Below are 288,358 nucleotides of genomic sequence, written 5' to 3'. Positions count from 1 at the left end.
GGATCAGGGCCCACAGATGATATAAGATAAAAATTACTTTCATCATTATAATGACTACTAAATGGAGGAATTTGAGACAAAAGCACCTTTCACAACAGTACCAAGAAATCAAAATGATGCCCACAGAAGGCTACCTGCTCCATGGTCAGCACAGGTAACAGAAGTGTTCACAGTCTCTGGACTCCTGCCCTTCTCCTGCCCAAATCTCTGAAGCACACAGACCACTTAAAATCAGAATTGTAGAACTGCTAGACACCTTAGAGATGTCTGGCACCATTCCCTTGGACTGCAGAATAAAACACAGTAGCTCCTTGTCATAAACTAATTTCAACATGAAGTGCCCCCTGGATGCACTAAGTTCTTTCTCTGAAAATGTTGACTAATGTAAGTCACAGTCACACCATTTAAACACTAGGATGGCTGGGAAGTCAACGTAGGTAAGGCAATATTTTAGCCAGGTTTATAAGCATTGGCTCACTTTGTAGAAGAGGCTGAGCTGAGTGTTTTTAAATACTATTTCAGGTACAAGAGAGGAGTTAAGATGGTGGAGGAGTAGGGGACTCCTTTTTCCGCAGATCCCCTGAGTCCTGCTGGATAGGTAGCAGGCCCGCCTAAACAACCACGGAATCAGCCTGAGAGGCAGGAAGATATATCTGGATCTCTACAAATGAACATCTCCAGCGCTGCGTATTGAGGTAGGAAGTGGGGAGTCCTGAAACCTGGCACAGATACTGGAAGATAAAAGGAAGGGGGAGGGAGCCACCGCATTTGGGCGCTAGGAAGTAGCAGCCACCTGCACAGGGGAGCTGTCATATTCACAGAAGGCACCCCTAGAGAGAGGACTGAGACTGGTGAGCCCAGAGAGCACACCACCAGGCATCTCCCAGAACACAGGAATCCCAGTGTGCTCATGGGATCCAGAATGAGATTGAGAGCTCCTGGAGTGCGTGCGGGTCCACTGGAGGCTGGCAGGCCACCTGCACAGGGGAGAGGGCAGATTCATGGTCAGAACCCAGGAAACAGCAGACTGAGACCCTGAACCAGGTGCGCCCACCACCAGGCTTCTCACGGAACTCCGGAATCCCAGTGTGCTCACCGGGAATAGACAGACCCAGAGACCCGGGAGCACGCGGAGCGGCTGGCGGCTGGTGGGCCACCTGCATGGGGCAGCGGGCGGACTCGTGGTTGGCACCCAGGAAACAGCAGACTGAGACCCTGAAGGAGGTGGTATGCCACCAGGCTTCTCAGGAAACTCCGTAATCCTGGTGTGCTCACGGGATCCAGACTGAGACCTGGAGATCTGGGAGCTCCAGGGGGCGGCTGGTGGCTGGTGGCCTTAGAAACACAAAGGACAGAGATGCACCTGCCCTGGAAGTGAGGGCATGGACACCAGGTGTGGGGCACACATCCAGGGACGCTATGGGGTTGAGCAGCACCAACAGTAACGGAGTTAAAGTGGCCAGAACATCTGTGGAGAACATGCCGCAATCCCTCTGTTCTGTGACAATTCAGCCTCTGCTGCTCTGACTCTCAGAAGAGGCACAGCAGACCGCCAGAGAAAGATGCCAGGGAACAAAAGCCTGGAAATACTGGCTCACAGCGTTCCCACACCCATACCCCCTCGCAGGGGACAGGGCAACTCTACCCAAACAGGGTTGCCTGAGTATGGGTGTGGCAAAATACAAACTCTTAACAATAGAGAACAAACGGATGGATACCAGAGAGGAGGTGGATAGAGGGATGAGTCAAATAGATGAAGCGGATTAAGAGGACACTTTTCTTGATGACCACTGAGTAATATATAGAATTACTGAATCACTCTATTGTACACCTGAAACGAATGTAACACTGTAGGTTGGCTCTACTGGAATTAAAATAAATTTTTAAAAAAGATTTTTCTTTCAGAAACCTCTTTGAAAAAGCTTTTCCTGTGCATTGTTCATAAGCCCTACTTGGGAGGATTCACTCTACAATAATTATTCCCTCTATGCCTTGAATTCAGATTTCACTGAGTTCTTACTGTGGATCCCAGCCCACGGGAGCCATGGTCCTTTTCAGTCCAGGCTCAGCACCTATGCATTTAAGATTAGAAGTAGAGACACATGTCACTTCACAGTCCAGAAAGCTATTATTGTTTCTGTTACATTGTGAGAGAGTCACAGACTTTGGGACAAGTTTCCGAGCAGGTTTATTATGGATCCTGGATCTCTACTTCAATGTTCTTTGCCTGGATCCATTTGGCTAATAGGTTCCCTGTGGATGGGCTTCCTTCCAAGCACTTACATGGAAGATGCAGAGGTGAGTGGGCTTGGTGCGGGACAGGAAGAAGATCAAAAGCAGACAAGAGTCCCACCACTCCCCTGATCCAGGAACTGCTACAGGAGAGGGTATGGGAGGTAGAATCAATGCAAAACTCCAAGGTCACCAGCTGAACACAGGAGGCACAGGTCAAGGGATCTGGAGATGCAGGGGTTGAAGGCTGCTCTGAGCTATATCTGCGAGGAAGGGAGGGAAGGAATGAGGAGACACTGCCTGCCCCTGGCCCATGCCGCTGCCCACCACTCTGACACGCATCCGTCTACACAGCTGACAGAGCCTGGGCTCAGGATGAGCTGGCTCGGGGCCCTCAATCCTCAGTGGCACAGTTGGCCCCAGGGCTCAGAGACATGCTGAGGGAGATGAGAGGGAAAGCTGCCCCACCCATGTCATCCCCTCCTTGAGCAGACAGCCCTTCAGAACTGCTAAAAAAAAAACCCCACTAACGGGGTTGAAAGACATGCCATGGATGAACTAAGGCATAGAGATATGTAAAATAACATTCATTTTTAAGTTCAGAGCTGTCATCTCAGGAAGTGGGGAGAGCTTCCCTGAAGAAGACTGAGGGGAGGGCAGGCCATGCTGAAAAGGGAGACATGGCTCTCCTGATTGGGGACCTGCAGCCCCCTTCCAGGGCAGGGCTTCATCCTTGCATCACACGAGATCCATGGAAGTGTTCCATCAGGGCCAGATGATTGTCTCGAGAAGGCTATCCTGGCATCGGACTGCACAGGGCAACAGGGACGAGGGCCAGATGGAGGACTGACAATACCCCGGAGGCCATGGGGCAAGAGCAGAGGCACATGACTTTGAAGATGATGATGAAAAGCAGGAGGTGGCAGCATGGAGCAGGCCCGAAAGTACCATGGGAGCAGTGCCCACAGCTACACTGACTGGGGGCCTTCTGTGCCCAGTGTGGCTGACTTCAGTGGGTTCCAGACTAGTCCTGACCACAAGTCTAGGAAGTGTGCACCACCCCCGGCCTCCTCTCCCCTTGCAGCTGCTAGAAATCACAGTCAAAGACCCTGGTCAGCTTTCGTGGAAAGCAAGCAGTGGCTCCCGCACACGCTGCACCTCTGGTGGTGGTCCAGTGCGACCCTTGTGCCTGGCCAAACACTGATGTCTACCTGTCTCCACACAAATCCACAGACAGGAGGGTGTCCCTGAAATCCACAGCACCTGATGAGACAGATCCACAGAACCCAACACCCAGTGGGTCACTCGGGACCTCACCTATGGTCATGGAGCTCACCATAAACTATTTCTGTCACTTCCCACAGAAAGCCTGGTTATGATCCCCCACAATACCATACATCCTGGTTGCTGACCTGGGGTCATGCCATGAACCCACATGGCACCTTTCTTTAAGAGAAGGCTATGCCTAAACCTCCTAGAAAATGTTCCTAATGAAGTACAAGTCCATCAGGACTACGGTGTGAACAGTAGCACACAGCCTGCATGGTAGTAGTCAGTAATTCTAACAAGGGTTAAACCCACCCCCGTCTCACAAAACCTTCCTCCGTCCCCATAGAACTCATGGTCTGCCCTCAGAAAACCCTCCAGGAAACAAACTTTTCATCTGAATGCTCTTCACCTTCTGCTTCAAATCTTGTCCAACCACAAAGATATGAAACTAGAAATCAGTCTCAAGAAAAAAATGGGACAGTCAAAAATAGGTGGTGATTGGGGAGCCTGGGTGGATCAGTTGTTAAGGATCTGCCTTCAGCTCAGGTCCTGATCCCAGGATCCTGGGATTTAGGTTGGAATCAGGCTCCTTGCTCAGTGGGAAGCCCGCTTCTCCCTCTCTCACCCCCCCTGCTTGCGTTCCCTCACTCACTGTCTCACTCTCTGTCAGATACTTAAATAATCTCAAAAAAATATGTGGAGAATTAAAAACATGCTATCGAACAACCAACCGTCAAAGAAGAAATCAAAAAAGATTTTAGAATTACCTTGACACTGATGAAAAAGACAACTTACAAAAACTTATGGGATGCAGCAAAAGTAGCTCTATGGGGGACATTCATAGAAACTCAAGTCTTCATCAATCCATGAGAAGGGTCTCCAATAAACAACCTGATTTATGTGGTAAAGAAGTAAAAAATAAAACAACAAAGACCCAATATAGTAGAAATAAGGAAATAACAAAAAGGAATGCATAAATAAATCCAACAGAGACTAAAAAGACCAAAAAAAAATGAAATTGAAAGGTGCCTTTTTTGGAAAGATAAATAAAACTGACAAACTTAGCTAGACTCACCAAGAAAGACAGAGGACTCGAATACAATCAGGAAAGAAAGATAATGGATTCCTATATCATATCCAAATCAAAAGAACTCTTCAACCTTGGACACAACAACTTCTTGCAAGCCACGTCTCTAAAGGCAAAGGAAATAAAAGCAAAAATGAACTATTGGCACTTCATCAAGATAAAAACCTTCTGCACAGCAAAGCAAACGATCAACAAAACAAAAAGGCAACCTATGGAAAAGAAGAAGATATCTGCAAATGATATTACAGATAAAGGGCTGGTATCCAAGATCTATAAAGAACTCCTCAATCTCGACACCCAAAAAATGGGCAGAAGACACAAAGAGATACTTCTAGAGAAGACATACAAATGGCCAACAGACACATGAAAAAATACTCCACATCACTTGCCATCAGGCAAATACAAATCAAAACGACAATGAGATACCACCTTACACCAGTTAGAATGGTTAAAATTAACAAGGCAGGGGGCACCTGGGTGGCACAGAGGTTAAGGATCTGCCTTCGGCTAAGGGCGTGATCCTGGCATTATGGGATCGAGCCCCACATCAGGCTCCTCTGCTATGAGCCTGCTTCTTCCTCTCCCACTCCCCCTGCTTGTGTTCCCTCTCTCGCTGGCTGTCTCTATCTCTATCAAATAAATAAATAAAATCTTGAGAAAAAAATTAACAAGACAGGAAATTACAAAAAGTCAGAGATGATGTGGAGAAGGGGGAGCCCTCTTACACTACTCATGAGAATTCAACTGGTATAACCACTTTTGAACAATATGGATGTTCCGCAAGACATTAAACACAGAGCTATCCTATGACCCAACAATTGCACTACTGGGTATTTACCCCATAGACACAGAGTAATGAAAAGAAGGGGCACCTGTATCTCAATGTTCATAGCAGCAATGTCCATAATAGCCAAACTGTGGAAGGAGCCAAGATGTTCTTCACCAGATGAATGGACAAAGAAGATGTGGTTCATCTATACAATGGAATATTACTCAGTCATCAGAAAGGATGAATACCCACCATTTGCACCAATGTGAATTGACCAGGAGGGGATTATGCTAAGTGAAATTAAGGCAAGCACAGAAAGAGAATTATCATAAGGTTTGACTCCTATGTGGAATGGAAGGAATAGCATGGAGGACATTAGAAGAAGGAAGGGAAAAGTGAAGGGGGGGAATGAGAGGGGGAGAGGAACCATGAGAGACTGTTGACACTGGGAAACAAACTGAAGGTTGCAGTAAGGGAGGGGTAGGGGAATGGGTTATCCTGGTGATGGGTATTAAGGAGGGCACGTGTCATAATGAGCACTAGGTGTTATATACAAACAATGAATCATGGAACACTTCATCAAAAACAAATGAAGTACTGTAGGGTGACTAACATCATTTTAAAAAAAGAGAAAGATATGAAATCCATACAGGAAAACTGTCACTATTTGCAAATGACATGAAATCCCGAAAGATTACACACACACACACACACAAAAAAAAAAACAGTTAGTTTAAACAAATGCAAGAAAGCTGCAGGATATAAAGTCAATATACAGAGACCTGTTGTCTTTATTTTTTTCAGATTTTATTTATTTATTTGAGAGGAAGAGAAAAAGCACATGCAGGGGGAGTGTAGGAAAGAGGGAGAAGCAGACCCTCGCTAAGCGGGGAGCCCAACATGGGGCTCGATCCAGGACTCTGGTATCATGACCTGAGCTGAAGGCAGACGCTTCACCTATGGGGCCACCCAGATGAACCAAGTTCTTGCATTTCTGTATACTGATGACACACGTTCGCAAAGAGAAATTAAAAAAGCAGTGCCATTTACAATTGCATCAAAAAAAAATCTAGGAATAAAAATAACCAAAAATGCGAAAGACATAGTACACTCAACACATGGCAGAAAAGAAATGAAAAACATGTGTGTCGAGGGGGGCAGAATGTATGGGTCAAAGATTTGGAAGGCAACACAAACAAATGGAAGCATACGCCATGCTCCTTAACTGGAAGATTTAATTATGTGAACATGTCCATCGTACCCAAAGCAATCGACAGATGTGATGAAATGCCTATCTGAATTCCACTGGCATTATTCGAGCAAATAGAAAACAGTCCTCAAACTTGTATGGAATCACAAAAGACCCCAAATACCCAAAGCAACCTGGAGAAAGAAAGGTGCAGTCAACACACTCCTGGATTTCAAGCTAGATTATAGAGCTGATGTCACCAAAACAGGATGGTACTGGCATAAACACAGACACCAGTTCAGTGGAACAGAACAGAAAGCTCAGAAACTTACCCACATGTAGATGATCCTAACTTACGACACAGCAGCAGAAGATATGCCATGAGGGAAGGACTGTTTCTTCAGTGAGCGGTAACATGCAAACTGGACAGTAAATGCAGAAGAATATAACTGGGCCACTTTCTTACACCACACACAAAATTTTTAATGGATGAATGATTTGAACATAAGACCTGAGTCCATAAACCTCCAAGAAGATACAGGTACTAAGTCTCTCGACATTGGTTTTGGCAAAGAGTCTTCAGATCGGACACCAAATGCAAAGGCAACAAAAGCAAAAATAAACAAGTGGAACAATATCAAACTGAAATCTTCCACACGGCAAAAGAAACCAGCAAAAACTTAAAAGGCCACTGACCCAATAAGAAAAAAATATCTGCGAATCATATGTGTGAGAAGAGGCTAATATCAAAAATACACACAACACGCATACAAATCAAAAGAAACAAAAAAAAACTGTATACAAAAACGTGGGGAATATGTGAATAGATACTTTCCAAAGATGGCACACAGGTGCCAACAGACAGAAAAAGTTGTTCGACATCACTAAAAATCGTCAGGGAAACATCAGTCAAACCCACAATCGGCTATCCCCTCACAACAGTTGGATCACCAATTGTCCAGAGACAGACACCAGTTGGGGTCAAGGGTTTGCAGACGAGGAGACACTGTGCACTGTTGGTGGGAATGGAAATTGGTGCAGCCACTGTGACAAATGGTATGGAGGTTCCTGAAAAAATAAATGCAACTACCACATGGCACAGTAATGGCTCTACTGAGTATTTATTCGGAGAACACAAAAATACTGCCTGAAAAAGACAGATGCACTCCCACGTTCACTGCAGCATTATTCACAAGAATCAGACCTGGAAACACAGACCTTGGGGACCTTATGCCAAGTAACTCAGACACAGAAAGACCAATACCAGATGCTCTCATGTACATTCCACGTGGAATAAACAAATACTGAATGCATAGATACTGATAGCAGATTGGTAGGTGCCAGATTCGGGGATGGGGTGGTAGAAATGGGTGAAGGTGGTCAAAGTCTCAATGTTTGAGTGAGAAAATCTGACAGTCATGAAATGTTCTGTCCAGCATGGAGACTAAAACTAACCCCGCAGCATGGGGTATAGGTTTCCCTGCTCTTTGAAAGTGCAGGGTTTCTGAGAAACCTTGCACAGCAGAAATGGTATCAAGAAGGAATGGCCATTAATTTACACGGAACAATTAGACAGTGTGCTCAGACCCCAAAATTCCTTCTTTTGGCTTTTCTTAGGCCTCAGGACACAAGTACCTAACGGAGGCCCAGCATAAATGAAGATAAAGCACAATAGAGGCTCACAGACACCATTCAAAGTGCTGGTGGCTGGATGCGGAGAGCGGTTCCCAACGGAAGGAGCTTCTCCCCAGAACAGATGATGAACGCGATTCTCACAGTTCACCTTTTTTCATAAGAGGGAAATCCTCTTCAGGTCTCTTCCTCTTACTGAAGATGGGTAATTACGTAGTTATTTCAAGAAAACCAAGTGTCTTACTGTGAACGTTTAAAAAGTGGGGGATACTTGTACTTGAGCATTGCTGAGGGAGGAGAAGTGAAAGGTTCTCTCAGACACAAACCTCAGCAGATCCACTGGGAAAGGCACCTTCCTCAGCATGCAGAACACGGACTACCTCCTACCACCCGAAAAACCCACTCCTTCCCCTCGATCAGGACAACCCACAACAGCTGGGAGTTACCCCAATTCCTCTGTTCTCCTGCTCCTAATAGCTAACCCATCAGCAAATCCTGTGAGCTCCATCTTCAAAATGGACCCAGAATAGGTCTAACCACTCCATCCAAGGCCACCTGTCTGGACCACAGTGCCTGAGTTCCTGGAAAAGCTTCGTCATTGACCTGCCTTGCCATCTTCAACCCTCTGTCATCTGTTCTCAACACTGTAGCCAGGATGGCCCAGTGAAACAGGGTCTCATGGGGTTATAGCCCTGGAATGGCTTTCTGTCACCATCTGTCACCTCTCTGAGCTCATGTCCTAAGCTGTCTCCTGTGGCCACAGGGCCTTCTTGCTGCTCCTGGACATACCTGGAATTCTCCTGCCCCAGAGCCTTTCCACATGCTTTCCCTTCTGTTTCGAATGCTCTTGATGTGTTCTCACTCACCTTCGGAGAAGTCTGAATTGGAGTGAAAGGGACAGAAGATGAAGCTGTGTGTTGGGTGAGGCTGGTGGCCCAGAAGAAGGTTCTCTGCCAGCTCTCCACCTGTGCCTCACTTGTCCTCAGCCAGGAACTTGCACACAGCCCTCACCTGTTACAACTCTCACCCAGGAGACCCACAGCCACCCCTGGAGCCCACCCTGCCCACACCCTGCTGCAGAATGCATTCAGCTCTCCTCTGGGACCCTTGTCACCTTTACCCAGATCTGGAACTCCCCTGTCTCCTGCAAAGTTCCCGGATTCCCCTCTGCTTCCATAATCACACTGGCGCAAGGCTTTCATGAGAAAGCTATAATGCTAAGTAATGAAAGGTTCACACCTACTTTCCCCTTCTGTTGCCTTTCTCTCCATCTTCTTTCCTACCTGTGCAAACTGTAACATATCAGTGGAACATGAACATACTCTGACACCTGAATCTTTCATTGCAGCTTTCTGAAGACTCCTTATGTGATAAGCAACTAGTGTATCCTACAACAGGGTGTTTAACAACTCTCATCTATAGAATAGTACAGCCCAAATTACTACAAGTTTACCTCACTCTTCATGAAGCAGAACACTTTTTCCTTTCTTCTCTTACTTAAATTCCAGTTAGTCACATGCCATGGAATATTTGCTTCAGGGGTAGGATTTAGCGATTCCTCACCTGCATACAGTACCCGATGCTCATCACAAATGCCCTCCTTAATACCTCTCACCCATTTAACTCTTCCCCCCATGCCCCTGTCCTGCAGTAACACTCAGTTTGTTCTCCAAGGTTGAGTCTATTTCCTTGTTTGCCTCTCTCATCACCCCTCCACTCTGTTCATCTGTTTTCTTTCTGAATTCCACAAGCGTAAGAGCATAGGATATTTGTCTTTCCTCAATGATTTTGCTTAGCTTAATACACTCTAGATCCATCCGCATCCTTGCAAATGGTAAGATTTCATTCTTTTTGAAGCTGGGTCATATTCCATTATATATATGTATCCCACATCTGCTTGATCCATTCATCAGTGCATGGATGTTGGGATTCTCTCCATAGTTTGGCTACTGTGGACATTTCTGCTATAAACATCATGGTTCACGTTCCCCCTTTATCTGCATTTTTGTATCCTTTGGGTAAATACCTAGGAGAGCAATTGCTGGATCATGGGGTTGTTCAATGTTTAACTTTTTGAGGAACCCCCACACTGTTTCCCAGACTGGCTGCACCACTTTGGATTCCCACCAACAGGATGGGAGGCTTCCCCTTTAAGCAGAACATTATCTGCCGGCAATTTCATAAGAGGAAACAAAACCTCTGGGAGATGCACCCAGGGTCAGACAAGCAGTTGCAGACTTCACCCCAAGGCTCCTGACGCCAAGTCCCTTGAAGCCACCAGCATGCCACTATCCGAAAGAATTCCCAGACTCTCCTTCTGACTCCACTACCAAAGAAACTACAGAGAGAATATGGCACCTCAAAATATCGAGATAATACATTTAGTAAAACTAGAAAGTCAAGCTCAACTTTTAAACAGGAACAGGCCGCTTTGGATAATTTTCAATTTTCCCTCCACCATAATTTTAACTCTTTTGATGAATAAACTAATCAATGATGAAACATCACCTTTGTCAAATGACATCATCCAAGTTTGTATCAGATGAAAAAAGCCACCTAACTCTAGATGCTGGCCACTCAAACATGTCTTAGGCCCAATTGAATAAACATTGTTAGATGAAGGAACAAATTAGATGTTACAAACAGGCACAGAGTGAATCTCACCTTCCCTTTCTAATAAAAGAGGGTTCCTAGGAAACAGATGGTCAAAATACATTTGTAAGCAATAAATGGACAGAGAAATTGTGATCCCCTGCAATGTTCTACCAGCAGGGAAAATTGTAATTCTTGCACCAAACCCAGAATGCTGACAGTTATTTCAATTTTACTTTGTGGCTCAACTAGAGAAAAGAGAAAAGCCCAGGAGGTTTTGGGATAATGAGAGGTTTTACCTGAAGCCCTGACATAGATAGGACATTTTGCCAAACATACCTGTGCTTTCTCTGAACACTGGCGTCCTGTGACAAGCTGCCTCGCTGACTCCGATACCGACGTTCAAAACCTCGGGTGTCTTGGAGTCAGAGCAGAGAAGTGCTGTCAGCTGTGGAGAAGAAGGCACCTCTGACCTAAATCTGCACACCTGCTTCGGTTTCTGGGCAAAGGGGCAACACATACTTCTTGTTTAGCAGTAATTATCTTCATTCTCAATAGACCAATGACCTTGCCTTTTCTGGAAAGCAGACTTACTCTTCTAAGGAAACCCTCAATTTGTCTATTCCCAGTGCAACTAGAGTGGGGTCTGGTTTACACCCGCTTCCAGGCCCCCACCTGGAGAATTTTCCTGCATGATTCCAACAGCCAATGACCACTAACCTGGGGGCACACATAATGCTGAAGTTGGGTATGGCTCTGGGGCTTGCTACTGCCACACCTGTGCCTGGGGGACCAGGGCACACCCTGCTGAACTCGGGGTACTGCTCAAGATGCATCACCTGCACTGTGTCAGAGAACCGTGGGACACATCACTGAAGGTGGGGACTCTGTGAGGTCCTTACCCACACTTTCCCAGGGAACAGGGGAAACCCTGAAATTCTGCAACCCATCCCAGAAAAGCTCAGGTGATTGGGCGCCCTGGAGTTCACGGGTATGGGGAATAAGGCCAGTTGAGGACATGGGGCAGAAGAGACTTTAAAGGGGAAAAGAAAACTCACCTGAGTCCCCACAATGAACCCTCTCCAAGTGCCTTTCGAGAACCCTGCCTCCCACCTGGGTCGCACCCTACCCCCGAACCCCCCCGCCCCTGGTGCATTGTGCTCACTCAGCAGCTGGGACCTCCACAGGGCAACTCTCTCTCTCCCAGTGCCCCTTCTTCTGCCCCAGGTCTGCACCCCACTGCAACTCTGGAACAGGCCACAGAGATGTAGCTCCACCCCCAAGGGGTGATTGGTCAGGGAGGGTGGTGCCCCAGCCCCTGGGATGCCAGGCAAACCGCCCTCAAGCCCCTGGAACCCTGAAAGTGCAGGGGGTCCAAGAGGCGCCTCCTCTACCCAACACCCAGCACAGGCATGGTTGGGGTCCTGGGCCGGGCTCCCCACACACACCTGGCCCCTTCCAGGGACACCTCTAGCTGCAGACCTCCCTCAGAGTCCTGCCCCTTCCCTTTCTGCACCACCCATCCCTGCTGGGGTGTGCCTGGTTCTGGGCAATGTCAGTGGTTCTCAGACCCTCCAAGGCTTGGGCTTTAGGAAATGCAATGATTTCATGCATTTTCAGTATGTACATGTCAGTATGACTTTAATCTTATGGGAGCCAAAGAGGTTCTTTATTTTTTCTTATTTTCATGTTGTCATTTTTGGTTATTGTTTTATTCTCGAAGCAGATGTACAACATGTGCTTGGGGCAGAAATAGGGCTCATGCTTTGAGTTTTTGCCCAATCATTTTGAGCTGGGTAAAATGTTAAAGGATAGCTTCCCTGGGAGCCCAGGATCAGGGCCCACAGATGATATAAGATAAAAATTACTTTCATCATTATAATTACTCCTAAAAAGGAGGAATTTGAGACAAAAGCACCTTTCACAAGAGTACCAAGAAATCAAAATGATGCCCACAGAAGGCTACCTGCTCCATGGTCAGCACAGGTAACAGAAGTGTTCACAGTCTCTGGACTCCTGCCCTTCTCCTGCCCAAATCGCTGAAGCACACAGACCACTTAAAATCAGAATTGTAGAACTGCTAGACACCTTAGAGATGTCTGGCACCATTCCCTTGGACTGCAGAATAAAACACAGTAGCTCCTTGTCACAAACTAATTTCAACATGAAGTGCCCCCTGGATGCACTAAGTTCTTTCTCTGCAAATGTTGACTAATGTAAGTCACAGTCATACCATATAAACACTATGATGGCTGGGAAGTCATCGTAGGTAAGGCAATATTTTAGCCATGTTTATAAGCATTGGCTCACTTTGTAGAAGAGGCTGAGCTGAGTGTTTTTAAATACTATTTCAGAGCTGTTTTACAGCACCCTCTGAACATACCAGAGCCTGAATGGACTAAAAAAGATAGTTGGTTTCAGGAACTTTAATACCAGAAAAATATTATACTGTCTGTATCCCTAAGGATCTTTGAGTATCTTACCCAGAGTTCCTCCACTGAGATAATGATCATAATGATCACCATGGGCAGAGGTGAAAAGGCCCGCTGAATTCGTTCCAGTTGTCCACATGACAAGAAAATCCTGATACTTGATAGGTTTCCAGATCGAGAAGACCAGAGATAAGAGGGAAATAGTACCCTGTATGGAACAACAAGGGATTTGGAGTCAATTTGGGGATCCCACTTAGGTTTCTGACACTAAAATCCTCTGTGACTCATATCATCCGAGTACTTGTCTAACCACCTGAAAATGTGCCTAAAAATATCTACACCCTAGTTGAGAAGTTTAAGAGGCAGAATGCTACAAAGAGCCAGTATGATGTGTCTCAAGAACAGGTGCTCAGGAAGCCATAATTGCTATTGGGTCTATTTCTTTTCCAGAAGAAAGAACACATGTTGAATCCTATTTCTAATAGATGACTCACCAGATGATTTTCAAACCTGAAGAAAGGCCAAGAAGTCACTCTTGTGTCATAGTTCACTCAGAAATCATGTTGTTGGACTGGTGAGGACGATACGATAGCAACGTCATCACTAAGAGTGGGGAGCTTCTAATTTCCATACGGCCATGTTGACCCCCTTAGCTCAGAGCCACCAGAAAGGGCAGCTGGGGAGGGGGCACTGCCATCACTATGAGTGGGGAGCTTCCCATTTCCATATGGCCATGTTGACCCCCTTAGCTCAGGGCCACCAGAAAGGACAGCTGAGGGGGACCACAGGCCAAGGCTGCCAGGTGTGGCTGGGGCAGGCAGAACTCTGACTTAAGGCTCAACTCCTGTCTACGTTATTATTATGCTCTTCACAAAGAAAGTGCCATTGTGTGTGAGCCCTCATGTAGAAAAGGTTCAGAATTTCCAATGAGATTCCCTCTCTGACCTTTAGGATATGTAGCAAAGTTCCATTTAATTTTTAAACATTGAAGGACTTCCTGGTTTTCTTTTCGCTATGACTGTGACTCAATTCCCCTCTGGTCTAAGAATAGAATCTAGTTAATTTCAGGGTTTAACATTTGTAGCCTTGATTCGTGGCCCCACCTATCATCTATTTGGGTAAAGAGTCTATGATCACTTGAAAATAACGTATTCTGCACTTATTATGGAATGTTCCCTATATGTCAATTTGGTCACATTTGTTACCAATGTTTTGTCTGCTTTTCCTGTCAGATATTGAGAAAGGTATATGAAAATCTTTAAACAATGCTGCTCTAGTCAACGTGGCATCGGAGAATCTACCAGTGTTTTAAGGCAAGAGAAACAAAAAGTATAAGAATTGAGGGGATAATAGTGACTATTCACAGATAACACGATTGTGTACATAGAAAATCCAAAACAGTCTATAAATACCCTTTTAGAATTAAAAATGCAATTTAAAATAATAATAATAATAATAATAATAATAATAATAACAAAAGAGGTTTCCTAGGAAACAGATGGTCAAAATACATTTGTAAGCAATAAATGGACAGAGAAATTGGATTGTAGCTTCCCATTGGACAGTTTCTGAAAGAAAACGTAGAACCTGTCAATCTTGGGGTAGGACATAGGGTGCACTAACCATTTAAAAGAATTCAGTGGGACTTCATAAAAATGTGAAATTTGTAAGCAATAAATGGACAGAGAAAATGGATTGTAGCTTCCCATTGTACAGTTTCTGAAAGAAAACCTAGAACCTGTCAATCTTGGGGTAAGACATAGGGTGCACAAACCATTTAAAAGAATTCAGTGGGACTTCATAAAAATGTGACATTTCTCCTTATCTTATGACCATAAGAAAATGAAAAAGTGAACCGCAGGCTGGGAAGTAAAGATTTGCAATACACACACTGACAAAGACTTGTCCATACAGAAGTCCTGCTCATCAACCATAGAAAGTCTATTTATAAACGAATACTTCACAAAAGATTGACTGATGCCCAATAAGAACAGGAAAGGGTGCTCTACAGTATTATTTTCAGGCACAGCAAGGCCTTTCCTAAAATGAAAACATACACACAAACCAGTATTCCCTAGATGGATGACGTCCTTATTTCTGAGGACAGCTTGAAGAACAGACTAGCATCAAAGTAAAGTGATGGAATTCCTGACACTCAGAGGATGGACAATTGACCTCAAACTACAGTACAATTTCTAGGCATCATTTGGTCCTCTGAAGGCAGACAACTACCACACCCCTTCCTACACCACACAGGTTGCTTCCCAACCCCTACCATAAAAGAAGAAGATGAGAAACAGATAGGACTAGTAGGAAATAGCAAAAATCACTTGTGGGGATTATCCTGAAACACACTGATAACATAACTAGTGTAAGGAAGTGTAGGGAACTGACAAGAACAGAGACTCAAGAGGTACTTCTTTGGGAAATGCTGTCTGAAATCGTCACACCTTGGTACCAGCTAATGAGGGCTCTGAGCATACCTAGGGTTTGCTCACAAGGGTCTGCAACACCATCGCTGAGGACTGAAACTCTTCAAGACCTCAAAGCTTGCCTGATTGACTATTGGACTAAGAGATCCCCATGTTCTGAAAACAGATACCAACTCATTGAAAGGTTCACCTGGGCTCTCTCGGAGGCCCTACAAGGACCTAAACCATTCACTGAAAATCAATTACACACACACACACACACACACACACACACACACACACACACACACCTGTCATTTCAGCAATTACTTAAACATTCAAGGTTCTTCCTACCTTTTCTTTTTCACATTGATATTTATACTCACATGAAATGTCATCATTTCTAATGAACACTGATGTCAAAATAGAGATCCATTGACACAATATTCACAAAATGGAACTTCCCTGCTATAATTTTCAATATAGCATTTTTTAAAGTTCATACATATTTCAGGTTTTTAGTAACTTATACAGGAGAAGATCAGCATTGAAAAACTCTGAATACTGACAATGAGTTTTAAGCCTAGAGAACAAAAATTGTCCAATTTCATAGATAACAAGGAACCAAAGGGAAAGCATGGAAGCCGTAGTCGAATAATTTTACACATGTGCATTCTCTATTATTCTACTACTGTGGGGCGTGTTTTATTACCAGTATACATTCATCAGTTATCTTTCACGTACACCTGCACAGGTATAATCAATTACTAGAGTAGAATGAAATGTCTGGGAACTACTTGGCGGCATCTATAATGAACAATGAAATTTCGATCTTATATTTGGTGAACTTCCACTGTCTGTCCCTTTAGACAATGGACCCTAAACAGAAGGGGGAATGAACCAGGGGAGACTATGGACTCTGGGAAACAAACTGAGGGCTTCAGAGGGGAGAGGGGTGGGGGATTGGGATGGGCCAGTGATGGGTATTAAGGAAGGTACATATTGCATGGAGCACTGGGTGTTGTATGCAAATAATGAATCACGGAACACTACATCAAAAACTAAGGAAATACTGTATAGTGACTAACATATAATAATAATAAATTGTTACTAGAAAAAAATTAAAGGTAAAAAAAAACAATACTGCTGTTCTGTTTCAAGAACAATCACAATTGAGAAAAAACTAACTTCCAATCCCTAAAGCAAAACACAGACCAAGTTCCATTTCACTCCCCTTTATTCACATTCTCTGTGGGTTCTAAGCTATTTCCCTACTCCTTTCCTGCTGAGCAGGGACCCTCGGCTCGATTCCAGAACCCTGGGATCATAACCTGAGCCAAAGGCACATGCTTAACTGGCTGAGCCAGCCAGGAGCCCCAGCCATGTTTTTCTTAAGCAAAAGGACACTTTCTCACAAAGCCTTCACATGACTTCACATGGTACCAGAGATCTGCATTTGCCTCTGGAGGTTGCAGGTGAAGGCAATTGCAAACTCTCACAGTGGTTTATCAAATACAATGACTTGCCTGGTGACAGTGAAACTCTTATGAGCCCACGAGAGGGTGCTGTGACACTCAGCTGTGGCTGGGCTGGCACAGAGAACCAAATCCATTTCCCTGCCTGATGTCTGTGAGGAACAGATGCCCCCAATGTAAATGAGACTCTGACACTGAGCTGTCCAGAGATGGCCATCCTCACGGAGGATGAGGATAAAGGAGACCTCATCTGTCTCTTTTATCTTTTCATATTTTTGACAGTGGACAAATCACTGCCTAGGAGTCCCCAACTACCTTAGTCTCATCTGTGAATGGCCAAGAGGTTTTACAAAACACTTCAGATTTTGACCTCACAAATGCCCACAACCACTTACCATAGGGATTCAACATTAAGCAAAGATACTGTTCGTTGGAAGAGAGGTCCTGCCCACTGTTGTTTCTCACTTATATGCTCATCTTCCTTACCTCATGGTAACATAACCAGCTTGATTCCTGCTGCCGTCTTCAGGAAGGCTGAGGTGACTTGAAGGGCATTACCCTGACATCGTTCTTTCTTAGCAATAAGATGTGGACATTTCCCTAGTCCTACACACCCAAAGTTGAATCGGAATCAGGATTGAGGAGGTGATGAGAGTTGAAGGTGTTTTCCTGTACACGGTGGTTTATTACCAATAAGGATGGGTCAGAGTCCTCGAAATTCCAGAACCTTCCATTCATGCTTCCTACTCGTGAATGATGATGTACATTGGTCTTTCCCTGTACAGTGTGGTGACTCAGAGAAAAGTGCTTAGCCCTTTCAGCAGACTTCCAGGACCACTTTGGGGCTGGCTTCCATATTCACAAAGGATGATGTTAGGGCTAAGAGGGTTCCTGTACACTGTTATTTCTTTCAGATAAGTGTATGGCATTTTTGTTACATTGTCAGAGCCACTTAGCGCCGGGCTTGCCGGCCTCCTGTGGAAGAACCCTAACCCGAGGTCGGCCCCCGAGGGGCCCCTCCCAAGGAGCCTGGCACCACAATGCTGGGGATTTGGGACCCCCGAGCCCCAGTGCTGGACTCACTCTGCCACCCCACAAGCACCCAGGGCGCTACGGGCGTTGCCAGTCATTCAAGAAGGGAGAACGGGCAAGGCCCTCCGATCCCCCTGCGACCTTCAAAGGCCCCCCGCGCAAAAACTCTGGCTCCCTCGCTCCTGCTCCCCAGCGCCCTAACCTCGGCCCACCCCTCCTCTCGCTGCAGAGCTGGCGGATCGGGCCTGCTGGCTTCCTGGGGGCTAACCCTATGCCTAGGTCGCCCCCAAGGGGCCCCTCCCAAGTGGCCTGGCGCCGCATGCCAGGGATTGGGGACCCCCGAGTCCCACCACCGGATGCACCCTGCCGCCCTGCCGCCACATGGGGCACTAGGGGCATCACCAGTCCTTCAGGGCGACAGAACGGGCAGGACCCTCTAAGCCTCCTGCAACCTTCGAAGGCACCCCAAGCCAAAGCCTAAATGCTCTGGCCCACGCCCCCAGTTGCCAGCTACCTCACCTCAACCACACCTCCATTCACCACACATGGGCGGAACGAGCCTGCCAGCCTCCTGGGGGCTAACCCTAACCCTAGGTCGGCCCCCGAGGGGCCCGTCCCAAGGGGCCTGAGGCCGCAACACCGGGTATTAAGGAGCCCCGATCCCCAGCGCCGGAGTCTCCCTGCCACCCCATCACCACCCGGGCCGCTAGGGGTGCCGCTGGTCATTCAGGGCGGGAGAATGGGCAGGGCCCTCCGAGCCCCTGGCGAACGTCGAAGGCCCCCGCATCCAAAACACTTGAGACCACGCTCCTGCTTCTCAGTGCCCTCACCTCGGCCCGCCCCTCCGCTTGCCACAGAGCCAGCAGATGAGGCCTGCACTCCTCCAGAACCCTAGGTTGTCCCCTGAGATGCCCCTCCGAAGGGGCCTGGCACCGCAATGCCTGGGATTGGGGACTCCCGAGCCCCAGTGCCAGACTCACCCTCCTGCCCTACCGCCACCTGGGCCGCTAGGGGCGCCGCCATTCATTCAGGGAGGGAGAACGGGCAGGGCCCTCTGAGCGACCGGTGACCTTCGAAGGCCCCCCGCACCAAAACGCTTGGCCCCACGCTCCCGCTGGCCAGCGCCCTTACCTCGGCCCTCCCCTCCGCTCGCCTCACAGCTGGCGGATCGGGCCTGTGGGCCTTCTGGGGGCTAACCCTAAACCTAGGTCCGCCCTAGTGGCCCCTCCCAAGGGGCCTGGTGCCGCAACGACGGGGAAAGGGGACTTCTGAGCCCCAGCGCCGGACTCACCATGCCCCCCGCCGCCACCCGGGCCACTAGGGGCACCGCCGGTCATTCAGTGCGGGAGAATGGGCAGGGCCCTCCGAGCCCCCAACGACATTCGAAGGCCCCCTGCACCAAAGCACTAGGGCCCATGGTCCCGCTTGCCATTGCCCTTACCTCAGCCTGCCCCTCCGCTCGCCGCACAGCCGGCGGAGCAGGCATCCTAGCCTCCTGGCGGCTAACCCTACCCTAGGTAGGCCCCCTAGGGGCCCATCCCAAAGGGCCTGGCGCTGCAACGCCAGGGATTGGGGACCCCCGAGCCCCAGCACCAGACTCTCCCTGCCGCCCCCCTGCTAAACGGGCCACGAAGGGCACCATCAGTCATTCAGGGCAGGAGAACAGGCAGGGCCCTCCGAGCCCCTGGCAACCTTTGAAGGCCCCTAGCGCCAAAATGCTTGGCCCCACCTTCCCGCTCGCCAGTGCCCCTCATCACATCCCACCCCTCTGCTCCTGCACAGCTGGAGGATTGGGCCTGCCGGCCTCCTGGGGGCTAACCCTAACCCGAGGTCAGACCCGAGGGGCCCCTGCCAAGGGGCCTGGCGCTGCAACGCCGGGGATTGGGGACCAAGCTGCAGCGCCGGAGTCACCCTGCCGCCCCGCTGTCATTCGGGCCGCTAGGGGTGCAGCCGGTCATTCAGGGCGGGAGAACAGGCAGGGCCCTCCTAGCCCCCGGCGACATTCAAAGGCCCCCCTGTGCCAAAACGTTTGGGCCCACACTCCCGGGCCTGCCGGCCTCCTGGGGGCTGACCCTAACCCTAGGTCAGCCCCCGAGGGACCCCTTCCAAGGGGCCTGGTGGCACAATGCTGGGGATTGGGAACCCCCGACCCCCAGCGCCGGACTCAACCTGTAGCCCCGCCGCCACCAGGGCTGCTTCAGGTGACGCCGGTCATTCAGGGAGGGAGAACAGGCAGGGACCTCCCAGGCCCCTGCGGCCTTCGTAGGCCTCCCGTGCCAAAACGCGTGGGCCCACGCTCCAGCTCACCAGCGCCCTCACCTCGGCCCGCCCATCTGCTTTACGCACAGCTGGCGTTTCGGGCTTGCCGGCCTTCTGAGGTCTAACCCTAACCCTAGGTCAGGACCCGAGTCATTCCTGCCAAGGGGCTTGGCGCTGCAACGCCGGAAATTGGTGACCCCTGAGCTGCAGCGCCAGACTCACATTGCCACCCCACCGCCACCCGGGCCTCTAGGGCCGCTGCCGGTCAGTCAGGGCGAGAGAACGGGGAGGGCCCTCCGAGCCACGGCGACCATTAGAGGCCCCCTGCGCCAAAATGCCGCTAGGCCGCACCCTCACCTCAGCCCGCCCCTCTGATCGTCGCACATCCAGCGGATCGGGCCTGCTGGCCTCCTGGTGGATAACCGTAACCCTAGGTCGGCCCCTGAGCGGCCCCTCCCAAGGGTCCTGGTGCCACAACGCCGGGGATTGGGGACACCAGAGCCCCAGCGTCGGACTCAACCTACCGCCCCACCGCCAACCGTGCCGCTAGGTGTGCCCCAGGTCTTTCAGGGCGGGAGAACGGGTAGGGCCCTCCGAGGCCCCGGCGACCTTCGAAGGCCCCCTGCGCCACAACGCTTGCGCCCACGCTCCCGCTAGTCAGCGCCCTCACCTCGGCCGGCCCCTCCGCTCCCCACACAGCTGGCAGATCGGGCCTCCTGGCCTCCAGGGGGCTAACCCTAAACCTAGGTCGGCCGCCGAGGGGCCCCTCCTAAGGGGCCTGGGACCGCAACGCCGGGTTGGGGACCCCCGAGCCCCAGCGCCGGACTCACCCTGCTGCCCCTCCACCACCCGGGCCGCTAGGGGTGTCGCTGGTCATTCAGTGTGGGAGAACAGGCAGGGTCCTCCGAGCCCACGGCGACCTTCCAAGGCCCCCCCATCCAAAACGCTTGAGCCCACGCTCCTGCTCCTCAGTGCCCTCACCTCGGCCCGTCCCTCCGCTTGCTGCAGAGCTGGTGGATGAGGCCTGCCCACCTCCTGGGGCTACCCATAACCCTAGGTTGGCCCCTGAGGGGCCCCTCCAGTGGGGCCTGGCACCGCAATGCCTGGGATTGGGGACCCCCGAACCCCAGCGCCGGACTCACCGTGTTGCTCCGCCACCACCCAGGCCACTAGGAACACCATCGGTCATTCAGGGAGGGAGTACGCGCAGATCCCTCCGAGCCCCTGGCGACCTTCAAAGGCCCCCTGCGCCAAAATGCTTTGGCCCATGCTCCCACTCGCCTGCGCCCTCACCTCGTTCCGCCCCTCCGCTCGCTGCACAGCCGGTGGATCAGGACTGCCAGCCTCCTGGGTGTTACCCTAACCTTTGGGGGGCCCCCGAGGGGCCCATCCCAGGTTCCTATTGCCTCAACACTGGGGACTGGGGACTCCTGAGCCCCAGCGCCCAGCTGACCCTCCCGCCCTACCGCCACCTGGGCCGCTAGGGGCGCCGCTGTTCATTCAGGGAGGGAGAATGGCCAGGGCCCTCCAGGCCACCGGCGACCTTCAAAGGCCCCCTGCACCAAAACGCTTGGGCCCATGCTCCCGCTCGCCAGCGCCCTTACCTCGGCCCTCCCCTCCGCTCGCTGCACAGATGGTGAATCGGGCCTGTGGGCCTTCTGGAGGCTAACCCAAACCCTAGGTCGGCCCCCTAGTGGCCCCTCCCAAGGGGCCTGGCGCCGCAACGACGGGGATTGGGGACTCCTGAGCCCCAGCGCCGGACTCACCATGCCCCCAATGCCACCCGGGCCACAAGGGGCACCGCCGGTCATTCAGGGCCGGAGAATGGGCAGGGCCCTCCGAGCCCACAGCGACCTTCGAAGGCCCCTGTGTCAAAGCGCTTGGGAGCACGTTCCCGCTCGCCATTGCCCTTACCTCAGCCTGCCCCTCTGCTCGCTGCACAGTGAGTGGGCGGATCAGGCCTCCCCGCCTCCTGGGGTCTAACCCTAACCCTAGGTAGGCCCCCTAGGGGCCCATCCCAAGGGGCCTGGCGCCCTAACGCCTGGGACTGGGGACTCCCAGGCCCAGCGCCGGACTCACCCTGCCGCTCCACCGCCACGCAGGCCCCTAGGGGAGCCGCCGGTCATTCAGGGCGGGAGATCGGACAGGGCCTTCTGAGCCCCCGGGGACTTTCGAAGGCCCCCCGCTCCAAAACGCTTGGGCCCATGCTCCCGCTCACCAGCCCTCTCACCTCGGCCCGCCCCTCCGCTAGATGCACAGCCGGCGGATCTGCGGATCGGGGCTGCCGGCCTCCTGGGGACTATCCCTATCCATAGTTCGGCCCACTAGGGGCCCTTCCCAAGGGGCCTGGCGCCACAATGCTGGGGATCGGGAACCCCTGATCCCCAGCGCCTGACTCACCTTACTGCCCCGCTGCCACCCGGGCCGGTAGGGGCGCTGCCGGTCATTCATGGCGGCAGAATGGGCAAGGCCCTCCGAGCCCCTGGCAACCATCAAAGGCCCCCCACGCCAAAACGCTTGGGCCCACGCTCCTGCTCGCCAGCGCCCTCACCTCGGCCCGCCCCATCGCTCATCGGACAGGGGGCGGATCGGGCCTTCCCAACTCCTGGGGGCTAAGTCAAACCCTAGGTCGGCCCCCGAGGAGCCCCTCCCAAGGGGCCTGGCACCGCAACGTGGGGATTGGGGATCACCGAACCCCAGCACCGGACTAACCTTACCGCTCTGCCGGCGGCCGGGCCACTAGGGTCGCCGCCGGTCATTCAGGGCCGGAGAACGTGTAGGGCCCTCTGAGCCCCCGGCGACCTACGAAGTCCTCCCGCGCCAAAACGGTTGGGCCCACGCTCCTGCTCGCCAGTGCCCTCATCTCGGCCAGCCCCTCCGCTTGTGGCAGAGCCCATGGATCGGGCCTGCCGGCCTCATGGGGGCAAACTCTAACCCTAGATCGACCACCAAGGGGCCCATCCCAAGTGGCCTGGCGCTGCAACGCCAGGGATTGGGGACCCCCGAACACCAGCGCCTGACTCCCCCTGCCGCCCCGCCACCACCCAGGCCGCTAGGGGCGCCGCAGTTCATTCAGGGCGTGAGAAAGGGCAGGGCCCTCCGAGCCCGAGAGACCTTCAAAGGCACCCTGCATAAAAACGCTTGCGCCCACAATGCCGCTAGGCCGCACCCTCACCTCAGCCTGCCCCTCTGATCGTCGCACATCCAGCGGATCGGGCCTGCTGGCCTCCTGGTGGATAACCGTAACCCTAGGTCGGCCCCTGAGTGGCCCCTCCCAAGGGTCCTGGCGCCACAACGCCGGGGATTGGGGACACCAGAGCCCCAGCGTCGGACTCAACCTACCGCCCCGCCGCCAACCGTGCCGCTAGGTGTGCCCCAGGTCTTTCAGGGCGGGAGAACAGGTAGGGCCCTCCGAGCCCCCGGCGACCTTCGAAGGCCCCCTGCGCCACAACGCTTGCGCCCACGCTCCCGCTAGTCAGCGCCCTCACCTCGGCCGGCCCCTCTGCTCCCCACACAGCTGGCAGATCGGGCCTCCCGGCCTCCAGGGGGCTAACCCTAACCCTAGGTCGGCCGCCGAGGGGCCCCTCCCAAGGGGCCTGGGACCGCAACGCCGGGTTGGGGACCCCCGAGCCCCAGTGCCGGACTCACCCTGCTGCCCCTCCACCACCCGGGCCGCTAGGGGTGTCGCTGGTCATTCAGTGTGGGAGAACAGGCAGGGCCCTCCGAGCCCACGGCGACCTTCCAAGGCCCCCGCATCCAAAACGCTTGAGCCCACGCTCCTGCTCCTCAGTGCCCTCACCTCGGCCCGTCCCTCCGCTTGCTGCAGAGCTGGTGGATGAGGCCTGCCCGCCTCCTGGGGCTACCCATAACCCTAGGTTGGCCCCTGAGGGGCCCCTCCAAAGGGGCCTGGCACCGCAATGCCTGGGATTGGGGACCCCCGAACCCCAGCGCTGGACTCACCGTGACACCCCACTGCCACCCGGGCTGCTTGGGCGCCACCTGTCATTCAGGGCAGGAGAACAGACAGGGCCCTCTGAGTCTTCGGTGACCTTCTAAGGCCCCCCACACCAAAACGCTTGGGCCCACGCTCCCTCTCGAAGCGCCCTCACCTCGGGCTGCGCTTCCACTCGCTGCACAGTGGGCGGATTGGGCCTGCTGGCATCCTGGGTGCTAACCCTAAACCTAGGTCAACCCCCGAGGGGTCCTTCCTAAGTGGCCTTGCACTGCAATGCTGGGGATTGAGGACCCACGAAACCCAGCGTCGGACTCACCGTGCCTCCCCATCGCCACCCAGGCCGCTATGGGCGCCGTCGGTCTCTCAGGATGGGAGGATGGACAGGGCCCTCCGAGCCCCTGGAGACCTTGAAGGCCCCCGACGCTTATACGCTTGGGCACACGCTCTCGCTCGCCAGGGACCTCACCTCGGTTCGCCCCTGCACTCACCGCACCGCCAGTGGATCGGACCTGCAGGCCTCCTGGGGGCTAACACTAACCCTAGGTCGGCCCCAGAGGGGCCTCTCCCAACAGGCCTGGTGCCAGAACGCCCATGATTTTGGACCCCTGAGCCCCAGCGCCAGACTCACCCTGTAGCCCCGCCTCCACCTGGGCCGATAGGGGCGCCGCCGGTCATTCAGGGCGGGAGAATGGGCAGGCCCTCTGAGCCCCCTGCAACATTCGAAGGCCCCCCGCCCCAAAACGCTTAGGCCCATGCTCCTTCTCCCCAGCGCCCTCACCTCGGCCCGCGCCTCCCCTCGCAGCACTGCCGGTGGATCTGGCCTGCTGGCCTCCTGGGGGTTAACCCTAACCATAGGTCAGCCCACAAGGGCCCTCCCAAGGGGCTTGGTGTCACACGTGGGGATTAGTGATCCCCGAGCCCCTGCTCCGGACTCAACGTGTCGCCCCGCCTCCACCCTGACTGATAGGGGCACCGCCAGTCATTCAGGGTGGGAGAACGGGCAGGGCCCTCAGAGCACTCGGGGTCTTTGAAGGCTCCCCACGCCAAAACACTTGGGCCCATGCTCCCGCTCACCAGCAGCCTCACCTCGGCCCGCCCCTCCACTCACCGCACAGCTGGCTGATCAGGCCTGAGGGCCTCGTGGGAGCTAACCCAAACCATACTTCGGCCCTGGAGGGGCCCCACCCTAGGGGCCTGGCACCGCCAAGCCCGGGGCTTGGGGACCTCCGAGCACCAGCTCAAGACTCACCCTGCCTCCTCGCCATGACCAGGCCCGCTAGGAGTGCCGTCCTCATTCAGGGTGGGAGAACGGGCGGGGACCCCGAGCCACCAGCGACACTCGAAGTCCCCCCGTGCCAAAACGATTACACCCCCGCTCCCGATTGCCAGCGCCCTCACCTCTGCCCACCACTCCACTCGCCGCACAGCTGGCGGATCGGGCCTGCTGGCCTCCTGGAGGCTAACCCTAACACTAGTTTGCACCCGAAGGGCCCCTCCCAAGGGGCCTGGCGCTGCAACACCAGGGATTGGGGACCCCTAAGCCCCAGCGCCAGACTCACACTGCTGCCCCTCTGCAAACCGGGCTGCTAGGTGCGCCGTCGGGCATTCAGTGCAGTAGAACAGGAAGGGTGCTCTGAGCCCCCGGCAACTTTTGAATGCCCCCCACGCCAAAACGCTTGGGCCCACGCTTCCGCTCCATAGCGCCCTCACCTAGGCCCGCCCCTCTGCTCGCCACACAGCCGGCATATCGGGTCTGCTCGCCTTCTGGGGGCTAACAGTAACCCTTGGTCGTTCCCCTAGAGCCCTTCCGAAGGGGCCTGGCACCGCAACGCTGAGGATTGGGGACCCCGAGCCCCAGCGCCCGACTCACCCTACCGCCTGTCCTCTACCCGGGCCGCTAGGGTAGCCGCCGGTCATTCAGGGCAGAAGAACGGACGGGGCCCTGGAGAAACCAGTGACATTTGAAGCCTCCCGCGCCAAAATGCAGGGGCCCAGGCTCCCGCTCCCCAGTGCCTTTACTTTGGCTCAGACACCTCTCACCACCCAGCCAGAGGACTGGGCCTGCCGGCATCTTGGGTGCTAACTCTAACCCTAGGTCGGCCCATGAGGAGCCCCTCCCAAGGGGCCTGGCCCCACAATGCTGGGGATTGGGGATCCCTGAGTCACAGCTCAGGACTCACCCTGCAGCCCCACCGCCAACGGAGCCGCTAGGGGTGCCGCTGGTTATTCAGGGCAGGAGAATGGGCAGGGCCCTCCGAGACATGGCAAGATTCGAAGGCCCAGGGCACCAAAACGCTGGGGCCCACGCTCCGGCTCGCCATTGCCCTCAACTCGGCCCACACCTCCGCTCCTCGCACAGCCGGCGGACAGGGCCTGCCGGCCTCCTGGGCGCTAACCCTAACCCTAGGACTGCCCCTGAGGGTCCCTTCCTAAGGAGCCTTGCAGTGCAACGCCAAGGATTGGCGACCCACAAGCCGAAGCGCCTGTGCACCCTGCCGCCCCGCCCCACACGGGCCGCTAGGGGCGCCAACATACATTCTGGGTGGGAGAACTGGCAGGGGCCTCCGAATCCCCGCCCACCTTCGATGGCGCCCAGAACCAAAATGCTTGTGCCCAGGCTCATGTTCACCAGCACCCTCACCTCAGCCTAACTCTCTGGCGACGCCCAGGTGGTGTATTGGGCCTGCTGGCCTCCTGGGGGCTAACCCTAACCATAGTTCGGCCCCCAAGGGGCGCTTCCCAGGGGCCTGGCGTCACAACGCTGGGGATGGGGACCCCGAGCCCATGTGCCAGACTCACCCTGCTGCCCTTCAGCCATCCGAGCCGCTAGAGACCACTGGTCAATCAGGGCGGGAGAATGGGCAGGGCCCTCGGAGCCCCCGCTGAACGTTGAAGGCCCCCCGTGCAAAAACATTGGCTCCTATCCTCCTGCTCGCCCGCGCCCTCACCTCAGCCCGCCCCTCCGCTTGCTTCAGAGCCAGTGGATAGGGCCTGCTGGGCTCCTGGCAGCTAACCAAAACCCTAGGTCCGCCCTGTGGGGACATCCCAAGCGGCCTGGCTCTGCAACGCTGGGGATTGGTGACTCAGAGCCCCAGAGCCAGACTCACCCTGCCGCACTGTCCCCAGCCAGGGCACTAGGGGCGCCGCTGGTCATAGAGGGTGAGAGAAGGGCAGGGCCTTCCAAGCCACCGGTGACCTTCAAAGGCTCCCCGCGCCAAAACGCTGGTGCCCACGCTCCCACTCCCCAGTGCCCTCACCTCGGCCCACACCTCTGCTCGCCTCACAGCGTGCGGATTGGGCCTCACGGTCTCCTTGGGGGTAACCCTAACCCTAGGTGGGCCCCCCAGGGGCCCCTCCCAAGGGTCCTGGTGCCACTACACCACGGATCGGGGACCCCAAGCCGCAGAGCCAGACTCACCCTCCCACAACGCTGCCACCCTGGCCACTAGGGGTGCCGCCAGTCATTCAGGGCGGGAGAACTGACAGGGCCCTGGAGAAACCGGCGACATTTGAAGCCTCCCGCGCCAAATTGCAGGGGCCCACAATCCCACTCCCCAGCGCCTGTACCTCGGCCCGCCCACCTCTCGCCGCCCATCCAGAGGATCGGGCCTGCCGGCCTCATGGGGGCTAACTCTAACCCTAGGTCGGCCCACGAGCAGCCCCTCCCAAGGGGCCTGGCACCGCAACGCTGGGGATTGGGGATCCCCGAGCCGCAGCGTGGGATTCACCCTGCCACCCCACCGCCACCGGAGCCGCTAGGGGCGTCGCTGGTTATTCAGGGCAGGAGAAAGGGCACGGCCCTCCGACCCATGGCAACATTCGAAGGCCCAGGACGCCAAAACGCTGGGGACCATGCTCCCGCTTGCCATTGGCCTCAACTGGGCCCGCATCTCCACTCCTCGCACAGCTGGCGGATGGGGCCTGCCGGCCTCCTGGGCGCTAATCCTAACCCTAGGACAGCCCCTGAGGGTCCTTTCCTAAGCGGCCTGGCACCGCAACGCCAGGGATTGGGAACCCCCAAGCCCCAGCGCTGGATGCACCCTGCCGCCCCGCCCCACACAGGCCGCTAGGGGCGCCGCCATTCATTCAGGGTGGGGGAATGGGCAGGGCCCTTCGAACGCCCACCCACCTGGAAGGCGCCCTGAACCAAAACGCTTGGGCCCAGGCTCATGTTCACCAGCACCCTCACCTCGCCCAACTCTCCCCTCGATGCACAGGCGGTGTATCGGGCCTGCTGGCCTCCTGAGGGCTAACCCTAACTGTAGGTCGGCCACGGAGGGGCCCTTCCCAAGTGGCCTTGTGCCGCAACGCCGGGGATGGGGCCCCCGAAGCCCAAGTGTGGACTCACCCTGCTGCCCTTCATCCACCCCAGCCGCTAGGGGCCCCACCGGTCATTCAGAGCTGGAGAACGGGCAGGTCCTCTGAGCCCCCGCCGACCTTCGAAGGCCCCCCTCACTAACTCTTTGCTCATGCTCAGTCTCGCCAGTGCCCTCACCTCGTCCCAAACCTCCGCGTGCCACACAGCCGCTGATCAGGTCCACTGGCCTCCTGGGGTTAACCATAACCCTACATTGATCCCCAAGGGTCCCCTCCCAAGGGGCTTGGCGCCGCAACGCCGGGGATTGGGGACCCCGAACCTCAGCACCTGACTCACCCTGCCGCCCAGCCGCCACCCGGTGGCCTGGGTTGTTGCCGTTCATTCAGGTCGGGAGAACAGGCAGGGCCCTCGGAGACACAGCGACCTTCGAAGGCCCCCCCGCGCAAAAACACCCAGGCCCACCCTCCCACTCACCAGCGCCCTCACCTCGGTCCGCCACTCCACACTCCACAGAGCTGGCAAATAGGGCCTGCTGGCCTCCTGGGGGCTAAACCTAACCCTAGGTTGCCCCATGGGCCTCTCCCAAGGGGCCTGGCGCCGCAATGCCGGGGATTGGGGACCCCCAAGCCCCAGCGCCGGATGCACGCTGCCGCTCCGCCAGACACGGGCTGCTAGGGGCACCACCGTTCATTCAGGGTGGGAGAAGGGGCAGGGCCCTCCGAACCCCCGCCTATGTTCCAAGTCTCCCCGAATCAAAACACTTGGGCCCAGGCTCATGTTCACCAGCACCCTCAACTCGGCCCGCACCTCTGCTCCTCGCACAGCCAGCGACTCGGGCCTGCCGGCCTCCTGGGCACTAACCCTAACCCTAGGACGGCCCCTGAGGGTCCCATCCTAAGGGGCCTGGAGCCACAACGCTGGGGATTGGGGACCCCCAAGCCCCAGCGCCGGATGCACGGTGCCGCTCCGCCCCACACGGGCCACTAGGGGCGCCGCCATTCATTCAGGGTGGGAGAACTGGCAGGGCCCTCTGAACCCCCGCCGAACTTCGAAGGCGCCCAGAACCAAAACGCTTGGGCCAAGGCTCATGTTCACCAGCACCCTCACCTCGGCCCAACTCTCCGCTCGATCTACAGGTGGTGTATCGGGCCTGCGGGGCTCCTGGGGGATAACCCTAACCATAGGTCGGCCCCCAAGGGGCCCTTCCCAAGAGGCCTGGCGTCACAACGCTGGGGATGGGGACCCCGTGTTCAAGTGCCGGACTCACCCTGCTGCCCTTCAGCCACCCGAGCCGCTAGAGGCCCCGCCGGTCAATCAGGGCAGGAGATCGGGCAGGGCCCAACGAGCCCACGCTGACTTTTGAAGGCCCCCCAAGCAAAAACGTGGGCTCCCAAGCTCCCGCTCCCCAGCATCCTCACCTTGGCCCACCCCTCCACTCCATGCACAGCGGTCGGATCGGGCCTGCCGGCCTCCTGGGGGTAACCCTAACCCGAGGTCGGACCCCATGGGGCCCCTCCCAAGGGTCCTGATGCTGCAACGTTTGGGATTGGGGACCCCCGAGCTCCAGTGAGGACTCACTTTGCCGACCCGCCGCCACCCGGGCTGCTAGGGGCGCCGCCGGTCATTCAGGGTGGGAGAACGGGCAGGGCCCTCTTAGCCCCCAGAGACCTTCAGAGGCCCCCCGCGCCAAAATGCTTGGGCTCACATTCCAGCACGCCGGTGCCTTCACCTTGGTCCAGTCCTCCGCTACCACGCAGATGGTGGATCATGCCTGCTGGACTCCTGGTTGCTAACACTAACCCTAGGACGGCCCCAGAGGGGCCCCTCCCAAAGGGCATTGCGCTACAACACACGGCATTGGGGACCCCCAAACTGCAGTGCCAGACTCACACTGCCACCCCGCCACCACCCGGGCTGCTAGGGGCGCCACTGGTCATTCAGGGCGGGAGAAAGGGCAGGGCCCTCCGAGCCTCTAGCGATGTTAAAAGGCCCCCGGTGCCAAAACGCTGGATACCATACTCCCGCTCGCCAGCACCCTCACCTCGGCCCACTCCTCCGCTCGCAGCACAACCGGCGCATCAGTCCTGCTGGCCTACTGGGGTCTAACCCTAACCCCAAACCCTAACGCCTAACCTTAAACTCTAAACCTTAACCCCTAACCTAAACCTAACCCTAACCCCTAACCCTTACCCTAACCCTAACCTAACCCTAAACCTAACACTAACCCGTACCCTAACCCGTACTCTAACCCTAACTCTAACCCGTACCCTAACCCTAACCTGTACCCTAACCCTAACCATATGCCTAACACGTACTCTAACACGTACCCTTAACCCGTACCCTAACCTTAACTGTAAACTGTACCCTAACCCGTAATTTAAACCATACCCTAAACCTAACCGTAACCCTAACAAGTATCCTAACCCGAACCCTAACCTTAACCCTAAATCCTGACCTTAACCCATACCCTAACTCGTACCATAACCCGTACCCTAACTGTAACCCTAAACCCTAAACCGTAACCCGTACCCTAACCCACACCAGTACCTTTACCTTAACCTTAACCCATACCCTAACCCATACCATAACCCATACCCTAACCGTGCCTTATCCCTAACCCGGACACTAACCCATACCTAACCCTAACCTGTACCCTAACCCGTACCCTAACCCGTACCCTAACCCTAACCTATACCCTATACCTATCCATAACACATTCCCTAACCCGAACCCTGACCCTAAACCTACACCGTAACCTAACCTGTATCATAACCCTAAACTGTACCCTAACCCTAATCCGTACCCTAAACCGTACCCAAATTGGTACGCCAACACTTACCCAAAACCGTACCCTAACCCGTACCCTAAACCGTACCCTAATGCGCACCCTAACCCGTACCCTAACCCTAACCCGTACCCTAAACCTAACCCGTACTCCAACCCTAACCCTAACCCTAAACCGAAACCCTAAACCCCAACCCGTACCCTAAACCCTAATCTGTACCCTAACCCATAACCTCCAACCTGTAACCCCTAAACCCAACCCTAACCAGTACCCTCTCCTTACCCTATCCCTAACCCCTACCCTCACCCATACCCTAACCGTAACCCATACCCTAACCTTAACCCGTACCCTACCCCGGGGATTGGGTACACCTGAGCCCCACCACGGGACTCAGCCTGCCACCCCTCAGGAAACCATGCCCCTTGGGGCGCCACAGAGCATCCCCTGCAGGAGAACTGGTAGGGCCCCCCTGAGCCCCCAGCGATCCTCGGCGACCCCCTACACCACAACCCTGAGGCCCACGCTCATCCCGCCCCACGCCTTCCCTTCAGCTTCCCACTGAGCTCGTCACAGAGCCGGCAGATCAGGCCTGCCGGGTTCCTGGGACCTAGACCTGACCCTAGTTCGGCTGGGTAGGGCCCCTCCCCTGGGGCCCGGTGCCACAGCCCCAGGGACTGGGGACACCGAGGCCCACTGCAGGACAAAGCCTGCCAGCCCGCAGGAAACCGTGCCCCTTGGGAGGCTGTGGAGCATTCAGGGTGGGAGAAACAGGAGGGCTCCCCCCGGCGAACTTCGGCGATCCCTAAACCCAACCTTGAAGCCCATGCTCACCCCACCCTGCACCCTCACCTCAGCCCACGGTGGAGCTCGCCACATAGTGGGCAGATCTGGCCTGGGGGGTTCCTGGGCCCCAACCCTAACCCTAGTTCATCTGTGGAGGGGCCCCTCCCCAGGAGCCTGGAGCCACAGCTGCGGGGATTCAGGACACCTGAGCCCCACAACAGGACTCAGTCTGCCACCCTGCAGGAAACCGTGCACCTTGGGAGGCCATAGAGCATTCAGGGTGGGAGAACCAGGAGGGCCCTCCTGAGCCACCAGCGAACGTCGGCGGCCACCCGCAACCCAACCCTGAGGCCCACGCTCACCCTCCCCACACCCTCACCTAAGCCTGTGTAGCTCGACATACTGCCAGCAGATCGGGCCTGAGGGGCTCCTGGGCCCTAACACTAGCCCTAGGCTGGCCGCAGGTTTGGGGGTCTCCCCAGGAGCCTTACACCGCAGACCTGGGGAATTGGGATATCTGTGCCCCACCACAGGACTCAGCTTGCCACCCGACAGGAAACCGTGCCCCTTGGGGCTCTACGGAGCCTACAGGGCAGGAGAACTTGGGGAGGCCCCCGGAGCCAGTCCCTACCTTTGGCAGCCCCCCGTTCCCCAACCCTGAGGCCCATTCTCACCCTCCCCCATGGCCTCCTCTCAGCCCTCCACAGAGCTCGCCGCACAGCTTGCAGATTGTCCCTGCTGGGCTCCTGGACCCTAACCCTTACCCTAGGTTGGCCACAGAGGGGTCCCTCCCTAGGGTCCTGGCACCACACTCCGGGGGATTGGGGACACCCAAGCCCCACAATAGGACTCATCCTGCAGCCCACAGTTAACTGCACCATTTTGGGGAACAACAGAGCATTCAGGGCAAGAGAATTGGGGCACCCCCTGAGAGCCCCTTCAGGTGAACCCCGAACTTTGTGGGCCCTTCCAGATGAAACCCCAAGGCTCACACTCACCGGCCCTTGTGCCCTCATGTCACTCGGCTGGGGAGTTCTCTGAGCACTGGGCAGTTCAGACCTGCTGTCTCTTGAGGCCTAACCTAACCCTGGGTCCTCTGCTGAGGGTCCCTCCACATTTGCCTGCCTCCAAGGCACCAGGCATTAGGCTCACCTCTGCACGACTAGAGGAATCAGCCTGCGCCACAGCAGGAAACTGTCCATTTGGGGCTGCAGAAAGGATTCATTGGAAAATCGGAGGGCCCCCCTCAGCCCATCCCAGGCAACTCCCACTTTCAGAGATCTCCCCGGATCCAATTAGTAGCTTCATGCTTACCTTTAAACTTGCTCTCCACGGAGATCTTTTGAAATTCTCCACACTTCCAACCGATGGCATCATCCAGCTTCAGAGCCTTACCCAGCTTTAGGTCTTGAGATGGATTAAAATGGGAAGTCACTTCACTGATGACGACGTACTGGTGACCAAAAGATACATGCAGAAATGCTTCATATCACTTGGCTTCAGGGAAATGCAAATCTAAACCCCTATAGATGCCATATCACACGAGGCCGAATATCTAAAAATAAGAAGACATGAAACTATACATGTTGGAGAGGATGTGGAGAAACGGGAACCCTCTTACACTCGTATACGAATGCAGTCCGGTACAACCACTCTTGAAAATGGTACAGAGTTTCCTCAAGAAGTTATAAATAAAGCTACCCTATGTCCCAGCAATTGCACTACTGGGTATTTACCCCAAAGAGACAGAGGTAGTGAAGATGGGACACATGCACCCCAGTGTTCATAGCAGCAATATCCATAATAGACAAACTGTGGAAGGAGTGCAGATGAGCATGGATAGATGAATGGGTAAAGAAGATGTGGATCATATATATAATGGAATATTACTCAGCCATCAGAAAGGATGAATACTTACCATCACACCGACCTGGGTGGAGCTGGAGGGTATTATGCTGAGTGGAATAAGTCAATGAAAGAAAGACAATGATCATATGCTTTCACTCCTATGTGGAATATCAGAAACAAGGAAGAAGACCATAGGGGAAGGAAGGTAAAATAGAATGGGAAGTCATCAGAGAGGAAGAAAACCCATGATAGACTCTTAACTATTGCAACAAACTGATGATTGCTGGAGGAGACGTTGGGGGGGGGTGTAACTGGGTGAGTAGCATTAAGGAGGCCACACGATACAATGAGCACTGGGTGTTACACACAACTGAAAATTTATTGAAGACTACATCTGAAACTAATGATGTACTGTAAGTTGGCTAACTGAATTTAAATTAAAGAACAAAAGACCTCGAATAAACAATCCTAAACATTTGTATGGAACCACTAAAGATTCCGAACAGCCAGTGCAATGTGGAAAAGAAAAACAAAGCTGGAGGACTCACAATTTCAGATTTCAGGTTATACTACAAAGCTGCAGTCATCCTAACAAGACAGTACGGCACAAAAATAGACACAGCGACCAAAGAAACAGGATACAAGTTCAGAAAGAAACCCACAATTATGTGGTCCATGAATCTTCCACAAAGCAAGCAACGATATCAAAAGGGAAAAGGACAGTCTGTACAACAAATGGTGTTGGAAAAACTAGACAGCTACGCACAAAAGAATGAAATTAGACTGCTTTCTTACACAATAAAGACAAACACAAAACAGTTTCAAGACCTCAATATGAGACCTGAATCCATAAAAATCCTACAGGAGGGAAGACAGTAACTTCTTGACATGGACCATACCAACGTTTTTCTAGACTGTGACCTGAGGCAAAGGAAATGAAAGCAAAAATAAACTATTGGGAATACAGCAAAATAAAAAGTTTCCACATGGCAGAAGAACAATGAAAACATAAAAATAATAAGACAACCTACTCAAAGGGAGAAGATATTTGCAAAGATCATATGCAATAAAGGGATAGTGTCCAAAACATATACAACTGATACTACTCGACCCCCAAAAAACAAATAATCCAGTTAAAAAATAGGCAGAGGACATGGACAGACATTTCTCTAAAGAAGAAATACAAATGGCCAACAGTCCCGTGAAAAGATGTTCACCATCACCCATCATCAGGAAAATGTAAATCCAAAGGACAATGAGGTAATATCTCAAACCTGTAAAAATGGCTAACATCAAAAGCACAACAAAGAGCAGGTGTTGGGAGGATGTGGATAAAGGGGAATCCTCGCAAACTGTGGGTGGGAATGCAAACTGTGGTGGCCACCGTGGAAAACAGTATGAAAGTTCCTCAAAAAATGAAATATAGAACTACCCTACGATCCAACAATCACACTACTCGTATTTACCCAAAGAATAGGAAAAGAGTAACTTAAAAGGATACGTGCACCCCTATGTTTCTTGCACCATTATTTACAATATCACAATATGGAAGCAACCCAAGTGTCTGTAGAAAAATTGACAAAGGAGATGATAGATGTGTGTATTCTCACACACACACACACACACACACACACACACAATGGAGTATTACTTGGCTTGAAAAAGAATGAAACCTTGCCATTTGCAGACACATGGATGGAGCTAGAGAGTATTATCCTAAATAAAATCAGTCAGTCAGAGAAAGAAAAATCCCATACGATGTCACTCTTATGGGGAATTTAAAAAAACAAACAAAAATAAATAACTAAAAGAGAAAAAGGAGACACACCAAACTACAAACTCTTAACAATAGAGAACAAACGGATGGTTACCAGAGAGGAGGTGGATAGAGGGATGCGTGAAATAGATGAAGGGGATTAAGAGGACGCTTTTCTTGATGACCACTGAGTAATATATAGAATTACTGAATCACTCTATTGTACACCTGAAATGAATGTAACACTGTATTTTAGCTCTACTGGAATTAAAATAAATTTTAACAAAGTTTTTTCTTTCAGGAACCTCTTTGAAAAAGCTTTTCCTGTGCAATGTGCATAAGCCCTACTTGGGAGGATTCACTCTACAATAATTATTCACTCCATGCCTCAAATTCAGATTTCACTGAGTTCTTACCGTGGATTCCAGCCCACGGGAGCCATGGTCCTTTTCTGTCCAGGCTCAGCACCTATGCATTCAAGATTGGAAGTAGAGACACATGTCACTTCACAGTCCAGAAAGCTATTATTGTTTCTGTTTCAGTGTGAGAGAGTCACAGACTTTGGGACAGGTTTCAGAGCAGGTTTATTATGGATCCTGGATCTCTACTTCAATGTTTATTATGGATCCTGGATCTCTACTTCAATTGCCTGGATCCATTTGGGTAATAGGTTCCCTATGGATGGGCTTGCTTCCAAGCACATACATGGAAGATGCAAAGGTGAGTGGGCTTGGTGCGGGACAGGAAGAAGACCAAAAACAGACAAGGGTCTGACCCCTCCCCTGGTCCAGGAACTGCTACGGGAGAGGGTACAGGAGGTAGAATCGATGCGAAACTCCAAGGTCAACAGCTGAACACAGGAGGCATAAGTCAAGGGATCTGGAGATGCAGGGGTTGAAGGCAGCTCTGAGCTACCTCTGGGAGGAAGGGAGGGAAGGAATGTGAAGGAGACACTGCCTACCCCTGGCCCATGCCACCTGCCCACCAACATGCATCAGTCTATGAGCTGACACAGCCTGGGCTCAGGATGGGCTGGCTCGGGTTCCACAATCCTCACTGGGACAGCTGGCCCCAGGGCTCAGAGACATGCTTAGGGAGATGAGAGGGAAAGCTGCCCCACCAAGGTCATCCCCTCCTTGAGCAGACAGCCCTTCAGAACTGCTAAAAAAGAAAAAAACCCACTAACGGGGTTGAAAGACATGCCATGGATGAACTAAGGCATAGAGATATGTAAAATAACATTCATTTTTAAGTTCAGAGCTGTCATCTCAGAAAGTGGGGAGAGCTTCCCTGAAGAAGACTGAGGGGAGGGCAGGCCATGCTGAAGAGGGAGACATGGCTCTCCTGATTGGGGACCTGCAGCCCCCTTCCATGGCAGGGCATCATCCTCGCATCACAGGAGATCCATGGAAATGTTCCATCAGGGCCAGATATTTGTCTCAAGAAGGCTACCCTGGCTTCGGACTTCACAGGGCACGAGGGACAAGGGCCAGATGGAGGACGGACAATATGCCGGAGGCCATGGGGCAAGGGCAGAGGCACATGACCTTGAAGATGATGATGAAAAGTAGGAGGTGGCTGCATTGAGCTGGCCCAAAAGTACCATGGGAGCAGTGCCCACAGCTACACTGACTGGGTGCCTTCTGTGCCCGGTGTGGCTGACTTCAGTGTGCTCCAGACTAGTCCTGACCACAACTCTAGGAAGTGTGCACCACCCCCGGCAGCCTCTCCCCTTGCAGCTGTTAGGAATCATGGTCACAGACCCTGGTCAGCTTTCCTGGAAACCAAGCAGTGGCTCCCCCGCACGCTGCACCTCTGGTGGTGGTCCAGTGCAACCCTCATGCCTGGCCAGACACTGATGTCTACCTGTCTCCACACAAATCCACAGACAGGAGGGTGTCCCTGAATTCCACAGCACCTGAAGAGACAGATCCATAGAACCCAACACCAAGTGGGTCACTCGGGACCTCAGCTATGGTCATGGAGCTCACCATACCTTATTTCTGTCACTTCCCACGGAAAGCCTGGTTCTGATCCCCCACAATACCATACATCCTGGTTGCTGACCTGGGGTCATGCCATGAACAAACATGGCACCTTTCTTTAAGTGAAGGCTATGCCTACACCTCCTAGAAAATATTTCTAATGAAGTACAAGTCCATCAGGACTATGGTGTGAACAGTAGCACACAGCCTGCATGGTAGTAGTCAGTAATTCTAACAAGGGTTAACCCCAACCCCCGTCTCACAAAACCTTCCTCCATCCCCACTGAACTCATGGTATGCCTCAAAAAACCCTCCAGGAAACAAACCTTTCATCTGAATGCGCTCTTCACCTTCTGCTTCAAATCTTGTCCATCCACAATGATATGAAACTAGAAATCAGTCTCAAGAAAAAAATGGGACAGTCAAAAATAGGTGGAGATTTTTGGGGCCTGGGTGGCTCAGTCGTTAAGGATGTGCTTTCAGCTCAGTTCGTGATCCCAGGATCCTGGGATCTAGCCCGGAATCAGGCTCCTTGCTCAGTGGGAAGCCCGCTTTTCCCTCTCCCACCCCGCTGCTTGCGTTCCCTCTCTCGCTGTCTCACTCTCTGTCAGATACTTAAATAATCTTAAAAAAATATGTGGAGATTTAACAACATGCTACTGAACCAACAGTCAAAGAAGAAATCAAAAAAATTTAGAAGTACCTTGACACTGATGAAAAAGACAACCTACAAAAACTTATGGGATGCAGCAAAAGTAGCTTTATGGGGGATATTCATAGAAATTCAAGTCTTCATCAATCCATGAGAATGCTCTCCAATAAGCAACCTGATTTATGTGGTAAAGAATTAAAAAAAAAAACAACCAACAAAGCCCCAAATTAGTAGAAATAAGGAAATAACAAAAAGCAAGGCATAAATAAATCCAACGGAGACTAAAAAGACAAAAAAAAAAAAAAAACAATGAAAATGAGAGCTGCCTTTTTTGGAAAGATAAACAAACTGACAAACTTAGCTAGACTCACCAAGAAAGACAGAGGACTCGAATACAATCACGAAAGAAAGATAATGGATTCCTGTATCATATCAAAAGCAAAAGAACTCTTCAACTTTGGACACAACAACTTCCTGCAAGCCACGTCTCTAAAGGCAAAGGAAATAAAAGCAAAAATGAATTATTGGCACTTCATCAGGATAAAAACTTCTGCCCGGCAAAGCAAACAATCAACAAAACAAAAAGGCAACCTATGGAATTGAAGAAGATATCTGCAAATGATATTACAGATAAAGGGCTGGTATCCAAGATCTATAAAGAACTCCTCAAACTCGACACCCAAAAAATGGGCAGAAGACACAAAGAGATACTTCTCCAGAGAAGACATACAAATGGCCAACAGACACATGAAAAAAATGCTCCACATCACTTGCCATCAGGCAAATACAAATCAAAACGACAATGAGATACCATCTTACACCAGTTAGAATGGTTAAAATTAACAAGGCAGGGGGCACCTGGGTGGCACAGCAGTTAAGCGTCTGCCTTCAGCTCAGGGCGTGATCCTGGCGTTATGGGATCGAGCCCCACAACAGGCTCTTTCCGCTGTGAGCCTGCTTCTTCCTCTCCCACTCCCCCTACTTGTGTTCCCTCTCTCGCTGGCTGTCTCAATCTCTGTTGAATAAATAAATAAATTCTTTAAAAAAAAAAGGTGGGCACTTGTCATAATGAGCACTAGGTGTTATATGCAAACAATGAATCATTGAACACTACATCGAAAACAAATGAAGTACTGTAGGGTGAATAACAATTTTAAAAAAAGAGAAAGATATGAAATCCATACAGGAAAACTGGCACAATTTGCAAATGACATGAAATCCCGAAAGATTCCACAAAAAAATCCTGTTAGAATAAAAAAATTCAAGAAAGCTGCAGGATATAAAGTCAATATGCAGAGACCTTTTGTCATTATTTTTTTCAAATTTTATTTATTTATTTGACAGGAAGAGAAAAAGCACGAGCCGGGGGAGTGTCAGAAAGAGGGAAAAGCAGACCCTCGCTAAGCAGGGAGCCCAACACGGGGCTCGATCCCAGAACTCTGGGATCATGACCTGAGCTGAAGGTAGACGCTTCACTTAGGGAGCCACCCAGATGACCCAACTTCTTGCATTTCTGTATACTGATGACACACTTTCGCAAAGAGAAATTAAAAAAGCAATGCCATTTACAATTCCATAAAAAAATCTAGGAATAAAAGTAACCAAGAATGAGAAAGACATAGTACACTCAACACATGGCAGAAAAGAAATGAAAAATATGTGTGTCCAGGGGGGCAGAATGTATGGGTCAAAGATTTGGAAGGCAACACAAACAAATGGTAGCATACGCCATGCTCCTTAACTGGAAGAGTTAATTATGTGAACATGTCCATCGTACCCAAAGCAATCGACAGATGTGATGAAATCCCTATCAGAATTCCTGTGTCATTATTCAAGGAAATAGAAAACAGTCCTCAAACTTGTATGGAATCACAAAAGACACCAAATCCGCAAAGCAACCTGGAGAAAGAGGTGCAGTCAACACACTCCTGGATTTCAAGCTGGATTATAAAGCTGTTGTCATCAAAACAGGATGGTATTGGCATAAACACAGACACCACATCAGTGGAACAGAACAGAAAGCTCAGAAACTTACCCACATGTAGATGATCCTAACTTACGACACAGCAGCAGAAGATATGCCATGAGGGAAGGACTGTCTCTTCAGTGAGCGGTAACAGGCAAATGGACACTAAATGCAGAAGAATATAACTGGGCCACTTTCTTACACCACACACAAAATTTTTAATGGATGAATGATTTGAACATAAGACCTGAATCCATAAACCTCCAAGAAGACACAGGTACTAAGTCTCTCGACATTGCTTTTGGCAAAGAGTCTTCAGATCAGACACCAAATGCAAAGGCAACAAAAGCAAAAATAAACAAGTGGAACAACATTAAACTGAAATCTTCCACACGGCAACAGAAACCAGCAAAAACTTAAAAGGCCACTGACCCAATAAGAAAAAAATATCTGCGAATCATATGTGTGAGAAGAGGCTAATATCAAAAATACACACAACACTCATGCAAATCAAAACAAAAAAAACTATATAAAAAAGTGGGAGGAATATGTGAATAGATACTTTCCAAAGATGGCACACAGGTGCCAACAGACAGAAAAAGTTGTTCGACATCACTAATCATCGTCAGAGAAACATCAGTCAAACCCACAATCGGCTATCCTCTCACAACTGTTGGAACAGCAATTGTCCCAGAGACAGACACCAGGTGGGGTCAAGGGTGTGCAGACGAGGAGACACTGTGCACTGTTGGTGGGAATGGAAATTGGTGCAGCCACTGTGACAAACGGTATGGAGTTTCCTGAAAAAATAAATACAACTACCCCATGACCCAGTAATGGCTCTATTGAGTATTGATTTGAAGAACACAAAAATGCTGCCTCAAAAAGACAGATGCACTCCCACGTTCACTGCAGCATTATTCACAAGAACCAGACATGGAAACACAGACCTTGGGGGCCTTATGCCAAGTAACTCAGACACAGAAAGACCAATACCAGATGCTCTTATGTACATTCCACGTGGAATAAACAAATACTGAACGCATAGATACTGAGAGCAGGTTGGTAGGTGCCAGATTCGGGGATGGGGTGGTAGAAACGGGTGAAGGTGTTCAAAGTCTCAATGTTTGAGTGAGAAAATCCTACAGTCATGAAATGTTCTGTCAGGCATGGAGACTAAAACTAATCCCGCAGCATGGGGTATAGGTTTCCCTGCTCTTTGAAAGTACAGGTCTTCTGAGAAACCTTGCACAGCAGAAATGCTGTCAAGAAGGAATGACCATTAATTTACACGGAACAATTAGACAGTGTGCTCAGACTCCAAAATTCCTTCTCTTTGGCTTTTCTTAGGCCTCAGCACACAAGTTTCTAACGGAGGCCCAGCATAAATGAAGATGAAGCACAGCAGAAGCTTACAGACACAATTCAAAGTGCTGGTGGCTGGATGCGGAGAGCGGTTCCCAGAGGAAGGAGCTGGTTGGGGTGCACGCCGCCTCTGTCGTACTTCTCCCTAAAACAGATGCTGAACACGATTCTCACTGTTCACCTTTATTCATAAGAGGGAAATCCTCTTCAGGTCTCTTCCTCTTACTGAAGCTGGGTAATAACATAATTCTTTCAAGAAAGCCCAGTGTCCTACTGTGAATGTTTAAAAAGTGGGGTATACTTGTACCTGAGCATTGCTGAGGGAGGAGATGTGAAAGGTTCTCCCAGACACAAACCTCAGCAGATCCACCGGGAAAGGCACCTTCCTCAGCATGCAGAACACGGACTACCTCCTACCCCCTGAGAAACCCTCTCCTTCCTCTCGATCAGGACAACCCACAACACCTGAGAGTTACCCCAATTCCTCTGTTCTCCTGCTCCTAATAGCTATCCCATCAGCAAATCCTGTGAGCTCCATCTTCAAAATGGACCCAGAATAGGTCTAACCACTCCATCCAAGGCCACCTGTCTGGTCCACAGTGCCTGAGTTCCTGGAAAAGCTTCGTCATTGACCTGCCTTGCCATCTTCAACCCTCTGTCATCTGTTCTCAACACTGTAGCCAGGATGGCTCAGTGAAAAAGCGTCTCAAGGGGTTATAGCCCGGGAATAGCTTTCTGTCACACTCTTTCACCTCTCTGAGCTCATGTCCTAAGCTGTCTCCTGTGGCCACAGGGTCTTCTTGTTGCTTCTGGACATAACAGGAATTCTTCTGCCCCAGAGACTTTGCACATGCTTTCCCTTCTGTTCAGAATGCTCTTCATGTGTTCTCACTCACCTTTCGAGAAGTGTGAATTGGAGTGACAGGGACAGAAGATGAGGCTGTGTGTTGGGTGAGGCTGGTGGCCCAGAAGAAGGTTCTCTGCCAGCTCTCAGCCTGTGCCTCACTTGTCCTCAACCAGGAACTTGCACACAGCCCTCACCTGCCACAACTCTCACCCAGGAGACCCACAGCCACCCCTGGAGCCCACCCTGCCCACACCCTGCTGCAGAATGCATTCAGCTCTCATCTGGGACCCCTGTCAGCTTTACCCAGACCTGGAACTCCCCCGTCTCCTGCAAAGCTCCCGGATTCCCCCTCTGCTTCCAAAATCACACTGGTGCAAGGCTTTCATGAGAAAGCTATAATGCTAACTAATGAAAGGTTCACACCTACTTTCCCCTTCTGTTGCCTTTCTCTCCACCTTCTTTCCTACCTGTGCAAACTGTAACATATCAGTGGAACATGAACATGCTCTGAGATCTGAATCTTTCATTTCAGCTTTCTGAGGACTCCTTATGTGATAAGAAACTAGTGTATCCTACAACAGGGTGTTTTACATCTATCCTCTATAGAATAGTACAGCCCAAATCACTACAATTTTACCTCACTCTTCATGAAGTAGAACACTTTTTGCTTTCCTCTTTTACTTAAATTCCAGTTAGTTCACATGCCATGGAATATTCGCTTCAGGGGTAGGATTTAGTGATTCCTCATCTGCATACAGTACCCAGTGCTCATCACAAGTGCCCTCCTTAATACCCCTCACCCATTTAACTCTTCCCCCCATGTCCCTGTCCTGCAGCAACACTCAGTTTCTTCTCCAAGATTGAGTCTATTTCCTTGTTTGCCTCTCTCATCACCCCTCAACTCTGTTCATCTATTTTCTGTCTGAAATTCCACAAGCGTGAGAGATAGGACATTTGTCTTTCCTCACTGATTTTGCTTAGCTTAATATACAGTAGATCCATCCACATCCTTGCAAATGGTAAGATTTCATTCTTTTTGAAGCTCGGTCATAATCCATTATATATATATATATATATATATATATATATATATATATATATATATATATATATATATATATATATATATATATATATATATGTATCCCACATCTGCTTTATCCAATCATCAGTGCATGGACTTTGGGTTTCTCTCCATAGTTTGGCTACTGTGGACATTGGTGCTATAAACATCATAGTGCATGTTCCCCCTTTGAATCTGCATTTCTGTATCCTTTGGGTAAATACCTAGGAGAGCAAATGCTGGATCATGGGGTTGTTCAATGTTTAACTTTTTGAGGAACCCCCACACTGTTTCCCAGACTACTGCACAACTTTGCATTCCCACCAACAGGATGGGAGGGTTCCCCTTTAAGCAGAACATTATCTGCCGGCAATTTCATAAGAGGAAACAAAACCTCTGGGAGATGCACCCAGGGTCAGGCAAGCAGTTGCAGACTTCACCCCAAGGCTCCTGACGCCAAGCCCCTTGAAGCCACCAGCATGCCACTATCCAAAAGATTCCCAGACTCTCCTTCTGACTCCACCACCAAAGAAACTACAGAGAGAATATGGAACCTCAAAATATCGAGATAATACATTTAGTAAAACTAGAATGTCAAGCTCAACTTTTAAACAGGAATAGGCCACCTTGGATAATTTTGAATTTTCCCACCACCCTAATTTTAACTCTTCTGATGAATAAACTAATCAATGATGAAACATCACCTTTGTCAAATGACATCATCCAAGTCTGTATCAGATGAAAAAAAGCCACCTAACCCTAGATGCTGGCCACTCAACCATATCTTAGGCCCAACTGAATAAACACTGTTAGAGGAAGGAACAAATTAGATGTTACAAACAGGCACAGAGTGAATCTCATCTTCCCTTTCTAATAAAAGAGGGTTCTTAGGAAACAAATGGTCAAAATACATTTGTAAGCAATAAATGGACAGAGAAATTGTGATCCCCTGCAAAGTTCTACCTGCAGGGAAACTAAGTAATTCTTGCACCAAACCCAGAATGCTGACAGCAACTTCAATTTTACTTTGTGGCTGCACTAGAGAAAAGAGAAAAGCCCAGGAGGTTTTGGGGTAATGAGAGGTTTTACCTCCAACCCTGACATAATTAGGACATTTTGCCAAACATACCTGTGCTTTCTCTGAACACTGGCGTCCTGTGACAAGCTGCCTCGCTGACTCCGATACTGACGTTCAAAACCTCGGGTGTCTTGGAGCGAGAGCAAAGAAGTGCTGTCAGCTGGGAGAAGAAGGCACCTCTGACCTAAAGCCTGCACACCTGCTTTGGTTTCTGGGCGAAGAGGCAACACACACTTGTTGTTTAGCAGTAATTATCTTCATTCTCAATAGACCAATGACCTTGCCTTTTCTGGAAAGCAGACTTACTCTTCTAAAGAAACCCTCAATTTGTCTATTCCCAATGCAACTAGAGTGGAACATTTATTTCTCACTTAAATAGAAAACACTGTTATTGTCGACACTGAGTGAATGAACTTTTAAAAACATTTTAGAGAGAAAGGAAGAGACCTTTATTCAAACCCAAGTCAGGACAACTGTCTGGGAGACACAATCTTCACCAAGAAGGGAGTGCTCCGGGGAAGGAACATTTGGGGCAGGCTTATATATTTTTTTCTGTTTTGTTTTACGTACAGAGTTACACACCACAATGAGTATCTTCTTATATTCAGAAAGTGAGAGATTCTTTCTTATGTTTTCAGTATGTACATGTCAGTATGACCTTAACCTTATGGGAGTCAAAGAGGTTCTTTATTTTTTCTTATATTTATGTTGGCATTTTTTGGTTATTGTTTTCTTCTGGAAGCAGATGTACAACATGTGCTTGGGGCAGAAATAGGGCTCATGCTTTGAGGTTTTTGCCCAGCCATTTTGAGCTGGTAAAATGTTGAAGGATAGCTTCCCTGGGAGCCCAGGATCAGGGCCCACAGATGATATAAGATAAAAATTCCTTTTATCATTATAATTACTCCTAAATGGAGGAATTTGAGACAAAAGCACCTTTCACAAGAGTACCAAGAAATCAAAATGATACCCACAAAAGGCTGCCTGCTCCATGGTCAGCACAGGTAACAGAAGTGTTCACAGTCTCTGGACTCCTGCCCTTCTCCTGCCCAAATCGCTGAAGCACACAGACCACTTAAAATCAGAATTGTAGAACTGCTAGACACCTTAGAGATGTCTGGCACCATTCCCTTGGACTACAGAATAAAACACAGTAGCTCGTTGTCACAAACTAATTTCAACATGAAGTGCCCCCTTGATGCCCTAAATTCTTTCTCTGCAAATGTTGACTAATGTAAGTCACAGTCATACCATATAAACACTACTATGGCTGGGAAGTCATCATAGGTAAGACAATATTTTAGCCATGTTTATAAGCATTGGCTCCTGTTGTAAAGAGGCTGAGCTGAGTGGTTTAAAACACTATTTCAGACCTGTTTTACAGCACCCTCTGAACATACCAGAGCCTGAATGGACTAAAAAAGATAGTTGGTTTCAGTGACTTTAATACCAGAAAAATATTATACTGTCTCTATTCCTAAGGATCTTTGAGTATCTTACCCAGAGGTCCTCCACTGAGATAATGATCTTAATGATCACCATGGGCAGAGGTGAAAAGGCCCACTGAATTTGTTCCAGTTGTCCACATGACAAGAAAATCCTGATACTTGATAGGTTTCCAGATCGAGAAGACCAGAGATAAGAGGGAAATAGTACGCTGTATGGAACAACAAGGGATTTGGAGTCAATTTGGGGATCCCACTTAGGTTTCTGACACTAAAATCCTCTGTGACTCATATCATCTGAGTCCCTTTCTAACCACCTGAAAATGTGCCTAAAAATATCTACACCTAGTTTGACGTTTAAGAGGCAGAATGTTACAAAGAGCCAGTATGATGTGTCTCAAGATCAGGTGCTCAGGAAGCCATAATTGCTATTGGGTCTATTTCTTTTCCAGAAGAAAGAACACATGTTGAATCCATATTCCTAATAGATGACTCACCAGATGATTTTCAAACCTGAAGGAAGGCCAAGAAGTTACTCTTGTGTCATATTTCACTCAGAAATCATGTTGTTGGACTGGTGAGGACGATACGATAGCAACGTCATCACTAAGAGTGGGGAGCTTCTAATTCCCATACGGCCAAGTTGACCCCCTTAGCTCAGAGCCACCAAAAAAGGGCAGCTGGGAAGGGGGCACCGTCATCACTATGAGTGGGGAGCTTCCCATTTCCATATGGCCATGTTGACCCCCTTAGCTCAGGGCCAACAGAAAGGACAGCTGAGGGGGACCACAGGCCAAGGCTGCCAGGTGTGGCTGGGGCAGGAAGAACTCTGACTTAAGGCTCAACTCCTGTCTAGGTTATTATAATGCTCTTCACAAATAAAGTATCATTGTGTGTGAGCCCTCATGTAGAAAAGGTTCAGAATTTCCATTGAGATTCCCTCTCTGACCTTTAGGATATGTAGCAAAGTTCCATTTAATTTTAAACATTGAAGGACTTCCTGGTTTTCTTTTCGCTATGACTGTGGCTCAATTCTCCTGTGGTCTAAGAATAGAATCTAGTTAATTTCAGGGTTTAACATTTGTAGACTTGATTCGTGCCCTCACCTATCATCTATTTGGGTAAAGAGTCTATGACCACTTGAAAATAATGTATTCTGCACTTATTATGGAATGTTCCCTGTATGTCAATTAGGTCACATTTGTTACCAATGTTTTGACTGTTTTTTCTGCCAGATATTGAGAAAGGTATATTAAAATCTTCAAACAATGCTGCTCTATTCAACGTTGCATCAGAGAATCTACCAGTGTTAGAAGGCAAGAAAAACAAAAAGTATAAGAATTGAGGGGATAATTGTGATTATTCACAGATAATACGATTGTGTACATAGAAAATCCAAAGCAGTCTATAAATACCCTATTAGAATTAAAAATGCAATTAATAATAATAATAATAATAATAATAATAATAAAGAGGTTTCATAGGAAACAGTTAGTCAAAATACATTTGTAAGCAATAAATGGACAGAGAAAATGGATTGTAGCTTCCCATTGGACAGTTTCTGAAAGAAAACGTAGAACCTGTCAATCTTGGGGTAGGACATAGGGTGCACTAACCATTTAAAAGAATTCAGTGGGACTTCATAAAAATGTGACATTTCTCCTTATCTTATGACCATAAGAAAATGAAAAAGTGAACTGCAGGCTGGGAAGTAAAGATTTGCAATACACACACTGACAAAGACTTGTCAATAAAGAATTCCTGCTCATCAACCATAGAAAGTCTATTTATAAACGAATACTTCACAAAAGATTGACTGATGGCCAATATGAACAATAAAGGGTGCTCTACAGTATAATTTTCAGGAACAGCAAGGCCTTTCCTAAAATGAAAACATACACACAAACCAGTATTCCCTAGATGGATGACGTCCTTATTTCTGAGGACAGCTTGAAGAACAGACTAACATCAAAGTAAAGTGATGGAATTCCTGACACTCAGAGGATGGACAAATGACCTCAAACTACAGTACAATTTCTAGGCATCATTCGGTCCTCTGAAGGCAGACAACTACCACACCCCTTCCTACACCACACAGGTTGCTTCCCAACACCTACCATAAAAGAAGAAGATGAGAAACAGATAGGACTAGTAGGAAATAGCAAAAATCACATGTGGAGATTATCCTGAAACACACTGATCACATAACCAGTGTAAGGAAGTGTAGGGAACTGACAAGGACAGAGACTCAAGAGGTACTTCTTTGGGAAATGCTGTCTGAAATCGTCACACGTTGGTATCAGCTAATGAGGGCTCTGAGCATACCCTAGGGTTTGCTCACAAGGGTCTGCAACACCATCGCTGAGGACTGAAACTCTTCAAGACCTCAAAGCTTGCCTGACTGACTATTGGACTAAGAGATTCCCATGTTCTGAAAACAGATACCAACTCATTGAAAGGTTCACCTGGGCTTTCTTGGAGGCCCTACAAGAAGCTGAACCATTCACTGAAAATCAATTACACACACACACACACACACACACACACACAGACACACACACACACACACACCTGTCATTTCACCAATTACTTAAACAATCAAGGTTCTTCCTACCTTTTCTTTTTCACATTGATATTTATACTCACATGAAATGTCATCATTTCTAATGAACACTGATGCCCAAATAGAGATCCATTGACACAATATTCACAAAATGGAACTTCCCTGCTGTAATTTTCAATATAGCATTTTTTAAAGTTCATACATATTTTAGGTTTTTTGGTAACTTTTACAGGAGAAGATCAGCATTGAAAAACTCTGAATACTGACAATGAGTTTTAGGCCTAGAGAACAAAAATTGTCCAATTTCATGGATAATTAGGAACCAAAGGGAAAGCATGGAAGCTGTAGTCGAATAATTTTACACATGTGCATCCTCTATTATTCTACTACTGAGGGGCGTGTTCTATTACCACTATGCATGCATCAATTGTCTTCCACATGCACCTGCACAGGTATAATGAATTACTACAGTAGAATGAAATGTCTGGGAACTACTTGGTGGCATCTATAATGAACAATGAAATTTCGATCTTATATTTGGTGAACTTCCACTGTCTGTCCCTTTAGACAATGGACCCTAAACAGAAGGGGGAATGAACCATGAGAGACTATGGACTCTGGGAAACAAACTGAGGGCTTCAGAGGGGAGAGGGGTGGGGGATTGGGATGGGCCAGTGATGGGTATTAAGGAAGGTACATATTGCATGGAGCACTGGGTGTTATATGCAAATAATGAATCACGGAACACTACATCAAAAACTAAGGAAATACTGTATAGTGACTAACATATCAAAATAAAAAATTATTATTAGAAAAAAATTAAAGGTAAAAAAAAAACAATACAGCTTTTCTGTTTCAAGAACAATCACAATTGAGAAAAAACTAACTTCCAATCCCTAAAGCAAAACACAGACTAAGTTCCATTTCACTCCCCTTTATTCACATTCTCTGTGGGTTTTAAGCTATTTCCCTACTCCTTTCCTGCTGAGCAGGGAGCCCGGGCTCGATCCCAGAACCCTGGGATCATAACCTGAGCCAAAGGCACATGCTTAACTGACTGAGCCAGCCAGGAGCCCAGTCATGTTTTTCTTAAGCAAAAGGACACTTTCTCACAATGCCTTCACATGACTTCACATGGTACCAGAGACCTGCATTTACTTCTAGGAGGTTGCAGATGAAGGCAATTGCAAACTCTCACAGTGGTTTATCAAATACAATGACCTGCCTGGTGACAGTGAAACTCTTATGAGCCCACGAGCGGGTGCTGTGAAACTCAGCTGTGGCTGGGCTGGCACAGAGAACCAAATTTATTTCCCTGCGTGATGTCTGTGATGAACAGTTGCCCCCACAGTGAATGAGACCCTGCCACTGAGCTGTCCAGAGATCGCCATCCTCATGGAGAATGAGGATAAAGGACAATGCCTGAGGAGACCTCATCTGTCTCTTTTATCTTTTCATATTTATGACAGTGGACAAATCACTGCCTAGGAGTCCCCAATTACCTTAGTCTCATGTGTGAATGACCACGAGGTTTTACAAAACACTTAAGATTTTGACCTCACAAATGCCCACAACCACGTACCATAGGGATTCAACATTAAGCAAAGATAATGTTCCTTGGAAGAGAGGTCCTGCCCACTGTTGTTTCTCATTTATATGCTCATCTTCCTTACCTCATGGTAACATAACCACGTTGATTCCTGCTGGCGTCTTCAGGAAGGCTGATGTGACTTGAAGGACATTACTCTGACATCATTCTTTCTTAGCAATAAGATGTGGACATTTCCCTAGTCCTACACACTTGAAGTTGAATCAGAATTAGGATTGAGGAGGCTGATGAGAGTTGCAGGTGTTTTCCTGTACACGGTGGTTTATTACCAATAAGGATGGGTCAGAGTCCTCGAAATTCCAGAATCTTTTCATTAATGCTTCCTACTCGTGAAAGATGATGTACATTGGTCTTTCCCTGTATATTGTGTTCTCTCTGCTTAGCCCTTTCGTCAGACTTCCACGACCACCTTGGGGCTGGCTTCCATATTCAGAAAGGATGATGTTAGGGCTAAGAGGGTTTCTGTACACTGTTATTTCTTACAGATAAGTGTATGACATTTTTGTTACATTGCCAGAACCACTTAGCGCCGGGCTTGCTGGCCTCCTGGGGACGAACCCTAACCCTAGGTCGGCCCCCGAGGGGCCTCTCCCAAGGGGCCTGGCTTCACAACGCCGGGGATTGGGGACCCCCGAGCCCACCGCCGGAGTCACCCTTCCGCCCCGCAGCAACACGGGCTGCTAGGGGCGCCGCCAGTCTTTCAGGGAGATAGAACGGGCAGGGCCCTCCAAGCCCCCGGCGACTTTCGAAGGTCCCCTGCGCCAAAATGCTTGGGCCCACACTCCCTCTCGCCAGCGCCCTCACCTCGGCCTTCCCCTCCGCCTGCCGCAGACCTGGGGGAACAGGCCTGCTGGACTCCTGCGGGCTAACACTTACCCTAAGTCGGCCCCTGAGGTGCCCCTCCCAAGGACCTTGGCACCGCAATTCCGGGGATTTGGGACCCCCAAGCCCCAGTGCTGGACTCGCTCTGCCACCCCCAAGCACCCAGGGCGCTAGGGGCATTGCCAGTCATTCAGGAAGGGAGAATGGGCAGGGCCCTCCGATCCCCCTGCGACCTTCGAAGGCCCCCGCGCAAAAACTCTGGCTCCCACCCTCCTGCTCGCCAGCACCCTAACCTCGCCCCACCCCTAAGCTCGCTGCAGAGCTGGCGGATCAGGCCTGCTGGCTTCCTGGGGGCTAACCCTATCCCTTGGTCGCCCTCGAAGGGCCCCTCCCATGTGGCCTGGAGCCGCATGCCAGGGATTGGGGACCCCCAAGTCCCAGTGCCGGACGCACCCTGCCGCCCCACCACCACATGAGGCACTAGGGGCGTCGCCAGTCCTTCAGGGCAACAGAACGGGCAGGACCCTCCGAGTCACCTGCGACCTTCGAAGGCACCCTGAGCCAAAGCCAAAATGCTCTGGTCCACGCTCCCGCTCGCCAGCACCCTCACCTCGGCCTGCCCCTCCGCTCGCCCCACAGCTGGTGGATCGAGCCTGCCAGCCTCCTAACCCTAACTCTAGGTCTGCGCCGAAGAGGCTGGGTACCACAACGCCAGAGATGGGGTACCCCCGAGCCCCAGCGCTGGACTCAACTTGCCGCCACCCGGCCACCCGGTCCGCTAGGGGCGCCGCACGTCATTCAGGGCGGGAGAAGGGGCAGGGCCCTCCGAGCCTTCTGCGAACTTTGAAGCCCCCCATGCCAAAACGCTTGGGCCCACGCTCCTTCTCACCAGCGCCCTCATCTCGGCCCGCCCCTCCGCTCGCCGGACAGCCGGCGGATCAGGCCTGCCGGCCTCCTGTGGGCTAACACTATCACTAGGGCGGCCCCCGAGGGGCCCCTCCCAAGGGGCCTGGCGCTGCAAAGCCGGGGATTTGGGACCCCAGAGCCCCAGCGTCAGACTCAACCTGCCGCCCCGCCACTACCCGGGCCGCTAGGCGCGCCACCGGTCATTCAGGGTGGAAGAACGGGAAGGGCCTTTCGAGCCCCTGGCCACCTTCGAATGCCCCCCACTCCACAACGCTTGGGCCCACGCTCCCGCTCGCCAGCGCCCACACCTCGGCCTGCCCCTCGGTTCGCTGCACAGCCGGCAGATCGGGCCTCTGGCCCCCTGGGGGCTAACCCTAAACCTAGGTCGGCCCTCGAGGGGTTCGTCCGATGGGTCCTGGCGCCATGTCTCTGATTGCTGAACCCCGAGCTGCAGCGCTGGACTCACCGTGCTGCCCCACCGACACCCAGGCCGCTAGCGGCGCCGCCGGTCATTCAGGGCGTGAGAAGGGGCAGGGCCCTCCAATCCCCAGGCTACCTTCAAAGGCACCTCCGCCAAAATGCTTCAGTCCACACTCCCGCTCGCCAGCGCCCTCACCTCGGCCCATCCCTCCACTCGCCGCACACCTGGCGGATTGGGCCTGCTGGCCTCCTGGGGGCTGACCCTCAACCTAGGTCAGCTCCTGAGGGGCCCCTCCCAAGGGGTCTGGCGCGGCAAAGCCGGAGATTGGGACCCCCGAGCCCCAGCCAGGACGCACCTTGCTGTCCCGCCGCCACCCGGACCGCTAGGGGCACCGCCGGTCATTCAGAGCGGGAGAACAAGCAGGGCTCTCCTAGCCCACGGTGACATTCAAAGGAGAACTGTGCCAAAATGCTTGGGCCCACGGTCCTGTTCGCCAGTGCCCTCACTTTGGCCCGCCCCTCCCCTCGCCCCACAGCCGGCGGATCGGGCCTGCCGGCCTCCTGGAGGCTAACCCTAACCCTAGGTTGGCCCCGGAGGGGCTGGTACTATGGGGCCTGGCGCCACAACGTGTCTGATTGCTGACCCCCGAGCCGCAGCGCCAGACTCATCTTGCCGCCCCGCCAACACCCAGGCCACTAGCGGCGCTGCTGATCATTCAGGGTTTGAGAAGGGGCAGGGACTTCTAAGCCCCGGACGACATTCAAAGGCACCCCGCGCCAAAACGCTTGGGCCCACGATCACGCTTGCCTGTGCCCTCAGGTCAGCCTGCCCCTCCGCTCGCTGCACAGATGGCGGATCGGGGCTGCCGGCCTCCAGGGGGCTAACCCTAACCCTAGGTTGGCCCCCAAGGAGCCCCTCCCAAGGGGTCTGGCCTACCAACGCAGGGATTGGGGACCCCCGAACCCGAGCTCCGAACACATCATGCCGCCCCGCCGCCACCCGGCCCGTTAGGGGCGCCACTGGTCATTCAGGTGGGAGAATGGGTAGGTCCCTCCGAGCCCCCGGCGACCTTCAAAGGCTCCCCGCACCAAAATGCTTGGGCCCACGCTCCCACTCGCCAACACTTCACCTCGGCCTGCCCCTCCGCTCGCCACAAAGCTGGGGTATCAGGCCTGCCAGCATATTTGGGGCTAACCCTAACCCTAGGTCGGCCCCCGAGGGGCCCTCCCCAAGGGGCCTGGCCCGCAATACCAGGGATTCGGACCCCCGAGCCCCAGCGCCGGACTCACCCTGTGGCTCAACTGCCACGCGACTGACAGGGGCTCTGCCGGTCATTCAGGGCGGGAGAACGGGCAGGGCCCAACAAGCCCCCAGCGACTTTCGAAGGCCCCCCGCGCCAAAACCCTTTGGCCCACGCTCCCGCTCGCCAGTGCCCTCACCTCAGCCCGCCCCTCCGTTTGCTGCAGAGCCAGTGGATAGTGCCTGCTGGGCTCCTGGGGGCTAACTGAAACCCTAGGTCGGCCCCGTGGGGCACATCCCAAGGGGCCTGGCTCTGCAAAGCTGGGGATTGGTGACTCAGAGCCCCAGAACCGGACTCACCCTGCCGCACTGTCACCACCCAGGCCGCTAGGGGCGCCGCTGGTCATTCAGGGCTGGAGAACGGACAGGGCCCTGGAGAAACCAGCGACATTTGAAGCCTCCCGCCAAAATGCAGGGGCCCAAGCTCCCGCTCGCCAGAGCCTATACCTCGGCCCGCGCACCTCTCGCTGCCCAGCCAGAGGATTGGGTCTGCCGTCTCCTGGGTGCTAACTCTAACCCTAGGTCGGCCCCCTACGACCCCTCCCACGGGGCCTGGCCCCGCAACGCTGGGGATTGGGGATCCCCGAGCCGCAGTCGGGACTCCCCCTGCCGCCCCACCGCCAACGGAGCCGCTAAGGGCGCCACTGGTTATTCAGGGCAGGAGAACAGGCAGGGCCCTTCGAGCCATGGCAACATTCGAAGGCCCAGGGCCTGCCGGCCTCCTGGTAGCTAACCCTAACCATAGGTCGGCCCCCGAGGGGCCCTTCCCAAGGGGCTTGGCGTCGCAACGCCGGGGATTGGGTACCCCCCAGACCCAGTGCCAGATGCACCCTGGCGCCCCGCCTCACACGGGCCGCTAGGGGCGCCCCGCCTCACACGGGCCGCTAGGGGCGCCGCCATTCATTCAGGGTGGGAGAACTGCCAGGGCCCTCTGAACCCCCGCCGACCTTCGAAGGTGCCCCAAACCGAAACGCTTGGGCCCAGGCTCATGTTCACCAGCACCCTCACCTCGGCCCAACTCTCCGCTCAACGCACAGGTGCTGTATCGGGCCTGCCGGCCTCCTGGGGGCTAACCCTAACTGTAGGTCGGCCCCCCGAGGGGCCCTTCCCAAGGGGCCTGGAGCCGCAACGCCGGGGATGGGGACCCCGAGCCCAAGTGCTGGACTCACCCTGCTGCCCTTCAGCCACCCGAGCCGCTAGGGGCCCTGCCGGTCATTCAGAGTGGGAGAATGGGCAGGTCCCTCCGAGGCCCCGCTGACCTTCGAAGGCCCCCCGCACTAAAAAGCTTGGGCTCATGCTCAGTCTCGCCAGTGCCCTCACCTCGTCCCAACCCTCCGCGTGCCGCACAGCCGCTGATCGGGCCCACCGGCCTCCTGGGGGCTAACCATAACCCTAGATCGATCCCCAAAGGTCCACTCCCAAGGGGCTTGGCGCAGCAACGCCGGGGATTGGGGACCCCGAACCTCAGCACCTGACTCACCCTGCCACCATGCCGCCACCCGGGGGCTTGGGGTGTGGCCGATCATTCAGGGCGGGAGAACAGGCAGGGCCTTCCGAGACACTGCGACCTTCGAAGACCCCCCCGCGCAAAAACGGTAGACCCACCCTCCCACTCACCAGCGCCCTCACCTCCGTCCGCCACTCCACTCTCCACACAGCTGGTGAATAGGGCCTGCCGGCCTCCTGGGGGCTAAACCTAACCCTAGGTTGCCCCCGAGGGGCCGCTCCCAAGGGGCCTGGCGCCACAACACTGGGGATTGGAGATACCCAAGCTGCAGCGCCTGACTCATGCTGCCACCCTGCCGCCACCAGGGCGGCTGGGGGCGCCACCAGTCATTCAGGGTGGGAGAACGGGCACGGCCCTCCAAACCCCCACCGACGTTCGAAGGCCCCCCGCGCCAAAAGGCCCAGGCCCAAGCTCCCAATCACCACCACCCTCACCTCGGTCCGCCAGTTCACTCTCCACACAGGTTGCGAATAGGGCCTGCTAGCCGCCTGGGGGCTAACCCTAACCCTAGGTCGGCCCCCCAGGGGCCCCTCCCAAGGGTCCTGGTGCCGCTACGCCGGGCATCGGGGACCCGAAGCCCTAGAGCCAGACTCACCCTGCCACAACACTGCCACCCGGGCCGCTACAGGCGCCGCCGGTCATTCAGGGAGGTAAATGGCTAGGGCCCGCCGAGTCACTGGAGACATTTGAAGGACCCCAGCGCCAAAACGCTTGGGCACGCGCGCACGCTCCACAGAGACCTCACATCGACCCACCCTTCCATTAGCCGCACACCTGGCGGATTGAGCCTGCTGGCGTCCTGGGGGCTAACTCTAACCCTAGGCTGGCCCAGGAGGAGCCCTTCCCAAGGGGCCTGGCGCCACAACGCTGGGGATTGGGGACCCCCAAGCCCCAGTGCCGGATGCACCCTGCCGCCCCTCCACACCCAGACTGCTAGGAGGGTAGCAGTTCATTCAGGTTGGGGGAACGGGCAGGGCACTCCGAACCGCTCCGACATACGAAGGCGCCCCGAACCAAAACGCTTGGACCCAGGCTCATGTTCACAAGCATCCTCAACTCGGCCCAACTCTCCGCTCGATGCACAGGTGGTGTATCGGGCCTGCGGGTCTCCTGGGGGCTAACCTTAACCGTAGGTCGGCCCCCAAGGGGCCCTTCCCAAGGGGCCTGGCGCCGCAACGCGGTGGACTGGGGACCCCCGAGCCCTATGCCCAGGCTTACATGCCGCCCTGCCGCCACCTGGGCTGCTAGGGGCGCCGCCGGTCATTCAGGGAGGAGAATGGGCAGGGCCCGCTGAGTCCCCGGAGACATTCGAAGGCCCCCGGTGCCAAAACGCTTGGGCCCAGGCTCTTGCTCCCCAGCGCCCTCACCTCGGCCCGCCCCTCCGCTCCACACACAGCGGGCGGATCCCGCCTGCCGGCCTCCCGGGTGCTAACCCTAACCCTAGGTCGGCCACCCAGGGGCCCCTCCCAAGGGTCCTGGTGCCGCTTCGCCGGGGATAGGGAACCTCAAGCCCCACAGTCACACTCACCCTACCGCAACGCCGCCACCCAGGCCGCTAGGAGCACTGCGGGTCATTCAGGGCGAGAGAAGGGGCAGGGCCTTCCCAGCCCCCAGTGGCCTTCAAAGGCTCCCCTTGCCAAAACGTTGGTGCCCACGCTCCCGCTCCCCAACGCCCTCACCTCGGCCCCGCCCTCCGCTCCCCGGACAGTGGCCAGATCCCACCTGCCGGCCTCCTGGGGGCTAACCCTATCCCTAGGTCAGCCACCCAGGGGCCCCTCCCAAGGGTCCTGGTGCCGCTACACTGGGGATCAGGGACCCCAAGACCCAGAGCCAGACTCACCCTGCCGCCACGTCGCCACCCGGGCTGCTAGTGGCGCCGCCCGTCATTCAGGGCGGGAGAAGGGACAGGGCCCTGGAGAAACCGGCGATATTTGAAGCCTCCTGCGCCAAAATGCAGGGGCCCACGCTCCCGATGGCCAGCGCCTTTACCTCGGGCCGCCCACCTCTCGCCGCCCAGCCAGAGGATTGGGCCTGCTGGCCTCCTGGGTGCTAACTCTAAACTTAGGTCCGCCCACGAGGAGCCCCTCCCAAGAGGCCTGGCCCCGCAACGCTGGGGATTGGGGATCCCCGAGCCAGAGCATGGACTCACCCTGCCGCTCCACCGCCAAGGGAGCTGCTAAGGGCGCCGCTGGTTCTTCAGGGCAGGAGAATGGGCAGGGCCCTTTGAGCCATGGCAACAGTCGAAGGCCCAGGGCGCCAAAACGCTGGGGACCACGCTCCCGCTCTGCATCACCCTCAACTCGGCCCGCACCTCCACTCTTCGCAGAGCCAGCGACTCGGGCCTGCCGGCCTCCTGGGAGCTCACCCTAACCCTAGGACAGCCCCTGAAGGTCCCTTCCTAAGGGGCCTGGCGCCGCAACGCCAGAGATTGGGGGCCCCCAAGCCCCAGCGCCGGATGCACGCTGCCACCCCAACCCACACAGGCCGCTAGGGGCGCCGCCATTCATTCAGGGTGGGAGAACTGGCAGGGCCCTCCGAACCCCTGCCGACCTTCGAAGGCGCACCGAACCAAAACGCTTGGGCCCAGGCTCATGTTCACCAGCACCCTCACCTCGGCCCAACTCTCTGCTCGACGCACAGGTGGTGTATCGGGCCTGCGGGGCTCCTGGAGGCTAACCCTAACCATAGGTCGGCCACCGAGGGGCACTTCCCAAGGGGCCTGGCGTCGCAACGCTGGGGATGGGGACCCCGAGCTCATGTGCCGCACTCACCCTGCTGCCCTTCAGCCACCCGAGCCGCTAGAGGCCCCGCCGGTCAATCAGGGCAAGAGATCGGGCAGGGCCCTCCGAGCCAACGCTGACCTTTGAAGGCTCCCTGCGCAAAAACGTTGGCTCCCAGGATCCTGCTCGCCAGCGCCCTCACCTAGGCCCACCACAGCGCTTGCTTCAGAGCCGGTGGATAGGGCTTGCCGGGCTCCTGGCAGCTAACCAAAACCCTAGGTCGGCCCTGTGGGGACATCCCAAGTGGCCTGGCTCTGCAATGCTGGTAATTGGTGACTCAGAGCCCCAGAGCCAGACTCACCCTGCCCCACTGTACCCACCCGGTCCGCTAGGGGCACCGCCGGTCATAGAGGGCGAGAGAAGGGCATGGCCTTCAGAGCCACCTGTAACCTTCAAAGGCTCCCCACACCAAAACGCTGGTGCCCACGCTCCCGCTCCCAAGCACTCTCACCTCGGCCCGCACCACCGCTCGCCGCATAGTGTGCGGATTGGGCCTGATGGTCTCCTTGGGGCTAACCCTAACCCTAGGTCGTCCCCCCAGGGGCCCCTCCCAAGTGTCCTGGTGCCACTACACCAGGGATCTGGGACCCAAAGCCCCAGAGCCGGACTCACCCTCCCACAACGCTGCCACCCGGGCCGCCTGGGGCGCCACCGGTCATTCAGGGCGGGAGAAGGGACAGGGCCCTGGAGAAACCGGAGATATTTGAAGCCTCCAGCGCCAAAATGCAGGGGCCCACAATCTCGCTTCCCAGTACCCTCACCTCAGCCCACCCCCCCGCTCGCCCCACAGCAATCTTATCGGGCCTGCCAGCCTCCTGGGGGCTAACCCTAACCCTAGGTCGGCCCCCGAAGGGCACTACCAAAGGGCCTGGCGCCACGATGCCAGAGATTGAGGACCCCCAAGCCCCAACGATGTACTCAACCTGCACCTCCGCCGCCACCCGGGCCACTTGGGGCCCCACGGGTCATTCAGGGTGGGGGAACGGGCAAGGCCCTCCGAGCCCCTGGTGACATTTATAGGTCCCCTGCGCCAAAACGGTGAAGCCCATGCTCCCGCTCTACAGCGCCTTCACCTCGGCCCGCCCCCCTCTAGCCACACAGCTGGCGGATCTGGCCTCCCGCCTCCTCGGGGCTAACGGTAACCCTAGATGGGCCCCAGAGTGGCCCCTCCCAAGAGGCTTGGTGCCGCAACGGCAGGGATTGGGGACCCGCAAGCCCCAGCGCCAGGCTCACCCTGCCGCCCCGCCGCCACGCGGGCCGCTAGGAGCGCCTCCGGGCATTCAGGGCGGGATAACCGGCAGGGCCCTCCGAGCCTCCGGTGAAATAAGAAGGCCCCCCACGCCAAAACACTGGGTACCACGCTACCGCTCAACTGTGCCCTACCACGGTCAATCCCTCCTCCGCTCACTGCACAGCCTGCGGATCCGGACTGCTGGCCTCCTGGGGGTTAACCTAACCCTAGGACAGTCCCCGAGGGGCCCCTCCCAAGGGGCCTGGCGCCGCAATGCTGGGGATTGGGGAAACCCAAGCACCAGTGCAGGACTGACCCTGCCACCCCGCTGCCATCCGGGGAGCTAGGGGCGTCGCCGGTCCTTCATGGCGGGAGAAGGAGCAGGGCCCTCCGAGCCCCCTGCGACATTCGAAAGCCCACCGAGCCAAAATGTTGGGGCCCACGCTTCCGTTCGCCAGCGACCTCACCTTGGCCCACCCCCCCATTCACCACAGAGCTGGTGGATCGAGCCTGCCGGCCTCCTGGGGGATAACCCTAACCCTAGTTTGGCCCCCAAGGGGCCCCTCCCAAAGGGACTGCCGCCGAACGCCAGGGATTGGAGACCCCCGAGTCACAACGCTGGACTCACCGTACCGCCCCGCCCACACCCGGGCCGCTAGGGTACCGCCAATCATTCAGGGCAGGAGAACGGGCAGGGCCCTCCCTGCCCCGGTGACCTTCGAAGGCCCCCAGTGCCAAAACGCTGGGGCCCACTCTCCTGCTCGCCAGCGCCCTGATCTTCGACCACGCCTCCATTCGCCCCAGTCTGTGGATCGTGCCTGCTGGCCTCCAGGAGCTAACCTTTACCCTAGTTCGGCCCCCAAGGGGCCCCGCCCAAGGGGCCTGGTGCCGCAACACCTAGCATTGGGGACCCCCGAGCCTCAGCACCAGACCCACCCTGCAGCCCCGCCACCACTCGGGTTGCTAGGGGAGCCGCCACTCATTCAGGGCGGGAGAATGGGCAGGGCCCTCCGAGTCCCCGGCGACATTCGAGGGCCCCCGGTGCCAAAACTTTAGGTACCACCTTCCAGCTCGCCAGTGCCCTCACCAAGGCCTGCCCCTCCGCTCGCCTCACAGCTGGCGTATGGGGCCTGCCGGCCTCCTGGGGGCTAACCCTAACCCTAGGTTGGCCCCAGAGGGGCCCCTCCCAAGGGGACTGGTGACCAACGCGGGGATTGGGGACACCTGAGCCGCAGCGCCGGACTCACCCTGCCAACCCGTCAACATCGGGCCCGCTGGGGAGTCGCTGGTCCTTCAGGGTGGGAGAATGGGCAGGGCCCTCGAGACTCCAGTGATTTTGAAGGCCATCCGCGCCAAAACGCTGGGGCCCACGCTGGAGCTTGCCAGCGCCCTCACCTCAGCCTGCCCCTCCGCTCTCTGCACAGCTGGCGGATCAGGCCTACCGGCATCCTGGGGTCTAACTCTAATCCTAGGTTGGCCCCAGAGGGGCCCCTCTGAAGGGGCCTGCCGCCACAGCGCCGGGGATTGGGGACCCTCGAGTCGTAATGCTGGACTCACCCTGCTGCCCCGCTGACACCAGTGGTGCTAGGGCGCCACCGGTCGTTTTGGGCGGGAGAACAGGCAAGGCCCTCTGAGCCCCGGTGAACTTTGAAGGCCCCCAGCACCAAAACGCTGGGGCCCACGCTCCGCTCGCCAGCGCCCTCACCTAGGACCGCGACTCCATTTGCCTCAAGACGGTGGATTGGGCCTGCCGGCCTCCTGAGGGCTAATTCTAACCCTACATCGGCCCCAGAGGGGCCCTTCCAAGGGGCCTGGCACTGCAACTTCGGGTATAGGGAAGCCCGAGCAAAAGCACCGGACTCCCCCTGCTGCCCCGCCATCACCCAGGCCGCTAGGGGCGCTGCCGGTCATCCAGGTGAGAGAATGGGCAGGGCCCTCCAAGCCCAGGTGAACTTCGAAGGCCCCCGCTCCAAAACGCTTGGGCCCATGCTCCCGCTTGCCAGGGCACTCACCTCCGCCCACCCCTCTGCTCGCCGCTTAGCAGGCGGATTGGTCCTGCCGGGCTCCTGGGGGCTAAACCTAACCCTAGGTTGGCCCCCAAGGGGCCCCTCCCAAGGGGCCTGTCGCCACAACACCGGGGATTGATGACCCCCAAGCCCCAGCGCCGGACTCACCCTGCCACCCCGCTGGCACCCAGGCCACTAGGGGCGCCACCGGTCATTCAGGGCGGGAGAATGGGCAGGGCCCTCCGAGTCCCGGTGAACATCTAAGGGCCCACGCACCAAAATGCTTGGGCCGATGCTCCCACTCACCAGCGCCCTCACCTCGACCCGCCATTCTGTTCGCCAAACAGCCAGTGGATCCGGCCTCCAGCCTCCTGGGGGCTAACCCTAACCTTAGGTTGGCCCCCAAGGGGAACCTCCCAAAGGGCCTGGCGCAGCAACGCCAGGGATTGGGGACCCCCGAGCCCCAGCGCCATACTCACCGTGCCGCCCCGCCACGACCCGGGTCGCAAGGGGCACCTCTGGCCATTCAGGGCGGGAGAACTGGCAGGGCCATCCAATCCCCAGGCGACCTTCCAAGGCCCCCGCGCCAAAATGCATGGGCCCACGCCCCAGCTCGCCAGCGCCCTCACCTCGGCCTGGCCCTCCGCTACCGCACAGCTGGTGGATCATGTCTACCGGACTCCTGGGTGCTAACAGTAACCCTAGGACGGCCCCAGGGGCCCCTCCCAAGGGCCCTTGAGCTGCAACGCATGGCATTGGGGACCCCCAAACCGCAGTGCCAGACTCACACTGCCACCCCGCCATGACCCAGGCCGCTAGGGGCGCCGCCGGTCATTCAGGGCGGGAGAATGGGCAGGGCCCTCCGAGCCTCTAGTGGTGTTCAAAGGTCCCCTGCGCCAAAACGCGGGATACCATACTCCTGCTCGCCAGCGCCCTCTTTCGCCCCACTCCTCCACTCGCTGCACAGCCGGCGCATCGGTCCTGCTGGCCTACTGGGGTCTAACCCTAACCCTAAACCCTAAGCCCTAACCTTAAACCCTAAACCTTAACCCCTAATCCTAACCCTAACCCCTAACACTTATCCTAACCCTAACCTTACCCTAAACATAACCCTAAACCCTAATCCTTAAACCCTAAACCCTAACATTAACACTAAACCCTAAACCCTAACCCCTAACCCTAATCCCGAAACCCTAAACACTAAACCCTAACCTTAACCACTAAACCCAAACCCTAACCCTAAACCCTAACCCAACCTCGACCCCTACCATACTCCTACCCCTAACCCTACCCTTTCAGCTAACCCTACCTCTAAACCGTAACCTAAACCTAAACCTAACCCTAACCCGTACCCTAACCCTAACCCTAAACTGTACCCTAACCCTAACCGTAACCCTAACACGTACTCTAACCCATACCCTAATCCTAACCCTAAACTGTACCCTAACCCGTAATTTAAACCATACCCTAAACCTAACCGTAACCCTAACAAGTACCCTAACCCATACCCTAACTTTAACACTAAACCCTAAACCCTGACCCTAACCCATATCCTAACTCGTACCATAACCCGTACCCTAGCCCTACCTGTACCCTAACCCTAACCAGTACCCTTACCTTAACCTTAACCCATACCCTTAACTTAACCTTAACCCATACCCTAACCCGTACCCTAACCCATACCCTAACCTGTACCCTATCTCTAACCCGGACCCTAACCCATAGCCTAACCCATACCTAACCCTAACCTGTACCCTAACCCGTACCCTAACCCATACCCTAACCCTAAACCGTACCCAATCCCTATCCCTAACCCGTTCCCTAACCCGTACCCTAACCATAACCCGTACCCTAAGCCGTACCCAAATCCGTACGCAAACACTTACCCTAAAGCGAACCCTAACCCATACCCTAAACCGTACCCTAATGCGTACACTAACCCATACCCTAACCCTGACCCGTACCCTAAACCTAACCCATACTCCAACCCTAACCCTAACCCTAAACCCAAACCCTAAACCCTAACACGTACCCTATACCCTAATCTGTACCCTAACCCATAACCTCTAACCTGTAACCCCTAAACCCAACCCTAACCCGTACGCTCTCCTTACCCTAACCCTAACCCCTACCCTCACCCATACCCTAACCGTAACCCATACCCTAACCTTAACCCATACCCTAATCCGTACCCTAACCCCGGGGATTGGGTACACCTGAGCCCCACCACGGGACTAAGCCTGCCACCCCTCAGGAAACCATGCCCCTTGGGGCGCCGCAGACCATCCTGTGCAGAAGAACTGGTAGGGTACCCCGGAGCCCCCAGCGATCCTCGGCAGCCCCCTACACCCCAACCCTGAGGCCCATGCTCATCCCGCCCCACGCCTTCCTTTCAGCTTGCCACCGAGCTCGATGCAGAGCCGGCAGATCAGGCCTGCCGGGTTCCTGAGGCCTAGACCTGACCCTAGGTCCGCTGGGTAGGGCCCCTCCCCTGGGGCCCGGTGCCGCAGCACCAGGGACTGGGGACACATGAGCCCCACTGCAGGACAAAGCCTGCCAGCCTGCAGGAAACCGTGCCCCTTGGGAGGCTGTAGAGCATTCAGGGCGGGAGAACCAGGAGGGCACCCAGAGCCCCCGGCGAACTTCGGCGATCCCTAAACCCACCCTTGAAGCCCATGCTCACCCCATCCCGCACCCTCACCTCAGGCCGCTGCGGAGCTCGCCACATACTGGGCAGATCTGGCCTGCGGGGTTCCTGGGCCCCAACCCTAACCCTAGTTCATCTGTGGAGGGGCCCCTCCCCAGGAGCCTGGAGCTGCAGCCACGGGAATTCGGGACACCTGAGCCCCACAGCAGGACTCAGTCTACCACCCTGCAGGAAACCGTGCGCCCTGGGAGGCCATAGAGCATTCAGGGCAGGAGAACCAGTAGGACCTTCCTGAGACACCAGCGAACTTCGGTGGCCTCCCGCACCCCAACCCTGAGGCCCACGCTCACCCTCCCCACACCCTCACCTCAGCCCGTGTAACTAGCCATACAGCCAGCAGACCGGGCCTGCGGGGCTCCTTGCCTAAACCTAGCCCTAGGTCGGCTGTGGGTGTGGGGGCCTCCCCAGGAGCCTTATACCGCAGCCCGGGGGAATTGGGATACCTGTGCCCCACTGCAGGACTCAGCTTGCCACCTGACAGGAAACCGTGCCCCTTGGGGCTCTACAGAGCCTACAGGGCACGAGAACTTGGGGAGGCCCCCGGAGCCGATCCCCATCCTTTGGCAGTCCCCCATGCCCCAACCCTGAGGCCCATGTTCACCCTCCCCCATGGCCTCCTCTCAGCCCTCCACAGAGCTCGCCGCACAGCTTGCAGATAGTCCCTGCCGGGCTCCTGGACCCTAAACCTTACCCTAGGTTGGCCACAGAGGGGCCCCTCCCCAGGGCCCTGGCACCCCACTCCGGGGGATTGGGGACACCCAAGCCCCACTGTAGTACTCAGCCTGCAGCCCACAGGAAACTGTACCGTTTGGGGGCACAACAGAGCATTCAGGGCAAGAGAATTGGGGCACCCACTGAGAGCCCCTTCTGCTGAACCCCGACCTTTGTGGGACCTTCCAGATGAAACCCCAAGGCTCACACTCACCCGCCCTTGTGCCCTCATCTCACTCAGCCTGGGAGTTCTCTCAGCACTGGGCAGTTCGCACCTGCTGTCTCTTGAGGCCTAACCTAACCCTGGGTCTTCTGCTGAGGGTCCCTCCCTGTTTGCCTGCCTCCAAGGCACCAGGCATTGGGCTCACCTCTGCACGACTAGAGGACTCAGCCTGCCCCACAGCAGGAAACTGTCCATTTGGGGCTGCAGCAAGGATTCATAGGAAAATCGGAGGCCCCCCTCAGCCAATCCCAGGCAACCCCCACTTTCACAGATCTCCCCGGATCCAATTAGTAGCTTCACACTGACCTTTAAACTTGCTCTCCACGGAGATCTTTTGAAATTCTCCACACTTCCAACCAATGGCATCATCCAGCTTCAGTGCCTTACCCAGCTTTAGGTCTTGAGATGGATTAAAATTGGAAGTCATTTCACTGATGACGACGTACTGGTGACCAAAAGATACATGCATAAATGCTTCATATCACTTGGCTTCAGGGAAATACAAATCTAAACCCCTATAGATGCCATATCACACGAGGCCGAATATCTAAAAATAAGAAGACATGAAACTATACATGTTGGAGAGGATATGGAGAAACGGGAACCCTCTTACACCCCTGTACGAATGCAGTCCGGTACAGCCACTCTTGAAAATGGTACAGAATTTCCTCAAGAAGTTATAAATAAAGCTACCCTATGTCCCAGCAATTGCACTACTGGGTATTTACCCCCAGAGACAGAGGTAGTGAAGACGGGACACATGCACACCAGTGTTCATAGCACCAATATCCATAATAGACAAGCTGCGGAAGGAGTGCAGATGACCATGGATAGATGAATGGATAAAGAAGATGTGGATCATATATATAATGGGATATTACTCAGCCATCAGATAGGATGAATACTTACCATCACACCGACCTGGGTGGAGCTGGAGGGTATTATGCTGAGTGGAATAAGTCAATGAAAGAAAGACAATGATCAGGGGCGCCTGGGTAGCGCAGTTGTTAAAGCGTCTGCCTTCGGCTCAGGGCGTGATCCCGGCGTTCCGGGATTGAGTCCCACATCGGGCTCCTCTGCTGGGAGCCTGCTTCTTCCTCTCTCACTCGCCTGCTGTGTTCCCTCTCTCTCTGGCTGTCTCTCTGTCACATAAATAAATAAAATCTTAAAAAAAAAAAAGAAAAAAGAAAGACAATGATCATATGCTTTCACTCCTATGTGGAATATCAGAAACAAGGAAGAAGACCATAGGGGAAGGAAGGGAAAATAGAATGGGAAGTAATCAGAGAGGGAGAAAACCCATGATGGACTCTTAACTATCGCAAGAAACTGATGATTGCTGGAGGAGAAGTTGGGGGGGGTAACTGGGTGAGTAGCATTAAGGAGGTCACACGATACAATGAGCACTGGGTGATACACACGACTGAAAATTTATTGAAGACTACATCTGAAACGAATGATGTACTGTAAGTTGGCTAATTGAATTTAAATTAAAGAACAAAAGACCTCGAATAAACAATCCTAAACATTTGTATGAAACTACTAAAGATTCCGAACAGCCAGTGCAATGTGGAAAAGAAAAACAAAGCTGGAGGATTCACAATTTCAGATTTCAGGTTATACTACAAAGCTGCAGTCATCCTAACAAGACAGTACGGCACAAAAATAGACACAGCGACCAAAGGAACAGGATACAAGTTCAGACAGAAACCCACAATTATGTGGCCCATGAATCTTCCACAAAGCAAGCAACGATATCAAAAGGGAAAAGGACAGTCTCTACAACAAATGGTGTTGGGAAAACTAGACAGCTATGCACAAAAGAATGAAATTAGACTGCTTTCTTACACAGTAAAGACAAACACAAAACAGTTTCAAGACCTCAATATGAGACCTGAATCCATAAAAATCCTACAGGAGGGAAGACAGTAACTTCTTGACATGGACCATACCAACGTTTTTCTAGACTGTGTCCTGAGGCAAAGGAAATGAAAGCAAAAATAAACTATTGGGAATACAGCAAAATGAAAAGTTTCCACACGGCAGAAGAACAATGAAAACGTAAAAATAATAAGACAACCTACTCAAAGGGAGAAGATATTTGCAAAGATCATATGCAATAAAGGGATAGTGTCCAAAACATATACAACTGATACTACTCAACCCCCAAAAAACAAATAATCCAGGTAAAAAATAGGCAGAAGCCATGGACAGACATTTCTCCAAAGAAGAAATACAAATGGCCAACAGTCCCGTCAAAAGATGTTCACCATCACCCATCATCAGGAAAATGTAAATCCAAAGGACAATGAGGTAATACCTCAAACCTGTCAGAATGGCTAACATCAAAAGCACAACAAAGAGCAGGTGTTGGGAGGATGTGGATAAAGGGGAATCCTCGCGAACTGTGGGTGGGAAAGCAAACTGTGGTGGCCACCATGGAAAACAGTATGAAGGTTCCTCAAAAAATTAAATATAGAACTACCCTACGATCCAACAATCACACTACTCGTATTTACCCAAAGAATAGGAAAACAGTAACGTAAAAGGATACGTGCACCCCTATGTTTCTTGCACCATTATTTACAATATCACAATATGGAAGCAACCAAAGTGTCTGTAGAAAAATTGACAAATGAGATGATAGATGTGTGTATTCACACACACACACACACACACACACACACACACACACAATGGAATATTACTCGGCTTGAAAAAGAATGAAACCTTGCCATTTGCAGCCATATGGATGGAGCTAGAGAGTATTATCCTAACTAAAATCAGTCAGTCAGAGAAAGACAAATCCCATACGATGTCACTCTAATGGGGAATTTAAGAAACAAACAAAAATAAATAACTAAAAGAGAAAAAGGAGACACACCAAAATACAAACTCTTAACAATAGAGAACAAACGGAAGGTTACCAGAGAGGAGGTGGATAGAGGGATGAGTAAAATAGATGAAGGGTAATAAGAGGACACTTTTCATGATGACCACTGAGTAATATGCAGAATTACTGAATCACTCTATTGTACACCTGAAACGAATGTAACACTGTATGTTAGCTCTACTGGAATTAAAATAAATTTAAAAAAAAGATTTTTCTTTCAGGAACCTCTTTGAAAAAGCTTTTCCTGTGCAATGTGCATAAGCCCTACTTGGGAGGATTCACTCTACAATAATTATTCACTCCATGCCTCAAATTCAGATTTCACTGAGTTCTTACCGTGGATCCCAGCCCATGGGAGCCATGGTCCTTTTCAGTCCAGGCTCAGCACCTATGCATTCAAGATTGGAAGTAGAAAGACATATCACTTCACAGTCCAGAAAGCTATTATTGTTTCTGTTTCAGTGTGAGAGAGTCACAGACTTTGGGACAGGTTTCAGAGCAGGTTTATTATGGATCCTGGATCTCTACTTCAATGCTCATTGCCTGGATCCATTTGGCTAATAGGTTCCCTGTGGATGGGCTTGCTTCCAAGCACATACATGGAAGATGCAAAGGTGGGTGGGCTTGGTGCGGGACAGGAAGAAGACCAAAAACAGACAAGGGTCCGACCCTCCCCTGATCCAGGAACTGCTATGTGAGAGGGTACGTGAGGTAGAATCCATGCGAAACTCCAAGGTCACCAGCTGAACACAGGAGGCACAGGTCAAGGGATCTGGAGATGCAGGGGTTGAAGGCTGCTCTGAGCTACCTCTGGGAGGAAGGGAGGGAAGGAATGAGAAGGAGACACTGCCTGCCCCTGACCCATGCCAGCTGCCCACCGCTCCAACACGCATCAGTCTATGAGCTGACACAGCCTGTGCTCAGGATGGGCTAGCTCGGGTCCCTCAATCCTCAGTGGGACAGCTGGACTCAGGGCTCAGAGACATGCTGAGGGAGATGAGAGGGAAAGCTGCCCCACCCAGGTCGTCCCATCCTTGAGCAGACAGCCCTTCAGAACTGCTAAAAAAAACCCCACTAACGGGGTTGAAAGACATGCCATGGATGAACTAAGGCATAGAGATATGTAAAATAACATTCATTTTTAAGTTCAGAGCTGTCATCTCAGAAAGTGGGGAGAGCTTCCCTGAAGAAGACTGAGGGGAGGGCAGGCCATGCTGAAAAGGGAGACATGGCTCTCCTGATTGGGGACCTGCAGCCCCCTTCCAGGGCAGGGCATCATCCTCGCATCACACGAGATCCATGGAAGTGTTCCATCAGGGCCAGATGTTTGTCTTGAGAAGGCTACCCTGGCATCGGACTGCACAGGGCACCAGGGACGAGGGTCAGATGGAGGACGGACAATACCCCGGAGGCCATGGGGCAAGAGCAGAGGCACATGACTTTGAAGATGATGATGAAAAGCAGGAGGTGGCAGCATGGAGCTGGCCCGAAAGTACCATGGGAGCAGTGCCCACAGCTACACTGACTGGGTACCTTCTGTGCCCGGTGTGGCTGACTTCAGTGGGATCCAGACTAGTCCTGACCACAAGTCTAGGAAGTGTGCACCACCCCCGGGCCTCCTCTCCCCTTGCAGCTGCTAGGAATCACGGTCACAGACCCTGGTCAGCTTTCGTGGAAACCAAGCAGTGGCTCCCCCACACGCTGCACCTCTGGTGGTTGTAAGTGCGACCCTCGTGCCTGGCCAGACACTGATGTCTACCTGTCTCCACACATATCCACAGACAGGAGGGTGTCCCTGAATTCCACAGCACATGACGAGACAGATCCACAGAACCCAACACCCAGTGCGTCACTCGGGACCTCAATTATGGTCATGGAGCTCACCATACCTTATTTCTGTCACTTCCCACAGAAAGCCTGTTTCTGATCAACCACAATACCATACATCCTAGTTGGTGACCTGGGGTCATGCCATGAACCCACATGCCATCTTTCTTTAAGTGAAGGCTATGCCTACACCTCCTAGAAAATATTTCTAATGAAGTACAAGTCCATCAGGACTACGGTGTGAACGGTAGCACACAGCCTGCATGGTAGTAGTCAGTAATTCTAACAAGGGTTAACCCCAACCCCCGTCTCACAAAACCTTCCTCCATCCCCACTGAACTCATGGTCTGCCCTCAGAAAACCCTCCAGGAAAAAAACCTTTCATCTGAATGCTCTCTTCACCTTCTGCTTCAAATCTTGTCCAACCACAATGATATGAAACTAGAAATCAGTCTCAAGAAAAAAATGGGACAGTCAAAAATAGGTGGAGATTGGGGAGCCTGGGTGGCTCAGTCTTAAGGATCTGCCTTCAGCTCAGGTCTTGATCCCAGGATCCTGGGATCTAGCCCAGAATCAGGCTCCTTGCTCAGTGCGAAGCCTGCTTCTCCCTCTCCCAACCCCCTGCTTGCATTCCCTCTCTTGCTCTCTCACTCTCTGTCAGATACTCAAATAATCTTAAAAAAAATATGTGGAGATTTAACAACATGCTACTGAACAACCAACAGTCAAAGAAGAAAAAAAAAATAGAAGTATCTGGTCACTGATGTAAAAGAGAACCTACAAAAACTTATGGGATGCAGCAAAAGTATCTCTACTGGGGAACTTCATAGAAATTCAACTCTTCATCAATCCATAAGAATGCTCTCCAATAAACAACCTGATTTATGTGGTAAAGAAGTAGAAAATAAAACAACAAACAAAGCCCCAAATTAGTAGAAATAAGGAAATAACAAAAAGGAATGCATAAATAAATCCAACAGAGACTAAAAAGACAAAAAAATAAAAACCATGAAAATGAGAGCTGCCTTTTTTGGAAAGATAAACAAAACTGACAAACTTAGCTAGACTCACCAAGAAAGACAGAGGACTCGAATACAATCAGGAAAGAAAGATAATGGATTCCTGTATCATATCAAAATCAAAAGAACTCTTCAAACTTGGACACAACAACTTCTTGCAAGCCACATCTCTAAAGGCAAAGGAAATAAAAGCAAAAATGAACTATTGGCACTTCATCAAGATAAAAATCTTCTGCACAGCAAAGCAAATGATCAACAAAACAAAAAGGCAACCTATGGAATCTAAGAAGATATCTGCAAATGATATTACAGATAAAGGGCTGGTATCCAAGATCTATAAAGAACTCCTCAAACTCGACACCCAAAAAATGGGCAGAAGACACAAAGAGATACTTCTCCAGAGAAGACATACAAATGGCCAACAGAAACATGAAAAAATGTTCCACATCACTTGCCATCAGGCAAATACAAATCAAAACGACAATGAGATACAACCTTACCCCAGTTAGAATGGTTAAAATTAACAAGGCAGGGAGCACCTGGGTGGCACAGCGGTTAAGCGTCTGCCTTCGGGTAAGGGTGTGATCCTGGCATTATGGGATCGAGCTCCACATCAGGCTCCTCCGCTATGTGCCTGCTTCTTCCTCTCCCACTCCCCCTGCTTGTGTTCCCTCTCTCGCTGGCTGTGTCTATCTCTGCAGAATAAATAAATAAAATGTTGAAAAAAATTAACAAGACGGGAAATAAAAAAAGTCAGAGAGGATGTGGAGAAAGGGGAGCCCTCTTACACTACTCATGAGAATACAAGCTGGTACAGCCACTTTTGAAAACAATATGGAGGTTCCTCAAGACGTTAAACAAAGAGCTATCTTAGGACCCACCAATTGCACTACTGGATATTTACCCCATAGACACAGAGTAATGAAAAGAAGGGGCACCTGTATCCCAATGCTCATAGCAGCAATGTCCATAATAGCTAAACTGTGGAAGGAGCCAAGATGTCCTTTAGCAGATGAATGGACAAAGAAGATGTGGTTCATCTGTACAATGGAATATTACTCAGTCATCAGAAAGGATGAATACCCACCATTTGCACCACCTTGGATGGACAGGAGGGGATTATGCTAAGTGAAATTAAGTCAAGCAGAGAAAGACAATTATCATATGGTTTCACTCCTATGTGGAATGGAAAGAATAGCATGGAGGACATTAGGAGAAGGAAGGGAAAAGTGAAGGGGGGGAATGAGAGGGGGAGATGAACCATGAGAGACTATTGACACTGGGAAAAAAACTGAAGGTTGCAGAAAGGGAGGGGTAGGGGAATGGGTTATCCTGGCGATGGGTATTAAGGAGGGAACGTGTCATAATGAGCACTAGGTGTTATATGCAAACAATGAATCATGAAACACTACATCAAAAACAAATGAAGTACTGTAGGGTGACTAAGATCATTTTAAAAAAAGAGAAAAATATGAAATCCATACAGGAAAACTGTCACTATTTGCAAATGACATGAAATCCCGAATAATTCCAAAAAAAAAAAACTGTTAGAATAAACAAATTCAAGAAAGCTGCAGGATATAAAGTCAATATACAGAGACCTGTTGTCTTTATTTATTTTCAAATTTTATTTATTTATTTGACAGGAAGAGAAAAAGCATGAGAAGGGGGAGTGTCAGAAAGAGGAAAAAGCAGACCCTCGCTAAGTGGGGAGCCCAACAGGGGGCTCGATCCCAGATCTCTGGGTTCATGACCTGAGCTGAAGGCAGACGCTTCACCTATGGGGCCACCCAGATGACCCAACTTCTTGCATTTCTGTATACTGATGACACACTTTCGCAAAGAGAAATTTAAAAAGCAATGCCATTTACAATTGCATCAAAAAAAAATCTAGGAATAAAAGTAACCAAAAATGAGAAAGACATAGTACACTCAACAAATGGCAGAAAAGAAATGAAAAGCATGTGTGTCAAGGGGGGCAGGATGTATCGTCAGAGATTTGGAAGGCAACACAAACAAATGGAAGCATACGCCATGCTCCTTAACTGGAAGAGTTAATTATGTGAACATGTCGATCATACCCAAAGCAATCGACAGATGTGATGAAATCCCTATCTGAATTCCAGTGGCATTATTCAAGCAAATAGAAAACAGTCCTCAAACTTGTATGGAATCACAAAAGACCCCAAATACCCAAAGGAACCTGGAGAAAGAAAGGTGCAGTCAACACACACCTGGATTTCAAGCTATATTACAAAGCTGTTGTCATCAAAACAGGATGGTACTGGCATAAACACAGACACCAGGTCAGTGGAACATAACAGAAAGCTCAGAAACTTACCCACAGGTAGATGATCCTAAATTTCGACACAGCAGCAGAAGATATGCCATGAAGGAAAACTGCCTCTTCAGTGAGCGATAACAGGCAAACTGGACACTAAATGCAGAAGAATATAACTGGGCCACTTTTTTCCACCACACTAAAATTTTTAATGGATGAATGATTTGAACATAAGACCTGAATCCATAAACCTCCAAGAAGACACAGGTACTAAGTCTGTCGACATTGATTTTGACAAAGAGTCTTCAGATCGGACACCAAATGCAAAGGCAACAAAAGCAAAAATAATAAGTGGAACAACATGAAGCTGAAATCTTCCACACGGCAAAAGAAACCATCAAAAACTTAAAAGGCCACAGACCCAATAAGAAAAAAATATCTGCGAATCATATGTGTGAGAAGAGGCTAATATCCAAAATACACACAACACTCATACAAATCAAAAGAAACAGAACAAAACTGTATAAAAAAATGGGGGGAATATGTGAATAGATACTTTCCAAAGATGGCACACAGGTGCCAACAGACAGAAAAAGTTGTTCGACATCACTAATCATCATCAGGGAAACATCAGTCAAACCCACAATCGGCTATCCCCTCACAACTGTTGGAACAGCAATTCTCCCAGAGACAGACACGAGGTGGTGTCAAGGGTGTGCAGACGAGGAGACACTGTGCACTGTTGGTGGGAATGGAAATTGGTGCAGCCACTGTGACAAACGGTATGGAGGTTCCTGAAAAAATAAATGCAACTACCACATGACCCAGTAATGGCTCTACTGAGTATTGATTCGGAGAACACAAAAATACTGCCTCAAAAAGACAGATGCACTCCCACGTTCACTGCAGCATTATTCACAAGAACCAGACATGGAAACACAGACCTTGGGGGCCTTATGCCAAGTAACTCAGACACAGAAAGACCAATACCAGATGCTCTCATGTACATTCCACGTGGAATAAACAAATACTGAATGCATAGATACTGAGAGCAGATTGGTAGGTGCCAGAATCGGGGATGGGGTGGTAGAAATGGGTGAAGGTGGTCAAAGTCTCAATGTTTGAGTGAGAAAATCTGATAGCCATGAAATGTTCTGTCCAGCATGGAGACTAAAACTAACCCCGCAGCATGGGGTATAGGTTTCCCTGCTCTTTGAAAGTACAGGGCTTCTGAGAAACCTTGCACAGCAGTAATGGTGTCAAGAGGAATGGCCATTAATTTACACAAACAATTAGACAGTGTGCTCAGACTCCCAAATTCCTTCTCTTTGGCTTTTCTTCGGCCTCAGGACACAAGTTTCTAACAGAGGCCCAGCATAAATGAAGATAAAGCACAGCAGAGGCCCACAGACACCATTCAAAGTGCTGGTGGCTGGATGCGGAGATCGGTTCCCAGCGGAAGGAGCTGGTTGGGGTGCACGCCGCCTCTGTCATGCTTCTCCCCAAAACAGATGCTGAACGCGATTCTCATTGCTCACCTTTTTTCATAAGAGGGAAATCCTCTTCAGGTCTTTTCCTCTTACTGAAGCTGGGTAATAACGTAGTTCTTTTAAGAAAGCCCAGTGTCTTACTGTGAACGTTTAAAAAGTGGGGGATATTGTACTATGAGCATTGCTGAGGGAGGAGATGTGAAAGGTTCTCCCAGACACAAACCTCAGCAGATCCACCGGGAAAGGCACCTTCCTCAGCATGCGGAACACGGACTACCTCCTACCCCCCGAGAAACCCTCTCCTTCCCCTCGATCAGGACAACCCACAACAGCTGGGAGTACCCAGTTCCTCCCTTCTCCTGCTCCTAATAGCTAACCCATCAGCAAATCATGTGAGCTCCATCTTCAAAATGGACCCAGCATAGGTCTAACCACTCCATCCAAGGCCAACTGTCTGGTCCACAGTGCCTGAGTTCCTGGAAAAGCTTTGTCATTAACCTGCCTTGCCATCTTCAACCCTCTGTAATCTGTTCTCAACATTGTAGCCAGGATGGCCCAGTGAAACAGGGTCTCATGGGGTTCTAGCCCTGGAATGGCTTTCTGTCACTCTCTGTCACCTCTCTGAGCTCATGTCCTAAGCAGTCTCCTGTGGCCACAGGGCCTTCTTGCTGCTCCTGGACATACCTGGAATTCTCCTGCCCCAGAGCCTTTGTACATGCTTTCCCTTCTGTTTCGAATGCTCTTGATGTGTTCTCACTCACCTTCGGAGAAGTCTAAATTGGAGTGACAGGGACAGAAGATGAGGCTGTGTGTGTTGGGTGAGGCTGGTGGCCCAGAAGAAGGTTCTCTGCGAGGTCTCCGCCTGTGCCTCACTTGTCCTCAGCCAGGAACTTGCACACAGCCCTCACCTGTCACAACTCCCACCCAGGAGACCCACAGCCACCCCTGGAGCCCACCCTGCCCACACCCTGCTGCAGAATGCATTCAGTTCTCCTCTGGGACCCCTGTCAGCTTTACCCAGACATGGAACTCCCCCGTCTCCTGCAAAGCTCCCGGATTCCTCCTCTTCTTCCAAAATCACACTGGCGCAAGGCTCATGAGAAAGCTATAACGCTAAGTAATGAAAGGTTCACACCTACTTTCCCCTTCTGTTGCCTTTTTCTACACCTTCTTTCCTACCTGTGCAAACTGTAACATATCAGTGGAACATGAACATGCTCTGAGACCTGAATCTTTCATTGCAGCTTTCTGAGGACTCCTTATGTGATAAGAAACTAGTGTATCCTACAACAGGTGTTTTACAACTCTCATCTATAGAATAGTACAGCCCAATTCACTACAATTTTACCTCACTCTTCATGAAGCAGAACACTTTTTCCTTTCTTCTCTTACTTAAATTCCAGTTAGTTCACATGCCATGGAATATTCGCTTCACGGGTAGGATTTAGTGATTCCTCACCTGCATACAGTACCCGGTGCTCATCACAAGTACCCTCCTTAATACCCCTCACCCATTTAACTCTTCACCCCACGCCCCTGTCCTGCAGCAACACTCAGTTTGTTCTCCAAGGTTGAGTCTATTTCCTTGTTTGCCTCTCTCATCACCCCTCCACTCTGTTCATCTGTTTTCTTTCTGAAATTCCGCAAGCGTGAGAGCATAGGATATTTGTCTTTCCTCAATGATTTTGCTTAGCTTAATACACTCCAGGTCCATCCTCATCCTTGCAAATGGTAAGATTTCATTCTTTTTGAAGCTGGGTCATATTCCATTATATATAGGTATCCCACATCTGCTTTATCCATTCATCAGTGCATGGACTTTGGGATTATCTCCATAGTTTGGCTACTGTGGACATTGCTGCTATAAACATCATGGTGCATGTACCCCTTTGGATCCGCATGTTAGTATCCTTTGGGTAAATACCTAGGAGAGCAATTGCTGGATCATGTGGTTGTTCAATGTTTAACTTTTTGAGGAACCCCCACACTGTTTCCCAGACTGGCTGCACCACTTTGCATTGCCACCAACAGGATGGGAGGGTTCCCCTTTAAGCAGAACATTATCTGCCTGCAATTTCATAGGAGGAAACAAAACCTCTGGGAGATGCACCCAGGGTCAGGCAAGCAGTTGCAGTCTTCACCCCAAGGCTCCTGATGCCAAGCCCTTTGAAGCCACCAGCATGCCACTATCCAAAAGAATTCCCAGACTCTCCTTCTGACTCCACCACCAAAGAAACTACAGAGAGAATATGGCACCTCAAAATATCGAGATAATACATTTAGTAAAACTAGAAAGTCAAGCTCAACTTTTAAACAGGAACAGGCCGCTTTGGATAATTTTGAATTTTCCCTCCACCCTAATTTTAACTCTTCTGATGAATAAACTAATCAATGATGAAATATCACCTTTGTCAAATGACATCATCCAAGTCTGTATCAGATGAAAAAAAGCCACCTAACTCTAGATGCTGGCCACTCAACTATATTGTAGGCCCAATTGAATAAACACTGTTAGATGAAGGAACAAATTAGATGTTACAAACAGGCACAGAGTGAATCTCACCTTCCCTTTCTAATAAAAGAGGGTTCCTAGGAAACAGATGGTCAAAATACATTTGTAAGCAATAAATGGACAGAGAAATTGTGATCCCCTGCAAAGTACTACCTGCAGGGAAACTAAGTAATTCTTGCACCTCCCAGAATGCTGACAGCTACTTTAATTTTACTTTGTGGCTCAACTAGAGAAAAGAGAAAAGCCCAGGAGGTTTTGGGATAATGAGAGGTTTTACCTCCAGCCCTGACATAGATAGGATATTTTGCCAAACATACCTGTGCTTTCTCTGAACACTGGCGTCCTGTGATAAGCTGCCTCACTGACTCAGATGCTGACGTTCAAAACTTCTGGTGTCTTGGAGCCAGAGCAGAGAAGTGCTGTCAGCTGGGGAGAAGAAGGCACCTCTGACCTAAAGCCTGCACACCTGCTTCGGTTTCTGGGTGAAGGGGCAACCCATACTTGTTGTTTATCAGTAATTATCTTCATTCTCAATAGTCCAATGACCTTGCCTTTACTGGAAAGCAGACCTACTCTTCTAAAGAAACCCTCAATTCGTCTATTTCCAATGGAACTAGAGAGGAACATTTATTTCTCACTTAAATAGAAAACACTGTTATTGTCGACATTGTGTGAATGAACTTTTAAAAACATTTTAGAGAGAGAGGAAGAGACCTTTATTCAAACCCAAGTCAGGACAGCTGCCTGGGAGACACAATCTTCACCAAGAAGGGAGTGCTCCGGGGAAAGAACATTTGGGGCAGGCTTATATATTTTTTTCTGTTTTGTTTTACGTACAGAGTTACACACCACAATGAGGATCTTCTTAGATTCCAGAAAGTGACAGATTCTTTCTTATATTTTCCATATGTACATGTCAGTATGACTTTAAACTTATGGGAGACAAAGAGGTTCTTTATTTTTTCTTATCTTTAGGTTGACATTTTTGGTTATTGTTTTCTTCTCGAAGCAGATGTAAACATGTGCTTGGGGCAGAAACAGGGCCCATGCTTTGAGGTTTTTGCCCAGTCATTTTGAGCAGGGTAAAATGTTAAAGGATAGCTTTCCTGGGAGCCCAGGATCAGGGCCCACAGATGATATAAGATAAAAATTCCTTTTATCATTATAATTACCCCTAAATGGAGGAATTTGAGACAAAAGCACCTTTCACAAGAGTACCAAGAAATCAAAATGATGCCCACAGAAGGCTACCTGCTCCATGGTCAGCACAGGTAACAGAAGTGTTCACAGTCTCTGGACTCCTACCCTTCTCCTGCCCAAATCTCTGAAGCACACAGAACACTTAAAATCAGAATTGTTTAACTGCTAGACACCTTATAGATGTCTGGCACCATTCCCTTGGACTGCAGAAGAAAACACAGTAGCTCGTTGTCACAAACTAATTTCAACATGAAGTATCCCCTGGATGCACTAAGTTCTTTCTCTGCAAATGTTGACTAATGTAAGTCACAGTCATACCATATAAACACTACGATGGCTGGGAAGTCATCATAGGTAAGGGAATATTTTAGCCATGTTTATAAGCATTGGCTCACGTTGTAGAAGAGGCTGAGCTGAGAGTTTTTAAATACTATTTCAGACCTGTTTTACAGCACCCTCTGAACATACCAGAGCTTGAATCGACTAAAAAAGATAGTTGGTTTCAGTAACTTTAATACCAGGAAAATATTATACTGTCTCTATTCCTAAGGATCTTTGAGTATCTTACCCACAGGTCCGCCACTGAGATAATTATCTTAAAGGATCACCATGGGCAGAGGTGAAAAGGCCAGCTGAATTCGTTCCAGTTGTCCACATGACAAGAAAATCCTGATACTTGATAAGTTTCCAGATCGAGAAGACCAGAGATAAGAGGGAAATAGTACCCTGTATGGAACAACAAGGGATTTGGAGTCAATTTGGGGATCCCACTTAGGTTTCTGACACTAAAATCCTCTGTGACTCATATCATCTGAGTCCCTGTCTAACCACCTGAAAATGTGCCTAAAAATATCTACACCCTAGTTGAGAAGTTTAAGAGGCAGAATGCTACAAAGAGCCAGTATGATGTGTGTTACAAACAGGTGCTCAGGAAGCCATAATTGCTATTGGGTCTATTTCTTTTCCAGAAGAAAGAACACATGTCGAATCCATATTCCTAATAGATGACTCACCCGATGATTTTCAAACCTGAAGGAAGGCCAAGAAGTCGCTCTTGTGTCATATTTCACTCAGAAATCATGTTGTTGGACTGGTGAGGATGTTAGGATAGCAACGTCATCACTAAGAGTGGGGAGATTCTAATTTCCATACGGACATGTTGACCCCTTTAGCTCAGAGCCACCAGAAAGGGCAGCTGGGTAGGGGGCACCGTCATCACTATGAGTGGAGAGCTTCCCATTTCCATATGGCCATATTGACCCCCTTAGCTCAGGGCCACCAGAAAGGACAGCTGAGGGGGTCCACAGGCCAAGGCTGCCAGGTGTGGCTGGGGCAGGCAGAACTCTGACTTAAGGCCCAACTCCTGTCTAGGTTATTACAATGCTCTTCACAAAGAAAGTGTCATTGTGTGTGAGCCCTCATGTAGAAAAGGTTCAGAATTTCCATTGAGATTCCTTCTCAGACCTTTAGGATATGTAGCAAAGTTCCATTTAATTTTTAAACATTGAAGGACTTCCTGGTTTACTTTTCGCTATGACTGTGGCTCAATTCCCCTGTGGTCTAAGAATAGAATCTAGTTAATTTCAGGGTTTAACATTTGTAGACTTGATTCGTGGCCCCACCTATCATCTATTCGGGTAAAGAGTCTATGACCACTTGAAAATAATGCATTCTGCACTTATTATGGAATGTTCCCTATATGTCAATTAGGTCACATTTGTTACCAATGTTTTGTCTGCTTTTTCTGTCAGATATTGAGAAAGGTATATTAAAATCTTCAAAAATGCTGCTCTATTCAATGTGGCATCGGAGAATCTACCAGTGTTAGAAGGCAAGAGAAACAAAAAGTATAAGAATTGAGGGGATAATTGTGACTATTCACAGATAATATGATTGTGTACATAGAAAATCCAAAACAGTTTATAAATACCCTATTAGAATTAAAAATGCAATTTATAAATTTGAGATGAATTGTAGCTTCCCATTGGACAGTTTCTGAAAGAAAACGTAGAACCTGTCAATCTTGGGGTAGGACATAGGGTGCACTAACCATTTAAAAGAATTCAGTGGGACTTCATAAAAATGTGACATTTCTCCTTATCTTATGACCATAAGAAAATGAAAAAGTGAACCGCAAGCTGGGAAGTAAAGATTTGCAATACACACACTGACAAAGACTTGTCAATAAAGAATTCCTGCTCATCAACCATAGAAAGTCTATTTATAAACGAATAATTCACAAAAGATTGACTGATGGCCAATAAGAACAGGAAACGGTGCTCTACAGTATTATTTTCAGGAACAGCAAGGCCTTTCCTAAAATGAAAACATACACACAAACCAGTATTCCCTAGATGGATGACGTCCTTATTTCTGAAGACAGCTTGAAGAACGGACTAGCATCAAAGTAAAGTGATGGAATTCCTGACACTCAGAGGATGGACAATTGACCTCAAACTACAGTACAATTTCTAGGCATCATTCGGTCCTCTGAAGGCAGACAACTACCACATCCCTTCCTACACCACACAGGTTGCTTCCCAACCCCTACCATAAAAGAAGAAGATGAGAAACAGATAGGACTAGTAGGAAATAGCAAAAATCAAATGTGGGGATTATCCTGAAACACACTGATCACATAACTAGTGTAAGGAAGTGTAGGGAACTGACAAGGACAGAGACTCAAGAGGTACTTCTTTGGGAAATGCTGTCTGAAATCGTCACACATTGGTACCAGCTAATGAGGGCTCTGAGCATACCCTAGGGTTTGCTCACAAGGGTCTGCAACACCATCGCTGAGGACTGAAACTCTTCAAGACCTCAAAGCTTGCCTGATTGACTATTGGACTAAGAGATTCCCATGATCTGAAAACAGATACCAACTCATTGAAAGGTTCACCTGGGCTCTCTCGGAGGCCCTACAAGAAGCTGAACCATTCACTGAAAATCAATTACACACACACACACACACAGACACACACACACACACACACACACACACCTGTCATTTCACCAATTACTTAAATATTCAAGGTTCTTCCTACCTTTTCTTTTTCACATTGATATTTATACTCACATGAAATGTCATCATTTAATGAACACTGATGTCAAAATAGAGATCCATTGACACAATATTCACAAAATGGAACTTCCCTGCTGTCATTTTCAATATAGCGTTTTTTAAAGTTCATACATATTTTAGGTTTTTGGTAACTTATACAGGAGAAGATCAGCATTGAAAAACTCTGAATACTGACAATGAGTTTTAAGCCTAGAGAACAAAAATTGTCCAATTTCATAGATAATAAATAGCCAAAGGGAAAGCATGGAAGCTGTAGTCGAATAATTTTACACATATGCATCCTCTATTATTCTACTACTGAGGGGCGTGTTTTATTATCACTATGCATGCATCAATTGTCTTCTACGTGCACCTGCACAGGTATAATGAATTACTAGAGTAGAATGAAATGTCTGGGAACTACTTCACAGCATCTACAATGAACAATGAAATTTCGATCTTATATTTGGTGAACTTCCACTGTCTGTCCCTTTAGACAATGGACCCTAAACAGAAGGGGGAATGAACCATGAGAGACTATAGACTCTGGGAAACAAACTGAGGGCTTCAGAGGGGAGAGGGGTGGGGGATTGGGATGGGCCAGTGATGGGTATTAAGGAAGGTACATATTGCATGGAGTACTGGGTATTATATGCAAATAATGAATCACGGAACACTACATCAAAAACTAAGGAAATGCTGTATAGTGACTAATATATCATAATAAAAAATTAGTATTAGAAAAAAATTAAAGGTAAAAAAAAAAAACCAATACAGCTTTTCTGTTTCAAGAACAATCACAATTGAGAAAAAACTAACTTCCAATCCCTAAAGCAAAACACAGACCAAGTTCCATCTCACTCCCCTTTATTCACATTCTCTGTGGGTTCTAAGCTATTTCCCTACCTCTTTTCCTGCTGAGCAGGGAGCCCGGGCTCGATCCCAGAACCCTGGGATCATAACCTGAGCCAAAGGCATATGCTTAAGTGGCCAGCCAGGAGCACCAGCCATGTTTTTCTTAAGCAAAAGGACACTTTCTCACAATGCCTTCACATGACTTCACATGGTACCAGAGATCTGCATTTGCCTCTAGGAGGTTGCAGATGAAGGCAATTGCAAACTCTGACAGTGGTTTATCAAATACAATGACCTGCCTGGTGACAGTGAAACTCTTATGAGCCCACGAGAGGGTGCTGTGACACTCAGCTGTGGCTGGGCTGGCACAGAGAAACAAATCCATTTCCCTGCCTGATGTCTGTGAGGAACAGATGTCCCCACTATGAATGAGACTCTGTCACTGAGCTGTCCAGAGATGGCCATCCTCACGGAGGATGAGGATAAAGGACAATGCCTGAGGAGACCTCATCTGTCTCTTTTATCTTTTCATATTTTTGACAGTGGACAAATCACTGCCTAGGAGTCCCCAACTACCTTAGTCTCATGTGTGAATGGCCAAGAGGTTTTACAAAACACTTCAGATTTTGACCTCACAAATGCCCACAATCACTTACCATAGGGATTCAACATTAAGCAAAGATACTGTTCGTTGGAAGAGAGGTCCTGCCCACTGTTGTTTCTCACTTATATGCTCATCTTCCTTACCTCATGGTAACATAACCACCTTGATTCCTGCTTCCGTCTTCAGGAAGGCTGAGGTGACTTGAAGGGCATTACCCTGAAATCGTTCTTTCTTAGCAATAAGATGTGGGCATTTCCCTAGTCCTACACACCCAAAGTTGAATCAGAATCAGGATTGAGGAGGCTGATGAGAGTTGAAGGTGTTTTCCTGTACAGGGTGGTTTATTACCAATAAGGGTGTGTCAGAGTCTTCGAAATTCCAGAACGTTTTCATTAATGCTTCCTACTCGTGAAAGATGATGTACATTGGTCTTTCCGTGTATAGTGTGGTGACTCAGAGAAAAGTGCTTATCCCTTTCGTCAGACTTCCAGGACCACTTTGGGGCTGGCTTCCATATTCACAAAGGATGATGTTAGGGCTAAGAGGGTTTCTGTACACTGTTATTTCTTACAGATAAGTGTATGGCATTTTTGTTACATTGCCAGAACCACTTAGCGCTGGGCTTGCTGGACGCCTGGGGACGAACCCTAACCCTAGGTCGGCCCCCGAGGGGCCCCTCCCAAGGGGCCTGGCGCCACAACGCCGGGGATTGGGGACCCCCGAGCCCAGCACCGGAGTCACCCTGCTGCCCCGCAGCAACCCAGGCTGCTAGGGGCGCTGCCAGTCTTTCAGGGCGAGAGAACGGGCAGGGCCCTCTAAGCCCCCGGCGACCTAGGAAGGCCCCCCCGTGCAAAAACTCTGGCTCGCATGCTCCTGCTTGCCAGCGCCCTAACCTCGACCCACCCCTCCGCTTGCTGCAGATCTGGCGGATCGGGCCTGCTGGCTTCCTGGGGGCTAACCCTATCCCTAGGTCGCCCCTGAGTGGTCCCTCCCAAGTGGCCTGGCGCTGCATGCCAGGGATTGGGGACCCCCAAGTCCCAGCGCCAGACGCACCCTGCCGCCCCGCCACCACATGGGGTGCTAGGGGCATCACCAGTCCTTCAGGGCGACAGAACGGGCAGGACCCTCCAAGCCACCTGCGACCTTCGAAGGCACCCCGAGACAAAGCCAAAATGCTCTGGCCCACACTCCCGCTCACCAGCTACCTCACCTCGACCAACACCTCCATTCACTGCACATGGGTGGAACGAGCCTGCCAGTCTCCTGGGGGCTAACCCTAACCCCAGGTCAGCCCAGGAGGGGCCCGTCCCAAGGGGCTTGGCGCCACAACGCTGTGTATTAGGGACCCCCGAGCCCCAGCGCTGGACTCACCCTGCTGCCCCTCCACCACCCGGACCGCTAGGGGTGCCGCTGGTCATTCAGTGTGGGAGAACAGGCAGGGCCCTCCGAGCCCACGGCGACCTTCGAAGGCCCCCCCATCCAAAACGCTTGAGCCCACGCTCCTGCTCCTCAGTGCCCTCACCTCGGCCCGTCCCTCCGCTTGCTGCAGACCTGGTGGATGAGGCCTGCCCGCCTCCTGGGGCTACCCATAACCCTAGGTTGGCCCCTGATGGGCCCCTCCAAAGGGGCCTGGCACCACAATGCCTGGGATTGGGGACCCCCGAACCCCAGCGCCGGACTCACCGTGTTGCTCCGCCACCACCCAGGCCACTAGGAACACCGTCGGTCAGTCAGGGAGGGAGTACGGGCAGATCCCTCCGAGCCCCTGGCGACCTTCAAAGGCCCCCTGCGCCAAAATGCTTTGGCCCATGCTCCCACTCGCCTGCGCCCTCACCTCGTTCCGCCCCTCCGCTCGCTGCACAGCCGGTGGATCAGGACTGCCAGCCTCCTGGGTGTTACCCTAACCTTTGGTGGGCCCCCGAGGGGCCCATCCCAGGTTCCTATTGCCTCAACACTGGGGATTGGGAACACCAGAGCCCCAGCGTCGGACTCAACCTACCGCCCCGCCGCCAACCGTGCCGCTAGGTGTGCCCCAGGTCTTTCAGGGCGGGAGAACGGGTAGGGCCCTCCGAGCCCCCGGCAACCTTCGAAGGCCCCCTGCGCCACAACGCTTGCGCCCACGCTCCCGCTAGTCAGCGCCCTCACCTCGGCCGGCCACTCCGCTCCCCACACAGCTGGCAGATCGGGCCTCCCGGCCTCCAAGGGGCTAACCCTAACCCTAGGTCGGCCGCCGAGGGGCCCCTCCCAAGGGGCCTGGGACTGCAACGCCGGGTTGGGGACCCCCGAGCCCCAGCGCCGGACTCACCCTGCCACCCCACCGCCATCCGGGCTGCTTGGGGCGCCGCCTGTCATTCAGGGCAGGAGAACAGACAGGGCCCTCTGAGTCTTCGGTGACCTTCTAAGGCCCCCCACACCAAAACGCTTGGGCCCACGCTCCCTCTCAAAGTGCCCTCACCTCGGGCTGCCATTCCACTCGCTGCACAGCGGGCGGATCGGGACTGCTGGCATCCTGGGTGCTAACCCTAAACCTAGGTCGACCCCCGAGGGGCCCCTCCTAAGTGGCCTTGCACCGCAATGCTGGGGATTGAGGATCCACGAAACCCAGCGTCGGACTCACCGTGCCTCCCCATCGCCACCCAGGCCGCTATGGGCGCCGTCGGTCTTTCAGGACGGGAGGATGGACAGGCCCCTCCGAGCCCCTGGAGGCCTTGAAGGCCCCCCACGCTAATACGCTTGGGCACACGCTCTCGCTCGCCAGGGACCTCACCTCGGTTCGCCCCTGCACTCACCGCACAGCCAGTGGATCGGACCTGCAGGCCTCCTGGGGGCTAACACTAACCCTAGGTCGGCCCCAGAGGGGCCTCGCCCAACAGGCCTGGTGCCAGAACGCCCATGATTTTGGACCCCCGAGCCCCAGCGCCAGACTCACCCTGCAGCCCTGCCTCCACCTGGGCCGATAGGGGCGCCGCCGGTCATTCAGGGCGGGAGAACGGGCAGGGCCCTCCGAGCCCCCTGCGACATTCGAGGGCCCCCCGCCCCAAAACGCTTAGGCCCATGATCCTTCTCCCCAGTGCCCTCACCTCGGCCCGCGCCTCCCCTCGCAGCACAGCCGGTGGATCTGGCCTGCTGGCCTCCTGGGGGTTAACCCTAACCATAGGTCAGCCCACAAGGGCCCCTCCCAAGGGGCTTCGTGTCGCACGTGGGGATTAGGGATCCCCGAGCCCCTGCTCTGGACTCAACGTGTCGCCCCGCCTCCACCCTGACTGATAGGGGCACCGCCAGTCATTCAGGGTGGGAGAACGGGCAGGGCCCTCAGAGCACTCGGAGTCTTTGAAGGCTCCCCACCCCAAAACACTTGGGCCCATGCTCCCGCTCGCCAGCAGCCTCACCTCGGCCCGCCCCTCCACTCACCGCACAGCTGGCTGATCAGGCCTGAGGGCCTCCTGGGAGCTAACCCAAACCATACTTCGGCCCTGGAGGGGCCCCTCCCTAGGGGCCTGGCACCGCCAAGCCCGGGGCTTGGGGACCCCCGAGCACCAGCTCAAGACTCACCCTGCCGCCTCGCCATGACCCAGCCCGCTAGGAGTGCTGTCCTCATTCAGGGCGGGAGAACGGGCGGGGACCCCGAGCCACCAGCGACCCTCAAAGTCCCCCCGTGCCAAAACGCTTGCGCCCACGCTCCCGATCGCCAGCGCCCTCACCTCAGCCCACCACTCCACTCGCCGTACAGCTGGCGGATCGGGCCTGCCGGCCTCCTGGAGGCTAACCCTAACACTAGGTCGCACCCGAGGGGCCCCTCCCAAGGGGCCTGGCGCTGCAACACCAGGGATTGGGGACCCCTGAGCCCCAGCGCCAGACTCACACTGCTGTCCCTCTGCAAACCGGGCTGCTAGGTGTGCCGTCGGGCATTCAGTGCAGTAGAATGGGAAGGGTGCTCTGAGCCCATGGCAACTTTCGAATGCCCCCCACGCCAAAACGCTTGGGCCCACGCTTCCGCTCCACAGCGCCCTCACCTAGGCCCGCCCCTCTGCTCGCCACACAGCTGGCATATCGGGTCTGCTCGCCTTCTGGGGGCTAACAGTAACCCTTGGTCGTTCCACTAGAGCCCTTCCGAAGGGGCCTGGCACCGCAACGCTGAGGATTGGGGACCCCGAGCCCCAGCGCCCGACTCACCCTACCGCCTGTCCTCTACCCGGGCCGCTAGGGTAGCCGCCGGTCATTCAGGGCAGAAGAACGTGCAGGGCCCTATGAGCCCCCGGCGACCTTCGAAGGACCCCCACGCCAAAACGCCTGGGCCCATGCTCCCGCTCGCCAGCGACCTCACCTCCCCCCGACCCTCCACTCGTTGCACAGCTGGCGGATCGGGCCTGCTGGCCTCCTGGAGGCTAACCCAAACCCTAAGTCAGCCCCCAAGGGGCCCATCCCAAGGGGTCTGGTGCCGAAACGCCAGGGATTGGGGATCCCCGAGCCCCAGCACCGGACTCACCCTGCCGCCCCTCTGCAACCCGAGCCGCTAGGTGCTCCGTCGGGCTTTCAACGCGGTAGAACGGGAAGTGCGCTCTGAACCCCCGGCGACTGTTGAATGCCCCCATGCCAAAACTCTAGGGCCCACGCTCCCGCTCTACAGTGCTCTCAACTCGGCCTGCCCCACTGCTCGCTACACAGCTGGTGGATCGGGTCTGCCGGCCTCCTGGGGGCTAACACTAACGCTGGTTTGGACCCCGAGGGCCCTTCCCAAGGGGTCTGGCGCCCCAATGCCGAGTATTGGGGACCCCCGTGCCCCAGCGTCGGACTTACCGTGCCGCCCCACCACAACCCGGGCCACTAGGGGCACCGCCGGTCATTCAGGTCGGGAGAACGGGCAGGGCCTTCCGAGCCCCCGGCGAACTTCGAAGGCCCCCTCGCCAAAACGCTTGGACCCACACTCCCGCTCACCAGCGCCCTGACCTCGGCCCGCTACTCCACTCACTGCACAGCCGGTGTATCAGGCCTGCCGGCCTCCTTTGAGCTAACTCTAACCCTAGGTCAGCCCCTGAGGTTCCCCTCCCAAGTGCCTGGAGCCGCCACGCCAGGGATTGAGGACGCCTGAGCCCCAGCTCCAGACTCACCCTGCCGCCCTGCCGCCACCATGGCCGCTAGGGGCGCCGCCGGTCATTCAGGGCAGGAGACCTGGCAGGGCCCTCTGAGCCACTGGCGAACATCCAAGGCCTCCTGCACCAAAATGCTTGGGCCAACGTTGCCACTCACCAGCGCCCTCATGTTGGCCCGCCCCTCCACTCTCTGAACAGCTGGCGGATCAGGTCTGCAATCCTCCTGGGGGCTAACCCTAACCCTAGGTCAGCCCCAGAGGGGCTCATCCCAAGGGGCCTGGCGCTGCCACGCCAGGGATTGGGGACCCCTGAGCCACAACACCAGACACACCCTGCCGCCCCGCCACCAACAGGGCCGCTAGGGGCGCCGCCGGTCATTCCGGGCTGGAGAACGTGCAGAGCTTTCCGAGCCACCCTCGATCTTCGAAGGCCCCCCGCGCCAAAACGCCTGGGCCCAAGCTCCCACTCTCCAGCACCTTTACCTCAGCCTGCCCCACTGCACGCCGCACAGCTGGCAGATCAGGCCTGCCGACCTCCTGGGGGCTAACACAAACCCTATGTCAGCCCCCGATGGGCCCCTCCCAAGGGGCCTGGAGCCGCCACGCCCCTGCTTGGGGACACCCAAGCACCAGCGCCGAACTCACCCTGCCGCCCCGCAGCCACCCAGGCTGCTAGGAGCGCCGACGTTCATTCAGGGCGGGAGAAGGGGCAGGGCCCTCCGAGCCCCCGGTGACCTTCGAAGGCCCCCCACGCCAAAACGCTTGGGCCCACGCTCCCGCTCGCCAGCGCATTCACGTCGGCCTGCCCCTCCGCTCTACGCACAGCCAGCGGATCAGGCCGCTGGACTCCTGGAGTAACCCTAAAGCTAGGTAGGCCCCAGAGGGGCCCCTCCCAAGGGGCCTGGCACCACCAAGCCTGGGACTAGGACCACAGGCCCCATCGCCAGACTCACCCTGCCTCCCTGCTGCCACTCGGGCCACTAGGGGCGCCACCGGTCATTCAGGGTGCGAGAACAGACAGGGTCCTCTGAGCCACTGGGACCTTCGAAGGCTCCCCACGCCAAAACCCTGGTGCCCACGCTCCCGCTCCCCAGCGCCCTCACCTCGGCCCATCCCTCTGATCCCTGCACAGAGGGCGGATCGGGCCTGCCGGCCTTGTGTGGGCTAACCCGAACCGTAGGTCGGCCCCCCAGGGTCCCTCCGAAGGATCCTGGTGCCTCTATGCTGGGGATCTGGGACCCCAAGCCCCAGAACCAGACTCACCCTGCCACAACGCCGCCACCCTGGCCGCTAGGGGTGCAGCCGCTCATTCAGGGCAGGAGAACGGACAGGGCCCTGGAGAAACCGGTGACATTTGAAGCCTCCTGTGCCAAAATGCAGGGGTCCAGGCTCCCGCTCCCCAGTGCCTTTACTTTGGCTCGCCCACCTCTCACCGCCCAGCCAGAAGACTGGGCCTGCCGGCATCCTGGGTGCTAACTCTAACCCTAGGTCGGCCCATGAGGAGCCCCTCCCAAGGGGCCTGGCCCCACAATGCTGGGGATTGGGGATCCCCGAGCCGCAGCTCAGGACTCACCCTGTAGCCCCACCGCCAACGGAGCCGCTAGGGGTGCCGCTGGTTATTCAGGGCAGGGGAATGGGCAGGGCCCTCCGAGACATGGCAACATTCGAAGGCCCAGGGCGCCAAAATGCTGGGGTCCACGCTCTGGCTCACCATTGCCCTCAACTCGGCCCACACCTCCGCTCCTTGCACAGCCGGCGGACAGGGCCTGCCGGCCTCCTGGGCGCTAACCCTAACCCTAGGACGGCCCCTGGGGGTCCCTTCCTAAGGAGCCTTGCGGTGCAACGCCAGGGATTGGCGACCCACAAGCCCCAGAGCCAGTGCACCCTGCCGCCCCGCCCCACACAGGCCGCTAGGGGCGCCAACATTCATTCTGGGTGGGAGAACTGGCAGGGGCCTCCGAATCCCCGCTCACCTTCGATGGCGCCCAGAACCAAAATGCTTGTGCCCAGGCTCATGTTCACCAGCACCCTCACCTCAGCCTAACTCTCTGGCGATGCCCAGGTGGTGTACTGGGCCTGCCGGCCTCCTGGGGGCTAACCCTAACCATAGTTCGGCCCCCAAGGGGCACTTCCCAGGGGCCTGGCATCACAACGCTGGGGATGGAGACCCCGGGCCCAAGTGCCGGACTCACCCTGCTGCCTTTCAGCCACCCGAGCCGCTAGAGACCACTGGTCAATCAGGGCGGGAGAATGGGCAGGGCCCTCGGAGCCCCCGCTGTCCTTTGAAGGCCTCCCGCGCAAAAACATTGGCTCCCATCCTCCTGCTTCCAGCGCCCTCACCTCGGCCCGCCCCTCCACTTGCTGCAGAGCCAGTGGATAGTGCCTGCCAAGCTCCTGGGGGCTAACTGAAATCCTAGGTCCGCCCCGTGGGGCACAACCCAAGCAGCCTGGCTCTGGAATGCTGGGGATTGGTGACTCAGAGCCCCAGAGCCAGACTCACCCTGCAGCACTGTCCCCACCCAGGCCGCTAGGAGCGCGGCTGCTCATTCAGGGCGGGAGAACAGACAGGGCCCTGGAGAAACCAGCGACATTTGAAGCCTCCTGTGCCAAAATGCAGGGGCCCACGCTCCTGCTCACCAGAGCCTTTACCTTGGCCCGTGCACCACTTGCCGCCCAGCCAGAGGATTGGGCCTGCTGGCCTCCTGGCTGCTAACTCTAACCCTAGGTCTGCCCACGAGGAGCCCCTCCCAAGGGGCCTGGCCCTGCGACGCTGGGGATTGGGGATCCCTGAGCTGCAGTGCGGGGCTCACCCTGCCGCCCCACTGCCAGCGGAGCCGCAAAGCGTGCCGCTGGTTATTCAGGGCAGGAGAACGGGCAGGGCCCTTTGAGACATGGCAACATTCGAAGGCCCAGGGCGCCAAAACGCTGGGGACCACGCTCCCGCTCTGCATCACCCTCAACTCGGCCCGCACCTCTGCTCTTCTCAGAGACAGGAACTCGGGCCTGCCGGCCTCCTGGACACTAACCCTAACCGTAGGACAGCCCCTGAAGCTCCCTTCCTAAGGGGCCTTGCGCCACAATGCCAGGGATTGGGGACCACCATGCCCCAGCGCTGGATGCACTCTGCCGCCCCACCCCACACGGGCCGCTAGGGGCGCCGCCATTCTTTCAGGGTGGGAGACCTGGAGGGCCCTCCGAACCCCTGCCGACATTCGAAGGTGCACCGAACCAAAACGCTTGGGCCCAGGCTCATGTTCACCAGCACCCTCACCTCGCCTCAACTCTCCGCTCGATGCACAGGTGGTTTATCAGGCCTGTGGGGCTCCTGGAGGCTAACCCTAACCATAGGTCGGCCCCCGAGGGGCCCTTCCCAAGGGGCCTGGCGTTGCAACGCTGGGGATGGGGACCCCGAGCCCATGTGCCGGACTCACCCTGCTGCCCTTCAGCCACCTGAGCTGCTAGAGGCCCCGCCGGTCAATCAGGGCAGGAGATCGGGCAGGGCCCTCCAAGGCCACGCTGACCTTTGAAGGCTTCCCGCAAAAAAACGTTGGCTCCCAGGATCCTGCTCGCCAGCGCCCTCACCTTGGCCCGCCCCTCCACTTGCTTCAGAGCTGGTGGATAGGGCCTGCCGGGCTCCTGGCAGCTAACCAAAACCCTAGGTCGGCCCTGTGGGGACATCCCAAGCGGCCTGGCTCTGCAATTCTGGGGATTGGTGACTCAGAGCCCCAGAGCCAGACTCACCCTGCCGCACTGTCCCCACCCGGGCCACTAGGGGCGCCGCTGGCCATGGAGGGCGAGAGAAGGGCAGGGCCTTCTGAGCCACTGGTGACCTTCAAAGGCTCCCCGTGCCAAAATGCTGGTGCCCACACTCCCGCTCCCCAGCGCCCTCACCTCGGCCCGCACCTCCGCTCACTGCACAGTGTGTGGATTGGGCCTGACGGTCTCCTTGGGGCTAACCCTAACCCTAGGTCGGCGCCCCAGGGGCCCCTCCCTAGAGTCCTGGTGTCACTACGCCGGGGATCTGGGACCCCAAGCCCCAGAGCCAGACTCACCCTCCCACAACGCTGCCACCCGGGCCGCGAGGGGCGCCGCCGGTCATTCAGGGCGGGAGAACTGACAGGGCCCTGGAGAAACCGGTGACATTTGAAGCCTTCAGTACCAAAATGCCAGGGCCCACAATCCCTCTCCCCAGCGCTTTTACCTAGGCCCGCCCTCCTCTCACCGCCTAGCCAGAGGATCGGGCCTGCCAGCCTCATGGGGGCTAACTCTAACCCTAGGTCGGCCCAGGAGGAGCCCCTCCCAAGGGGCCTGGCACCGCAACACTGGGGATTGGGGATCCCTGAGCCACAGCGTGGGATTCACCCTGCCGCCCCACTACCAACGGAGCCACTAGGGGTGTCGTTGGTTATTCAGGGCAGGAGAACAGGCACAGCCCTCCGAGCCATGGCAACATTTGAAGGGCCAGGACGCCAAAACGCTGGAGCCCACACGCCCGCTCGCCATCGCCCTCAACTCGGCCCGCATCTCCCCTCCTTGCACAGCTGGCGGATAGGGCCTGCCGGCCTCCTGGGCGCTAACCCTAACCCTAGGTTGGCCCCTGAGGGTCCATTCCTAAGGAGCCTGGCGCCACAATGCTGGGGATTGGGAACCCCCAAGCCCCAGCGCTGGTTGCACCCTGCCGCCCCGCCCCACACGCACCACTAGGGGCGCTGCCATTCATTCAGGGTGGGAGAACTGGCAGGGCCCTTCGAACCCCCGCCGACCTTCGAAGGCACCCCGAACCAAAACCCTTGGGCCCTGGCTCATGTTCACCAGCACCCTCACCTCGGCCCAACTCTCCGCTTGACGCACAGGCAGTGTATGGGGCCTGCTGTCCTCCTGGGGGCTAACCCTAACCCTAGGTCGGCCCCGAGTGGACCCTCCCAGGTGGCCTGGCGCCGCAACGCCAGGGATTTCGAACCCCCAAGCCCCAGTGCTGCACTCACCCTGCCGCCCCGCCACACCCGGGCCGCGAGTGGCGCCGCCGGTCATTCAGGGCGGAAATACGGGCCGGGACTCCGAGCCCCCGGCGACTTTCATAGGCCCCCACGCCTAAACACTTTGGCCCAGGCTCCCGCTCGCCAACGCCCTTACCTCGGCCGCTGCTCCGCACACCACACTGCCAGCCGATCGGGGCTGCCGGCCTCCTGGGGTCTAACCCTAACCCTAGGTCAGTCCCCGAGGGGCACCTCCCAAGTGGCCTGGCGCCACAACTCCAGGGATTGGGAACCCCCAAGCCGCAGCGCCTGACTCACCCTGCTGCCCTGCCGCCACCTGGGCAGCTAGGGGCGCTGCCGGTCAGTTAGGGAGGAGAATGGGCAGGGCCCGTCGAGTCCCCGGAAACATTTGAAGGCCCCTGGAGCCAAAACGCTTGGGCCCAAGCTCCCGCTCCACAGAGACCTCACTTCAACCCACCACTCCATTCGCCACACAGCTGGCGGATTGAGCCTGCTGGCGTCCTAGGGGCTGACCTTAACCCTAGGTCAGCCCCCGAGGGGCCCCTCCCAAGGGGCCTGGCAGTGCAACGCGGTGGATTGGGGACCCCCGAGCCCCAGCACCGGACTCACCTGCTGCCCCGCCACCACCGGGCCGCTAGGAGCGCCACGGGTCATTCAGGGTGGGAAAACTGGCAGGGCATTCCGTTTCCCCTGCGACCTTCTAAGGACCCCTGCGCAAAAAAGGTGGCTCCCACGCTCCTGCTCCCCAGTGCCCTCACCTTGGCCCGCCCCTCCAGTTGCTGCAGAACTGTTGGATAGGGCCTGCCGGGCTCCTGAGGGCTAACTGAAACCCTAGGTCGGCCCCATGTGGGACATCCCAAGGGGCCTGGCTCCGCAATGCTGGGGGTTTGTGACTCAGAGCCCCAGAGCCAGACTCACCCTGCAGCACTGTCGCCACCCGGCCGCTAGGGGCGCCGCAGGTCATTCAGGGCGGGAGAAGGGGCAGGGCCTTCTGAGGCCCTGGTGACCTTCAAGGGCTCCCGGCACCAAAACGCTGGTGCCCAGGCTCCCGCTCCCCGCACCCTCACCTCGGCTCGCCCCTCAACTCTCAGCACAGCAGGCGGATCGGGCCTGCTGGCCTCCTGTGTCTTAACCCTAACCCTAGGTCGGCCCCTCAGGGGCCCCTCCCAAAGGTCCTGGTGCCGCTACACCGGGGATCGGGGACCCCAAGCCCCAGAGCCAGACTCACCCTGCCGCAATGCCACCACCCGGGGCGCTAGGGGTGCCGCTGGTCATTCAGGGCGGGAGAACGGACAGGGCCCTGGAGACACCTGCGACATTTGAAGCCTCCCACGCCAAAATGCAGGGGCCCACGCTCCCGCTTGGCAGTGCCTTTACCTCTGGCAAACCACCTCTCTCTGCCCAGCCAGAGGATTGGGCCTGCCGGCCTCCTGGGTGCTAACTCTAACCCTAGGTCGGCCCACGAGGAGCCCCTCCCAAAGGGCTTGCCCCCGCAACGCTGGGGATTGGGGACACCCGAGCCCCAGCGCCAGACTCACCCTGCCTCCCCGCTGACACCAGGCACGCTGGGGCATCGCTGTTCATTCAGGGTGGGAGAATGGGCAGGGCCCTCGAGACCCCGGCAACCTTTGAAAGCCCCAAGTCAAAACGCTGGGGCCCAGGGTCCCGCTCGCCAGCACCTTTACTTCTGCCCGCCCCTCCTCTCGCAGTCTAGCTGGCATATTGGGCCTGCCGGCCTCCTGGGAGCTAACTCTAACCCTAGATCGGCCCACGAGGGGCCCATCCGAAGGGGCTTGATCCCGCAACGCCGGGGATTGGGGACTCCCGATTCCTAACGCCGGACTCACCCTGCCGTCCCACGTCACCCGGGCTGCTAGGGGCGCCACCGGTCATTCAGGTCAGTTGAAGGGGCAGGGCTTTCTCTGCCGCGGGACATTCGAAGGCCCCGGAGCCAAACCACTATGACCACACTCCCACTCACCAGCACCCTCACCTCAGCCCGCCCCTCCGCTCGCCCCACAGTGGCGTATCGGGCCTGCCGGCCTCCTGGAGGCTGACCCTACCCTAGGTCGGCCCCTGAGGGGCCAATCCCAAGGGGACTGGTGCTGCAATGCCTGGGATTGGGGACCCCCTAGCTGCAGCACTGGAATCACCCTGCCACCCCGCCGACACCAGACCCACTGGGGTATCGCAGGTCATTCAGGGCGGGAGAACGGGCAGGGCCCTCCCTGCCCCAATGACCTTCGAAGGCCCCCAGCGCCAAAATGCTGGGGCCCACTCTCCTGCTAGCCAGCGCCCTGATCTTCGACCGCGCCTCCATTCGCCCCAGACTGTGGATCGTGCCTGCCGGCCTCCAGGAGCTAACCTTTACCCTAGGTCGGCCCCCAAGGGGCCCCTCCCAAGGGGCCTGGTGCTGCAACACCTGGAATTGGGGACCCCTGAGCCTCAGCGCCAGACCCACCCTGCCGCCCCACCACCACTCAGGTTGCTAGGGGTGCCGCCACTCATTCAGGCTGGGAGAACGGACAGGGCCCTCCGAGTCCCCGGCGACATTCGAGGGCCCCCGGCGCCAAAACTTTGGGTACCACCTTCCAGCTCGCCAGTGCCCTCACCAAGGCCTGCCCCTCCGCTCGCTGCACAGCTGGCGTATGGGGCCTGCCGGCCTCCTGGGGGCTAACACTAACCCTAGGATGGCCCCAGAGGGGCCCCTCCCAAGGGGACTGGTGACCAAAGCCAGGGATTGGGGACACCCGAGCCGCAGCGCCGGACTCACCCTGCCACCCTGTCGACATCGGGCCTGCTGGGGCGTCGCTGGTCCTTCAGGGTGGGAGAGTGGGCAGGGCCCTCAAGACTCCAGTGATTTTGAAGGCCATCCGCGCCAAAACGCTGGGGCCCATGCTGGAGCTCGCCAGCGCTCTCACCTCAGCCCTCCCCTCCGCTGTCTGCACAGCTGGCGGGTCAGGCCTGCCAGCCTCCTGGGGGCTAACTCTAATCCTAGGTCGGCCCCAGAGGGGCCCCTCTGAAGGGGCCTGCCACCACAACGCCAGGGATTGGGGACCCTCGAGTCATAATGCCGGACTCACCCTGCTGCCCCGCTGACACCAGTGGTGCTAGGGAGCCACCGGTCATTTTGGGTGGGAGAACAGGCAGGGCCCTCTGAGCCCTGGTGAACTTTGAAGGCCCCCAGCACCAAAACGCTGGGGCCCACGCTCTGCTCCCCAGTGTCCTCACCTAGGACCGCAACTCCATTCGCCTCAAGACAGTGGATTGGGCCTGCCGGCCTCCTGTGGGTTAATTCTAACCCTACATCGGCCCCAGAGGGGCCCTTCCCAAGGGGCCTGGCACTGCAACATCGGCTATAGGGAAGCCCGAGCCTGTGGAAAACAGTATGAAGGTTCCTCAAAAAATTAAATATAGAACTACGCTACGATCCAACAATCACACTATTCGTATTTACCCAAAGAATAGGAAAACAGTAACGTAAAAGGATACGTGCACACCTATGTTTCTTGCACCATTATTTACAATATCACAATATGGAAGCAACCCAAGTGTCCGTAGAAAAATTGACAAATGAGATGATAGATGTGTGTATTCACACACACACACACACACACACACACACACACACACACACTGGAATATTACTCAGCTTGAAAAAGAATGAAACCTTGCCATTTGAAGCCATATGGATGGAGCTAGAGAGTATTACCCTAACTAAAATAAGTCAGTCAGAGAAAGACAAATCCTATACGATGTCACTCTAATGGGGAATTTAAGAAACAAACAAAAATAAATAAATAAAAGAGAAAAAGGAGACACACCAAAATACAAACTCTTAACAAGAGAGAACAAACAGATCGTTACCAGAGAGGAGGTGGATAGAGGGATGAGTAAAATAGATGAAGGGGATTAAGAGGACACTTTTCTTGATGACCACTGAGTAATATATAGAATTACTGAATTACTCTCTTGTACACCTGAAACGAATGTAACACTGTATGTTAGCTCTAATGGAAATAAAATAAATTAAAAAAAAACGATTTTTTTTCAGGAACCTCTTTGAAAAAGCTTTTCCTGTGCACTGTGCATAAGCCCTACTTGGGAGGATTCACTCTACAATAATTATTCACTCCATGCCTCAAATTCAGATTTCCCTGAGTTCTTACCGTGGATCCGAGCCCACATGAGCCATGGTTCTTTTCAGTCCAGGCTTACCACCTATGCATTCAAGATTGGAAGTAGAGACACATGTCACTTCACAGTCAAGAAAGCTATTATTGTTTCTGTTTCAGTGTGAGAGAGTCACAGACTTTGGGACAGGTTACAGAGCAGATTCATTATGGATCCTGGATCTCTACTTCAATGTTCATTGCCTGGATCCATTTGGCTAATAGGTTCCCTGTGGATGGGCTTGCTTCCAAGCACATACATGGAAGATGCAAAGGTGGGTGGGCTTGGTGCGGGACAGGAAGAAGATCAAAAACAGACAAGGGTCCGAACCCTCCCCTGATCCAGGAACTTGTATGGGAGAGGGTACGGGAGGTAGAATCCATGCGAAACTCCAAGGTCACCAGCTGAACACAGGAGGCAAAGGTCAAGGGATCTGGAGATGCAGGGGTTGAAGGCTGCTCTGAGCTACCTCTGGGAGGAAGGGAGGGAAGGAATGAGAAGGAGACACTGCCTGCCCCTGGCCCCTTCCAGCTTCCCACCACTCCAACAAGCATCAGTGTATGAGCTGACACAGCCTGTGCTCAGGACGGGCTGGCTCGGGTCCCTCAATGCTCACTGGGACAGCTGGCCCCAGGGCTCAGAGACATGCTGAGGGAGATGAGAGGGAAAGCTGCCTCACCCAGGTCATCCCCTCCATGAGCAGACAGCCCTTCAGAACTGCTAAAAAAAACCCACTAACGGGGTTGAAAGACATACCATGGATGAACTAAGGCATAGAGATATGTAAAAAAACATTCATTTTTTAGTTCAGAGCTGTCATCTCAGGAAGTGGGGAGAGCTTCCCTGAAGAAGACTGAGGGGAGGGCAGGCCATGCTGAAAAGGGAGACATGGCTCTCCTGATTGGGGACCTGCAGCCCCCTTCCAGGGCAGGACATCATCCTCGCATCACACGAGATCCATGGAAGTGTTCCATCAGGGACAGATGTTTGTCTCGAGAAGGCTACCCTGGCATCGGACTGCACAGGGCACCAGGGACCAGGGCCAGATGGAGGACTGACAATACCCCAGAGGCCATGGGGCAAGAGCAGAGGCACATGACCTTGAAGTTGATGATGAAAAGCAGGAGGTGGCAGCATGGAGCTGGCCGGAATGTACCATGGGAGAGTGCCCACAGCTACACTGACTGGGTGCCTTCTGTGCCAGGTGTGGCTGACTTCAGTGTGCTCCAGACTAGTCCTGACGACAAGTCTAGGAAGTGTGCACCACCCCCGGCCTCCTTTCCCCTTTCAGCTGCTAGGAATTACGGTCACAGACCCTGGTCAGCTTTCGTGGAAACCAAGCAGTGGCTTCCCCGCATGCTGCACTTCTGGTGGTGGTCCAGTGTGACCCTCGTGCCTGGCCAGACACTGATGTCTACCTGTCTCCACACAAATCCACAGACAGGAGTGTGTCCCTGAATTCCACAGCACCTGATGAGACAATCCACAGAACCCAACACCCAGTGGGTCACTCAGGACCTCACCTATGGTCATGGAGCTCACCATACCCTATTTCTGTCACTTCCTACAGAAAGCCTGTTTCTGATCCCCCACAATACAATACATCCTGGTTGCTTACCAGGGGTCATGCCATGAACCCACATGGCACCTTTCTTTAAGTGAAGGCTATGCCTACACCTCCTAGAAAATATTTCTAATGAAGTACAAGTCCATCAGGTCTATGGGGTGAACGGTAGCACACAGCCTGCATGGTAGTAGTCAGTAATTCTAAGAAGGGTTAACCCCATTCCCCATCTCACAAAACCTTCCTCCATCCCCACTGAACTCATGGTCTGCCCTCAGAAAACCCTCCAGGAAAAAAACCTTTCATCTGAATGCTCTCTTCACCTTCTGCTTCAAATCTTGTCCAATCACAATGATATGAAACTAGAAATCAGTCTCAAGAAAAAAAATGGGACAGTCAAAAATAGGTGGAGATTTTTGGGGCCTGGGTGGCTCAGTCGTTAAGGTTCTGCTTTCAGCTCAGGTCGTGATCCCAGGAATCTGGGATCTAGCTCCAAATCAGGCTCCTTGCTCAGTCGGAACCCTGCTTCTCCCTTTCCCACCACCCTGCTTGCGTTTCCTCTCTCGCTGTCTCACTCTCTGTCAGATACTTAAATAATCTTAAAAAGATATGTGGATATTTAACAACATGCTACTGAACAACCAACAGTCAAAGAAGAAATAAAAAAATTTTTAGAAGTACCTTGACACTGATGAAAAAGACAACCTACAAAAACTTATAGGATGCAGCAAAAGTAACATTATGGGGGACATTCATAGAAATTCAAGTCTTCATCAATTCATGAGAATGCTCTCCAATAAACAACCTGATTTATGTGGTAAAGAAGTAGAAAAAAACAACAAACAAAGCCCCAAATTAGTAGAAATAAGGAAATAACAAAAAGGAATGCATAAATAAATCCAACGGAGACTAAAAAGAAAAAAAAAAAAACAATGAAAATGAGAGTGGCCTTTTTTGGAACCTTAAACAAAACTGACAAACTTAGCTAGACTCACCAAGAAAGACAGAGGACTCAAATACAATCAGGAAAATAAGATAATGGATTCCTGTCTCATATCAAAATCAAAAGAACTCTTCAACTTTGAACCCAACAACTTCTTGCAAGCCACGTCTCTAAGGGCAAAGGAAATAAAAGCAAAAATGAACTATTGGCACTTCATCAGGATAAAAAGCTTCTCCTTGGCAAAGCATGATCAAAAAACAAAAAGGCAACCTATGGAATTGAAGAAGATATCTGCAAATGATTTTACAGATAAAGGGCTGGTATCCAAGATCTATAAAGAACTCCTCAAACTCGACACCCAAAAAATGGGCAGAAGACACAAAGAGATACTTCTCCAGAGAAGACATACAAATGGCCAACAGACACATGAAAAAATGCTCCACATCACTTGCCATCAGGCAAATACAAATCAAAACGACAATGAGATACCACCTTACACCAGTTAGAATGGTTAAAATTAACAAGGCAGGGGGCACCTGGGTGGCACAGTGGTTAAGCGTCTGCCTTCGGCTCAGGGCGTGATCCTGGCCTTATGGGATCCAGCCCCACATCGGGCTCCTCCATCATGAGCCTGCTTCTTCCTCTCCCACTCCCCCTGCTTGTGTTCCCTCTCTCGCTGGCTGTCTCTATCTCTGTGGAATAAATCAATAAGATCTTGAAAAAAAATAACAAGACAGAAATAAAAAAAGTCAGAGAGGATGTGAAGAAAGGGGAGCCCTCTTACACTACTCATGAGAATTCAAGCTGGTACAGCCACTTTTGAAACCAATATGGAGGTTCCTCAAGACATTAAACACAGAGCTATCCTACGACCCACCAATTGCACTACTCGGTATTTACCCCATAGACACAGAGTAATGAAAAGAAGGGGCACCTGTATCCCAATGTTCATAGCAGCAATGTCCATAATATCCAAACTGTGGAAGGAGCCATGATGTCCTTCAGCAGAAAATGGACAAAGAAGATGTGGTTCATCTATACAGTGGAATATTACCATTTGCACCAACGTGGATGGACCAGGAGGGGATTATGCTAAGTGAAATTAAGTCAAGCAGAGAAAGACAATTATCATATGGTTTCACTCCTATGTGGAATGGAAGGAATAGCATGGAGGACATTAGGAGAAGGAAGGGAAAAGTGAAAGGGGGGAATGAGAGGGGGAGATGAACCATGAGAGACTATTGACACTGGGAAACAAACTGAAGGTTGCAGAAAGGGAGGGGAAGGGGAATGGGTTATCCTGGTGATGGGTATTAAGGAGGGCACCTGTTGGGGCGCCTGGGTGGCACAGCGGTTAAGCGTCTGCCTTCGGCTCAGGGTGTGATCCCGGCGTTATGGGATCGATCCCCGCAACAGGCTCCTCCGCTGTGAGCCTGCTTCTTCCTCTCCCACTCCCGCTGCTTGTGTTCCCTCTCTCGCTGGCTGTCTCTATCTCTGTTGAATAAATAAGTAAATTCTTTAAAAAAAAAAAAGGAGGGCACGTGTCATAATGAGCACTAGGTGTTATATTCAAACAATGAATCATGGAACACTACATCAAAAACAAATGAAGTACTGTAGGGTGACTAACATCATTTTAAAGAAAGAGAAAGATATGAAATCCATACAGGAATACTGTCACTATTTGCAAAGGACATGAATTCCGAAAGATTCCACACACACACAAAAAAATCTGTTAGAATAAACAAATTCAAGAAAACTGGAGGATATAAAGTCAATATACAGAGACCTGTTGTCTTATTTTTTCAGATTTTATTTATTTATTTGATAGGAAGAGAAAAAGTACGAGCAGGGGGAGTGTCAGAAAGAGGGAGAAACAGACCCTTGCCTAGCGGGGAGCCCAACAAGGGGCTCGATTCCAGAACTCTGGGTTCATGACCTGAGCTGAAGGCAGACGCTTCACCTATGGGGCCACCCAGATGACCCAACTTCTTGCATTTCTGTATACTGATGACACACTTTCGCAAAGAGAAATTAAAAAAGCAATGCCATTTACCATTGCATCAAAAAAAAATCTAGGAATAAAAGTAACCAAAAATGAGAAAGACAGTACACTCAACACATGGCAGAAAAGAAATGAAAAACACGTGTGTCGAGAGGGGCAGGATGTATGGGTCATAGATTTGGAAGGCAACACAAACAAATGGAAGCTTATGCCATGCTCCTTAACTGGAAGAGTTAATTATGTGAACATGTCCATCGTACCCAAAGCAATCGACAGATGTAATGAAATCCCTATCTGAATTCCAGCAGCATTATTCGAGGAAATAGAAAACAGTCCTCAAACTTGTATGGAATCACTTAAAGACCCCAAATACCCAAAGTAACCTGGAGAAAGAAAGGTGCAGTCAACACACTCCTGGATTTCAAGCTAGATTACAAAGCTGTTGTCATCAAAACAGGATGGTACTGGCATAAACACAGACACCAGGTCAGTGGAACAGAACAGAAATCTCACAAACTTACCCACACGTAGATGATCGTAACTTACGACACAACAGCAGAAGATATACCATGAGGGAAGGACTGTCTCTTCAGTGAGCGGTAACAGGCAAACTGGACACTAAATGGAGAAGAATATAACTGGGTCACTTTCTTACACCACACACAAAATTTTTAGTGGATGAACGATTTGAACATCAGACCTGAATCCATAAACCTCCAAGAAGACACAGGTACTAAGTCTCTCGACATTAGTTTTGGCAAAGAGTCTTCAGATCGGACACCAAATGCAAAGGCAACAAAAGCAAAAATAAACAAGTGGAACAACTTCAAACTGAAATCTTCCACACGACAAAAGAAACCAGCAAAAACTAAAAAGGCCACAGACCCAATAAGAAAAATATATCTGTGAATCATATGTGTGAGAGGAGGCTAATATCAAAAATACACACAACACTCATACAAATGAAAACAAAAAAAAACTGTATAAAAATGGGGGGAATATGTGAATAGATACTTTCTAAAGATGGCACACAGGTGCCAACAGACAGAGAAAGTTGTTCGACATCACTTAATATGGTCAGGGAAATATCATCAAACCCACAATCGGCTATCCCCTCACAACTGTTGGAACAGCAATTGTCCCAGAGACAGACACCAGGTGGGGTCAAGGGTGTGCAGACGAGGAGACTCTGTGCACTGTTGGTGGGAATGGAAATTGGTGCAGCCACTGTGACAAACGGTATGGAGGTTCCTGAAAAAATAAATGCAACTACCACATGACCCAGTAATGGCTCTACAGAGTATTGATTTGGAGAACACAAAAATACTGCCTCAAAAAGACAGATGCACTCCCACATTCAGTGCAGCATTATTCACAAGAACCAGACATGGAAACACAGAATTTGGGGGCCTTATGCCAAGTAACTCAGACACAGAAAGACCAATACCAGATGCTCTCATGTACATTCCACGAGGAATAAACAAATACTGAACGCATGGATATTGAGAGCAGATTGGTAGGTGCCAGATTTGGGGACGGGGTGGTAGAAACAGGTGAAGGTGGTTAAAGTCACAATGTTTGAGTGAGAAAATCCGACAGTCATGAAATGTTCTGTCCAGCATGGAGACTAAAACTAACCCCGCAGCATGAGGTATAGGTTTCCCTGCTCTTTGAAAGTACAGGGCTTCTGAGAAACCTTGCACAGCAGAAATGGTGTCAAGAAGGATGGCCATTACTTTACACGGAACAATTAGACAGTGTGCTCAGACTCCCAAATTCCTTCTCTTTGGCTTTTCTTCGGCCTCAGGACACAAGTTTCTGACGGAGGCACAGCATAAATGAAGATAAAGCACAGCAGAGGCCCACAGACACAATTCAAAGTGCTGGTGGCTGGATGCAGAGAGCAGTTCCCAGCGGAAGGAGCTGGTTGGGGTGCAGGCCGCCTCTGTCGTGCTTCTCCCCAAAACAGATGATGAACACGATTCTCACTTTTCACCTTTTTTCATAAGAGGGAAATCCTCTTCAGTTGTCTTACTCTTACTGAAGCTGAAGCTGGGTAGTAACGTAGTTCTTTCAAGAAAACCCAGTGTCTTACTGTGAACGTTTAAAAAGTGGGGGATACTTGTACTTAAGCATTGCTGAGGGAGGAGATGTGAAAGGTTCTCCCAGACACAAACCTCAGCAGATCCACCGGGAAAGGCACCTTCCTCAGCATGCGGAACACGGATACCTCCTACCCCATGAGAAACCCTCTCCTTCCCCTCGATCAGGACGACCCACAACAGCTGGGAGTTACCCCAATTCCTCCATTCTCCTGCTCCTAATAGCTAACCCATCAGCAAATCCTGTGAGTTCCATCTTCAAAATGGACCCAGAAGAGGTCTAACCACTCCATCCAAGGCCACCTCTCTGGTCCACAGTGCCTGAGTTCCTGGAAAAGTTTCGACATTGACCTGCCTTGCCATCTTCAACCCTCTGTCATCTGTTCTCAACATTGTAGCCAGGATGGCCCAGTGAAACAGGGCCTCATGGGGTTATAGCCCTGGAATGGCTTTCTGTCACCTCTCTGAGGTCATGTCCTAAGCTGTCTCTTGTGGCCACAGGGCCATCTTGCTTCTCCTGGACATACCTGAAATTCTCCTGCCCCAGAGCCTTTGCACATGCTTTCCCTTCTGTTAAGAATGCTCTTGATGTGTTCTCACTCACCTTCGGAGAAGTCTGAATTGGAGTGACAGGAACAGAAGATGAGGCTGTGTGTGTTGGGTGAGGCTGGTGGCCCAGAAGAAGGTTCTCTGCCAGCTCTCCGCCTGTGCCTCCCTTGTACTCAGCCAGGAACTTGCACACAGCCCTCACCTGTCACAACTCTCACCCAGGAGACCACAGACACCCCTGCCCACACCCTGCTGCAGAATGCATTCAGATCTCCTCTGGGACCCCGGTCAGCTTTACCCAGACCTGGAACTCCCCTGTCTCCTGCAAAGCTCCCGGATTCCCCCTCTGCTTCCAAAATCTCAAGGCTTTCATGAGAAAGCTAAAATGCTAACAAATGAAAGGTTCGCACTTGCGTTCCCCTTCTGTTGCCTCTCTCTCCACCTTCTTTCCTACCTGTGCAAACTGTAACATATCAGTGGAACATGAACATGCTCTGAGACCTGAATCTTTCATTGCAGCTTTCTGAGGACTCCTTATGTGATAAGAAACTAGTGTATCCTACAACAGGGTGTTTTACAACTCTCATCTATAGAATAGTACACCCCAAATCACTACAATTTTACCTCACTCTTCATGAAGCAGAACACTTTTTCCTTTCTTCTCTTACTTAAATTCCAGTTAGTTCACATGCCATGGAATATTCACTTCAGGGTAGGATTTAGTGATTCCTCACCTGCATACAGTACCCGGTGCTCATCACAAGTGCCCTCCTTAATACCCCTCACCCATTTAACTCTTCCCCCCACGCCCCTGTCCTGCAGCAACACTCAGTTTGTTCTCCAAGGTTGAGTCTATTTCCTTGTTTGCCTCTCTCATCACCCCTCCACTCTGTTCATCTGTTTTCCTTCTGAAATTCCACAAGCGTGAGAGCATAAGATACTTGTCTTTCCTCAATGATTTTTCTTAGCTTAATACATTCTAGGTCCATCCACATCCTTGCAAATGGTAAGATTTCATTCTTTTTGAAGCTGGGTCATATTCCATTATATATATGTATCCCACATCTGCTTTATCCATTCATCAGTGCATAGACTTTGGGATTCTCTCCATAGTTTGGCTACTGTGGACATTGCTGCTATAAACATCATGGTGCATGTTCCCCCTTTTAATCTGCATTTCTGTATCCTTTGGGTAAATACCTAGGAGAGCAATTGCTGGATCATGGGGTTATTCAATGTTTAACTTTTTGAGGAACCCCCACACTGTTTCCCAGACTGGCTGCACCACTTTGCATTGCCACCAAAAGGATGGGAGGGTTCCCCTTTAAGCAGAACATTATCTGCCTGCAATTTCATAAGAGGAAACAAAACCTCTGTGAGATGCACCATGGGTCACGCAAGCAGTTGTAGACTTCACCCCAAGGCTCCTGACGCCAAGCCCCTTGAAGCCACCAGCATGCCACTATTCAAAAGAATTCCCAGACTTTCCTTTTGACTCCACCACCAAAGAAACTACAGAGAGAATATGGCACCTCAAAATATCGAGATAATACATTTAGTAAAACTAGAAAGTCAAGCTCAACATTTAAACAGGAACAGGCCCCTTTGGATAATTTTGAATTTTCCCTCCACCCTAATTTTAACTCTTCTGATGAATAAACTAATCAATGATGAAACATCACCTTTGTCAAATGACATCATCCAAGTCTGTATCAGATGAAAAAAGCCACCTAACTCTAGATGCTGGCCACTCAACTATATTGTAGGCCCAATTGAATAAACACTGTTAGATGAAGGAACAAATTAGATGTTACAAACAGGCACAGAGTGAATCTCACCTTCCCTTTCTAATAAAAGAGGGTTCCTAGGAAACAGATGGTCAAAATACATTTGTAAGCAATAAATGGACAGAGAAATTGTGATCCCCTGCAAAGTTCTACCTGCAGGGAAACTAAGTAATTCTTGCACCAAACCCAGAATGCTGACAGCTACTTCAATTTTACTTTGTGGCTCAACTAGAGAAAAGAGGAAAGCCCAGGAGGTTTTGGGATAATGAGAGGTTTTACCTCCAGCCCTGACATAGATAGGACATTTTGCCAAACATACCTGTGCTTTCTCTGAACACTGACGTCCTGTGACACGCTGCCTCGCTGACTCCGATGCTGACGTTCAAATCGTCGGGGGTCTTGGAGCCAGAGCAGAGAAGTGCTGTCAGCTGTGGAGAAGAAGGCACCTCTGACCTAAAGCCTGCACACCTGCTTTGGTTTCGGGAGAAGGGGCAACACATACTTGTTGTTTAGCAGTAATTATCTTCATTCTCAATAGACCAATGACCTTGCCTTTTCTGGAAAGCAGACTTACTCTTCTAAAGAAACCCTCAATTCGTCTATTCCCAAGGCAACTAGACTGGGGTCTGGTTTATGCCCGCCTCCAGGCCCCCACCTGGAGGATTTTCCTGCATGATTCTAATAGCCAATTACCACTAACCCGGGGGCACACGGGGCATAATGCTGAAGTTGGGGGATGGCTCTGGGGCATGCTACTGCCACACCTGTGCCCGGGGACTAGGGCACACCCTGCTGAACTCGGGATACTGCTCAAGATGCATCACCTGCACTGTGTCAGAGAATTGAACGTGCGGATTGTGTGAAGTCCTTATCCGCACTCTTCCAGGGGAACAGGGGAAACCTTGAAATTCTGCAACCCGTCCCACAAAAGCTCAGGTGAGTGGGCGCCCTGCAGTTCACGGGTATGGGGAATAAGGTCAGTTGAGGACATGGGGCAGAAGAGACTTTAAAGGGAAAAAGAAAACTCACCTGAGTCCCCACAATGAACCCTCTCCACGTGCCCTTCCAGAACCCTGCCTCCCACCTGGGGCGCACCCTACCACCGGTCCCCCACCCCAGTGCACGCTGCTCACTCACAAGCAGGGATCTCCACAGGGCAACTTTCTCTCTCTCAGTGCCCCTTCTTCTGCCCCAAGTCTTCAACCCACTGCAAATCTGGGACTGCCCACAGAGACACAGCTCCACACCCTAGCGGTGAATCGTTGGGGAGGGTGGTACCTGAGCCCCTTGGATGCTGGGCAACCCGCCCTCAAGCCCCTGGAACCCTGAAAGTGCAGGGGGCCCAAGAGGCGCCTCCTCTACCCAACACCCAGCACAGGCATGGGTGGGGTCATGGGCCGGGACCCCCACACACACCTGGCCCCTTCCAGTGACCCCTCTAGCTGCAGACCACCCTCAGAGTCCTGCCCCTTCCCTTTCTGCACCAGCCCTCCCTGCTGGGGTGTGCCTGGTTCTGGGCAAGGTCAGTGGCTCTCAGACCCTCCAAGGCTTGGGCTTTAGGAAATGCAATGTTCTTATGCATTTTCAGTATGTACATGTCAGTATGACTTTAATCTTATGTGAGCCAAAGAGGTTCTTTATTTTTTCTTATCTTTATGTTGGCATTTTTGGTTATTGTTTTCTTCTCAAAGCAGATGTACAACATGTGCTTGGGGCAGAAATAGGGCCCATACTTTCAGGTTTTCCCTAATCATTTTGAGCCGGGTAAAATGTTAAAGGATAGCTTCCCTGGGAGCCCAGGATCAGGGCCCAAAGATGATATAAGATAAAAATTACTTTTATCATTATAATTACTCCTAAATGGAGGAATGTGAGACAAAAGCACCTTTCACAAGAGTACCAAGAAATCAAAATGTTGCCCACAGAAGGCTGCCTGCTGTAGGGTCAGCACAAGTAACAGAAGTGTTCACAGTCTCTGGACTCCTGCCCTTCTCTTGCCCAAATCTCTAAAGCACACAGACCACTTAAAATCAGAATTGTAGAACTGCTAGACACCTTAGAGATGTCTGGCACCATTCCCTTGGACTGCAGAATAAAACACAGTAGCTCCTTGTCACAAACTAATTTCAACATGAAGTGCCCCCTGGATGCCCTAAGTTCTTTCTCTGCAAATGTTGACTAATGTAAGTCACAGTCATACCATTTAAAAACTACGATGGCTGGGAAGTCATCGTAGGTAAGGGAATATTTTAGCCATGTTTATAAGCATTGGCTCACGTTGTAGAAGAGGCTGAGCTGAGTGTTTTTAAATACTATTTCAGGTACAAGAGAGGAGTTAAGATGGCGGAGGAGTAGGAGATCCCTTTTTCAGCAGGTCACCTGAGTTGAGCTGGATAGGTACCAGACCAGCCTAAACAACCATGGAATTAGCCTGAGAGGCAGGAAGATACATCTGGATCTCTACAAATGAACATCTCCAGAGCTGAGTATTGAGGTATGAAGCAGGGAGCCTTGAAACCGGACACAGATATCAGAAGAAAAACGGAAGCGGGGGGAGCCGCCGTGTTCTGGCGCCCGGAAGCAGCAGCCACCTGCACCAGGGAGCGGGTGGACTCGCGGTAGGCACCTGCGAAACAGCAGCCTGAGACCCTGAACCAGGTGCAGGAGCCACCAGGCTTCTCATGGAACTCTGGAATCCTGGTGTGCTCAGGGGATCCAGACTGAGACCAGGAGCTTCCAGAGAGAGATCAGGTCTTCTGGCGGCTGGCAGCATTAGAAACACAAAGGACAGAGATGCACTAGCCCCGGAATTGAGGCCAGGGACACCAGGTGTGGGGCGCACATCCCAGGATGCTACAGGGTTGAGCAGCACCCACAGTAATGGAGTTAAAGTGGCCAGAACAAGGGTGGAGAACGGGCCGCATTCCCTCTGTTCTGTGACAATTCAGCCTTTGCTGCTCTGACTCTCAGAAGACGCACAGCAGATCACCAGGGAAAGCCGCCAGGGAACAAAAGCCTTGAAATACTGGCCCAGAGCGTGCCCACCCCCATTCCCCCTTGCAGGGGACACGGAAACTCTAACCAAACAGGGTTGCCTGAGTATGGGCATGGCAAAATACAAACTCTTAACAATAGAGAACAAATGGATGGTTACCAGAGAGGAGGTGGATAGAGGGATGAGTGAAATAGATGAAGCGGATTAAGAGGACACTTTTCTTGATGACCACTGAGTAATATATAGAATTACTGAATCACTCTATTGGACACCTGAAACGAATGTAACACTGTATGTTAGCTCTACTGGAATTAAAATAAATTTTTAAAAAAGATTTTTCTTTCAGGAAGCTCTTTGAAAAAGCTTTTCCTGTGCACTGTGCATAAGCCCTACTTGGGAGGATTCACTCTACAATAATTATTTACTCTATGCCTCGAATTCAGATTTCACTGAGTTCTTACTGTGGATCCCAGCCCACAGGAGCCATGGTCCTTTTCTGTCCAGGCTCAGCACCTATGCATTCAAGATTGGAAGTAGAGACACATGTCACTTCACAGTCCAGAAAGCTATTATTGTTTCTGTTTCAGTGTGAGAGAGTCACAGACTTTGGGACAGGTTTCAGAGCAGGTTTATTATGGATCCTGGATCTCTACTTCAATGTTCATTGCCTGGATCCATTTGGCTAATAGGTTCCCTGTGGATGGGCTTGCTTCCAAGCACATACATGGAAGATGCAACGGTGGGTGGGCTTGGTGCGGGACAAGAAGAAGATCAAAAACAGACAAGGGTCCGAACCCTCCCCTGATCCAGGAACTGCTACAGGAGAGGGTACGGGAGGTAGAATCCATGCGAAACTCCAAGGTCACCAGCTGAACACAGAAGGCATAGGTCAAGGGATCTGGAGATGCAGGGGTTGAAGGCTGCTCTGCGCTACCTCTGGGAGGAAGGGAGGGAAGGAATGAGGAGACACTGACTGTCCCTGGCCCATGCCAGCTGCCCGCCGCTCCAACACACATCAGTCTATACAACTGACACAGCCTGGGCTCAGGATGGGCTGGATCGGTCCCTCAATCCTCAGTGGGACAGGTGGCCTCAGGGCTCAGAGACATGCTGAGGGAGATGAGAGGGAAAGTAGCCCCACCCAGGTCATCCCCTCCATGAGCAGACAGCCCTTTAGAACTGGTAAAAAAAAAAACCCACTAACGGGGTTGAAAGACATGCCATGGATGAACTAAGGCATAGAGATATGTAAAATAACATTCATTTTTAAGTTCAGAGCTGTCATCTCAGAAAGTGGGGAGACCTTCCCTGAAGAAGACTTAGGGGAGGGCTGTCCATGCTGAAAAGGGAGACATGGCTCTCCTGATTGGGGACCTGAAGCCCCCTTCCAGGTCAGGGCATCATCTTCGCATCACACGAGATCCATGGAAGTGTTCCATCAGGGCCAGATGTTTGTCTTGAGGAGGCTAACCTGGCTTCAGACTGCACAGGGCACCAGGGACGAGGGCCAGATGGAGGACTGACAATACCCCGGAGGCCATGGGGCAAGAGCAGAGGCACATGACCTTGAAGATGATGATGAAAAGCAGGAGGTGGCAGCATGGAGCTGGCCCGAAGTACCATGGGAGCAGTGCCCACAGCTACACTTACTGGGTGCCTCCTGGCCAGGTGTGGCTGACTACAGTGGGCTCCAGACTAGTCCTGACCACAAGTCTAGGAAGTGTGCACCACCCCCGGCCTCCTCTCCCCTTGCAGCTGCTAGGAATTACGGTCACAGACCCTGGTCAGCTTTCGTGGAAACCAAGCAGTGCCTCCCCCGCACGCTGCACCTCTGGTGGTTGTCCAGTACGACCCTCATGCCTGGCCAGACACTGATGTCTACCTGTCTCCACACAAATCCACAGACAGGAGGGTGTCCCTGAATTCCACAGCACCTGATGAGACAGACCCACAAAACCCAACACCCAGTGGGTCACTCGGGACCTCACCTATGGTCATGAAGCTCACCATACCCTATTTCCGTCACTTCCCACAGAAAGCCTGTTTCTGATCCCCCACAATACCATACATCCTGGTTGCTGACCTGGGGTCATGCCATGAACCCACATGGCACCTTTCTTTTAGAGAAGGCTATGCCTACACCTCCTAGAAAATATTTCTAATGAAGTACAAGTCCATCAGGACTATGGTGTGAACAGTAGCACACAGCCTGCATGGTAGTAGTCAGTAATTCTAACAAGGGTTAAACCCACCCCTGTCTCACAAAACCTTCCTCAGTCCCACGGAACTCATGCTCTGCCCTCAGAAAACCCTCCAGGAAACAAACCTTTCATCTGAATGCTCTCTTCACCTTCTGCTTCAAATCTTGTCCAACCACAATGATATGAAAGTAGAAATCAGTCTCAAGAAAAAAATGGGACAGTCAAAAATAGGTGGAGATTGGGCGGCCTGGGTGGATCAGTTGTTAACGATCTGCATTCAGCTCAGGTCCCAATCCCAGGATCCTGGGATTTAGCCTGGAATCAGGCTGCTTGCTCAGAGGGAAGCCCGCTTCTCCCTCTCCCACCCCCCTGCTTCCGTTCCCTCTCTCACTGTCTAACTCTCTGTCAGATACCTAAATAATCTTAAAAAATATGTGGAGATTTAACAACATGCTACTGAACAACCAACAGTCAAAGAAGAAATCAAAAAAGATTTTAGAAGTACCTTGACACTGATTAAAAGGACAACTTACAAAAACTTATGGGACGCAGCAAAAGTAGCTCTTTGGGGGACATTCATAGAAATTCAAGTCTTCATCAATCCATGAGAATGGTCTCCAATAAACAACCTGATTTATGTGGTAAAGAAGTAGAAAATAAAACAACAAACAAAGCCCCAAATTAGTAGAAATAAGGAAATAAAAAAAAGGAATGCATAAATAAATCCAACAGAGACTAAAAAGACAAAAAAAAAAACAATGAAAATGAGAGCTGCCTTTTTTGGAAAGATAAACAAAACTGACAAACTTAGCTAGACTCACCAAGAAAGACAGAGGATTCGAATACAATCAGGAAAGAAAGATAATGGATTCCTGTCTCATATCAAAATCAAAAGAACGCTTCAAACTTGGACACAACAACTTCTTGTAAGCCACGTCTCTAAAGGCAAAGGAAATAAAAGCAAAAATGAACTATTGGCACTTCACCAAGATAAAAAGCTTCTGCAGGGCAAAGCAAACGATCAACAAAACAAAAAGGCAACCTATGGAAACGAAGAAGATATCTGCAAATGATAATACAGATAAAGGGCTAGTATCCAAGATCTATAAAGAACTCCTCAAACTCGACACCCCAAAAATGGGCAGAAGACAGAAAGAGATACTTCTCCAAAGAAGACATACAAATGGCCAACAGACACATGAAAAAATGCTCCACATCACTTACCATCAGGCAAATACAAATCAAAACGACAATGAGATACCACCTTTTACCAGTTAGAATGGTTAAAATTAACAAGGTAGGGGGCACCTGGGTAGTAGAGAGGTTAAGCATCTGCCTTTGGCTCAGGGCGTGATCCTGGCCTTATGGGATCGAGCCCCACATCAGGCTCCTCCACTATGAGCCTGCTTCTTCCTCTCCCACTCCCCCTGCTTGTGTTCCCTCTCTCGCTGGCCTTCTCTATCTCTGTGGAATAAATAAATAAAATCTTGGGAAAAAATTAACAAGACAGGAAATAAAAGAAAGTCAGAGAGGATGTGGAGAAAGGGGAGCCCTCTTACACTACTCGTGAGAATTCAAGCTGGTATAGCCACTTTTGAACAATATGGAGGTTCCACAAGACATTAAACACGGAGCTATCCTATGACCCACCAATTTCACTACTGGGTATTTTTCCTATAGACACAGAGTAATGAAAAGAAGGGGCACCTGTATCCCAATGTTCATAGCAACAATGTCCGTAATAGCCAAACTGTGGAAGGAGCCAAGATGTCCTTCAGCAGATGAATGGACAAAGAAGATGTGGTTCATCTATACAGTGGAATATTACCAGTCATCAGAAAGGATGAATACCCACCATTTGCACCAACGTGGATGGACCAGGAGGGGATTATGCTGAGTGAAATTAAGGCAAGCAGAGAAAGACAATTATCATAAGGTTTGACGCCTATGTGGAATGGAAGGAATAGCATGGAACATTAGAAGAAGGAAGGGAAAAGTGAAGGGGGGGAATGAGAGGGGAAGATGAACCATGAGAGACTATTGACATTGGGAAACAAACTGAAGGTTGCAGAAAGGGAGGGTAGGGGAATGGGTAATCCTGGTGATGGGTATTAAGGAGGGCACGTGTCATAATGAGCACTAGGGGTTATATGCAAACAATGAATCATGGAACACTTCATCAAAAACAAATGAAGTACTGTAGGGTGACAAACATCATTAAAAAAAAAGAGAAAGATATGAAATCCATACAGGAAAACTGTCAATATTTGCAAATGACATGAAATCACGAAAAATTCCACAAAAAAAACTGTTAATTTAAACAAATTCAAGAAAGCTGCAGGATATAAAGTCAATATACAGAGACTTGTTGTCTTTATTTTTTTTCAGATTTTATTTATTTATTTGAGAGGAAGAGAAAAAGCACGAGCAGGGGGAGTGTGAGAAAGAGGGAGAAGCAGACCCTCGCAACACGGAGCTCAATTCCAGAACTCTGGGATCATGACCTGAGCTGAAGGCAGACGCTTCACCTATGGGGCCACCCAGATGACCCAACTTCTTGCATTTCTGTATACTGATGACACACTTTCGCAAAGAGAAATTAAAAAAGCAATGCCATTTACAATTGCATCAAAAAAAATCTAGGAATAAAAGTAACCAAAAATGTGAAAGACATAGTACACTCAACACATGGCAGATAAGAAATGAAAAACATGTGTGTCGAGGGGGGTAGAATGTGTGGTTCAAAGATTTGGAAGGCAACACAAACAAATGGAAGCATACGCCATGCTCCTTAACTGGAAGAGTTAATTATGTGAACATGTCCATCGTACCCAAAGCAATCGACAGATGTGATGAAATCCCTATCTGAATTCCAGTGGAATTATTCAAGGAAATAGATTACAGTCCTCAAACTTGAATGGAATCACAAAAGACCAAAAATACGCAAAGCAACCTGGAGAAAGAAAGGTGCAGTCAACACACTCCTGGATTTCAAGCTAGATTACAAAGCTGTTGTCATCAAAACAGGATGGTACTGGTATAAACACAGACACCAGGTCAGCGGAACAGAACAGAAAGCTCAGAAACTTACCCACACGTAGATGATCCTAACTTACGACACAGCAGCAGAAGATATGCCATGAGGGAAGGACTGTCTCTTCAGTGAGCAGTAACAGGCAAACTGGACACTAAATGCAGAAGAATATAACTAGGTCACTTTCTTACACCACCAAAATTTTTAATGGATGCATGATTTGAACATAAGACCTGAATCCATAAACTTCCAAGAAGACACAGATACTAGGTCTCTCGACATTGGTTTTGGCAAAGAGTCTTCAGATCAGACACCAAACGCAAAGCAACCAAAGCAAAAATAAACAAGTGGAACAACATCAAACTGAAACCTTCCACATGGCAAAAGAAACCATCAAACACTTAAAAGGCCATTGACCCAATAAGAAAAAATATCTGCGAATCATATGTGTGAGAAGAGGCTAATATCCAAATACACACAACACTCATACAAATCAAAACAAAAAAAATCTGTATTAAAAAATGGGGGAATATGTGAATAGATACTTTCCAAAGATGGCACACAGGTGCCAACAGACAGAAAAAGTTGTTCGACATCACTCATCATTGTCAGGGAAACATCAGTCAAACCCACAATCGGCTATCCCCTCACAACTGTTGGAACAGCAATTGTCCCAGAGACAGACACCAGGTGGGGTCAAGGGTGTGCAGACGAGGAGACTCTGTGCACTGTTGGTGGGAATGGAAATTGGTGCAGCCATTGTGACAAACGGTATGGAGGTTCCTGAAAAAATAAATGCAACTACCACATGACCCAGTAATGGCTCTACAGAGTATTGATTTGGAGAACACAAAAATGCTGCCTCAAAAAGACAGATGCACTCCCACATTCAGTGCAGCATTATTCACAAGAACCAGACATGGAAACACAGAATTTTGGGGCCTTATGCCAAGTAACTCAGACACAGAAAGACCAATACCAGATGCTCTCATGTACATTCCACGAGGAATAAACAAATACTGAACGCATAGATACTGATAGCAGATTGGTAGGTGCCAGATTCGGGCAAGGGGTGGTAGAAACGGCTGAAGGTGTTCAAAGTCTCAATGTTTGAGTGAGATAATCCGACAGTCATGAAATATTCTGTCCAGCATGGAGACAAAAACTAACCCTGCAGCATGGGGTATAGGTTTCCCTGCTCTTTGAAAGTACAGGGCTTCTGAGAAACCTTGCACAGCAGAAATGGTGTCAAGAAGGAATGGCCATTAATTTACACGGAACAATTAGACAGTGTGCTCAGACTCCAAAATTCCTTCTCTTTGGCTTTTCTTAGGCCTCAGGACACAAGTTTCTAACGGAGGCCCAGCATAAATGAAGATGAAGCACAGCAGAGGCTCACAGACACCATTCAATGTGCTGGTGGCTGGATGCGGAGAGCGGTTCCCAGCGGAAGGAGCTGGTTGGGGTGCACGCCGCCTCTGTCGTGGTTCTCCCCAAAAAAGATGCTGAACGCGATTCTCACTGTTCACCTTTTTTCATAAGAGGGAAATCCTCTTCAGGTCTCTTCCTCTTACTGAAGCTGGGTAATAACGTAGTTCTTTCAAGAAAACCCAGTGTCTTACTGTGAACGTTTAAAAAGTGGGGGATACTTGTACTTAAGCATTGCTGAGGGAGGAGATGTGAAAGGTTCTCCCAGACACAAACCTCAGCAGATCCACCTGGAAAGGCACCTTCCTCAGCATGCGGAACACGGACTACCTCCTACCCCATGAGAAACCCTCTCCTTCCCCTCGATCAGGACAACCCACAAGAGCTGGGAGTTACCCCAATTCCTCCATTTTTGCTCCTAATAGCTAACCCATCAGCAAATCCTGCGAGCTCCGTCTTCAAAATGGACCCAGAAGAGGTCTAACCACTCCATCCAAGGCCACCTGTCTGGTCCACAGTGCCTGAGTTCCTGGAAAAGTTTCGTCATTGACCTGCCTTGCCATCTTCAACCCTCTGTCATCTGTTCTCAACACTGTAGCCATGATGGCCCAGTGAAACAGGGTCTCATGGGGTTATAGCCCTGGAATGGCTTTCTGTCACCTCTCTGAGGTCATGTCCTAAGCTGTCTCCTGTGGCCACAGGGCCATCTTGCTTCTCCTGGACATACCTGAAATTCTCCTGCCCCAGAGCCTTTGCACATGCTTTCCCTTCTGTTAAGAATGCTCTTGATGTGTTCTCACTCACCTTCGGAGAAGTCTGAATTGGAGTGACAGGAACAGAAGATGAGGCTGTGTGTGTTGGGTGAGGCTGGTGGCCCAGAAGAAGGTTCTCTGCCAGCTCTCCGCCTGTGCCTCCCTTGTCCTCAGCCAGGAATGTGCACACAGCCATCACCTGTCACAACTCTCACCCAGGAGACCACAGCCACCCCTGGAGACCACCCTGCCCACACCCTGCTGCAGAATGCATTCAGCTCTCTTCTGGGACCCCTGTCAGCTTTACCCAGACATGGAACTCCCTTGTCTCCTGCAAAGCACCCGGATTCCCACTCTGCTTCCAAAATCACACTGACGCAAAGCTTTCATGCGAAAGCTATAATGCTAACAAATGAAAGGTTCACACCTGCGTTCCCCTTCTGTTGCCTCTCTCTCCACCTTCTTTCCTACCTGTGCAAACTGTAACATATCAGTGGAACATGAACATGCTCTGAGACCTGAATCTTTCATTGCAGCTTTCTGAGGACTCCTTATGTGATAAGAAACTAGTGTATCCTACAACAAGATGTTTTACAACTCTCATCTATAGAATAGTACAGCCCAATTCACTACAATTTTACCTCACTCTTCATGAAGCAGAACACTTTTCCCTTTCTTCTTTTACTTAAATTCCAGGGAGTTCACATGCCATGGAATATTCGCTTCAGGGGTAGGATTTAGTGATTCCTCACCTGCATACAGTACCCGGTGCTCATCACAAGTGCCCTCCTTAATACCCCTCACCCATTTAACTCTTCCCCCCACACCCCTGTCCTGCAGCAACACTCAGTTTGTTCTCCAAGGCTGAGTCTATTTCCTTGTTTGCCTCTCTCATCACCCCTCCACTCTGTTCATCTGTTTTCTTTCTGAAATTCCACAAGCATGAGAGCATAGGATATTTCTCTTTCCTCAATGATTTTGCTTAGCTTAATACACTCTAGGTCCATCCACATCCTTGCAAAAGGTAAGATTTCATTCTTTTTGAAGCTGGGTTATATTCCATTATATATATGTATCCCACATCTGCTTTATCCATTCATCAGTGCATGGACTTTGGGATTCTCTCCATAGTTTGGCTACTGTGGACATTGCTGCTATAAACATCATGGTGCATGGACCCATTTCGAATCCACATTTTTGTATCCTTTGGGTAAATACCTAGGAGAGTAATTGCTGGATCATGGGGTTGTTCAATGTTTAACTTTTTGAGGAACCCCCACACTGTTTCCCAGACTGGCTGCACCACTTTGCATTGCCACCAACAGGATGGGAAGATTCCCCTTTAAGCAGAACATTATCTGCCTGCAATTTCATAGGAGGAAACAAAACCTCTGGGAGATGCACCCAGGGTCAGGCAAGCAGTTGCAGTCTTCACCCCAAGGCTCCTGACGCCAAGCCCTTTGAAGCCACCAGCATGCCACTATCCAAAAGAATTCCCAGACTCTCCTTCTGACTCCACCACCAAAGAAACTACAGAGAGAATATGGCACCTCAAAATATCGAGATAATACATTTAGTAAAACTAGAAAGTCAAGCTCAACTTTTAAACAGGAACAGGCCGCTTTGGATAATTTTCAATTTTCCCTCCACCCTAATTTTAACTCTTCTGATGAATAAACTAATCAATGATGAAATATCACCTTTGTCGAATGACATCATCCAAGTCTGTATCAGATGAAAAAAAGCCACCTAACTCTAGATGCTGGCCACTCCACCATATCTTAGTCACAATTGAATAAACACTGTTAGATGAAGGAACAAATTAGATGTTACAAACAGGCACAGAGTGAATCTCACCTTCCCTTTCTAATAAAAGAGGGTTCCTAGGAAACAGATGGTCAAAATACATGTGTAAGCAATAAATGGACAGAGAAATTGTGATCCCCTGCAAAGTTCTACCTGCAGGGAAACTAAGTAATTCTTGCACCTCCCAGAATGCTGACAGCTACTTTAATTTTACTTTGTGGCTCAACTAGAGAAAAGAGAAAAGCCCAGGAGGTTTTGGGATAATGAGAGGTTTTACCTCCAGCCCTGACATAGATAGGATATTTTGCCAAACATACCTGTGCTTTCTCTGAACACTGGCGTCCTGTGATAAGCTGCCTCATTGACTCAGATGCTGACGTTCAAAACTTCTGGTGTCTTGGAGCCAGAGCAGAGAAGTGCTGTCAGCTGGGGAGAAGAAGGCACCTCTGACCTAAAGCCTGCACACCTGCTTTGGTTTCTGGGTGAAGGGTCAACCCATACTTGTTGTTTATCAGTAATTATCTTCATTCTCAATAGTCCAATGACCTTGCCTTTTCTGGAAAGCAGACCTACTCTTCTAAAGAAACCCTCAATTCGTCTATTTCCAATGGAACTAGAGAGGAACATTTATTTCTCACTTAAATAGAAAACACTGTTATTGTCGACATTGTGTGAATGAACTTTTAAAAACATTTTAGAGAGAGAGGAAGAGACCTTTATTCAAACCCAAGTCAGGACAGTTGCCTGGGAGACACAATCTTCACCAAGAAGGGAGTGCTCCAGGGAAAGAACATTTGGGGCAGGCTTATATATTTTTTTCTGTTTTGTTTTACGTACAGAGTTACACACCACAATGAGGATCTTCTTAGATTCCAGAAAGTGACAGACTCTTTCTTATATTTTCCATATGTACATGTCAGTATGACTTTAAACTTATGGGAGACAAAGAGGTTCTTTATTTTTTCTTATCTTTAGGTTGACATTTTTGGTTATTGTTTTCTTCTCGAAGCAGATGTAAACATGTGCTTGGGGCAGAAATAGGGCCCATGCTTTGAGGTTTTGCCCAGTCATTTTGTGCAGGGTAAAATGTTAAAGGATAGCTTTCCTGGGAGCCCAGGATCAGGGCCCACAGATGATATAAGATAAAAATTCCTTTTATCATTATAATTACCCCTAAATGGAGGAATTTGAGACAAAAGCACCTTTCACAAGAGTACCAAGAAATCAAAATGATGCCCACAAAAGGCTACCTGCTCCATGGTCAGTACAGGTAACAGAAGTGTTCACAGTCTCTGGACTCCTACCCTTCACCTGCCCAAATCACTGAAGCACACAGAACACTTAAAATCAGAATTGTTTAACTGCTAGACACCTTATAGATGTCTGGCACCATTCCCTTGGACTGCAGAATAAAACACAGTAGCTCGTTGTCACAAAATAATTTCAACATGAAGTATCCCCTGGATGCCCTAAGTTCTTTCTCTGCAAATGTTGACTAATGTAAGTCACAGTCATACCATATAAACACTACGATGGCTGGGAAGTCATCGTAGGTAAGGGAATATTTTAGCCATGTTTATAAGCATTGGCTCACGTTGTAGAAGAGGCTGAGCTGAGAGTTTTTAAATACTATTTCAGACCTGTTTTACAGCACCCTCTGAACATACCAGAGCTTGAATCGACTAAAAAAGATAGTTGGTTTCAGTAACTTTAATACCAGGAAAATATTATACTGTCTCTATTCCTAAGGATCTTTGAGTATCTTACCCAGAGGTCCCCCACTGAGATAATTATCTTAATGATCACCATGGGCAGAGTGAAAAGGCCCGCTGAATTCGTTCCCTTTGTCCACATGACAAGAAAATCCTGATACTTGATAGGTTTCCAGATCGAGAAGACCAGAGATAAGAGGGAAATAGTACCCTGTATGGAACAACAAGGGATTTGGAGTCAATTTGGGGATCCCACTTAGGTTTCTGACACTAAAATCCTCTGTGACTCATATCATCTGAGTCCCTGTCTAACCACCTGAACATGTGCCTAAAAATATCTACATCCTAGTTGAGAAGTTTAAGAGGCAGAATGCTACAAAGAGCCAGTATGATGTCTCTCAAGAACAGGTCCTCAGGAAGCCATAATTGCTATTGGGTCTATTTCTTTTCCAGAAGAAAGTACACATGTTGAATCCATATTTCTCATAGATGACTCACCAGATGATTGTCAAACCTGAAGGAAGGCCAAGAAGTCGCTCTTGTGTCATATTTCACTCAGAAATCATGTTGTTGGACTGGTGAGGATGATACGATAGCAACGTCATCACTAAAAGTGGGGAGCTTCTAATTTCCATACGGCCATGTTGACCCCCTTAGCTCAGAGCCACCAGAAAGGACAGCTGGGCAGTGGGCACCGTCATCACTATGAGTGGGGAGCTTCCCATTTTCATATGGCCATGTTGACCCCCTTAGCTCAAGGCCACCAGAAAGTACAGCTGAGGGGGACCACAGGCCAAGGCTGCCAGGTGGGGCTGGGGGAGGCAGAACTCTGACTTAAGGCTCAACTCCTGTCTAGGTTATTATAATGCTCTTCACAAAGAAAGTGCCATTGTGTGTGAGCCCTCATGTAGAAAAGGTTCAGAATTTCCATTGAGATTCCCTCTCTGACCTTTAGGATATGTAGCAAAGTTCCATTTAATTTTTAAACATTGAAGGACTTCCTGGTTTTCTTTTCGCTATGACTGTGGCTCAATTCCCCTGTGGTCTAAGAATAGAATCTAGTTAATTTCAGGGTTTAACATTTGTAGACTTGATTCGTGGCCCCACCTATCATCTATTTGGGTAAAGAGTCTATGACCACTTGAAAATAAAGTATTCCGCCAGTCGTTCAGGGCGAGAGAACGGTCAGGGCACTCCAAGCCCCCGGCGACCTTCGAAGGCCCCCCGCGCCAAAACGCTTGGGCCCACACTCCCTCTTGCCAGCGCCTTCACCTCGGCCTGCCCCTCCGCCTGCCGCCAACCGGCCTAATGGGTCTGCTGAAATCCTGGGGGCTAACACTTACCCTAGGTCGGCCCCCGAGGGGCCCCTCCCAGGAGCCTGGCACCGCAATGCCGGGGATTTGGGACCCCCGATCCCCAGTGCTGGACTCACTCTGCCACCCCACAAGCACCCAGGGCGCTAGGGGCGTTGCCAGTCATTCAGGAAGGGAGAACAGGCAGGGCCCTCCGATTCCCCTGCAACATTCGAAGGCCCCCTGTGCAAAAACTCTGGCTCCCACGCTCCTGCTCACCAGCACCCTTACCTCGGTCCACCCCTACACTCGCTGCAGAGCTGGCGGATCGGGCCTGCTGTCTTCCTTGGGGCTAACCCAATCCCGAGTTGCCCCTGAGGGCCCCCTCCTAAGTGGCCTGGCGCCGCAATCAGGGATTGGGGACCGCCAAGTCCCAGCGCCAGACGCACCCTGCTGCCCCACCGCCACAGGGGGCGCTAGGGGCGTCGCCAGTTTCAGGGCAACAGAACGGGCAGGACCCTCCAAGCCACCTGCGACCTTCGAAGGCACCCCGAGCCAAAGCCAAATGCTCTGGCCCACGCTCCTGCTCACCAGCTACCTCACCTCGACCCACACCTCCATTCACCGCACATGGGCGGAACGAGCCTGCCAGCCTCCTGGGGGCGAACCCTAACCCTAGGACGGCCACCGAGGGGCCTGCCAAAGGGGCCTGTCACCACGATGCTGTGTATTAGGGACCCCCAGGCCTCAGCGCCGGACTCACCCTGCCGCCCCGCCGCCACTCGGGCCGCTAGGCGTGCCCCTGGTCATTCAGGGCGGGAGAACGGACAGGGCCCTCCGAGCCCATGGCGACCTTCGAAGGCCCCCCCATCCAAAACGCTTGAGCCCACGCTTCCGCTCCTCAGCGCCCTCACCTCGGCCTGCCCCTCCACTCGCTGCAGAGCCGGTGGATGAGGCCTGCCCTCCTCCTGGAGGCTATCCATAACCCTAGGTTGGCCCCTGAGGGGCCCCTCCGTAGGGGCCTGGCACCTCAATGCCTGGGATTGGGGACCCCCGAGCCCCAGTGCCGGACTCACCATGTTGCCCCGCCGCCACCTGGGCCGCTAGGAGCACTGTCGGTCATTCATGGAGGGAGCACAGGCAGATCTCTCCGAGACCCTGGCGACATTCGAAGGCCCCCGCGCCAAAACGCTTGGGACCATGCTCCCGCTCGCCTATGTCCTCACCTCAGTCCGCCCCTCCGCTCGCAGCACAGCCAGTGGATCGGGACTGCCAGCCTCCTGGGTGTTACCCTAACCGTTGGTGGGCCCCCGAGGGGCCCATCCCAGGTTCCTATTGCCGCAACACCGGGAATTTGGGAATCCCGAGCCCCAGCGCCTGACTCACCCTCCTGCCCTACCGCCACCTGGACCGCTAGGGGCGCCGCCGGTCATTCAGGGAGGATGAAGGGGCAGGGCCCTCCAAGCCTCCAGCGACTTTCGAAGGCCCCCCCCCACCAAAACGCTAGGGCCCACGCTCCCGCTCGCCAGCGCCCTTACCTTGGCCGTCCCCTCCACTCGCCCCACAGCTGAGGGATCAGGCCTGCAGGCTTTCTGGGGGCTAACCTGAACCCTAGGTCGACTCCCTAGTGGCCCCTCCCAAGGGGCCTGGTGCCGCAACGAGGAGGATTGGGGACTCCTGAGCCCCAGCGCCTGACTCACCATGCCCCCCACCGCCACCCGGGCCACAAGGGGCACCACCGGTCATTCAGGGCGGGAGAACGGCAGGGCCCTCCAAGCCCCCAGCGTCTTTCGAAGGCCCACTGCGCCAAAGCGCTTGGGACCACACTCCCGCTCGCCATCACCCTTACCTCGGCCTGCCCCTCTGCTCGCCGCACAGCAGGCGGATCAGGCCTCCCAGCCTCCTGGGGGCTAACCCTAACCCCAGGTAGGCCCCCTAGGGGCCCATCCCAAGGGGCCTGGCGCCGCAACACAAGGGATTGGGGACTACTGAGCCCCGGCGCCGGACTCACCATGCCGCTCCGCCGCCACCCGGGCTGCTAGGGGAGCCGCCGGTCATTCAGTGTGGGAGAACGGGTAGGGCCCTCTGAGCCCGTGGAGACCTTTGAAGGCTCCCCGCGACAAAATGCTTCGGCCCACGTTCCCGCTCGCCAGCGCCCTTACCTCGGCCCACCCCTCCACTCGCCGCACAGCTGGAGGATAGGGCCTGCCGGCCTCCTGGGGGCTAACCCTAACCCTAGGTCGGCCCCTGAGGGGCCCGTCCGATGAGGCCTGGCGCCACAACGCCTGGGATTGCTGATCCCTGAGCCCCAGCGCCAGACTCACCGTGCCGCCCCACCGCCACCCAGGCCCCTAGCTGCACCGCAGGTCATTCAGGGCGTGAGAACAGGCAGGGCCCTCCAAGCCACAGGCGACCTTCGAAGGCACCCTGCATCAAAACGCTTGCGCCCACGCTCCCGCTTGTCAGTGCCCTCACCTCAGCCCGCCCCTCCACTCACCGCAAAGCTGGCCGATCTGGCCTGACGGCCTCCTGGGTGCTAACCCTAACCCTAGATTGGCCCACGAGGGGCCCCTCCCAAGGCACCTGGTGCTGCAACACCGGGGATTGTGGACCACTGAGCCCCAGCACCGGACTCACCTTGCTTCCCCGCTGCCAACCGGGCTGGTATAGGCGCTGCTGGTCATTCAGGGAGGGAGAACTGGCAGGGCCCTCTTAGCCCCCGGCGACCTTCGAAGGCCACTCGCGCCAAAACGCTTGGGCCCATGTTCCCGCTCGCCAGCACCCTCATCTCGGCCCGCCCCTCCACTCGCCACACAGCCGGCGGATCGGGCCTGCCGGCCTCCCGGGGGCTAAACCTAACCCTAGGTCCGTCCCCAAGGGGACCCTCCCAAAGGCCCTGGTGCCGCAAAGCCGGGGATTGGGGAACCCTGAGCCCCAGTGCCACACTCTCCCTGCCGCCCCGCTGCCAACCGGGCCACGAGGGATGCCGTCAGTCATTCAGGGCAGGAGAATGGGCAGGGCCCTCCAAGCCCCTGGCGACTTTTGAAGGCGCCTCGTGCCAAAATGCTTGGGCCCACATTCCCTGCTCGCCAGTGCCCTCATCTCAGCCTGCCCCTCCGCTCGCCGCACAGCTGGCAGATCGGGCCTACCGGCCTCCTGGGGGTAGCCCTAACCCTAGGTCGACCCCAGAGCGGGCCTTCCCAAGGGGCCTGGCGCCGCAATGCTGGGGATTGGGGACCCCTGAGCTCCAGCGCCGGACTCACCCTGCCGACCCGATGCCACCCGAGCCGCTAGGGGCGCCACCGGTCATTCAGTGCGGGAGAACAGGCAGGGCCCTTCAAGCCCCTGGCGACATTTGAAGGCCGCACTTGCGAAAATGCTTGGGCCCACGCTCCTGCTCCCCAGCAGCCACATCTTAGCCCACTCCTCCGCTTGCCGCACAGCCTGCAGATCAGGCCTGTCAGCATCCTGGGGGCGAACCCTAACACTTGATCGGCCCACGAGGGGCCCTGCCCAAGGGGCCTTGCGCCGCAACACCGGGGATTGGGGACACCCGAGCCCCAGCGCCAGACTCTCCCTGCTGCCCCACCGCCAACTGGGATGGTAGGGGCGCCACCGGTCATTCAAGGAGGGAGAAGGGGCAGGGCCCTCTGAGCCCCAGGCAACCTTTGAATACCTCCCGCGCTAAAACGCTTGGACCCAACTTAAGGATCCCCAGCACCATCACCTCGGCCCGCCCCTCCACTCACCCAACAACCGGCTGATGAGGCCTGCCGGCCTCCTGTGGGCTAACACTAACCCTAGGTCGGCCCTCGAGGGGCCCGTCCGATGGGGCCTGGCGCCACAACGCCTGGGATTGCTGACACTCGAGCTCCAGCGCCGGACTCACCGTGTTGCCCCGCCGCCACCCGGGCTGCTAGGAGCACCTTCGGTCATTCAGGGAGGGAGTACGGGCAGATCCCTCCGAGCCCCTGGTGATCTTCGAAGTCCCCCCAGCGCCAAAACGCTTGGGCCCATGCTCCCGCTCACCTGTGCCCTTACCTCGGTCCGCCCCTCTGCTCGCTGCACAGCTTGTGTATCTGGACTGCCAGCCTCCTCAGTGTTACCCTAACCTTTGGTGGGCCCCCGAGGGGCCCATCCCAGGTTCCTATTGCCACAATACCGGGGATAGGGGAGTCCTGAGCCCCAGCGCTGGACTCACCCTCCCGCTCTACCGCCCCCTGGGCCATTAGGGGCGCCGCCAGTCATTCAGGGAGGGAGAACAAGCAGGGCCCTCTGAGCCACCGGCGACTTTCGAAGGCCCCCCGCACCAAAACACTTGGGCCCACGCTCCCGCTCACCTGTGCCCTTACCTCGGTCCGCCCCTCTGCTCGCTGCACAGCTGGCGGATCGGGCCTCCCAGCCTCCTGGTGGCTAAGCCTAACCCTAGGTAGGCCACCTGGGGCCCATCCCAAGGGGCATGGCGCCACAACGCCAGGGATTGGGGACTCCCGAGCCCCAGCGCCTTACTCACCCTGCTGCCCCGCCACAACCGGGCCGCTAGGGGAGCCGATTGTCATTCAGGGCGGGAGAACGGATAGGGCCCTCTGAGCCCCTGGAGACCTTTGAAGGCCCCCCGCGACAAAATGCTTTGGCCCATGCTCCCGCTCACCAGCGCCCTCACTCGGCCCGCCCCTCCACTCGCCGCACAGCTGGGGAATCGGACCTGCCGGCCTCCTGGGGGCTAACCCAAACCCTAGGTCGTCCCCCGAGGGGCCAGTCCAATGGGGCCTGGTGCCACAACGCCTGGGATTGCTGACCCTGAGCCCCAGCGCCGGACTCACCCTGCCGCCCTGCTGCCACCAGTGCTGCGAGGGGCGCCGTCGGTCATTCAGGGAGGGAGAACGGGCAGGACTCTCTGAGCCCTTGGTGACTTTCTAGGACCCTCGCTCTGAAACTTTGGTCCCACGTTCCTGCTCTCCAACACCCTCATCTCAACCCGCCCCTCCGCTTGCCGCACAGCCGGCAGACCGGGCTTACCGGCCTCCTGGGGGTAACCCTAACCCTAGGTCGGCACCCGAGGGGGCCCTCCCAAGAGGCCTGGGGCCGCAACGCCGGGGATTGGTGACCCCCGAGCCGCAGCGCCGGACTCAGTTTGCTGCTCCACCGCCACCGGGGCTGCTAGGGGCCCCTATGGTCATTTAGGGCGGGGGAACAGGAAGGGCCCTCCGAGTCCCCGGCGACCTTCGAAAGCCCCCCCATGCAAAACGCTTCAGCCAACACTTCCATTCGCCAGTGCCCTCACCTCCGTCCGCCCCTCCACTCGCCGCACAGCCGGTGGATTGGGTCTGCCGGCCTCCTGTGGGCTAACAGTAATGCTTGGTCGGCCCCCTAGAGCCCTTCCGAAGGGAACTGGCACCCCAATGCCGAGGACTGGGGACCCCGAGCCCCAGCGCCAGACTCACCCTACCACCCCTCCTCTAACCGGGCCGCTAGGGTAGCCGCCTGTCATTCAGGGCGGAAGAACGTGCACGGCCCTTCGAGCACCCGGCGACCTTCGAAGGACCCCCCCCCCGCGAAAACTACTGGGCCTGGGCTCCTGCTTGCCAGTGGCCTCACCTCCGCCCGACACTCCGCTCGCCGCACAGCTGGCGAATCAGGCCTGCCAGCCTCCTGGGGGCTAACTCTAACACTAGGTCGCACCCGAGGGGCCCCTCCCAAGGGGCCTGGTGCTGCAACACCGGGGATTGGGGACCCCCGAGCCCCAGCACCGGACTCACACTGCTGCCCCTCTGCAACCCGGGCCGCTAGGTGCGCCGTCGGGCATTCAGTGCGGTAGAAAGGGGAAGGGCTCTCTGAGCCCCTGACTACTTTCGAATTCCCCCCCAGGCCAAAACGCTTGGGCCCACCCTTCCGCTCCACACTGCCCTCACCTCAGCCCGCCCCTCTGCTCGCCACACAGCCAGCAGATCAGGTCTGCCGGCCTTCTGGGGGCTAACAGTAATGCTTGGTCGGCCCCCTAGAGCCCTTCCGAATGGGCCTGGCACCCCAACGCCGAGGACTGGGGACCCTGAGCCCCAGCGCCTGACTCACCCTACCGCCCGTCCTCTACCCGGGCCGCTAGGGTAGCCTCCAGTCATTCAGGGTGGAAGAACATGCAGGGACCTCCGAGCCCCCGGCGACCTCTGAAGGCCCCCCGCACCAAAACGCTTGGACCCAAGCACCTGCTCGCCAGCGGCCTCATCTCGGACCACCCCTCTGCTCCTTGCAGAGTGGGCGGATTAGGACTGCTGGCCTCCTGGGGGCAAACTCTAACCCTAGGTCGGCCACCGAGGGGCCCATCCCAGGTTGCCTATCGCCGCAACACCTGGGATTGGGGACCCACGAGCCCCAGCGCCAGACTCTACCCTGCTGCCCTGCTGCAACCCAGGCCGCTAGGCGTGCTGCCGGACATTCAGGGCGGGAGAACGGGCAGGGCCCTCCGAGCCCCCGGCGACCTTCAAAGGCCGCCCGCGCCAGAACTCTTGGGCCCACACTCCCGCTCACCAGCGGCCTCACCTCGGCCAGCGCTTCTGCTCTCCGCACAGCCGGTGGATCCGGCCTGCTGGCCTCCTGGGGGCTAACCCTAACCCTAGGTCGGTTCTGAAGAGGCCTGGCACTGCAACGCCGGGGATTGGGTACCCCCGAGCCCCAGCGCCGGACTCAACATGCCACCCCCAGGCCACCCGAGCCTCTAGGGTCGCCGCCGGTCATTCAGGGCAAGAGAACAGGAAGGGCCTTCTGAGCCACTGGTGACCTTCGAAGGCACCCGTGCCAAAATGCCTGGGCCCACGCTCCCGCTCGCCAGCGCTCTCACCTCGGCCTGCCCCTCTGGACGCCGCACAGCCGGCAGGTCGGGCCTGCTGGCCTCCTGGGGACTTACACTAACCCTAGGTCGGCCCCCGAGGGCACCCTCCCGAGGGGCCTGGGATGGCAACGCCGGGTTGGGGACCCCCGAGCACCAGCGCAGGACTCACCCTGCTGCCTCCCCGCAACCCGGCCCGCTAGGAGCGCCATCCACATTCAGGGCGGGAGAACGGGCGGGGACCTCTGAGCCACCAGCGAACTTCGAAGGCCCCTGTGCCAAAATGCTTGGGCCCATGCTCCCGATCGCCAGCACCCTCACCTCGGCCCACCACTCCGCTCGCCGCACAGCTGGTGGATCGGGCCTGCCAGCCTCCTTTGGGCTAACCCTACCCTAGGTCGGCCCCCGAGGGACCACTCCCAAGTGCCCAGATCCGCCACGCCGGGGATTGGGGAACCCCCCAGTGCAGGACTCACCTTGTCGCCCCGTCGCCAACTGGGCCGCTACGGGCGCCGCCGGTCATTCAGGGCAGGAGAAAGAACAGCGCCCTCTGAGCCTCTGGCGACTACGAAGGCCATCCGCGCCAAAACGCTTGGGCCGAAGCTCCTGGTCGCCATCGCCCTCACCTCAGCAAGCCACTTCAATCGCCACAGAGCTGGCGGATCAGGCCTGCCGCCCTCCTGGGGGCTAACTCTAACCCAAGCTGGGCCCCAGAGGGACCCCTCCCAAGGGGACTGGCGCCGCAACGCCGGGGATTGAGGAAGCCGAGCCCCGAATGCGGTCTCACCCTGCCCCCGCGCCACAACCCGGGCTGATAGGGGCGCCCCCGGTCATTCAGGGGGGCAGAACTGGCAGGGCCCTCCAAGCCCCCGGCGACCTTTGAAGGCCCCCACGCCCAAACGCTTGGGCCCACGCTCCCGCTCGCCAGGGCACTCACCTTGGTCCGCCCCTCCGCTCTCCGCACAGCTGGTGGATAGGGCCTGCAGGCATCCTGGGGGTTAACCCTAACCCTAGGTCGGCACCCAAGGGGCCCCTCCCAAGGGGCCTGGCACAGCAACCCCAGGGATTGGGGACCCCCGAGTCCCAAGGCCAGACTCAACATGCCGACCTGCCGCAACCCGGGCCGCTAGGGGAGCCGCCGGTCATTCAGGGCGGGAGAATGGGCAGGGCCCTCCAAGCCCCTAGTGACCTTCGAAGGACCCCCGCACCAAAACGCCTGGGCCCACGCTCCCGCTCGCCAGCAGCCTCACCTCTGCCCGCCCCTCCACTCGCCGCATAGCTGGCAGATCGGGCCTGCCGGCCTCCTGGGGTATAACCCTAAGCATAGGTCAGCCCCCGAGGTACCCGCCCAAGGGACCTGGAGCCGCAACGCCGGGGATTGGGGAACCCTGAGCCCCAGCACCGGACTCACCAGCCGCCCCGCCACCACCCGCGACACTAGAGGCGCCGCCGGTCATTCAGTGCGGGAGAACGGGCAGAGCCCTCCGAGACCCTGGCGACGTTCGAAGGCTCCCCGCACCAAAACGTTTGGGCCCACGCTCCCTCTTGCCAGCCCCCTCACCTCAGCCCGCCCATCTGCTCTCCACACAGCTGACGGATCTGGCCTGTCGACCCCCTGGGGGCTAACCCTAAGACTAGGTCACACCCGAGGGGCCCCTCCCAAGGGGCCTGGTGCTGCAACACCGGGGATTGGGGACCCCTGAGCCCCAGTGCCGGACTCACACTGCTGCCCCTCTACAACCTGGGCCGCTAGGTGCGCCGTCGGGCATTCAGTGCGGTAGAATGGGAAGAGCGCTCTGAGCCCCCGGCGACTTTCGAATGCCCCCCACGCCAAAACGCTTGGGCCCACGCTTCCGCTCAACAGCGCCCTCACCTCGGCCCGCCCCTCTGCTCGCCACACAGCCGGCAGATCAGGTCTGCCGGCCTTCTGGGGGCTAACAGTAATGCTTGGTCGGTCCCCTAGAGCCCTTCCGAAGGGGCCTGGCGCCCCAACGCCGAGGATTGGGGACCCCGAGCCCCAGCGCCTGACTCACCCTACCGCCTGTCCTCTACCCGGGCCGTTAGGGTAGCTGCCTGTCATTCAGGGCGGAAGAACGTGCAGGGCCCTCAGAGGCCCGGCAACCTTCGAAGGCCCCCTGCACCAAAACGCTTGGGCCCACGCTCCTGCTTGCCAGCGCCCTCATCTTGGCCCACCCCTCCACTCCTTGCAGAGTGGGCGGATGGGGACTGCCGGCCTCCTGGGGGCAAACTCTAACCCAAGGTCGGCCACAGAGGGGCCCATCCCAAGGCGCCTATCGCCACAACGCCTGGGATGGTGGACCCCCGAGCCCCAGCACCAGACTCTACCTTGCTGCCCTGCCGCAACCCGGGCCGCTAGGCATGCTGCCGGTCATTCAGGGCGGGAGAATGGGCAGGGGCTTTCGAGCCCCCAGTGACCATCGAAGGCCCCCTGCGCCAAAACTCTTGGGCCCACGCTCCCGCTCGCCATCGCCCACAACTTGGCCTGCCCCTCCACTCGCTGCACAGCCCGCAGATCGGGCCTCCCGGCCTCCTGGGGAAACCCTCACCTTGGGAGGCCCCCGAGGAGACCCTCCCAAGGGGCCTGGCGGCCCAACGTGGGGATTGGGGATCCCCGAGCCCCAGCACCAGACTCACACTGCTGCCCCGCTGGCACCCGGGCCGCTATGGGCGCGGCCGGTCTTTCAGGGCGGGAGAACGTGTTGGGCCCTCCGAGCCCCCAGAGACCTTCAAAGGCCCCCGCGCCAAAATGCTTTGGCCTACGCTCCCGCTCCCCAGAGCCCTTACCTCAGCCCGCCCCTCCGCTCATGCACAGCCGGCGAATCGGGTCTCCCGGTCTCCAGGGGGCTAACCCTAATCCTAGGTCAGCCCCCGAGGGGCCCCTCCCAAGGAGCTTGGCTGCGCAATGCCCGGGATTGGGAACCCCTGAACCCCAGCACTGGACTCACCCTGCCACCCCACCACCACACAGGCCGCTAGGGGCGACGCAAGACATTCAGTGTGGGAGAACGGGCAGGGCCCTCCAAGTCCCGTCGTCATTCGAAGGCCCACCGCGCCAAAATGCTTCGGCCCACGCTCCCACTCACCAGCGCCCTCACCTCGGCCCACCCCCCCACTCACCGCACAACCAGTGGATTGGGCCTGCCGGCCTCCTGGGGGCTAACACTACCCCTAGGGCGGCCTCCGAGGGGCCCTTCCCAAGGGGCTTGGCACCGCAGCACCAGGGATTGGCGACCCCCAAGCCCCAGCCAGGACTCACTTTGCCGACCCGCCGCCACCCGGGCTGCTAGGGGCACTGCCGGTCATTCAGGGTGGGAGAACGGGTAGGGCCCTCCGAGTCCCAGTGAACTTCTAAGGCCCCATGCGCCAAAATGCTTGGGCCCATGCTCCCGCTCACCAGCACCCTCACCTCGGCACACCCCTCTGCTCGCCGCACAGCCAGCGGATCGGGCCTGCCAGCCTCCTGGGGGCTAACCCTAACCCTAGGTTGGCCCCCGAGAGTAACCTCCAAAGGGGCCTGGTGCAGCAACTCCAGGGATTGGGGACCCCCGAGCCCCAGTGCCGTACTCACCGTGCTGCCCCGCCAACACCCGGGCCGCTAAGGGCGCCTCTGGCCATTCAGGGTGGGAGAACCGGCAGGGCCCTTGAATCCCCCAGCGACCTTCCAAGGCCCCACGCGCCAAAATTCTTGGGCCCACGCTCCAGCTCGCCTGCGCCTTCACCTTGTCCCGGTCCTCCACTACCACACAGCTGGCGGATCATGCCTGCTGGACTCCTGGGAGCTAACACTAACCCTAGGACGGCCACAGAGGGGCCCCTCCCAAGGGGCCTTGCGCTACAACACACGGCATTGGGGACCCCCAAACGGCAGTGCCAGACTCACACTGCCACCCTACCACCACCCGGGCCGCTAGGGGCACGCTGGTCATTCAGGGCGGGAGAACGGGCAGGGCCCTCCGAGCCTCTAGCGATGTTCAAAGGCCCCCGGCACCAAAACGCTGGATACCATACTCCAGCTCGCCAGCGCCCTCACCTCAGCCCACTCCTCCGCTTGCCGAACAGCCGGGGCATAGGTCCTGCTGGCCTACTGGGGTCTAACCCTAACCCTAAACCCTAACGCCTACCCTTAAACCCTAAACCTTAACCCTTAAACCTAACCCTAACCCTAACCCCTAACCCTTACATTAACCCTAACCCTACCTTAACCTAACCCAAACCCTAATCCTTAAACACTAAACCCTAACATTAACACTAAACCCTAAACCCTAACCCCTAACCCTAATCCCGAAACCCTAAACACGAAACACTAACCTTAACCACTAACCCCAAACCCCAAACACTAACCCTAAACCCTAACACTACCCCAACCCCTACCATACCCCTAACCCTACCCCTAACCCTACCCCTTCAGCTAAGACTACCCCTAACCCATAACCTAACCCTAAACCTAACCCTAACCCGTACCCTAACCCGTACTCTAACACTAACTCTAACCCGTACCCTAACCCTAACCTGTACCCTAAACCTAACCGTAACCCTAACAAGTACCCTAACCCGTACCCTAAATTAACCCTAAACCCTGATCTTAACCCATACCCTAACTCGTACCATACCCGTACCCTAACCCTACCCGTACCCTAACCCTAACCCGTACCCTAACTGTAACCCTAAACCCTAAACAGTAACCCATACCCTAACCCTAACCAGTACCTTTACCTTAACCTTAACCCACACCCTAGCCCGTACCATAACCCATACCCTAACCCGTGCCCTATCCCTAACCCGGACCCTAACCCATACCTAACCCTAACCTGTACCCTAACCCGTACCCTAACCCATACCCTAACCCTAAACCGTACCCTAACCCTATCCCTAACCCATTCCCTAACCCGTACCCACCCTAAACCTAAACCATAACCTAACCTGTACCATAACCCTAAACTGTACCCTAACCCTAACCCGTACCCTAACCCTAACCCTAACCCGTACCCTAAACTGTACCTAAATTGGTAGGCCAACACTTACCCTAAACCGTATCCTAACCCGTACCCTAAAACGTACCCAAATGCGTACCCTAACCTGTACCCTAACCCTAACCCGTACCCTAAACCTAACCCGTACTCCAACCCTAACCCTAACCCTAACCCTAAACCCAAACCCCAAACCCTAACCCGTACCCTAAACCCTAAACCCTGACCTTAACCCATACCCTAACTCGTACCATAACCCGTACCCTAACCCTACCTGTACCTTAACCCTAACCCGTACCCTAACTGTAACCCTAAACCCTAAACAGTAACCCGTACCCTAACCCTAACCAGTACCTTTACCTTAACCTTAACCCATACCCTAACCCGTACCATACCCTAACCTGTACCCTAACCCATAACCTCCAACCTGTAACCCCTAAACCCAAACCTAACCCGTACCCTCTCCTTACCCTATCCCTAAACCCTACCCTCACCCATACCCTAACCGTAACCCATACCCTAACCTTAACCCGTACCCTAATCCGTACCCTAACCCCGGGGATTGGGTACACCTGAGCCCCACCACGGGACTCAGCCTGCCACCCCTCAGGAAAACATGCCCCTTGGGGCACCACAGAGCATCCCCTGCAGGAGAACTGGTAGGGCCCCCCTGAGGCCCCAGCGATCCTCGGTGACCCCCTACACCCCAACCCTGAGGCCCACGCTAATCCCACCCCACGCCTTCCCTTCAGCTTGCCACTGAGCTCGTGGCAGAGCCGGCATATCAGGCCTGCTGGGTTCCTGGGGCCTAGACCTGACCCTAGTTCAGCTGGATAGGGCCCCTCCCCTGGGGCCAGGTGCTGCAGCAACAGGGACTGGGGACACCTGAGCCCCAATGCAGGACAAAGCCTGCCAGCCCTCAGGAAACCGTGCCCCTTGGGAGGCTGGAGAGCTTTCAGGGAGGGAGAAACAGGAGGGCCCCCAGAGACCCCGGCAAACTTCGGCGATCCCTAAACCCACCCTTGAAGCCCAAGCTCACCCCACCCTGCACCCTCACCTCAGCCCGCGGCGGAGCTCGCCATATACTGGGCAGATCTGGCCTGCGGGGTTCCTGGGCCCCAACCCTAACCCTAGTTCATCTGTGGAGGGGTCCCTCCCCAGGAGCCTGGAGCCGCAGTCGCAGGGATTCGGGACACCTGAGCCCCACAGCAGGACTCAGTCTGCCACCGCGCAGGAAACTGTGCGCCTTGGGAGGCCATAGAGCATTCAGGGCGGGAGAACCAGGAGGGCCCTCCTGAGCCAAAAGCGAACTTCAGCGGCCACCCGCACCCCAACCCTGAGGCCCACGCTCACCCTCCCCACAGCCTCACCTCAGCCCGTGTAGCTCCCCATACAGCCAGCAGATCGGGCCTGCGGGGCTCCTGGGGCCTAACGCTAGCCCTAGGTTGGCCGCAGGTTTGGGGGTCTCCCCAGGAGCCTTACACCGCAGACCCGGGGAATTGGGATATCTGTGCCCCACCGCAGGAATCAGCTTGCCACCCGACAGGAAACCATGCCCCTTGGGCCTCTACGGAGCCTACAGGGCACGAGAACTTAGGGAGGCCCCCGGAGCCCATCCCTACCTTTGGCAGCCCCCCGTTCCCCAACCCTGAGGACCATTCTCACCCTCCCCCATGGCCTCCTCTCAGCCGTCCACAGAGCTCGCCGCACAGCCTAAAGATTGTACTGCCGGGCTCCTGGACCCTAACCCTTACCCTAGGTTGGCCACAGATGGGTCCCTCCCTAGGGTCCTGGTACCACACTCCGGGGGATTGGGGACACCCAAGCCGCACTGTAGGACTCAGCCTTCAGCCCACAGGAAACTGCACCATTTGGGGAACAACAGAGCATTCAGGGCAAGAGAATTGGGGCACCCACTGAGAGCCCCTTCTGTGAACCCCGACCTTTGTGGGCCCTTCCGGATGAAACCCCAAGGCTCACACTCACCCGCCCTTGTGCCCTCATCTCAGTCGGCCTGGGAGTTCTCTGAGCACTGGGCAGTTCGGACCTGCTGTCTCTTGAGGCCTAACCTAACCCTGGGTCCTCTGCTGAGGGTCCTTCCCTGTTTGCCTGCCTCCAAGGCACCAGGCATTGGGCTCACCTCTGCACGACTAGAGGACTCAGCCTGCCCCACAGCAGGAAACTGTCCATTTGGGGCTGCAGCAAGGATTCATAGGAAAATCAGAGGGCCCCCCTCAGCCCACCCCAGGCAACCCCCACTTTCAGAGATCTCCCCGGATCCAATTAGTAGCTTCACACTGACCTTTAAACTTGCTCTCCACGGAGATCTTTTGAAATTCTCCACACTTCCAACCGATGGCATCATCCAGCTTCAGAGACTTACCCAGCTTTAGGTCTTGAGATGGATTAAAATGGGAAGTCATTTCACTGATGACGACGTACTGGTGACCAAAAGATACATGCATAAATGCTTCATATCACTTGGCTTCAGGGAAATGCAAATCTAAACCCCTATAGATGCCATATCACACGAGGCTGAATATCTAAAAATAAGAAGACATGAAACTATACATGTTGGAGAGGATGTGGAGAAACGGGAACCCTCTTACACCCCTGTAGGAATGCAGTCCGGTACAGCCACTCTTGAAAATGGTACGGAGTTTCCTCAAGAAGTTATAAATAAAGCTACCCTATGTCCCAGCAATTGCACCCCAAAGAGACAGAGGTAGTGAAGATGGGACACATGCACCCCAGTGTTCATAGCAGCAATATCCATAATAGACAAACTGTGGAAGGAGTGCAGATGACCATGGATAGATGAATGGATAATGAAGATGTGGATCATATATATAATGGAATATTACTCAGCCATCAGAAAGGATGAATACTTACCCTCACACCGACCTGGGTGGAGCTGGAGGGTATTATGCTGAGTGGAATAAGTCAATGAAAGAAATACAATGATCATATGCTTTCACTCCTATGTGGAATATCAGAAACAAGGAAGACCATAGGGGAAGGAAGGGAAAATAGAATGGGAAGTAATCAGAGAGGGAGAAAACCCATGATGGACTCTTAACTATCGCAAGAAACTGATGATTGTTGGAGGAGAAGTTGGGGGGGGGAGGTAACTGGGTGAGTAGCATTAAGGAGGTCACAGGATACAATGAGCACTGGGTGTTACACACGACTGAAAATTGATTGAAGACTACATCTGAAACGAATGATGTACTGTAAGTTGGCTAATTGAATTTAAATTAAAGAATAAAGGACCTCGAATAAACAATCCTAAACATTTGTATGAAACCACTAAAGATTCCGAACAGCCAGTGCAATGTGGAAAAGAAAAACAAAGCTGGAGGACTCACAATTTCAGATTTCAGGTTATACTACAAAGCTGCAGTCATCCTAACAAGAGAATACGGCACAAAAATAGACACAGCGACCAAAGGAACAGGATACAAGTTCAGACAGAAACCCACAATTATGTGGTCCATGAATCTTCCACAAAGCAAGCAACGATATCAAAAGGGAAAAGGACAGTCTCTACAACAAATGGTGTTGGGAAAACTAGACAGCTATGCACAAAAGAATGAAATTAGACTGCTTTCTTACACAAAACAGACAAACACAAAACAGTTTCAAGACCTCAATATGAGACCTGAATCCATAAAAATCCTACAGGAGGGAAGACAGTAACTTCTTGACATGGACCATACCAACGTTTTTCTAGACTGTGTCCTGAGGCAAAGGAAATGAAAGCAGAAATAAACTATTGGGAATACAGCAAAATAAAAAGTTTCCACACGGCAGAAGAACAATGAAAACGTAAAAATAATAAGACAACCTACTCAAAGGGAGAAGATACTTGCAAAGATCATATGCAATAAAGGGATAGTGTCCAAAACATATACAACTGATACTACTCGACCCCCCAAAAACAAATACTCCAGTTAAAAAATAGGCAGAAGACATGGACAGACATTTCTCCAAAGAAGAAATACAAATGGCCAACAGTCCCGTCAAAAGATGTTCACCATCACCCATCATCAGGAAAATGTAAATCCAAAGGACAATGAGGTAATACCTCAAACCTGTCAGAATGGCTAACATCAAAAGCACAACAAAGAGCAGGTGTTGGGAGGATGTGGATAAAGGGAAATCCTCGCGAACTGTGGGTGGGAATGCAAACTGTGGTGGCCACCGTGGAAAACCATATGAAGGTTCCTCAAAAAATTAAATATAGAACTACCCTACGATCCAGCAATCACACTACTCATATTTACCCAAAGAATAGGAAAACAGTAACTTAAAAGGATACATGCAACCCTATGTTTCTTGCACCATTATTTACAAGATCACAATATGGAAGCAACCGGAGTGTGTAGAAAAATTGACAAATGAGATGATAGATGTGTGTATTCACACACACACACACACACATACACACACACACAAACACACAATGGAGTATTACTCAGCTTGAAAAAGAATTAAACCTTGCCATTTACAGACACATGGATGGAGCTAGAGAGTATTATCCAAACTAAAATCAGTCAGTCAGAGAAAGACAAATCCCATACGATGTCACTCTAATGGGAAATTTAAAAAACAAACAAAAATAAATAAATAAAAGAGAAAGAGGAGACACACCAAAATACAAACTCTTATCAATAGAGAACAAACGGATGGTTACCAGAGAGGAGGTGGATAGAGGGAGGAATGAAATAGATGAAGGGGATTAAGAGGACGCTTTTCTTGATGACCACTGAGTAATATATAGAATTACTGAATCACTCTATTGTACACCTGAAACGAATGTAACACTGTATGTTAGCTCTACTGGTATTAAAATAAATTTTAAAAAAGATTTTTCTTTCAGGAACCTCTTTGAAAAAGCTTTTCCTGTGCAATGTGCATAAGCCCTACTTGGGAGGATTCACTCTACAATAATTATTCACTACATGCCTCAAATTAAGATTTCACTGAGTTCTTACCGTGGATTCCAGCCCACGGGAGCCATGGTCCTTTTCAGTCCAGGCTCACCACCTATGCATTCAAGATTGGAAGTAGAGACACATGTCACTTCACAGTCCAGAAAGCTATTATTGTTTCTGTTTCAGTGTGAGAGAGTCACAGACTTTGGGAAAGGTTTCAGAGCAGGTTTATTATGGATCTTGGATCTCTACTTCAATGTTCATTGCCTGGATCCATCTGGCTAATAGGTTCCCTGTGGATGGGCTTGCTTCCAAGCACATACATGGAAGATGCAACGGTGGGTGGGCTTGGTGCAGGACAGGAAGAAGACCAAAACAGACAAGGATCCGGCCCCTCCCCTGATCCAGGAACTGCTACGGGAGAGGGTACGGGAGGTGGAATCCATGCGAAACTCCAAGGTCACCAGCTGAACACAGGAGGCATAGGTCAAGGGATCTGGAGATACAGAGGTTGAAGGCTGCTCTGAGCTACCTCTGGGAGGAAGGGAGGGAAGGAATGAGAAGGAGACACTGCCAGCCCCTGGCCCATGCCACCTGCCCACCAACACACATCAGTCTATGAGCTGACACAGCCTGGGCTCAGGATGGGCTGGCTCAGGTTCCTCAATCCTCACTGGGACAGCTGGCCCCAGGGCTCAGAGACATGCTGAGGGAGATGAGAGGGAAATCTGCCCCACCCAGGTCATCCCCTCCTTGAGCAGACAGCCCTTCAGAACTGCTAAAAAAGAAAAAACCCCACTAACGGGGTTGAAAGACATGCCATGGATGAACTAAGGCATAGAGATATGTAAAATAACATTCATTTTTAAGTTCAAAGCTGTCAGCTCAGGAAGTGGGGAGAGCTTCCCTAAAGAATACTGAGGGGAGGGCAGTCCATGCTGAAAAGGGAGACATGGCTTTCCTGATTGGGGACCTGCAGCCCCCTTCCAGGGCAGGGCATCATCCTCGCATCACACGAGATCCATGGAAGTGTTCCATCAGGGCCAGATATTTGTCTCAAGAAGGCTTCCCTGGCATCGGACTGAACAGGGCACCAGGGACGAGGGCCAGATGGAGGACGGACAATACCCCGGAGGCCATGGGGCAAGAGCAGAGGCACATGACCTTGAAGTTGATCATGAAAAGCAGGAGGTGGCAGCATGGAGCTGGCCCGAAAGTACCATGGGAGCAGTGCCCACAGCTACACTGACTGGGTGCCTTCTGTGCCTGGTGTGGATGACTTCAGTGGGCTCCAGACTAGTCCTGACCACAAGTCTAGGAAGTGTGCACCACCCCCGCCCTCCTCTCCCCTTGCAGCTGCTAGGAATCACGGTCACAGACCCTGGTCAGCTTTCGTGGAAACCAAGCAGTGGCTCCCCCGCACGCTGCACCTCTGGTGGTGGTCCAGTGCGACCCTCGTGCCTGGCCAGACACTGATGTCTACCTGTCTCCACACAAATCCACAGACAGGAGGGTGTCCCTGAATTCCACAGCACCTGATGAGACAGACGCACAAAACCCAACACCCAGTGGGTCACTCGGGACCTCACCTATGGTCATGGAGCTCACCATACCTTATTTCTGTCACTTCCCACAGAAATCCTGGTTCTGATCCCCCACAATACCATACATCCTGGTTGCTGACCTTGGGTCATGCCATGATCCCACATGGCACCTTTCTTTAAGTTAAGGCTAGGCCTACACCTCCTAGAAAATATTTCTAATGAAGTACAAGTCCATCAGGACTATGGTGTGAACGGTAGCACACAGCATGCATGGTAGTAGTCAGTAATTCTAACAAGGGTTATCCCCACCCCCCACCTCATAATACCTTCCTCCTGCCCACTGAACTCATGGTCTGCCCTCAGAAAACCCTCCAGGAAACAAACCTTTCATCTGAATGCTCTCTTCACCTTCTGTTTCAAATCTTGTCCAACCACAATGATATGAAACTTTGAAATCAGTCGCAAGAAAAAAATGGGACTGTCAAAAATAGGTGGAGATTGTGGGGCCTGGGTGGCTCAGTCATTAAGGATCTGCTTTCAGCTCAGGTCGTGATCCCAGGATCCTGGGATCTAGCCCCGAATCAGGCTCCTTGCTCAGTGGGAAGCCCGCTTCTCCCTCTCCCACCCCGCTGCTTTCGTTCCCTCTCTCGCTGTCTCACTCTCTGTGAGATACTTAAATAATCTTAAAAAATATGTGGAGATTTAACAACAAGCTACTGAACAACCAACAGTCAAAGAAGAAATCAAAAAATTTTTAGAAGTACCATGACACTGATGCAAAAGACAACCTACAAAAACTTATGGGATGCAGCAAAAGTAGCTTTATGGGGGACATTCATAGAAATTCAAGTCTTCATCAATCCATGAGAATGCTCTCCAATAAACAACCTGATTTATGTGGTAAAGAATTGGAAAAAAAACAACCAACAAAGCCCCAAATTAGTAGAAATAAGGAAATAACAAAAAGGAATGCATAAATAAATCCAACGGAGACGAAAAAGACCAAAAAAAAAAAATGAAAATGAGAGCTGCCTTTTTTGGAAAGATAAACAAACTGACAAACTTAGCTAGACTCACCAAGAAAGACAGAGGACTCGAATACAATCAGGAAAATAAGATAATGGATTCCTGTCTCATATCAAAATCAAAATAACTCTTCAACTTTGGACACAACAACTTCTTGCAAGCCATGTCTCTAAAGGCAAAGGAAATAAAAGCAAAAATGAACTATTGGCACTTCATCAGGATAAAAAGCTTCTGCTCCGCAAAGCAAAAAATCAACAAAACAAAAGGCAACCTATGGAATTGAAGAAGATATCTGCAAATGATATTACAGATAAAGGGCTGGTATCCAAGATCTATAAAGAACTCCTCAAACTCGACACGCAAAAAATGGGCAGAAGACACAAAGAGATACTTCTCCAGAGAAGACATACAAATGGCCAACAGACACATGAAAAAATGCTCCACATCAATTGCCATCAGGCAAATACAAATCAAAACGACAATGAGATACCACCTTTTACCAGTTAGAATGGTTAAAATTAACAAGGCAGGGGGCACCTGGGTGGCACAGCGGTTAAGCGTCTGCCTTGGGCTCAGGTCGTGATCCTGGCATTATGGGATCGAGCCCCACAACAGGCTCCTCTGCTGTGAGCCTGCTTCTTCCTCTCCCACTCCCCCTGCTTGTGTTCCCTCTCTCGCTGGCTGTCTCTATCTCTGTTGAATAAATAAATAAATTCTTTAATAAAAAGGAGGGCACTTGTCATAATGATCACTAGGTGTTATATGCAAACAATGAATCATGGAACACTACATCAAAAACAAATGAAGTACTGTAGGGTGAATAACAATTTAAACAAAAAGAGAAAGATATGAAATCCATACAGGAAAACTGGCACAATTTGCAAATGACATGAAATCCCGAAAGATTCCAAAAAAAAAAAAAAACTGTTACAATAAAAAAATTCAAGAAAGCTGCAGGATATAAAGTCAATATGCAGAGACCTGTTGTCATTATTTTTTTCAAATTTTATTTATTTATTTGACAGGAAGAGAAAAAGCACGAGCAGTGGGAGTGTCAGAAAGAGGGAAAAGCAGACCCTCGCTAAGCAGGGAGCCCAACACGGGCCTCGATCCGAGAACTCTGGGATCATGACCTGAGCTGAAGGTAGACGCTTCACTTAGGGAGCCACCCAGATGACCCAACTTCTTGCATTTCTGTATACTGATGACACACTTTCGCAAAGAGAAATTAAAAAAGCAACGCCATTTACAATTCCATAAAAAAATCTAGGAATAAAAGTAACCAAGAATGAGAAAGACATAATACACTCAACACATGGCAGAAAAGAAATGAAAAATATGTGTGTCGAGGGGGGCAGAATGTATCCAAATCAAAGATTTGGAAGGCAACACAAACAAATGGTAGCGTACGCCATGCTCCTTAACTGGAAGAGTTAATTATGTGAACATGTCCATTGTACCCAAAGCAATCGACAGATATGATGAAATGCCTATCTGAATTCCAGTGTCATTATTCGAGGAAATAGAAAACAGTCCTCAAACTTGTATGGAATCACAAAAGACACCAAATCCGCAAAGCAACCTGGAGAAAGAAAGGTGCAGTCAACACACTCCTGGATTTCAAGCTGGATTATAAAGCTGTTGTCATCAAAACAGGATGGTACTGGCATAAACACAGACACCAGGTCAGTGGAACAGTACAGAAAGCTCAAAAACTTACCCACACGTAGATGATCCTAACTTACGACACAGCAGCAGAAGATATGCCATGAGGGAAGGACTGTCTCTTCAGTGAGCGGTAACAGGCAAACTGGACACTAAATGCAGAAGAATATAACTGGGTCACTTTCTTACACCACACACAAAATTTTTAATGGACGAATGATTTGAACATAAGACCTGAATCCATAAACCTTCAAGAAGACACAGGTACTAAGTCTCTCGACGTTGGTTTTGTCAAAGAGTCTTCAGATCGGACACCAAATGCAAGGGCAACAAAAGCAAAAATAAACAAGTGGAACAACATCAAACTGAAATCTTCCACACGGCGAAAGAAACCATCAAAAACTTAAAAGGCCACTGACCCAATAAGAAAAAAATATCTGTGAATCATATGTGTGAGAAGAGACTAATATCCAAAATACACACAACACTCATACAAATCAAAACAAAAAAAAACTATATAAAAAAATGGGAGGAATATGTGAATAGATACTTTCCAAAGATGGCACACAGGTGCCAACAGACAGAAAAAGTTGTTCCACATCACTAATCATCGTCAGGGAAACATCAGTCAAACCCACAATTGGCTATCCTCTCACAACTGTTTGAACAGCAATTGTCCCAGAGACAGACACCAGGTGGGGTCAAGGGTGTGCAGAAGAGGAAACACTGTGCACTGTTGGTGGGTATGGAAATTGGTGCAGCCACTATGACATCGGTATGGAGGTTCCTGAAAAAATAAATGCAACTACCACATGACCCAGTAATGGCTCTACTGAGTATTGATTTGAAGAACACAAAAATGCTGCCTCAAAAAGACAGATGCACTCCCTCGTTCACTGCAGATTTATTCACAAGAACCAGACATGGAAACACAGACCTTGGGGGCCTTATGCCAAGTAACTCAGACACAGAAAGACCAATACCAGATGCTCTCATGTACATTCCACGTGGAATAAACAAATACTGAACGCATAGATACTGAGAGCAGATTGGTAGGTGCCAGATTCGGGGATATGGTGGTAGAAACGTGTGAAGATGGTCAAAGTCTCAATGCTTGAGTGAGAAAATCCTATAGTCATGAAATGTTCTGTCAGGCATGGAGACTAAAACTAATCCCGCAGCATGGGGTATAGGTTTCCCTGCTCTTTGAAAGTACAGGGCTTCTGAGAAATCTTGCACAGCAGAAATGGTGTCAAGAAGGAATGGCCATTAATTTACACGGAACAATTAGACAGTGTGCTCAGACCCCAAAATTACTTCTCTTTGGCTTTTCTTAGGCCTCAGCACACAAGTTTCTAACAGAGGCCCAGCATAAATGAAGATGAAGCACAGCAGAGGCTCACAGACACCATTCAAAGTGCTAGTGGCTGGATGCGGAGAGTGGTTCCCAGAGGAAGGAGCTGGTTGGGGTGCACGCCGCCTCTGTCGTGCTTCTCCCCAAAACAGATGCTGAATGCGATTCTCACTGTTCAACTTTTTTCATAAGAGGGAAATCCTCTTCAGTTGTCTTCCTCTTACTGAAGCTGGGTAATAACGTAGTTCTTTCAAGAAAGCCCAGTGTCTTACTGTGAACGTTTAAAAAGTGGGGGGGGGTAGCGCAGTCATTAAAGCGTCTGCCTTCGGATCAGGGCGTGATCCCGGCGTACCGGGATCGAGTCCCATATCGGGCTCCTCCGCTATGAGCCTGCTTCTTCCTCTCCCACTCCCCCTGCTGTGTTCCCTCTCTCGCTGGCTGTCTCTCTGTTAAATAAATAAATAAAATCTTAAAAAAAAAAAAAGTGGGGGATACTTGTACCTGAGCATTGATGAGGGAGGAGATGTGAAAGGTCCTCCCAGACACAAACCTCAGCAGATCCACTGGGAAAGGCACCTTCCTCAGCATGCGGAACACGGACTACCTCCTACCCCCCGAGAAACCCTCTCCTTCCTCTCGATCAGGACAACCCACAACACCTGAGAGTGACCCCAATTCCTTCATTCTCCTGCTCCTAATAGCTAACCCATCAGCAAATCCTGTGAGCTCCATCTTCAAAATGGACCCAGAAGATGTCTAACCACTCCATCCAAGGCCACCTGTCCGGTCCACAGTGCCTGAGTTCCTGGAAAAGCTTCGTCATTGACCTGCCTTGCCATCTTCAACACTCTGTCATCTCTTCTCAACACTGTAGCCAGGATGGCCCAGTGAAACAGCTTCTCATGGGGTTATAGCCGTGGAATAGCTTTCTGTCACCCGCTGTCACCTCTCTGAGCTCATGTCCTAAGCTGTCTCCTGTGGCCACAGGGCCTTCTTGCTGCTCCTGGACATAACTGGAATTCTCCTGCCCCAGAGCCTTTGCACATGGTTTCCCTTCTGTTCAGAATGCTCTTGATGTGTTCTCACTCACCTTCGGAGAAGTCTGAATTGGAGTGACAGGGACAGAAGATGAGGCTGTGTGTGTTGGGTGAGGCTGGTGGCCCAGAAGAAGGTTCTCTGCCAGCTCTCTGTCTGTGCCTCACTTGTCCTCAGCCAGGAACTTGCACACAGCCCTCACCTGTCACAACTCTCACCCAGGACACCCACAGCCACCCTGGAGCCCACCCTGCCGACACCCTACTGAAGAATGCATTCAGCTCTCCTCTGGGACCCCTGTCAGTTTACCCAGACCTGGAACTCCCCTGTCTACTGCAAAGCTCCCGGATTCCTCCTCTGCTTCCAAAATCACACTGGTGCAAGGCTTACATGAGAAAGCTATAATGCTAACTAAAAAAAGGTTCACACCTACTTTCTCCTTCTGTTGCCTTTCTCTCCACCTTCTTTCCTACCTGTGCAAACTGTAACATATCAGTGGAACATGAACATGCTCTGAGATCTGAATCTTTCATTGCAGCTTTCTGAGGACTCCTTATGTGATAAGAAACTAGTGTATCCTACAAAAGGGTGTTTTACATCTATCCTCTATAGAATAGTACAGCCCAAATCACTACAATTTTACCTCACTCTTCATGAAGCAGAACACTTTTTCCTTTCTTCTTTTACTTAAATTCCAGTTAGTTCACATGCCATGGAATATTCGCTTCAGGGGAAGGATTTAGTGATTCCTCATCTGCATACAGTACCCAGTGCTCATCACAAGTGCCCTCCTTAATACCCCTCACCCATTTAACTCTTCCACCCACGCCACTGTCCTGCAGCAACACTCAGTTTGTTCTCCAAGACTGAGTCTATTTCCTTGTTTGCCTCTCTCATCACCCCTCAACTCTGTTCATCTATTTTCTTTCTGAAATTTCACATGTGTGAGACATAGGTATTTGTCTTTCCTCACTGATTTTGCTTAGCTTAATACACTCTAAATCCACCCACATCCTTGCAAATGGTAAGATTTCATTCTTTTTGAAGCTGGGTCATATTCCATTATATATATATGTATCCCACATCTGCTTTATCCATTCATCAGTGCATGGACTTTGGGATTCTCTCCATAGTTTGGCTACTGTGAACATTGGTGCTATAAACATCATGGTGCATGTTCCCCCTTTTAATCTGCATTTCCGTATCCTTTGGGTAAATACCTAGGACAGCAATTGCTGGATCATGGGGTTGTTCAATGTTTAACTTTTTGAGGAACCCCCACACTGTTTCCCAGACTGGCTGCACCAATTTGCATTGCCACCAACAGGATGGGAGGGTTCCCCTTTAAGCAGAACATTATCTGCCGGCAATTTCATAAGAGGAAACAAAACCTCTGGGAGATGCACCCAGGGTCAGGCAAGCAGTTGCAGACTTCACCCCAAGGCTCCTGACGCCAAGCCCCTTGAAGCCACCAGCATGCCACTATCCAAAAGTATTCCCAGACTCTCCTTCTGACTCCACTACCAAAGAAACTACAGAGAGAATATGGCACCTCAAAATATCGAGATAATACATTTAGTAAAACTAGAAAGTCAAGCTCAACTTTTAAACAGGAACAGGCCGCTTTGGAATATTTTGAATTTTCCCTCCACCCTAATTTTAACTCTTCTGATGAATAAACTAATCAATGATGAAACATCATCTTTGTCAAATGACATCATCCAAGTCTGTATCAGATGACAAAAAGCCACCTAACCCTAGATGCTGGCCACTCAACCATATCTTAGGCCCAATTGAATAAACACTGTTAGATGAAGGAACAAATTAGATGTTACAAACAGGCACAGAGTGAATCTCACCTCCCCTTTCTAATAAAAGAGGGTTCTTAGGAAACAGATGGTCAAAATACATGTGTAAGCAATAAATGGACAGAGAAATTGTGATCCCCTGCAAAGTTCTACCTGCAGGGAAACTAAGTAATTCTTGCACCAAACCCAGAATGCTGACAGCTACTCCAATTTTACTTTGTGGCTCCACTAGAGAAAAGGGAAAAGAACAGGAGGTTTTGGGATAATGAGAGGTTTTACCTCCAGCCCTGACATAGTTAGGACATTTTGCCAAACATACCTGAGCTTTCTCTGAACACTGGCATCCTGTGACAAGCTGCCTCGCTGACTCCGATGCTGACGTTCAAAACCTCGGGTGTCTTGGAGCCAGAGCAAAGAAGTGCTGTCAGCTGGGGAGAAGAAGGCACCTCTGACCTAAAGCCTGCACACCTGCTTCGGTTTCTGGGTGAAGGGGCAACACATACTTGTTGTTTAGCAGTAATTATCTTCATTCTCAATAGACCAATGACCTTGCCTTTTCTGGAAAGCAGACTTACTCTTCTAAAGAAACCCTCAATTCATCTATTCCCAATGCAACTAGAGTGGAACATTTCTTTCTCACTTAAACAGAAAACACTATTATTGTCGACATTGCATGAATGAACTTTTAAAAACATTTTAGAGAGAAAGGAAGAGACCTTTATTCAAACCCAAGTCAGGACAACTGTCTGGGAGACACAATCTTCACCAAGAAGGGAGTGCTCCGGGGAAGGAACATTTGGGGCAGGCTTATATATTTTGTTCTGTTTTGTTTTACATACAGAGTTACACAATACAATGAGGATCTTCTTAGATCCAGAAAGTGACAGATTCTTTCTTATGTTTTCAGTATGTACATGTCAGTATTACCTTAATCTTATGGGAGCCAAAGATGTTCTTTATTTTTTCTTATCTTTATGTTGGCATTTTTTGGTTATTGTTTTCTCCTGGAGCAGATGTACAACATGTGCTTGGGGCAGAAATAGGGCCCATGCTTTGAGGTTTTTGCCCAGTCATTTTGAGCTGGTAAAATGTTGAAGGATAGCTTCCCTGGGAGCCCAGGATCAGGGCCCACAGATGATATAAGCTAAAAAATTCTTTTATCATTATAATTACTCCTAAATGGAGGAATTTGAGACAAAAGCACCTTTCACAAGAGTACCAAGAAATGAAAATGTTACCCACGAAAGGCTGCCTGCTCCATGGTCAGTACAGGTAACAGAAGTGTTCACAGTCTCTGGACTCCTGCCCTTCTCTTGCCCAAAGCTCTGAAGCACACAGACCACTTAAAATCAGAATTGTTTAACTGCTAGACACCTTAGAGATGTCTGGCACCATTCCCTTGGACTGCAGAATAAAACACAGTAGCTCGTTGTCACCAACTAATTTCAACATGAAGTGCCCCCTGGATGCCCTAAGTTCTTTCTCTGCAAATGTTGACTAATGTAAGTCACACTCATACCATATAAACACTACGATGGCTGGGAAGTCATCGTAGGTAAGGGAATATTTTAGCCATGTTTATAAGCATTGGCTCATGTTGTAGAAGAGGCTGAGCTGAGTGTTTTTAAACACTATTTCAGACCTGTTTTACAGCACCCTCTGAACATACCAGAGCCTGAATGGACTAAAAAAGATAGTTGGTTTCAGTGACTTTAATACCAGAAAAATATTATACTGTCTCTATTCCTAAGGATCTTTGAGTATCTTACCCACAGGTCCTCCACTGAGATAATGATCTTAATGATCACCATGGGCAGAGGTGAAAAGGCCCGCTGAATTCGTTCCAGTTGTCCACATGACAAGAAAATCCTGATACTTGATAGGTTTCCAGATCGAGAAGACCAGAGATAAGAGGGAAATAGTACCCTGTATGGAACAACAAGGGATTTGGAGTCAATTTGGGGATCCCACTTAGGTTTCTGACACTAAAATCCTCTGTGACTCATATCATCTGAGTCCCTGTCTAACCGCCTGAAAATGTGCCTAAAAATATCTACATCCTAGTTGAGAAGTTTAAGAGGCAGAATGCTACAAAGAGCCAGTATGATGTCTCTCAAGAACAGGTGCTCAGGAAGCCATAATTGCTATTGGGTCTATTTCTTTTCCAGAAGAAAGAACACATGTTGAATCCATATTTCGAAAAGATGACTCACCAGATGATTTTCAAACCTGAAGGAAGGCCAAGAAGTCACTCTTGTGTCATAGTTCACTCAGAAATCATGTTGTTGGACTGGTGAGGATGATACGATAGCAATGTCATCACTAAGAGTGGGGAGCTTCTAATTTCCATATGGCCATGTTGACCCCCTTAGCTCAGAGCCACCAGAAAGGACAGCTGGGGAGGGGGCACCATCATCACTATGAGTGGGGAGCTTCCCATTTCCATATGGCCATGTTGACCCCCTTAGATCAGGGCCACCAGAAAGGACAGCTGAGGGGGACCACAGGCCTAGGCTGCCAGGTGTGGCTGGGGCAGGCAGAACTCTGACTTAAGGCTCAACTCCTGTCTAGGTTATTATAATGCTCTTCACAAATAAAGTATCATTGTGTGTGAGCCCTCATGTAGAAAAGGTTCAGAATTTCCATTGAGATTCCCTCTCTGACCTTTAGGATATGTAGCAAAGTTCCATTTAATTTTAAACATTGAAGGACTTCTTGGTTTTCTTTTCGCTATGACTGTGGCTCAATTCCCCTGTGGTCTAAGAATAGAATCTAGTTAATTTCAGGGTTTAATATTTGTAGACTTAATTCGTGGCCCCACCTATCATCTATTTGGGTAAAGAGTCTATGACCATTTGAAAATAATGTATTCTGCACTTATTATGGAATGTTCCCTATATGTCAATTAGGTCACATTTGTTACCAATGTTTTGTCTGATTTTTCTGTCAGATATTGAGAAAGGTATATTAAAATCTTCAAACAATGCTGCTCTATTCATCGTGGCATCGGAGAGTCTACCAGTTTTAGAAGGCAAGAGAAACAAAAAGTATAATAATTGAGGGGATAATTGTGACTATTCACAGATAATACGATTGTGTACATAGAAAATCCAAAACAGTCTATAAATACCCTATTAGAATTAAAAATGCAATTTATCAATTTGAGATGGATTGTAGCTTCCCATTGGACAGTTTCTGAAAGAAAACTTAGAACCTGTCAATCTTGGGGTAGGACATAGGGTGCACTAACCATTTAAAAGAATTCAGTGGGACTTCATAAAAATGTGACATTTCTCCTTATCTTATGACCACAAGAAAATGAAAAAGTGAACCGCAGGCTGGGAAGTAAAGATTTGCAATACACACACTGACAAAGACTTGTCAATAAAGAATTCCTGCTCATCAACCTTAAAAAGACTATCTATAAACAAATACTTCACAAAAGATTGACTGATGGCCAATAAGAACAGGAAAGGGTGCTCTACAGTATTATTTTCAGGAACAGCAAGGCCTTTCCTAAAATGAAAACATACACACAAACCAGTATTCCCTAGATGGATGACGTCCTTATTTCTGAGGACAGCTTGAAGAACAGACTAGCATCAAAGTAAAGTGATGGAATTCCTGACACTCAGAGGATGGATGGACAATTGACCTCAAACTACAGTACAATTTCTAGGCATCATTCGGTCCTCTGAAGGCAGACAACTACCACACCCCTTCCCACACCACACAGGTTGCTTCCCAACCCCTACCATAAAAGAAGAAGATGAGAAACAGATAGGACTAGTAGGAAATAGCAAAAATCACATGTGGGGATTATCCTGAAACACACTGATCACATAACTAGTGTAAGGAAGTGTAAGGAACTGACAAGGACAGAGACTCAAGAGGTACTTCTTTGGGAAATGCTGTCTGAAATCGTCACACCTTGGTACCAGCTAATGAGGGCTCTGAGCATACCCTAGGGATTGCTCACAAGGGTCTGCAACACCATCGCTGAGGACTTCAAGACCCCAAAGCTTGCCTGATTGACTATTGGACTAAGAGATTCCCATGTTCTGAAAACAGATACCAACTCATTGAAAGGTTCACCTGGGCTCTCTCGGAGGCCCTACAAGAAGCTGAACCATTCACTGAAAATCAATTACACACACACACACACACACACACACACACACACACACACACATCTGTCATTTCACCAATTACTTAAACATTCAATGTTCTTCCTACCTTTTCTTTTACACATTGATATTTATACTCACATGCAAACTGAGGGCTTCAGAGGGGAGAGGGGTGGGGGATTGGGATGGGCCAGTGATGGGTATTAAGGAAGGTACATATTGCATGGAGCACTGGGTGTTATATGCAAATAATGAATCACAGAACACTACATCAAAAACTAAGGAAATACTCTATAGTGACTAACATATCATAATAAAAAATTATTATTAGAAAAAATTAAAGGTAAAAAAAACCAATACAGCTTTTCTGTTTCAAGAACAATCACAATTGAGAAAAAACTAACTTCCAATCCCTAAAGCAAAACACAGACCAAGTTCCATTTCACTCCCCTTTATTCACATTCTCTGTGGGTTCTAAGCTATTTCCCTACCTCCTTTCCTGCTGAGCAGGGAACCTCGGCTCGATCCCAGAACCCTGGGATCATAACCTGAGCCAAAGGCACATGCTTAACTGGCTGAGCCAGCCAGGAGCCCCAGCCATATTTTTCTTAAGCAAAAGGACACTTTCTCACAATGCCTTCACATGACTTCACATGGTACCAGAGACCTGCATTTGCTTCTAGGAGGTTGCAGATGAAGGCAATTGCAAACTCTCACAGTGGTTTATCAAATACAATGACCTGCCTGGTGACAGTGAAACCCTTATGAGCCCACGAGAGGGTGCTGTGACACTCAGCTGTGGCTGGGCTGGCACAGAGAACCAAATCCATTTCCCTGCCTGATGTCTGTGAGGAACAGATGCCCCCACTGTGAATGAGACCCTGCCACTGAGCTGTCCAGAGATGACCATCCTCACGGAGGATGAGGATAAAGGACAATGCCTGAGGAGACCTCATCTGTCTCTTTTATCTTTTCATATTTTCGACGGTGGAGAAATCACTGCCTTGGAGTCCCCAACTACCTTAGCCTCATCTGTGAATGGCCAAGAGGTTTTACAAAACACTTCAGATTTTGACCTCACAAATGCCCACAACCACTTACCATAGGGATTCAACATTAAGCAAAGATACTGTTCGTTGGAAGACAGGTCCTGCCCACTGTTGTTTCTCACTTATATGCTCATCTTCCTTACCTCATGGTAACATAACCACGTTGATTCCTGCTGCCGTCTTCAGGAAGGCTGAGGTGACTTGTAGGGCATTACTCTGACATTGTTCTTTCTTAGCAGTAAGATGTGGACATTTCCCTAGTCCTACACACCCAAAGTTGAATCGGAATCAGGATTGAGGAGGCTGATGAGTGTTGAAGGTGTTTTCCTGTACACGGTGGTTTATTACCAATAAGGATGGGTCAGAGTCCTCGAAATTCCAGAACCTTTTCATTAATGCTTCCTACTCGTGAAAGATGATGTACATTGGTCTTTCCCTGTATAGTGTGGTGACTCAGAGAAAAGTGCTTAGCCCTTTCGTCAGACTTCCACCACCACCTTGGGGCTGGCTTCCATATTCAGAAAGGATGATGTTAGGGCTAAGAGCGTTCCTGTACACTGTTATTTCTTACAGATAAGTGTATGGCATTTTTGTTACATTGCCAGAACCACTTAGCGCGGGCTTGCCGGCCTCCTGGGGACGAACCCTAACCCTAGGTCGGCCCCCGAGGGGCCTCTCCCAAGGGGCCTGGCACCACAACGCCAGGGATTGGGGATCCCCGAGCCCAGCGCCGGAGTCACCCTGCCACCCCACAGCAACCCGGGTTGCTAGGGGGGCCGCCAGTCTTTCAGGGTGAGAGAACGGGCAGGGCCCTCCAAGCCCCCGGCGACTTTTGAAGTCCCCCCGCGTCAACATGCTTGGGTCCACAGTCCCTCTCGCCAATGCCCTCACCTCGGCCTGCCCCTAAGCCTGCCGCAGAGCTGGGGGAACGGGCCTGCTGCACTCCTGGGGGCTAACACTTACCCTAGGTCGGCCCCTGAGGTGCCCCTCCCAAGGAGCCTGGCACCTCAATACCGGGGATTTGGGACCCCTGAGCCCCAGTGCTGGACTCACTCTGCCACCCCCAAGTTCCCAGGGCGCTAGGGTCGTTGCCAGTCATTCAGGAAGGGAGAAGGGGCAGGGCCCTCCGATCTGCCTGCGACCTTCAAAGGCCCCCCGTGCAAAAACTCTGGCTCCCACCCTCCTGCTCGCCAGCACCCTAACCTCGGCCCACCCCTAAGCTCGCTGCAGAGCTGGCGGATCAGGCCTGCTGGCTTCCTGAGGGCTAACCCTATCCCTTGGTCGCCCTCAAATGGCCCCTCCAAAGTGGCCTGGCGCCACATGCCAGGGATTGGGGACCCCCAAGTCCCAGTGCCGGATGCACCCTGCAGCCCCACCACCACGTGGGGCACTAGGGGCGTCGCCAGTCCTTCAGGGCAACAGAACGGGCAGGACCCTCCGAGTCACCTGTGACCTTTGAAGGCACCCCGAGCCAAAGCCAAAATGCTCTGGCCCACGCTCCCGCTCGCCAGCGCCCTCACCTCCGCCTGCCCCTCCACTCACCCCACAGCTGGTGGATCAAGCCTGCCAGCCTCCTGTGCGATAACCCTAACCCTAGGTCGGCGCCGAAGAGGCCGGGTACCGCAACGCCAGGGATGGGGTGCCCCCGAGCCCCTGCGCTTCACTCAACTTGCCACCACCCGGCCACCCAGTCCGCTAGGGGCGCCGCACGTCATTCAGGGCAGGAGAATGGGCAGGGCCCTCCGAGCCTTCTGTGACCCTTGAAGCCCCCCATGCCAAAACGCTTCGGCCCACGCTCCTTCTCGCCAGCGCCCTCATCTCGGCCTGCCCCTCCGCTCGCCTGACAGCCAGCAGATCGGGCCTGCCGGCCTCCTGTGGGCTAACACTATCACTAGGGCGGCCCCCGAGGGGCCCCTCCCAAGGGGCCTGGCGCCGCAAAGCCGGGGATTTGGGACCACAGAGCCCCAGCGTTAGACTCAACCTGCCGCCCTGCCACTACCCAGGCTGCTAGGGGCGCCGCCGGTCATTCAGGGCGGAAGAATGGGAAGGGCCTTTCGAGCCCCCGGCCACCTTTGAAGGCCCCCCACGCCAAAACGCTTGGGCACACGCTCCCGCTCTCCAGCGCCCACACCTCGTCCTGCCCCTCCGCTCGCTGCACAGCCGGTGGATCGGGCCTCTGGCCCCCTGGGGGCTAACCCTAAACCTAGGTCGGCCCTCGAGGGGCTCATCTGATGGGGCCTGGCGCCACGTCTCTGATTGCTGAACCCCGAGCTGCAGCGCCGGACTCACTGTGCTGCCCCACCCACACCCGGGCCGCTAGCGGCGCCGCCGGTCATTCAGGGCGTGAGAATGGGCAGGGCCCTCCAAGCCCCAGGCGACCTTCAAAGGTACCTCCGCCAAAATGCTTCAGCCCACACTCCCGCTCGCCAGCGCCCTCACCTCGGCCCGCCCCTCCACTCATCACACAGCCGGTGGATCGGGCCTGCCGGTCTCCTGGGTGCTAACCCTAACCCTTGGTCGGCCCCCGATGGGCCCCTCCCAAGGGGCCTGGTGCCACAATACAGGGATTGGGGACACTGAGCCCCAGAGCCAAACTCACGCTGCTGCCCCGCCGTCATCCGGGCTGCTAGGGGTGCCACAGGTCATTCAGAGCGGGAGAACGGGTAGGGCCCTCCGAACCCCTGGGGAACTTCGAAGGCCCCCCGCGCAAAACGCTTAGGACTATGCTCCCGCTCTCCAGCGCCTGCCCCTCGGCCCGCCCCTCCGCTTGCCACACAGCTGGCGGATTGTGCCTGCCAGCCTCCTGGGGGCTAACCCTAACCCTAGGTCTGACCCGAGGGGCCCCTCCCAAGGGGCTTGGCACCTCAATGTCGGGGATTGGGGACCCCTGAGCCCCAGGGCCCGACTCAACCTACCGCCCCTCCGCCACCGGGGCTGCTTGGGGCGGCTCCGGCTGTTCAGGGCGGGAGAATGGGCAGGGCCTCCGAGCCCCTGGCGACCTTCAAAGGCCATCTGCGCCAAAACGCTTTGGCCCACGCTCCTGTTCGCCACCGCCGTCACCTCGGCTAGCCCCTCCGCTCACCGCACATACGGCAGATCGGGCCTGCTGGCATCCTTTAGGCTAACCCTACCCTAGGTCGGCCGCCGAGGGACCACTCCCAAGTGCCTGGCGCCGCCATGCCGGGGATTGGAGACCCGCGAGCACTTGCTGCGGGCTCACCCTGCCGCCCCTCCACGACCCAGCCTGCTAGGAGCAATGTCCTCATGGGGCGGGAGAATGGGCAGGGCCCTCCGAGCCCCCGGCGAATGTCCAAGGCCTCCTGCACCAAATCGCTTGGGCCAACGCTACCACTCACCAGCGCCCTCACTTCGGCCCGTCCTTCCACTCTCTGCACAGCTGGTGGATCGGGCCTGCCATTCTCCTGGGGGCTAACCCTAACCCTAGGTCGGTCTCAGAGGGGACCGTCCCAAGGGGTCTGGCACTGCCACGCCGGGGATTGGGGACCCCGAGCCACAACACCAGATGCACCCTGCCACTCCGCCGCCACCTGGGCCGCTAGGGGCGCCGCCGGTCATTCGGGGCTGGAGAACATGCAGAGCCTTCCGAGCCACCCTCGAACTTCGAAGGCCCCTGTGCCAAAACGCCTGGGACCACGCTCCCGCTCCCCAGAGCCCTCATCTTGGCCCACCACTCCGTAATCTGCTCAGCCGGTGGATGGGGCCTGCCGGCCTCCTTTGGGCTAACCCTAACCCTAGGGGCTCACACACTCACCCTGCCGCCCCTCTGCGACCCGGCCCGCTAGGGGCGCCTTCCTCATTCAGGGCGGGAGATCGGGCAGGGCCCTCCGAGCCCCCGGCAACCTTCGAAGGCCCCCCGCGCCAAAACGATTGGGCCCAACCTCCCGTTCGCCAGTGCCCTCACCTCGGCCCATCCTCCGCTCGTCACATAGCTGGCGGAAAGGGCCTGCCGGCCTCCTGGGGGCTAACCCTAAACCTAGGTTGGCCCCCAAGGGGCCCCTCCCAAGGTGCCTGGCGCCACCACGCCTGGGATTGGGGTCCCCCAAGCCCCCTCGCCTGACTCACCCTGCTGCCCTGCAGCCACCCAGGCCGCTAGGGGCGCCGCCGTTCATTCAGGGCGTTAGAACGGGCAGGGCTCTCCGAGCCCCCGGCAATCTTCGAAACCCTCTCGCCAAAACGCTTGGGCCCACGCTCCCACTCGCCAGTGCATTCACATCGACCCGTCCTTCGGCTCGCAGTACAGCCTACGGATAGGTCCTGCCGGCCTCCTGGAGCTAACATAAACCCTACGTCGGAGCCCGAGGGGCCCCTCCCAAGGGGCCTGGCTCTGCCATGCCGGGGCTCGGGGACCCCCGAGCCCCGGCGGCAGTCTCACCCTGCCACCGCGCCGTGACCTGGCACACTCGGGGCGCTGTCCTCATTCAGGTGGGAGAACGGGCAGGGCCCTCAGAGCCCCGGGCGACATTCGAAGACCCCCGCGCCAAAACGCTTGGGCCCACGGTCCAGCTCGCCAGTGCCCTCACCTAGGCCAGCCCCTCCGCACACCGCACATGTGGAGGATCGGGCCTGCCAGCTTCCTGGGGGCTAACCCAAACCCTACATCAGCCCCCGAGGGGCCCCTCCCAATGGACCTGGCACCGCCACACCGGGGATTGGGGACCCCAGATCCCCAGCTCTGGAGCCACCCTACCGCCCCGCCTCCACCCGGGCCGTTAGGGGCGCTGCCAGTCATTCAGGGCGGGAGAACGGGCAGGGCCCTCCGAGCCCCCGGCGACCTTCGAAGGCCACCCTTGCCAAAATACTTGGGCCCACGCTCCCGCTCTCCAACGCCCTCACCTCGGCCCGCCCTTCCACTTGCCGCACAGCCAGCGGATCGGGCCTGCCGGCCTCCTGGGGGCTAACCCTAAACCTAAGTCAGCCCCCGAGGGGCCTCTCCCAAGGTGCCTGGCGCCACAATGCCGGGGTTTCGTGTCCCCCGAGCCCCATTGCCAGACTCACCCTCCCGCCCCGCTGCCACCCGGGCCACTAGGGTCCCCGCCGGTCATTAAGGGCGGGAGAACGGGCAGGGCCCTCCGAGCCAACGGCGACCTTCGAAGGCCCCCGTGCGAAAACACTCGGGCCCATGCTCCCGCTCGCCAGAACCCTCACTCCGGCACGCCACATCACTCGCCATACAGTGGGCAGATCGGGGCTGCTGGCCTCCGGGGGGATAACTCTAAGCCTAGGTCGGCACCCAAGGGGCCCCTCCCAAGGGGCCTGGCACCGCCATGCCCGGGATTGGGGACTCCCAAGCCCCAGCGCCGGACTCACCCTACCGCCTCACTGCGACCCGGCCCGCTAGGGGCAACGTCCTCATTCAGGGCGGGAGATAGGGCAGGGCCCTCCGAGTCCCCGGCGACCTTTGAACCCCCCCCACGCCAAAATGCTTGGGCCCACGCTCCCGCTCTCCAGCAACCTAACCTCCGCCCGACCATCCACTCGCTGCACAGCTGGCAGATTCGGCCTGCTGGCCTCCTGGAGGCTAACCCAAACCCTAAGTCAGGCCCGAGGGGCCCCTCCCAAGGGGTCTGGTACCGAAACGCCAGGGATTGGGGATTCCCGAGCCCCAGCACTGGACTCACCCTGCCGCCCCTCTGCAACCCGAGCCGCTAGGTGTGCCGTCGGGCTTTCAGTGCAGTAGAACGGGAAGTGCGCTCTGAACCCCCGGTGACTTTCGAATGCCCCCACGCCAAAACGCTTGGGCCCACGTTCCCGCTCTACAGTGCCCTCACCTCGGCCTGCCCCACTGCTCGCTACACAGCTGGCGGATCAGGTCTGCCGGCCTCTTGGGGGCTAACACTAACGCTGGTTCGGACCCCGAGGGCCCTTCCCAAGGGGCCTGGCGCCCCAACGCCGAGTATTGGGGACCCCCGTGCCCCAGCACCGGACTTACCATGCTGCCCCACCGCAACCCGGGCCACTAGGGGCATCGCCGGTCATTCAGGTCGGGAGAACGGGCAAGGCCTTCCGAGCCCCCAGGGACTTTCGAAGGCCCCCTGCGCCAAAAGGCTGGGCCCACGCCCCAGTATGCCAGCGCCCTCACCTCGGCGCGCCGCTCTGCTCACAGCACAGCCAGCGGATGAGGCCTGCCAGCTTCCTGGGGGCTAACCCTAAACCTAGGTCGGCCCCCGATGGGCCCCTCCCAAGGAGCCTGGAGCTGCAAGGCCTGGGATTGGGGAGCCCCGAGTTCCAGCACCGGACTCACCCGGCCACCCCACCACAACCCAGGGCGCCAGGGGCGCAGCTGGTTATTCAGGGCGGTAGAATGGGCAGGGCCCTCCGAGCCCCCGGCAACTTTTGAAGGCCCCCCACGCCAAAACGCTTGGGCCCATGCTCCCACTCACCAGCGCCCTCGCCTCAGCCTGCACCACCGTCGCCGCACAGCCGGCGGATCAGGCCTGCCAGTGCCCTGGGGGATAACCCTAACTCTAGGTCGGCTCCTGAGGGGCCCCTCCCAAGGGGCCTGGCACCACAACAACAGAGATTGGGGACCCCCGAGCCCCAGCTCTGAACACACCCTGCCGCCCCGCCGTCACCCGGCCCACTAGGGGCGCCACAGGTCATTCAGGGCGGGAGAACAGGCAGGGTCCTTCCGAGCCCCCAGCGACCTTCGAAGGCCCCCTCGCCAAAATGCTTGGGCCCACGCTTCCGCTTGCCAGCGCCTTGACCTCGGCCCACCACTCCCCTCACTGCACAGCTGGTGTATCTGGCCTGCCAGCCTCCTTTGAGCTAACCCTAACCCTAGGTCAGCCCCTGAGGTTCCCCCCCAAGTGCCTGGAGCCGCCACACCGGGGATTGGGAACCCCTGTGCCCCAGCTCCAGACTCACCCTGCACCCTGCTGCCACCGTGGCCGCTAGAGGCGCCGCTGGTCATTCAGGGCGGGAGAACTGGCAAGGCCCTCCGAGCCACTGGCGAATATCCAAGGCCTCCCGCACCAAAACGCTTGGGCCAACGCTACCACTCACCAGCGCCCTCACGTCGGCCAGCCCCTCCACTCTCTGAACAGCTGGCCAATCGGGCCTGCAATCCTCCTGGGGGCTAACCCTAACCCTAGGTCGGCCCCAGAAGGGCCTGTCCCAAGGGGCCTGGCGCTGCCACGCCAGGGATTGGGGACCCCTGAGCCGCAACACCAGACTCACCCTGCCGCCCTGCCGCCACCAGGGCCGCTAGGGGCGCCGCCGGTCATTCCCAGCTGGAGAACGTGCAGAGCCTTCCGAGCCACCCTCGATCTTCGAAGGCCCCCGCGCCAAAACGCCTGGGCCCACGCTCCTGCTCTCCAGCACCTTTACCTCAGCCTGCCCCTCTGCACGCCGCACAGCTGGCAGATTGGGCCTGCCGGCCTCCTGGGGGCTAACACAAACCCTATGTCAGCCCCCTAGGGGCCCCTCCCAAGGGGCCTGGAACCGCCATGCCCCTGCTTGGGGACCCCCAAGCACCAGCGCCGCACTCACCCTGCCGCCCTGCAGCCACCCGGGCTGCTAGGGGCGCCGACACTCATTCAGGGCAGGAGAACAGGCAGGGACCTCTGATCCCCCGGCGACCTTGGAAGGCCCCCCGCGCAAAAACACTTGGGCCCATGCTCCTGCTAGCCAGAGCCCTCACCTTGGCCTGCCACTCCATAATCCGCACAGCCGGTGGATGGGGCCTGCTGGCCTCCTTTGAGCTAACCCTAACGCTAGGTCGGCACCCAAGGGACCACTCCCAAGTGCCCGGCGCTGCCACGCTGGGGATTGGGGACCCCCGAGCCCCAGCTCCAGACTCACCCTGCCGGCCCACCACCACACCGGCCGCTAGGGGAGCCACCGGTCTTTCAAGGCGGGAGAACGGGCAGGGCCTTCAGAGCCCCCGGTGACATTCGAAGGCCCCCTGTGCCAAAATGCTTGGGCCCACGCTCCTGGTCGCCAGCGTGCTCACCTCAGCCCACCCCTCGCTCGCCGCACAGCTGGCGGATCGGGCCTGCTGGCCTCCTGGGGGCTAACCCTTCCCTAGGTCAGCTCACGAGAGGCCCCTTCCAAGGGGCCTGGCGCTGCCACGCTGGTGATTGGGGACCCCCGAGCCAAACCGCCGGACACACCCTGCCACCCCGCCAACACCCAGGCCGCTAGGGGCGCCACCGGTCATCTAGGTTGGAGAACGGGCAGGGCCCTCCAAGCCCCCGGTGACATTCGAAGGCCCCCCGTGCCAAAATGCTTTGGCCCACGCTTCTGCTCACCAATGCCCTCACCTCGGCCAGCCCCTCCGCAAGCCGCACAACCAGCGGATAGGGCCTGGCGGCCTCCTGGGGTCTAACCCTAACCCTAGGTTGGCTGTCGAGGGGCCCCTCCCAAGGGGTCTGGCACCACCACGCCGGGGATTGGGAACCCCCGAGCAACAGTGCCGGACTCACCCTGGTGCCCTGCCGAGACCTGGCCCGCTAGGGTCGCCGTCCTCATTCAGAGTGGGAGAACTTGCAGGGCCCTCCGCGCCCCCTGAGACCTTCAAAGGCAACCCGCGCCAAAACGCTTGGGCCCGCGCTCCTGTTCACCATTGCCCTCACCTGGGCCCCACCCTCCGCTCGCCACACAGCCAGTGGATCGGGCCTGCCAGCCTCCTGTGGGCTAACCCTAACCCTAATTCAGCCCCTGAGGAGCCCCTCCCAAGGGGACTGGCGCTGTCACGCCGGGGATTGGGGACAATCGAGCCCCAGCGCCAGACTTTCACTGCCACCCCGCCGCCACCCGGGCTGCTAGGGGCGCCGCCGGTCCTTCGGGGCAGAGGAAGGGGCAGGGCCCTCCGAGCCCCCGGCGACCTTCGAAGGCCCCCTACGCCAAAACGCTTGGGCCCATGCTCCTGCTCGCCAGCGCGTTCACCTCAGCCCTCCCCTCCTCTCGCAAAACAGTTGGCAGATCGGGCCTGCTGGGCTCCTGGGGGCTAACCCTAAACCTAGGTCGGCCCCCGAGGGGCCCTTCCCAAGGGTACTGGCTCTGCCAGGCCAGAGATTGGGGACCCACGAGCATGAGCGCCAGACTCACCCAGCCTCCCCGCCGCCACCCGGGCTGCTAGGGGTGCCGCCAGTCATTCAGGGCGGGAGAAGGGGCATGGATCTCTGAGCCCCCGGCGACTTTTGAAGGAGTCCCGCGCCAAAACCCTTGGGCCCACGCTCCCGCTCGCCAGCGCCCTCACCTTGGACCACCACTCCTCTCACCGCACAGCCGGCAGAACGGGCCTGCCGGCCTCCTTTGGGCTAACCCTAACCCTAGGTAGGCCCCCGAGGGACCACTCCCAAGTGCCTGGCGCCGCCACACTGGGGATTGGGGACCCACGAGCCCTAGCTCCAGACTCACCCTGCCACCCCGCCGTGACCCGGCACGCTAGGGGCAACGTCATCATAGGTCGAGAGAACAGGCAGGGCCCTCTGAGCCCCTGGTGACCTTTGAAGGCCCCCCGCGCCAAAACACTTGGGCCCACGCTCCTGCTTGCCAGCGCATTCACGTCGGCCCGCACCTCCGCTCAACACACAGCCAGCGGATCAGGCCGCTGGACTCCTGGGGGTAACCCTAAAGCTAGGCAGGCCCCAGAGGGGCACCTCCCAAGGGGCCTGTGGCCACCCAGCCTGGGACTAGGACCACAGGCCCCATCGCCATACTCACCCTGCCTCCCTGCTGCCACTCAGGCCACTAGGGGCGCCGCCAGTCATTCAGGGTGCAAGAACTGACAGGGTCCTCCGAGCCACTGGCGACCTACAAAGGCTCCCCGTGCCAAAACCCTGGTGCCCACGCTCCCACTCCCCAGCGCCCTCACCTCGGCCCGCCCCTCCGCTCCCTGCACAGAGGGCGGATCCACCCTGCCGGCCTTGTGGGGGCTAACCCTAACTGTAGGTCGGCCCTCCAGGGTCCCTCCCAAGGATTCTGGTGCCTATGTGCCAGGGATCAGGGACTCCAAGCCCCAGAACCAGACTCACGCTGCCGCAACGCCGCCACCCAGGCCGCTAGGGGCGCCACCACTCATTCAGGGCGGGAGAAGGGACAGGGCCCTGGAGAAACCAGCGACATTTGAAGCCTCCCGCGCCAAAATGCAGGGGCCCACGCTCCCGCTCCCCAGGGCCTTTACCTTGGCCCGCCCACTTCTTGCCACCCAGCCAGAGGATTGGGCCTGCTGGCCTCCTGGGTGCTCACTCTAACCCTAGGTCGGCCCAGGAGGATCCTCTCCCAAGGGGCCTGGCCCCACAATGCTGGGGATTGGGGATCCCCGAGCCGCAGCTCAGGACTCACCCTGCAACCCCACCGCAACGGAGCCCCTAAGGGCGCTGCTGGTTATTCAGGGCAGGAGAATGGGCAGGGCCCTCCGCGACATGGCAACATTCAAAGGCCCAGGACGCCAAAATGCTGGGGCCCACGCTCCCTCTCCGCATCCCCCTCAACTCGGTCAACACCTCCACTCCTCGCACAGCCGGTGACTCAGGCCTGCCAGCCTCCTGGGCGCTAACCCTAACCCTAGGACGGCCCCTGAGGGTCCCTTCCTAAGGAGCCTTGCGGCGCAAAGCCGGAAATTGGCGACCAGCAAGTCCCAGCGCCGGACACAAGCTGCCGCCCCGCCCCACAGGGGCCGCTAGGGGCGCCGCCATTCATTCGGGGTGGGAGAACTGGCAGGGCCCTCCGAACCCCCGCCGACCTTCGAAGGCGCCCAGAACCAAAACGCTTGGGCCCAGGCTCATGTTCACCAGCACCCTCACTTCGGCCCAACTGTCCTCTCGATGCACAGGAGGTGTATCGAGCCTGCTGGCCTCCTGAGGGCTAACCATAACCATAGGTCGGCCCCCGAGGGGCCCTTCCCCAGGGGCCTGGCGTCGCAACGCTGGGGATGGGGACCCCGTGCCCAAGTGCCGGACTCACCCTGCTGCCCTTCAGCCACCCAAGCCGCTAGGGGACCACGGGTCAATCAGGACAGGAGAACGGGCAGGGACCTCCGAGCCCACGCTGACCTTCGAAGGCCCGGAGCACAAAAAAGTTGGCTCCCATGCTCCTGCTCCCAGTGCCCTCACCTCAGCCCGCCCCCCGCTTGATTCAGAGCCTGTGGATAGGGCCTGCCATGCTCCTGGGGGCTAAACAAAACCCTAGGTCTGCCCCGTGGGGCACATCCCAAGGGGCCTGGCTCTGCAACGCTCGGGATTGGTGACTCAGAGCCCCAGAGCCGGACTCACCCTGCCGCACTATCGCCACCTGGGCCGCTAGGGGCGCCGCCGGTCATTCAGGGAGAGAGAAGGGGCAGGGACTTCTGAGCCCACGGTGACCTTCAAAGGCTCCCCGCACCAAAACGCTGGTGCCCATGTTCCCACTTCCCAGCGCCCTCACCTCAGCCCGCCCTTCTACTCGCCGCAGAGCGAGCAGATAGGGCCTGCCGGCCTCCTGGGGGCTAACCCTAACCCTAGGTCGGCCCCCCAGGGGCCCCTCCCAAGGGTCCTGGTGCCGCTACACCAGGGATCGGGGACCCCAAGCCCCAGAGCCAGACTCACCCTGCTGCAACCCCGCCACCCAGGCCGCTAGGGGCGCCGCCAGTCATTCAGGGCAGGAGATGGGACAGGGCCCAGGAAAAAACAGCGATATTTGAAGACTCCTGCACCAAAATGCAGGGGCCCACGCTCCCGATCGCCAGCGCCTTTACTTCCACCCACCCACCTCTCGCTGCCAAGCCAGAGGATTGGGCCTGCTGGCCTCATGGGGGCTAACTCTAACCCTAGTTCGGCCCACGAGGAGCCCCTCCCTAGGGGCCTGGCCCTGCAACGCTCGGGATTGGGGATCCCTGAGCCACAGCGTGGGATTCACCCTGCCACCCCACTGCCAACGGAGCCACTAGGGGCGTCGCTGGTTATTCAGGGCAGGAGAACGGGCACGGCCCTCCAACCCATGGCAACATTCGAAGGCCCAGGATGCCAAAACGCTGGGGACCATGCTCCCGCTTGCCTTTGGCCTGAACTAGTCCCGCATGTCCACTCCTCGCACAACTGGCGGATCGGGCCTGCCGGCCTCGTGGGCGATAATCCTAACCCTAGGACGGCCCCTGAGGGTCCTTTCCTAAGGGGCCTGGCGCCTCAACACCAGGGATTGGGAACCCGCAAGCCCCAGCGCTGGATGCACCCTGTCGCCCCGCCCCACATGTGCCGCTAGGGGCGCTGCCATTCATTCAGGGTGGGAGAATGGGCAGGGCCCTTCGAAACCCACCGACCTTCGAAGGCGCCCTGAACCAAAACGCTTGGGCCCAGGCTCATGTTCACAAGGACCCTCACCTCTCCCAACTCTCCGCTCGACGCACAGGCGGTGTATCAGGCCTGCTGGCCTCCTGAGGGCTAACCCTAACTGTAGGTCGGCCACTGAGTGGCCCTTCCCATGTGGCCTGGCGCCACAACGCCGGGAATGGGGACCCCAACCCAAGTGCCAGTCTCAACCTGCTGCCCTTCAGGCCCCGGAGCCTCTAGGGGCCCCACCGGTCATTCAGAGCGGGAGAACGGGCAGGTCCTTCCGAGCCCCCACCGACCTTCGAAGACCCCCCACAATAAAACACTTGGGCTCAGGCTCAGTCTTGCCAGCGCCCTCACCTCGGCCAATCCTCCGCATGCTGCACAGCCGCTGATTGGGTTAAGCGGCTTCCTAGGGGCTAACCGTAACCCTAGATCAACCCCCGAGGGCCCCTCCCAAGGGTCCTGGCATCGCAACACTGGGGATTGTGGACACCTGAGGCCCAGCGCCAGACTCACCCGGCCACCCTGCCGCCACACAGGCCGCTAGGGGCGCCGCCGGTCATTCAGGGTGGGAGAACGGGCAGGGCCCTCCGAACCCCCGCCGACCTTCGAAGGCGCCCAGAACCAAAACGATTGGGCCCAGGCTCATGGTCACCAGCACCGTCACTTCGGACCAACTGTCCTCTCGATGCACAGGTGGTGTATTGGGCCTGCGTAGCTCCTGGGGGCTAACCCTAACCATAGGTCGGACCCCGAGGGGCCCTTCCCCAGGGGCCTGGCATCACTACGCTGTGGATGGGGACCCCGTGCCCAAGTGCTGGACTCACCCTGCTGCCCTTCAGCCACCCAAGCCGCTAGGGGACCTCGGGTCAATCAGGACAGGAGAACGGGCAGGGACGTCCGAGCCCGCGCTGACCTTTGAAGGCCCAGCGCGCAAAACCTTGGCTCCCATGCTCCTGCTCCCAGCGCCCTCACCTCAGCCCGCCCCTCAGCTTGATTCAGAGCCGGTGGATAGGGCCTGCCAGGCTCCTGGGGGCTAAACAAAACCCTAGGTCAGCCCCGTGGGGCACACCCCAAGGGGCCTGGCTCTGCAACACTGGGGTTGGTGACTCAGAGCCCCAGAACCAGACTCACCCTGCCGCACTATCGCCACCTGGGCCACTAGGGGCGCCGCCGGTCATTCAGGGAGAGAGAAGGGGCAGGGACTTCTGAGCCCATGGTGACCTTCAAAGGCTCCCCGCAACAAAACGCTGGTGCCCACGCTCCCACTCCCCAGCGCCCTCACCTCGGCCCGCCCTTCTACTTGCCGCAGAGCGGGCAGATAGGGCCTGCCGGCCTCCTGGGGGCTAACCTAACCCTAGGTCGGCCCCCCAGGGGCCCCTCCCAAGGGTCCTGGTGCCGCTACACCAGGGATCGGGGACCCCAAGCCTCAGAGCCAGACTCACCCTGCCGCAACCACTCCACCCAGGCCGCTAGGGGCACCGCCAGTAATTCAGGGTGGGAGAAGGGACAGGGCCCTGGAGAAACCGGAGACATTTGAAGCCTCCCGCGCCAAAATGCAGGGGCCCAGGCTCCCGCTTGCCAGCGCCTTTACCTCCGCCCACCCACCTCTTGCCGCCCAGCCAGAGCACTGGGCCTGCCGGCCTCTTGGGTGCTAACACTAACCCTAGGTTGACTCAGGAGCAGTCCCTCCCAAGGGGCCTGGCCCTGCAACGCTGGGGATGGGGGATCCCCGAGCCGCAGCACGGGACTCACCCTGCCGCCCCACTGCCAACGGAGCCACTAGGGGCGTCGCTGGTTATACAGGGCAGGAGAAAGGGCAGGGTCCTCTGAGCCATGGCAACATTCAAAGGCCCAGGGCGCCAAAATGCTGGGGACCACGCTCCTGCTGGACATCGCCTTCAACCTGGCCCGCACCTCTGCTCCTCGCACAGCCAGCGACTCGGGCTTGCCGGCCTCCTGGGCGCTAACCCTAACCCTAGGACAGCCCCTGAAGCTCCCTTCCTAAGGGGCCTGGTGCCACAACGCCGCAGATTGGGAACTCCCAGGCCCCAGCGCTGGATGCACGCTGCGGCCCCGCCCCACACGGGCCCCTAGGGGCGCCGTCATTCATTCAGGGTGGGAGACCTGGAGGGCCCTCTGAACCCCTGCCTACATTCGAAGGCGCACTGAACCAAAACGCTTGGGCCCAGGCTCATGTTCACCAGCACCCTCACCTCGGCCCAACCTTCCCCTCGATGCACAGGTGGTGTATCGGGCCTGCGGGGCTCCTGGAGGCTAACCCTAACCATAGGTCGGCCACCGAGGGGCCCTTCCCAAGGGGCCTGGCGTCGCAACGCTGGGGATGGGGACCCCGAGCCCATGTGCCGGACTCACCCTGCTGCCCTTCAGCAACCCGAGCCGCTAGAGGCCCCGCCGGTCAATCAGGGCAGGAGATCAGGCAGGGCCCTCTGAGCCCACGCTGACTTTTGAAGGCTCCTGGCGCAAAAACGTTGGCTCCCAGGATCCTGCTCGCCAGCACCCTCACCTCAGCCTGCCCCTCCGCTTGCTTCAGAGCCGGTGGATAGGGCCTGCCGGGCTCCTGGCAGCTAATCAAAACCCTAGGTCGGCCCTGTGGGGACATCCCAAGCGGCCTGGCTCTGCAATTCTGGGGATTGGTGACTCAGAGCCCCAGAGCCAGACTCACCCTGCCGCACTGTCCCCACCCGGGCCGCTAGGGGCGCCGCTGGTCATAGAGGGTGAGAGAAGGGCAGGGCCTTCCCAGCCCCAGTGACCTTCAAAGGCTCCCCGCGCCAAAATGCTGGTGCCCAGGCTCCTGGTCCCCAGTGCCCTCACCTCGGCCCACACCTCCGCTCGCCGCACAGCGTGTGGATTGGGCCTGACGGTCTCCTTGGGGATAACCATAACCCTAGGTCGGCCCCCCAGGGGCCCCTCCCAATGGTCCTGGTGCCACTACGCTGGGGATCTGGGACCGCAAGCCCCAGAGCCAGACTCACCCTCCCACAACGCTGCCACCCAGGCCGCTAGGGGCGCCGCCGGTCATTCAGGGCGGGAGAACTGACAGGGCCCTGGAGAAACCAGCGACATTTGAAGCCTCTCGCACCAAAAGGCAGGGGCCCACAATCCCACTCCCCAGCGCCTTTACCTCGGCCCGCCCACCTCTCGCTGCCCAGCCAGAGGATCGGGCCTGCCGGCCTCATGGGGGCTAACTCTAACCCTAGGTCGGCCCATGAGGAGCCCCTCCCAAGGGGACTGGCACCGCAACACAGGGGATTGGGGATCCCTGAGCCGCAGCGTGGGATTCACCCTGCCACCCCACTGCCAACGGAGCCGCTAGGGGCGTTGCTGGTTATTCAGGGCAGGAGAACGGGCACGACCCTCTGACCCATGGCAACATTCGAAGGCCCAGGACGCCAAAACGCTGGGGACCATGCTCCTGCTTGCCATTGGCCTCAACTGGGCCCGCATGTCCACTCCTCACACAGCTGGCAGATCGGGCCTGCCGGCCTCCTGGGCGTTAGTCCTAACCCTAGGACGGCCCCTGAGGGGCCTTTCCTAAGGGGCCTGGCACCACAACGCCAAGGATTTGGAACCCCCAATCCCCAGCGCTGGATGCAACCTGCTGCCCCGCCCCACAGGTGCCACTAGGGGCGCCGCCATTCATTCAGGCAGGGAGAACGGGCAGGGCCCTTCGAACGCCCACCGACCTTCGAAGGCGCTCTGAACCAAAACGCTTGGGTCCAGGCTCATGTTAACCAGCACCCTCACCTCGCCCAACTCTCCGCTCAACACACAGGCGGTGTATCGGGCCTGCTGGCCTCCTGAGGGCTAACCCTAACTGTAGGTCGGCCACGGAGGGGCCCTTCCCAAGTGGCCTGGCGCCACAACGCCGGGAATGGGGACCCCAACCCAAGTGCCGGTCTCAACCTGCTGCCCTTCAGGCCCCGGAGCCTCTAGGGGCCCCACCGGTCATTCAGAGCGGGAGAATGGGCAGGTCCTTCCAAGCCCCCACCGACCTTCGAAGACCCCCCGCACTAAAACACTTGGGCTCATGCTCAGTCTCGCCAGCGCCCTCACCTCGGCCCAACCCTCCGCGTGCTGCACAGCCGCTGATCGGGTCCACCGGCTTGCTGGGGGCTAACCGTAACCCTAGATCGACCCCCAAGGTTCCCTCCCAAGGGTCCTGGCACCGCAACACCGGGAATTGTGGACCCCTGAGCCCCAGTGCCAGACTCACCCTGCCGCCCTGCCGCCACACAGGCCGCTAGGAGTGTAGCCGGTCATTCAGAGCGGGAGAACGGGTAGGGCGCTCCAAGCCCCCACCTACATTTGAAGGTGCCCCGAATCAAAACGCTTGGGCCCAGGCTCATGTTCACCACCACCCTCAACTCAGCCAGCAACTCCGCTCCTTGAACAGCCGGCGACTCGGGCCTGCCGGCCTCTTGGGCGTTAACTAGAACCCTAGGACGGCCCCTGAGGGTCCCTTCCTAAGGGGCCTGGCACCGCAACACCGGGGATTGGGTACCCCCAAGCCCAGCGCCGGATGCACGCTGCCGCCCCACCCCACACGGGCCGCTAGGGGTGCCGCCATTCATTCGGGGTGGGAGAACTGGCAGGGCCCTCCGAACCCCCGCCGACCTTCGAAGGCGCCCAGAACCAAAACGATTGGGCCCAGGCTCATGGTCACCAGCACCGTCACTTCGGACCAACTGTCCTCTCGATGCACAGGTGGTGTATTGGGCCTGCGTGGCTCCTGGGGGCTAAACCTAACCATAGGTCGGCCCCCGAGGGGCCCTTCCCCAGGGGCCTGGCGTCACAACGCTGGGGATGGGGACCCCGTGCCCAAGTGCCGGACTCACCCTGCTGCCCTTCAGCCACCCGAGCCGCTAGGGGAACCACGGGTCAATCAGGACAGGAGAACGGGCAGGGACCTCCGAGCCTGTGCTGACCTTCGAAGGACCAGCGTGCAAAAACGTTGGCTCCCATGCTCCTGCTTCCAGCGCCCTCACCTTGGCCCGCCCCTCCGCTTGATTCAGAGCCGGTGGATAGGGCCTGCCAGGCTCCTGGGGGCTAAACAAAACCCTAGGTCGGCCCCGTGGGGCACATCCCAAGGGGCCTGGCTCTGCAACCCTGGGGATTGGTGACTCAGAGCCCTGGAGCCAGACACACCCTGCCGCACTATCGCCACCCCGCTAGGGGCGCCGCCGGTCATTCAGGGAGAGAGAAGGGGCAGGGACTTCTGAGCCCATGGTGACCTTCAAAGGCTCCCCGCAACAAAACGCTGGTGCCCAAGTTCCCACTCCACAGCGCCTTCACCTCAGCCTGCCCTTCCACTCGCCGCACAGTGGGCAGATAGGGCCTGACGGCCTCCTGGGAGCTAACCCTAACCCTAGGTCGGCCCCCCAGGGGCCCCTCCCAAGGGTCCTGGTGCCACTACACCAGGGATCGGGGACCCCAAGTCCCAGAGCCAGACTCACCCTGCTGCAACCACGCCACCCAGGCCGCTAGGGGCGCCGCCGGTCACTCAGGGCAGGAGAAGGGACAGGGCCCTGGAGAAACCTGAGACATTTGAAGCCTCCAGCGCCAAAATGCAGAGGCCCAGGCTCCCGCTCGCCAGCACCTTTACCTCCACCCACCCACCTCTCGCCGCCAAGCCAGAGGACTGGGCCTGCCGGCCTCTTGGGTGCTAACACTAACCCTAGGTTGGCCCACGAGGAGCTCCTCCCAAGGGGACTGGCCCTGCAACGCTGGGGATTGGGGATCCCCGAGCCGCAGCGCGGGACTCACCCTGCCGCCCCACTGCCAACGGAGCCGCTAGGGGCGTTGCTGTTTATTCAGGGCAGGAGAACGGGCACGGCCCTCCGAGCCATGGCAACATTTGAAGGCCCAGGGCGCCAAAATGCTGGGGACCACGCTCCTGCTGGGCATCGCCCTCAACCTGGCCCGCACCTCTGCTCCTCGCACAGCCGACGACTCGGGCCTGCCGGCCTCCTGGGCGCTAACCCTAACCCTAGGACAGCCCCTGAAGCTCCCTTCCTAAGGGGCCTGGTGCTGCAACACCGGGGATTGGGGACCCCCAGGCCCCAGCGCTGGATGCACGCTGTGGCCCCGCCCTACCCGGGCCGCTGGGGTGCCGCCATTCATTCAGGGTGGGAGACCTGGAGGGCCCTCCGAACCCCTGCCGACCTTCGAAGGCGCACCGATCCAAAACGCTTGGGCCCAGGCTCATGTTCACCAGCACCCTCACCTCGCCCAACTCTCCGCTCGACGCACAGACGGTGTATCGGGCCTGCTGGCCTCCGGAGGTCTAACCCTAACTGTAGGTCGGCCACGGAGGGGCCCTTCCCAAGTGGCCTGGCGCCACCACGCCGGGAATGGGGATCCCAACCCAAGTGCCGGTCTCAACCTGCTGCCCTTCAGGCCCCGGAGCCTCTAGGGGCCCCACCGGTCATTCAGAGCAGGAGAACGGGCAGGTCCTTCTGAGCCCCCATCGACTTTGGAAAACCCCCCGCACTAAAACACTTGGGCTCATGCTCAGTCTCGCCAGCACCCTCACCTCGGCCCAACCCTCCGCGTGCTGCACAGCCGCTGATCGGGTCCACCGGCTTCCTGGGGGCTAACCGTAATCCTAGATCGACCCCCGAGGGCCCCTCCCAAGGGTCCTGGCACCGCAACACCGGGGATTGTGGACCCCTGAGCCCCAGCGCCAGACTCACCCTGCCGCCCTGCCGCCACCCAGGCCACTAGGAGTGTAGCTGGTCATTCAGGGCGAGAGAACGGGTAGGACCCTCCGAGCCCCCACCTACTTTCGAAGGCGCCCCGAATCAAAACGCACAGCCGGTGACTCGGGCCTGCCGGCCCTCTGGGCGCTAACTAGAACCCTAGGACAGCCCCTGAAGCTCCCTTCCTAAGGGGCCTGGCACCGCAACGCCAGGGATTGGGTACCCCCAATCCCCAGCGCTGGATGCACGCTGCCGCCCCGCCCCACACGGGCCGCTAGGGGCGCCGCCATTCATTTGGGGTGGGAGAACTGGCAGGGCCCTCCGAACCCCTGCCGACCTTCGAAGGCGCCCAGAACCAAAACGCTTGGACCCAGGCTCATGTTCACCAGCACCCTCACTTCGGCCCAACTGTCCTCTCGATGCACAGGTGGTGTATCGGGCCTGCGTGGCACCTGGGGGCTAACCCTAACCCTAGGTCGACCACCAAGGGGCCCTTCCCAAGGCGCCTGGCATCTCAATGTGGGGATTGGGGACCCCCAAACCCCAGCACCAGACTAACCTTACCGCTCTGCCGGCGGCCGGGCCGCTAGGGGCGCCACCGGTTATTTAGGGCGGGAGAACGTGTAGGGCCCTCCAAGCCCCCTGCGATATTCGAAGGCCCCCCATCCCAAAACTCTTAGGCCCATGCTCCTTCTCGCCAGTGCCCTCACCTCGGCCCCCGCCTCCCCTTGCAGCACAGCCGGTGGATCGGGCCTGCTGGCCTCCTGGGGGTTAACCCTAACCATAGTTCAGCCCACGAGGGCCCCTCCCAAGGGGCTTGGTGCGGCACGTGGGGATTGGGGACCCCCGAGCCCCTGCGCCAGATTCAACGTGTTGCCCCGCCTCCACCCTGGCCGATAGGGGTGTCGCTGGTCATTCAGGGCAGGAGAACGGGCAGGGCCCTCAGAGCACCCGGAGACCTTTGAAGGCTCCCAGCGCCAAAATCCTTGGGCCCGTGCTCCCGCTCGCCAGCAGCCTCACCTCGGCCCGCCCCTCCGCTCACCGCACAGCTGGCTGATTGGGCCTGACGGCCTCCTGGGAGCTAACCCAAACCATACGTCGGCCCAAGAGGGGCCCCTCCCAATGGGCCTGGCACCTCCAAGCCGGGGCTTGGCGACCCCGGAGCACCAGTGCAAGACACCCTGCCACCTCGCCAGGACCCGGCCCGCTAGGAGCGCTGTCCTCATTCAGGGCGGGAGAACGTGCGGGGACCTCAGATCCACCAGCGACCTTCGAAGGCCCTCCATGCCAAAACGCTTGGGGCCACGCTCCCAATCGCGAGCGCCCTCACCTCGGCCAACCACTCCGCTCGCCGCCAGCTGGCGGATCGGGCCTGTGGGCCTCCTGGGGGCTAACCCTAACACTAGGTCGCACCCGAGGGGCCCCTCCCAAGGGGCCTGGCGTTGCAACACCGGGGATTGGGGACCCCCGAGCCCCAGCACCAGACTCACTCTGCCGCCCCTCTGCAACCCGAGCCGCTAGGTGCACCGTCGGGCTTTCAGCGCAGTAGAACCGGAAGTGCGCTCTGAACCCCTGGCAAATTTTGAATGCCCCCACGCCAAAACACTTGGGCCCACGCTCCCGCTCTACAGTGCCCTCACCTTGGCCTGCCCCACTGCTCTCTACACAGCTGGCGGATCGGTCTGCCGGCCTCCTGGGGGCTAATACTAATGCTGGTTTGGACCCCGAGGGCCCTTCCCAAGGGGCCTGGCGCCCGAACGCAGAGTATTGGGGACCCCCGTGCCCCAGCTCCGGACTTACCGTGCTGCCCCACTGCAACCCGGGCCACTAGGGGCACCACCGGTCATTCAGGTCGGGAGAACGGGCAGGGCTTTCCGAGCCCCCAGCGACTTTCGAAGGCCCCGCACGCCAAAAGGCTGGGCCCACGCCTCCCTACGCCAGTGCCCTCACCTCAGCGCGCTGCTCTGCTCGCTGCACAGCCAGCGGATGAGGCCTGCCAGCTTCATGGGGGCTAACCCTAAACCTAGGTTGGCCCCCAATGGGCCCCTCCCAAGGAGTCTGGAGCTGCAAGGCCTGGGATTGGGGGCCTCCGAGCCCCAGCACCGGACTCACCCGGCCACCCCACCACAACCCGCGGCACCAGGGGCGCCGTCGGTTATTCTGGGCGGGAGAACGGGCAGGGCCCTCCAATCCCCTGGCAACTTTTGAAGGCCCCCCACGCCAAAACGCTTGGGCCCACGCTCCCGCTCACCAGCGCCCTCACCTCAGCCCACCCCACCGTTGCCGCACACCGGCGGATCGGGCCTGCCAGTGCCCTGGGAAATAACCCTAACTCTAGGTTGGTGCTCTAGGGGCCCCTCCCAAGGGGCCTGGCACCGCAACGACAGAGACTGGGGACCCCCGAGCCCCAGCTCCAAACACACCATGCAGCCCCACCGCCAACGGAGCTGCTAGGGGCGCCGCTGGTTATTCAGGGCAGGAGAATGGGCAGGGCCCTCCGAGACAGGGCAACATTCGAACGCCCAGGACGCCAAAACGCTGGGGCCCCCACTCCCGCTCGGCATTCCCCTCAACTCGGCCCACACCTCCACTCCTCACACAGCTGGTGGATCGGGCCTGCCGGCCTCCTGGGCGCTAACCCTAACCCTAGGATGGCCCCTGAGGGTCCCATCCTAAGGAGCCTTGCAGCGGAATGCTGGGGATTGGCAACCCTCAAGCCCCAGCGCCCAGTACACCCTGCCGCCCCGCCCCACACAGGCCGCTAGGGGCGCCGCCATTCATTCTGGGTGGGAGAACTGGCAGAGTCCTCCGAACCCTCGCCCACCTTCGATGGTGCCCAGAACGAAAATGCTTGTGCCCAGGCTCATGTTCACCAGCACCCTCACCTCAGCCCAACTCTCCGCTCCACGCACAGGCGGTGTATAGGGCCTGCCAGCCTCCTGGGAGCTAACCCTAACTGTAGGTCGGCCCCCGAGGGGCCCTTCCCAAGTGGCCTGGCACCCCAACGCCGGGGATGGGGCAACCGAGCCCAAGTGCCGGACTCACCCTGCTGCCCTTCAGCCACCTGAGCCACTAGGGGCCCCGCCGGTCATTCAGAGTGGGAGAATGGGCAGGTCCCTCAGAGCCAATGTCGACCTTCGAAGGCCCCCCACGCTAAAACGCTTGGGCTCATGCTCAGGCTCGCCAGTGCCCTCACCTCGGCCCACCCTGCCGCGTGCTGCTCAGATGCTGATCGGGTCCACCAGCCTCCGGGGGGCTAACCGTAACCCTAGATCGACCCCCGAGGGGCCACTCCCAAGGGGCCTGGCGCCGCAACGCCGGGGATTGGGGACCCTGAGCCTCAGCACTTGACTCACCCTGCCACCCAGCCGCCACCCAGGGGCTTGGGTTGCTGCCGTTCATTCAGGGAGGGAGAACGGGCAGGGCCCTCCGAGACATGGTGACCTTCGAGTCCCCCCCACGCCAAAACGCCCGGGCCCTCGCTCCCAAACACCAGCGCCCTCACCTCGGTCCGCCGCTCCACTCTCCACGCAGCTGGCGAATAGGACCTGCCGAGTTCTTAGGGGCTAAACCTAACCCTAAGTTGTCATCCGAGGGGCCCCACCCAAAGGGCCTGGCACCGCATCGCTGGTGATTGGAGATACCCGAGCTGCAGGGCCTGACTCACCCTGCCACCCCTCACCACCCGGGCCGCAAGGGGCACCGCCATTCATTCAGGGTGGGAGAACCTGCAGGGCACTTCAAACCCCCGCCGACCTTTGAAGGAGTTCTGAACCAAAACGCTTGGGCCCAGGCTCATGTTCACCACCACCCTCACCTCGGCCCAACTCTCTGCTTGATTCAGACCCGTTGGAAAGGGCCTGCCGGGCTCTTGGTTCTAACGAAAACCCTAGGTCGGCCCCGTGGGGCACATCCCAAGGGGCCTGGCTCCACAACGCTGGGGATTGGTGACTCAGAGCCCCAGAGCCTGACTCACCCTGCCGCACTATCGCCACCTGGGCCTCTAGGGGCGCCACCGGTCATGCATGGTGAGAGAAGGGCAGGGCCTTCTGAGTCCCTGGTGACCTTCAAAGTTTCCCCGCGCCAGAACGCTGGTGCCCATGCTCCCGCTCCCCAGCGCCCTCACCTCGGCCCGCCCCTCCGTTTCCTGCAGAGCCAGTGGATAGTGCCTGCCATGCTCCTGGGGGCTAACTGAAACCCTAGGTCGGCCCCGTGGGGCACATCCCAAGGGGTCTGGCTCTGCAATGCTTGGGATTGGTGTCTCAGAGCCCCAGAGCCGGACTCACCCTACCACACTGTCGCCACCCGGGCAGCTAGGGGCGCCGCTGGTCATTCAGGGCGAGAGAAGTGGCAGGTCCTTCAGAGTCCCCAGTGACTTTCAAGGTCTCCCTGCACCAAAACGCCTAGGCCCACCCTCCCACTCACCAGCGCCCTCACCTAGGTCTGCCACTCTGCTCTCCACACAGCTGGCGAATAGGGCCTGCTGGCCTCCTAGGGGCTAAACCTAACCCTAGGTTGGCCCCCGAAGGGCCCCTCCCAAGGGGCCTGCTACCGTAACGCCGGAGATTGGGGACCCCCAAGCCCCAGCGCCGGATGCACCCTGTCGCCACTCCCCACCCGGGCCGCTAAGGGCACCGCCATTCATTCAGGGTGGGAGGATAGACAGGGCCCTCCGAATCCCCGCCAACTTTCGAAGGCGCCCCGAACCAAAATGCTTGGGCCCAGGCTCATGTTCATCAGCACCCTCACCTCGGCCCAGCTCTCCCCTCGACGCACATGGGGTGTATCGGGCCTGTGGGGCTCCTGGAGGCTAACCCTAACCATAGGTCGGCCCTCGAGGGGCCCTTCCCAAGGGGCCTGGCGTCGCAACGCTGGGGATGGGGACCCCGAGCCCATGTGCTGGACTCACCCTGCTGCCCTTCAGCAACCCGAGCCGCTAGAGGCCCCGCCGGTCAATCAGGGCAGGAGATCGGGCAGGGCCTTCTGAGCACACGCTGACCTTTGAAGGATCCCTGCACAAAAACGTTGGCTCCCAGGATCCTGCTCCCCAGCGCCCTCACCTCAGCCCGCCCCTCCGCTTGCTTCAGAGCCAGTGGATAGGGCCTGCCGGGCTCCTGGCAGCTAACCAAAACCCTAGGTCGGCCCTCTGGGGACATCCCAAGCAGCCTGGCTCTACAATGCTGGGGATTGGTGACTCAGAGCCCCAGAGCCAGACTCACCCTCCCACAACGCTGGCACCAGGGCCGCTAGTGGCGCGGCTGGTCACTCATGGCTGGAGAACAGACAGGGCCCTGGAGAAACCAGGGACATTTGAAGCCTCCCGTGCCAAAAGGCAGGGGCCCACAATCCCACTCCCCAGCGCCTTTACCTCGGCCCGCCCACCTATCGCCACCCAGCCAGAGGATCAGGCCTGCTGGCCTCATGGGGGCTAACACTAACCCTAGGTCGGCCCACGAGGAGCCCCTCCCAAGGGGACTGGCCCTGCAACGCTGGGGATTGGGGATCCCCAAGACGCAGCACGGGACTCACCCTGCAGCCCCACTGCCAACGGAGCCGCTAGGGGCGTCGCTGGTTATTCAGGGCAGGAGAAAGGGCAGGGTCCTCTGAGCCATGGCAACATTCGAAGGCCCAGGGCGCCAAAATGCTGGGGACCACGCTCCTGCTGGGCATCGCCCTCAACCTGGCCCGCACCTCTGCTCCTCGCACAGCCGACGACTCGGGCCTGCCGGCCTCCTGGGCGCTAACCCTAACCCTAGGACAGCCCCTGAAACTCCCTTCCTAAGGGGCCTGGTGCCGCAAGCCGGAGATTGGGGACCCCCAGGCCCCAGCGCCGGATGCACGCTGCCACCCCGCCCCACACGGGCCGCTAGGTGTGCCGCCATTCATTCGGGGTGGGAGAACTGGCAGGGCCCACGGAACCCCCGCCGACCTTCGAAGGCGCCCAGAACCAAAACGCTTGGGTCCAGGCTCATGTTCACCAGCACCCTGACTTCGGCCCAACTGTCCTCTCGATGCACAGGTGGTGTATCGGGCCTGCGTGGCTCCTGGGGGCTAACCCTAACCATAGGTCGGCCCCCGACGGGCCCTTCCCCAGGGGCCTGGCATCGCAACACTGGGGATGGGGACCCCATGCCCAAGTGCCGGACTCACCCTGCTGCCCTTCAGCCACCCAAGCCACTAGGGGACCACGGGTCAATCAGGACAGGAGAACGAGCAGGGACCTCCAAGCCCGTGCTGACCTTCGAAGGCCCTGTGCGGAAAAACGTTGGCTCCCATGCTTCTGCTCCCAGGGCCCTCACATCGGCCCGCCCCTCCGCTTGATTCAGAGCCGGTGGATAGGGCCTGCCGGGCTCCTGGGGGCTAACCAAAACCCTAGGTCTGCCCCATGGGGCACATCCCGAGGGGCCTGGCTCTGCAACACTGGGGATTGGTGACTCAGAGCCCCAGAGCCAGACTCACCCTGCTGCACTATCGCCACCTGGGCCACTAGGGGCGCCGCTGGTCATTCAGGGAGAGAGAAGGGGCAGGGACTTCTGAGCCCATGGTGACCTTCAAAGGCTCCCTGCACCAAAACGCTGGTGCCCACACTCCCACTCCCCAGTGCCCTCACTTCGGCCCGCCCTTCTACTCACCGCACAGCGGGCAGATAGGGCCTGCCGGCCTCCTCGGGGCTAACCCTAACCCTAGGTCGGCCCCTCAGGGGCCCCTCCCAAGGATCCTGGTGCCGCTACGCCAAGGATCGGGGACCCCAAGCCCCAGAGCCAGACTCACCCTGCCACAACCCTGCCACACAGGCCGCTAGGGGCACCGCCAGTCATTCAGGGCGGGAGAAGGGACAGGGCCCTGGAGAAACCTGAGACATTTGAAGCCTCCCACGCCAAAATGCAGGGGCCCAGGTTCCCGCTTGCCATCGCCTTTACCTCCGCCCATCCACCTCTCCCCTCCCAGCCAGAGGATTGGGCCTGCCGGCCTCCTGGGTGCTAACTCTAACCCTAGGTCGGCCCAGGTGGAGGCCCTCCCAAGGGGCCTGGCCCCGCAACGCTGGGGATTGGGGATCCCTGAACCGCAGCGCAGGACTCACCCTGCCGCCCCACTGCCAATGGAGCCCCTAGGGGCGTCGCTGGTTATTCAGGGCAGGAGACAGGGCAGGGCCCTCTGAGCCATGGCAACATTCGAAGGCCCAGGGCGCCAAAATGCTGGAGACCACGCTCCTGCTGGGCATCGCCCTCAACCTGGCCCACACCTCCGCTCCTCGCACAGCCTGCGACTCGGGCCTGCCGGCCTCCTGGGCGCTAACCCTAACCCTAGGACAGCCCCTGAAGCTCCCTTCCTAAGGGGTCTGGAGCCGCAATGCCGGGGATTGGGGACCCCCAGGCCCCAGCACCAGATGCACGCTGCCACCCCGCCCCACAGGGGCCGCTAGGGGCGCCGCCATTCATTCAGGGTAGGAGAAGTGGAGGGCCCTCCGAACCCCTACCGACATTCGAAGGCACACCGAAACAAAACGCGTGGGCCCAGGCTCATGTTCACCAGCACCCTCACCTCGCCCCAACTATCCCCTCGACGCACAGGTGGTGTATCGGGCCTGCGGCGCTCCTGGAGACTAACCCTAACCATACATCGGCCCCCGAGGGGCCCTTCCCAAGGGGCCTGGCGTCGCAACTCTGGGGATGGGGACCCCGAGCCCATGTGCCTGACTCACCCTGCTGCCCTTCAGTCACCTGAGCCACTAGAGGCCCCGCCGGTCAATCAGGGCAGGAGATCGGGCAGGGCCCTCCGAGCCCATGCTGACCTTTGAAGGTTCCCCGCGCAAAAATGTTGGCTCCCAGGATCCTGCTCGCCAGCGCCCTCACCTCGGCCCGCCCCTCTGTTTGCTTCAGAGCCGGTGTATAGGGCCTGCCGGGCTCCTGGCAGCTAATCAAAACCCTAGGTCGGCCCTCTGGGGACATCCCAAGCGGCCTGGCTCTGCAATTCTGGGGATTGGTGACTCAGAGCCCCAGAGCCAGACTCACCCTGCGGCACTGTCCCCACCCGGGCCACTAGGGGCGCTGTCGGTCATAGAGAGCGAGAGAAGGGCAGGGCCATCTGAGCCACAGGTGACCTTCACAGGCTCCCCACACCAAAACGCTGGTGCCCACGCTCCCGCTCCCCAGCGCCCTCACCTCGGCCCACACCTCCGCTCGCCGCACAGTGTGCGGATTGGGCCTGAAGGTCTCCTTGGGGCTAATCCTAACCCTAGGTCGGCCCCCCAGGGGCCCCTCCCAAGGGTCCTGGTGCCACTACACCCGGGATCTGGGACTCCAAGCCCCAGAGCCAGACTCACCCTCCCACAACGCTGCCACCCGGGTCGCGAGGGGCGCCGCCAGTCATTCAGGGCGGGAGAAGGGACAGGGCCCTGGAGAAACTGGAGATATTTGAAGCCTCTAGCGCCAAAATGCAGGGGCCCACAATCCCGCTCCCCAGCGCCCTCACCTCGGGCCACCCCTCCGCTCCCCCCACAGCCATCATATTGGGACTGCCGGCCTCCTGGGGGCTAACCCTAACCCTAGGTCGGCCCCCGAAGGGCACTCCCAAAGGGCCTGGCACCGAGATGCCAGACATTGGGGACCCCCAAGACCCAGCGATGTACTCAAACTGCCCCTCCGCTGCCACCCGGGCCACCTGGGGCGCCGCCAGTCATTCAGGGTGGGGGAATGGGCAGGATCCTCCAAGCCAAAGAATAGGAAAACAGTAAGTAAAAAGGATACGGGCACCCCTATGTTTCTTGCACCATTATTTACAATGTCACAATATGGAAGCAACCCAAGTGTCTGTAGAAAAATTGACAAATGAGATGATAGATGTGAGTATTCACACACACACACACAGACACACACACACACACACACACACACACACACATACACACACACAATGGAGTATTACTCGGCTTCGAAAAGAATGAAACCTTGCCATTTGCAGACACATGGATGGAGCTAGAGAGTATTATCCAAACTAAAATCAGTCAGTCAGAGAAAGACAAATCCCATACGATGTCACTCTAATGGGGAATTTAAAAAACAAACAAAAACAAATAAATAAAAGAGAAAAAGGAGACACACCAAAATACAAACTCTTAACAATAGAGAACAAACGGATGGTTACAAGAGAGGAGGTGGATAGAGGGATGAGTGGAATAGATGAAGGGGATTAAGAGGACACTTTTCTTGATGACCACTGAGTAATATATAGAAATACTGAATCACTCTACTGTACACCTGAAACTAATGTAACACTGTATGTTAGCTTTAATGGAATTAAAATAAATTTTAAAAAAAGATTTTTCTTTCAGAAACCTCTTTGAAAAAGCTTTTCCTGTGCAATGTGCAAAAGCCCTACTTGGGAGGATTCACTCTACAATAATTATTCACTTCATGCCTCAAATTCAGATTTCACTGAGTTCTTACCATGGATCCCAGCCCACGGGAGCCATGGTCCTTTTCAGTCCAGGCTCAGCACCTATGCATTCAAGATTGGAAGTAGAGACACATGTCACTTCACAGTCCAGAAAGCTAGTATTGTTTCTGTTTCAGTGTGAGAGAGTCACAGACTTTGGGACAGGTTTCAGAGCAGGTTTATTATGGATCCTGGATCTCTACTTCAATGTTCATTGCCTGGAACCATTTGGCTAATAGGTTCTCTGTGGATGGGCTTGCTTCCAAGCACATACATGGAAGATGCAAAGGTGGGTGGGCTTGGTGCGGGACAGGAAGAAGATCAAAAGCAGACAAGGGTCCGATCCCTCCCCTGATCCAGGAACTGCTATGGGAGAGGGTACGTGAGGTAGAATCCATGTGAAACTCCAAGGTCACCAGCTGAACACAGGAGGCACAGGTCAAGGGATCTGGAGATGCAGGGGTTGAAGGCTGCTCTGAGCTACCTCTGGGAGGAAGGGAGGGAAGGAATGAGAAGGAGACACTGCCTGCCCCTGGCCCATGTCAGCTGCCCACCGCTCCAACACGCATCAGTCTATGAGCTGACACAGCCTGGGCTCAGGATGGGCTGGCTTGGGTCCCTCAATCCTCAGTAGGACAGCTGGCCCCAGGGCTCAGAGACATGCTGAGGGAGATGAGAGGGAAAGCTGCCCCACCCAGGTCATCCCCTCCTTGAGCAGACAGCCCTTCAGAACTGCTAAAAAATACCCACTAACGGGGTTGAAAGACATGCCATGGATGAACTAAGGCATAGAAATATGTAAAATAACATTCATTTTTTAGTTCAGAGCTGTCATCTCAGGAAGTGGGGAGAGCTTCCCTGAAGAAGACTGAGGGGAGGGCAGGCCATGCTGAAAAGGGAGACATGGCTCTCCTGATTGGGGACCTGCAGCCCCCTTCCAGGGCAGGGCATCATCCTCGCATCACACGAGATCCATGGAAGTGTTCCATCAGGGCCAGATGTTTGTCTCGAGAAGGCTACCCTGGCATCGGACTGCACAGGGCACCAGGGACGAGGGCCAGATGGAGGACGGACAATACCCCGGAGGCCATGGGGAAAGAGCAGAGGCACATGACCTTGAAGATGATGATGAAAAGCAGGAGGTGGCAGCATGGAGCTGGCCCAAAAGTGCCATGGGAGCAGTGCCCACAGCTACACCGACTGGGTGCCTTCTGTGCCCGGTGTGGCTAACTTCAGTGGGCTCCAGACTAGTCCTGACCACAAGTCTAGGAAGTGTGCACCCCCCCCGCCCTCCTCTCCCCTTGCAGCTGCTAGGAATCACGGTCACAGACCCTGGTCAGCTTTCATGGAAACCAAGCAGTGGCTCCCCTGCACACTGCACCTCTGGTCGTGGTCCAGTGCGACCCTCGTGCCTGGCCAGACACTGATGTCTACCTGTCTCCACACAAATCCACAGACAGGAGGGTGTCCCTGAATTCCACAGCACCTGATGAGACAGATCCATAGAACCCAACACCAAGTGGGTCACTCGGGACCTCACCTATGGTCATGGAGCTCACCATACCTTATTTCTGTCACTTCCCATGGAAAGCCTGGTTCTGATCCCCCACAATACCATACATCCTGGTTGCTGACCTGGGGTCATGCCATGAACACACATGGCACCTTTCTTTAAGTGAAGGCTATGCCTATATCTCCTAGAAAATATTTAATGACGTACAAGTCCATCAGGACTTTGGTGTGAACAGTAGCACACAGCCTGCATGGTAGTAGTCAGTAATTCTAACAAGCGATAACTCCACCCCCGGTCTCACAAAGCCTTCCTCCATCCCCACTGAACTCATGGTCTGCCCTCAGAAAACCCTCCAGGAAACAAACCTTTCATCTGAATGCTCTCTTCACCTTCTGCTTCAAATCTTGTCCAACCACAATGATAGGAAATTAGAAATCAGTCTCAAGAAAAAAATGGGACAGTCAAAAATAGGTGGAGATTTTTGGGGCCTGGGTGGCTCTGTCGTTAAGGATGTGCTTTCAGCTCAGGTCTTGACCCCGGATCCTGGGATCTAGCCCCAAATCAGGCTCCTTGCTCAGTGGGAAGCCCGCTTCTCCCTCTCCCACCCCCTGCCTGTGTTCCCTCTCTCGCTGTCTCACTCTCTGTCAGATACTTAAATAATCTTAAAAAATATGTGGAGGGGCGCCTGGGTGGCACAGGGGTTAAGCGTCTGCCTTCGGCTCAGGGCGTGATCCTGGCATTGTGGGATCGAGCCCCACATCGGGCTCCTCTGCTGGGAGCCTGCTTCTTCCTCTCCCACTCTCCCTCCTTGTGTTCCCTCTCTCGCTGGCTGTCTCTATCTCTGTCGAATAAATAAATAAAAAAAAATCTTTAAAAAAAAATATGTGGAGATTTAACAACATACTACTGAACAACCAACAGTCAAAGAAGAAATCAAAAAAATTTTAGAAGTACCTTGACACTGATGAAACAGACAACCTACAAAAACTTATGGGATGCAGCAAAAGTAGCTTTATGGGGGACATTCATAGAAATTCAAATCTTCATCAATCCATGAAAATGCTCTCCAATAAACAACCTGATTTATGTGGTAAAGAAGTAGAAAAAAAATAACAAAGCCCCAAATTAGTAGAAATAAGGAAATAACAAAAACGAATGCATAAATAAATCCAAAGGAGACTAAAAAGAAAAAAAAATGAAAATGAGAGCAGCCTTTTTTGGAAAGATAAACAAAACTGACAGACTTAGCTAGACTCACCAAGAAAGACAGAGGACTCGAATACAATCAGGAAAATAAGATAATGGATTCCTGTCTCATATCAAAATCAAAAGAACTCTTAACTTTGGACACAACAACTTCTTGTAAGCCACATCTCTAAAGGCAAAGGAAATAAAAGCAAAAAATGAACTATTGGCACTTCATCAGGATAAAAAGCTTCTGCTCGGCAAAGCAAATGATCAAAAAACAAAAAGGCTACCTATGGAATTGAAGAAGATATCTGCAAATGATATTACAGATAAAGGGTTGGTATCCAAGATCTATAAAGAACTCCTCAAACTTGACACGCAAAAAATGGGCAGAAGACACAAAGAGATACTTCTCCAGAGAAGACATACAAATGGCCAACAGACACATGAAAAAATGCTCTACATCAATTGCCATCAGGCAAATACAAATCAAAACGACAATGAGATACCACCTGACACCAGTTAGAATGGTTAAAATTAACAAGGCAGGGGGCACCTGGGTGGCACAGAGGTTAAGCATCTGCCTTCGGCTAAGGGCGTGATCCTGGCATTATGGGATCGAACCCCACATCAGGCTCCTCCGTTATGAGCCTGCTTCTTCCTCTCCCACTCCCCCTGCTTGTGTTCCCTCTCTCACTGGATGTCTCTATCTCTGTGGAATGAATAAATAAAATCTTGAAAAAAAATTAACAAGACAGAAATAAAAAAAAAAGTCAGAGAGTATGTGAAGAAAGGGGAGCCCTCTTACACTACTCGTGAGAATTCAAGCTGGAACAGCCACTTTTGAAAACAATATGGAGGTTCCTCAAGACGTTAAACACAGAGCTATCCTACGACCCACCAATTGCACTACTGGGTATTTACCCCATCGACACAGAGTAATGAAAAGAAGGGGCACCTGTATCCCAATGTTCATAGCAGCAATGTCCATAATAGCCAAACTGTGGAAGGAGCCAAGATGTCCTTCAGCAGATGAATGGACAAAGAAGATGTGGTTCATCAATACAATGGAATATTACTCAGTCATCAGAAAGGATGAATACCCCCCATTTGCACCAACGTGGATGGACCAGGAGGGGATTATGCTAAGTGAAATTAAGTCAAGCAGAGAAAGACAATTATCATATGGTTTCACTCCTATGTGGAACAGAAGGAATAGCATGGAGGACATTAGAAGAAGGAAGGGAAAAGTGAAGGAGGGGGAATGAGAGGGGAAGATGAACCGTGAGAGACTACTGACACTGGGAAACAAAATGAAGTTTGCAGAAAGGGAGGGGAAGAGGAATGAGTTATCCTGGTGATGGGTATTAAGGAGGGCACGTGTTGGGGCGCCAGGGTGGCACAGCGGTAAAGCGTCTGCCTTCGGCTCAGGGCGTGATCCCGGCGTTATGGGATCGAGCCCCACAACAGGCTCCTCCACTGTGAGCCTGCTTCTTCCTCTCCCACTCCCCCTGCTTGTGTTCCCTCTCTCGCTGGCAGTCTCTATATGTGTCGAATAAATAAATAAATACTTTTAAAAAAAAAGGAGGGCACGTGTCATAATGAGCACTAGGTGTTATATGCAAACGATGAATCATGGAACACTACATCAAAAACAAATGAAGTACTGTAGGGTGACATCATTTAAAAAAAAGAAAGATATGAAATCCATACAGGAAAACTGTCACTATTTGCAAATGACATGAAATCCCGAAGGATTCCACAAAAACAAAAACAAAAAAAATCTGTTAGAATAAACAAATTCAAGAAAGCTGCAGGATATAAAGTCAATACACAGAGACCTGTTGTCTTTATTTATTTTCAAATTTTATTTATTTATTTGACAGGAAGAGAAAAAGCACAAGCAGGGGGAGTGTCAGAAAGAGGGAGAAGCAGACCCTCGCTAAGCGGGGAGCCCAACACGGGGCTCGATCCCAGATCTCTGGGTTCATGACCTGAGCTGAAGGCAGACGCTTCACCTATGGGGCCACCCAGATGACCCAACTTCTTGCATTTCTGTATACTGATGACACACTGTCGCAAAGAGAAATTAAAAAAGCAATGCCATTTACAATTGCATCAAAAAAATCTAGGAATGAAACTAACCAAGAATGAGAAAGACATAGTACACTCAACACATGGCAGAAAATAAATGAAAAGCATGTGTGTCGAGGGGGGCAGGATGAATGGGTCAAAGATTTGGAAGGCAACACAAACAAATGGAAGCTTACGCTATGCTCCTTAACTGGAAGAGTTAATTATGTGAACATGTCCATCGTACCCAAAGCAATCGACAGAGGTGATGAAATCCCTATCTGAATTCCAGTGGCATTATTCGAGCAAGTAGAAAAGAGTCCTCAAACTTGTATGGAATAACAAAACACCCCAAATACCCAAAGGAACCTGGAGAAAGAAAGGTGCAGTCAACACACTCCTGGATTTCAAGCTAGATTACAAAGCTGTTGTCATCAAAACAGGATGGTACTGGCATAAACGAGACACCAGGTCAGTGGAACAGAACAGAAAGTTCAGAAACTTACCCACAGGTAGATGATCCCAGCTTACAACACAGCAGCAGAAGATATGCCATGAGGGAAGGACTGTCTCTTCAGTGAGCGGTAACAGGCAAACTGGACACTAAATGCAGAAGAATATAACTGGGTCACTTTCTTACACCACACACAAAATTTTTAATGGATGAATGATATGAATGTAAGACCTGAATCCATAAACCTCAAAGAAGACACCGGTACTAAGTCTCTGGACATTGGTTTTGACAAAGTGTCTTCAGATCGGACACCAAATGCAAAGGCAACAAAAGCAAAAATAAACAAGTGGAACAACTTCAAACTGAAATCTTCCACGCGGAAAAAGAAACCAGCAAAAACTTACAAGGCCACAGACCCAATAAGAAAAAAATATCTGTGAGTCATATGTGTGAGAAGAGGCTAATATTCAAAATACACACAACACTCATACAAATCAAAACCAAAAAAAAAAAACTGTATAAAAAATGCGGGGAATATGTGAATAGATACTTTCCAAAGACGGCACACAGGTGCCAACAGACAGAAAAAGTTGTTCGACATCACTAAATATCGTCAGGGAAACATCAGTCAAACCCACAATTGGCTATTCCCTCACAACTGATGGAACACCTATTGTCCCAGAGACAGACACCAGGTGGGGTCAAGGGTGTGCAGACGAGGAGACTCTGTGCACTGTTGGTGGGAATGGAAATTGGTGCAGCCACTGTGACAAATGGTATGGAGGTTCCTGAAAAAATAAATGCAACTACCACATGACCCAGTAATGGCTCTACTGAGTATTGATTCGGAGAACACAAAAATACTGCCTCAAAAAGACAGATGCACTCCCACGTTCACTGCAGCATTATTCACAAGAACCAGACATGGAAACACAGACCTTGGGGGCCTTATGCCAAGTAACTCAGACACAGAAAGACCAATACCAGATGCTCTCATGTACATTCCAAGTGGAATAAACAAATTCTGAACGCATAGATACTGAGAGAAATTGGTAGGTGCCAGATTCAGGGTTGGGGTGGTAGAAACGGGTAAAGGTGGTCAAAGTCTCAATGCTTGAGTGAGAAAATCCGACAGTCATGAAATGTTCTGTCCAGCATGGAGACTAAAACTAACCCCTCAATATGGGGTATAGGTTTCCCTGCTCTTCGAAAGTACAGGGCTTCTGAGAAACCTTGCACAGCAGAAATGGTGTCAAGAAGGAATGGCCATTAATTTACACAGAACAATTAGACAGTGTGCCCAAACACCAAAATTCCTTCTCTTTGGCTTTTCTTAGGCCTCAGGAGACAAGTTTCTAAGGGAGGCCCAGCATAAATGAAGATAAAGCACAGCAGAGGCTCACAGACACCATTCAAAGTGCTGGTGGCTGGATGCGGAGAGCGGTTCCCAGCGGAAGGAGCTGGTTGGGGTGCACGCCGCCTCTGTTGTGCTTCTCCCCAAAACAGATGCTGAACGAAATTCTCACTGTTCACCTTTTTTCATAAGAGGGAAATCCTCTTCAGGTCTCTTCCTCTTACTGAAGATGGGTAATAACATAGTTCTTTCAAGAAAGCCCAGTGTCTTACTGTGAATGTTTAAAAAGTGGGGGATACTTGTACTTGAGCATTACTGAGGGAGGAGATGTGAAAGGTTCTCCCAGACACAAATCTCAGCAGAACCACCGGGAAAGGCACCTTCCTCAGCATGCGGAACATGGACTACATCCTATCCCCAGAAACCCTTTCCTTCCCCTCTATCAGGACAACCCACAACAGCTGGGAGTTACCCCAACTCCTCCGTTCTCCTGCGCCTAATAGCTAACCGATCAGCAAATCCTGTGAGCTCCATCTTCAAAATGGACCCAGAATAGGTCTAACCACTCCATCCAAGGCCACCTGTCTGGTCCACAGTGCCTGAGTTCCTGGAAAAGCTTCGTCATTGACGTGCCTTGCCGTCTTCAACACTCTGTCATCTGTTCTCAACATTGTAGCCAGGATGGCCCAGTGAAACAGGGTCTCATGGGGTTATAGCCCTGGAATGGCTTTCTTTCACCTCTCTGAGGTCATGTCCTACGCTGTCTCCTGTGGCCACAGGGCCTTCTTGCTGCTCCTGGACATACCTGAAATTCTCCTGCCCCAGAGCCTTTGCACATGCTTTCCCTTCTGTTAAGAATGCACTTGATGTGTTCTCACTCACGTTCGGAGAAGTCTGAATTGGAGTGACAGGGACAGAAGATGAGGCTGTGTGTGTTGGGTGAGGCTGGTGGCCCAGAAGAGGGTTCTCTGCCAGCTCTCCACCTGTGCCTCACTTGTCCTCAGCCAGGAACTTGCACACAGCCCTCACCTGTCACAACTCTCACCCAGGACACCCACAGCCACCCTTGGAGACCACCCTGCCCATACCCTGCTGCAGAATGCATTCAGCTCTCATCTGGGACCCCTGTCAGCTTTACCCAGACCTGGAACTCCCCCATCTCCTGCAATGCTCCTGGTTTCCTCCTCTTCTTCCAAAATCACACTAGCGCAAGGCTTTCATGAGAAAGATATAATGCTAACTAATGAAAGGTTCACACCTACTTTCCCCTTCTGTTGCCTTTCTCTCCACCTTCTTTCCTACCTCTGCAAATTGTAACATATCAGTGGAACATGAACATGCTCTGAGACCTGAATCTTTCATTGCAGCTTTCTGAGGACTCCTTATGTGATAAGAAACTAGTGTATCCTACAACAGGGTGTTTTACAACTCTCATCTATAGAATAGTACAGCCCAAATCACTACAATTTTACCTAACTCTTCATGAAGCAGAACACTTTTTCTTTCTTCTCTTACTTAAATTCCAGTTAGTTCACATGCCATGGAATATTCGCTTCAGAGGTAGGATTTAGTGATTCCTCACCTGCATACAGTACCCGGTGCTCATCACAAGTACCACCCTTAATACCCCTCACCCATTTAACTCTTCCCCCCACGCCCCTGTCCTGCAGCAACACTCAGTTTGTTCTCCAAGGTTGAGTCTATTTCCTTGTTTCCCTCTCTCATCACCCCTCCACTCTGTTCATCTGTTTTTTTTTCTTTCTGAAATTCCACAAGTGTGAGAGCATAGGATATTTGTCTTTCCTCACTGATTCTGCTTAGCTTAATACACTCTAGGTCCATGCACATCCTTGCAAATGGTAAGATTTCATTCTTTTTGAAGCTGGGTCATATTCCATTATATAAAGGTATCCCACATCTGCTTGATCCATTCATCAGTGCATGGACTTTGGGATTCTCTCCATAGTTTGGCTACTGTGGACATTGCTGCTATAAACATCATGGTGTATGTTCCCCCTTTGAATCCGCATTTTTGTATCCTTTGGGTAAATACCTAGGAGAGCAATAGCTGAATCATGGGGTTTTTCAATGTTTAACTTTTTGAGGAACCCCCACACTGTTTCCCAGACTGGCTGCACCACTTTGCATTGTCACCAATAGGATGGGAGGGTTCCCCTTTATTTTTTTTTAAAGATTTTATTTATTTATTCGACAGAGATAGAGACAGCCAGCGAGAGAGGGAACACAAGCAGGGGGAGTGGGAGAGGAAGAAGCAGGCTCATAGCGGAGGAGCCTGATGTGGGGCTCGATCCCACAACGCCGGGATCACGCCCTGAGCCGAAGGCAGACGCTTAACCGCTGTGCCCCCCAGGCGCCCGGGGAGGGTTCCCCTTTAAGCAGAACATTATCTGCCGCAAATTTCATAAGAGGAAACAAAACCTCTGGGAGATGCACCCAGGGTCAGGCAAGCAGTTGCAGACTTCACCCCAAGGCTCCTGACGCCAAGCCCCTTGAAGCCACCAGCATGCCACTATCCAAAAGAATTCCCAGACTCTCCTTCTGACTCCACCACCAAAGAAACTACAGAGAGAATATGGCACCTCAAAATATCGAGATAATACATTTAGTAAAACTAGAAAGTCAAGCTCAACTTTTAAACAGGAACAGGCTGCTTTGGATAATTTTCAATTTTCCCTCCACCCTAATTTTAACTCTTCTGATGAATAAACTATTCAATGATGAAACATCACCTTTGTCAAATGACATCATCCAAGTCTGTATCAGATGAAAAAAAAAGCCACCTAACTCTAGATGCTGGCCACTCAACCATATCTTAGGCCCAATTGAATAAACACTGTTAGATGAAGGAGCAAATTAGATGTTACAAACAGGCACAGAGTGAATCTCACCTCCCCTTTCTAATAAAAGAGGGTATCTAGGAAACAGATGGTCAAAATACATGTGTAAACAATAAATGGACAGAGAAATTGTGATCCCCTGCAAAGTTCTACCAGCAGGGAAACTAAGTAATTCTTGCACCAAACCCAGAATGCTGACAGCTACTTCAATTTTACTTTGTGGCTCAACTAGAGAAAAGAGAAAAGCCCAGGAGGTTTTGGGATAATGAGAGGTTTTACCTCCAGCCCTGACATAGATAGGACATTTTGCCAAACATACCTGTGCTTTCTCTGAACACTGGCGTCCTGTGACAAGCTGCCTCGCTGACTCCGATGCTGACGTTCAAAACCTCGGGTGTCTTGGAGCCAGAGCAGAGAAGTGTTGTCAGCTGGGGACAAGAAGGCACCGTTGACCTAAAGCCTGCACACCTGCTTCGGTTTCTGGGCGAAGGGGCAACACATACTTGTTGTTTATCAGTAATTATCTTCATTCTCAACAGACCAATGACCTTGCCTTTTCTGGAAAGCAGACTTACTCTTCTAAAGAAACCCTCAATTCATCTATTCCCAATGCAACTAGAGTGGGGTCTGGTTTACGCACGCCTCCAGGCCACCACCTGGAGGATTTTCCTGCATGATTCTAATAGCCAATTACCACTAACCCGGGGGCACAGGGGGCATAATCCTGAAGTTGGGGGACGGCTCTGGGGCTTGCTACTGCCACACCTGTGCCTGGGGGACCAGGGCACACCCTGCTGAACTCGGGGTACTGCTCAAGAGGCATCACCTGCACTGCGTCAGAGAACTAAAGGTGGGGATTGTGTGAGGTCCTTTCCCGCACTCTTCCAGGGGAACAGGGGAAACCCTGAAATTCTGCAACCCATCCCACCAAAACTCAGGGGAGCGGGCGATCTGGAGTTCATGGGTATGGAGATAAGGCCAGTTGAGGACATGGGGCAGAAGAGACTTTAAAGGGAAAAGAAAACTCACCTGAGTCCCCACAATGAACCGTCTCCACGTGCCCTTCCAGAACCCTGCCTCCCAACTGGGGCGCACCCTACCCCCGGACCCCCACCCCATTGCATGCTGCTCACTCACCAGCAGGGATCTCCACAGGGCAACTCTCTCTCTCTCAGTGCCCCTTCTTCTGCCCCAAGTCTGCAACCCACTGCAAATCTGGGACCGCCCACAGTGATGTAGCTCCACCCCCAAGTGGTGAATGGTCTGGGAGGGTGGTGCCTGAGCTCCTTGGATGCTGTGCAACCAGCCCTCAAGACCCTGGAACCCTGAAAGTGCAGGGAGCCCAAGAGGAGCCTCCTCTACCCAACACCAGGCACAGGCATGGGTGGGCTCATGGGCTGGGGCCCCCACACACCTGGCCCCTTCCAGGGACCCCTCTAGCTGCAGACCACCCTCAGAGTCCTGCCCCTTCCCTTTCTGCACCAGCCCTCCCTGCTGGGGTGTGGCCTGGTTCTGGGCAAGGTCAGTGACTCTCAGACCCTCCGAGACTTGGGCTTTAGGAAATGCAATGATTTCATGCATTTTCAGTATGTACATGTCAGTATGACTTTAATATTATGGGAGCCAAAGAGGTTCTTTATTTTTTCTTATCTTTATGTTGGTATTTTTGGTTATTGTTTTCTTCTCGAAGCAGATGTACAACATGTGCTTGGGGCAGATATAGGGATCATGCTTGCAGGTTTTGCCCAGTCATTTTGAGCTGGGTAAAATGTTAAAGGATAGCTTACCTGGGAGCCCAGGATCAGGGCCCACAGATGATATAAGATAAAAATTCCTTTTATCATTATAATTACTCCGAAAAGGAGGAATTTGAGACAAAAGCACCTTTCCCAAGAGTACCAAGAAATCAAAATGATGCCCACGAAAGGCTGCCTGCTCCATGGTCAGCACAGGTAACAGAAGTGTTCACAGTCTCTGGACTCCTGCCCTTCTCCTGCCCAAATCTCTGAAGCACACAGACCACTTAAAATCAGAATTGTAGAACTGCTAGACACCTTAGAGATGTCTGGCACCATTCACTTGGACTGCAGAATGAAACACAGTAGTCATTGTCACAAACTAATTTCAACATGAAGTGCCCCCTGGATGCACTAAGTTCTTTCTCTGCAAATGTTGACTAATGTAAGTCACAGTCATACCATATAAACACTACGATGGCTGGGAAGTCATCGTAGGTAAGGCAATATTTTAGCCATGTTTATAAGCATTGGCTCACGTTGTAGAACAGGCTGAGCTGAGTGTTTTTAAATACTATTTCAGACCTGTTTTACAGCACCCTCTGAACATACCAGAGCCGGAATGGACTAAAAAAGATAGTTGGTTTCAGTGACTTTAATACCAGAAAAATATTATACTGTCTCTATTCCTAAGGATCTTTGAGTATCTTACCCACAGGTCCTCCACTGAGATAATGATCTTAATGATCACCATGGGCAGAGGTGAAAAGGCCCGCTGAATTCGTTCCAGTTGTCCACATGACAAGAAAATCCTGATACTTGATAGGTTTCCAGATCGAGAAGACCAGAGATAAGAGGGAAATAGTACCCTGTATGGAACAACAAGGGATTTGGAGTCAATTTGGGGATCCCACTTAGGTTTCTGACACTAAAATCCTCTGTGACTCATATCATCTGAGTCCCTGTCTAACCACCTGAACATGTGCCTAAAAATATCTACACCCTAGTTGAGAAGTTTAAGAGGCAGAATGCTACAAAGAGCCAGTATGATGTCTCTCAGGAACAGGTGCTCAGGAAGCCATAATTGCTATTGGGTCTATTTCTTTTCCAGAAGAAAGAACACATGTTGAATCCATATTCCTAATAGATGACTCACCAGATGATTTTCAAACCTGAAGGAAGGCCAAGAAGTCGCTCTTGTGTCATATTTCACTCAGAAATCATGTTGTTGGACTGGTGAGGATGATACGATAGCAACGTCATCACTAAGAGTGGGGAGCTTCTAATTTCCATACGGCCATGTTGACCCCCTTAGCTCAGAGCCACCAGAAAGGGCAGCTGGGGAGGGGGCACCATCATCACTATGAGTGGGGAGCTTCCCATTTCCATATGGCCATTTTGAGCGCCTTAACTCAGGGCCACCAGATAGGACAGCTGAGGGGGACCACAGGCCAAGGCTGCCAGGTGGGGCTGGGGGAGGCAGAACTCTGACTTAAGGCTCAACTCCTGTCTAGGTTATTATAATGCTCTTCACAAAGAAAGTGCCATTGTGTGTGAGCCCTCATGTAGAAAAGGTTCAGAATTTCCATTGAGATTCCCTCTCTGAGCTTTAGGATATGCAGCAAAGTTCCATTTAATTTTTAAACATTGAAGGACTTCCTGGTTTTCTTTTCGCTATGACTGTGGCTCAATTCCCCTGTGGTCTAAGAATAGAATCTAGTTAATATCAGGGTTTAATATTTGTAGCCTTGATTCGTGGCCCCACCTATCATCTATTTGGGTAAAGAGTCTATGACCACTTGAAAATAATGTATTCTGCACTTATTATGGAATGTTCCCTATATGTCAATTAGGTCACATTTGTTACCAATGATTTGTCTGCTTTTTCTGTCAGATATTGAGAAAGGTATATTAAAATCCTCAAACAATGCTGCTCTATTCAATGTGGCATCAGAGAATCTACCAGTGTTAGAAGGGAAGAGAAACAAAAAGTATAAGAATTGAGGGGATAATTTGACTATTCACAGATAATACGATTGTGTACATAGAAAATCCAAAACAGTCTATAAATACCCTATTAGAATTAAAAATGTAATTTATAAATTTGAGATTAATTGTGTTTCCCATTGGACAGTTTCTGAAAGAAAACGTAGAACCTGTCAATCTTGGGGTAGGACATAGGGTGCACTAACCATTTAAAAGAATTCAGTGGGACTTCATAAAAATGTGACATTTCTCCTTATCTTATGACCATATGAAAATGAAAAAGTGAACCGCAGGCTGGAAAGTAAAGATTTGCAATACACACACTGACAAAGACTTGTCAATAAAGAATTCCTGCTCATCAACCATAAAAAGTCTATTTATAAACAAATACTTCACAAAAGATTGACTGATGGCCAATAAGTACAGGAAAGGGTGCTCTACAGTATTATTTTCAGGAACAGCAAGGCCTTTCCTAAAATAAAAACATACACACAAACCAGTATTCCCTAGATGGATGGCATCCTTATTTCTGAGGACTGCTTGAAGAGCAGACTAGCATCAAAGTAAAGTGATGGAATTCCTGACACTCAGAGGATGGACAATTGACCTCAAACTACAGTACAATTTCTAGGCATCATTCGGTCCTCTGAAGGCAGACAACTACCACACCCCTTCCTACACCACACAGGTTGCTTCCCAACCCCTACCATAAAAGAAGAAGATGAGAAACAGATAGGAGTAGTAGGAAATAGCAAAAATCACATGTGGGGATTATCCTGAAACACTGATCACATAACTAGTGTAAGGAAGTGTAGGGAACTGACAAGGACAGAGACTCAAGAGGTACTTCTTTGGGAAATGCTGTCTGAAATCGTCACACATTGGTACCAGCTAATGAGGGCTCTGAACATACCCTAGGGTTTGCTCACAGGGGTTTACAACACCATCGCTGAGGACTGAAACTCTTCAAGACCTCAAAGCTTGCCTGATTGACTATTTGACTAAGAGATTCCCATGTTCTGAAAACAGATACCAACTCATTGAAAGGTTCACCTGGGCTCTCTCGGAGGCCCTACAAGAAGCTGAACCATTCACTGAAAATCAATTACACACACACACACACACACACACACACACACACACACACACACACACCTGTCATTTCGCCAATTACTTAAATATTCAAGGTTCTTCCTACCTTTTCTTTTTCACATTGATATTTATACTCACATGAAATGTCATCATTTCTAATGAACACTGATGTCAAAATAGAGATCCATTGACACAATATTTACAAAATGGAACTTCCCTGCTGTAATTTTCAATATAGCGTTTTTTAAAGTTCATACATATTTTAGGTTTTTGGTAACTTATACAGGAGAAGATCAGCATTGAAAAACTCTAAATACTGACAATGAGTTTTAAGCCTAGAGAACAAAAATTGTAAATTTCATAGATAATAAGGAACCGAAGGGAAAGCACGGAAGCTGTAGTCGAATAATTTTACACATGTGCATCCTCTATTATTCTACTGCTGAGAGGCGTGTTTTATTACCACTATACATGCATCAATTGTCTTCCACGTGCATCTGCACAGGTATAATGAATTACTACAGTAGAATGAAATGTCTGGGAACTACTTAGTGGCATCTATAATGAACAATGAAATTTCGATCTTATATTTGGTGAACTTCCACTGTCTGTCTCGTTAGACAATGGACCCTAACCAGAAGGGGGAATGAACCCCGAGAGACTATGGACTCTGGGAAACAAACTGAGGGCTTCAGAGGGGAGAGGGTTGGGGGATTGGGATGGTCCAGTGATGGGTATTAAGGAAGGTACATATTGCATGGAGCACTGGGTGTTATATGCAAATAATGAATCACGGAACACTACATCAAAATCTAAGGAAATACTGTATAGTGACTAACATATCATAATAAAAAATTATTATTAGAAAAAAATTAAAGGTAAAAAAAAATACAGGTTTTCTGTTTCAAGAACAATCACAATTGAGAAAAAACTAACTTCCAATCCCTAAAGCAAAACACAGACCAAGTTCCATTTCACTCCCCTTTTTTCACATTCTCTGTGGGTTCTAACCTATTTCCCTACCTCCTTTCCTGCTGAGCAGGGAGCCCGGGCTCGATCCCAGAACCCTGGGATCATAACCTGAGCCAGAGGCACATGCTTAACTGGCTGAGCCAGCCAGGAGACCCAGCCATGTTTTTCTTAAGCAAAAGGACACTTTCTCACAATGCCTTCACATAACTTCACATGGTACCAGAGATCTGCATTTGCCTCTAGGAGGTTGCAGATGAAGGCAATTGCAAACTCTGACAGTGGTTTATCAAATACAATGACCTGCCTGGTGACAGTGAAACTCTTATGAGCCCACGAGAGGGTGCTGTGACACTCAGCTGTGTCTGGGCTGGCACAGAGAACCAAATCCATTTCCCTGCCTGATGTCTGTGAGGAACAGATGCCCCCACTGTGAATGAGACCCTGCCACTGAGCTGTCCAGAGATGACCATCCTCACGGAGGATGAGGATAAAGGACAATGCCTGAGGAGACCTCATCTGTCTCTTATCTTTTCATATTTTTGACAGTGGACAAATCACTGCCTAGGAGTCCCCAACTACCTTAGTCTCATGTGAATGGCCAAGAGGTTTTACAAAACACTCAAGATTTTGACCTCACAAATGCCCACAACCACTTACCATAGGGATTTAACATTAAGCAAAGAGAATGTTCCTTGGAAGAGAGGTCCTGCCCACTGTTGTTTCTCACTTATATGCTCATCTTCCTTACCTCATGGTAACATAACCACCTTGATTCCTGCTGCTGTCTTCAGGAAGGCTGAGGTGACTTGAAGGGCATTACCCTGACATCGTTCTTTCTTAGCAATAAAATGTGGACATTTCCCTAGTCCTACACCCCCAAAGTTGAATCAGAATCAGGATTGAGGAGGCTGATGAGAGTTGAAGGTGTTTTCCTGTACACGGTGGTTTATTACCAATAAGGATGGGTCAGAGTCCTCGAAATTCCAGAACCTTTTCCTTAATGCTTCATACTTGTGAAAGATGATGTACATTGGTCTTTCCCTGTATAGTGTGGTGACTCAGAGAAAAGTGCTTAGCCCTTTCATCAGACCTCCAGGACCACTTTGGGGCTGGCTTCCATATTCAGAAAGGATGATGTTAGGGCTAAGAGGGTTCCTGTACACTGTTATTTCTTACAGATAAATGTATGGCATTTTTGTTACATTGCCAGAACCACTTAGCGCGGGCTTGCCGGCCTCCTGGGGACGCACCCTAACCCAAGGTCGGCCCCCGAGGGGCCCCTCCCAAGGGGCCTGGTGCCACAGTGCCGGGGATTGGGGACCCCCGAGGCCAGCGCCGGAGTCACCCTGCCGCCCCGCAGCAACCTGGGCTGCTAGGGGCGCCGCCAGTCTTTCAGGGCGAGAGAACGGGCAGGGCCCTCCAAGCCCCCGGGACTTTCGAAGACCCCCTGCACCAAAACGCTTGGGCCCACACTCCCTCTCGCCATTGCCGTCACCTTGGCCTGCCCCTCCGCCTGCCGCAGAGCTGGTGGAAGGGGCCTGCTGGACTCCTGGGGGCTAACACTTACCCTAGGTCGGCCCCCGAGGGGCCCCTCCCAAGGAGCCTGGCACCGCAATGCCGGGGATTTGGGACCCCCGAGCCCCATTGCTGAACACACTCTGCCACCCAGCAAGCACCCAGGGTGCTAGGGGCGTTGCCAGTCATTCAGGAAGGGAGAACGGGCAGGGCCCTCCAATCCCCCTGCGACCTTCGAAGGACCCCCATGCAAAAACTCTGGCTCCCAAGCTCCTGCTCGCCTGCTCCCTAACCTCGGCCCACCCCTCCGCTCACTGCAGAGCTGGCGGATCGGGCCTGCTGGCTTCCCTGGGGACTAACCCTATCCCTAGGTCGCCCCCAAGGGGCCCCTCCCAAGTGGCCTGGCGCCGCATGCCAGGGATTGGGGACCCCCAATCCCAGCGCCGGACGCACCCTGCCGCCCCGTTGCCACATGGGCTGCTCAGGGCGTCACCAGTCCTTCAGGGCAACAGAAAGGGCAGGACCCTCCAAGCCACCTGCGACCTTCGAAGGCATCCCGAGCCAAAGCCAAATGCTCTGGCCCACACTCCCGATCGCCAGCTACTTCACCTCGACCCAAACCTCCATTCACTGCACATGGGCGGAATGAGCCTGCCAATCTCCTGGGGGCTAACCCTAACCCTAGGTCAGCCCCCGAGGGGCCCGTCCCAAGGGGCCTGGCGCCACAACACCGGGGATTAGGGACCCCTGAGCCCCAGCGCCGGACTCACCCTGCCGCACCGCCGCCATCCGGGCCGCTAGGGGTGCCCCTGGTCATTCAGTGCGGGAGAAAGGGCAGGGCCCTCCGAGCCCAAGGCGACCTTCGAAGGCCCCCCCCATGAAAAACTCTTGAGCCCACGCTCCCGCTCCTCAGCGCCCTCACCTCGGCTCGCTCCTCCGCTCGCTGCAGAGCCAGTGGATGAGGCCTGCCCTCCTCCTGGGGCTACTCATAACCCTAGGTTGGCCCCTGAGGGGCCCCTCCGAAGGGGCCTGGCACCGCAATGCCTGGGATTGGGGACCCCTGAGCCCCAGCGCCGGACTCACCGTGTTGCCCCGCCACCACCCGGGCCGCTAGGAACACCGTTGGTCATTCAGGGAGGGAGAACGGGCAGATCCCTCCGATCCCCTGGCGACCTTCGAAGGCCCCCCGCGCCAAAATGCTTGGGCCCATGCTCTCACTCACCTGCGCCCTCACCTCGGTCCGCCCCTCCCCTCGCTTCACAGCCTGTGGATCTGGATTGCCAGCCTCCTGGGTGTTACCCTACCCTTGGTGGGCCCCCGAGGATCCCATCCCAGGTTCCTATTGCCGCAACACCGGGGATTGTGGACTCCGGAGCTCCAGCGCCCAACTCACCCTCCCCCCCTCCGCCACCTGGGCCGCTAGGGGCGCCGCAATTCCTTCAGGGAGGGAGAATGGCAAGGGCCCTCCAAGTCACCGGCCACCTTCGAAGGCCCCCCGCACCAAAACGCTTGGGCCAACGCTCCCGCTGACCAGCGCCCTCACCTCGGCCCACCCTTCCGCACGCCGCACAGCCAGCAGATCGGGCCTCCCAGCCTCCTGGGGGCTAACACTAACCCTAGGTAGGTCCCCTAGGGCCCCATCCCAAGTGGCCTGGCGCCACAACGCCGGGGATTAGGGACCCCAGAGGAGCAGTGCTGGACTCACCCTGCCGCCCCGCCGCCACGTGGGCCGCTAGGGGCGCCGCCGGGCATTCAGGGCGGGATAACCCGCTGGGCCCTCTGAGCCTCCTGTGAAATAAGAAGGCCCCCCACGCCAAAACGCTGGGTACCACACTACCGCTCGACTGCGCCCTACCACAGTCAATCCCTCCGCTCACTGCACAGCCGGCGGATCGGGACTGCTGGCCTCCTGGGGGTTAACCTAACCCTAGGACAGTCCCCGAGGGTTCCCTCCCAAGGGGCCTGGCACCGCAACGCTGGGGATTGGGGAAACCCAAGCACCAGTGCTGGACTGACCCTGCCACCCTCTGCCACCCAGGGAGCTAGGGGCGTCGCCGGTCCTTCATGGCAGGAGAACGAGCAGGGCCCTCCGAGCTCCCGGCGACCATCGATGGCCCTAGCCCCAAAATGCTTGGGCCCACATACCCGCTCCCCAGCGCCCTCAACTTGGCCCACCTCTCCACTCCCCACACAGTTGGCGGATCGGGCCTGCCGGCCTCCTGGGGGCTAACCCTAACCCTAGGTCGGTCCCCGAGGGCCCCTCCAAAGGGGCCTGGCATTGCAACGCCAGGGATTGGGGACTCTCGAGCCCCAGCGCCGGACGCACCCTGCCGCCCCACCACCACCCGGGCCGCTAGGGATGCCGCCGGTCATTCAGGGCGGTAGAACGGGCAGGGCCCTCCGAGCCCCCAGCGAACATCGAAGGCCCACGCGCGAAAAGTCTTGGGCCCACGCTCCCGCTCGTCAGCGTCCTCACCTCGGCCAGCACCTCCATACGCCTGCCGGCCTCCTGGGGCTAACCCAAACCCTACTTCGGCGCCCAAGGGGCCCCTCCCAAGGGGCCTGGCACCGCCACGCAGGGGATTGGGGGCCCCCGAGCACCAGCGCCGGATTCACCCTGCCACCCCGCCGTGACCCGGCCCGATAGGGGCGCTGTCCTCATTCAGGATGGGAGAATGGGCATGGCCCTCCGAGCCCCCAGCGACCTTCAAAGGCCCGCCATGCCAAAACGCTTGGGCTCTAGCTCCCGCTCGCCAGCGGCCTCACCTTGGCCCGCTCCACCGTATGCCACACAGCCTGCGGATTGGGCCTGCCGGCCTCCTGGGACTAACCCTAAACCCAGGTCCCCCCCGAGGGGCCCCTTTCAAGGTGCCTAGCGCCACAACACCGGGGATTGAGGACACCCAAGCCCCTGCGCTGGACTCACCCTGCCTTCCTGCCGCCACCCGGACCACTAGGGGCGCCACGGTCATTCAGGGCGGGAGAATGGGCAGGGGCTTCTGAGCCCCCGGCGACATTCGAAGGCCTCCCGCACCAAAACGCTTGGGGTCACACTCCTGTTTGTCAGCGCCCTCTTCTCAAGCCGCCCTTCCGCTCGCCGAAAGCTAGCGGATCGGGCCGGCCTGCTTCCTGGGGGCTAACCCTAACCCTAGGTCGGACCCCGAGGGGCTCCTTCCAAAGGCCTGGCACCACAATGCTGGGGATTGTCGACCCCCGAGCTTCAGCACTGAACTCACCCTGCCCCCCAGCTGCCACCCGGGGGCTTGGAGTGCTGCCATTATTCAGGGCGTGAGAACGGGCAGGGCCCTCAGAGACACAGCAACCTTCAAAGGTCCCCCGCACCAAAACGCCTGGGCCCACACTCCCGCTCACCCGCGCCCTAACCTGGGTCCGTCACTCCAGTCTCCACACAGCTGGGGAATAGGGCCTGCCAGCCTCCTAGGGGCTAAACCTAACCCTAGGTTGGCCCCCGGGGGGCCCCTCCCAAGGGGCCTGGCGCCACAATGCCGGGGATTGGGGATACCCAAGTCACAGTGCCTGACTCACCCTGCCGCCCCGCCACCACCTAGGCTGCTAGGGGCGCTGCCGTTCACTCAGGGAGGTGAATGGGCAGGGCCCGTCAAGTCCCCAGAAACATTCGAAAGCCCCCGGCTCCAAAATCCTTGAGCCCAAGCTCCCGCTCCACAGAGATCTGACCTCGACCCACCCCTCAATTCTCCGCACAGCTGGCGGATTGAGCCTGCCGGCGTCCTGGGGGCTAAGCCTAACCCTAGGTCATCCCCCAAGGGGCCCCTCGCAAGGGGCCTGGCGCCTCAACGCGGTGGATTGGGGATCTCTGAGCCCCAGCGCCAGACTCACCTGCCGCCCTGCCACCAACCGGGCCACTAGGGGCGCCACCGGTCATTCAGGGTGGGAGAACAGACAGGGCCCTGGAGAAATCAGCGAAATTTGAAGCCTCCCACGCCAAAATGCAGAGGCCCACGCTTCCGCTGGGCAGGGCCTTTACCTCTGTCCGCCCACCTCTCGCCGCCCAGCCAGAGGATTGGGCTTGCCAGCCTCCTGGGGGCTAACTCTAACCCTAGGTCGGCCCACGAGGAGCCCCTCCCAAGGAGCCTGGCGCAGCAGCGCCGGGGATTGGGGATCCCCGACCCAAAGTGCAGGACTCACCCTGCCGCCCCACTGCCAACGGAGCCGCTAGGAGCGCCGCTGGTTACTCAGGGCAGGAGATCGGGCAGGGCCCTCTGAGCCATGACAACATTCGAAGGCCCAGGGCGCCAAAACGCTGGGGACCACGCTCCCGCTCGCCATCGCCCTCAAACCGGCCCACACTTCCGCTCCTCGCAGAGCCGGCGACTTGGGCCTGCCGGCCTCCTGGGCGCTAACCCTAACCCTAGGACGGCCCCTGAGGGTCCCTTCCTAAGGGGCCTGGTGCCACAACGCCAGGGATTGGGGACCCCCAAGCCCCAGTGCCTGATGCACCCTGCCACCCCGCCCCACACGGGCTGCTAGGGGCGCTGCCATTCATTCAGGGTGGGAGAACTGGCAGGGCCGTCCGAACCACCGCCGACCTTCGAAGGTGTCCCGAACCAAAACGCTTGGGCTCAGGCTCATGTTCACCAGCACCCTCACCTCGGCCCAACTCTCCGCTCGGCGCACAGGTGGTGTATCGGGCCTGCCGGACTCCTGAGGGCTAACCCTAACCATAGGTCGGCCCCCCAGGGTCCCTTCCCAAGGTGCCTGGTGTCGCAACACTGGGTGGGGACACCGAGCCCAAGTGCCGGACTCACCCTGCTGCCCTTCAGCCACCCGAGCTGCTAGGGGCCCACTGGTCAATCAGGGCAGGAGAACGGTTAGGGCCCTCCGAGCACCCGCTGACCTTCAAAGGACCCCCACCCTAAAACGCTTGGGCTCATGCTCAGTCTCGCCAGCGCCCTCACCTCGGGGCAACCCTCCACGTGTTGCACAGCCGCTGATCGGGTCCACCGGCCTTCTGGGGGCTAACCGTAACCCTAGATTGACCCCCAAGTGCGGTAGAAGGGGAAGGGCGCTCTGAGCCCCGGCGACTTTTGAATGCCCCCCACGCCAAAACTCTTGGGCCCAGGATTCCGCTCAACAGCGCCTTCACCTTGGCCTGCCCCTCTGCTCACCACACAGCTGGCAGATCGGGTCTGCCGGCTTCCTGGGGGCTAACAGTAATGCTCGGTTGGCCCCTAGAGCCCTTCTGAAGGGGCCTGGAGCTCCAACACCAAGGATTGGGGACCCCGAGCCCCAGCGCCTGACTCACCATACCGCCCATCCTCTACCCGGGCCGCTAGGGTAGCCACCGGTCATTCAGGGCGAAAGAACGTGCAGGGCCCTCTGAGCCTCTGGCAACCTTTGAAGGACCCCTACGCGAAAACGCCTGGGCCCATGCTCCCACTCGCCAGTGGCCTCACCTCCGCCTGACCCTCCATTTGCCGCACAGCTGGTGGATCGGGCCTGCCGGCCTCCTGGAGGCTAACCCAAACCCTATGTCAGCGCCCGAGGGGCCCCTCCCAAGGGGTCTGGTGCTGCAACGCCGGGGATTAGGGATCCCCGAGCCCCAGCACCGTACTCACCCTGCCGCCCCTCCGCAACCCAAGCCCCTAGGTACGCCATCGGGCTTTCAGCGAGGTAGAACTGGAAGTGCGCTCTTAACCCCTGGTGATTTTCGAATGCCCCCACGCCAAAATGATTGGACCCACGCTACCGCTCGACAGCGCCCTCACCTCGGCCTGCCCCTCTGCTCCCTACACAGCCGGCGGATCAGGCCTGCCAGCTTCCTGGGGGCTAAACCTAAACCTAGGTTGGCCCCCAATGGGCCCCTCCCAACGAGCCTGGAGCTGCAAGGCCTGGGATTGGGGACCCCCGAGCCCCAGCGCCGGACTCATACTGCCGCCCCACCGTAACCCGGGGCACTAGGGGCGCCGCCGGTTATTCAGGGCAGGAGAATGGGCAGGGCCCTCCAAGCCCCCACCGACTTTTGAAGGCCCCCCACACCAAAACGCTTGGGCCCACGCTCCTGCTCCCCAGCGCCCCCACCTCGGCCCGCCCCTCCGCTTGACGTGCAGGTAGTGTATTGGGCCTGCCGGCCTCCTGGGGGATAACCCTAACTACAGGTCAGCCCCCGATGGGCCCTTCCCAAGGGGCCTGGCGTCGCAACGCTGGCAATGGGGACCCTGAGCCCAAGTGCTGGACTCACCCTGCTGCCCTTCAGCCACCCGAGCCACTAGGAGCCAACCGGTCAATCAGGGAAGAAGAACGGGCAGGACCCTCCGAGCCCCCACCAAACTTCAAAAGCCCCCCACGATAAAACACTTGGGCTCATGCTCAGGCTCGGCAGCACCCTCACCTCGGCCCAACCCTCTGCGTGTTGCACAGACGCTGATCGGGTCCACAGGCCTTCTGGAGGTAACCGTAACCCTAGATCGACCCCCAAAGGGCCCCTCCCAAGGGGTCTGACGCCGCAACGCCGGGGATTGGGGACCCCGAACCTCAGCACTGGATTCACCCTGCCAGCCAGCCGCCACCCGGGTCTTGGGGTGCTGCCGTTCATTCAGGGCGGGAGAACGGGCAGGGTCCTCCAAGACACGGAAATGTTCAAAGGCTCCCCACGACAAAACACCCAGGCCCACGCTCCCACTCACCAGCGCCCTCACCTCGGTCCGCCACTCCAGTCTCCAAATAGCTGGTGAATAGGGTCTGCCAGCCTCCTCGGGGCTAAACCTAAACCTAGGTTGGCCCCCGTGGGGCCCCTCCCAAGGGGCCTGGCACTGCAACGCCGGGGATTGGGGACCCCCAAGCCCCAGCGCCAGATGCACCCTGCCACCCCTTCCCACCAGGGCCGCTAGGGCACCGCCGTTCATTCAGGGTGGGAGAACGGGCAGGGCCTTCCGAACCCCCGCCAACCTTCGAAGGCGCCCCGAACCAAAACGCTTGGACCCAGGCACATGTTCACCAGCACCCTCACCTCGGCCCAACTCTCCACTCGATGCACAGGTGGTGTATCTGGCCTGCCGGCCTCTTGTGGGCTAACCCTAACCATAGGTTGGCCACCGAGGGGACTTCCCAGGGGGCCTTGCATCGCAACGCTGGGGATGGGGACCCCGAGCCCAAGTGCTGGACTCACCCTGCTGCCCTTCAGCCACCTGAGCCGCTAGGGGCCCCCCACTCAATTAGGGCAGGAGAACCCACAGGGCCCTCCGAGACCCCGCTGACCTTCGAAGGCCCCCCAAGCAAAAACAATGGCTCCCATGCTCCTGCTCACCAGCGCCCTCACCTCGGCCCGCCCCTCCGCTTGGTTCATAGCTGGTGGATAGGGCCTGCCGGGCTCCTGGGGGCTAACCGAAACCCTAGGTCGGCCCCGTGGGGCACATCCCAAGGGGCCTGGCTCTGCAACGCTGGGGATTGGTGACTCAGAGCCCCAGAGTCGGACTCACCCTGCTGCACTGTCGCCACCCAGGCCGGTGGGGCGCCGCTGGTGATTCAGGGCCAGAGAAGGGGCAGGGCCTTCGGAGCCCCAGGTGACCTTCAAAGGCCCCCTGCACCAAAATGCCCCAGCCCATGCTCCCGCTCCCCAGCGCCCTCACCTTAGCCCACCCCTCCGCTCCCCGCACAGTGGGCAGATGGGGCCTTCAGGCCTCCTGGGGGCTAACCCTAACCCTAGGTCGGCCCCCCAGGGGCCACTCCCAAGGGTCCTGGTACCACTACGCTGGGGATCGGGGACCCCAAGGCCCAGAGCCAGACTCACCCTGCCGCAACGCTGCCACCCAGGCCGCTAGGGGCGCCACCGGTCATTCAGGGCTGGAGAAGGGACAGGGCCTTGGAGAAACCTGCAACATTTGAAGCCTCCTGCACCAAAATGCAAGGGACCAAGCTCCCGCTCCCAAGCACCTTTACTTCGGCCCGCCCACCTATCCCTGCCCAGCCTGAGGATTGGGCCTGCCAGCCTCCTGGGGGCTAACTCTAACCCTAGGTAGGCCCACGAGGAGCCCCTCCCATGGGGCCTGCCCCCACAACGCTGGGGATTGGGGATCCCCGAGCCACAGCGCGGGACTCACCCTGCCGCCCCAAGGCCAAAGGAGCCACTAGGGGCGCCAATGTTTATTTAGGGCAGGAAAATGGGCAGGGCCCTGTGAGCCATGGCAATATTCCAAGACCCAGCGTGCCAAAATGCTGGGGCCCACGCTCCCGCTCGCCAGTGGCCTCAACTCGCCCCGCACCTCCGTTCCTCGCACAGCCAGCGGATCAGGCCTGCCGGCCTCCTGGGCACTAACCCTAACCCTAGGACGGCCCCTGACAGTCCCTTGCTAAGGGGCCTGGTGCCGCAACGCCGGGGATTGGGGACCCCCAAGACCCTGTGCCAGATGCACCCTGCCGCCTCGCCCCACACCGGTGCTAGGGGCACAGCCATTCATTCAGGGTGGGAGAACTGGCAGGGTCCTCTGAACCCCCGCCGACCTTCGAAGGCGCCCTGAACCAAAACGCTTGGGCCCAGGCTCATGTTCACCAACACCCTCACCTTGGCCGAACTCTCCGCTCACCGCACAGGTGGTGTTTCGGGCCTGCCAGGCTCCTGGGGGTAACCCTAACTGTAGGTCGGCTCCCGAGGGGCCCTTCCCAAGGGGCCTGGCATCGCAACTCTGGGGATGGGGACCCCGAGCCCAAGTGCCGAACTCACCTTCCTGCCCTTCAGCCTCCCGAGCCGCTAGAGGCCCTGCCAGTCATTCAGAGTGGGAGAATGGGCAGGTCCCTCCGAGCCCCCGCCGATCTTCGAAGGCCCCCCGTGCTAAAACGCTTGGGCTCATGCTCAGTCTCGCCAGCGCCCTCACCTCGGCCCAACCCTCCGCGTGCTGCACAGCCGCTGATCGAGTCCACCGGCCTCCTGGGTGATAACCATAACCGTAGATCGACCCTCGGGGGTCCCCACCCAAGGGGCCTGGTGCTGCAACACCTGGGATTGGGGACCCCAGAGCCTCAGCACTGGACTCACCCTGCCACCCAGGCGCCACCCGGGGACTTGGGGTGGTGCCATTCATTCAGGGCGGGAGAACGGGTAGGGCCCTCCGAGACACAGTGACATTCAAAGGCCCCCCGCGTCAAAACGCCAGGCCCACCATCCCGCTCACCAGCGCCCTCACCTCGGTCGGCCACTCCGCTCTCCACACAGCTGGTGAATAGGGCCTGATGGCCTCCTAAGGGCTAAACCTAACCCTAGGTTAGCCCCTGAGGGGCCACTCCCAAGGGGCCTGGCGCCTCAACACTGGGTATTGGGGATACCCGAGCCAAAGTGCCTGACTCACCCTGCCTCCCCGCTGCCACCTATGCTGCTAGGGGCACCACCGGTCATTCAGGGAGGAGAACGTTCAGGGCCCGCTGAGTCCCCTGAGACATTCGAAGGACCCTGGTGCCAAAACGCTTGGCCCCACGCTCCCACTCAAAAGAGATCTCACCTTGACCCACCCCTCCATTCGCCTCACAGCTGGCGGACTGAGCCTGCCAGCGTCCTGGAGGCTAACCCTAACCCTAGGTCAGCCCCCGAGGGGCCCCCACCAAGGGGCCTGATGCCGCAACGCGGTAGATTGGGGATCCCCGAGCCCCAGTGCTGGACTCACATGCCGCCCTGCCGCCACCTGGGCTGCTAGGGACGCCGCCGGTCATTCAGGGAGGAGAATGGGCAAGGCCATCTGAGTCCCCGGAGACATTCGAAGGCCCCAGGTGCCAAAACGCTTGGGCCCACGCTCTTGCTCTCCAGCGCCCTCACCTCGGCCTGCCCCTCCGCTCCCCTCACAGCAGGCGGATCCCGCCTACAGGCCTCCTGGGTGCTAACCCTAACCCTAGGTCGGCCGCCCAGGGGCCCCTCCCAAGGGTCCTGGTGCCGCTTCGCTGGGGATCGGGACCCCAAGCCCCAGAGCCAGGCCCAGCCTCCACCCGTGGGCTTGGGGTGCTGCCATTATTCAGGGAGGGAAAATGGGCAGGGCCCTCCGAGGCACGGTGACCTTCAAAGGCCCCCCGCGCCAAAACGCCCGGGCCCACGCTCCCGCTTACCAGTGCCCTCACCTCGGTCCACCACTCTGCTATCCACACAACTGATGAATAGGGCCTGCCAGCCTCCTAGGGGCTAAACCTAACCGTAGGTTGGCACCCGAGGGTCCGCTCCCAAGGGGCCTGGCACCACAACGCTGGGGATTGGAGATACCGGAGCTGCAGTGCCTGACTCACGCTGCCACCCTGCCGCCACCAGGGTGGCTGGGGGCGCCACCATTCAGGGTGGGAGAACGGGCACGGCCCTCCAAACCCCCGCCGACCTTCGAAGGCCCCCCGCACCAAAACGCCCAGGCCCACGCTCCCAATCACCACCGCCCGCACCTCGGTCCGCCAGTTCACTCGCCACACAGGTTGCGAATAGGGCCTGCCGGCCTCCTGGGGGCTAACCCTAACCCTAGGTCGGCCCCCCAGGGGCCCCTCCCAAGGGTCCTGGTGCTGCTACGCCGGGGATCGGGGACCCCAAGCCCCAGAGCCAGACTCACCCTGCCACAACACTGCCACCCAGGCCGCTACAGGCGCCGCTGGTCATTCAGGGAGGTAAATGGCTAGGGCCCGCCAAGTCCCCAGAGACATTCGAAGGACCCCGGCACCAAAACGCTTCGGCCTGCGCACGCTCGACAGAGACCTCACATCGACCCACCCTTCCATTAGCCACACAGCTGGCGGATTGAGCCTGCTGGCATCCTGGGGGCTAACTCTAACCCAAGGCAGGCCCAGGAGGAGCCCTTACCAAGGGGCCTGGTGTCACAACACCGGGGATTGGGGACCCCCAAGCCCCAGCGCCGGATGCACCCTGCCGCCCCTCCGCACCCAGACTGCTAGGGGGGTAGCCGTTCATTCAGGCTGGGGGAACGGGCAGAGCACTCCGAACCCCTCCGACCTTCGAAGGCGCCCCGAACCAAAACTCTTGGACCCAGGCTCATGTTCACAAGCACCCTCAACTCGGCCCAACTCTCCGCTCGATGCACAGGTGGTGTATCGGGCCTGCAGGTCTCCTGGGGACTAACCTTAACCATAGGTCGGCCCCCAAGGGTCCCTTCCTAAGGGGCCTGGCGTCGCAACGCTGGGGATGGGGACACCGAGCCCAAGTGCCGGACTCACCCTGCTGTCCTTCAGCCACCCGAGCCACTAGGGGCCCACCGGTCAATCAGTGTAGGAGAATGGTTAGGGCCCTCCGAGCATCCGCTGACGTTCATAGGCCCCCCGCGCTAAAACGCTTAGGCTCATGCTCAGGCTAGCCAGTGCCCTCACCTCGGCCCAACCCTCCGCGTGTTGCACAGCCGCTGATCGGGTCCACTGGACTTCTGGGGGCTAACCGAAATGCTAGATCGACCCCGAGCAGCCCCTCCCAAGGGGCCTGGCGCCGCAACCCCGGGGATTGGGGATGCCCAAGCCTCAGCACTGGACTCATCCTGCCGCCCAGCTGCCACGCGGGGGCTTGGGGTGGTGCTGTTCATTCAGGGCGGGAGAATGGGCAGGGCCATCCAAGACACGGAGACCTTCAAAGCCTCCCCAGGCCAAAACAAAGGGGCCCATGCTCCTGCTCACCAGCGCCCTCACCTAGGTCTGCCACTCCAGTCTCCACACAGCTGGGGAATAGGGCCTGCGGGCCTCCTAGGGGCTAAACCTAACCCTAGGTTGGCCCTGAGGGGCCCTCCCAAGGGGCCTGGCGCCGCAACACTGGGGATTGGGGATACCCAAGCCACAGTGCCTGACTGACCCTGCCACCCCGCCACCACCTGGGCTGCTGGGGGCGCTGCCAGTCACTCAGGGAGGAGATTGGGCATGGCATGGCGAGTCCCCAGAGACATTCGAAGGCCCCTGGCGCCAAAATGCTTGGGCCCATGCTCCCGCTCGACAGAGGCCTCACCTCGACCCACCACTCCATTTGCCGCACAGCTGTCGGATTGAGCCTGCCGGCGTCCTGGGGGCTAACCCTAACCATAGGTCAGCCCCCGACGGGCCCCTCCCAAGGGGCCTGGCGGCGCAATGAGGTGGATTGGGGACCCTGAGCCCAGCGCCAGATTCACCTACCGCCCCGCCATCACTCAGGCCTCTAGGGGCGCTTCAGTTCATTCAGGGTGGGAGAACTGGCAGGGCCCTCCGTTTCCCCTGCGGCCTTCGAAGGCCCCCCGCGCAAAATGTTGGCTCCCACGCTCCTGCTCGCCAGGGTACTCACCTTGGCCTGCTCCTCTGCTTGATTCAGAGCTGGTGGATAGTGCCTCCCGGGCTCCTGGGGGCTAACCAAAACCCTAGGTCGGCCCCGTGGGGCAGATCCCAAGGGGCCTGGCTCTGCAATGCTTGGGATTGGAGACTCAGAACCCCAGAGCCAGACTCACCCTGCTGCACTGTCGCCACCCAGGTCGCTGCGGGCGCCGCCGGTGATTCAGGGTGAAAGAAGTGGCAGGGCCTCCCGAGCCCCCTGTGGCCTTCAAAGGCCCCCCACGCCAAACCGCTGGTGCCCATGCTCCCGCTCCCCAGCGCCCTCACCTCGGACCGCCCCTCCGCCCATCGCACAGGCGGCAGATCGGGCCTGCCGGCCTCCTGGGTGCCAACCCTAACCCTAGGATGGCCCCTGAGGGTCCCTTCCTAAGGGGCCTGGCGCCGCAAAGCTGGGCATTGGGGACCCCCGAGACCCAGCTCCGGATGCACCCTACCGCCCCGCAACACACGTGCCGCTAGGGTCGCCACCATTCATTCAGTGTTGGAGAACTGGCAGGGCCCTCCTAACTCCCTCTGACCTTTGAAGGTGCCCCGAACCAAAACGCTTCAGCCCAGACACATGTTCACCAGCACCCTCACCTCGGCCCACCACTCTGCTCGCCGCACATGTGGTGTATCAAGCCTGCCATCCTCCTGGGGACTAACCCTAACTGTAGGTCGGACCCCGAGAGGCCCTTCCTGAGTGGCCTGGCACCACAACGCTGGGGATAGGGACACCGAGGAATAGTGCCGGACTCACCCTGCTGCCCTTCAGCCACCCGAGCCGCTGGGGTCCCGCCGGTCATTCAGAGCGAGAGAATGGGCATGGCACTCCAAGCCCCCGGCGACTATCGAAGGCCCCCCCACAGCAAAATGCTTGGGCCAATGCTCCCGCTCACCAGCGCCTTCACCGTGGCCCGATCCTCCGCTCGCCTCACAGTCGGCTGATAGGGCGTGCCGGCCTCCTGGGGGCTATCCCTAACCGTAGGTCTGCCCCCAAAGGGCCACTCGCAAGGGGCCTGGAGTTGCAAAGCCGGGGATTGGGGACCCCCAAGCCCCAGCGCCGGATGCACCCTGCCGCCCCACCTCACACAGGCCGCTAGGGGCGCCGCCATTCATTCAGGGTGGGAGAACTGCCAGGGCCCTCCGAACCCACGCCGACCTTCGAAGGTGCCCTGAACCAAAACGCTTGGGCCCAGGCTCATGTTCACCAGCACCCTCACCTCGGCCCAACTCGCCGCTCGACGCACAGGTGGTGTATCGGGACTGCCGGCCTTCTGGGGACTAAACCGAACTGTAGGTCGGCCCCCGAGAGGCCCTTCCCAAGTGGCCTGGCACCGCAACGCTGAGGATGGGGACCCCCAGGAAATGTGCCGGAATCACCCTGCTGCCCTTCAGCCACCGGAGCCGCTAGGGTCCCGCCGGTCATTCAGAGCGGGAGAACAGGCATGGCACACCGAGTCCCCGGCGACTTTCGAAGGACCCCCGCAGCAAAATGCTTGGGCCAATGCTCCCACTAACCAGCGCCTTCACCTCGGCCCACTCCTCCGCTGGCCTCACAGTCGGCTGATAGGGCGTGCCGGCCTCCTGGGGGCTATCCCTAACCCTAGGTCGGCCCTCGAGGGGCCCTTCCCAAGGGCCCTGGCGACTCAACGCTGGGGATGGGGACCCCGAGCCCAAGTACCGGACTCACCCTGCTGCCCTTCAGCCACCCGAGCCGCTAGGGGCCCCGCTGGTCATTCAGAGCGGGAGAACGGGCAGGTCCCTCCGAGGCCCCGCCGACCTTCGAATGCCCCCCGCACTAAAAAGCTTGGGCTCATGCTCAGTCTCGCCAGTGCCCTCACCTCGTCCCAACCCTCTGCGTGCCGCACAGCTGCTGGTAGGGTCCACCGGCCTCCTGGGGGCTATCCATAAACCTAGATCGATCCCCAAAGGTCCACTCCCAAGGGGCTTGGCGCAGCAATGCCAGGGATTGGGGACCCCGAACCTCAGCACCTGACTCACCCTGCTGCCCAGCCGCCACCCGGGGGCTTGGGGTGTTGCCGATCATTCAGGGCGGGAGAACAGGCAGGGCCCTCCGAGACACAGCGAACTTCGAAGGCCCCCCCACGCATAAACGGCAGACCCACCCTCCCACTCACCAGCGCCCTCACCTCCGTCCGCCACTGCACTCTCCACACAGCTGGCGAATAGGGCCTGCCGGCCTCCTGGGAGCTAAACCTTACCCTAGGTTGCCCCAGACAGGCCTCTCCCAAGGGGCCTGGCGCCGCATCGCCAGGGATTGGGGACCCCCAAGCCCTAGCGCCGGATGCACCCTGTTGCCCCTCCCCACTCGGGCCGCTAGGGGCGCCGCCGTTCATTCAGGGTGGGAGAAGGGGCAGGGCCCTCCGAACCGGCGCCTATGCTCCAAGGCACCCTGAATCAAAACGCTTGGGCCCACGCTCACGTTCACCAGCATCCTCAACTAGGCCCGCACCGCCGCTCCTCGCACAGCCGGCGACTCGGGCCTGCTGGCCTCCGGGGCGCTAAACCTAACCCTAGGACAGCCCCTGAGGATCCCTTCCTAAGGAGCCTGGCGCCCCAAGGCCAGGGATTGCGGACCCCCAGGCCCCAGCGCCGGACGCACTCTGCCGCCAGGCCCCACACAGGCCGCTAGGGGCGCCGCCATTCATTCAGGTTGGGAGAAAGGGCAGGGCCCTCCGAACCCCTGCCGACCTTTGAAGGTGCCCCGAACCAAAATCCTTGGGCCCTGGCTCACGTTCACCAGCACCCTCACCTTGGCCCAACTCTCCACTCGATGCACAGGGGGTGTATCGGGCCTGCCGGCCTCCTGGGGATTAACCCTAACTGTAGGTCGGCCCCCCGAGGGGCCCTTCCCAAGTGGCCTGACGCCGCAATGCCGGGGATGTGGACCCCGACCCCAAGTGCCGGACTCACCCTGCTGCCCTTCAGCCACCCGAGCCGCTAGGGGCCCCGCCGGTCATTCAGAGCGGGAGAACAGGCAGGTCCCCCCGAGGCCCCGCCGACCGTCGAAGGCCCCCCGCACTGAAAAGTTTGGGCTCATGCTCAGTCTCGCCAGTGCCCTCACCTCGTCCCAACCCTTCACGTGCCGCACAGACGCTGATTGGGTCCACCGGCCTCCTGGGGGCTAACCATAACCCTAGATCGATCCCCAAAGGTCCACTCCCAAGGGGCTTGGCGCAGCAACGCCGGGATTGGGGACCCCGAACCTCAGCACCTGACTCACCCTGCCGCCCAGCTGCCACCCGGGGGCTTTGGGTGTTGCCGATCATTCAGGGCGGGAGAACAGGCAGGGCCCTCCGAGACATGGCGACCTTCGAAGGCCCCCCCGCGCAAAAACAGCAGACCCACCCTCCCACTCACCAGCGCCCTCACCTCCGTCCGCCAATGCACTCTCCACACAGCTGGCGAATAGGGCCTGCCGGCCTCCTGGGGGCTAAACCTAACCCTAGGTTGCCCCCGAGGGGCATCTCCTAAGGGGCCTGGCGCCGCATCGCCGGGGATTGGGGACTCCCAAGCCCCAGCGTCGGATGCACCCTGTCGCCCCTCCCTACCCGGGCCAATACGGGCGCCACAGTTCATTCAGGGTGGGAGAACGCGCAGGGCCCTCTGAACCTCGGCCTATGCTCCAAGGTGCCCCGAATCAAAACGCTTGGGCCCACGCTCACGTTCACCAGCACCCTCAACTCGGCCCGCACCTCCGCTCCTCGCATTGCTGGCGACTCGGGCCTACTGGCCTCCTGGGCGCTAACCCTAACCCTATGACGGCCCCTGAGGATCCCTTCCTCAGGGGCCTGGCGCTGCAAGGCCGGGGATTGTGGACCCCCAAGTCCCAGCGCTGGATGCACGCTACCGCCCCGCCCCCCACGGGCCGCTAGGGGCGCCGCCATTCATTCAGGTTGGGAGAAAGGGCAGGGCCCTCTGACCCCCGCCGACCTTCGAAGGCGCCCCGAACCAAAATCCTTGGGCCCTGGCTCACGTTCTCCAGCACCCTCACCTCGGCCCAACTCTCTGCTCGATACACAGGTGGTGTATCGGGCCTGCGGGGCTCCTGGGGGCTAACCCTAACCATAGGTTGGCCCCCGAGGTGCCCTTCCCAAGGGTCCTGGCGACTCAATGCTGGGGATGGGGACCCCGTGCCCAAGTGCCTGACTCACCCTGCTGCCCTTCAGCCACCCAAGCCGCTAGGGGACCACCGGACAATCAGGACAGGAGAACGGGCAGGGACCTCCGAGCCCCCGCTGACCTTCGAAGGCCCCCCGCGCAAAAACGTTGGCTCCCATGCTCTTGCTCCCAGCGCCCTCACCTCGGCCCGCCCCTCCACTTGATTCAGAGCCGGTGGATAGGGCCTGCCAAGCTCCTGGGGCTAACCAAAACCCTAGGTCGGCCCCGTGGGGCACATCCCAAGGGGCCTGGCTCTGCAACGCTGGGGATTGGTGACTCAGAGCCCCAGAACCTGACTCCCCTGCCGCACTGTCGCCGCCCAGGCCGCTAGGGGCGCCGCAGTTCATTCAGGGCAAAAGTAGGGACAAGGCCCTGGAGAAACCTGCGACATTTGAAGCCTCCCGCCAAAATGCAGGGGCCCACGCTCCCGCTCGCCAGAGCCTTTACCTCGGCCCGCGCACCTCTCGCTGCCCAGCCAGAGGATTGGGCCTGCCGCCTCCTGGGTGCTAACTCTAACCCTAGGTCGGCCCCCTACGAGCCCCTCCCAAGGGGCCTGGCCCCGCAACGCTGGGGATTGGGGATCCCCGAGCCGCAGCGCGGGACTCCCCCTGCCGCCCCACCGCCAACAGAGCCGCTAAGGGCGCCGCTAGTTATTCAGGGCAGGAGAACGGGCAGGGCCCTTCGAGCCATGGCAACATTCGAAGGCCCAGGGCCTCCCGGCCTCCTGGGAGCTAACCCTAACCATACATCAGCCCCCGAGGGGCCCTACCCAAGGGGTCTGTCGTCGCAACGCCGGGGAATGGGGACCCCCAAGACCCAGTGCCGGATGCACCCTGGCGCCCCGCCTCACACGGGGCGCTAGGGGCGCCGCCATTCATTCAGGGTGGGAGAACGGCCAGGGACTTCCGAACCCCCGCTGACCTTCGAAGGCCCCCCGCACTAAAAAGCTTGGGCTCATGCTCAGTCTCACCAGTGCCCTCACCTCGTCCCAACCCTCCGCGTGCCACACAGCCGCTGATCGGGTCCACCGGCCACCTGGGGGATAACCATAACCCTAGATCGATCCCCAAAGGTCCACTCCCAAGGGGCTTGGCGCAGCAACGCCGGGGATTGGGGACCCCGAACCTCAGCACCTGACTCACCCTGCCACCCAGCCACCACCGAGGGGCTTGGGGTGTTGTCGATCATTCAGGGCTGGAGAACAGGCAGGGCCCTCCCAGACAGAGCGACCTTCGAAGGCCCCCCGCGCAAAAACGACAGACCCACCCTCCCACTCACCAGCGCCCTCACCTCCGTCCGCCACTCCACTCTCCACACAGCTGGCGAATAGGGCCTGCCAGCCTTCTAGGGGCTAAACCTAACCCTAGGTTGCTCCCGAGGGGCCTCTCCCAAGGGGCCCGGCGCCGCATCGCCGGGGATTGGGCACCCCCAAGCCCCAGCGCCGGATGCACCCTTTCACCCTTCCCCACTCGGCCGCTAGGGGCGCCGCCGTTCATTCAGGGTGGGAGAAGGGGCAGGGCCCTCTGAACCCCTGCCTATGCTCGAAGGCGCCCCGAATCAAAACGCTTGGGCCCACGCTCACGTTCACCAGCACCCTCAACTCGGTCTGCACCTCCGCTCCTCGCACAGCCGGCGACTCGGGCCTGCCGGCCTCCTGGGCGCTAACCCTAACCCTAGGATGGCCCCTGAGGATCCCTACCTAAGGGGCCTGGCACTGCAATGCCGGGGATTGCGGACCCCCAAGCCCCAGCGCAGGATGCACGCTGCCGCCCCGCCCCACACGTGACTCACCCTGCTGCCCAGCCGCCACCCGGGGGCTTGGGGTGCTGCTGTTCATTCAGGGCAGGAGAATGGGCAGGGCCCTCTGAGATACGGTGACCTTCGAAGGCCCCCCGTGCCAAAACACCCAGGCCCATGCTCCTAATCACCAGCGCCCTCACCCCGGTCTCCCACTTCACTCTCCACACAGGTTACGAGTAGGGCCTGCCAGCCTCCTGGGGGCTAAATCGAATGCTAGGTTGACCCCCGAGGGGTCCATCCCAGGGGCCTGGCGTCACAACACTGGGGATGGGGACCCCGAGCCGCAGCATGGGACTCACCCTCCCCCCCCACCGCCAACAGAGCCGCTAGGGCGCCGCTGTTTATTTAGGGCAGGAGAAGGGGCAAGGCCCTCCAAGCCATGGCAACATTCCGGGACCCAGCGCGCCAAAACGCTGGGGCTCAAGCTCTTGCTCGCCATCGCCCTCAACTCGGCCCATACCTCCGCTCCTTGCACAGCTGGCGGATCGGGCCTGCCGGCCTCCTGGGCGCTAACCCTAACCCTAGGACGGCCCCTGTGGTTCCCTTCCTAAGGGGCCTGGCGCTGCAATGCCGGGGATTGGGGACCCCCAAGCCCAAGCGCCAGATGCATCCTGCCGCCCCGCCCCACACGGGCCGCTGGGGGCACCACCATTCATTCAGGGAAGGAGAAATGGCAGGGCCCTCCGAGCCCCCGCTGACCTTCAAAGGCCCCCCGCACTAAAACGCTTGGGGTCATGCTCAGGCTCGCCAGCGCCCTCAACTCGGGGCAACCCTCCGCTTGTTGCACAGCCGCTGATCGGGTCCACTGGCCTTCTGGGGGCTAAACGCAACCCTAGAATGGCCCCCGAGCGGCCCTTCCCAATGGGCCTGGCGACACAACGCCGGGGATTGGGGACCCCTGAGCCCCAGCGCCGGACTCACCTTGCCGCCCAGCTGCCACCCAGGGTCTTGGGGTGCTGCCATTATTCAGGGAGGGAGAAAGGCCAGGGCCCTCCGAGACACGGTGACCTTCAAAGGCCCCCGGCGTCAAAACGCCCGGGCCCACGCTCCCACTCACCAGCGCCCTCAACTCAGTCCGCCACTCCGCTATCCACACAGCTGGTGAATAGGGCCTGCCTGCCTCCTAGGGGCTAAACCTAACCCTAGGTTGGCACCCGAGGGGCTGCTCCCAAGGGGCCTGGCGCCGCAACGCTGGGGATTGGAGATACCAGAGCCAAAGCGCCTGACTCACCCTGCGCCCCGCCACCACCAGGGCAGCTAGGTGCGCCGCCGGTCATTCAGGGAGGAGAATGGGTAGGGCCCGCCGAGTCCCCGAAGACATTCAAAGGCCCCCCGCGCCAAAACGCTTGGGCCCATGCTCCCGCTCCACAGAGACCTCACCTCGACACACTACACCTTTCTCCGCACAGCTGGCGGATTGAGCCTTCTGGCGTCCTGGGGTCTGACCCTAACCCTAGGTCAGCCCCCGAGGGCACCCTCTCAAGGGGCCTGGTGCAGCAACTCAGTGGATTGGAGACCCCTGAGCCCCAGCGCCGGACTCACCTGCCGCCCTGCCGCTACCCGGGCTGCTAGGGGCGCCACAGGTCATTCAGTTGGGAGAACTGGCAAGGCCTTCCATTTCCCCTGCAACCTTCGAAGTCCCCCCGCTCAAAAAAGTTGGCTCCCAAGCTCCTGCTCCCCAGTGCCCTCACCTCGGCCCGCCCCTCCGCTTGCTGGAGCCAGTGGATAGTGACTGCCAGGCTCCTGGGGGCTAACCAAAACCCTAGGTCGACCCCATGGGGCACATCCCAAGGGGCCTGGCTCTGCAATGCTTGGGATTGGTGACTCAGAGCCCCAGAGCCGGACTCACCCTGCCACACTGTCGCCACCCGGGCCGCTAGGGGCGCTGCCGGTCATTCAGGGTGGTAGAACGGTCAGGGCCCTGGAGAAACCTGCCACATTTGAAACCTCCTGGCCAAAATGCAGGGGCCCACGCTCCCGCTTCCCAGCGCCTTTACCTCGGCCTTCCCACCTCTCACTGCCCAGCCAGAGGATTGGGCCTGCTGGCCTCCTGGGGGCTAACTCTAACCCTAGGTCAGCCCAGGAGGAGCCCCTTCCAAGGGGCCTGGCTCCGCAACGCTGGGGATTGGGGATCCCGGAGCCACAGTGCGGGACTCACCCTGCTGCCCCACCACCAACGGATATGCTAGGGTCGCAGCTGCTTATTCAGGGCAGGAGAATGGGCAGGGCACTATGAGCCATGGCAACATTCGAAGGCCAAGGGCGCCAAAGTGCTGGGGACCAAGCTCCCACTTGCCATCGCCCAAAACTCAGCCCGCAATACCGCTCCTCACACAGCCAGCAGATCGGGCCTGCCAGCCTCCTGGGGGCCAACCCTAACCCTAGGTTGGCCCCCGAGGGGAACCTCCCAAGGGGCCTGGTGCAGCAACGCCAGGGATTGGGGACCCACGAGCCCCAGCGCCGTACTCACCATGCCACCCCGCCACCCACCAGGCCACTAGGGGCGCCGCTAGCCATTCAGGGAGGGAGAACCCGCAGGGCCCTCCAAACCCCAGCGACCTTCCAAGGCCCCCCGTGACAAAATGCTTGGGCCCACGCTCCAGCTCGGTGGCGCCCTCCCTCGGCCTGGCCCTCCTCTACCGCACAGCTGGCGGATCATGCTTGCCAGACTCCTAGGTGCTAACACTAACCCTAGGACGGCACCAGAGGGGCCCCTCCCAAGGGGCCTTGCACTGCAACGCATAGCATTGGAGACCCCCAAACCGCAGTGCCAGACTCACACTGCCAACTCGCCACCACGCGGGCCGCTCGGGGTGCCGCTGGTCATTCAGGGCAGGAGAACGGACAGGGCCCTCCGAGTCTCTAGCGACATTCAAAGGCCCCATGCGCCAAAACGCTGGATACCATAATCCCGCTCACCAGCGCACTCACCTCGGTCCCCTCGTCCGCTTGCCGCACAGCCAGCACATCAGTCCTGCTGGCATACTGGGGTCTAACCCTAACCCTAACCCCTAACCTTAAACCCTAAACCTTAACCCCTAATCCTAACCCTAACCCTAACGCTAACCCTACCCTAAACCTAACCCTAAACCCTAATCCTTAAAACTAAACCTTAAGATTAACACTAAACCCTAAACCCTAACCCCTAACCCTAATCCCGAAACCCTAAACACTAAACCCTAACCTTAACCACTAACCCCTAACCCCAAACACTAACCCTAAACCCTAACCCTACCCGGACCCCTACCATACCACTAATCCTACCCCTAACCCTACCCCTTCAGCTAACCCTACCCCTAACCCGTAACCTATCCCTAAACCTAACCCTAACCCGTACCCTAACCGGTACTCTAACCGTAACTCTAACCCGTACCCTAACCCTAACCCTAACATGTACCCTAACCCTAGCCGAAACCCTAACATGTACTCTAACCCGTACCCTAACCTGTACCGTAACCCTAACCATAAACTGTACCTTAACCTGTAACTTAAACCATACCCTAAACCTAACCGTAGCCCTAACAAGTACCCTGACCCGTACTATAACCTTAACCCTAAACCCTAAACCCTGACCGTAACCCATACCATAACTCATACCATAACCCGTAACCTAACCCTACGTGTATCCTAACCCTAACCCGTACCCTAACCGTAACCCTAAACCCTAAACTGTAAGCCGTACCCTACCCCTAACCAGTACCCTTACCTTAACCTTAACCCATACCCTAACCCATACCCTAACCCATACCCTAACCCGTACCCTATCCCTAACCCGGACCCTAACCCATATCCTAACCCATACCTAAAACTAACCTGTACCCTAACCAGTACCCTAACCCATACCCTAACCCTAAACCTTACCCTATACCTATCCCTAACCTGATCCCTAACCCGTACCCTCACCCTAACCCTAAACCGTAACCTAACCTGTACCATAACCGTAAACTGTACCCTAACCCTAACGTGTACACTAACCCTAACCTGTACCCTAAACCGTACCCATTTCCGTACGCCAACACTTACCCTAAACTGTACCCTAACCTGTACCCTAAACCGTACCCTAATGCATACCCTAACCCGTAACCTAAACCTAACCCGTACCCTAAACCTAACCCGTACTCCAACCCTAACCTAACCCTAAACCCAAACCCTAAACCCTAACCCATACCCTAAACCCTAATCTGTACCCTAACCCATAACCTCTAACCTGTAACCCCTAAACCCAACCCTACCCTGCACCCTCTCCTTACCCTAACCCTAATCCCTACACTCACCCATACCCTAACCGTAACCCATACCCTAACCTTAACCCGTACCCTAATCCGTAACCTAACCCCGGGGATTGGGTACACATGAGCCCCACCACGGGACTCAGCCTGCCACCCCTCAGGAAACCATGCCCCTTGGGGCGCCACAGAGCATACCGTACAGGAGAACTGGTAGGGCCCCCCTGAGCCCCCAGTGATCCTCGGCGGCCCCCTACACCCCAACACTGAGGCCCACGCTCATCCCGCCCCACGCCTTCCCTTCAGCTTGCCACCGAGCTCGTCGCAGAGCCGGCAGATCAGACCTGACCCTAGGTCGGCTGGGTAGGGACCCTCCCCTGGGGCCTGGTGCCGCAGCCCCAGGGACTGGGGACACCTGAGCCCCACTGCAGGACAAAGCCTGCCAGCCTGCAGGAAACCGTGCCCCTTGGGAGGCTATAGAGCATTCAGCGCGGGAGAATCTGGAGGACCCCCAGAGCCCCCAGCGAACTTCGGTGATCCCTAAACCCAACCTTGAAGCCCATGCTCACCCCACCCCGCACCCTTACCTCAGCCCGCAGCGGAGCTCACCACATAGTGGGCAGATCTGGCCTGCGGGGTTCCTGGGCCCCAACCCTAACCCTAGTTCATCTGTGGAGGGCCCCCTCCCCAGGAGCCTGGAGCCATAGCTGTGGGGATTCAGGACACCTGAGCCCCACAGCAGGACTCAGTCTGCTACCCTGCAGGAAACCGTGCACCTTGGGAGGCCATAGAGCATTCAGGGCGGGAGAACAAGGAGGAGCCTCCTGAGCCACCAGCGAACTTCGGCGGCCTCCCGCACCCCAACCCTGAGGCCCACGCTCACCCTCCCCACACCCTCACCTCAGCACGTGTAGCTCGCCATACAGCCAGCAGACCGGGACTGCGGGGCTCCTGGGGCCTAACCCTAGCCCTAGCTCGGCCGCGGGTGTGGGGGCCTCCCCAGGAGCCTTACACCGCAGCCCCGGGGAATTGGGTTACCTGTGCGCCACCGCAGGACTCAGCTTGCCACCTGACAGGAAACCGTGCCCCTTGGGACTCTACGGAGCCTACAGGACACGAGAACTTGGGGAGGCCCCCAGAGCCCATCCCCACATTTGGCAGACCCCGTGCCCCAACCCTGAGGCCCACGCCCACCCTCCCCCATGGCCTCCTCTCAGCCCTCCACAGAGCTCGCTGCACAGCCTGCAGATTGTCCCTGGCAGGCTTCTGGACCCTAACCCTTACCCTAGGTTAGCGACAGAAGGGTCCCTCCCCAGGGTCCTGGCACCCCACTCTAGGGGATTGGGGACACCCAAGCCCCACCGTAGGACTCAGCCTGCAGCCCACAGTAAACTGTACCATTTCGGGGCACAACACAGCATTCAGGGCAAGAGAATTGGGGCACCCCTGAAAGCCCCTTCTGGTGAACCCCGACCTTTGTGGGCCCTTCCGGATGAAACCCGAAGGCTCACACTCACCCGCCCTTGTGCCCTCATCTCACTCGGCCTGGGAGTTCTCTGAGCACTGGGCAGTTCGGACCTGCTGTCTCTTGAGGCCTAACCTAACACTGGGTCTTCAGCTGAGGGTCCCTCCCTGTTTGCCTGCCTCCAAGGCAGCAGGCATTGGGCTCACCTCTGCACGACTAGAGGACTCAGCCTGCCCCACAGCAGGAAACTGTCCATTTGGGGCTGCAGCAAGGATTCATAGGAAAATCGGAGGGCCACACTCAGCCCATCCCAGGGAACCCCCACTTTGAGAGATCTCCCCAGAACCAATTAGTAGCTTCACACTGACCTTTAAACTTGCTCTCCACGGAGATCTTTTGAAATTCTCCACACTTCCAACCGATGGCATCATCCAGCTTCAGTGCCTTACCCAGCTTTAGGTCTTGAGATGGATTAAAATGGGAAGTCATTTCACTGATGATGACGTACTGGTGACCAAAAGACACATGCATAAATGCTCCATATCACTTGGCTTCAGGGAAATGCAAATCTAAACCCCTATAGATGCCATATCACACGAGGCTGAATATCTAAAAATAAGAAGACATGAAACTATACATGTTGGAGAGGATGTGGAGAAACGGGAACCCTATTACACACCTGTACGAATGCAGTCCGATACAGCCACTCTTGAAAATGGTACGGAGTTTCCTCAAGAAGTTAAAAATAAAGCTACCCTATGTCCCAGCAATTGCACTACTGGGTATTTACCCCAAAGAGACAGAGGTAGTGAAGACAGGACACATGCACCCCAGTGTTCATAGCAGCAATATCCATAATAGACAAACTGTGGAAGGAGTGCAGATGACCATGGATAGATGAATGGATAAAGAAGATGTGGATCATATATATAATGGAACATTACTCAGCCATCAGAAAGGATGAATACTTACCATCACACCGACCTGGGTGGAGCTGGAGGGTATTATGCTGAGTGGAATAAGTCAATGAAAGAAAGACAATGGTCATATGCTTTCACTCCTATGTGGAATATCAGAAACAGGAAAGAAGACCATAGGGCAAGGAAGGGAAAATAGAATGGGAAGTAATCAGAGAGGGAGAAAACCCATGATGGACTCTTAACTATCGCAAGAAACTGATGATTGTTGGAGGAGAAGTTGGGGGGGGGTAACTGGGTGAGTAGCATTAAGGAGGTCACACGATACAATGAGCACTGGGTGTTACACATGCCTGAAAATTTATTGAAGACTACATCTGTAACTAATGATGTACTGTAAGTTGGCTAATTGAATTTAAAGTAAAACAAAAGACCTCGAATAAACAATCCTAAACATTTGTATGGAACCACTAAAGATTCCTAACAGCCAGTGCAATGTGGAAAAGAAAAACAAAGCTGGAGGACTCACAATTTCAGATTTCAGCTTATACTACAAAGCTGCAGTCATCCTAACAAGACAGTACAGCACAAAAATAGACACAGCGACCAAAGGAACAGGATACAAGTTTAGACAGAAACCCACAATTATGTGGTCCATGAATCTTCCACAAAGCAAACAACGATATCAAAAGGGAAACGGACAGTCTCTACAACAAATGGTGTTGGGAAAACTAGACAGCTACGTACAGAGGAATGAAATTAGACTGTTTTCTTACACAATAAAGACAAACGCAAAACAGTTTCAAGACCTCAATATGAGACCTGAATCCATAAAAATCCTACAGGAGGGAAGACAGTAACTTCTTGACATGGACCATACCAACGTTTTTCTAGACTGTGTCCTGAGGCAAAGGAAATGAAAGCAAAAATAAACTATTGGGAATACAGCAAAATAAAAAGTTTCCACATGGCAGAAGAACAATGAAAACGTAAAAATAATAAGACAACTTACTCAAAGGGAGAAGATATTTGCAAAGATCATGGGCAATAAAGGGATAGTGTCCAAAACATATACAACTGATACTACTCAGCCCCCCAAAAACAAATAATCCAGTTAAAAAATAGGCAGAAGACATGGACAGACATTTCTCCAAAGAAAAAATACAAATGGCCAACAGTCCCGCGAAAAGATGTTCACCATCACCCATCATCAGGAAAATGTAAATCCAAAGGACAATGAGGTAATACCTCAAACCTGTCAGAATGGCTAACATCAAAAGCACAACAAAGAGCAGGTGTTGGGAGGATGTGGATAAAGGGGAATCCTCGTGAACTGTGGGTGGGAATGCAAACTGTGGTGGCCACCATGGAAAACAGTATGAAGGTTCCTCAAAAAATTAAATATAGAACTACCCTACGATCCAAAAATCACACCACTCGTATTTACCCAAAGGATAGGAAAACAGTAACGTGAAAGGATACGTGCACCCCTATGTTTCTTGCACCATTATTTACAATATCACCATATGGAAGCAACCCAAGTGTCTGTAGAAAAATTGACAAATGAGATGATAGATGTGTGTATTCACACACACACACACACACACACACACACACACACACACACAAACACACTGGAGTATTACTCGGCTTGAAAAAGAATGAAACCTTGCTATTTGCAGACACATGGATGGAGCTAGAGAGTATTATCCTAACTAAAATCAGTCAGTCAGAGAAAGACAAATCCCATACGATGTCACTCTTATGGGGAATTTAAGAAACAAACAAAAATAAATAACTAAAAGAGAAAAAGGAGACACACCAAAATACAAACTCTTAACAATAGAGAACAAACGGATGGTTACCAGAGAGGAGGTGGATAGAGGGATGAGTGAAATAGATGAAGGGGATTAAGAGGATGCTTTTCTTGATGATCACTGAGTAATATATAGAATTACTGAATCACTCTCTTGTACACCTGAAACAAATGTAACACTGTATGTTAGCTCTACTCGGATTAAAATAAATTTTAAAAAAGATTTTTCTTTCAGGAACCTCTTTGAAAAAGCTTTTCCTGTGCACTGTGCATAAGCCCTACTTGGGAGGATTCACTCTACAGTAATTATTCACTCTATGCCTTGAATTCAGATTTCACTGAGTTCTTCCCATGGATCCCAGGCCACGGGAGCCATGGTCCTTTTCTGTCCAGGCTCAGCACCTATGCATTCAAGATTGGAAGTAGAGACACATGTCACTTCACAGCCCAGAAAGCTATTATTGTTTCTGTTTCAGTGTGAGAGAGTCACAGACTTTGGGACAGGTTTCAGAGCAGGTATATTATGGATCCTGGATCTCTACTTCAATGTTCATTGCCTGGATCCATTTGGCTAATAGGTTCCCTGTGGATGGGCTTGCTTCCAAGCACATACATGGAAGATGCAAAGGTGGATAGGATTGGTGCGGGACAGGAAGAAGACCAAATGCAGACAAGAGTCCGACCCCTCCTCTGATCCAGGAACTGCTACGGGAGAGGGTACGGGAGGTAGAATCAATGCGAAACTCCAAGGTCACCAGATGAACACAGGAGGCATAGGTCAAGGGATCTGGAGATGCAAGGGATGAAGGCTTCTCTGAGCTACCTCTGGGAGGAAGGAAGGGAAGGAATGAGGAGACACTGCCTGCCCCTGGCCCATGCCAGCTGCCCACCACTCCGACACGCATCCGTCTACACAGCTGACACAGCCTGGGCTCAGGATGGGCTGGCTCATGTCCCTCAATCCTCAGTGAGAGAGCTGGTCCCAGGGCTCAGAGGCATGCTGAGGGAGATGAGAGGGAAAGCTGCCCCACCCAGGTCATCCCCTCCTTGAGCAGACAGCCCTTCAGAACTGCTAAAAAAAAACCCACTAACGGGGTTGAAAGACATGCCATGGATGAATTAAGGCATAGAGTTGTGTAAAATAACATTCATTTTTAAGTTCAGAGCTGTCATCTCAGGAAGTGGGGAGAGTTTCCCTGAAGAAGACTGAGGGGAAGGCAGGCCATGCTGAAAAAGGAGACATGGCTCTCCTGATTGGGGACCTGTAGCCCCCTTCCAGGGCAGGGCATCATCCTCGCATCACACGAGATCCATGAAAGTGTTCTCTCAGGGCCAGATGTTTTTCTCAAGGCTACCCTGGCATCGGACTGCACAGGGCACCAGGGACGAGGACCAGATGGAGGACGGACAATACCCCGGAGGCCATGGGGCAAGAGCAGAGGCACATGACCTTGCAGATGATGATGAGAAGCAGGAGGTGGCAGCATGGAGCCGTCCCGAAAGTACAATGGGAGCAGTGCCCACAGCAACACTGACTGGGTGACTTCTGTGCCCGGTGTCGCTGACTTCAGTGGGCTCTAGACTAGTCCTGACCACAACTCTCGGAAGTGTGCACCACCCCCGGCCTCCTCTCCCCTTGCAACTGCTAGGAATCAAGGTCAAAGACCCTGGTCAGCTTTCGTGGAAACCAAGCAGTGGCTCCCCCACACGCTGCACCTCTGGTGGTGGTCCAGTGCGACCCTCGTGCCTGGCCAGACACTGATGTCTACCTGTCTCCACACAAATTAACAGAGAGGAGGGTGTCCCTGAATTCCACAGCACCTGATGAGACAGATCCACAGAACCCAACACCCGGTGGATCACTCGGGACCTCACCTATGGTCATGGAGCTCACCATACCCTATTTCTGTCACTTCCCACAGAAAGCCTGTTTCTGATCCCCCACAATACCATACATCCTGGTTGCTGACCTGGGGTCATGCCATGAACCCACATGGCACCTTTCTTTAAGTGAAAGCTATGCCTACACCTCCTAGAAAATATTCCTAATGAAGTACAAGTCCATCAGGACTACGGTGTGAATGGTAGCACACAGCCTGCATGGTAGTAGTCAGTAATTCTAAGAAGGGTTAACCCTACCCCCCATCTCACAAAACCTTCCTCCGTCGCCACTGAACTCATGGTCTGCCCTCAGAAAACCCTCCAGGAAACAAACCTTTCATCTGAATGCTCTCTTCACCTTCTGCTTCAAATCTTGTCCAACCACAATGATATGAAAGTAGAAATCAGTCTCAAGAAAAAAATGGGACAGTCAAAAATAGGTGGAGATTTTTGTGGCCTGGGTGGCTCGGTCGTTAAGGATCTGCTTTCAGCTCAGGTCGTGATCCCAGGATCCTGGGGTCTAGCCCCGAATCAGGCTCCTTGCTCAGTGGGAAGCCCGCTTCACCCTCTCCCACCCCCATGTTTGCGTTCATCTCTCACTGTCTAACTCTCTGTCAGATACATAAATAATCTTAAAAAAAATATGTGGAGATTTAACAACATGCTACTGAACAACCAACAGTCAAAGAAGAAATAAAAAAAATTTAGAAGTACCTTGACACTGATGAAAAAGACAACCTACAAAAATTTATGGGATGCAGCAAAAGTAGCTTTATGGGGGACATTCATAGAAATTCAAGTCTTCATCAATCCATGAGAATGCTCTCCAATAAACAACCTGATTTATGTTGTAAAGAAGTAGAAAATAAAACAACAAAGACCCAAATTAGTAGAAATAAGGAAATAACAAAATGGAATGCATAAATAAATCCAACGGAGACTAAAAAGACCAAAAAAGGAAAAAACCAATGAAAATGAGAGCAGCCTTTTTTGGAAAGATAAACAAAAGTGACAAACTTAGCCAGACTCACCAAGAAAGACAGAGGACTCAAACACAATCAGGAAGGAAAGATAATGGATTCTTGTCTCATATCAAAATCAAAAGAACTCTTCAAACTTAGACACAACAACTTCATGCAAGATAGGTCTCTAAAGGCAAAGGAAATAAAAGCAAAAATGAACTATTGGCACTTTATCAGGATAAAAAGCTTCTGCTCGGCAAAGTAAAAGATCAACAAAACAAGAAGGCAACCTATGGAATCGAAGAAGATATCTGCAAATGATATTACAGATAAAAGGCTGGTATCCAAGATCTATAAAAAAACTCCTCAAACTCGACACCGAAAAATGGGCAGAAGACACAGATACTTCTCCAGAGAAGACATACAAATGGCCAACAGACACATGAAAAAATGCTCCACATCACTTGCCATCAGGCAAATACAAATCAAAACGACAATGAGATACCACCTTACACCAGTTAGAATGGTTAAAATTAACAAGACAGGGGGCACCTGGGTGGCACAGTGGGTAAGCATCTGCCTTCGGCTCAGGGCGTGATCCTGGCATTATGGGATCGAGCCCCACATCAGGCTCCTCCGTTATGAGCCTGCTTCTTCCTCTCCCACTCCCCCTGCTTGTGTTCCCTCTCTTGCTGGCTGTCTCTATCTCTGTGGCATAAATAAATAAAATCTTGAAAAAAAAAATAGCAACACAGGAAATAAAAAAAAGTCAGAGAGGATGTGGAGAAAGCGGAGCCCTCTTACACTACTCGTGAGAATTCAAGCTGGTACAGCCACTTTTGAAAACAATATGGAGGATCCTCAAGACATTAAACACAGAGCTATCCTATCACCCACCAATTGCACTACTGGGTATTTACCCCATAGACACAGAGTAATGAAAAGATGGGCACCTGTATCCCAATGTTCATAGCAGCAATGTCCATAATAGCCAAACTGTGGAAGGAGCCAAGATGTCCTTCAGCAGATGAATGGACAAAGAAGATGTGGTTCATCTATACAATGGAATATTACTCAGTCATCAGAAAGGATGAATACCCACCATTTGCACCAACGTGGATGGAACAGGAGGGGATTATGCTAAGTGAAATTAAGTCAAGCAGAGAAAGACAATTATCATATGGTTTCACTCCTATGTGGAATGGAAGGAATAGCATGGAGGACATTAGAAGAAGGAAGGGAAAAGTGAAGGGGGGGAATGAGAGGGGAAGATGAACCATGAGAGACTACTGACACTGGGAAACAAACTGAAGGTTGCAGAAAGGGAGGGGAAGAGGAATGGGTTATCCTGGTGATGGGTATTAAGGAGGGCACGTGTTGGGGTGCCTGGGTGGCACAGCAGTTAATCATCTGCTTCGGCTCAGGGCGTGATCCCGGCGTTATGGGATCGAGCCCCACAACAGGCTCCTCCGCTGTGAGCCTGCTTCTTCCTCTCCCACTCCCCCTACTTGTGTTCCCTCTCTCGCTGTCTGTGTCTATCTCTGTCGAATAAATAAATAAATTCTTTAAAAAAAAAAGGAGGGCACGTGTCATAATGAGCACTAGGTGTTATATGCAAACAATGAATCATGGAGCCCTACATCAAAAACAAATGAAGTACTGTAGGGTGAATAACAATTTAAAAAAAAGAGAAAGATATAAAATCCATACAGGAAAACTGGCACAATTTGCAAATGACATGAAATCCCGAAAGATTCCACACACAAAAAAAAAAACCTGTTAGACTAAAAAAATTCAAGAAAGCTGCAGGATATAATGTCAATATACAGAGACCTCTTGTCTTTATTTATTTTCAAATTTTATTTATTTATTTGACAGGAAGAGAAAAAGCACGAGCAGGGGGAGTGCCAGAAAGAGGGAAAAGCAGACCCTCGCTAAGCAGGCAGCCTAACACGGGGCTCAATCCCAGAACTCTGGGATCATGACCTGAGCTAAAGGTAGATGCTTCACTTATGGAGCCACCCAGATGACCCAACTTCTTGCATTTCTGTATACTGATGACACACTTTCGCAAAGAGAAATTAAAAAAGCAATGCCATTTAAAATTGCATAAAAAAATCTTGAAATAAAAGTAACCCAGAATGAGAAAGACATAGTACACTCAACTCATGGCAGAAAAGAAATGAAAAATATGTGTCGAGGGGGGCAGAATGTATGGGTCAAAGATTTGGAAGGCAACACAAACAAATGGAAGCATACGCCATGCTCCTTAACTGGAAGAGTTAATTATGTGAACATGTCCATCATAACCAAAGCAATCGACAGATGTGATTAAATGCCTGTCTGAATTCCAGTGGCATTATTCGAGGAAATAGAAAACAGTCCTCAAACTTGTATGGAATCACAAAAGACCCCAAATACCCAAAGCAACCTGGAGAAAGAGGTGCAGTCAACACACTCCTGGATTTCAAGCTAGATTACAAAGCTGTTGTCATCAAAACAGGATGGTACTGGCATAAAAACAGACACCAGGTCAGTGGAACAGTAGAGAAAGCTCAGAAACTTACCCACACGTAGATGATCCTAACTTACGACACAGCAGCAGAAGATATGCCATGAGGGAAGGACTGTCTCTTCAGTGAGCGGTAACAGGCAAACTGGACACTAAATGCAGAAGAATATAACCGGGTCACTTTCTTACACCACACACAAAATTTTTAATGGATGAATGCTTTGAACATAAGACCTGAATCCATAAACCTCCAAGAAGACACAGGTACTAAGTCTCTCGACATTGCTTTTGGCAAAGAGTCTTCAGATCGGACACCAAATGCAAAGGCAACAAAAGCACAAATAAACAAGTGGAACAACATCAAACTGAAATCTTCCACACGGCAAAAGAAACCATCAAAAACTTAAAAGGCCACTGACCCAATAAGAAAAAAATATCTGCGAATCATATGTGTGAGAAGAGGCTAATATCCAAAATACACACAACACTCCTACAAATCAAAACAAAACAAAACAAAAACTATATAAAAAAAATGGGAGGAATATGTGAATAGATACTTTCCAAAGATGGCACACAGGTGCCAACAGACAGAAAAAGTTGTTCGACATCACTAAATATCGTCAGGGAAACATCAGTCAAACCCACAATCGGCTATCCTCTCACAACTGTTGGAACAGCAATTCTCCCAGAGACAGACACCAGGCGGGGTCAAGGGTGTGCAGATGAGGAGACACTGTGCACTGTTGGTGGAAATGGAAATTGGTGCAGCCACTGTGACAAACGGTATGGAGGTTCCTGAAAAAATAAATAAACTACCCCATGACCCAGTAATGGCTCTACTGAGTATTGATTTGAAGAACACAAAAATGCTGCCTCAAAAAGACAGATACACTCCCACGTTCACTGCAGCATTATTCACAAGAACAAGACATGGAAACACAGATCTTGGGGGCCTTATGCTAAGTAACTCAGACACAGAAAGACCAATACCAGATGCTCTCATGTACATTCCACGTGGAATAAAAAAATACTGAACGCATAGATCCTGAGAGCAGATTGGTAGGTGCCAGATACGGGGATGGGGTGGTAGAAACGACTGAAGGTGTTCAAAGTCTCAATCTTTGAGTGAGAAAATCCGACAGTCATGAAATGTTCTGTCCAGCATGGAGACTAAAACTAACCCCGCAGCATGGGGTATAGGTTTCCCTGCTCTTTGAAAGTACAGGGCTTCTGAGAAACCTTGCACAGCAGAAATGGTGTCAAGAAGGAATGGCCATTAATTTATACGAACAATTGGACAGTGTGCTCAGACTCCAAAATTCCTTCTCTTTGGCTTTTCTTAGGGCTCAGGACACAAGTTTCTAACAGAGGCCCAGCATAAATGAAGATAAAGCACAGCAGAAGCCCACAGACACCATTCAAAGTGCTGGTGGCTGGATGCAGAGAGTGGTTCCCAGAGAAAGGAGCTGGTTGGGGTGCACGCCGCCTCTTTCATGATTCTCCCCAAAACAGATGCTGAACGTGATTCTCACTGTTCACCTTTTCTCATAAGAGGGAAATCCTCTTCAGTTATCTTCCTCTTACTGAAGCTGGGTAATAACGTAGTTCTATCAAGAAAGCCCAGTGTCTTACTGTGAACATTTAAAAAGTGGGGGATACTTGTACCTGAGCATTGCTGAGGGAGGAGATGTGAAAAGTCCTCCCAGACACAAATCTCAGCAGATCCACTGGGAAAGGCACCTTCCTCAGCATGCAGAACACAGACTACCTCCTACCCCCCGAGAAACCCTCTCCTTCCCCTTGTCAGGACAACCCACAACAGCTGGGAGTTACCCCAATTCCTCCCTTCTCCTGCTCCTAATAGCTAACCCATCAGCAAATCCTGTGAGCTCCATCTTCAAAATGGACCCAGAATAGGTCTAACCACTCCATTCAAGGCCACCTCTCTGGCCCACAGTGCCTGAGTTCCTGGAAAAGCTTCGTCATTGACCTGCCTTGCCATCTTCAACCCTCTGTCATCTGTTCTCAACACTGTAGCCAGGATGGCCCAGTGAAACAGGGTCTCATGGGGTTATAGCCCTGGAATGGCTTTCTGTCACCCTCTGTCACCTCTCTGAGGTAATGTCCTAAGCTGTGTCCTGTGGCCACAGGGCCTTCTTGCTGCTCCTGGACATACCTGGAATTCTCCTGCCCCAGAGACTTTGCACATGCGTTCCCTTCTGTTCAGAATGCTCTTGATGTGTTCTCACTCACCTTCTGAGAAGTCTGAATTGGAGTGACAGAGACAGAAGATGAGGCTGTGTGTGTTGGGTGAGGCTGGTGGCTCAGAAGAAGATTCTCTGCCAGCTCTCCGCCTGTGCCTCACTTGTCCTCAGCCAGGAACTTGCACACAGCCCTCACCTGTCACAACTCTCACCCAGGAGACCCACAGCCACCCTTGGAGACCACCCTGAACACACCCTGCTGCAGAATGCATTCAGCTCTCCTCTGGGACCCCTGTCAGCTTTACCCAGTCCGGGAACTCCCTCGTCTCCTGCAAAGCTCCCGTATTCCCCCTCTGCTTCCAAAATCACACTGGTGCAAGTATTTCATGAGAAAGCTATAACGCTAACTAATGAAAGGTTCACACCTACTTTCCCCTTCTGTTGCCTTTCTCTCCACCTTCTTTCCTACCTGTGCAAAATGTAAGATATCAGTGGAACATCAACATGCTCTGAGATCTGAATCATTCATTGGAGCTTTCTGAGGACTCCTTATGTGATAAGACTCTATTGTATCCTACAACAGGTTGTTTTACATCTATCCTCTATAGAATAGTACAGCCCAAATCACTACAATTTTACCTCACCCTTCATGAAGCAGAACACTTTTTCCTTTTTTCTTTTACTTAAATTCCAGTTAGTTCACATGCCATGGAATATTTGCTTCAGGGGTAGGATTTAGTGATTCCTCACCTGCATACAGTACCCGGTGCTCAACACAAGTGCCCTCCTTAATACCCCTCACCCATTTGACACTTCCCCCCACACCCTTGTCCTGCAGCAACACTCAGTTTGTTCTCCAAGGTTGAGTCTATTTCCTTGTTTGCCTCTCTCATCACCCCTCCATTCTGTTCATCTTTTTTTTTCCTGAATTTCCAGAAGCATTAGAGTATAGTATATTTGTCTTTCCTCACTGATTTTGCTTAGCTTAATACACTCTAGATCCATCCACATCCTTGCAAATGGTAAGATTTCATTCTTTTTGAAGTTGGGTCATATACCAGTATATATATGTATCCCACATCTGCTTTATCCATTCATCAGTGCATGGACTTTGGGATTCTCTCCATAGTTTGGCTACTGTGGACATTACTGCCATAAACATCATTGTACATGGACCCCCTTCGAATCTGCATTTCTGTATCCTTTGGGTAATTACCTAGGAGAGCAATTGCTGGATCATGTGGTTTTTCACTGTTTAACTTTTTGAGGAACCCCCACACTGTTTTCCAGACTGGCTGCACCACTTTGCATTCCCACAAACAGGATGGGAGGGTTCCCCTTTAAGCAGAACATTATCTGCCGCAAATTTCATAAGAGGAAACAAAACCTCTGGGAGATGCACCCAGGGTCAGGCAAGCAGTTGCAGACTTCACCCCAAGGCTCCTGACGCCAAGCCCCTTGAAGCCACCAGCATGCCACTATCCAAAAGAATTCCCAGACTCAACTTCTGACTCCACTACCAAAGAAACTACAGAGAGAATATGGCACCTCAAAATATCGAGATAATACATTTCGTAAAACTAGAAAGTCAAGCTCAACTTTTAAACAGAAACAGGCCGCTTTGGATAATTTTGAATTTCCCCTCCACCCTAATTTTAACTCTTCTGATGAATAAACTATTCAATGATGAAACATCACCTTTGTCAAATGACATCATCCAAGTCTGTATCAGATGAAAAAAGCCACCTAACTCTAGATGCTGGCCACTCAACCATATCTTAGGCCCAATTGAATAAACACTGTTAGATGAAGGAACAAATTAGATGTTACAAACAGGCACAGAGTGAATCTCACCTTCCCTTTCTAATAAAAGAGGGTTCCTAGGAAACAGATGGTCAAAATACATTTGTAAGCAATAAATGGACAGAGAAATTGTGATCCCCTGCAAAGTTCTACCAGCAGGGAAACTAAGTAATTCTTGCACCAAACCCAGAATGCTGGCAGCTACTTCAATTTTACTTTGTGGCCCAACTAGAGAAAAGGGAAAAGCCCAGGAGGTTTTGGGATAATGACAGGTTTTACCTCCATCCCTGACATAGATAGGACATTTTGCCAAACATACCTGTGCTTTCTCTGAACACTGGCGTCCTGTGACAAGCTGCCTCGCTGACTCCGATGCTGACGTTCAAAACCTCGGGTGTCTTGGAGCCAGAGCAGAGAAGTGCCATCAGCTGGGGAGAAGAAGGCACCTCTGACCTAAACCCTGCACACCTGCTTTGGTTTCTGGGCGAAGGGGCAACACATACTTGTTGTTTAGCAGTAATTATCTTCATTCTCAATAGACCAATGACCTTTCCTTTTCTGGAAAGCAGACTTACTATTCTAAAGAAACCCTCAATTCATCTATTCCCAATGCAACTAGAGTGGAACGTTTATTTCTCACTTAAATAGAAAACACTGTTATTGTCGACACTGCGTGAATGAACTTTTAAATACATTTTAAAGAGACAGGAAGAGACCTTTATTCAAACCCAAGTCAGGACAACTGTCTGGGAGACACAATCTTCACCAAGAAGGGAGTGCCCCTGGGAAAGAACATTTGGGGCAGGCTTATATATTTTTCTGTTTTGTTTCAGGTACAGAGTTACACACCACAATGAGGATCTTCTTAGATTCCAGAAAGTGACAGATTCTTTCTTATGTTTTCAGTATGTACATGTCAGTATGATTTTAATCTTATGAGCGCCAAAGAAGTTCTTTATTTTTTCTTATATTTATGTTGGCATTTTTTGGTTATTGTTTTCATCTTGAAGCAGATGTAGAACATGTGCTTGGGGCAGAAATAGGGCCCATACTTTCAGGTGTTACCCAGTCATTTTGAGCCGGGTAAAATGTTAAAGGATAGCTTCCCTGGGAGCCCAGGATCAGGGCCCACAGATGATATAAGATAAAAATTCCTTTTATCATTATAATTACTCCTAAATGGAGGTATTTGAGACAAAAGCACCTTTCACAAGAGTACCAAGAAATCAAAATGATGCCCACGGAAGGCTGACTGCTCCATGGTCAGCACAGGTAACAGAAGTGTTCACAGTCTCTGGACTCCTGCCTTTCTCCTGCCCAAAGCTCTGAAGCACACAGACCACTTAAAATCAGAATTGTAGAACTGCTAGACACCTTAGAGATGTCTGGCACCATTCCCTTGGACTGCAGAATAAAACACAGTAGCTCGTTGTCACAAACTAATTTCAACATGAAGTGCCCCCTGGATGCACTAAGTTCTTTCTCTGCAAATGTTGACTAATGTAAGTCACAGTCATACCATATAAACACTTCGATGGCTGGGAAGTCATCGTAGGTAAGGGAATATTTTAGCCATGTTTATAAGCATTGGCTCACTTTGTAGAAGAGGCTGAGCTGAGTGTTTTAAATACTATTTCAGACCTGTTTTACAGCACCCTCTGAACATACCAGAGCCTGAATCGACTAAAAAAGATAGTTGGTTTCAGTAACTTTAGTACCAGAAAAATATTATACTGTCTGTATTCCTTAGGATCTTTGAGTATCTTACCCAGAGGTCCTCCACCGAGATAATGATCTTAATGGTCACCATGGGAAGATGTGAAAAGGCCCGCTGAATTCATTCCAGTTGTCCACATGACAAGAAAATCCTGATACTTGATAGGTTTCCAGATCGAAAAGACCAGAGATAAGAGGGAAATAGTACCCTGTATGGAACAACAAGGGACTTGTAGTCAATTTGGGGATCCAACTTAGCTTTCTGACACTAAAATCCTCTGTGACTCATATCATCTGAGTCCCTTTCTAACCGTCTGAAAATGTGCCTAAAAATATCTACACCCTAGTTTGAAGTTTAAGAGGCAAAATGCTATTAAGAGGCAGTATGATGGCATCGGAGAATCTACCAGTGTTAGAAGGCAAGAGAAACAAAAAGTATAAGAATTGAGGGGATAATTGTGACTATTCACAGATAATACGATTGTGTACATAGAAAATCCAAAACAGTCTATAAATACCCTATTAGAATATAAATGTAATTTATAAATTTGAGATGGATTGTAGCTTCCCATTGGACAGTTTCTGAAAGAAAACGTAGAACCTGTCAATCTTGGGGTAGGACATAGTGTGCACTAACCATTGAGAAGAATTCAGTGGGACTTCATAAAAATGTGACATTTCTCCTTATCTTGTGACCATAAGAAAATGAAAAAATGAACCGCAGTCTGGGAAGTAAAGATTTGCAATACACACACTAACAAAGATTTGTGAATAATGAATTCCTGCTCATCAACCATAAAAAGTCTATGTACAAATGAATACTTCACAAAAGATTGACTGATGGCCAATAAGAACAGGAAAGGGTGCTCTACAGTATTATTTTCAGGAACAGCAAGGCTTTTCCTAAAATGAAAACATACACACAAACCAGTATTCCCTAGATGGATGATGTCCTTATTTCTGAGGACAGCTTGAGGAACAAGAACACACTAGCATCAAAGTAAAGTGATGGAATTCCTGACATTCAGAGGATGGACAATTGACCTCAAACTACAGTACAATTTCTAGGCATCATTCGGTCCTCTGAAGGCAGACAACTACCACACCCCTTCCTACACCACACAGGTTGCTTCCCAACCCCTACCATAAAAGAAGAAGATGAGAAACAGATAGGAGTAGTAGGAAATAGCAAAAATCACATGTGGGGATTATCCTGAAACACACTGATCACATAACTAGTGTAAGGAAGTGTAGGGAACTGACAAGGACAGAGAATCAAGAGGTACTTCTTTGGGAAATGTTGTCTGAAATCGTCACACGTTGGTACCAGCTAATGAGGGCTCTGACAATACCCTAGGGTTTGCTCACAAGGGTCTGCAACACCATCGCTGAGGACTGAAACTCTTCAAGACCTCAAAGCTTGCCTGATTGACTATTGGACTAAGAGATTCCCATGTTCTGAAAACAGATACCAACTCATTGAAAGGTTCACCTGGGCTCTCTCGGAGGCCCTATAAAAAGCTGAACCATTCACTGAAAATCAATTACACACACACACACACACACACACACACACACACACACACACCTGTCATTTCACCAATTACTTAAACATTCAAGGTTCTTCCTACCTTTTCTTTTTCACATTGATATTTATACTCACATGAAATGTCATCATTTCTAATGAACACTGATGTCAAAATAGAGATCCATTGACACAATATTCACAAAATGGAACTTCGCTGCTGTCATTTTCAATATAGCGTTTTTTAAAGTTCATACATATTTTAGGTTTTTGGTAACTTATACAGGAGAAGATCAGCATTGAAAAACTCTGAATACTGACAATGAGTTTTAAGCCTAGAGAACTAAAATTGTCCAATTTCATAGATAATAAGGAACCAAAGGGAAAGCATGGAAGCTGTAGTCGAATAATTTTACACCTATGTATCCTCTATTATTCTACTACTGAGGGGCATGTTTTATTACCACTATACATGCATCAATTGTCTTCCACGTGCACTTGCACAGGTATAATGAATTACTACAGTAGAATGAAATGTCTGGGAACTACTTGGCGGCATGTATAATGAACAATGAAATTTCGATCTTATATTTGGTGAACTTCCACTGTCTGTCCCTTTAGACAATGGACCCTAAAAGGAAGGGGGAATGAACCATGAGAGACTATGGACTCTGGGAAACAAACTGAGGGCTTCAGAGTGGAGAGGGGTGGGGATTGGGATGGTCCAGTGATGGGTATTAAGGAAGGTACATATTGCATGGAGCACTTGTGTTATATGCAAATAATGAATCATGGAACACTACATCAAAAACTAAGGAAATACTGTATAGTGACTAACATATCATAATAAAAAATTATTATTAGAAAAAAATTAAAGGTAAAAAAAAACAATACAGCTTTTCTGTTTCAAGAACAATCACAATTGAGAAAAAACTAACTTCCAATCCCTAAAGCAAAACACAGACCAAGTTCCATTTCACTCCCCTTTATTCACATTCTCTGTGGGTTCTAAGCTATTTCCCTACCTCCTTTCCTGCTAAGCAGGGAGCCTCGGCTCGATCCCAGAACCATGAGATCATAACCTGAGCCAAAGGCACATGCTTAACTGGCTGAGCAAGCCAGGAGCCCCAGCCATGTTTTTCTTAAGCAAAAGGACACTTTCTCACAATGCCTTCACATGAATTCACATGGTACCAGAGATCTGCATTTGCCTCTAGGAGGTTGCAGATGAAGGCAATTGCAAACTCTCACAGTGGTTTATCAAATACAATGACCTGCCTGGTGACAGTGAAACTCTTATGAGCCCACGAGAGGGTGCTGTGACACTCAGCTGTGGCTGGGCTGGCACAGAGAACCAAATCCATTTCCCTGCCTGATGTCTGTGAGGAACAGATGCCCCCACTGTGAATGAGACCCTTCCACTGAGCTGTCCAGAGATGGCCATCCTCACGGAGGATGAGGATAAAGGACAATGCCTGAGGAGACCTCATCTGTCTCTTTTATCTTTTCATATTTTTGACAGTGGACAAATCACTGCCTAGGAGTTCCCAACTACCTTAGTCTCAACTGTGAATGACCAAGAGGTTTTACAAAACACTCAAGATTTTCACCTCACAAATGGCCACAACCACTTACCATAGGGATTCAACATTAAGCAAAGATAATATTCCTTGGAAGAGAGGTCCTGCCCACTGTTGTTTCTCACTTATATGCTCATCTTCCTTACCTCATGGTAACATAACCACCTTGATTCCTGCTTCCATCTTCAGGAAGGCTGATGTGACTTGAAGGGCATTACCCTGACATCATTCTTTCTTAGCAATAAGATGTGGACATTTCCCTAGTCCTACACACCCAAAGTTGATTCGGAATCAGGATTGAGGAGGTTGATGAGAGTTGTAGGTGTTTTCCTGTACACGGTGGTTTATTACCAATAAGGATGGGTCAGAATCCTCGAAATTCCAGAACCTTTTCATTAATGCTTCCTACTCGTGAAAGATGATGTACATTGGTCTTTCCCTGTATAGTTTGGTGACTCAGAGAAAAGTGCTTAGCCCTTTCGTCAGACTTCCACGACCACTTGGGGCTGGCTTCCATATTCACAAATGATGATATTAGGGCTAAGAGGGTTCCTGTACACTGTTATTTCTTACAGATAAGTTTATGGCATTTTTGTTACATTGCCAGAAACACTTAGCACCGGGTTTGCTGGTCTCCTGGGGACTAACACTAACCCTATGTGGGCCCCCGAGGGGCCCCTCCCAAGGGGCCTGGCACCTCAACGCCGGGGATTGGGGATCCCTGAGCCCAGCGTCTGAGTCACCCTGCTGCCCCGCAGCAACGCGGGCTGCTAGGGGCGCCACCAGTCTTTCAGGGCGAGAGAACGGGCAGGGCCCTCCAAGCCCCCGGCGACCTTCGAAGGCCCCCCGCGCCAAAACGCTTGGGCCCACACTCCCTCTCGCCAGTGCCCTCACCTCGGGTTGCCCCACCACCTGCCTCAGAGCTGGCGGAACGGGCCTGCTGGACTCCTGGGGGCTAACACTTACCCTAGGTCGGCCCCCAAGGGGCCCCTCCCAAAGAGCCTGGCACCGCAATGCCGGGGATTTGGGACCCCCGAGCCCCAGTGCTGGACTCACTCTGCCACCCGGCAATCACCCAGGGTGCTAGGGGCGTTGCCAGTCATTCAGGAAGGGAGAACGGGCAGGGCCCTCCGATCCCCCTGGGACCTTCAAAGGCCCCCCACCCAAAAACTCTGGCTTGCATGCGCCTGCTCCCCAGCTCCTTAACCTCGGCCAACTCCTCCGCTTGCTGCAGAGCTGGCGGATTGGGCCTGCTGGCATCCTGGGGGCTAACCCTAACACTAGGTGGGCCCCTGAGGGGCCTCTCACAAGGGGCCTGGAGCAGCAATGCCAGGGATTGGGGACACCGAGCCCCAGCACCTCACTCACCCTGCTGACACGCCACCACCCGGTCTGCTAAGGGTGCCGCTGGTCATTCAGGGCGGGAGTATGGGCAGGTCCCTCCGAGCCCCCGGCGACCTTCAAAGGCCCCCCACGCCAAAACTCAGGAGCCCACACTCCTGCTACCATCGCCGTCACCTCGGCCCGACCATCCGCTCGTGGTACAGCAGGTGGATCGGGCCTGCTGGCCTACTGGGGTCTAACTCTAACCCTAACCCCTAACCCCTAACCCTAAGCCCTAAACCCTAACCCCTAACCCTAACCCTAACCCTAAACCCTAACCCTTACCCTAAACCTAACCCTAACCCTAAACCCTAAACCTTAAACCCTAAACCCTAACCCTAACACTAATCCCTAAACCTTAATCCCTAACCCTAAACCCGAAAGCCTAAATTCTAAACCCTAACCCTAACCGCTAACCCCAAACCCCAAACCCTAACCCTAAACCCTAAACCTACCCCAACCCCTACCCTACCCCCAACCCTACACCTTCAGCTAACCCTACCCCTAACCCGTACTCTAACCCATATGCTAACCCGTACCCTATCCCTAACCCGGACTCTAACCCATACCCTAACCCGTACCTAACCCTAACATGTACCCTAACCTATACCCTAACCCTAAACCGTACCCTATCCCTAACCTGTTCCCTAACTCGTATCCTAACTTTAACCCTAAACCGTAACCAAACCCGTACCATAACCCTAACCCATACCTTAACCCTAAACCGTACCCTAAACCGTACCCTAACCCATACCCTAACCCATACGCTAACCCGTACCCTATCCCTAACCCGGACCGTAACCCATACCCTAACCCGTACCTAACCCTAACATGTACCCTAACCCATACCCTAACCCTAAACCGTACCCTATCCCTAACCTGTTCCCTAACTCGTATCCTAACTCTAACCCTAAACCATAACCAAACACGTACCATAACCCTAACCCGTAACCTAACCCTAAACCGTACCCTAAACCGTACCCTAACCCGTACGCTAACCCGTACCCTAAACCGTACCCTAACCCGTACCCTAAACCTTACCTAACGCCTACCCTAACCCATACACTAACCCTAACCCATACCCTAACACTAACCCGAACTCCAACCCTAATCCTAACCCTAAACCCAAACCCTAATCCCTAACCCGTACCCTAAACCTTAATCCGTACCCTAACCCATAACCCCTAACCTGTAACCCCTAAAGCCAACCCCAACCCGTACCCTCACCTTACCCTAACCCTAACCCCTACCCTCACCCGTACCCTAACAGTAACCCATACCCTAACCCGTACCCTAATCTGTACCCTAACCCTGGGGATTGGGTACACCTGAACCCCACCACAGGACTCAGCCTGCCACCCCACAGGAAACCATGCCCCTTGGGGCGCCAGAGAGCATCCCGTGCAGGAGAACTGGTAGGGCCCACCAGATCCCCCAGCGATCCTCAGCGGCACCCTACACCCCAACCCTGATGCCCACGCTCATCCCGCCCCACGCCTTCCCTTCAGCCTGCCACCGAGCTCGTCGCAAAGCCGGCAGATCAGGCCTGCCGGGTTCCTGGGGCGTAGCCCTGACCCTAGGTCGGCTGGGGAGGGCCCTCCCCCGGGGCCCCGGCCGTAGCCCCAGGGACTGGGGACACCTGAGCCCCACTGCAGGTCAAAGCCTGCCACCCCGCAGGAAACTGTGCCTCTTGGGGCTCTATGGAGCATACAGGGCTCGAGAACTTGGGGAGGCCCCCGGAGCCTGTCCTCAGGTTTGGCAGCACCCGTGCCCCAACCCTGAGGCCCATGCTCACTCTCCCCCATGACCTCATCTCAGCCCTCCACGGAGATCGCCGCAGAGCCTGCGGACTGGCGCTGTTGGTCTCCTGGACCCTAACCCTTACCCTAGGTTGGCCACAGAGGGGCCCTTCCCCAGGGTCCTGGCACCCCACTCTGGGGGATTGGGGACACCCAAGCCCCAGCATAGGACTCAGCCTGCAGCCCACAGGAAACTGTACCATTTTGGGGCACAACAGAGCATTCAGGGCAAGAGAATTGGGGCACCCCCTGAGAGCCCCTGCTGGTGAACTCCGACATTTGTGGGCCCTTCTGGATGAAACCCCAAGGCTCATATTCACCCGCCCTTGTGCCCTCATCTCACTCGGCCTGGGAGTTCTCTGAGCACTGCGCAGTTCAGAACTGCTGTCTTTTGAGGCCTAACCGAAACCCTAGGTCTTCTGCTGAGGGTCCCCTCCCCATTTGCCTGCCTCCAAGGCACCATGCATTGGGCTCACCTCTGCACGACTAGAGGACTCAGCCTGCCCCACAGCAGGAAACTGTCCATTTGGGGCTGCAGCAAGGATTCATAGGAAAATCGGAGGGCCACCCTCAGCCCATCCCAGGGAACCCCCAACTTCAGAGATCTCCCCAGATCCAATTAGTAGCTTCACACTGACCTTTAAACTTGTTCTCCACGGAGATCTTTTGAAATTCTCCACACTTCCAACCGATGGCATCATCCAGCTTCAGTGCCTTCCCCAGCTTTAGGTCTTGAGATGGATTAAAATGGGAAGTCACTTCACTGATGACGACGTACTTGTGACCAAAAGATACATGCATAAATGCTTCATATCACTTGGCTTCAGGGAAATGCAAATCTAAACCCCTATAGATGCCATATCACACGAGGCCGAATATATAAAATAAGAAGACATGAAACTATACATGTTGGAGAGGATGTGGAGAAACGGGAACCCTATTACACCCCTGTACGAATGCAGTCCATTACAGCCACTCTTGAAAATGGTACGGCGTTTCCTCAAGAAGTTATAAATAAAGCTACCCTATGTCCCAGCAATTGCACTACTGGGTATTTACCCCAAAGAGACAGAGGTAGTGAAGACGGGACACATGCACCCCAGTGTTCATAGCAGCATTATCCATAATAGACAAACTGTGGAAGGAGTGCAGATGAGCATGGATAGATGAATGGATAAAGAAGATGTGGATCATATATATACTGGAATATTACTCAGCCATCAGAAAGCATGAACACTTACCATCACACCGACCTGGGTGGAGCTGGAGGGTATTATGCTGAGTGGAATAAGCCAATGAAAGAAAGGCAATGATCATATGCTTTCACTCCTATGTGGAATATCAGAAAAAGGGAAGAAGACCATAGGGGAAGGGAGGGAAAATAAGAATGGGAAGTCATCAGAGAGGGAGAAAACCCATGATAGACTCTTAACTATTGCAACAAACTGATGATTGCTGGAGGAGAAGTTGGGGGGGGTAACTGGGTGAGTGGCATTAAGGAGGCCACACGATACAGTGAGCACTGGGTGTTACACATGACTGAAAATTTATTGAAGACTACATCTGAAACTAATGGTGTACTGTAAGTTGGCTAATTGAATTTAAATTAAAGAATAAAATACCTCGAATAAACAATCCTAAACATTTGTATGGAACCACTAAAGATTCCGAACAGCCAGTGCAATGTGGAAAAGAAAAACAAAGCTGGAGGACTCACAATTGCAGATTTCAGATTATACTACAAAGCTACAGTCATCCTAACAAGACAGTACGGCACAAAAATAGACACAGCGACCAAAGGAACAGGATACAAGTTCAGACAGAAACCCACAATTATGTGGTCCATGAATCTTCCACAAAGCAAGCAACGATATCAAAAGGGAAAAGGTCATTATCTACAACAAACGGTGTTGGGAAAACTAGACAGCTATGCACAAAAGAATGAAATTAGACTGCTTTCTTACACAATACAGACAAACACAAAACAGTTTCAAGACCTCAATATGAGACCTGAATCCGTAAAAATCCTACAGGAGGGAAGACAGTAACTTCTTGACATGGACCATACCAACGTTTTTCTGGACTGTCTCCTGAGGCAAAGGAAATGAAAGCAAAAATAAACTATTGGGAATACAGCAAAATAAAAAGTTTCCACATGGCAGAAGAACAATGAAAACGTAAAAATAATAAGACAACCTACTCAAAGGGAAAAGATATTTGCAATGATCATATGCAATAAAGGGATAGTGTCCAAAACGTATAGAACTGATACTACCGGAACCCAAAAAAACATATAATCCAGTTAAAAAATAGGCAGAAGACATGGACAGACATTTCTCCAAAGAAGAGATACAAATGGCCAACAGTCCCATGAAAAGATGTTCACCATCACGCATCATCAGGAAAATTTAAATCCAAAGGACAATGAGGTATTACATCAAACCTGTCAGAATGGCTAACATCAAAAGCACAACAAAGAGCAGGTGTTGGGAGGATGTGGATAAAGGGGAATCCTCACGAACTGTGGGTGGGAATGCAAACTGTGGTGGCCACCGTGGAAAACAGTATGAAGGTTCCTCAAAAAATTAAATATAGAACTACTCTACGATCCAACAATCACTCTACTGGTATTTCCCCAAAGGCTAGGAAAACAGTAACTTATAAGGATACATGCACCCCTATGTTTCTTGCACCATTATTTACAATATAACAATATGGAAGCAACCCAAGTGTCTGTAGAAAAATTGACAAATGAGATGACAGATGTTTGTATTCACAAACACACACACACACACACACACACACACGCACACGCACACACACACAATGGAGTATTACTCAGCTTGAAAAAGAATGAAACCTTGCCATTTGCAGCCACATAGATGGAGCTAGAGAGTATTATCCTAACTGAAATCAGTCAGTCAGAGAAAGACAAATCCCATACGATGTCACTCTTATGGGGAATTGAAGAAACAAACAAAAATAAATAAATAAGAGAGAAAAAGGAGACACACCAAAATACAAACTCTTAACAAGAGAGAACAAAGGGATGGTTACCAGAGAGGAGGTGAGTAGAGGGATGAGTGAAATAGATGAAGCAGATTAAGAGGACACTTTTCTAGATGACAACTGAGTAATATATAGAATTACTGAATCACTCTCTTGTACACCTGAAACAAATGTAACACTGTATGTTAGCTCTACTGGAATTAAAATAAATTTTTAAAAAAGAATTTTCTTTCAGGAACCTCTTTGAAAAAGCTTTTCCTGTGCACTGTGCATAAGCCCTACTTGGGAGGATTCACTCTACAGTAATTATTCACTCTATGCCTCAAATTCAGATTTCACTGAGTTCTTACCATGGATCCCAGGCCACGGGAGCCATGGTCCTTTTCTGTCCAGGCTCAGCACCTATGCATTCAAGATTGGAAGTAGAGACACATGTCACTTTACAGTCCAGAAAGCTATTATTGTTTCTGTTTCAGTGTGAGAGAGTCACAGACTTTGGGACAGGTTTCAGAGCAGGTATATTATGGATCCTGGATCTCTACTTCAATGTTCATTGCCTGGATCCATTTGGCTAATAGGTTCCCTGTGGATGGGCTTGCTCCCAAGCACATATATAGAAGATGCAAAGGTGGGTGGGCTTGGTGTGGGACAGGAAGAAGACCAAAAGTAGACAAGGGTTCGACCCCTCCCCTGATCCAGGAACTGCTACAGGAGAGGGTACGGGAGGTAGAATCCATGTGAAACTCCAAGGTCACCAGCTGAACACAGGAGGCATAGGTCAAGGGATCTGGAGATGCAGTGGTTGAAGGCTGCTCTGAGCTACCTCCGGGAGGAAGGAAGGGAAGGAATGAGGAGACACTGCCTGCCCCTGGCCCATGCCTGCTGCCCACCACTCCGACACGCATCCGTCTACACAGCTGACACAGCCTGGGCTCAGGATGGGCTGGCTCAGATCCTTCAATCTTCAGTTGGTCAGCTGGTCCCAGGGCTCAGAGACATGCTGAGGGAGATGAGAGGGAAAGCTGCCCCACCATGGTCATCCCCTCCTTGAGCAGACAGCCCTTCAGAACTGCTAAAAAAAAAAAACCCACTAACGGGGTTGAAAGACATGACATGGATAAACTAAGGCATAGAGATATGTAAAATAACATTTATTTTTAAGTTCAGAGCTGTCATCTCAGGAAGTGGGGAGAGCTTCCCTGAAGAAGACTGAGGGGAGGGCAGGCCATGCTGAAAAGGGAGTCATGGCTCTCCTGACTGGGGACCTGCAGCCCCCTTCCAGGGCAGGGCATCATCCTCAATCACACGAGATCCATGAAAGTGTTCCATCAGGACCAGATGATTCTCTCGAGAAGGCTACCCTGGCATCGGACTGCACAGGGCACCAGGGACGAGGGCCAGATGGAGGATGGACAATACCCCGGAGGCCATGGGGCAAGAGCAGAGGCACATGACCTTGAAGATGATGATGAAAAGCAGGAGGTGGCAGCATGGAGCCGGCCCAAAAGTGCATTGGGAGCAGTGCCCACAGCTACACTGACTGGGTGCCTTCTGTGCCCGGTGTGGCTGACTTCAGTGGGCTCCAGACTAGTCCTGACCACAAGTCTAGGAAGTGTGTACCAACTCCGGCCTCCTCTCCCCTTGCAGCTGCTAGGAATCACGGTCACAGACCCTGGTCAGCTTTCGTGGAAACCAAGCAGTGGCTCCCCCGCACGCTGCACCTCTGGTGGTGGTCCAGTGCGACCCACGTGCCTGGCCAGACACTGATGTCTACCTGTCTCCACACAAATCCACAGACAGGAGGGTGTCCCTGAATTCCACAGCACCTGATGAGACAGATCCAAAGAACCCAACACCCAGTGGTTCACCTGGGACCTCAAGTATGGTCATGGAGCTCACCATACCCTATTTCTGTCACTTCCCACAGAAAGCCTGGTTCTGATCCCCCACAATACCATACATCCTGGTTGCTGACCTGGTTAAGCATCTGCCTTCGGCTAAGGGCGTGATCCTGGCATTATGGGATCGAATCCGACATCAGGCTCCTCCGTTGTGAGCCTGCTTCTTCCTCTCCCACTCCCATGCTTCTGTTCCCTCTCTCGCTGGATGTCTCTATCTCTGTTGAATGAAATAAGAAAAATCAAAAAAAATTAACAAGACAGAAATAAAAAAAAGTCAGAGAGGATGTGAAGAAAGGGGAGCCCTCTTACACTACTCGTGAGAATTCAAGCTGGTACAGCCACTTTTGAAAACAATATGGAGGTTCCTCAAGACGTTAAACACAGAGCTATCCTACGACCCACCAATTGTACTACTGGGTATATACCCCATTGACACAGAGTAATGAAAAGAAGGGGCACCTGTATCCCAATGTTCATAGCAGCAATGTCCATAATAGCCAAACTGTGGAAGGAGCCAAGATGTCCTTCAGCAGATGAATGGACAAAGAAGATGTGGTTCATCTATACAATGGAATATTACTCAGTCATCAGAAAGGATGAATACCCCCCATTTGCACCAACGTGGATGGACCAGGAGGGGATTATGCTAAGTGAAATTAAGTCAAGCAGAGAAAGACAATTATCATATGGTTTCACTCCTATGTGGAACAGAAGGAATAGCATGGAGGCATTAGAAGAAGGAAGGGAAAAGTGAGGTGGGGGGGAATGAGAGGGGAAGATGAACCGTGAGAGACTACTGACACTGGGAAACAAACTGAAGGTTGCAGAAAGGGAGGGGAAGGGGAATGGGTTATCCTGGTGATGGGTATTAAGGAGGGCACGTGTTGGGGCGCCTGGGTGGCACAGAGGTTAAGCATCTGCCTTCGGCTCAGGGCGTGATCCCGGCGTTATGGGATCGAGCCCCACAACGGGCTCCTCCGCTGTGAGCCTGCTTCTTCCTCTCCCACTCCCCCTGCTGGTGTTCCCTCTCTTGCTGGCAGTCTCTATATCTGTCAAATAAATAAATAAATTCTTTTTTTAAAAAAAGGAGGGCGCGTGTCATAATGAGCACTAGGTGTTATATGCAAACAATGAATCATGGAACACTACATCAAAAACAAATGAAGTACTGTAGGGTGATATCATTTTAAAAAAAGAAAGATATGAAATCCGTACAGGAAAACTGTCACTATTTGCAAATGACATGAAATCCCGAATGATTCCCCACACATACACCAAAAAAAAACACAACTGTTAGAATAAACAAATTCAAGAAAGCTGCAGGATATAAAGTCAATATACAGAGACCTGTTGTCTTTATTTATTTTCAAATTTTATTTATTTATTTGACAGGAAGAGAAAAAGCACGAGCAGGGGGCGTGTCGGAAAGAGGGAGAAGCAGACTCTCGCTAAGCAGGGAGCCAAACACGGGGCTCGATCTCAGAACTCTGGGATCATGACCTGAGCTGAAGGCAGACGCTTCACCTATGGGGCCACCCAGATGACCCAACTTCTTGCATTTCTGTATACTGATGACACATTTTCGCAAAGAGAAATTAAAAAAGCAATGCCATTTACAATTGCATCAAAAAAATCTAGGAATGAATCTAACCAAGAATGAGAAAGACATAGTACACTCAACACATGGCAGAAAAGAAATGAAAAGCATGTGTGTCGAGGGGGGCAGGATGTATGGGTCAAAGATTTGGAAGGCAGCACAAACAAATGGAAGCTTATGCCATGCTCCTTAAATGGAAGAGTTAATTATGTGAACATGTCCATCGTACCCAAAGCAATCGACAGATGTGATGAAATCCCTATCTGAATTCCAGTGACATTATTCGAGCAAGTAGAAAACAGTCCTCAAACTTGTATGGAATCACAAAAGACCCCAAATACCCAAAGGAACCTGGAGAAAGAAAGGTGCAGTCAACACACTCCTGGATTTCAAGCTAGATTACAAAGCTGTTGTCATCAAAACAGGATGGTACTGGCATAAACACAGACACCAGGTCAGTGGAACAGAACAGAAAGCTCAGAAACTTACCCACAGGTAGATGATCCTAACTTACGACACAGCAGCAGAAGATATGCCATGAGGGAAGGACTGTCTCTTCAGTGAGCGGTAACAGGCAAACTGGACACTAAATGCAGAAGAATATAACTGGGTCACTTTCTTACACCACACACAAAATTTTTAATGGATGAATGATTTGAACGTAAGACCTGAATCCATAAACCTCCAAGAAGACACAGGTACTAAGTCTCTCGACATTAGTTTTGGCAAAGAGTCTTCAGATCGGACACCAAATGCAAAGGCAACAAAAGCAAAAATAAACAAGTGGAACAACTTCAAACTGAAATCTTCCACATGGAAAAAGTAACCAGCAAAAACTTACAAGGCCACAGACCCAATAAGAAAAAAATATCTGCGAATCATATGTGTGAGAAGAGGCTAATATCCAAAATACACACAACACTCACACAAATCAAAACCAAAAAAAAAAAAAAAACCTGTATAAATAATGTGGGGAATATGTGAATAGATACTTTCCAAAGACGGCACACAGGTGCCAACAGACAGAAAAAGTTGTTCGACATCACTAAATATCGTCAGGGAAACATCAGTCAAACCCACAATTGGCTATTCCCTCACAACTGTTGGAACACCTATTGTCCCAGAGACAGACACCAGGTGGGGTCAAGGGTGTGCAGACGAGGAGACTCTGTGCACTGTTGGTGGGAATGGAAATTGGTGCAGCCACTGTGACAAACGGTATGGAGGTTCCTGAAAAAATAAAAGCAACTACCACATGACCCAGTAATGGCTCTACTGAGTATTGATTCGGAGAACACAAAAATACTGCCTCAAAAAGACAGATGCACTCCCACGTTCACTGCAGATTTATTCACAAGAACCAGACATGGAAACACAGACCTTGGGGGCCTTATGCCAAGTAACTGAGACACAGAATGACCAATACCAGATGCTCTCATGTACATTCCACGAGGAATAAACAAATACTGAACGCATAGACAATGAGAGCAGATTGGTAGGTGCCAGATTCGGGGATAGGGTGGTAGAAACGGTTGAAGGTGGTCAAAGTCTCAATGTTTGAGTGAGAAAATCCGACAGTCATGAAATGTTTTGTCCAGCATGGAGACTAAAACTAACCCTGCAGCATGGGGTATAGTTTTCCCTGCTCTTTGAAAGTACAGGGCTTCTGAGAAACCTTGCACAGCAGTAATGGTGTCAAGAAGGAATGGCCATTAATTTACACGGAATAATTAGACAGTGTGCTCAGACTCCAAAATTCCTTCTCTTTGGCTTTTCTTAGGCCACAGGACACAAGTTTCTAACGGAGGCCCAGCATAAATGAAGATAAAGCACAGCAGAGGCTCCCAGACACCATTCAATGTGCTGGTGGCTGGATGCGGAGAGCTGTTCCCAGCGGAAGGAGCTGGTTGGGGTACACGCCGCCTCTGTTGTGCTTCTTCCCAAAACAGATGCTGAACGCGATTCTCACTGTTCACCTTTTTTCATAAGAGGGAAATCCTCTTCAGGTCTTTTCCTCTTACTGAAGATGCGTAATAACATAGTTCTTTCAAGAAAGCCCAGTGTCTTACTGTGAACGTTCAAAAAGTGGGGGATACTTGTACTTGAGCATTTCTGAGGGAGGAGATGTGAAAGGTTCTCCCAGACACAAACCTCAGCAGATCCACCGGGAAAGGCACCTTCCTCAGCATGCGGAACACAGACTACCTCCTACCCCACGAGAAACACTCTCCTTCCCCTCGATCAGGACAACCCACAACAGCTGGGAGTTACCCCAATTCCTCCCTTCTCCTGCTCCTAATAGCTAACCCATCAGCAAATCCTGTGTGCTCCATCTTCAAAATGGACCCAGAATAGGTCTAACCACTCCATCCAAGGCCACCTGTCTGGTCCACAGTGCCTGAGTTCCTGGAAAAGCTTCATCATTGACGTGCCTCACCGTCTTCAACCCTCTGTCATCTGTTCTCAACACTGTAGCCAGGATGGCCCAGTGAAACAGGGTCTCATGGGGTTATAGCCCTGGAATGGCTTTCTTTCACCTCTCTGAGGTCATGTCCTAAACTGTGTCCTGTGGCCACAGGGCCTTCTTGCTGCTCCTGGACATACCTGGAATTCTCCTGCCCCAGAGCCATTGCACATGCTTTCCCTTCTGTTTTGAATGCTCTTGATGTGTTCTCACTCACCTTCGGAGAAGTCTGAATTGGAGTGACAGGGACAGAAGATGAGGCTGTGTGTGTTGGGTGAGGCTGGTAGCCCAGAAGAAGGTTCTCTGCCAGCTCTCCGCCTGTGTCTCACTTGTCCTCAGCCAGGAACTTGCACACAGCCCTCACCTGTCACAACTCTCACCCAGGAGACCCACAGCCACCCCTGGAGCCCACCCTGTCCACAACCTGTGGCAGAATGCATTCAGCTCTCCTCTGGGACCCCTGTCAGCTTTACCCAGTCCTGGACCTCCCCCAACTCCTGCAAAGCTCCCGGATTCCCCCTCTTCTTCCAAAATCACACTGGCACAAGGCTTTCATGAGAAAGATATAATGCTAACTAATGAAAGGTTCATACCTACTTTCCCCTTCTGTTGCCTTTCTCTCCACCTTCTTTCCTACCTGTGCAAACTGTAACATATCAGTGGAACATGAACATGCTCTGAGACCTGAATCTTTCATTGCAGTTTTCTGAGGACTCCTTATGTGATAAGAAACTAGTGTATCTTACAACAGGGTGTTTTACAACTTTCATCTATAGAATAGTACAGCCCAAATCACTACAATTTTACCTCACTCTTCATGAAGCAGAACACTTTTTCCTTTCTTCTCTTACTTAAATTCCAGTTCGTTCACATGCCATGGAATATTCGCTTCAGGGGTAGGATTTAGTGATTCCTCACCTGCATACAGTACCGGGTGCTCATCACAAGTGTCCTCCCTAATACCCCTCACCCATTTAACTCTTCCCCCCACGCCCCTGTCCTGCAGCAACACTCAGTTTGTTTTCCAAGGTTGAGTCTATTTACTTGTTTGCCTCTCTCATCACCCCTCAACTCTGTTCATCTGTTTTCTTTCTGAAATTCCACAAGCGTGAGAGCATAGGATATTTGTCTTTCCTCACTGATTTTGCTTAGCTTAATACACTCTAGGTCCATCCACATCCTTGCAAATGGTAAGATTTCATTCTTTTTGAAGCTGGGTCATATTCCATTATATATAGGTATCCCACATCTGCTTTATCCATTCTTCAGTGCATGGACTTTGGGATTCTCTCCATAGTTTGGCTACTGTGGACATTGCTGCTATAAACATCATGGTGCATGGACCCCCTTTGAATCCGCATTTTTGTTTCCTTTTGGTAAATACCTAGGAGAGCAATAGTTGGATCATGGGGTTGTTCAATGTTTATCTTTTTGAGGAACCCCCACACTGTTTCCTAGACTGGCTGCACCACTTTGCATTCCCACAAACAGGATGGGAGGGTTCCCCTTCAAGCAGAACATTATCTGCCGGCAATTTCATAAGAGGAAACAAAACCTCTGTGAGATGCACCCAGGATCAGGCAAGCAGTTGCAGACTTCACCCTAAGGCTCCTGACGCCAAGCCCCTTGAAGCCACCAGCATGCCACTATCCAAAAGAATTCCCAGACTCTCCTTCTGACTCCACTACCAAAGAAACTACAGAGAGAATATGGCACCTCAAAATATCGAGATAATACATTTAGTAAAACTAGAAAGTCAAGCTCAACTTTTAAACAGGAACAGGCCGCTTTGGATAATTTTCAATTTTCCTTCCACCCTAATTTTAACTCTTCTGATGAATAAACTAATCAATGATGAAACATCACCTTTGTCAAATGACATCATCCAAGTCTGTATCAGATGAAAAAAAGCCACATAACTCTAGATGCTGGCCACTCAACCATATCTTAGGCCCAATTGAATAAACACTGTTAGATGAAGGAACAAATTAGATGTTACAAACAGGCACAGAGTGAATCTCACCTTCCCTTTCTAATAAAAGAGGGTTCCTAGGAAACAGATGGTCAAAATACATCTGTAAGCAATAAATGGACAGAGAAATTGTGATCCCCTGCAAAGTTCTACCTGCAGGGAAACTAAGTAATTCTTGCACCAAACCCAGAATGCTGACAGCTACTTCAATTTTACTTTGTGGCTCAACTAGAGAAAAGAGAAAAGCCCAGGAGGTTTTGGGATAATGAGAGGTTTTACCTCCAGCCCTGACATAGATAGGACATTTTGCCAAACATACCTGTGCTTTCTCTGAACACTGGCGTCCTGTGACAAGCTGCCTCGCTGACTCCGATGCTGACGTTCAAAACCTCGGGTGTCTTGGAGCCAGAGCAGAGAAGTGCTGTCAGCTGGGGAGAAGAAGGCACCTCTGACCTAAAGCCTGCACACCTGCTTCGGTTTCTGGGCAAGGGGCAACACATACTTGTTGTTTAGCAGTAATTATCTTCATTCTCAACAGACCAATGACCTTGCCTTTTCTGGAAAGCAGACTTACTCTTCTAAAGAAACCCTCAATTCGTCTATTCCCAATGCAACTAGAGTGGGGTCTGGTTTAGGCACGCCTTCAGGCCCCCACCTGGAGGATTTTCCTGCATGATTCTAGTAGCCAATTACCACTAACCTGGGGGCACAGGGGGCATAATGCTGAAGTTGGGGGACGGCTCTGGGGCTTGCTACTGCCACACCTGTGCCTGGGGGACCAGGGCACACCCTGCTGAACTTGGGGTACTGCTCAAGAGGCATCACCTGCACTGTGTCAGAGAACTGAAGGTGGGGATTATGTGAGGTCCTTTCCCGCACTCTTCCAGGGGAACAGGGGAAACCCTGAAATTCTGCAACCCATCCCACAAAAGCTCAGGTGAGTGGGCGCCCTGGAGTTCACGGGTATGGAGAATAAGGCCAGTTGAGGACATGGGGCAGAACAGACTTTAAAGGGAAAAAGAAAACTCATCTGACTCCCCACAATGAACCCTCTCCTCGTGCCCTTCCAGAACCCTGCCTCCCACCTGGGGCACACCCTAACCCGGACCCCCACCCCAGTGCATGCTGCTCACTCACCAGCAGGGATCTCCACAGGGCAACTCTCTCTCTCTCTCAGTGCCCCTTCTTCTGCCCCAAGTCTGCAACCCACTGCAAATCTGGGACCGCCCACAGTGATGTTGCTCCACCCCCAAGTGGTGAATGATCTGGGAGGGTGGTGCCTGAGCTCCTTGGATGCTGGGCAACCCGCCCTCAAGACCCTGGAACCCTGAAAGTGCAGGGGGCCCAAGAGGAGCCTCCTCTACCCAACACCAGGCACAGGCATGGGTGGGCTCGTCGGCTGGGGCCCCCCCACACACCTGGCCCCTTCCAGGGACCCCTCTAGCTGCAGACCACCCTCAGAGTCCTGCCCCTTCCCTTTCTGCACCAGCCCTCCCTGCTGGGGTGTGCCTGGTTCTGGGCAAGGTCAGTGACTCTCAGACCCTCCAAGACTTGGGCTTTAGGAAATGCAATGTTTTCATGCATTTTCAGTATGGACATGTCAGTATGACTTTAATCTTATGGGAGCCAAAGAGGTTCTTTATTTTTTCTTATCTTTATGTTGGCATTTTTGGTTATTGTTTTCTTCTCGAAGCAGATGTACAACATGTGCTTGGGGCAGAAATAGGGCCCATGCACTGAGGTTTTGCCCAGTCATTTTCAGCCGGGTACAATGTTAAAGGATAGCTTCCCTGGGAGCCCAGGATCAGGGCCCACAGATGATATAAGATAAAAATTACTTTTATCATTATAATTACTCCTAAATGGAGGAATGTGAGACAAAAGCACCTTTCACAAGAGTACCAAGAAATCAAAATGATGCCCACAGAAGGCAGCCTGCTCCATGGTCAGCACAGGTAACAGAAGTGTTCACAGTCTCTGGACTACTGCCTTTCTCCTGCCCAAATCTCTGAAGCACACAGACCACTTAAAATCAGAATTGTAGAACTGCTAGACACCTTAGAGATGTCTGGCACCATTTCCTTGGACTGCAGAATAAAACACAGTAGCTCGTTGTCACAAACTAATTTCAACATGAAGTGCCCCCTGGATGCACTAAGTTCTTTCTCTGCAAATGTTGACTAATGTAAGTCACAGTCATACCATATAAACACTACGATGGCTGGGAAGTCATCGTAGGTAAGGGAATATTTTAGCCATGTTTATAAGCATTGGCTTACGTTGTAGAAGAGGCTGAGCTGAGTGTTTTTAAATACTATTTCAGACCTGTTTTACAGCACCCTCTGAACTTACCAGAGCCTGAATCGACTAAAAAAGGTAGTTGGTTTCAGTAACTTTAATACCAGGAAAATATTATACTGTCTCTATTCCTAAGGATCTTTGAGTATCTTACCCAGAGATCCTCCACTGAGATAATGATCTTAATGATCACCATTGGCAGAGGTGAAAAGGCCCGCTGAATTCGTTCCAGTTGTCCACATGACAAGAAAATCCTGATACTTGATAGGTTTCCAGATCGAGAAGACCAGAGATAAGAGGGAAATAGTACCCTGTATGGAACAACAAGGGATTTGGAGTCAATTTGGGGATCCCACTTAGGTTTCTGACACTAAAATCCTCTGTGACTCATATCATCTGAGTCCCTGTCTAACCACCTGAACATGTGCCTAAAAATATCTACACCCTAGTTGAGAAGTTTAAGAGGCAGAATGCTACAAAGAGCCAGTATGATGTCTCTCAGGAACAGGTGCTCAGGAAGCCATAATTGCTATTGGGTCTATTTCTTTTCCAGAAGAAAGAACACATGTTGAATCCATATTTCTAATAGATGACTCACCAGATGATTTTCAAACCTGAAGGAAGGCCAAGAAGTCGCTCTTGTGTCATGTTTCACTCAGAAATCATGTTGTTGGACTGGTGAGGACGATACGATAGCAACGTCATCACTAAGAGTGGGGAGCTTCTAATTTCCATACGGCCATGTTGACCCCCTTAGCTCAGAGCCACCAGAAAGGGTAGCTGGGGAGGGGGCACTGTCATCACTATGAGTGGGGAGCTTCCCATTTCCATATGGCCATGTTGACCCCCTTAGCTCAGGGCCACCAGATAGGACAGCTGAGGGGGACCACAGGCCAAGGCTGCCAGGTGTGGCTGGGGCAGGCAGAACTCTGACTTAAGGCTCAACTCCTGTCTAGGTTATTATGATGCTCTTCACAAAGAAAGTGCCATTGTGTGTGAGCCCTCATGTAGAAAAGGTTCAGAATTTCCAATGAGATTCCCTCTCTGACCTTTAGGATATGTAGCAAAGTTCCATTTAATTTTTAAACATTGAAGGACTTCCTGGTTTTCTTTTCGCTATGACTGTGACTCAATTCCCCTGTGGTCTAAGAATAGAATCTAGTTAATTTCAGGGTTTAACATTTGTAGCCTTGATTCGTGGCCCCACCTATCATCTATTTGGGTAAAGAGTCTATGACCACTTGAAAATAATGTATTCTGCACTTATTATGGAATGTTCTCTATATGTCAATTAGGTCACATTTTTACCAATGTTTTGTCTGCTTTTTCTGTCAGATATTGAGAAAGGTATATTAAAATCTTCAAACAACGCTGCTCTATTCAACGTTGCATCAGAGAATCTACCAGTGTTAGAAGGCAAGAGAAACAAAAAGTATAAGAATTGAGGGGATAATTGTGACTATTCACAGATAATACGATTGTGTACATAGAAAATCCAAAACAGTCTATAAATACCCTCTTAGAATTAAAAAAGCAATTTATAAATTTGAGATGGATTGTGCTTCCCATTGGACAGTTTCTGAAAGAAAACATAGAACCTGTCAATCTTGGGGTAGGACATAGGGTGCACTAACCATTTAAAAGAATTCAGTGGGACCTCATAAAAATGTGACATTTTTCCTTATCTTATGACCATAAGAAAATGAAAAAGTGAACTGCAGGCTGGGAAGTAAAGATTTGCAATACACACACTGACAAAGACTTGTCAATAAAGAATTCCTGCTCATCAACCATAGAAAGTCTATTTATAAGCGAATACTTCACAAAAGATTGACTGATGGCCAATAAGAACAGGAAAGGGTGGTCTACAGTATTATTTTCAGGAACAGCAAGGCTTTTCCTAAAATGAAAACATACACACAAACCAGTATTCCCTAGATGGATGACATTTCGGAGGACAGCTTGAAGAACAGACTAGCATCAAAGTAAAGTGATGGAATTCCTGACACTCAGAGGATGGACAATTGACCTCAAACTACAGTACAATTTCTAGGCATCATTCGGTCCTCTGAAGGCAGACAACTACCACACCCCTTCCTACACCACACAGGTTGCTTCCCAACCCCTACCATAAAAGAAGATGAGAAACAGATAGGAGTAGTAGGAAATAGCAAAAATCACATGTGGGGATTATCCTGAAACACACTGATCACATAACTAGTGTAAGGAAGTGTAGGGAACTGACAAGGACAGAGACTCAAGAGGTACTTCTTTGGGAAATGCTGTCTGAAATCGTCACACCTTGGTACCAGCTAATGAGGGCTCTAAGCATACCCTAGGGTTTGCTCACAAGGGTCTGCAACACCATTGCTGAGGACTGAAACACTTCAAGACCTCAAAGCTTGCCTGATTGACTATTGGACTAAGAGATTCCCATGTTCTGAAAACAGATACCAACTCATTGAAAGGTTCACCTGGGCTCTCTCGGAGGCCCTACAAGAAGCTGAACCATTCACTGAAAATCAATTACACACACACACACACACACACACACACACACACACACACACACACCTGTCATTTCACCAATTACTTAAACATTCAAGGTTCTTCCTACCTTTTCTTTTTCACATTGATATTTATACTCACATGAAATGTCATCATTTCTAATGAACACTGATGTCAAAATAGAGATCCATTGACACAATATTCACAAAATGGAACTTCGCTGCTGTCATTTTCAATATAGCGTTTTTTAAAGTTCATACATATTTTAGGTTTTTGGTAACTTATACAGGAGAAGATCAGCATTGAAAAACTCTGAATACTGACAATGAGTTTTAAGCCTAGAGAACAAAAATTGTCCAATTTCATAGATAATAAGGAACCAAAGGGAAAGCATGGAAGCTGTAGTCGAATAATTTTACACATGTGCATCCTCTATTATTCTACTGCTGGCGGGCGTGTTTTATTACCACTATACATGCATCAATTGTCTTCCACGTGCACCTGCACAGGTATAATGAATTACTACAGTAGAATGAAATGTCTGGGAACTACTTGGCGGCATCTATAATGAACAATGAAATTTCGATCTTATATTTGGTGAACTTCCACTGTCTGTCCCTTTAAACAATGGACCCTAAACAGAAGGGGGAATGAACCACGAGAGACTATGGACTCTGGGAAACAAACTGAGGGCTTCAGAGGGGAGAGGGGTGGGGGATTGGGATGGGCCAGTGATGGGTATTAAGGAAGGTACATATTGCATGGAGCACTGGGTGTTATATACAAATAATGAATCATGGAACACTACATCAAAAACTAAGGAAATACTGTATAGTGACTGACATATCATAATAAAAATTATTATTAGAAAAAAAATTAAAGGTAAAAAAAAAATACAGCTTTTCTGTTTCAAGAACAATCACAATTGAGAAAAAACTTACTTCCAATACCTACAGCAAAACACAGACCAAGTTCCATTTCACTCCCCTTTATTCACATTCTCTGTGGGTTCTAATCTATTTCCCTACCTCCTTTCCTGCTGAGCAGGGAGCCCGGGCTCGATCCCAGAACCCTGGGATCATAACCTGAGCCAAAGACACATGCTTAACTGGCTGAGCCAGCCAGGAGCCCCAGCCATGTTTTTCTTAAGCAAAAGGACACTTTCTCACAATGCCTTCACATGAATTCACATGGTACCAGAGACCTGCATTTGCCTCTAGGAGGTTGCAGATGAAGGCAATTGCAAACTCTCACAGTGGTTTATCAAATACAATGACCTGCCTGGTGATAGTGAAACTCTTATGAGCCCACGAGAGGGTGCTGTGACACTCAGCTGTGGCTGGGCTGGCACAGAGAACCAAATCCATTTCCCTGCCTGATGTCTGTGAGGAACAGATGCCCCCACTGTGAATGAGACCCTGCCACTGAGCTGTCCAGAGATGGCCATCCTCACGGAGGATGAGGATAAAGGACAATGCCTGAGGAGACCTCATCTGTCTCTTTTATCTTTTTATATTTTTGACAGTGGACAAATCACTGCCTAGGATTCCCCAACTACCTTAGTCTCATCTGTGAATGGCCAAGAGGTTTTACAAAACACTCAAGATTTTCACCTCACAAATGCCCACAACCACTTACCATAGGGATTCAACATTAAGCAAAGATACTGTTCATTGGAAGAGAGGTCCTGCCCACTGTTGTTTCTCACTTATATGCTCATGGTAACATAACCACCTTGATTCCTGCTTCTGTCTTCAGGAAGGCTGAGGTGACTTGAAGGGCATTACCCTGACATCGTTCTTTCTTAGCAATAAGATGTGGATATTTCCCTAGTCGTACACACCCAAAGTTGAATCGGAATCAGGATTGAGGAGGCTGATGAGAGTTGAAGGTGTTTTCCTGTACAGGATGGCTTATTACCAATAAGGATGGGTCAGAGTCCTCGAAATTCCAGAACCTTTTCATTAATGCTTCCTACTCGTGAAAGATGATGTACATTGGTCTTTCCCTGTATAGTGTGGTGACTCAGAGAAAAGTGCTTAGCCCTTTCGTCAGACTTCCACGACCACCTTGGGGCTGGCTTCCATATTCAGAAAGGATGATGTTAGGGCTAAGAGGGTTCCTGTACACTGTTATTTCTTACAGATAAGTTTATGGCATTTTTGTTACATTGCCAGAGCCACTTAGCGCTGGGCTTGCCGGCCTCCTGGGGACTAACACTAACCCTAGGTCGGCCCACGAGGGGCCCCTCCCAAGGGGCCTGGCGCCACAACGCCGGGGTTTGGGGACCCCTGAGCCCAGCACCGGAGTCACCCTGCCTCCCCGCAGCAACCCGGGCTGCTAGGGGCGCCGCCAGTCTTTCAGGGCGAGAGAACTGGCAGGGCCCTCCAAGCCCCCGGCGACCTTCGAAGGCCCCCCACGTCAAAACGCTTGCGCCCACATTCCCTCTCGCCAGCGCCCTCACCTCGGGTTGCCCCTCCGCCTGCCGCAGAGCTGGCAAAATGGGCCTGCCGGACTTCTGGGGGCTAACACTTACCCTAGGTCAGCCCCGAGGGGCCCCTCCCAAGGAGCCTGGCACCACAATGCCGGGGATTTGGGACCCCCGAACCCCAGTGCTGGACTCACTCTGCCACCCCGCAAGCACCCAGGGCGCTAGGGGTGTTGCCAGTCATTCAGGAAGGGAGAACGGACAGGGCCCTCCAATCCCCCTGCGACCTCGAAGGCCCCCCGCGCAAAAACTCTGGCTCCCACACTCCTGCTCACCAGCGCCCTAACCTCGGCCCACCCCTCCGCTCGCTGCAGAGCTGGCGGATCAGGCCTGCTGGCTTCCTGGGGGCTAACCCTATCCCTAGGTTGCCCCCGAGGGGCCCCTCCCAAGTGGCCTGGCGCCACATGCCAGGGATTCGGGACCCCCAAGTCCCAGCACCGGACGCTTCCTGCTGTTCCGCCTCCACATGGGGCGCTAAGGGCGTCACCAGTCCTTCAGGGCGACAGAACGGGCAGGACCCTCCAAGCAACCTGCGACCTTCAAAGGCACCCCAAGCCAAAGCCAAAATGCTCTGGCCCACGCTCCTGCTCGCCAGCTACCTCACCTACCCCACCTGCACATGGGCGGAATGAGCCTGCCAGCCTCCTGGGGGCTAACCCTAACCCGAGGTTAGCCCCCGAGGGGCCCATCCAAGGGGCCTGGCGCCACAACGCCGGGTATTAGGGACCCCGAGCCCCAGCGCCGGACTTGCCCTGCCACCCCGCCGCCACCTGGGCTGCTAGAGGTGTCGCTGGTCATTCAGCGCGGGAGAATGGGCAGGGCCTTCCGAGCCCGTGGCGACCTTCAAAGGCCCCCCCATGCAAACGCTTGAGCCCACGCTCCCGCTCCTCAGCGCCCTCACCTCAGCTTGCCCCTCCGCTCGCCACAGAGCCAGCGGATGAGGCCTGACCTCATCCTGGGGGCAACCCATAACCCTATGTTGGCCCCTGAGGGGCCCCTCTGAAGGGGTCTGGCACCGCAATGCCTGGGATTGGGGACCCCCGAGGCCCAGCCCGGACTCACAGTCTCGCCCCGCCGCCACCCGGGTCGCTAGGAGCACTGTTGGTCATTCAGGGAGGGAGAACGGGCAGATCCCTCTGAGTCCCTGGTGACCTTCGAGGGCCCCCCGCGCCAAAACGCTTGGGCCCATGCTCCCGCTCGCCTGGGCCCTCACCTCGGTCCACCCCTCCACTCGCTGCAGAGCCGGTGGATCGGTACTGCCGGCCTCCTGGGTGTTACCCTAACCATTGGTGGGCACCTGAGGGGCCCATCCCAGGTTCCTATTGCCACAACACCGGGGATTGGGGACTCCTGAGCCCCAGCGCCGGACTCACCCTCCCGCCCTACCGCCACCTGGGCTGCTACGGGCGCCCTTGGTCATTCAGGGAGGGAGAACGGACAGGGACCTCCGAGCCACCTGCAACATTCGAAGGCCCCCTGCACCAAAACGCTTGGGCCCACGCTCCCGCTCGCCAGCACCCTTACCTCGGCCCTCCCCTCTGCTCACCGCACAGTGGGCGGATCCGGCCTGTGGGCCTTCTGGGGGCTAACCCTAACCCTAGGTCGGCCCCCTAGTGGCCCCTCCCAAGGGGCCTGGTGCCGCAACAACGGGGAAAGGGGACTCCTGAGCACCAGCGCCAGACTCACCATGCCCCCTGCTGCCACCCGAGCCACTAGGGGCACCGCCGGTCATTCAGGGCCGGAGAACGGGCAGGGCCCTTCAAGCCCCCAGCGACCTTCGAAGGCCCCCCGCACCAAAGCACTAGGTCCCACGCTCCCGCTAGCCATCACCCTTACCTCGGCCTGCCCCTCCTCTCGCCACACAGCCGGCGGATCGGGCACCCTAGCCTCCTGGGGGCTAACCCTAACCCTAGGTAGGCCCCCTAGGGGCCCATCCCAAAGGGCCTGGAGCTGCAACACCGGGGTTTGGGGACCCCCGAGCCCCAACGCCAGACTCTCCCTGCCACCCCGCTGCTAAATGGGCCGCGAGGGGCGCGGTCGGTCATTCAGGGCAGGAGAACAGGCAGGGCCCTCCGAGCCCCTGGCAACCTTTGAAGGCCCCTTACGCCAAAATGCTTGGGCCCACCTTCCCGCTCGCCAGCGCCCTCATCTCATCCCACCCCTCCACTCGTGCATGGCCGGAGGATCGGGCCTGCCGGACTCCTGGGGGCTAACCCTAACCCTAGGTCAGACCCGAGGGGACCCTGCCAAGGGGCCTGGCGCCACAATGCGGGGATTGGGGACACCCGAGCTGCAGCGCCGGACTCACCCTGCCGCCCCGCCGCCATTCGGGCCGCTAGGGGTACAGCCTGTCATTCAGGGAGGGAGAATGGGCAGGGCCCTCCTAGCCCCCGGCGACATTCGAAGGCCCCCTGCACCAAAACATTTGGGGCACGCTCCCGGGCCTGCTGGCCTCCTGGGGGCTAACACTAACCCTAGGTCGGCCCCCGTGGGGCCCCTACCAAGGGGCCTGGCCCCACAACGCCGGGGATTGGGGACCCCAGAGCCCCAGCCAGGACTCATTTTGTCGTCCCGCCGCCACCCGGGCTTCTAGGGGAGCCGCCGTTCATTCAGTGTGGGAGAACAGGCAGGGCCCTTCGAGCCCAAGGCGACATTCGAAAGTGCCCCGCCCCAAAATACTCCCATGGTCCCCCTCGCCAGCGCCCTCACCTCAGAACGCCGATCCACTCGCAGCACAGCTGACATTTCGGGATTGCCAGCCTCCTGAGGTCTAACCCTAACCCTAGGACAGCCCCCGAGGCCTACATCCCAAGGGGCCTGGCGCCGCACGCTGGAGATTGGTGACCCCCGAGCCGCAGCGCCGGACTCACCTTGCCGCCCCACTGCCACCCAGGCCGCTAGGGGCGCTGCCAGTCATTCAGTGCGGGAGAATGGGCAGGGCCCTCTGAGCCCCCGGAGACTTTTGAAGGCCCCCAGCGACAAAACGCTTCGGCCCACGCTCCCGCTTGCCAGCGCCCTTACCTCGGCCCACCCCTCCACTCACCTCACAGCTGGCGGATCAGGCCTGCCAGCCTCCTGGGGGCTAACCCTAACCATAGGTCAGCCCCCGAGGGGCCCGTCCGATGGGGCTGGTACCACAACGCCTGGGATTGCTGACACCCGAGCCCCAGCGCCGGACTCACCCTGCTGCCCCGCCGCCAACCGGGCCGCTAGGGGCGCCGCTGGTCATTCAGGGCGGGAGAACGGGCAGGGCCCTCCGAGCCAATGGCGATCTTCGAAGGCCCCCCATCCTAAACGCTTGAGCCCTTGCTCCGGCTCCTCAGCGCCCTCACCTCGGCCCGCCCCTCCGCTCGCCGCAGAGCCAGCGGATGAGGCCTGCCCTCCTAGGGTGTCCCCTGAGGGGCCTAGGTTGTCCCCTGAGGGGCCCCTCTGAAGGGGCCTGGTACCGCAATGCCAGGGATTTGGGACCCCCGAGCCCCAGTGCTGGACTCACTCTGCCACCCTGCAAGCACCCAGGGCGCTAGGGGCGTCGCCAGTCCTTCAGGGCGACAGAATGGGCAGGACCCTCTGAGCCACCTGCAACCTTCGAAGGCACCCCGAGTCAAAGCCAAATGCTATGGCCCACGCTCCCGATCGCCAGCTACCTCACCTCAACCCACACCTCCATTCACTGCACATGGGCGGAATGAGCCTGCCAGTCTCCTGGGGGCTAACCCTAACCCTAGGTCAGTCCCCGAGGGGCCCATCCCAAGGGGCCTGGCGCCACAGCGCTGGGTATCAGGGACTGCCGAGCCCCAGCGCCGGACTCACCGTGCTGCCCCACCACCACCCGGGCCGCTAGGGTGTCCCTGGTCATTCAGTGCGGGAGAACGGCAGGGCCCTCCGAGCCCACGGCGACCTTCGAAGGCCCCCACATCCAAAACGCTTGAGCCTATGCTCCCCATCCTCAGCACCCTCACCTTGGCCTACTCCTCCACTCCCTGCAGAGCTGGTGGATGAGGACTGCCCTCCTCCTGGGGCTACCCATAACCCTAGGTTGGCCCCTGAGGGGCCCCTCCGAAGGGGCCTGGCACCACAATGCCTGGGATTGGGGACCCTCGAGCCCCAGCGCCGGACTCACTATGTTGCCCCGCCACCACCCGGGCCGCTAGGAGCACCGTCGGTCATTCAGGGAGGGAGAATGGGCAGATCCCTCCGAGCCCCTGGCGACCTTCGAAGGCCCCCCGTGCCAAAGCGCTTGGGCCCATGCTCCCGCTCGCCTGCACCCTCACCTCAGTCTGCCCCTCCGCTCGCTGCACAGCCGGTGGATCTGGACTGCCAGCCTCCTGGGTGTTACCCTAACCGTTGGTGGGCCCCCGAGGGGCCCATCCCAGGTTCCTATTGCCGCAACACCGGGGATTGGGGACTCCCGAGCCCCAGCGCCCAACTCACCCTCCTGCCTTACCGCCACCTGGGCCGCTAGGGGCGCCGCTTTCATTCAGGGAGGGAGAATGGCAAGGGCCCTCCAAGTCACTGGCGACCTTCGAAGGCCCCCCGCACCAAAACGCTTGGGCCCATGCTCCCGCTGGCTAGCGCCCTTACCTCGGCCCTCCCCTCCGCTCGCTGCACAGCTGGCTGATCGGGCCTGTGGGCCTTCTGGGGGCTAACCCAAACCCTAGGTCGGCCCCCTAGTGACCCCTCCCAAGGTGCCTGGCGCCTCAATGACGGGGATTGGGGACTCCTGAGCCCCAGCGCCGGACTCACCATGCCCCCCAAAGCCACCTGGACCACAAGGGGCACCCCCGGTCATTCAGGGCGGGAGAACAGGCAGGACCCTCTGAGCCCCTGGTGACCTTCGATGGCCCCTTGCTCCAAAATTTTGGGCCCACTTTCGCGCTCGCCAATACCCTCATCTCAACCCGCCCCTCCGCTCACCGCACAGCCGGGAGATTGGGTCTCCTGGCCTCCTGGGGGTACCCCTAGCCCTAGGTCGGCACCTGAGGGGGCCCTCCCAAGGGGCCTCGCGCCACAACGCCAGGGATTGGGGACCCCGAGCCCCAGCACCTGACTCACCTGCCGCCCAGCCGCCACTCGGAGGCTTGGGGTGCTGCCGTTCATTCAGGGCGGGAGAACGGGCAGGGCCCTCCGAGACACGGTGACCTTCGAAGGCCTCCTGCGCCAAAACGCCCAGGCCCACCCTCCCACTCACCAGCGCCCTCACGTAGGTCTGCCACTCCAATCTCCACACAGCTGGCGAATAGGGCCTGCTGGCCTCCTAGGGGCTAAACCTAACCCTAGGTTGGGCCCTGAAGGGCCCCTCCCAAGGGGCCTGGTGCCACAACGCCTGGGATTGGGGACCCCCAAGCCCCAGTGCCGGATGCACCCTGCCGCCCCTCCCCACACAGGCCGCTAGGGGCGCCGCCATTCATTCACCATGGGAGGATGGACAGGGCCCTCCGAATCCCTGCCAACTTTTGAAGGTGCCCCGAACCAAAACGCTTGGGCCCAGGCTCACATTCACCAGAACCCTCAGCTCAGCCCAACTCTCCGCTCGACGCCCAGGTGGTGTATCGGGCCTGCCGGCCTCCTGGGGGCTAACCCTAACCATAGTTCGGCCCCCGAGGGGCACTTCCCAGGGGCCTGGCGTCACAACGCTGGGGATGGGGACCCCGAGTTCAAGTGCTGGACTCACCCTGCTGCCCTTCAGCCACCTGAGCTGCTAGAGACCACTGGTCAATCAGGGCGGGAGAATGGGCAGGGCCCTCGGAGCCCCTGCTGACCTTCGAAGGCCCCCCGTGCAAAAACATTGGTTCCCATCCTCCTGCTCGCCAGCGCCCTCACCTCAGCCCGCCCCTCCGCTTGCTGCAGAGCCAGTGGATAGTGCCTGCCAGGCTCCTGGGGGCTAACTGAAATCCTAGGTCGGCCCCGTGGGGCACAACCCAAGGGGCCTGGCTCTGCAACGCTGGGGATTGGTGACTCAGAGCCCCAGAGCCAGACTCACCCTGCCGCACTGTTCCCACCCAGGCCGCTAGGGGCGCCGCCGCTCATTCAGGGCGGGAGAACGGACAGGGCCCCGGAGAAACCATCGACATTTGAAGCCTCCTGTGCCAAAATGCAGGGGCCCATGCTCCTGCTCGCCAGAGCCTTTACCTCGGCCCGTGCACCTCTCCCCGTCCAGCCAGAGGATTGGGCCTGCCGGCCTCCTGGGTGCTAACTCTAACCCTAGGTCCGCCCATGAGGAGCCCCTCCCAAGGGGCCTGGCCCCTCAATGCTGGGGATTGGGGATCCCTGAGCCGCAGTGCGGAACTCACCCTGCCGCCCCACCGCCAAGGAGCCACAAAGCGCGCCGCTGGTTATTCAGGGCAGGAGAACGGGCAGGTCCCTTTGAGACATGGCAACATTCAAAAGCCCAGGGCGCAAAAACGCTGGGGACCACGCTCCCGCTCTGCATCATCCTCAACTTGGCCCGCACCTCTGCTCTTCGCAGAGCCAGCGACTCGAGCCTGCCGGCCTCCTGGGCGCTAACCCTAACCCTAGGATAGCCCCTGAAGGTCCCTTCCTAAGGGGCCTGGCGACGCAATGCCAGGGATTGGGGACCCCCAAGCCCCAGCGCCAGATGCACGCTGCCGCCCGCCCCACACGTGCCGCTAGGGGCGCCGCCATTCATTCAGGGTGGGAGAACTGGAGGGCCCTCCGAACCCCTGCCGACATTCGAAGGTGCACCGAACCAAAAAGCTTGGACCCAGGCTTATGTTCACCACCACCCTCACCTCGCCTCAATTCTCTGCTCCATGCACAGGTGGTGTATCGGGCCTGTGGGGCTCCTTGAGGCTAACCCTAACCATAGGTCGGCCCCCGAGGGGCTCTACCCAAGGGGCCTGGCATCACAACGCTGGGGATGGGGATCCTGAGCCCATGTGCCGGACTCACCCTGCTGCCCTTCAGCCACTGGAGCCGCTAGAGGCCCCGCCGGTCAATCAGGGCAGATCGGGCAGGGCCCTCCGAGCCCACACTGACCTTTGAAGGCTCCCCGCGCAAAAACGTTGGCTCCCAGGATCCTGCTCGCCAGCGCCCTCGCCTCGGCCCGCCCCCCCCCCCCCCCGCTTGTTTCAGAGCTGGTGGGTAGGGCCTGCTGGGCTTCTGGCAGCTAACCAAAACCCTAGGTCGGCCCTGTGGGGACATCCCCAGCGGCCTGGCTCTGCAATGCTGGGGATTGGTGACTCAGAGCCCCAGAGCCAGACTCACCCTGCCGCACTGTCCCCACCCGGGCCGCTAGGGGCGCCGCTGGTCATAGAGGGCGAGAGAAGGGCAGGGCCTTCTGAGCCACCAGTGACATTCAAAGGCTCCCCGCGCCAAAACACTGGTTCCCAAGCTCCCCCTCCCCAGCGCCCTCACCTAGGCCCGCACCTCTGCTCGCCGCACTGTGTGCGGATTGGGCCTGAAGGTCTCCTTGGGGCTAACCCTAACCCTAGGTCGGTGCCCCAGGGGCCCCTCCCAAGGGTCCTGGTGCCACTACACCGGGGATCTGGGACCCCAAGCCCCAAAGCCAGACTCACCCTCCCACAACACTGCCACCCAGGCCGCTAGGGGCGCCGCCGGTCATTCAGGGCGGGAGAATGGACAGAGCCCTGGAGAAACCGGGACATTTGAAGCCTCCAGCGCCAAAATGCAGGGGCCCACAATTCCGCTCCCCAGCGCCTTTACCTCGGCCCACCCACCTCTCGCCACCCAGCCAGAGGATCGGGCCTGCCAGCCTCATGGGGGCTAACTCTAACCCTAGGTTGGCCCAGGAGGAGCCCCTCCCAAGGGGCCTGGCACAGCAACACCGGGGATTGGGGATCCCCGAGCCACAGCGTGGGATTCACCCTGCCGCCCCACTGCCAACGGAGCCTCTAGGGGCGTCACTGGTTATTCAGAGCAGGAGAATGGGCAGGGCCCTCCGAGACATGGCACATTCGAAGGCCCAGGGCGCCAAAACGCTGGGGCCCACGCTCCCGCTCTGCATCCCCCTCAACTTAGCCCACACCTCCGCTCCTCGCACAGCCGGCGACTCGGGTCTGCCGGCCTCCTGGGCGCTAACCCTAACCCTAGGACGGCCCCTGAGGGTCCCTTCCTAAGGAGCCTTGGGGTGCAACGCTGGGGATTGGTGACCCCCAAGCCCCAGCGCTGGGTGCACCCTGCCGCCCTGCCCCACATGGGCCGCTAGGGGCGCCGCCATTCATTCTCTGTGGGAGAACTGGCAGGGGCCTCCGAATCCCCGCCCACCTTCAATGGCGCCCAGAACCAACATGCTTGTGCCCAGGCTCATGTTCACCAGCACCCTCACCTCGGCCCAACTCTCCGCTCCACGCACAGGCGGTGTATAGGGCCTGCCGGCCTCCTGGGGGCTAACCCTAACTGTAGGTCGGCCCCCGAGGGGCCCTTCCCAAGTGGCCTGGCGCCCCAACGCCGGGGATGGGGCAACCGAGCCCAAGTGCCAGACTCACCCTGCTGCCCTTCAGCCACCTGAGCCAATAGGGACCCCGCTGGTCATTCAGAGCGGGAGAACGGACAGGTCCCTCCGAGCCCCCGCTGACCTTCAAAGGCCCCCCACGCTAAAACGCTTGGGCTCATGCTCAGGCTCGCCAGCGCCCTCACCTCGGCCCACCCTGCTGCGTGCTGCACAGACGCTGATTGGGTCCACCGGCCTCCTGGGGGCTAACCTTAACCCTAGATCGACCCCTGAGGGGCCCCTCCCAAGGGGCCTGGCGCTGCAACGCAGGGGATTGGGGACCCTGAGCCTCAGCACCTGACTCACCCTGCCACCCAGCCGCCACCCAGGGGCTTGGGGTGCTGCCGTTCATTCAGGGCGGGAGAACGGGCAGGGCCCTCCGATACACGGTGTCCTTCGAATCCCCCCCGCGCCAAAACGCCCGGGCCCACGCTCCCAAACACCAGCACCCTCACCTAGGTCCGCCACTCCACTCTCCACACAGCTGGCGAATAGGAACTGCTGAGTTCCTAGGGGCTAAACCTAACCCTAAGTTGTCATCCGAGGGGCCCCTCCCAAGGGGCCTGGCGCCACATCGCTGGGGATTGGACATACCTGAGCCTCAGGGCCTGACTCACCCCGCCACCCCTCACCACCCGGGCCGCTAGGGGCACCGCCGTTCATGCAGGGTGGGAGAACAGGCAGGGCCCTCGAGACCCCGGCGAACTTTGAAAGCCCCAAGTCAAAATGCTGGTGCCCAGGCTCCTGCTCGCCAGCACCTTTACTTTGGCCCGCCCCTCCTCTCGCAGTCTAGCTGGCATTACGGGCCTGCTGGCCTCCTGGGGGCTGACCCTAACCCTAGGTTGGCCCAGAGGGGCCCCTCCCAAGGGGACTAGTGACCAAAGCCGGGGATTGGGGACAGCCGAGCTGCAGCGCCAGACTCACCCTGCCGTCCTGTCGACATCAGGCTCTCTGGGGCGTCGCTGGTCCTTCAGGGTGGGAGAATGGGCAGGGCCCTCGAGACTCCGGTGAATTTTGAAGGCCATCCGCGCCAAAACGCTGGGGCCCACTCCGGAGCTCGCCAGCGCCTTCACCTCAGCCTGCCCCTCCGCCCTCTGCACAGCTGGCGGATCAGGCCTGCCGGCCTCCTGGGGGCTAACTCTAATCCTAGGTCGGCCCCAGAGGGGCCCCTCTGAAGGGGCCTGCCGCCACAATGCCGGGGATTGGGGACCCTTGAGTCGTAATGCCGGACTCACCCTGCTGCCCCGCTGACACCAGTGGTGCTAGTGCGCCACAGATCGTTTTGGGCGGGAGAACGGGCAGGGCCCTCTGAGCCCCGGTGAACTTTGAAGGCCCCAGCACCAAAACGCTGGGGCCCATGCTCCGCTCGCCAGCGACCTCACCTCGGACCGCGACTCCATTCACCTCAAGATGGTGGATCGAGCCTGACGGCCTCCTGAGGGCTAACTCTTACCCTACCTTGGCCCCAGAGGGGCCCTTCCCAAGGGGCCTGGCACTGCAATGTCGGGTATAGGGAAGCCCGAGCCTCAGCACTGGACTCACCCTGCCACCCCGCCATCACCCGGGCCGCTAGGGGCGCCGCTGGTCATCCAGGTGAGAGAACGGGCAGGGCCCTCTGAGCCCCCAGTGACTTTCGAAGGCCCCCTGCTCCAAAACGCTTGGGACCACGCTCCCGCTCGCCAGCGCACTCACCTCGGCCCGCCCCACTGCTCGCCACTCAGCAGGTGGATCGGGCCTGCCGGGCTCGTGGGGGCTAACACTAACCCTAGGTTGGTCCTCAAGGGGCCCCTCCCAAGGGGCCTGTCACTGCAACACCGGGGATTGATGACCCCTAAGCCCCAGCGCTGGACTCACCCTGCTGCACCGCTGGCACCCAGGCCACTAGGGGCGCCACTGGTCATTCAGGGCGGGAGAATGGGCAGGGCCCTCTGAGTCCTGGTGAACTTCTAAGGGCCCATGCACCAAAATGCTTGGGCCCATGCTCCCGCTCAGCAGCGCCCTCACTTCAACCCGCCCCTCTGCTCGACGCACAGCCAGCTGATCAGGTCTACCAGCCTCCTGGGGGCTAACCCTAACCTTAGGTTGGTCCCCAAGGGGAACCTCCCAAGGGGCCTGGCGCAGCAACGCCAGGGATTGGGGACCCCCGAGCCCCAGCGCCATACTCTCCGTGCCGCCCCGCTGACACCGGGCACGCTGGGGCATCACTGTTCATTCAGGGTGGGAGAAAAGGCAGGGCCCTCGGGACCCCGGTGACCTTCCAAGGCCCCCCTCGACAAAATGCATGGCCCACGCTCCAGTTCGCCGGCGCCCTCACCTCGGCCTGGCCCTCCGCTACCGCACAGCTGGCGGATCATGTCTACTGGAATCCTGGGTGCTAACAGTAACCCTAGGATGGCCCCAGAGGGGCCCCTCCCAAGGGGCCTTGCGCTGCAACGCATGGCATTGGGGACCCCCAAACCGCAAAGCCAGACTCACACTGCCAACCTGCCACCACCAGGGCGCTAGGGGCGCCGCCGGTCATTCAGGGCGGGAGAACGGGCAGGGCCCTCCGAGCCTCTAGCGACTTTCAAAGGCCCCCTGCACCAAAACGCTAGATACCATACTCCTGCTCGCCAGCGCACTCACCTCATCCCACTCCTCCACTTCCCGCACAACTGGCGCATGGGTCCTGATGGCCTACTGGGTCTAACCCTACCCTAAACCCTAACCCCTAACCTTAAACCCTAAACCTTAACCCCTAACCCTAAACCTAACTCTAACCTCTAACCCTTACCCTAACCCTAACCCTACCCTAAACCTAACAATAAACCCTAATCCTTAAACCCTAAACCCGAACATTAACACTAAACCCTAAACCCTAACCCCTAACCCTAATCACGAAACCTTAAACACTAAACCCTAACCTTAACCACTAACTCCAAACCCCAAACCCTAACCCTAAACCCTAACTCTACCCCGACCCCTACCATACCCCTAACCCTACCCCTAAACCTACCCCTTCAGCTAACCCTACCCCTAACCCGTAACCTAACCCTAAACCTAACCCTAACCCTACCCTAACCTGTACCCTAACCCTAAACGTAACCCTAACACATACTCTAATCTGTACCTTAACCCGTACCCTAACCCTAACCCGTACCCGTACCCTAAGCCGTACCCAAATCCGTACACCAACACTTACCCTAAACCGTACCCTAACCCGTACACTAAACTGTACCCTAATGTGTACCCTAACCCATACCCTAACCCTAACCCGTATCCTAAACCTAACCCGTACTCCAACCCTAAACCTAACCCTAAACCCTAACCCTTACCCTAAACCCTAATCTGTACCCTAACTCGTAACTTCTAAACTGTAACCCCTAAACCCAACCCTAACCTGTACCCTCTCCTTACCCTAACCCTAACCCCTACCCTCAATCATACCCTAACCGTAACCCATACCCTAACCTTAACCCATACCCTAATCCGTACCCTAACCCCAGGGATTGGTAAACATGAGCCCCACCACGGGACTCAGCCGGCCACCCCTCAGGAAACCATGCCCCTTGGGGCACCGCAGAGCATCCCGTGCAGAAAAACTGGTAGGGCCCCCCTGAGCCCCCAGCGATCCTCGGCGGCCCCATACACCCCACCCCTGAGGCCCACGCTCATCCCGCCCCACGCCTTCCCTTCAGCTTGCCACCGAGCTCGTCGCAGAGCCAGCAGATCAGGCCTGCCGGGTTCCTGGGGCCTAGACCTGACCCTAGGTCAGCTGGGTAGGGCCCCTCCCCTGGGGACCGGTGCCGCAGCCCCAGGGACTGGGGACACCTGAGCCCCACTGCAGGACAAAGCCTGCCAGCCCGCAGGAAACCATGCCCCTTGGGAGGCTGAAGAGCATTCAGGGCGGGAGAACCAGGAGGGCCCCCAGAGCCCCCGGCGACCTTCGGCGATCCCTAAACCCAAACTTGAAGCCCATGCTCACCCCACCCCACACCCTCATCTCAGCCCGTGGCGGAGCTCGCCACATACTGGGCAGATCTGGCCTGCGGGGTTCCTGGGCCCCAACCCTAACCCTAGTTCATCTGTGGAGGGGCCCCTCCCCAGGAGCCTGGAGCCGCAGCTGCGGGAATTCGGGACACCTGAGCCCCACAGCAGCACTCAGTCTGCCACCCCGCAGGAAACCGTGTGACTTGGGAGGCCATAGAGCATTCGGGGCGGGAGAACCAGGAGGGCCCTCCTGAGACACCAGCAAACTTCGGTGGCCTCCCGCACCCCAACCCTGAGGCCCATGCTCACCCTCCCCACACCCTCACCTCAGCCCCTGTAGCTCGCCATACAGCCAGCAGATCGGGCCTGCGGGGCTCCTGGGCCTAACCCTAGCCCTAGGTCGGCTGTGGGTATGGGGCCTCCCCAGGAGCCTTACACCGCAGCCCCGGGGAATTGGGATACCTGTGCCCCACCGCAGGACTCAGCTTGCCACCCGACAGGAAACCATGCCCCTTGGGGCTCTAAGGAGCCTACAGGGCACGAGAACTTTGGGAGGCCCCCGGAGCCCATCCCATCCTTTGGCAGCCCCCCGTGCCCCAACCCTGAGGCCCATGCTCACCCTCCCCCATGGCCTCCTCTCAGCCCTCCACAGAGCTCGCCGCACAGCCTGCAGATTGTCCCTGCCGGGCTCCGGGACCCTAACCCTTACCCTAGGTTGGCCACAGAGGGGCCCCTCCCCAGGGTCCTGGCAACCAACTCCAGGAGATTGGGGACACCCAAGCCCCACTGCAGGACTCAGCCTGCAACCCACAGTAAACTGTACCATTTTGGGACACAACAGAGCATTCAGGGCAAGAGAATTGGGGCACCCCCTGAGAGCCCCTTCTGGTGAACCCCGACCTTTGTGGGCCCTTCCGGATGAAACCCGAAGGCTCACACTCACCCGCCCTTGTGCCCTCATCTCACTCGGCCTGGGAGTTCTCTGAGCACTGGGAAGTTCAGATCTGCTGTCTCTTGAGGCCTAACCTAACCCTGGGTCTTCTGCTGAGGGTCCCTACCCGTTTGCCTGCCTCCAAGTCACCTCTGCACGACTAGAGGACTCAGCCTGCCCCACAGCAGGAAACTGTCCATTTGGGGCTGCAGCAAGAATTCATAGGGAAATCGGAGGGCCCACTTCGGCCCATCCCAGGCAACCCCCACTTTCAGAGATCTCCCCGGATCCAATTAGTAGCTTCACACTGACCTTTAAACTTGCTCTCCACAGAGATCTTTTGAAATTCTCCACACTTCCAACCGATGGCATCATCCAGCTTCAGTGCCTTACCCAGCTTTAGGTCTTGAGATGGATTAAAATGGGAAGTCACTTCACTGATGACGCCGTACTGGTGACCAAAAGATACATGCATAAATGCTTCATATCACTTGGCTTCAGGGAAATGCAAATCTAAACCCCTATAGATGCCATATCACACGAGGCTGAATATCTAAAAATAAGAAGACATGAAACTATACATGTTGGAGAGGATGTGGTGAAACAGGAACCCTCTTACACCCCTGTACGAATGCAGTCCGGTACAGCCACTCTTGAAAATGGTACGGAGTTTCCTCAAGAAGTTATAAATAAAGTTACCCTATGTCCCAGCAATTGCACTACTGGCTATTTACCCCCAAAGAGACAGAGGTAGTGAAGACGGGACACATGCACCCCAGTGTTCATAGCAGCAATAACCATAATAGACAAGCTGTGGAAGGTGTGCAGATGACCATGGATAGATTAATGGATAAAGAAGATGTGGATCATATATATAATAGAATATTACTCAGCCATCAGAAAGGATGAGTACTTACCATCACACCGACCTGGGTGGAGCTGGAGGGTATTATGCTGAGTGGAATAAGCCAATGAAAGACAGACAATGATCATATGCTTTTACTCCTATGTGCAATATCAGAAACAAGGAAGAAGACCATAGGGGAAGGAATGGAAAATAGAATGGGAAGTCATCAGAGAGGGAGAAAACCCATAATGGACTCTTAACTATCGCAAGAAACTGATGATTGTTGGAGGAGAAGTTGTGGGGGGGTAACTGGGTGAGTAGCATTAAGGAGGTCACACGATACAATGAGCACTGGGTGTTACACATGCCTGAAAATTTATTGAAGACTACATCTAAAACTAATGATGTACTGTAAGTTGGCTAATTGAATTTAAATTAAAGAACAAAAGACCTCGAATAAACAATCCTACACATTTGTATGGAACCACTAAAGATTCCGAACAGCCAGTGCAATGTGGAAAAGAAAAACAAAGCTGGAGGACTCACAATTTCAGATTTCAGGTTATACTACAAAGCTGCAGTCATCCTAACAAGACAGTACGGCACAAAAATAGACACAGCGACCAAAGGAACAGGATACAAGTTCAGACAGAAACCCACAATTATGTGGTCCATGAATCTTCCACAAAGCAAGCAACGATATCAAAAGGGAAAAGGACAGTCTCTACAACAAATTTTGTTGGGAAAACTAGACAGCTATGCACAAAAGAATGAAATTAGACTGCTTTCTTACACAATACAGACAAACACAAAACAGTTTCAAGACCTCAATATGAGACCTGAATCCATAAAAATCCTACAGGAGGGAAGACAGTAACTTCTTGACATGGACCATATCAACGTTTTTCTAGACTGTGTCCTGAGGCAAAGGAAATGAAAACAAAAATAAACTATTGGGAATACAGCAAAATAAAAAGTTTCCACACGGCAGAAGAACAATGAAAACGTAAAAATAATAAGACAACCTACTCAAAGGGAGAAGATATTTGCAAAGATCATATGCAATAAAGGGATAGTGTCCAAAACATATACAACTGATACTACTTGACCACCCAAAAAACAAATAATCCAGTTAAAAAATAGGCAGAAGCCATGGACAGACATTTCTCCAAAGAAGAAATACAAATGGCCAACAGTCCCGTGAAAAGATGTTCACCATCACCCATCATCAGGAAAATGTAAATCCAAAGGACAATGAGGTAATACCTCAAACCTGTCAGAATGGCTAACATCAAAAGCACAACAAAGAGCAGGTGTTGGGAGGATGTGGATAAAGGGGAATCCTCATGAACTGTGGGTGGGAATGCAAACTGTGGTGGCCACCGTGGAAAACAGTATGAAGGTTCCTCAAAAAATTAAATATAGAACTACACTACGATCCAACAATCACACTACTCGTATTTACCCAAAGAATAGGAAAACAGTAACGTAAAAGGATACGTGCACCCCTATGTTTCTTGCACCATTATTTACAATATCACAATATGGAAGCAACCCAAGTGTCTGTAGAAAAATTGACAAATGAGATGATAGATGTGTGTATTCACACACACACACACACACACACACACAGACACACAGACACAGACACACACAATGGAGTATTACTCCGCTTGAAAAAGAATGAAACCTTGCCATTTGCAGACACATGGATGGAGCTAGAGAGTATTATCCTAACTAAAATCAGTCAGTCAGAGAAAGACAAATCCCATACGATGTCATTCTAATGGGGAATTTAAAAAACAAACAAAATAAATAACTAAAAGAGAAAAAGGAGACACACCAAAATACAAACTCTTAACAATAGAGAACAAACGGATGGTTACCAGAGAGGAGGTGGATAGAGGGATGAGTGAAATAGATGAAGGGGATTAAGAGGACGCTTTTCATGATGACCACTGAGTAATATATAGAATTACTAAATCACTCTCTTGTACACCTGAAATGAATGTAACACTGTATGTTAGCTCTACTGGGATTAAAATAAATTTTTTAAAAAAAGATTTTTCTTTCAGGAACCTATTTGAAAAAGCTTTTCCTGTGCAATGTGCATAAGCCCTACTTGGGAGGATTCACTCTACAATAATTATTCACTCCATGCCTCAAATTCAGATTTCACTGAGTTCTTACCGTGGATCCCAGCCCACGGGAGCCATGGTCCTTTTCAGTCCAGGCTCAGCACCTATGCATTCAAGATTGGAAGTAGAAAGACATATCACTTCACAGTCCAGAAAGCTATTATTGTTTCTGTTTCAGTGTGAGAGAGTCACAGACTTTGGGACAGGTTTCAGAGCAGGTTTATTATGGATCCTGGATCTCTACTTCAATGTTCATTGCCTGGATCCGTTTGACTAATAGGTTCCCTGTGGATGGGCTTGCTTCCAAGCACTTACATGGAAGATGCAACGGTGGGTGGGCTTGGTGCGGGACAGGAAGAAGACCAAAAACAGACAAGGGTCCGACCCCTCCCCTGATCCAGGAACTGCTACGGGAGAGGGTACAGGTGGGAGAATTCATGCGAAACTCCAAGGTCACCTGCTGAACACAGGAGGCACAGGTCAAGGGATCTGGAAATGCAGCGGTTGAAGGCTGCTCTGAGCTACCTCTGGGAGGAAGGGAGGGAAGGAATGAGAAGGAGACACTGCCTGCTACTGGCCCATGCCAGCTGCCCACCGCTCCGACACGCATCATTCAACACAGCTGACACAGCCTGGGCTCAGGATGGGCTGGCTCGCATCCCTCAATCCTCAGTGGGACAGCTGTCCCCAGGGCTCAGAGACATGCTGAGGGAGATGAGAGGGAAAGCTGCCCCACCCTGGTCACCCCCTCTTTGAGCAGACAGCCCTTCAGAACTGCTAAAAAAAACCACTAACGGGGTTGAGAGACTTGCCATGGATGAACTAAAGCATAGAGATATGTAAAATAACATTCATTTTTAAGTTCAGAGCTGTCATCTCAGGAAGTGGGGAGAGCTTCCCTGAAGAAGACTGAGGGGAGGGCACGCCATGCTGAAAAGGGAGACATGGCTCTCCTGATTGGGGACCTGCAGCCCCCTTCCAGGGCAGGGCATCATCCTCACATCAAAAGAGATCCATGGAAGTGTTCCATCAGGACCAGATGTTTGTCTCAAGAAGGCTACCCTGGCATCGGACTGTACAGGGCACCAGGGACGAGGGCCAGATGGAGGACGGACAATACCCCAGAGGCCATGGGGCAAGAGCAGAGGCACAGGACCTTGAAGATGATGATGAAAAGCAGGCGGTGTCAGCATGGAGCCGGCCCGAAAGTATCATGGGGGCAGTGCCCACAGCTACACTGAATGGGTGCCTTCTGTGCCCGGTGTGGCTGACGTCAGTGGGCTCCAGACTAGTCCTGACCACAACTCTAGGAAGTGTGCACCACCCCCGGCCTCCTCTCCCCTTGCAGCTGCTATGAATCACGGTCACAGACCCTGGTCAGCTTTCGTGGAAACCAAGCAGTGGCTCCTCCGCACGCTGCACCTCTGGTGGTGGTCCAGTGCGACCCTCGTGCCTGACCAGACACTGATGTCTACCTGTCTCCATACAAATCCACAGACAGGAGGGTGTCCCTGAATTCCACAGGACCTGATGAGACAGATCCACAGAAACCAACACCCAGTGGATCACTCGGGACCTCACCTATGGTCATGGAGCTCACCATAAACTATTTCTGTCACTTACTACAGAAAGCCTGGTTCTGATCCCCCACAATACCATACATCCTGGTTGCTGACCTGGGGTCATGCCATGAACCCACATAGCACCTTTCTTTAAGTGAAGGCTATGCCTACACCTCCTAGAAAATATTTCTAATTAAGTACAAGTCCATTAGGACTATGGTGTGAACGGTAGCACATAGCTTTCATGGTAGTAGTCAGTAATTCTAACAAGCGTTAACCCCACTCCCTGTCTCACAAAAACTTCCTCCATCCCCACTTAACTCATGGTCTGCCCTCAGAAAGCCCTCCAGGAAACAAACCTTTCATCTGAATGCTCTCTTCACCTTCTGCTTCAAATCTTGTCCAACCACAATGATATGAAACTAGAAATCAGTCTCAAGAAAAAAAAATGGGACAGTCAAAAATAGGTGGAGATTTTTGGGGCCTGGGTAGCTCAGTCGTTAAGGATCTGCTTTCAGCTCTGGTCTTGATCCCAGGATCCTGGGATCTAGCCCCATATCAGGCTCCTTGCTCAGTGGGAAGCCCCCTTTTCCCTCTCCCACCCGCCTGCTTGTGTTCACTCTCTCGCTGTCTCACTCTCTGTCAGATACTTAAATAATCTTAAAAAATATGTGGAGATTTAACAATATGCTACTGAACAACCAACAGTCAAAGAAGAAATCAAAAAAAATTTTAGAAGTACCTTGACACTGATGAAAAAGACAACCTACAAAAACTTATGGGATGCAGCAGAAGTAGCTTTATGGGGGACATTCATAGAAATTCAAGTCTTCATCATTCCATGAGAATGGTCTCCAATAAACAACCTGATTTATGTGGTAAAGAAGTAGAAAAAAAAACAACAAACAAAGCCCCAAATTAGTAGAAATAAGGAAATAACAAAAAGGAATGCATAAATAAATCCAATGGATACTAAAAAGACAAAAAAAAACAATGAAAATGCGAGCGGCCTTTTTTGGAAAGATAAACAAAACTGACAAACTTAGCTAGACTCACCAAGAAAGACAGAGGACGCGAATACAATCAGGAAAATAAGATAATGAATTCCTGTCTCATATCAAAATCAAAAGAACTCTTCAACCTTGGACACAACAACTTCTTGCAAGCCACATCTCTAAAGGCAAAGGAAATAAAAGCAAAAATGAACTATTGGCCCTTCATCAGGATAAAAAGCTTCTGCTTGGCAAAGTAAATGATCAAGAAACAAAAAGGCAACCTATGGAATCGAAGAAGATATCTGCAAATGATATTACAGATAAAGGGCTGGTTTCCAAGATCTATAAAGAACTCCTCAAACTCGACACCCGAAAAATGGGCAGAAGGCACAAAGAGATACTTCTCCAGAGAAGACATACAAATGGCCAACAGACACATGAAAAAATGCTCCACATCACTTGCCATCAGGCAAATACAAATCAAAACGATAATGAGATACCACCTTACACCAGTTAGAATGGTTAAAATTAACAAGGCAGGGGGCACCTGGGTGGCACAGCGGTTAAGTGTCTGCCTTCGGCTCAGGGCGTGATCCTGGCATTATGGGATCGAGCCCCACATCAGGCTCCTCCGTTATGATCCTGCTTCTTCCTCTCCCACTCCCCCTGCTTGTGTTCCCTCTCTCGCTGGCTGTCTCTATCTCTGTGGAATAAATAAATAAAATCTTGAAAAAAAATTAACAAGACAGAAATAAAAAAAAGTCAGAGAGGATGTGGAGAAAGGGGAGCCCTCTTACACTACTCGTGAGAACTCAAGCTGGTACAGCCACTTTTGAAAACAATATGGAGGTTCCTCACGATGTTAACCACAGAGATATCCTACGACCCACCAATTGCACTACTGGGTATTTACCCCATAGACACAGAGTAATGAAAAGAAGGGGCACCTATATCCCAATGTTCATAGCAGCAATGTCCATAATAGCCAAACTGTGGAAGGAGACAAGATGTCCTTCAGCAGATGAATGGACAAAGAAGATGTGGTTCTTCTATACAATGGAATATTACTCAGTTGTCAGAAGGATGAATACCCACCACTTGCACCAACGTGCATGGACCAGGAGGGGATTATGCTAAGTGAAATTAAAGCAAGCAGAGAAAGACAATTATCATATGGTTTCACTCCTATGTGGAATGGAAGGAATAGCATGGAGGACATTAGAAGAAGGAAGGGAAAAGTGAAGTGAGGGAATGAGAGGGGAAATGATACATGAGAGACTACTGACACTGGAAAACAAACTGAAGGTTGCAGAAAGGGAGGGGTAGGGGAATGGGTTATCCTGGTGATGGGTATTAAGGAGGGCACGTGTTGGGGCGCCTTGGTGGCACAACGGTTAAACGTCTGCCTTTGGCTCAAGGCGTGATCCTGGCATTAGGGGATCGAGCCCCACAACAGGCTCCTCCGCTGTGAGCCTGCTTCTTCCTCTCCCACTCCCCCTGCTTGAGTTCCCTCTCTCTCTGGCTGTCTCTATATCTTTCGAATAAATAAATAAATTCTTTTTAAAAAGAAGGAGGGCACGTGTCATAATGAGCACTAGGTGTTATATGCAAACAATGAATCATGGAACACTTCATCAAAAACAAATGAAGTACTGTAGGTTGACTAACATCATTTTAAAAAAAGAGAAAGATATGAAATCCACACAGGAAAACTGTCACTATTTGCAAATGACATGAAATCCCAAAAGATTCCACAAAAAAAAAAACTGTTAGAATAAACAAATTCAAGAAAGCTGCAGGATATAAAGTCAATATACAGAGACCTGTTGTCTTTATTTTTTTCAGATTTTATTTATTTATTTGAGAGGAAGAGAAAAAGCACGGGCAGGGGGAGTGTCCGAATGAGGGAGAAGCAGACCCTCGCTAAGCGGGGAGCCCAACACAGGGCTCAATGCCAGAACTCTGAGTTCATGACCTGAGCTGAAGGCAGACGCTTCACCTATGGGGCCACCCAGGTGACCCAACTTCTTGCATTTCTGCATACTGATGATGCACTTTCGCAAAGAGAAATTAAAAAAGCAATGCCATTTACAATTGCATCAAAAAAAATCTAGGAATAAAAGTAACCAAAAATGAGAAAGACATAGTACACTAAACACATGGCAGAAAAGAAATGAAAAACATGTGTGTCGAGAGGGCAAGATGTATGGGTCAAAGATTTGGAAGGCAACACAAACAAATGGAAGCATACGCCATACTCCTTAACTGGAAGAGTTAATTATGTGAACATGTCCATCATACCCAAAGCAATCGACAGATATGATGAAATCCCTATCTGAATTCCAGCGGCATTATTCGAGCAAATAGAAAACAGTCCACAAACTTGTATGGAATCACAAAAGACCCCAAATACCCAAAGCAACCTGGAGAAAGAAAGGTGCAGTCAACACAGTCCTGGATTTCAAGCTAGATTATAGAGCTGTTGTCATCAAAACAGGATGGTACTGGCATAAACACAGACAGCAGGTCAGTGGAACAGAACAGAAAGCTCAGAAACTTACCCACAGGTAGATGATCCTAACTTACGACACAGCAGCAGAAGATATGCCATGAGGGAAGGACTGTCTCTTCAGTGAGCGGTAACAGGCAAACCGGACACTACATGCAGAAGAATATAACTGGTCCACTTTCTTACACCACACACAAAATTTTTAATGGATGAATGATTTGAACATAAGACCTGAATCCATAAACCTCCATGAAGACACAGGTACTAAGTCTCTCGACATTAGTTTTGGCAAAGTGTCTTCAGATCGCACACCAAATGCAAAGGCAACAAAAGCAAAAATAAACAAGTGGAACAACTTCAAACTGAAATCTTCCACACGGCAAAAGAAACCAGCAAAAACTTAAAAGGCCACTGACCCAATAAGAAAAAAATATCTGCGAATCATATGTGTGAGAAGAGGCTAATATCCAAAATACACACAACACTCATAGAAATCAAAACAAAAAAATGTATAAAAAATGTGGGGAATATGTGAATAGATACTTTCTAAAGATGGCACACAGGTGCCAACAGACAGAGAAAGTTGTTAGACATCACTCATCATCATCATGGAAACATCAGTCAAACCCACAATCGGCTATCCACTCACAACAGTTGGAAGAGCAATTGTCCCAGAGACAGACACCAGGTGGGGTCATGGGTATGCAGACGAGGAGACACTGTGCAGTGTTGGTGGGAATGGAAATTGGTGCAGCCACTGTGACAAACGGTATGGAGGTTCCTGAAAAAATAAATGCGACTACCACATGACCCATTAATGGCTCTACTGAGTATTGATTCAGAGAACACAAAAATACTGCCTGAAAAAGAGAGATGCACTCCCACGTTCACTGCAGATTTATTCACAAGAACCAGACATGGAAACACAGACCTTGGGGGCCTTATTCCAAGTAACTCAGACACAGAAAGACCAATACCAGATGCTCTCATGTACATTCCACGTGGAATAAACAAATACTGAACGCATAGATACTGAGAGCAGATTGGTAGGTGCCAGATTCTGGGATGGGGTGGTAGAAACAGGTGAAGGTGGTCAAAGTCTCAATGTTTGAGTGAGAAAATCCGACAGTCATGAAATGTTCCGTCCAGTATGGAGACTAAAACTAACCCCGCAGCATGGGGTATAGGTTTCCCTGCTCTTTGAAAGTACAGGGCTTCTGAGAAACCTTGCACAGCAGAAATGGTGTCAAGAAGGAATGGCCATTAATTTACACGGAACAATTAGACAGTGTGCTCAGACTCCAAAATTCCTTCTCTTTGGCTTTTCTTAGGCCTCAGGACACAAGTTTCGAACGGAGGCCCAGCATAAATGAAGATAAAGCACAGCAGAGGCTCACAGACACCATTCAAAGTGCTGGTGGCTGGATGCGGAGAGCGGTTCCCAGCGGAAGGGGCTGGTTGGGGTGCACGACGCCTCTGTCGTTCTTCTCCCCAAAACAGATGCTGAACGCGATTCTCACTGTTCACCTTTTTTCATAAGAGGGAAATCCTCTTTAGGTCTCTTCCTGTTACTGAAGCTGGGTAATAACGTAGTTCTTTCAAGAAAGCCCAGTGTCTTACTGTGAATGTTTAAAAAGTGGGGGATACTTATACTTGAGCATTGCTGAGGGAGGAGATGTGAAAGGTTCTCCCAGACACAAACCTCAGCAGATGCACCGGGAAAGGCACCTTCCTCAGCATGCGGAACACGGACTACCTCCTACCCCCAGAAACCCTCTCCTTCCCCTCGATCAGGACAACCCACAACAGCTGGGAGTTACCCCAATTCCTCTGTTCTCCTGCTCCTAATAGCTAACCCATCAGCAAATCCTGTGAGCTCCATCTTCAAAATGGACCCAGAATAGGTCTAACCACTCCATCCAAGGCCACCTGTCTGGACCACAGTGCCTGAGTTCCTGGAAAAGCTTCGTCATTGACCTGCCTTGCCATCTTCAACCCTCTGTCATCTGTTCTCAACACTGTAGCCAGGATGGCCCAGTGAAACAGGGTCTCATGGGGTTATAGCCCTGGAATGGCTTTCTGTCACCTCTCTGAGGTCATGTCCTAACCTGTCTCTGTGGCCACAGGGCCATCTTGCTACTCCTGGACATAGCTGGAATTCTCCTGCCCCAGAGCTATGCACATGCTTTCCCTTCTGTTCAGAATGCTCTTGATGTGTTCTCACTCACCTTCGGAGAAGTCTGAATTGGAGTGACAGGGACAGAAGATGAGGCTGTGTGTGTTGGGTGAGGATGGTGGCTCAGAAGAAGGTTCTCTGCCAGCTCTCCGCCTGTGCCTCACTTGTCCTCAGCCAGGAACTTGCACACAGCCCTCACCTGTCACAACTCTCACCCAGGAGACCCACAGCCACCCCTGGAGCCCACCCTGCCCACATCCTGCTGCAGAGTGCATTCGGCTCTCCTCTGGGATCCCTGTCAGCTTTACCCAGTCCTGGAACTCCCCCGTCTCCTGCAAAGCTCCCGGATTAGCTCTCTGCTTCCAAAATCACACTGGCGCAAGGCTTTCATGAGAAAGCTGTAATGCTAACTAATGAAAGGTTCAAACCTACTTTCCCCTTCTGTTGCCTTTCTCTCCACCTTCTTTCCTACCTGTGCAAACTGTAACATATCAGTGGAACATGAACATGCTCTGAGACCTGAATCTTTCATTGCAGCTTTCTGATGACTCCTTATGTGATAAGAAACTAGTGTATCCTACAACAGGGTGATTTACAACTCTCATCTATAGAATAGTACAGCCCAAATCACTACAATTTTACCTCACTCTTCATGAAGCAGAACACTTTTTCCTTTCTTCTCTTACTTAAATTCCAGTTCGTTCACATGCCATGGAATATTCGCTTCAGGGGTAGGATTTAGTGATTCCTCAGCTGCATACAGAACTCGGTGCTCATCACAAGTGCCCTCCTTAATACCCCTCACCCATTTAACTCTTCCCCCCATACCCCTGTCCTGCAGCAACACTCAGTTTGTTCTCCAAGGTTGAGTCTATTTCCTTGTTTGCCTCTCTCATCACTCCTCAACTCTGTTCATCTGTTTTCTTTCTGAAGTTCCACAGGCATGAGAGCATAGGATATTTGTCTTTCCTCAATGATTTTGCTTAGCTTAATACACTCTAGGTCCATCCACATCCTTGCAAATGGTAAGTTTTCATTCTTTTTGAAGCTGGGTCATATTCCAGTATATATATATATATATATATATATATATATATATATATATATATATATATATATATATATATATATATATGTATGTATCCCACATCCGCTTTACCCATTCATCAGTGCATGGACGTTGGGATTCTCTCCATAGTTTGGCTAATGTGGACATTGCTGCTATAAACATCATGGTGCATGGACCCATTTCGAATCCACATTTTTGTATCCTTTGGGTAAATACCTAGGAGAGCAATTGCTAGATCATGTGTCTGTTCAATGTTTATCTTTTTGAGGAACCCCCACACTGTTTTCCAGACTGGCTGCACCACTTTGCATTCCCACCAACAGGATGGGAGGGTTCCCCTTTAAGCAGAACATTATCTGCCGGCAATTTCATAAGAGGAAACAAAACCTCTGGGAGATGCACCTAGGGTCAGACAAGCAGTTGCAGAGTTCACCCCAAGGCTCCTGACGCCAAGCCCCTTGAAGCCACCAGCATGCCACTATCCAAAAGAATTCCCAGACTCTCCTTCTGACTCCACTACCAAAGAAACTACAGAGAGAATATGGCACCTCAAAATATTGAGATAATACATTTAGTAAAACTAGAAAGTCAAGCTCAACTTTTAAACAGGAACAGACCGCTTTGGATAATTTTCAATTTTCCTTCCACCCTAATTTTAACTCTTCTGATGAATAAACTAATCAATGATGAAACATCACCTTTGTCAAATGACATCATCCAAGTCTGTATCAGATGAAAGAAAGCCACCTAACTCTAGATGCTGGCCACTCAACCATATCTTAGTCCCAATTGAATAAACACTGTTAGATGAAGGAACAAATTAGATGTTACAAACAGGCACAGAGTGAATCTCACCTTCCCTTTCTAAAAAAAGAGGGTTCCTAGGAAACAGATGGTCAAAATACATTTTTAAGCAATAAATGGACAGAGAAATTGTGATCCCCTGCAACATTCTACCTGCAGGGAAACTAAGTAATTCTTGCACCAAACCCAGAATGCTGACAGCTACTTCAATTTTACTTTGTGGCTCATCTAGAGAAAAGAGAAAAGCCCAGGAGGTTTTGGGATAAAGAGAGGTTTTACCTCCAGCCCTGACATAGATAGGACATTTTGCCAAACATACCTGTGCTTTCTCTGAACACTGGCGTCCTGTGACAAGCTGCCTCGCTGACTCCGATGCTGACGTTCAAAACCTCGGGTGTCTTGGAGCCAGAGCAGAGAAGTGCTGTCGTCTGGGGAGAAGAAGGCACTTCTGACCTAAAGCCTGCACACCTGCTTCGGTTTCTGGGTGAAGGGGCAACACATACTGGTTGTTTATCAGTAATTATCTTCATTCTCAATAGACCAAAGACCTTGCCTTTTCTGGAAAGCAGACTTACTCTTCTAAAGAAACCCTCAATTCGTCTATTCCCAATGCAACTAGAGTGGGGTCTGGTTTATGCCTGCCTCCAGGCCCCCACCTGGAGGATTTTCCTGCATGATTCTAATAGCCAATTATCACTACCCAGGGGCACACGGGGCATAATGCTGAAGTTGGGGGATGGCTCTGGGGCTTGCTACTGCCACACCTGTGCCTGGGGGACCAGGGCACACCCTGCTGAACTCAGGGTACTGCTCAAGATGCATCACCTGCACTGTGTCAGAGAACTGAAAGTGGGGATTGTGTGAGGTCGTTACCCGCACTCTTCCAGGGGAACAGGGGAAACCCTGAAATTCTGCAACCCATCCCACAAAAGCTCAGGTGAGTGGGTGCCCTGGAGTTCCCGGGTATGGGGAATAAGGTCAGTTGAGGACATGGGGCAGAAGAGACTTTAAAGGGAAAAAGAAAACTCACCTGAGTCCCCACAATGAACCCTCTCCACGTCCCCTTTCAAAACCTTGCCTCCCACCTGGGGCGCACCCTACCCCCGGACCCACACCCCAGTGCAAGCTGCTCACTCACCAGCAGGGATCTCCACAGGGCAACTCTCTTTCTCTCAGTGCCCCTTCTTCTGCCCCAATTCTGCAACCCACTGCAAATCTGGGACTGCCCACAGAGACATCTCCACCCCCAAGCAGTGAATGGTTGGGGAGGGTGGTGCCTGAGCCCCTTGGATGCTGGGCAACCCGCCCTCAATCCCCTGGAACCCTGAAAGTGCAGGGGGCCCAAGAGGCGCCTCCTCTACCCAACACCTGGCACAGGAATGGGTGGGGTCGTGGGCCAGGGCACCCACACACACCTGGCCCCTTCTAGTGACCCCTCTAGCTGCAGACCTCCCTCAGAGTCCTGCCCCTTCCCTTTCTGCACCAGCCCTCCCTGCTGGGGTGTGCCTGGTTCTGGGCAAGGTCAGTGGCTCTCAGACCCTCCAAGGCTTTGGCTTTAGGAAATGCAATGATTTCATGCATTTTCAGTATGTACATGTCAGTATGACTTTAATCTTATGGGAGCCAAAGAGGTTCTTTATTTTTTCTTATCTTCATGTTGGCATTTTTGGTTGTTTTCTTCTCGAAGCAGATGTACAACATGTGCTTGGGGCAGAAAGAGGTCCCATGCTTTGAGTTTTTGCCCAATCATTTTTTTTAAAGATTTTATTTATTTATTTGACAGAGATAGAGACAGCCAGCGAGAGAGGGAGCACAAGCAGGGGGAGTGGGAGAAGAAGAAGCAGGCTCATGGCGGAGGAGCCTGACGTGGGGCTCAATCCCAGAATGCCGGGATCACGCCCTGAGCCGAAGGCAGACGCCTAACCGCTGTGCCACCCAGGCGCCCCTGCCCAATCATTTTGAGCCGGTTAAAATGCTAAAGGATAGCTTCCCTGGGAGCCCAGGATCAGGGCCCACAGATGATATAAGATAAAAATTACTTTCATCATTATAATGACTACTAAATGGAGGAATTTGAGACAAAAGCACCTTTCACAAGAGTACCAAGAAATCAAAATGATGCCCACAGAAGGCTACCTGCTCCATTGTCAGCACAGGTAACAGAAGTGTTCACAGTCTCTGGACTCCTGCCCTTCTCCTGCCCAAATCTCTGAAGCACACAGACCACTTAAAATCAGAATTGTAGAACTGCTAGACACCTTAGAGATGTCTGGCACCATTCCCTTAGACTGCAGAATAAAACACAGTAGCTCGTTGTCACAAACTAATTTCAACATGAAGTGCCCCCTGGATGCACTAAGTTCTTTCTCTGCAAATGTTGACTAATGTAAGTCACAGTCACACCATTTAAACAGTAGGATGGCTGGGAAGTCATCGTAGGTAAGGCAATATTTTAGCCATGTTTATAAGCATTGGCTCACTTTGTAGAAGAGGCTGAGCTGAGAGTTTTTAAATACTATTTCAGGTACAATGGAGGAGTAAAGATGGCAGAGGAGTAGGGGACTCCTTTTTCCGCAGATCCTCTGAATCCAGCTGGATAGGTAGCAGACCAGCCTAAACAACCATGGAATCAGCCTGAGAGGCAGGAAGATATATCTGGATCTCTACAAATGAACATCTCCAGCGCTGAGTATTGAGGTAGGAAGCGGGGAGTCCTGAAACCTGGCACAGATACTGGAAGATAAATGGAAGGGGGAGGGAGCCGCCGCATTTGGGCGCCAGGAAGTAGCAGCCACCTGCACAGGGGAGCTGGCAGATTCACAGAAGGCACCCTTAGAGAGAGGACTGAGACTGGTGAGCCCAGAGAGCACACCACCAGGCATCTCCCAGAACACAGGAATCCCAGTGTGCTCATGGGATCCAGAATGAGACTGAGAGCTCCTGGAGCGCGTGCGGGTCCACTGGAGGCTGGCAGGCCACCTGCACAGGGGAGAGGGCAGATTCATGGTCAGAACCCGGGAAACAACAGACTGAGACCCTGAACCAGGTGCGCCCACCACCAGGCTTCTCACGGAACTCCGGAATCCCGGTGTGCTCACCGGGAATAGACAGACCCAGAGACCCGGGAGCACGCAGGGCACCTGGCGGCTGGTGGGCCACCTGCATGGGGGAGCGGGCGGACTCGCGGTTGGCACCCGGGAAACAGCACACTGAGACCCTGAAGGAGGTGGTATGCCACCAGGCTTCTCAGGAAACTCCGTAATCCTGGTGTGCTCAAGGGATCCAGACTGAGACCTGGAGATCTGGGAGTTCCAGGGGGCGGCTGGTGGCTGGTGGCCTTAGAAACACAAAGGACAGAGATGCGCCTGCCCTGGAAGTGAGGGCAGGGACACCAGGTGTGGGGAACACATCCAGGGACGCTATGGGGTTGAGCAGCACCAACAGTAACGGAGTTAAAGTGGCCAGAACATGCCGCAATCCCTCTGTTCTGTGACAATTCAGCCTCTGCTGCTCTGACTCTCAGAAGAGGCACAGCAGACCGCCAGAGAAAGATGCCAGGGAACAAAAGCCTGGAAATACTGGCTCACAGCGTTCCCACACCCATCCCCCCTCGCAGGGGACAGGGCAACTCTACCCAAACAGGGTTGCCTGAGTATGGGTGTGGCAAAATACAAACTCTTAACAATAGAGAACAAACGGATGGATACCAGAGAGGAGGTGGATAGAGGGAGGAGTGAAATAGAAGAAGCGGATTAAGAGGACACTTTTCTTGATGACCACTGAGTAATATATAGAATTACTGAATCACTCTACTGTACACCTGAAACGAATGTAACACTGTATGTTAGCTCTACTGGAATTAAAATAAATTTTTAAAAAAGATTTTTCTTTCAGGAACCTCTT

The sequence above is a fragment of the Ursus americanus genome, chromosome 12 (assembly GCF_024610735.1).
Source record: "Ursus americanus isolate L20-20 chromosome 12, mUrsAme1.1.p, whole genome shotgun sequence".
NCBI classification, from domain to species: domain Eukaryota; kingdom Metazoa; phylum Chordata; class Mammalia; order Carnivora; family Ursidae; genus Ursus; species Ursus americanus.
The sequence above is the reverse complement of the archived record's forward strand: the minus strand, read 5'-3'. Positions refer to the sequence as shown.